Source organism: Clarias gariepinus, chromosome 7 (genome assembly GCF_024256425.1).
Source record: "Clarias gariepinus isolate MV-2021 ecotype Netherlands chromosome 7, CGAR_prim_01v2, whole genome shotgun sequence".
Classification (NCBI taxonomy): domain Eukaryota; kingdom Metazoa; phylum Chordata; class Actinopteri; order Siluriformes; family Clariidae; genus Clarias; species Clarias gariepinus.
Window position 1 is genome coordinate 4004305 of NC_071106.1, and position 288358 is coordinate 4292662.

The 288358-nt window shown below is 38.5% G+C and overlaps 1 protein-coding gene across 1 annotated transcript; it reads left to right on the forward strand.

The window, feature by feature from the left end:
- Positions 1 to 26705: 26705 nt before the first annotated feature.
- LOC128528030 (protein unc-13 homolog C-like) lies at positions 26706 to 235480 on the forward strand. The gene is made up of 33 exons (XM_053500754.1): positions 26706 to 26841; positions 29094 to 32584; positions 40614 to 40636; positions 41743 to 41780; positions 43629 to 43707; positions 49120 to 49125; positions 50408 to 50479; positions 60982 to 61201; positions 66927 to 67154; positions 71493 to 71634; positions 85786 to 85955; positions 87662 to 87777; positions 87947 to 88110; positions 108465 to 108618; positions 109625 to 109693; positions 112887 to 112976; positions 118979 to 119107; positions 122835 to 122968; positions 128807 to 128892; positions 152056 to 152182; positions 161605 to 161701; positions 163578 to 163721; positions 166284 to 166361; positions 166712 to 166789; positions 180319 to 180407; positions 181024 to 181164; positions 181710 to 181833; positions 184582 to 184641; positions 190948 to 191028; positions 205082 to 205229; positions 228258 to 228350; positions 229846 to 230005; positions 233771 to 235480. The coding sequence occupies exons 2-33, from the start codon at positions 29320 to 29322 to the stop codon at positions 234054 to 234056; spliced, it is 6891 nt and encodes a 2296-aa protein (XP_053356729.1). The 5' UTR covers positions 26706 to 26841; positions 29094 to 29319; the 3' UTR covers positions 234057 to 235480.
- The last annotated feature ends 52878 nt before the right edge of the window (positions 235481 to 288358 follow it).

The window sequence follows — 288358 nt, forward strand, 5'->3', positions numbered from 1 at the left end:
AGTAGTGTATGTGCATCTCCACATTTCACAGAGAGTAATGTGAAGTCATGGCCACTTGTTACAGGGCTTTACAGTGTTGCTGCGGATGGACGGATCTATCCTGCATGTTTTCTCTGCTTTCCCTCAGCATGGCGCTGGCTCTAACCCCATTTACCTGTGCCACCTGCATCACGGCTTCCATCTGCCATGTACTTGCCACACACTTCAGACATTAGATTGGTGTGAGTCTTAATGTGTGTCATGTTTGTCATGTAAAGACAGCATGGTCTGACAATTATAAAATGACAATAAATTTCCATCATTTAATTTAAGAAGGGCAGGTCTGTCATGCGTACATCGTCAATGATAAGTCATAGAACCATATCATATAAAATCATAATTACTTTGTGTAGAGCTGCTATAATATTTGTTATAAGCAACTGTCATTTCATCATAATTTTTTTTTAACATGTCAAAATTAATTAAGAAAAAAAGTCAGTGTGGGAGGAAACCAACTAAGCATGGGAAGAACACAAACTCCACATACACACAAACCTGAAGCAGGAATCAAACAATCGACCCAGACGGTAATGGGCGGTAATTAGGTGGAAGTTAATGTAAGAATGTAAAAGCAGATAATCTGTTCTAGCCAACCAAACATATTACCAAAATTAACAATTTCCAATACTGTAATCATATTTTTGCTTATAAAACCAATCAAAAAATACCTGTAAATTAAGTTGAATATGAAATAAATAGACGTTAAACCTCACTTAAGATTACTTTATGTTTCCTCTTGGTACTGGCGGCTTTAAAAATGAAACTATATTGTACAGTATACGACATATACAATATACAGTATATATATATATATATATATATATATATATATATATATATATATATATATATATACACACTCACCTAAAGGATTATTAGGAACACCTGTTCAATTTCTCATTAATGCAATTATCTAATCAACCAATCACATGGCAGTTGCTTCAATGCATTTAGGGGTGTGGTCCTGGTCAAGACAATCTCCTGAACTCCAAACTGAATGTCAGAATGGGAAAGAAAGGTGATTTAAGCAATTTTGAGCGTGGCATGGTTGTTGGTGCCAGACGGGCCGGTCTGAGTATTTCACAATCTGCTCAGTTACTGGGATTTTCACGCACAACCATTTCTAGGGTTTACAAAGAATGGTGTGAAAAGGGAAAAACATCCAGTATGCGGCAGTCCTGTGGGCGAAAATGCCTCGTTGATGCTAGAGGTCGGAGGAGAATGGGCCGACTGATTCAAGCTGATAGAAGAGCAACTTTGACTGAAATAACCACTCGTTACAACTGAGGTATGCAGCAAAGCACTTGTGAGCCCAAGCCCAACACACACAACCTTGAGGCGGATGGGCTACAACAGCAGAAGACCCCACCGGGCACCACTCATCTCCACTACAAATAGGCAAAAGAGGCTACGATTTGCACGAGCTCACCAAAATTGGACAGTTGAAGACTGGAAAAATGTTGCCTAGTCTGATGAGTCTCGATTTCTGCTGAGACATTCAAATGGTAGAGTCAGAATTTGTCGTAAAAATAATGAGAACATGGTTCTATCATGCCTTGTTACCACTGTGCAGGCTGCTGGTGGTGGTGTAATGGTGTGGGGGATGTTTTCTTGGCACACTTTAGGCCCCTTAGTGCCAATTGGGCATCGTTTAAATGCCACGGGCTACCTGAGCATTGTTTCTGACCATGTCCATCCCTTTATGACCACCATGTACCCATCCTCTGATGGCTACTTCCAGCAGGATAATGCACCATGTCACAAAGCTCGAATCATTTCAAATTGGTTTCTTGAACATGACAATGAGTTCACTGTACTAAAATGGCCCCCACAGTCACCAGATCTCAACCCAATTGAGCATCTTTGGGATGTGGTGGAACGGGAGCTTCGTGCCCTGGATGCGCATCCCACAAATCTCCATCAACTGCAAGATGCTATCCTATCAATATGGGCCAACATTTCTAAAGAATGCTTTCAGCACCTTGGTGAATCAATGCCACGTAGAATTAAGGCAGTTTTGAAGGCGAAAGGGGTCAAACACCGTATTAGTATGGTGTTCCTAATAATCCTTTAGGGGAGTGTATATATATATATATTCCTCTTCACACTCTTGCATTCTCATACAAAAAAAGTAATCTTTTCCTGATTTCTCCAGGGCTTCAATATAAATGAATTAATAATGTCATGTTTAAATATTTAACGCTCCTTTTTCCATAGTGTCGTTCAGCGTGTAGGTCAGAATAAAATATTGTGGTTACAATAAAGGAAAGTCTGTCCTTCAGGTGGGTATCGTGGAGGGGTGTAGTCTCTGTGTGAGGGACTATGTTGTATGAGCTTGGCTTAAAGGTTGCGATTTAGGAATTTATATTATCGGTTTAGGATGCTCGCACAGTGTGCAATAATGAGTGTGACTTTCTGAACATGACACACATACCTACATTTGCTGCTTTAGCATCTGGTAATGGGGAAATGAGCAATAATCCTCTCGCAACAACAGCGTGACCTGCTCTGATTGGCTGGTGGTATGTGGATAGGGTAACTTCCCAGGCTGAAATGTGTAACCTCCACAATGGTATAATGGATGAAGACATTAGTGATGATGTAATTAACTGTAAGTTGCGGGTCAGGATGAGAGACGATGCAGTCAGAAGAAATTTTACAAGAAGCTGTTTCAGCGCTGTGAGACTTTCAGTAAACTAGATTATTCCTCTCTTTCTCTCTCTCTCTCTCTTTGTGTATGTGGGTGTGTTTAATACCTAAATGCATAAAATCTGTAAAATTGCAGCTACATACAGTAGCATCCAAATATCCAAATAAATCACCAAGAAACTTGCTACTTGATTGGAGCTTATAGTGCTGTTGGATTCTGTATTCTGATTGCTCAGGTGTTGATTAATTTTCTATAACTGCTTCTGCAACAGTGGTACAAGTTTATATCAAAGAGCTTGTTGTAATATATATAGCAATATAATAACTGTTTCTATAGCAACAGGTCATTTGCAGTGCTGTGAATTTTGCTGATTTCGGTAGGAGTCTCCAGTGTTAGCACTTGGTAACAGTAAGGGGTAAAGCTGTAACTTTAGATTTTACTGTAAGACATATTCGAAACAGTGGAGTTTATGCTTCTTTGAGGCTTGATTTATCAACAGATTTAAATGAAGTACAGAGACTTAATTAACTGTAGAAAGATAAACATAAAATCAATATGGAAAAGCTAAATTTTACAAGCCCTGTGTGTGTGTCTGTGTGTGTGTGTTAAATTGATATATGTGAGGGTTGCCCACTAGAGGGCACTGTGTTTGTGTTGTAGTTTTTGTTGGTAGACTCAGTTTCCCAGAAGGCACCTCGGTCAGGTAATGCGTGTGCTCACCTGAATGAGGTAGCCCATTAATCTCGTTATAAATAGTTCTGTTAAGTGGGTATTTGTTTTCTCTGATTATGTTCTGTTTTAGTTTGTTTAGTTGGTTTCTGGAGCCCTGAAGTTTGCATTAGTATGTCTTTGTCTCTGTGTCTCCTAGCAGGATTAGCCTCTGGGAGAATTAGCCTTGTGTGTTTACCCTCATGTGTGAGTAACCTCCTCTGCATGTGTAGTTCTTAGTCTGTATAAATACTAACTAGTGCAGTACTAACCTGCTTAGATCTTGGTCTGTTTAGTCTCCTCATCTGTTTAGCTACTAACCTGTTTAGCCACGAACCTTTAGAGTTCTTAGTCTGTTTCATACCTAGTCTGCTGTGTACCTAGTCTGTTCGCCACTTGAGTCCCTGGTTACTAGCCTCTTTAGCAATTAGTCTGTTTAGCTACTAGCTAGCTCAGCAGCCAATATGCATAACAGCTAGTAGGCCTAGCCAAGCCTGTCTTGTGTGTGTGTTTAGCCCCTTGCATGTATAGTCCCTTGTGTTTAGTCCTCTAGTCAGTCTGGTTTGTATTAGTTTGTGTAATCCCTTGTCGGTGTATGTCTGTGTATTGATTATTGATTCTGTTTATAGTATGCTCCAAAGTAAAGCCAACTCCCTTTGTTCTTGTTTGGTTATGTTATTAAAGACTTTTATTGTTACACCTCATCCCCCTCTGCGTCTATGCCTTGCCACACCTCTTGCCTGCAGTACGTGACAATATATCTCAATAAACCTATAATCAGCATCTTAGACAAATACAAGACACCAAAAATGGACACATGAGGACAATAAACATAACCAAAAAAAGCAAGAAACCAGACCTGTCAAAACAAAGGTCCTGGAAACACGTATGGTCCAAAGTACAACTAAACTTCAGCAATGACACATAGAACCCAGGGAGTTGCCAAGAACCAAGTAGTTTCAGGGACTTTAAGCTTAGGGTTTGGGACAGGATAAAGTGTATGGTTTGGATTAGGCTTAGAGTTTATGGGTAGCATTAAAGGTTATGGGTTAGGTCTAAGGTTATGGTTAGGGCTCTGCTTTAATGTTAGGATTAGCTGCTTGTGATAGGATCCAGGCACCCTGTGCGTGAAGTTTCTCAGTCATCAAGGTGAGATTATTTAGATGGACTTAATTCAGTAGAAATATTTCATTACTTGTTTAAGTAGCTTCTTTAGTCTAAGGTAAGTTAGAAAGTTTCTTGTATTTAAGTCCTTCGAGGTAAAGGGATTTTCCCCTATCTAAAAAGTCTTCTTATGTGAACAATGGGAAAGGTGAGAATAGGAGGGAGGGTTGTTAGAGAGCTGTTATAAAGACAATACAGAGATATTAGAGATAGTCATTAAGTGTAACAACCAGAAAGAGTAAGGGGAGTCCTTAACTGTAGCTTTCTTGGTGGACGTGTGAAGAGGTCTTGATCTTCCTTGGGATAGATGAAAAGGCAGTATGAAAAATAGGAGACAGGTTGTGTTGAAGACCTCCACGTCTGTTAAGAGAAGAATTTTCCACCTGCACATAGATGGCTTCTTTCATCTATCCTCTCTTCTCAAAATGTGTACATTTTTATCCTCAAATGTGTGTCCTTTGTCCTTCAGGAGAAGCTATTTTGCTGATTCTGGCCCTTAGGTGCTGCTACTTAGTAGCAACTTAGTGAGGCAGAAGAATCACAAACCGCAGCTTGTTCTGGTCACTTCCTGTTTACATGTGTTAACTGGTGGACAAAAAAGTCTTATGAGTAATGATATAGCTGATCCGAACACTGCCAGGCACTTAGAAGATTTACTCAAGTGCCCTGGAGTGGCTCTCTGAATGATCTAATCACCAGCAGATTACAGCATTTACTGAAAAGTCTATGGAGAAAATAATATAATAAATGTTTTTTTTTAATAAAAATTATGTATTTTTTAATAAGCATTGTTTTATAAACAAACCTGTAATAAAATGACTAATACACTAAACAATGAACAGGAAGATATTACTTTCAAAAATATAAATAAAAATAAATAAAAAGTTGCACAAGCGTTCTTTAGATATTTCATAAATTATTCAAAGAGTGGTTTAGTATGCTAGAGTTTAAAAATATTTTTAGTGTTACAGTGTACAAAGGCTCACTAGGTAGGGGCCCTCTCATTCAGCAGGTGTGTAAAGTGGCAAGGCCACTAGTTTGGGCCGGGCTGGCGGATTATAATTGTAATGAACCTTAGCCTTGCTCTACTTTATAACAGTGAGGCAGGGAACCTCGAAGTCCAGAGTCCATAATCCAAGTCCAGTGAGAAAACGTTAAACTAGAGAGTGTTATTTGAACGGGGTGATATCATGTGCCCCGGGGACTTTAAAAGCGGGTGGACAGAGCATTGCCATTTGATTGTGGCATTAAAGATACTCGCTTTCACTTTCACCAAAAACTAGCCTTTGTGATCCAGCCGCCAAAGAGGAAATAGAGTAGGCTGCTGCACTCGGTGTTAAGGCTCCCTTCCCCAGCACGACAGTGGCTGGGATCGCGTTAAAGTCATAGATCTTACATTAGGTAGAGGTTGAAAGCCAATTCTTCACTATACATTATACAGTATATGATACCTTTACAGATTCTGTCAACATGCATGTACAGTTAAGTCTTTGCCTTGGGTTTTATTTACACTGTATTTTGTATCATTATCCATTTCTATTGTGAACTAATATTAGGTGTATATTTTTTCCCCCAGCATTTTACTTTGGAACACAAGCTCTTTCTTTCTTCATATTCTTTTAATCAAAGTTAATGCTGTATAATAACTGTTATTAAGTGCATGCATCCTTAACTAAATCATCTGTATTTACACTCCTGAAGATGTCTCTTGATTGTAGACATTGGCAATAATGCACCTACAGTACTGTACTGTACCTCACCTTACTCAAGAATTATGTGATCATACACTTTAGTTGTCTTCTGTGTTCTTCCAGATCCTTTGGTGTTCCATTTTGAACACATACATATAGCTTTATTTTAAATTCATTGTCCTAATACTAATCTAAGTGGTGGCTTCTCCACCTTAATCAATGACTCCTCTGTGGAGATTGTCAAACCGCATCAAATTCCTTGGTTTCCACCTGAAGGAGAATATCACCTGGTCTGTACACCAGCTCTCTGCACAAAAAAGCCCGGCAACATTTCTTCTTCCTGAAAAGGCTGAAGAAAGCCCAGCTTTTACGACCGATTCTCACAATCTTCTATAGAGGGACTATCGAGAGCATCCTGAGCAGCTGCACCACTGTCTGGTTTGGAAATTTGTGCCGTTTTAGACCTCAAGACACTACAGCAGATTGTGAGGACAGTCGAGATTATCATCGGGGTCTCTCTTCCCTTTATCACAGACATCTACACCACATGCTGCATCTGCAAAGCCACCAGCATCGTGGCTGATCATACACACTCATCACACTCACTCTTCACCCTCCTGCCATCTGGTAAAAGGTACCGAAGCATTTGGAACCTCACATCCAGACTGTGCAACAGCTTCTGCTGCTAGATGGAAGAAATGTTTACTGTTTTTTTTTTACAATATATTGCATTGTGTCAGGTTGTCATGTTGCTGCTCTTGTTTGCTCTTGTATGTTGTCTTTTGTATAGTATTGTCTTTTGTACTTATATAGGACTTTAGAAACGTTTTTTGATAATTAATGGTGTAAATTTGGTTTGTCTTAGATAGTCAGCTAATTAGGTGTCCTAGCTAGCTAGCTAGGTTCTGTTAATTTATGTTACATGTATTAAGAACCTTGGTCCTCGCCATTTTATATTACTGTGTACTGAACTGTATATGACTAAAATGACAATAAAATATTACTTGACTTAAACTAGTCAGGTAATTTTTAAATCACTGTGCCCTAAAGAGGAAAGTTCCTGAAGTTGATTACATTAATAAACATAAATTCTCTTTGTCCTGTGACTAAGGAGCATCCCAGAGCATCATGTAGGAGCATCCTCTTTGTTGGCCCCCCAAAATTTTGGTAACCTCTTTTCAGTGCCAATGTTGAGCCAACAGCAGTGCATACATTGGGTGCATTCTGGCATCAGTGGTTGGCCCAACGTCATTTTGTTAACGTTGGGTCAACGGGCAAAATGACGTTGGTTCAGTAGATAATGGCAAGGTTGGAAATTAAATTATATTGCTTTAGCTTTGTGCAGCAGGCTCTTTTAATGATGCCATCACATACAGAGCTTATATAAGGGTTGGTTACCAAACTAGTACATTAATAACATTGAAAGAACTATATATCTAACTTAGTGGATACCGCCATTGGCCCAACGTTGGTCCAACAATTCTCCTATTCTCCCTAATAGTCCGCAACACTTCTCTCCATTAGCTCTAATGGCTAACCATTGCTGTAAGTGCGTCAAGAAGTGTTAGCACCTTCCACATGTGAACAACGTGTACAAGGAGAGACATTGCGTTTTTTGAGGATGGCTAGTTATTTTTAAGTATAATTATGTTTTCTAAATATTACCTATAGAACTATGAATATTTAGTGATCCACAATGACTAAATAGTTTGTAAAAAAACTATTTGTATTTGTATTATGCATGCTAGCGTGTGTTGAACAAAAACACTTTGTATGCTGCCAATGACTTTTAACAATATTACTTGAAGTTTCTGTTATGTTATCATAAATTATATCCAAGTAGATTCACTATGATGTCAGCTAAACAATGATGATGTGTTGTTATTCATGTTGTTATTTATGGCTAAGTAACAGATGTAGTTGTAAAAGATATACATAAAATAAATAATATTTGCTAGTGAATACCGTAGCATATGGAGGCATAGCGAGGTTAGACAATAGGGATTGTTGCCATAGTAAGTGCGAGAAATGTTAAGGGCTAATATACAGTACAGTACATATTGTTTTGCTTAAGGGCACTGCATTTTTGTATGTTTTGCGGCCATTGAATATATGTACTAAGATAGTCGGCATGTGAAACATATCGTTTGACAATTTTGCTAGGTTAATTTGCTAGTGTTGCTAGGTCAATTAGGCAGAGCCACCTGATGTAAAATAGGTACTTTGTTCATATGCATTTATTTTCATCCACCTTGCTGAGATAAAAAGTGATTGTACTTGTTTCATAATGGTTACTTGTATTTTCTTAGTTTGTAATAATTTTATCATGTTTGCAAATAAATATCTGGAGATATAAATTAGTTTTTTATTATTGGCAATATCTTCAATATTAAATATCTAATGGGGCCAATGTTGAGCCAACCACTGATGCCAACATTGGCCCAACATATGCACTGCTGTTGGCCCAATGATGGCCCTTCAGTGGTGTGGTATCTTGGAGTGGTCCCAATACACACCTCTAATCTCATCTAGATTTCTTTATTAAGAGTAAGGATAAAGTAAAGTATAGTGCACCATACTCACTGTGTATAGTGTTTTTGTACAGTGTTTTTATGTAAGTCTTTACTCTAAGAGCTTCAAACAGCCAGAACCAAATGTGTGTCAACATACTTGGCGAATAAAACCTGATTCTGATTTTTGTATCTGTATAGGATTCTTTATCTAATCATTTATGTTGTTGCTGTTGTTGTTGGTCTTTCGACTGCTCCCAGCATTAATATATTTGTAATATATTTGTTAATATTTTAAAATATAATATACTAAAGACGCTGTGTATTTCTGTTCTATAGTTAACAAACCCCCAATACATGGATGAGATCTTTGCGAATTCGCCCTACTGACTCTTGCTCAGAATTCCAGAGTTTCCAGAGCTAAAATTGGCCAGTGAAGCTCCTTATTAGCAAGTCAACACCTGAATCAATCCACCGGGAGAAATGAGGCGAGAGATTCAGGATGGGTTTAGCGCTGTGCTGCATGGCTGCTAGAGTGGAAATGGGTTTCCTAACACCGACTGCCCTCCCCTCTTTAATCTTGTACTCCTCTTCATCTTTCTGCTCAGATTGTAAGATAGCCTGAAATTTCAGGTGGAAGATAACGCATCCCATGTGCACACATTGCAATGCTTAAAATGTCTATTTGTAAGCGGGCTGAATCTCTTTGTGTCTCTGTTTCGCTTTACTTTCTTCAATCAGTGGTGGTGTTTGTCAAGACACAGATTAATGTTCATAGATAATCCACATTCCCAGACTTTGTGTAACGCAAATCTTTATCACAGTAATAGTCTATTAATGAATCCAGTATAGCTTGAAAGCACTCTCTAGACAATGAAGATACAGCGTTATCAGCATCACTAATATCTCGCATTCCGTGGAAGAACCATTAAACACTACCAACATTCAAGACTTTCACTATACTGGTCATTTACTGCATTTTATGGATGCTATCAGCTCTGCCAGGTAGAAAAGCTATAATGAAGTAGTTTATATGCCGGTCTATTATCTCATGCACAGCCCTCATACACAGATGGTAACCAATATGGTATTATGTATTTTTTATTGTTATGGCACTTCTACCGTAGTGAGGGAGAATGATTGTCTCCTGTGATTAACTACAGATTATATATACTACAGAAAGTATCGTAAGGTTGAGTGCATATTTGCATTTTTTCCCCATCCTTACTGTATATCTGGTTCATCAGTAGATTTGGTGATGTGATGCAGTAGAGATCCCTGAAGAGAGCCAATCACCGCTGTTCTTGAACACATTGGATGTAGAACCCTCTTCCAGTGAAATGGAGTGTGGTCCGTATTATGTGTGTGAGCTTTGTCAAGTCATTTAATGGTGAAAAAGAGTTGGTATAGTCATTGGAGTTCAAACATCTTTATGATATTAAAAAAAAACTATAACAAAACAAAACTACACATTTAAGCGTTAGGCAAAATGCCCTTATTTAGAGTGACTTATATCTGCTCATTATATATCTAAGCAGTTGAGGCCCTTGCTTAAGGGCCCAACAGTGGTAACTTGGTGGTCGTACAGTTTGAACCGTATCCCTTAACCACTGAGCTACCCTTGACCCCTACAGTGCTAGTATAACTAGAACCTAGTGCTTACTACTTTGTAAATCTGTATGCACGAAAGTGAAGGAGTGCCAGGCACAATCAATTCACATTTTGGAAGAATTCTCTTTCTCTAGAAAGGTATTGGGTGCAAACCTAAAAGTTTAGTCCACTTTAGGCAACAGCAGACAACGTCATAGCACACAAAGAACTGCCTTTATTATGCTACATAACTTTACTGTGTAGGTGCAATGTACAGTACACACATACGACTACTCAGTGAAAGAGCAAGAGTGAGAGAGATTGAGTAAGGTGTTTTTTCTTTTTCTTTTTTTCTTTTAATACTGCATCACTATAAAACTCTGAATACCCGGCCGCATGCATTTCAAAGGCCAGGCTCGGCATTACTGCAGCTCCTGGCAGAGCCTTTCTATTTGAAAAGGCATGAAAAATGTCATGTTTTATTTTACTCATTTCTAGGCACACACTATATCATTCACAAGTTGACTTAAAATTTAGAAATTTCTTTTTTACATATGTATTCTTTTTTTGGAAACATTTCATACTGCTGCATGCTGTTGATAAAACACAGCATGCCTGGCAAGAGGCAGTGGTAGTTCAGAGTGTTAAGGCATTGAGTTACTGATGCTTCCAGGTTGCTATTATCGGGCCCTTGAGCAGGGGCCTTAACCCCGGAGCACAGTATCATGGCTGACCCTACACCCCTACACCCCTACACTCCGACCTCAGCAACGCTGGATATGCAAAGAAATAATTTAACAGTGCAGCATGCATATGTGACAAAAAAAAGGCCTAACTGAAGAGTTTTGTACTTAAAGCTTTGCACATTTTTTCTTTGACTTGAAGTACAGGATGTAAGCATGCATTTTTAAAAACTCTAGTTTGAAGGGTTTGCTTAATATCAGCTGCTTTCATTTTGTAAATCCTGGATGGTCCAGAAATTACTGTTAGCACACAAAAAAAGAAAATTCTGTAGATCTTTTTTCAGGCATAAAGGAGCTTCAGAATTTCCTAACTAGTATTAAGTTCCTTCATGACTCTTCTACTGTAAGTGTTTATTGTATACTTCTTGATTGCTCTAGATTTTCCACAATTCTTGATCGTGGTTACTCCCATCAATTCATTTTATTTATTTATTTATTTATTTATTTGTTTATTTATTATTTATACCTATAGTTCCTACAGTAGGTCATCACATTTTCTGTAATTAGACCATGGCTATGGATTTACCCTGACAAAATTTACCCACTTTGCCTGAGGTGCTGTAAGGAGTGTGGTGTGAGGATGATTCATGAGTTATCAGAGAGCCCGAGAGAACCATATAAATAACCATCATCAATGAGAATCAAAGGCCAAGTGAACATTTATGACCTTTACCTAAGGGGCAAAATATAAAGTATATTTTAGTGTTCTAGCTGAAAGAGCTCTCTCCATATCCTGTCTCATCTCCATCATTTCCACACTCCTTCAGCATAGCTATTGCATATAAGTAGTCTCGTTAAGGGTTATTGCTTGGTGCTAATATTTAGTTGTGGTTTTTTTTCGCCAATTGTATGCAAATTTAGATTTATTAAAAAAACAAACTCAGTTACAAACAATCAAGTGCAATACCTGAATAACAACCACTTAATGAGAATGGCTTGGAAATGTCACTAGTGATGAGCTTCTGTAGGAGTGGGGTTAAATGTGTGTATTTTTACAGAATCTGTGTTTTTAATAAGTGCAGGATGTGAGAGTGAGGGGAAGATTAAGTCATAAGCCTTGGGAAATGACATTTTTGTGTTTGATCTCTGTTACCATGGTTGCATTGAATCTAACCATCGCGATGGACACAACCCTGAGAATATTGCATTAATAATCCTCTTTCATTCTAATGCTGGTGTTATCCTGCTGGTTTACTAACTATTGAGCAAAGTTACATTGAGAGACAATACTAATTTACTTTGATGAACACATCAAACCCAAGACACATTCAAAATATCGTATTACTCAAAATAATACAAAATGTTAAGCCCAGTATAATGTAGGTTCCCCTTGTGCCACACATGGGTGGCTCTGGCCCTTCGAGGCCTGACTCAGTAAGATTTCTGGGGATGTTGTGGTGTCTGGCACCAGGACATTGGCCGCAGATCCTTTGGGTTCTATGGGTATGCATCCCATTGGTGGGTTGGGATTTGGGGGGTTTCAAGGCTAGATTGGTGGCCTTGGGTTGGTTGTCTTCTCAGCCCCATGCATGGCAGGCTGTAGGGCACTGGGTGTTCTGGTGCCTATCTATCATGGTCAGGACTGACTTTTTTGGTGGCTTGTGCTGCATTGGCTTTTCTTACCAGAAGGGCTGGCCTTATGGTCCACATAAAAATGAATGAGCCCTGACTGCCCATGATTCTGTCACCAGTTTACTTTGGTATAATTGGTAATTAGTGTTATGGTGTTGTTTTGGCTAATCTGTCTGACAAAGCCAGGGGAAACAGTTTTGTTTTTAAAGAAATAGTTCGGTGCCTATTGGGTTAAATGGTCACTGAAGTCTGCAGTTATCCTGACTTAATCACCCTGACCTCCAAGGGTTCATCTGACAGCTCTAGCTTCAATCGGTGAAGTATTCAACTGGTTTTTTAGATGGTTACAGAGATACAGACTTACCAGTTGTACAAGATATGGAACAAAAACAAGTTTCCAATAGAACTTAATACCAGTCCAGTTTTTTTTTTCTGTAAAGAATCTTTAACCTCTCTCATTTAAATCCTCTCATCCCTTTACTCCAAATGCTGAGAAGATGGGAAAGTAATTGTACTATAGACAGAGATCTAAAAGTCAGAGTGGGTCTCCTGGGTGTAACATTCACCAGACCAGTGATAAAAAGAATTGGACAGGAAAATGATATTGATTTCTTTTTCTTACTTACTCACACACTGAATAAATCATTAAATCACTCACTCATGTACTAAAATCTCCTACTTCACCCTTTGACAAAACCATGTGAAGGGTTTCACTGCAAGATGGGATAAACCTATTCTAGCAGTATTGAGAAAAATGAGTTCTCACAAATGATGCCAATAATTTATTTGTGTTACAATGGTGTAAAACAACACAAATAATGTAAAATGTAGAAATGTCAGTGTATTTTTATTTATTATTGTGCAAAATGCTAAAACTCCACGTCCCACAGCTTTGTCGTGATACATAAATCACCCTGTAGATATATTTATAATAGTCTGGATATGTAATGTAGTATCACTATCTATCTATCTATCTATCTATCTATCTATCTATCTATATATATATATATATATATAGAGAGAGAGAGAGAGAGAGAGAGTTAGTTTTGGAAAAATTACAGAAAATTTTCCTTTCAAACTGTTCATATGTTCCAGTGGCAAGTTTTTTGGTTGTTTGATTCTGACAGGGTGGGGTAAATTCCTTTTATTCCAGTTATTCCTATTTCAGATGCAATTTTAGATTTTCAGTAGCTTTCCAACTCTTGTATGTCCATGCTATTCGTTTACCATCATGGTTCATTTTGAAAATTGTACAGAAGTTCATTGAAAATCAATAGCTTGAATGTAATGAATTTGCATTTAATTTTAACAGTAGTTAGGGTATTGTATGTTGTTTAATGTTGTTTAATCAACCTTTTTTTATACCTTGTGTAGCCCGTCTACTCTCAACGTATGTAGAATAGGGCCCTGAGACCATTTATTCTAATCTACTTAGATGATAATAATAACTCAGATCATTCTATTATTTCAATATAATAAGACTTGGGTCACTATAATAATATATGCATCTTATGCTAAATACCAATTCCACAAGTACAGAATAAAACAACCATGTGCACTCACAATTCAAAGTCACAACAGTATTAGCTATGCCTAAACAATAATAAACAATCACTTAGCTTGCTTAGGAATATATATATATATATTACATTTTAGTTTTTTTTAAATTATCAGTAAATTATCAAAATGACTGGAAACAAAACACATTGCAAACCTAGAAAATTACCACTCTCAAAGTAACAACTCTACAAAAGAAGCAAAAATACAACTAGAAATAAACCATCATTTGTGGTTGTTTCGATTGCACTACTGTTATAGAAAAGTAATCAACACATTTTGACCAATCAGAATCCAGCATTTGTACTCTGTGTTAGTTCTTATCTCATTTAAAGTTTTTTCCTTGTGTGACCTTCAGTAACTTCTTTAAGTTAAGCAACGCTAGCAGGGATTCAGTGTGAGTATCTGGCAACATGCTAAATGATCTCTACTGGTTTTATTTATTTATTTATTTATTTATCACGAGGACATCTTTGGGTTTCTAATATGTGTTGAATCCCCTCTCTGTTGTATTTCCCTCACTGAAGTATTTCATCAGGTTGTCTAAAGTCGCCATGAGGCAGAAGCTGCAGCAGATTTTTTTCTCAATTACTCCACTCATTTAAAGCATAAGTAACTTTGATTTGCTGTCACTATGGAATTAACGAGCGATTTTTCAAACACCCTCTCATCTTCACGCCACAACGAGGTTGCTCGATGTTTGTTCATTTGTTAATCTCAATGTGAGGCAGCCGGTTTAATCGACTGTCTCAGGGACGTGTTTTTTTTGTTTTTTTTTTACGCTTTTACACACTTTAGTCTTCTCGACAAGCAGATAATGAGTTTAATAACAATGTAAACTGTGGGGACTTTCTCTTACATTCCCAAGTGGTTGGGTCAAACCGTTCCTAAATGTTTTTGTGGTGTATTAGGGTTCCCATGAAGTGGTGTACTTGGTTAGCAACAATGTTCAGGCAGGTTGCACTAATATTTGTGGCACTATTGTACAGGACAACATACTTAATATAGAATTTGTTATTTGTTGTACTGAGCAAATGAAGGATTTGGAATTCTGAAATGAAAAGCCTGAAAAAGGCTGTGTTTTTGCTCCCTATTCATTTTTATTAGTTAGTAGCACCGCTATATTCTGATCTACTTTTTATGTGAGATATTTTCTTGCCTGTCAATTAAAGCTGTAGTTGAGTGGTTGTGAGTCAATCAACAGACTTAGACGACATATGCTTCACTCATAATGAGATGAATAAGCAGTTAAAGAAATCTATATGAATTTCATCCAGGTCTTATACTCTTACAGCACTACAGCTGCAAAAGGTTCACAATATTTCGAAATATAAAGAAAGTGAGTTTCTGAGTAACATCCTGACCTCTCGTCTGTTCCAACATTTATCACCAGCAGTTACTAATCACCGCCTGATCATCTGTCATCATCTGCACCTGTTTCTCACTGGTTAATGCCTTAAATTAGATTTTTTTTTATGCTTGAATGATTCATAGATCAATGTGTGGGCTTAACAAACAAAACAACATTTATTTGAAACTACTCAGGTACAGGGACTAGACTGAAAATGTGCCAAAATGCCAAAAATTTGGTAAAAATGAAGGCCAAAAAAAGTCCTTCAGGAAGCCTGGATAACTATTTCTCAAAACGACCTTAAAACTAGTCTGAAAAAGTTACCTTACAAAGTCTGACTCATTGAAAGCAAACTATGAAGAAATCAGGGGTGACTCAAGAGTTTCGCACAGTATATTATATGGTATTTTTTCAGTCAATAATGTTTTTAGGAAAAACATCAAGAAGAATCTCTTTCTCATACTGTAACACCATCAGTTCGACTTTAGTTCCCACATATTCTTTGTGTTAATGTAATATGATAAGGAGACAGAAACACAAAGAAAGACTAAGCAAGATTGGGCAATCTGTTATATAGTTTCAAATTAATATTCTCCCATCACAAAATCTTAATTGTAAAAAGTCTTTAAACTGATGTCTTAATCTTTAAAGTCACTAAATTTACCCTTTTTTTCTTACACACTCTCTTAGGCTCACTACTTTCCTTCCTCCTAAGCATATATAAAAGGAAAAGCAGTGGATCTAAGGTTAGAATGCTCAAATTTATAGATGGCTGATGAGATAAATGTTTAGGCTGTATTGATTTTGGTCCAAGTCTGGCATCTTTTGGCAGATGTTTCTCTGAAATCCTGCAATATTGGCTTTCAAGTCGTCAATCTGTGGAGACTTCCCTTGATCTGTGCTGTTAGTGAGCAGATTTAAAGCCTTGTTCAGGAATCAATGCAGCTTTCAGTGAAGTAAGTATGCAGAGAGATGTGTGGAGATAAAGCTAACTTCATAACCTATAGCCCTTTTAATTTTTATGGTAACTTAAAGCCTCGAAAGCATAAAACTGTAAGGTCATCTCACATCTGCAGTGTTTACTTCATTGGATTAGAACTCTGGCATGATCTCCACCTTATAGTGGTTTTCTAGGACGGTCAAATACAGCAATCAAGCTTATTCCAAAAACCTCTGGGCAAGATGGTCTCTGGTTCTTCCAATGGATATGTCTGTATTCATATGACCTGATAACCTGAGCCAAAGTACAGAGCTGGTGAGTTGCAGAATTTCCATGCCTTTGATTTAGCTAAAGCTAAATATTTGAAAGATGCTCCTGAGATGTTTTCACTGCTTACTTCTTCTGTTCATTTTTTTGTTTAATCTAATGTTAAATTAATTTCATAGATTTTGACATAAACCTGACACCAAGCCTCCAGGATCACGTCATAAACATATAGGCAATGCTTATAAAATGTTAAAGCTAAACACTTCAAATAGTGTTACCAAAAAAAGGCTTTCCTAATTTTAGCATATTAAAATTTAATTTAAAAAGTTAAAGACGGGCTTTCCAAACTTCACTCAGAGAGAAAGAAACAAACAAACAAAAAAAAAATAACCAAGCAAAAGTTTTTGTATATGGATATATGTTCCTTGTGATTCAAGTATTGCCTTTTTTTTTTGTCACTGTCAGGCAAAAACCTTGCATAATCATATTGAGACATTTGTACTGTACTAGAGATGCACAGATTGATCATGCCTATGACCAGAGCCAGTTTTCAGTTTAATTCGCCATGACAGGAGAAGAGGAAACCAGCCAATCTGTCTTGGATATAACTGATTCTGAGCAAATTGTGCACACGCTCCCGTGTGACGCAATAGAAACACGTTTGCTCCATCAGCCTGAGATTGCAGCTAGATTTTCAGCTAGGGACTCCCAGGGGGAAGCAGTGCACTCTCAGATCAATTGGAGCACCACTACTCAATCATGTGTGTCTGTCCATATAATTCCTGTCCCTTAAGAGTGCATGTGCAGCAGTTAAAGAAGCTCAAGAAGTGCCTCCAGCCTCCATACTGACTTGAAAGTCCTTTAACCAGTTTGGGGGAAAATGTAAATGTTATTTAATAGTCCAGTTTTCATAAAGACATAATTAAAATTGTTTAAAGTTAAACAAAAAAGTTAGAAAAAAGTTTTTGCATGCTGTAATTACAGTATATATATACAGTGGAACCTCGGATTACAAGCATAATATGTTCCGGAGGCGGGCTCGTATCCCAAAACATCCCTAAATCAAAGCACATTTTCCCATAAGAAATAATAGAAATTAAAATAATTCGTTCCACAGCCCAAAAAAATAAATACATAAAAATAATTAACACAAAATATAAAGTAAAAATAAAACAAATGAACCTGCACGTTACCTTAAAAAAAAGTAAAAATAAATCTTGACAGATAAGTGTTTCCATTTATGCGCACAGGCGCTGTGTGTGTTTTTCTCTCTCCTGCGCTGCTGAGTGTGTGTTATGTGTGTGCGCGAGTAAATTTGACATCATGCCGGTTGTGTGTGAGTGAAGCACCCCCTCTCTGTTACACACACACACACACAAACACATTAAAGGCGAGAGAGAGAGAGAGAGAGAGAGAGAAAAAGAGAGAGAGAGAGAGAGAGAGTAACCCAGCATGGTGTCAAATTACGCGTGCACACGCATAACACACACACTCTGCAGTGCAAGAGAAAGAAAAACACACACACACACAACACACTCAAACACTGAAAGCAAAGGCGAGAGAGAGAGAGAGAGAAAGAGCGTGTGTGTGTGTTTGTGTGTGAACTGGTGTGGTGTCAAATTACGTGCCCACACACACATAACACACACACTTTGCAGCGCAAGAGAAAGAAACACACACACACACACACGGATGTTGATTATACGAGTAAGAGACGAGCACTAAGACCCAGCAGGGGAAATGATTACCCGCAGCGCACGAGAGAGAAAAAACGTTGGCTCAGTTGTGATCACGTGACGCTCGGCATCAAATCAAGAAGCGTATGCATGATACATGATACTTAGTGCTTGTAAACCAAGACAATGCTTGTTTTAAAAAAAATTGCTCGGCTTGCAAAACACTTGTAAACCGAGTAACAAGTAATATGAGGTATATATATATATATAGTAGCGTTTTTTCACCACTAGGAAGAAACTTGGAGAGATGAGTGAGCTTCTTTGCTGCCCAATGCAAATGATTGGGAGTACTTTATTAAGTACACAGTCGTACAAAAGCATGTACCACATCTAATTTAGCAAAACCACATCTAATTTAGCCTTAGCATAAACCAGAACACATTGGATAAAACACACCCAACACACACACACAAAACATGGCCGAAGCCACTAACCCAAGCACCTTTCCCCAACAGGGTGAACACACAGCAACCCCTCCCGCAAGGCATGATGGTCGCCAGCCGAAACCCCGCCTACGCCAGAATATATATATATATATATAAACAGAAATCATTATCAGCCAAGAAAATTGCAATGTGTGTATTTCTAATTTGTACTTTTTTGTTCGTAAAACCAATGCAATTGGTCACCTTTACATCTGTCTGTTGGTTTCTAAGTAATTACCCAATTAAAAGTGTTAACAAGAGCTTTGACTAAACCTCAGTATCAAGGCAAGGTTAAATAAAGATCTGGTTGTTTAAATAAGCATTTTACAGCATTTTTTTATACTCAAGAACCGTTAAGTCTATAAAGGCTAATGTTTTATGTAATTGACGCCTCAGACAAAAGTGCAGAAAAGACACAGTAGGTTAGCATGGAGTTTATTCATTTGCCTTGTAGTTATGGCCCGTCCTGGAACATTAGTTATAACAAGACATTATGGCTGAATATTCAAGAAGTGGCTGTGCTGCCACCATAAACACTGTAACCTGTAAGTTAATGATGATGATGATGGTGGTGATGATGATGATGATGATGATAATCTGATATACTTACTTGCTTAATCACAGACACAACACGTATCCCCAAGTACACCTGCACAAATATGGCCTTCATGAAAGAGTCATGAGAAGAAAACCAAGCATTTTGGAAAAAAGTCCTGTGGACCAAAGAGGTTAAAATAACTTCTTGGCCACATTGAGCGGAGACCAAAAACCTATGTTTGGAGACCAAAGGGTACAGAACTTCATAAAAAGAACACCAGTTCAACTGGTAAGCATGGGGGTGGATTGGTCATGCTTTGGGGTTGTATTGCAGCCAAGGAAACAGGGCGCATTTCACAAGTAAAAGAAAAAAGCCAAAGTTGAAAGAGGGTAGCTTCTTATAATTCTAATTATGAGATAATAATCCTAAATATACCTAAAATCCATAATCGACCACCTCAAAAGGCACAAGCTGAAGGTTTTGCCATGCCTCTCACAGTCTTTTGACCTAAATATCATTGAGAATCTGTGGATAGACCTTAAAAGACCAGTGCGTGCAAGACGGCCCAGGAATTTCACAGAACTGGAAAACCATTATAAGGAAGAATGGGCGAAAATCCCTCAAACAAGAACTGTAAGAGTCTTGGTTGGCTCCAAAAATCATTTACAAGCAGTAATACTTGTCAAAGGGGGTGCTACTATTTACTAACTATGCAGGGTATCCAAACTTTTGCTGCGGGCCCTTTTCCTTTTCTCTTACTTTGAAAATGTGAAAGATGAAAATAAAATAAATTATTTTGTTTGAAAAGGGAATGTGTCATCTGTAACTTTATGGGTTTTTGAGATCTTTTCAGCCTCCACTTGCTTTACTGATCCCACTAACAGACATTTTACCAAACTACAACCAACATTATTCATAGTTACGCAAGCACCCAACATAAGCTATATTTACTTACATTTTACCTCATTATACAGTACATCTGAACAGGTACAGTAAGGGTTAAGAGCCTTACTCAGGCCCAACAGCAGCAATTTGGTGGTGCTGAAGTTTAAACCTGGAATTTTCCATACATATAGGAATACAGACATACATTCATTCATACATACACACACACACACACACACAGTACATACATACATACATACATATATACTGTATATACAGTGCCACAGAGTTTTCCACATTTTGTTCTTTCGAACATCCTTTTTTTCCCTCTTTACTAAAGAGGAAAAAGTATTCAGACCCATCACTTAATACTTGGTCAAAACACCTTTGGCGGCTGTGACCGCCTCAAGTCTGCTGGTAAATGATGCTTCAAGCTTGGCACACCTTTCTTTTGGAAGCTTCTTCCATTCTTTTTTGGCAGAATCACTCAAGTTCAACTTTGAATGGGCAGCCAGCTGTCATGTGCCATTTAGTGAGGAATAAAACTTACAGAATGGCAGCCATCACAGCAGCACTTCACCAATCAGGCCTCTATGGTAGAGCAGCAAGACAGCTGCCTTTCTGTAAGCCTCTCTCATCTCCACAAGGGAACTCAGCATCTCATTTATAGTGACCCTCAGATCCCCTTTGACAAAGGCCCATCATCCATGATTACTCAGCTTGGCTAGGTGGACAGATCAGTAAGGACTGTTGGTCAGTACGAATCTTTTTTCATTTGAGAATCATGGATTCTATTGTGTTCTTGGGTGGTTTCAATACTGCAGAAAATCTCCTTCCCAGATCTGTGTCTTGACACAGTCCTGCCTTGCACATCTACTGATAATTCACTCAACCTCATGGATTTGTTTTCACTCTGACTTGCACATCTAGTGCGAGACTCTTTCCTTCGTTCCTTTGTTTTACAAATATGACCCGATATATACTTTATTTTTTATCTCCACTTTTATGAGCCAATGTATTACGCTGTGAGATGTGGTGGGCTGCCTCGCTGTCCCTAACCGTAATGTTAGAGCCGTCAGAGCCTGCAGAACTGTAAGGTTACTTCACGCCAAAGGCAGAATCTGTTCATTTGAAGCATTTCACAGCATTTACCTCTAAAGCTTTTTTCTTCTTTTCGCGGAACTTTCAGCTCCACCTTTTCATTCATGGAAACTAATGTTAATTTGTTCATCTGGATTGATTTAGAGAAATTCGCTGCATTGAGAAAGGATCAATCTCTCTCCTTCCATAAATTAAAAGTGAAGAGGTTGAGGGCAATACATCCGCATGTGCGGTAACATAAACACACGCTCTTAGTTGGCGGGGCCCGTGCAATCGACGCAGTCATTCATATGCGTAGAAAACAGACGCAATATTATGGTTTCTGTCATTTTTTTAAATACATTTGCGTAATAACCGGGCCGGCCCACATTGGCCAGTGGCCCACCGGGAAAACTCATGGTGCTCCAGATGGCCAGTCCACCACTGCCATCAGCACTTGTACATGTTCTGAAAAAAGAGAAATTGTTTAAGTCAACCAAAATATTCTAAAATAATGCTCACTCACTCACTCACTCACTCCATTATTACCTACCTCTTTACATGGTAGTGGGGGAAGTGGGGTACAGGGTAGTGGGGGCATGGAGCCTATGCCAAGAGACTTAGGGCATGGTGTGGCCAATCCATCACAGGACACACACACACAGAAACCTATTCACATACTACGGGCAATTTGGGAAAACCAATTAGCCTAATCTGCATGTTTCTGGACTGTGGGAGGAAACCGGAGGAAACCCACCAAGGGAGTAACTCCACACACAGAGAGACCTTAGGAATCGAACCCGGACCCTGGAGGTGCATGAGATTTTGGTGATTTCAATGAAAATGATGCCAGAGATTTCAAATAATTACTAGAACTGTATAGAACATCATAGACATCCAGGATGATGAAATGAATCCTGATTGCTGACTCGAGGACCCTGACTTTTTTGACCAATTAAATAAATGTAAGCAATATGATAAATATTTTTAATATGCCACATAAGATTTATTAAAATTCTAGAATATTTTATAGTGAATTTTTCTCTCGTTACTGTGTTCAGTATTCGAGTCAGTGATTCGGTGCAAACACACAGCAATGTGAACCTGCAGGACTCCGAGACTCAGTGAGATCTGGGCTTTATGCCTGAATGTCTGAGCAACAGAGAGAGAGAGAGAGAGAGAGAGAGAGATTTTGAGGGTGTGTTACGTTCACATATGGAAAGAGATAAAAGTGGGAACAGTGGGAGGGGTGACGTTTTTACACCAATTTAGACAGATGGATGTGAGCGTATCTTTCATAAAACGAGACAATAAGAGAGAATTGTGGGTGTAGTTGTGTTTTATCCAATCAGAAACAGGCAGAGAGATAGAATCCCCCCATCCTGAGCCTGAGAGCAGACTCCGTTTGACTCCGTGGTAATGGAGCAGATGTCCATATGGAAGCTGAGTTTTATCCAGAAATCCCCTACATAAACACACTCGGTCAGCCATTTATGAGACGTCAGGGCTGAATTATGATGCTTTATGTTTTTTTATTTCTGCTTAATATTTATTTATTTTCCCTAAGAATCTATATATACATAGATGATACAGAAAAAAAAAATCTGCAGACAAAGTATACTTCCCTACATTTAACGCTTTGGAATACATGCTAGTCTGTTTTTATTCCACTATAAGGCACACTACTCAATTTTTCTTTCTCTATAAACTAATGAACAGAGTTTTTGTTAAGTACGTTACTCTGTTTATTAGTCTATACATTTATTTGTTTAATGAGTAATCGTCTGTGTTTATTACTTTATAAAATAAAAACACTGGTCTTTTTATTAGTTTATAAAGTATGCTAAGTCTGTTTTTACTACTTTATGAAGTATGCTAGCCTGCTTTATGTCTCTATAAAGTATGCTAGTCTTTTTATGACATTATACACTAGGCTCCATCCATCCATCTAGGAACCTTTGTAGTCCAACTCGGGACTTGAGGCCAATGGTGAATACCCTTGTATTTATTCCCATTTCATGACCGTAATAGCTCAGGTCAACATTGCCTCCCAGGAAAACTAAGCATAGCAAGTTTATTTGTTTATTGTTTTATTTACTCGGTTTTTTGTAGTGAAGACGTAGCACCATGTGTCCCGAGAATGTTAGCAAGGACAGTAGCAAGATAAAACGGGAGACGCTTTCAGTTTGGTTTTTAAAGCAGACGGTACCAAGAGGAGGCATAAATTAATGTTAAGTGAGGTTTAATGTCTGGTTATTTCATATTTAACTTTATTTACACGTTTAATTTCCAACTTTTTTAAAATGTTTTTTATGCTGATTCATGTTTGCATATTATTCTGTACAGGTATTATGTATTTCTACAGGTTTTGCATAATACACTAAGAGAATCTGTTTTTGTTCCTCTTTAAAAAGAAAAAAAATAGCATGTTTTATGCTAAATAGCTTTTTTTTAACTATTTTATGATGTTGTAAAGTATGCTAATCTGTATTTATTACTTTATCTAGTATATCAGTCTGTTTTATTAAGAGATATGCAAGTTTTTTTATTTTATTTTATAAAGTATTAAAGACAGTGTTCATTATTTGATGAAGTATAGAGTTTGTTTGTATAACTTCCTGTAAAACGCTAATCCACGTTAGTTTATTATATTATAGCATATCGGAGTCTGTTCATACCCAGACATTTGGCCGGCTTTTAATTTAAATGTTTAACTGCGGCTCAGGTTTGATTTTGGTTTGAAGTTCACTAGCCTGTGTTTGTACGTCTTGAATATACACAGGTTTAAATTAAGTTTCTCGGTTGTAACATGATGAGATTTTTAAAACTAGTACCATTGCATTTTATTGCAATGCAAAGTGTTTTAAATGAAACAAAAGCTGAAAGAAAATCCAAAAATAAAATGTGAACATCTGCTCGGTAATTGTATTTACTTTTTTTTCAGTAAATGATAAATGAACATCAATGTTTCAAGGTTTTTTCTCCAATTTTCTGTGAAATGAAACAGCAGAGATTAACTCCACCTATAGGTGGCAGCCACAAGCCATGCAGTGAACCCTTAGTGATCTCAGTGGTGCCTTTCTGCTCCTCGCCCCTACAGTACCCCCCCCCACCCCCCTCCTACACTCATTGAAAGGGAGCGCAAATGCAATTTAGCTGAAAGAAAGGACAATTAGTGGCTGTTTGGGGATTTTACGACACATCTTTGGTTTCTGAAGAGCGCTGAGCGCACAGCTGTGGCTAAATGAAGCTATCGGAGGTTTCTCAATGCAAGAGAACACTTATGTGACACTTTTATAGACCTAATGACTGACCAGGACGCATGTGTCCACTGCACTGCCTCAGGCTTACGGGTCGTGTAAAATCAAATAGTTTTACTAATTACATAGAGACAGCTATGCTCGGTGAGGTTTTGTTTTAAATATAGGAATTAAATCAGTTATCTCGGGCTAACATTAAGGCTAATCGGCAGGTTTACACATCTAAATAATCAAGAGGTGGTGATCGGTTGTTGCAGACGTTTATATATATATATTAATACAGTATAATTTCTGTAGAAACAGCTTTTATCTGTAGCTTTATGAAAGAAGACATTTATATAATATTTATGGAAGGAGTGTCTTTCTTTTACTTTCCTCGACGTTAATTTACCTTCAGCTTCCCAACTTGTTTTGATTAAAATGATTAAAAAATAGCTGCTGTAACCAAACACACATTTGTAAATGAAGAATTTCTATAAAAAAAAATGAAAATGTGTAATTCGTCTATTTGGAATACTCCAGTGTAGGACCACGAGAAGCCTGAAGGCTGTCCCAGGGACCTCAGGGCACAAGACAGGCAACACCCTGGGCACGGCATAGGATCGGGCACAGGCACACACACACACACACACACACACACACACAATTGTAGACTACAGGGCAATTTGGAAAGACCAATCAGCCTACAGGACTGGAGGAAGAATCTGGAGGAAAGCCACCAAGCATGGAACCAAGGAGAAGGTTGAAGCTCCAACCCTGGAGATGTGATGATGGCAGGATGAAGGGTTCCTGGGTTCTTCCTGCTGGAGAAAACTAAGAAAGGATCACCGAGAAAGCTGCTGTGTGTATAAATGTCTAATCTTACAGTATTTCTATCTGTATATTTCTGCGGTGAAGTAATGGACGCCGGTGTAACGTGAATGTTGTGGTGTCCGGTGGAGAGATGTACAGGAGAGGTGCACAGCCGATGGCGTGATGCAGTGAGACGAGGTGACAGAAACGAGGCTGATTTTATGGTGGTGTCGTGGGTTGTTCTGGTCTTCTGAGGACAGTTTCAGGTCCATTACAGAGAGAGAGAGAGAGAGAGAGAGAGAGAGAGATGAAGAACGTGGGAGAGAGAAATAATGAAAGATAAGGAGACAAAGAGAGAGAAGGGAAGAGAGAAAGGAGAAACGAGTAAACCTAAGGGGAGAGACAGAGAATCAATACACAGATAGAGGGATAGATTAATGGATGGATGGATGGATGGATAGATAGGCATCTTTTCTATTCATGATCTCCCCCTTTTACTCACACACACACACAGAGTTATTTTGACTTTTTCTTAAACAAGCATGCATGTTTGGCCTTTTCTTCTTCATCTCCCCCTCTCTCTTCCTCTCTCCATTTCATTCTCTCTCTCTATCTCTCACACACACACACATTCTAATCTGCCCTCCTCCCTCTTCTTCCCCACATTGCTCCATCCCCTCCTCTCTCTCTCTCTCTCTCTCTCTCTCTCTCTCAGCATCACGTGTGTTTCTCTCTGAATGAGACCGAAGCGTGAAGCTTGCCTCATTCCTCGGGGCTTCCAGCTCATCCCGGATCTTGCTCTCCTTCTTTCTCTCTCTCTCTTTCACTCTTTTTCAAACACACACACAGAACCACACACACACACACACACACACACAGAGGCAGGCAGGGGGGCTTCCTCTGTCCCAGACACGCTGTCTGCCTCTCTCGTCTGGGACAGGAGAGCGAGAGAGTGACGGGAGAGAACAGTGGACAGGGAGGAAAGAGACGGAGAGTAAAACCATGCTCCTGCATTCACCGGAATCAGCTCAAGGTTGAACGAGGGAAGAGATGGAAAACGGAGAGAGAGTGAAGAGGAGGACGAGATGCTGAGGCGAGAGAGCACAGCCTGCCTGTCTTCACCCGTTCGAAGGGGCTGCTGTTGCTGCTGCAGAGCTCTCTCTCTCCATCTCTCTCTCTCTCTCTCTCTCTCTCTCTCATCTGTCCATACTGAGGATGCTCCGCTAACCGTCATCTTCGTGGCTTAGCGTAATAACCTGCAGCGCCTCCTGCTTGCTAGCTTAAAAAAAAAAAAAAACATTAACATTGCTGGATTTATCACACTTTTCCCAGGAACACATCAGGTATGCTTTCCTTCCTTTGTCTCTTCCTTTTTTCCTCCTTCGAATAAAGCAGATCGTCTCTCCTTGTTGCTTTGGCATCATCTGGAATTTCTCACGCTGGATGTGTAGCTGCGCTGGAACGACGCTACGACGATATCCGTGCTAAAAACGAATAATTCAGCATGCATGGCAGGGGTGCATGCAATTTCTCACTGTTGCATGAGACACATCAACGTGGCTTCACGTATCTCTCACACACACGCGCGCACACACACACACACACACACACAGACTCATTCACACACTCACTGGCGACCATCCGTTTGTTGTCAAGGGGTCAGATTTGTATGCTGCGATCCTCCACTGGAGAAAGCCTTCTGACGCAAGGGAATGTCGTGTGTGTGTGTGTGTGTGTGTGTGTGTATATCCGGCACGGTGGATATACACGCCTTAGGAATCAGCACCCATTCGTTTGAGCGCTCAGGCTCGGTCGACACCCCGGGCAGCCATGATTGTTTTGGTTAATTCATGGAAGTGGATGAGGAAGTAAAAAGGTAGTAATTGGATGCTTGATTAGAGGCAAAATGGGAAGGAAGAGGAAGGAAGGAGGGATGGAGGGAGGGAGGAAGAGAGGGAGGGGGTTCTCAGGGTGAAAGCAGAATGGAAGAAAAAGAAGAAGAAGAAGTCATAATGGGTAGTAGTAGTAGGTGGGTGGGGCTCGCCTTTCTCTTTCTTTTTCTTTATCCTGTCTCTAATTTCTTGCTTTTTGGGGAAATATTTACAAAATTTAATTTGTTCTGAGCATAATTTTGATAGTTGTGATGGATAATCAATAAAAGACTCTTAAAGATTGGTTTTAATGTTAACCACATGAAAAGTGTCTTGGGATACTAGAATTAATTCCTGAGACTTCTGAGAATCCCCTGCCTTTACTCAAACATTCAGAGAGTGATTAAAATAAAAAGAAACTGAAGAAAGTCTAATGAGCTTTGTTTGTATCGGAACTGTTGCACAGCAGTCAATGGCAATAAATCACAGTGTCTGCACTGAAGGAATGAGTTCCTAACCAACCAAGAAACAGATAAACAAATTAATTAGTCTGGTCTCAGAATTAGCAACATTATAAATCTTGTTTCAATGGCTTAAACGAGGAGCTTGCATTTAAGTCAGAAATTTGTACAAATTTGTGCCCGATGCAAAGCAAAAATGTTCCCCCAAAAAGAGTTTACATGGGTTTGAATAAATGACCATGATCCATCATTCAAGCTTACAGTAGGTCTTGGAACTTTAATTTTTTTTGCTGAGATCTTAAAACGTACTTAAATAAAGTACAAAACAGAACTCTTTTTGTGTGTCTCGCTAATGTTTAATGATCAGACAGCTTGGGGGCATAAGGGGTTAGCCTTGTGGTCTTCGGGTTCGATTCCCATGCTGGGTCTTTGTATGTAGAGTTTCCATGTCCTCCCTATGCTTGGTGGGTTTCTTCCTACAGTCCAATACATGCAGAGTAGGCTAATTGGTATTTCCAAATTCCCTAGTGTGTGTGAGTAAGCGAATGTGTGTGCAAAGAAATCTGGAACCCATCCAGGATACCAGGGCATCAGCCCTCTTGTGATACTGTACACCATAAATGGTATAGAGAATAAGTAAGTATTTAACAGTCAACCTGCTTTTTAGCCGTTTGTTAACTAGTAAACCCTCAGTTGTTAAGGTTTCCATTGCAACATTGAATGCACTGAGCAAACTATAAATGTTTCTCTCTACAAGGTTTTGGAGCAACCACACTTTGACTGAGAACTATTTAAGTTACCATTCCTTAGTAACTTGACAGGGCACTGGTGGCTCAGTGTTAGGTGTTTTTCCTGCTATTTGGAAGGCCTAGGTTCGATTTCCAGCTAGTGCCCAAACCCAAGCCACTAGATGCAATGCCAGTCCCAAGTCTGGATAAAATGGAAGGGTTGTGTCAGGAAGCCAAGCTTGTATGTGCGAACCAGATGGTCCACTGTGGCGACACCTTGCCAGAAGCACTCCATTTTTCATTCAAGTCCCCATTTTTAACCCCCAAAGCTACCTAAGCTTTCCTAAAGGATATACAGTAGACTCTGGATCTTCTCTCTAACTGAGGAAAAAACCCTTACTGAAGATAATGAATGAATAAATTATGAGATAGTACAGAATGATGTTGCAGTGTTGGGCTTTTAACAAACAACTTATTATAATATATATATTTTTTTAAATGTGACATAATGGTTTTGTTTTGTTTCTCTCCACAGACACGTAAAGCTATCTGTGAAGAAGACACTTGGATTTTTCCTACTCTAAGGATATATTCTTGCTTGGGAGGACAGCTTCTAAGGGCATATTTCTCTTTTCTCTTTTTTTCTTATCCCTCAGGGTTGGCTTAAAAATCGTGGGTTTGGTCTGTTGATCTCCACTGGAATTACCCCCAGTTCGACATTGCTGTATTTGGAATGCAAACACGCTAACCTGTTGCCCTCCATGGTTTCTGCCCATGTAAAAAAGCTATCATCTTACATTTTTAAGATTTGCAAAGGAATGTTTACAAAGAAACTGGCAAATACCACAAAAAAGAAAGAGAATACAGAAAACAAAAAAGACCCTAAGATATCCCCTGAACTGCATGCTCGAAATCAGACATTTTCCACCACATTGAAAAGCACAGTTAAAAAAATATCTAAATGTTCTTCTGCACGCAACCTGTCTACTGAGGAAGACGACAGCAGGAAGGATTGCTCTTCCCTTTCTCCCACATTCAGTTACCGTGTAGCAATTGCTAACGGACTGCAAAAGAATGCTCTCCTACTGAACAATAATGAATTTCATGAAGTATTATCCATCGATAGTAGTTATACTGACTCTTTAAACGAGGCCAAGCTTGTCCATAGATTCGATGAACAAAAAGCTTACACAATGCCAGTAAGAAGGAACAGAAAGAGCATGATTAGTTTGGCACCTTCTGACGGCAGCTCAGAAGGGGAACGTGGAGAGCGAAGCAGTCTCCACACGCTCCGACTAGGTGCTCTGAAAAAGCTTCGGAAATGGAAGAAGAGTCAAGAATGTGTTTCTTCAGATTCCTCAGAGGCTAGCACCTGGAGAAAGACACTTGGCATAAGGAGCAAGTCTCTGGATCGGGCTGGAAGGCAGCAGAAATCAACCACACTGGAACCGGGATCCAGCTCCACAGGCTGCATTAGCCAGACCCAAGATGTCATGGAAATGATCTTCAAAGAGCTTCAGGGAATCAGCCAGATTGAATCAGAGCTCTCAGAGCTTCGAGGGCATGTTAATGCTTTAAAAAGCTCTATTGATGAGATCTCAAGCAGTGTGGAGGTGGTGCAGAGTGAAATTGAGCAGCTTCGCTCGGGATTTGTGCAATCCAGAAGAGAGACACGAGACATCCATGACTACATCAGACAGTTAAGCCAACAAAGCAACAAAGCTACTTTGAGATTCCTGAATGTGCCTGAGGAAAAATTTGAAAGAACCGATGAACTCATTTATCATATTTTAAAGGAGAAAATGGGTTTTGTTGAAGCACACAAGACACTTAAAATTGAACTTGCCCATCGATTGGGGCAACAAAGAGAATGTTTAAGTGCTAAACCTCGTCCAATTATAGTTATTTTTTCAAATCCTCAAGACAGGGATTTAGTTTTGAAAAAGTGTTATAAGCTCAAAGGCACTGGAATATCAATCTCAACTGATAGCCTTGCACAAGAATCTAAAGATAGAAAAGAACGGGGGATGACCTCTTCTCAGACCTATGAAAGCATGGACATGAAAGTATCAAGTGCCAAAGACAAGGCAGAAAGTGATGACTGGGACTCGATGGACAGTGATAAAGAACTAGATGAGTTGAGCAAAAACAAATATGCAATTGTGCCCAAACCACCTCAAAAAACTAAATCTGACAAAAAAAAGTCTCACGACCACAGGCAGTCTACAGATGAAACCACGTACTCTGTACATTATGCTGATGATGCTGTTTACGATGACAAGCAAAACAAATCTTACTATTCTGACATGACCCCAGGCTGGCTCTCCCAGAGTGATTACTCCACTCCTAAGCTCAGTCGCTCTGAATCTGACTGCTCCAAACTGTGCCCATCTTACTCAGAGGATTTCTCTGAAAGTCAGTACTTTAGCAGAGTTAATGGATGCTCCCTGCTCTCTTCATCAGACCAGGAGCTCTGGCAGCGTAAACAGGAAGACATGGCTTCTTCTTGGTATGCAAGTCCACCCAGTCAAACACTCAGTCAGGAAAACCCACCCTATGTGGAGCACAATGAAGTTGAGACCACTGAGACCATTGACAGTGGTGTCAGTAATGGTCTGGTGTGTATATCAGGGGACAGAAGTCATTATAGTGGGTCCCAACTTTCTCTGCAAGGTGACCTTTCACCTTGGAAAGACTGGCATCACCTTGAACAAGGAGCAGACTCAGGCTTGGATGCCTCAACTGAACAAAATTTAGTCTCAGAAATCAGTAGCCCATTTGACCCTGCTGCTAATCCTGGTTTCCCTGAAAAAATTACAAAATGCCTTGAGGTTGATTTGCAATTTGAAGGTGAAACCTTTTTCACATTAGACAGTACACCTGAGACAACACAAGAACCAGACATTGAGCCTGAGTTAGAACATGAGCCGGAACCTGAACAAGAACCTGAGCCAGAACCTGAGATAGAAGTTGTAATACAACCAATGCAAGTACAAAAACCTGTACCAGAGGCAAAACCAGAAAAGAAGCCTAAGACAAAGCCGAAAACAAAATCCAAACCAGAGTCTGCCCCGCAGACCCTGCAACGTCAAGAGAGCAAGGGGAACCAAATACAGCAAAACCAAAAGTCTTCCAGTATGTACCGCAGCCAGAGTGAGATCAGGGCTGAAAAGGTTGAAGAGGTCCCCAAATCATGGAGCAGCAGACTGAGTATAGACTTATCTGAAAAGACCTTCAGTTTTGGAGGCTTTGGCTCCACCCTACAGAGGGCAAAATCAGCTCTGGAAGTTGTTTGGAATAAAGGTTCTCAAAACTCCAGTGCCCCTGCTGAAGAGCCTAGTACTATTCCTTTTATAGGACGCTTCAGGACTATGTCTCAGTCAACTGCCAATGATTCCAGTACCACTATTGACTCTGATGTGTACAATGAGCCCTTATACTACAAAGCTGATGAAGAAGAACCAACCACAGAGCAACCTGTGGACAACGAGACACATTATGTTGAAGTGATGGAGCAGGTGCTAGCCAACCTCGAGAACAGAACAAATGCTAATGAAGCAGAGGAGGAGGAGGAGGAGGAGGAACAAGAAGATGAGTATGAAGTCTCACAAAAATATGACATTTTGCAAGAAGGGAACCCAGTTTTGGAATATGACTGCAGCCTAGATGAGCAATATGATGAAGAATACAGTGAGGACTACGATGAAAACCAGATGACGGAAGACAGGGAGGAGTACGAGTCCATGATTGAATACATAGAAGACACAGAGGAAGCAGCTGATGAACAAGAGGAGGAAGAGGAAGTGGAAGTTGAGACAGAGTTGAAAGACATTGCACAGGCACAAGCAGCAGAGGAAGACAAGCAAAATTTGACTCAGGAGGATGAAAGCAAAAATGTCACAGAGCCCCCAGCACCAGTGGAAGAGCCAGCACCCAAGAAAAGGATTCGACCAACGTTTAAAGAAGCTGCTTTGAGGGCATATAGGAAGCAAATGGCTGAGCTTGAGCAGCAGATTCTGGCTGGAGGTAGGGGCTTGCACATTCACCCTCCATACAGAGAACATGTACGCTTTATAGCATGATAAGTAATAGTGATGGCTTAAAAAGAAAAGTCAAAAGCCTTTGTTTTAGGTAGTTTGTCTGGATGTACTTTGTGATCAGAGTGTACGATTGTAAACAACAATGAAAGTAAAAAGCAGAGAAAGGGTCAGCAACTTAATCATGTCTGAGTGGCTGTGCTTTAATGCTAGAAACCTTCAATTGTTTTGAAGGCTTTGAAGGTAGTCCGGGAAAGAGCTAAACATTGATTGCAGGTGTTTGATGTGAAAGATGATATTGGGCCTTTTGAATTTGCTATTGATTTATGTGTACGTGTGTGTCTGTATGTGTGGTTGTGGAGATAGTGGTATTAGTTTTAGTCAATCAGAAATGATTTTCGTAGACAACAATGTTGTAGTAAGAAAACAACTCGACTTAATTTTATAGGTCTTGCAGTTGCTAAACTGAGCCTTGATGTGCAAACTAAGCAGAAGATTTTTTAAAAGATTTTAAACAAAAAACAGAAAAAAACAACAATCGAAACCTTTTAGGCTAGTCACTTAAATATTTATCTTGGCACTTATTTAGTGCTGGCTGGGTGATTTTTGAGATTTCTATACAGGCATAATGGATTGTTTAGCTTTTTCCACTGACAAAAGAATAAAAGAGATTAGAGTGTGTGTGTGTGTGTGTGTGTTTTTTTTTTTTGCCCTATGTCAAAATTTTTGCCTGTTCAAAATCAAACCCAATAGTAAACAAACCAAAGGACTTTAGTAAAACTGCAACAGTCCATTTTTATTTATTTAATAATTGCCGACAAATCTGCAATGGATAAGCTTACAGATGCAACCTTGCTGTTTATATCTGTGCGAGAGAACGGCAAGTGAGATCAATTTGCCACCAATGCCCACTATTTGTGATGGGTCACCTGACCTTTTAGACATTACTTTGTGTGAGTATAACAAACATGACAGTAAGCTTTGGTTCAGAGTACTTGAGTGATGTGGAGTTTATTACAGTCGATCTAGGCAACCGGGGAATTTCCGCCCTGCCTTACTCACTCTACAATCTGCAGCTCTTGACCTAGATGTGAGACGTACTAGTACATTCAGAAAGCACAGTGACTTCATGCCGCATGCTCTCATTCCATGTGAAAAAAAGTGATGGAATATTGCTTCGTTTGACAAATCAGATCCTATCTTTGCTCTTTGCTCGTATTTCCAGACTGACTCATCCAACTCATCATTCAGAACCTCATTGCTATCTGATGCATTATAGGTTATGAGAATGAGATATTTTAGAGCAGGCAGAGCATCGCAATAAACTCTTCAGTGTTTAGTTAGCTCAAAAACATTTAAATCCAACCATGAGGGATTTCGTTTTTATATTAGTTAATTTTGCATAAATAAATGTATGCTGATGAAAAGGTGTGATGCTATGGCATAGAATAGAGGAACACACACCTGCAAAATGCCTGTGGATTCTGGCTTGGATAGCCTAAACATAGCGGTTGCCTTAAATTTTTTCCAATCAGTTCCTAAATTCTGTTTGAGATTAAAGATTTAAATGTCCCATATTTTACGAGGGGCATTCAAGTCATCCGGGACTAATAACATTTCTGGTGAATGAACGAGTAACAGCAAATGACATTTACAGAAGACTTCACGCACAGTACGCTGACGAGACACTTGATGCACACTAACGCATTTTAATGGTGCAAACGTTTAAAAAAAGAAAGTGCATCTGTGAATGATGATCCCGGCTAAGGTGGGTCGGAGACTGTAGTCATTTCCTGAGCTCGTTACAGGAACTCAGCTGGAAGTTATTGCTACGTCCCCTGTATAGTTTTGTCCTCGCTCTAAGACATTTTCACATGTTTGGGCAATTAAAGGAATTCCTGGGAGGCCGGCGTTTCAGATGCGTAGCAGGCAGTCCGATCATGGATCCGGTGTACTGAGAAAACGTTCTACCTTGATGATGTTGGAGCACCAGTGAAACACTGGGATAAGTGCAGTAGTGTCTGGGACTGAAATACCTTAGCGAATGCAGTTTTTATACCACAAACATTTTTTCACTACACTTTAGCTCCAAATGGCCCATTTCAGTGTTTACTTAAATGAGCTACCCCTAAGTTACGCCATCAAGAGAACAAGAGGCCAATAAATGGAGAGATGTTTTCTGATATGAGATCACAATAGGGTGAAATTTAAAATTTTTATGTTTAAATTGAGTGTTCCCAGTATATACTTTGGACACATCCCCATTCTGACTGTGATGGAGCAGATAATAAGTGAAAAATTATTCAACTGGCATCACACAGAGCTCCAGCAGGTAGCTACTGTATAATGTCGTCCCAGGTACAATCATAAGCTTACATTTCTGTGCCTGTCATCACGCCCAAGGGGGTTTCTTCTGACTCCTCAGATTTCCATTCAATTCAAATAAATTTTATTTATATAGCGCTTTTAACAAAGCATATTGTCACAAAGCAGCTTCAAAGAATCAAAACAGAAAATTAGGGAAATGAGTGTAAAATTTGTGAAAAAAAAATGTATAAATCAAAATGATCAGATAGTCCCTGATGAACAAGCCGAGAGCGATGGTGGCAAGGAAAAACTCCCTGAGATGGAAATAATAAGAAATCTCGAGAGGACCCAGATTCAACAGGGAACCCCAATCTCATTTGGGTGATGACGGATAGCAGGGATTGATCTGCATTCACATTCCCAAAAACAGCCAGAAGGAGATTGGTCAAATAAATTGACCTTATGGGTGAATGAGTGTTTGCACAATGTACTGATGTCCCATCCAGATGTCCAAATCTCTAAACTAGAAATTTTAGGGAATCCCAGTACCATCAAGGCCTGAGCACAGTCCTAAAACCACCCAACTGTATAAAAGCACTGAATTATATTTCATACAGCTAATGTTTCTGTGACAGAACAAACATTTCCAATGTGCACTGTACTGTACAATACTATTATTTATCTAAAAAGAAAATCATCTTGCATATCTGAAAGTCTGTGTCCACTCCTCATGTTCACTTGGCGAAGGACTGTTTAGGGGTTGTCACTTTAAAACACCCTTGTGTTTCCTCATTTACTATCATTTGCTTTATAATTATTTTAACAAGACCCGGTGACTTATCTTGATGGTGCACACTGCTCAGGTTATACTCTGAACAAAGGTTTATGCTAATCCCTGGAGTTGGGGAAACACTGATTTATTCTCCAGCTACAAGAGCAATTGCATTTGAAAACTCTGCCAATGCCAGTCATCCAGCAGAGAAGTCTTTTTCCTCGTCATGTGCTGGCTAATCATAGCAGGAAATAACATACTTTTTTATGGCTAACAAAAAACGTCGGAAAGTGGAAATCAAGATGTGTAAAAAAAAAAAAAAAAGAAAGAAACTTGGGCATAGTGGTAATTCACTTCCAGATATTTTGAAAAGCCTTTTTTTTTAGCAGGGTCTCGAAGGAATTGTTCTCCTTGCCAGGGTAATCATCACTCAGCTGCTACTGTATTCAGATGCTAATCCACGCTCCCAAGGGCATGCGCTAACCAGGTTAGACTTGCTCATAATATACAGCCCTCTCCGAAAGTATTGGAACAGCAAAGCCAATTATTTTGTTTTTGATACATTTCAGTATGAAAAAGATATTTGGGCATGGCACCCTGGTTGGATACTAAGGTTTTTTCCCCCATATTTCCTTTCTCAAAATACCAAGTGTGTATAGGGTTTTAGCACAAAGCCACAGGACTAAGTTTGCTCAGGTGGTCACTTTCTACCCCTACAGCAGGGTGTTTGGCCTACACTATATGTTTCTACCTATCCACCTAGGAACCTCTGTAGTCCAACCAGTGACCGTGGAGGCCAGTGGTGACCTTTGAATGTATTTCTATTATTACAAGCCTGGTAGGACCCTTTGGTCAACATTCACACATGCCTTCACACACTATGGTCAATTTGGGGACGTCAGTTAGCCTAATCTGTATGTCCTTAGGCTGTGGGAGGAAACCGGAGTACGCGGAGGAAACCCACCAAGCACAGGAAGAAACATAAGTTTGTTAAGTTTACTGTTTTGTTTACTGCTATTATTTTCTGTTCTACTTTGTCGGTGCTCTTGGTTATTGTTAGCCGTAGTTCCTAGCCGTAGTCTTTCCAGTTTCGGTTTGTATTTCCTACAGTATTTATGATCCTAATGTTTAAACTCCCCCTTTTTTTCATGAGCATGCATTGCAATTATAATTTGCATAACTTATACTTTGACTGAACAGTGTATATTTAGTTAGCTTACTTCTAGTTTCTTCCCCAAATTTGATTTTTCAAAGTGAAGCACATGCAAAAGCCAATTATAAATAATGTGATCTATCTTGGCTGCGTTTGTAGTGTAGATAAGCAGGACGAAAAAAACAACAAATCAACAATGAGAAATTGATGAGCTAGTGACAGACAAGATGCAAAATGTTTAGAAGGAAATTTTACTCCTGATAACCTCTAGTTAACGGACCTTTATATGAAGCGAAGGAAAAGATGTTGCGGGAGTTTGGTTTATTGGTGACAGTTGAATATTATTATGCACACTAATAAAAGCATTACATATATGACTACAAAAATATTTACCTGTTGCCCTACGATGCTTTCATACAATAAGTAAGAACACTGGGCATGGTAGTGACTTTCAGACAATGGAGTCATGTTGGCATAAAATCTAGTCAACTGCAACCGTTTGACTTCCATTATACAACTGAAGCATTTATCCAATGTAATTTGCATTAATTACAACAGCAATGTTCTAAAGGCTTGAATCCTTCACTCAAGACTAAATTACCAAGGGTCAAGCACCTGACCTTTGACCTCCTGCATTGTCACGTTAGAAGCTAAATGAGATTTTGAACTGCAATGGGTCATCATGCCTCAGGGAATGGATATAAAGCATTGTCTTTAGGAATGCTGTACAATCCACTGTACAATGGTGTATAATCCACCCTAATATTAGACATAACTGAAGTTTCGAACAAAAAAAAGCAAGCCAGAAAATCTGTCTCCATGGTAACAAGGTGCATTTACTGTATTTACGTACTCACTCACTTATTGTGGTTAAGTATGGCATACGTTCTTTACCAAGTGTTTAGAATTCTTACTTAAAACGTTCTAAAAGAAAACTCTTGCTTTCTACCCACTTTTTCGTTTGTGTATGTGTGTGTGTTGTGGGGAGTTTGCTGGTTAGCCCTGTACCTCATACCTCTAGGGTTGGGGGTTCAAGTGTGTGGATCCATCCAGGCACTCTGGTTCGATCCCATTGGTTGTAGGCTGATTGTTGTTTCCAGATTTCCTGTAGTGGATGTTTAGGTGTGTTCAGGAGTGGTAAGGAAACCTCACCCCTGAGATGGGTGACCATTTGTCTGGACAGTCTGTTTTTTTTTAGCTGTCCGGACCACTGTTGCGTGTCCTTACTTTTGTGCATTTATTCAAATTTCTGACCCTCTGTCTCCTTGTTGCATGCATCATCACAATACTCCATCCTTTCTTTTCATTCACAAGCACAAGACTACATGACTGATTGCAAATTAGTGTCCATTATTAAACAAAAAGCATTTAGATGCTGAAAAGAAAGACTTCCTTTAAACCCATGTGGTCTTCAGAATACGAGTTTTCTAGCAAAAGCAGCAAAGATGAACGCCATGCTTTCTGCAAGCTCCTCCACATTGACATTGATGTGAGCACCAGAGGTAAAGGTGCATTAAAGTATCACGCAGCTACCGAATGTCACAAGGATAATGCTAGCTCCACTGTGCACTCTTCACAGACATCATTTTTTGCTCCATTAACAACTATAGTTGATGATAAAAGCACCGCTGCCAAGCTGACCAAATTATTTCATGCTGTGAAATATTATTACTCTTGTCTTACCCCCACCCCAACCACTTTTTACTTAGTTTTTCGCAATTTTATGTGTGTCCTCCCTTTTTAACCTTTGTGTCCTCTTGAGAGGTATGCCAGTGGTCATTCTGCCCCCAAGGGACTCCTATAGTAACGCTGTGAGGTAATAAATCTAAATCAATACTTTTTATGTTTCTGCTGATGAGTAGTGGAGGCATTGTGTGAACAAGTGTTTAATGTTGGTAGCAGATGACCTGATAAAATTTGAGGTTGACCCAAACAGGGTCATGGTTACAGAAAGGTCAAACATCTGACATAGTTGTTTCTTTAATAGTTTCCTTTGTTTTTTATGTATATTTAATATAAATGTTTCTGGTATTACTTTAGTAACGAGAAGAACTAAAAAGAAAAATTAGACCTTTGGGGCAATAAAGGAATTCCCATGGATGCTTTCTTCTGTCGAATATTCTCCCCAGTTTTCTTCCTGATTTAATTATTTCCAATTACCATGGTCTTGCCCATCAACAACAGCCAGCCAGGAAGGGTGTAGATGATGCAAGTGAATTGCACCTTTACAAACTGCTGCTCACAAATTGTTAGGGAACGGTGTAGCACATCGGGAGAAAAGCACTAATTGCCCCTTGTGCTTTCATGAGACAACATAAATGCCCATGATTGGCTAGTGTTGACGTGACGTGTTGACACGTCCTGTATGGCCGTAACTTGCAATCTCAGGGTGATAGACCCAACGCTCTTCTGTTGAGCCATTAGGAGCCCACAGCTTGTCTACTTCAAGTTGAGTGAAGTTTAAAAAAAATTTAAAACTTTACTTGTTTTTTTTTTATTTTGAAACTTTGATTCGTTTCATTTGAGAAGGTTACACTTAGAGGATGCACGTGCCCTGTCAAACTCTTCAACTTAGATGACCGTAGAAACTATTAAATTCTATTTTTTCAGTAGATATTTTAATTACAGTGCCTTGCAAGTTTTCAACCATCCTAAGCATAAAGCCAGAGCTACAATGGCGTGGTTTAGATCAAATCATGTTCATGTGTTAGAATGGCCCAGACCTAAATCCAACTGAGAATCTGTGGCTAGACTCTCTCCATCCAATCTGGCTGAGCTTGAGCCATTTTGCAAAGAAGAAATGGCAACAATCTTACTCTTACTCTTACACTCTAGATGTGCAAAGCTAGAAGAGATACACCTCAAAGACTTGCTGCGGCAGAAGGTGGTTCTACAAAGTATAGACTCTGAATACAGAAGCACACCACACTTTTATTTGCCACACTTTTTTTATTTGTTTATAACAAATAAACATTTATTTGTAAAAATATATATATATATATATTGGAACCGATTTATTTTCCTCTCACTTCACAATTATGTGCCACTTTGTGTGGTCACATAAAATCCCAATAAAATACACCTACGCTTGTGGTTGTAACATGACAAAATGATCAAGGGGTATAAATACTCTTGTAGGTTATAAATCTTTGCTATTAATGATGAAAAATTTGTCTCATAAACTGACTTCATTTTGCTTGCCTTCTTATCCTGAGATGTTCCAGTAATTTCAGTAATTTTAAATCTCCCTAGTTTTTTTGTCTTTGCTTGCTGTAGCCCAATAATTTGACAGGAATTAACTTTGAATAAAAATAAATTAATTAATTTAAAAATCACCAAAACTTTTGTACTGTAAGTCAGTTTATTTATTTATTCATTTGCGGTTTGTTTATCACAAAGCCACTATAGTCATACATTGAGTGTGGTATTTTTTTACATTTATAGACATTAAATAAAAAAAAAATTGCGATATTTTTTCTTTAGGTATAAATGATACAGTATATACAGTAGAGTGTTTCTATGTAATAAAGCACAGCATACAGAATGGAGGAAATTATGGAGTGTGTGTGTGTGTGTGTGTGTTTGTGTTTGTGTGTGTGAGCGCATGTGTATGACTCACTCCACTGGCTCAGTCTGTCTGGCCCTTTCCCTTTAGTCATGAATCATTACAGCGGTGTGTAATTTGTGTAATTTAAAGATCAGCGCCTCTGGAAGTCTCGCTACTCCAGTTAATTTTGTTGTTCCTGTCTTTTTTTCTCTCCTCCTGTCACACGTTCTCCGCTCCAGACAGCGCAGCTTTGGAAACACAGGTTTGTACTTCTATGCTTGTGTGTGTGTGTGTGTGTGTGTGCGTGTGTGTGCGTGTGTGTACGGTGTGTTTTATTAGAAGCTTGTCAATTAAAAATCCTCAGTTCCTCAAGGGTTCTTGGACAGTTATCACCCTCAAAGGGTCCTCGTTGGATCCCATCCCAAACAAACAAACGAATAAATAAATAAATAAACAAATCCTGTTATTGGTTTAACATAATAGAACCCTTAAGGGTTTTTCAGAGAGACAAATGAAGAACCCTTTAGGAAATTAAACAAAGTGTATTTTTTGTTGCATTTTTTTTTCAAAGCATTGTTAATGGATTAGTGTCATCTAGAAGTTTAGAAACAAAACCACACGAGTTTATGCCATGATATCATAGTGAGATAACTTTAAAAAAAGATATAATACATAAAAAAACATGATTATAACTAGACCAAAAATGAAATAAAAAAGTTAATTAAATATTTATTTTATATTGTAAAAAAAACAACAACAACTAAATAATAGAACAAAACAATAACTCACAATAAAGACAAACATCAAAACATTAGTAATTGTACATGCTGTATATTAAAACAAACTCACAACGATGGAAAAATACAAAAACAGTAAGATGATTATATGAGATAATAATGAAAATTCTGATTCTGATGTATTGGAACGACAAACTAATAACACGATAACTATTAGATAATAAGTTTGACAAAGAGAAAATAATGAATTAACTTGAAGAAATAATAAATAATGATGTGTATGAAGTGTATGTTTGCATGTTCTCCCTGTGCTCTGTTACATGCTGATCAGGGTAGTTGGCATTTCTAAACTGCATTTTTGTGTCTGTACAATATGTGTGTGTGTCCTATGATGAATTGGCACCCTGTTCTTTCTGTGGTATAGTGCTTAGAGTGCTGATCTGGGGTCAGTGTTTTCTATTATGTGGGAATTAAAGAGCTGATTTTATGATCAGTCTGTTACACTCAGATACTATTCAAGTATTAATCTCTCTCTCTCTCTCTCTCTCTCTCTCTCTCTCTCTCTCTCTCTCTCTCTCTCTCTCTCTCTCACTCTGTATGTGTGTGTGTGTGTGTGTGTGTGTGTGGATAGGGCCTAGATCCTGCTAAGCTTGGTCTAAACACAGGAGGGTGAGTAAAGAATTTACAAAACATCTGTAAAGACCTGCGCTGTGTGTATGATTCCATTATTCCGTCATCTCTACACTCTCAGAGCATCACGCTGTTGTGTCTCTAAGCTCGAGCACGGCTGTAAGTGCGGGTTGTCAACTTCAAATTCCAATTTTATTTGTCACATACGCAGTCAAACACAGCACGATATGCAGTGAAATGCTTACATTTACTTTTTGTACATCTATAGAGGCGTACTGTATATACTTACACCACTTATCTACTAATATACACAGGAGAAAGGGTTAAATTTGTAGTTTATATAGAAATAGTTTATTGTATAGCACAAGGGTTAAAGAGGTGGAACAAGAAGGTCATAGAGTTTATTTTAAGATTATTAATCTCCTGGTATAATAAAACAGCAACAACGATTTTGCGACCGATTTTCTAAATATGAAAATTCTCCTACTTTAATTTAAAATTGCATTTATTCTATAATAATAATATTGTATTTTTTTATTCTGTAATAATATTGCTATTATTAAATATGTTTTTAAATTATTTGTAAGATGTTCATGATGTTAGTTGAAAAATGCAAGTACTGTACATGTTTCTTTATTAACCAAAAAGGCCCACATGGGTGCACAAACTTTTACTTTGTGTTTGTGAACTGGCACGGTGTCAAATTACGCGTGCACACACATAACGACAGACCCAAACACACACACACACATAGCGCCTGCGCACATAAACGAAAACAATTATCTGTCGGGATTCATTTTGACGGTATAGTGCAGGTTGATTTGTTTTATTTTTACTTTATATATTATATACACCTCAAAAGATATATATATTACTTTTATATATATATATATATATATATATATATATATATATATATATATATATATATATATATATATATTTTGAATTAATTATTTTAATGTATGTATTTTTTGAGCTGTGGAACAAATAATTTAAGTTTCCATTATTTCTTATGGGAAAATTAAATTTGGTTTACGAGTCTTTTGGAATACGAGCCCACTTCCAGAACGAATTATGTTCGTAATCCAAGGTTCCACTGTATCTTTTTACTTTACGATATATTCCTTTCCTTATACGATACAGTGGAGTTGCTCCTCTGACTAATCCCCTGTTCCCTGACTCACACTCGTTTATCAGGGTCACGTCACCCTCGTTTATCAGGGTCACCGCTGTTCCATTCATTTTATTGAAGACCAGATTTCATGTCACTCTCTGGGATCGTAACATTTTACAGAAACGTTTATACTCAGATCCTGACTCATATTTTTTACAGCTTGGGCCCAGAATTGTGTTGATCGGTTCTTTGTCTTCTTTATCTCTCTATTCTTTGCTGTTTTTCCCATTCTTCGTTCTTCATTCTTATTCCAGTCATTACCATTCTATTTTCTTCTTTTCCTCTTCCTCTCTGTCCCTTTATCTTCCCCTGTTAACATTTTAATTTTAACATTTGTGTCCAGCGTTTTTCCTCTTCCCCCTTCTCGTCTTCCTGCTTTAGTCTCTCTCTCTCTCTCTCTCTCTCTCTCTCTCGCTCATGCGTTTTTTCTTTTTCTCTATCTACCGTTTGTCTCTGGCCATCTGTCCAAACATTTTATTTTTTGCTTTTGTCTCTCACACACATTTCACATGTGTCATATATTTATATATGAAATATGATTGTATAAATCTGTCTGGTGTATTTTACTGCAGTAAATATTGGCACCCTGGATGTGTAATGTTGTACATGCCACTCTGTTATTATGATATTAAAAGCACTTGAAATTGTGCGCTCGATCTCTCTCTCTCTCTCTCTCTCTCTCTCTCTCTCTCTCTCTCTCCCTCTATCAGAGCTGGCAGTATTCTTTATGGCATTGACAGTATGCCAGATTTACGCCGTAAGAGGACCATGCCCATCGTCCGCGACCTGGTGAGTTGTCTGTTCCAGTACTGAGCTCTTTGTGTGTGTGTGTGTGTGTGTGTGTGTGTGTGTGTGTGTGGTTTAAAATGCACCCAGTTGCCCCACAACACTGAACAAGTTTATATTATCTCTGTAATCTATAAGATACCTGTAAAGATCATTAACAAAAATAATAAAGTTAAAGATTTTTTTTTTATGACCTAACGATCTTTAGACATGTCGACTCAAACACTATTCTGCTGAAAGGATTTACAACTGTATAAACACGAAAGACACTACCAACACTATAAATGTTACAGACACTGTAGACACTAAGGATACTGTAGACACTACAGACATTACAGACACTGTACACATTACTATAGATGTTACAGACACTACAGTTTAGACATTTCGTCCTAACAGACCTTATAAACATCGCAGACACCCATTAGACGCTACAGACACTATAAAGGTTACAGACACTGTACACATTACTATAGAAAAACACTACAGACATATGATACAGTATGTCTGAACCAGGAACCGCAACTATTCCTTTAGTTTCTTTAGTACCACGGAGAACAAATTGCAAACTGCAACTTTCTTCCACAACAAACTAAACAACAAAATTTCATTCATTGTGTCCATGTGTGTCAGACATGGTGTTTATAAGATGATCATGTGTTAAACATGTGAATGTTTGTCACTTCTGTAAATATGTTCCTTTTATTATTTTATTAACAATCTTATATTTTTTATTATTATTTAAAATTATTTATACATTTTATTTTATATTCATAAAGTCATTCAAGTCCCTTATTTGTATTTAGGATGTATTTAGTTTTTTTTTTTTTTCATATGTGCCCTTTTTTATTTTTATCATGAAATTACTTTATTCTAAATGTTTAACGGTATAATGGTACCAGTACAAGAATTGATTCTGTATCTATTTATTTATATCTTGCATGTTGTTGTTTTTTAAAAACAATCAACACTACCTGGGTAAGTATGGGTTGCTCTTATGTTGTTTTGGGACTTGTGCGTGGTTTACATGCCATTCCCTCATTGGCCCATATTTATTATGGGGAATATTTTTCCGTGAGTTGTCAGATTTCACTCTGAGCCCAAAAAAGCTCAGTCTTCCATCTAGAAAGAGCTGAAAATGCAAAAAAAAAAAAAAAAAAGACAAACAAAGGAATCCTGAGAAATGTTGACAATCCACCCAAAAATATATCAGAGGACTTCATTGACTTTCTGACTGAACTGTGCGTGTCCTCAAGGCGTGCAGCGGGAAAACGAAATGTCTCTTGCCATGGCAGATGAAGTCAGTGCAGTACGGCAGGTTGTGCCTCAGCTATTCCATCATGCCTCTGTTCTCGTCTATGCACAACGTAGCGGTCTGATTTATTCAGGACGCAGGACAGAGAACCCGGCTGTGTCCTGATTGCACTCTTTAATGGGCGTCTCAGGGTCAACAAAGGGTGGAGCTTAAATTAACCATGGCCAGCCAATTGTAAAGTCGATCAAACAGTTTCTGGAAAAGGTTTTCATGGGAAACTAACTTCAGTTCGGAGTTTAAAACTTTTTCGACATATAACTTATAAAGGTTCCTGCACAAGGACAGACTAAAATGATCCTCGATGTACGCACAGATACCATCATGTTAGTTTTTCCTTTGGTCATTTGATTTTCTTTGCAAAACCCTACAACAGAGTAGAGCTTTTAAGATCCTGGAAGTTGTTACAATCCAGAGAACCCTTGAGAAGTTAAGGAACTTTAAGAGTTCATTGATAACTACTAGAATATGTATCTGTATTTCCAAGAGAACCCTTGAACACAATACGTCTTCTTACAGCAGTAGGGACTCTATAGAAAACTTCGAAGGGGTTCTGTGACAAACCAAAGAATCTTAAATGTCATAATGACTTGAACATATCATGGAGTTTTGCTTAAAGATAACCTGTTATTGTGTTACGTTGACAACACTGAAGTGTTTCCCCAGATAACCAAATCACAAAACTACTAAACCCTACACTCTAATAGACACTAGATTGTGAACGATCAGGTTTATTACAAAAGTGCATGGCAGGTTCAGAGCTCCTGTTGTCACAGAGTATCCAGGTAGCTGTTAAAAATTGAGAAATCTAAGCAAATTGTGAGGTCTCACAAGGACTTCATCAGTAAATTGTGTACATCTGTAAGCAGTTTGTGATGGTTCTCCATTAGTTTGGCACAGCTTGTAGAGGAGTTGTGGTTAAGCACATCATAATTGTAAATACATTGTACAATTTCATGGGTTATGCATAGTCAGTTCCAGAAAGAGGCCGGGAAAGAGGCCAGGTAGATGAAGGAGAATGAGATCTACAGTTGCCAGTAATGCAACCTACTGGTTTCCAACCTCTGTTAAAAATCTAAGAAGAAGAAGCTGAAGGACCAACAAGTCCAGCATTTCAATTTGGCACAGTGACACAAAAGTTCAGGAATATGGGAAAGTTCTCCCAGATTCCTCAAGAGTTTGAGATCATAAAACCCCCAAACCTACACCATATGAGAACCAATATAAGATACCAACCAGCTTAACAATCCAGAACAACATTGTAGGGTTTTACAGAGAAAAAGAAACTTTGAAACTAGGCTCTTTGGCAGTTCTAGAAAAAAAAAAAAAAACAGTGCTGGAAGTAAGGCATTCTTTTCTGTTGTAGGTTTTTACAGAGAACCTTTAAGTATTCTCAGTGGTACAAACCAAATGGTGCGCTCAGGGCAATAGGGATCTTTGTTCGGTTCTTCTAGTCAGCCCTACACACAATAGTATCGTTTTCAGAGAATGTTTGAGCAGGTATTGCATTACACTAAGAAACCATATTTTTCGCAACTCTTTCCTGTGGTTTCTCCAGAGACACAAACCTAAAAACCCAACGGGGAGTTCCCTCAGGACGGAATAGATTATACGATCCAGTTTGTTATTGGCTGAACGAATGTAACATTAACTCCGCCCCCTGTGTCCCAGGTATGCATGTGATTTGAGTGAATGGGGACAGGTGAGGGAACCATATGTGTACACACCAAAGAATAAAAGCTGCTCATAAGGCCATAATATGTTAATTAAGTGAAATTAACGAGCATATCCATCCGTGCGCTTCCATTTTATGGCACTGCCTGCAGCAAGCCTCAGTCACTCCGCTGCATGCTGATTATTCTACACTTACATAAACGCATAATGAGTTCATGTACAGGTTCATCCTGCTCCCACTCCTCCCTTTGCTTTATGGTGCCTTTTGCTAACTGTAAACCCCACGTCTTTACCACCATTAGATACAGTACTCGCGGCTCGATAACTGGTAAAGACAAATCTTTATACTCTCCTGCATCTCCTATTTGTACACTTATCCTCTTACCTACTTATGTCACTTTCTCTACCTCTCCCTTTGGCTTTTCCTCCCGCATAAATTCACACATGTGGGTTAGGGGTTGCACGACTACTCATTTTTACTAGTGTAGCAGTAAGTCATGGAAGTACTAATCAACTAGTTGACGGAAAAATGTTGTAAATATTTTAAGGTAAAAACGTATTAAACCACACTTCAGTTAACAGTCCCCATGTACAGCGGGAATTATTGAGTTACATTTCTAGCTTTAGTGTCTGTTTAGGCTAGACTGTTAGCAGTAAACGAAAGAAAATCAGTGCAACACAGCAGCGTTTGGGAGGCATTAATGCCATCTTTATCTCTGGCCCTCAGCAGTGTCTGAAAATGAGTCTGTATCGTTCTCTTTGAGACGACATGCGCCAGTAATCTGACTCTAAGCTGGCGAATAGTGATTTGCAACCCACGGCTCTGAAAACGCCCCTTTATTCAGTACTGGTCACAGTGTCATGGTGCAAAGATTCTATTTACATTTTATGTAGTTTTTTGTGTGTACGGTTTTACACTTTACTGAACTGTGAAGTGATAGGGCAAAAATGTTGTGGGTCTTTTTTTCTTTTGCACGTGATGTCACAATGTCTGTCCACCATGGACCTGGTTACTTACCAGACGCCAGTGCCACAACCCACATTCATAACCGGTCACAGAAGCACTTTCAGCAAAAAAACAACAGAACAAGAAAACCAGAAAAAAGACAAAAAAAAATCTGAAACTACACTTTGTGTTTTTCAGTGATCGCTTCTAGTCTGAATTGCATCTAAACTGTCTGTATTTTTCCATATATGGCTACAAAGTTAACTAGCTGAACACGAGGCTGAATCCCAAATCCCTCTCCAACCCCTGATTAAGGGCACTACTTGGTGTGTAAAAAAAGGGATTGTTCACCCTAACTAGCGCACTAGCTTTCCGCTACATTTAACGCTAATTGAAATGAAACCCCCAGAACTGTTAGTTAGCTATTAATTAGAAATCTTAAAATGTCAGTATTATTTCACGTTCACATTCCCTTTATGTTTTTAAGTTTAAGCACTGAAAGAGTAGGGTCAGGGGTAGCTCAGTGGTTAAGGCATTGGACTACGGTTCAGAAGATCCCAGGTTCAAACCCCACAACCACCAAGTTGCCACTGTTGGGCCCTTGAGCAAGGCCCTTAACCCTTAACTGCTCAGATGTGTAATGAGATAAAAATGTAGGTCTCTCTGGATAAGAGCGTCTGCCAAATGCCCAAATGTAAATGTAAAGAGCTAACGCTAGCGCTAATGCTAGCAAAGTTCACCAATTTGAGGAGGAATCACAAATTTGTCCATTGTCCAAGGTAATCAGTTTATCATACCAAATCAAATTTGTGCCAGTTAATATCCTTATTACCTTCTTCATCACACTTGTTTCTCTTGTGAAAAGAATTAGCAGCACAGAAGCTATCAGTCACTAGGTTACTTTTTATCCGTGTAACTGACATCATGGTAGTCACATGACTGCAAAAGGGCTATACAGTAGGTACAAACTGAAATGTCATTGTGATCATAGTTGGAAATCCCCCCACAGTAGTAACTAGTGAATGTAAATGCCTTAGTCAACTGGTCTATGCAACCCCTAATGTAAGTGTGTGGTCAGTGTTTTGTCGCTGACTTTTTCTTACGTGGACAGCGTGAATCGTCTCATCGCCACTCTGTAGGTGTTACAGCACACTTAGAGATGCATAAGAAAACTTTTAAAACAATGAGGATTATTCTACAGACAGAGCATGAGTGATATTTGATTTGTCATGCATGTTTGGAGGCCATGTAAGCACTGTATATAATAATAGTAGTGAAACCTGAATAAAATCACTCTGCTTCTGAGAAACTGAAGCGCATTACGAAATCCAGCATGGCAGTCAATATATCACTGCAGATGCACCAAAAACACTACAAACCTGATGGAAGAAAAAAAACCTCTATTTTATTCATCATTTCACTCACTAATTAATCTTTTCTCTCTTTTCTGCTCTGCTTTCATTACCTCTGCTGCACAACAAAGGCTTTGGTGAGTATCTGTCGTTTTTGTGTCATTTGTAATTGTGCTAATTGCATTTAATTGATAATGAAGTGCTAATTAGAGTGCAAAAGAGCAGCCTAGAGATTATGTGAAATTGGTTTAAGAGGTAATTGAGTTTAAGGAGTAAAAAATATATATTTTTTTTACCTTTTTAAAAATGAAGACAGTTTTATAGTCTGTACATTGTAGGTACTGAGGATGTTTCTTCACATTTATTGTTTTCTTTTCTATTTTTTTTTACGTTTTGTTGTTAAAGCAGTTCTTTAGGATCTGACAGAACTTTCAGAATGTGTTCAAAGTTCATTTGTTTTAGTTGTATGGTAAATTCAGGCTTAATATGAATTAATATGATTAATATGAATTGGACAATTATTATAGAAACAGAATATTTATGTCCTGAACTTAATTATATATATTTTTTATTTTCTTATGACACAATTTTTTCCAATCTTGCATGATATATTGCACAGCTTCAAGTTTTCTGATTACATTATAATATTCCTTTTTGTATTTATTATTATTATTATTATTATTATTATTATTATTATTATTATTATTTTATAATTTTTCCAACCTTGCATGATATTGCACACCTTCAAGTTTCCTGATTACTTTATAATATTTCTTTTTGTATTTATTAGTATTATTATTATTATTATTATTATTATTATTATTATTATATTTAATTATATTATTTTTTATATATAGTTGACTGAAGCAAAATGAGCACAATAAGATTTACATTGTGCATATCATAACAAAGGTTTTGAATAATACTAGTTGCAACTAATTTTATTTAGACAGATCTTTTTTTCAGGATTCAGGATTTGTATTAATTCAGAGCTCTTTTTATTCCCAGAGTAAATCACTCTGGATAAGAGCGTCTGCCAAATGCCTAAATGTGTTAAAATTTATATTTACTTATTTCGTTTTTTTTTTTCCGAGGTGTTATATTTTGACCATCTGCTTTTTCCATCGTATCACATTCTTTCATAAACAGTCGCCTCCACTCGCTGTTCACTAACATGGACAGACTAGATGGTAAAAATAAAAACAACTTTACAAAATATGTTCCTTTTTTTCATAGGGTTTGTAAATGTAATTGTGAGCAGTGCGGTTAGTTCGGCCGAGTCGCATCAATATGCTGCATTTACAGCACTCACAAGACAGACATTGATTCAATAAAGAGCCTTGGCAGGCAGTGTGCTGATTTCCAGAGTGCGTTTGATGTGAAATATGATTCGTGTGTAATGCATGCGTTTCTTTGCAGACCTTGGCTGCTCGAAAGGCAGGCATCTCGTTTGCGCTTGTGACCAGATCCACCCTGAACAACGAGGACCTGGTAAGTGGTATAGACACAATGCTTAATGGACGATTACACATACACACTCCATTAGAGATAAAGCACACACACTTACATGCATACAGCCACTCGCGTGCAGGTGAATACACACATGCAATCACTGCCTCATCATTTTTATTGAAATCAATCTGACGAATCAATAACTATCTATTAATCATAGCAATAACAGATCAAAACAGTCCAGGCACAAACACATAGTGTGGAAATGAAATGTATAGACATTATTACTATTGCTAGAAAACAGGAAATAAACAGAAGAGGAGTACGCGTCTACAAATTACAGACCAGTGGACGTGTCTAGCTGATATTACTGAGCTAAATAATAAACCTATGACAACACATGCACTCATAGGAATAATACTGACTTTCTTTCTTTTGACTTAAGGATTTTTAAATCTAAAATGAAAAACAAACACAATAAGTCCTACAAGGCCTTTTTTTTATTTATTTTTTTATTCCCAAACCCAGACATAAAGACACCCCCATCTTATTGTATATGTTATTATGTAATGCATATACAGACTTATAGACACACCCACTTTCTCATATACGTCCATCAGCACAAGCCCATTCAGAGCACTTTTCATTTTGATATACAGTACAGACTTTAAGCCACACCCACTTTACCATATATAGCCATCAGAACATGACTTTGTGAGCACAATATGCTACTTGTGCATACGGTTTAATACATCAATAACGAGCAAACCACCAAAAAAAATAATAATAGTGAACACTCCCGGGCTCAATAATAATAATAACTGACCTTTGTGCCACACCCACTCACCAGCCGCTCTTATTACCATGTATGGTCTCTCATTCCCTTATATATGTTCGGAGACATGCTGGTACTCTAAGTGTACCGATATAGTATATAAGACATGCACATTTTACAGCTCTGACATGGCGTGCAGATGTACTTATTAATTCAGGATGGTTCTTTGCGAGTAACTGATAAAGTCAGTGGAGTTAATAGGTACCCTTCTATACTGCTGAAGCTGTGAGAACTCTTTAGGCGGAGAGAATAATGTGACTTTAATATTTTTGTTATACACTGACCTAAGCTCAGCAGATGCATGTGGGTTTTGGTTCTTTTTCTCTTATTTTTTCTAATGCAGAGGCTTCGATGATTCCACTTTTAATTACAGAGTTGTACTGTAAGCTCTGTGGTTGTGCCAGGAGCGTGATAAAGGAATGAAAGAATCTAAATCAATGAAAAACAAGAGAATTACTCCTCCTTTCTGCTGACCTTCATCCCTCGCCCTCTGCATTAACCGAGCACAGCCTGATAAATCAATCCTATTACTGATGAAAGCGTCGTTTGATGGGTTTGACCTGGAAAGTTATTTCAGATCAGAAAGGTATTTTAAGCATCATTAGAACTGGACAGACATGATTTTGTTAGGATTAGACAGTTTAATTGGATTAATTGAATTGCTGATTTAGGTTTAGATCGGATATTTTTCAGGCTTTATTCTAATGAATCAGTGATTTTCATGTTGGTGAACACTTTATGGATTAAACCAGAGATTACACATGCATGACCTGTTGGGAATACCCTATTTCTGTTTATTTAGACTAGAGATTCTTTTCAGGGTTTGAAGCTTTCTGTAATCTCTGGATGTGTTTGGACAGTCCAGACCATATTGCTTCTGTTAGATCACACACTTTTTTTTTTTTTAAGTTTATTCAGATTAGACTGTTTGGACTAAACTGCCAATTTGGACTCACTTCAGGTTTGTTTGGCTTATTGAACATTTATTTCAGGTCTCGTTTGAATTAATGTGGCTTATCAGAGTTTGCTCTGATTAAACAATAATTTGAGGAATTAGTTTGTTTAGATTTCAGGATTTGTTAAAACTGATTGTTTCGACATTTGGTTTTATAGCTTTATGGTGTGTGTATATGGTGGGCTGTATACTGTATAAGTATTTAGTATACAGCATATGTGGGTTCAGTTACAGTGGACACTTATAGAGGGGTTGGGGGTTCGAATCTCAGCCCTGCTCTGTGTGTTTGTGTGAAGTTTGCTTCTTCTTCTAGTTCTTCTCCTGGTAGGCCAGTTTCCATTTTCAGCCCAAAGACATGTGGTGTAGGGCTGATTGGAGTTTCAAAACTGGCTTTAGTGGTCCCTAAACAGCTTAAGTGGTATAGAGGAATGGATGGATGGATGGATGGATGGTCATTTAAGACTTTGGTATATTGATAATATAAGGATTGAACAGATATTTTTGAAGTTGTGTAACCTGGTATAAATATAGATTTTTTTTTTTTTTATCTGATTTTTATTGCACAGTTATTAAGGTTTCCTGATTATTGTCACAGTTTTCTCAGAGTGATGAATGGCCGTTTTCACTTTCGTGTGCATCCTTTGTTCTTTGTTCACTTCCTTGATTTCTCCAGAGTTTGATGTCTGAGCATTGTGCTTCTTGTGTAAAAGATACCGGAATGGCGGCGAGATGATGGGTTTCCGGTTGTGTTTAATGCTAATGCTAATACTTATAGCCGCAGCATCCTTGGTGTCAATTTGTAAATATTCTTTTCTAATAAAACTTCATGCAGTACATCCTGCCTGACAGTTAGGTTCTCATTATCTGGAGTGTTTTAAGTAGCTGATTTGTCTGCATACATCCTTCCATTCTGGACTTTCTGGACTTTACTTGGCAGGGCCATGACGTCTCTGTGACATCATCATTCTCGCAGAAGTGATATGAGTGTCTAAAACAGGACAGAAACATAGTAAAGCATGATTAGAAGAATAGAGTCGTGCTGATTAGGAAGTAGGATGAGCAGATGTTGGAGCGTCATGAACTGTAGCGAGAATAAAAAAAGAGACGGGGAGAAAATGAATTCCTCTGGGAGATCTCAGTCTAAAAATGGCTGCTGTAGCCATATGGCAAGAGCGTGCAAACTTTTCTTACCAGGGGCCAGATGAATAAAAAGGGAAATATGGGCCACAGGTACATAGCAGGCTATCTGTGTTATTAAAAGTACAGAGTATCGGTGCATCACTCCCACTTCCTGGAGTGTTTCAGCTTTGGATCAGCACTTTTAGTTCAGTACAAAGTGCACACTTAAGTTATTCTTTGGTTTGAGGGCTTAAAGGAAACCATTTGACTGGAATACAAGATTGCATTCATTTATTTTGTCTTACTGATTTGTTAAGAAAAAGTCATTCTTGTGGTGTGCAATGAGTCGAAAGGAATTTGTGGTGCAAGAATGAAATCGAAAGACAGAAAAAAAGCTTTTTGCTTTTTTTTTGTGAAAAGCAGTTCTCTAAGTTGTCTTCTTGAAACGAGAATGAGAATTAAATTATACCCGCTTATCCACACTTCATATGTTCAGTGGTAAATCTAGTAGCTCTGCTTCATAGTCAGCAAAGCATTATGGGAAATCTTCCCCTTAATTACCCTACAGTCTGTAGCTAAACCAACTAGAAGAACACAGGGGTATCCAAGGCATGGCTGAAAGTTTTCCCTGCAAAAACATTCCTCTTCAAATATCCAACATTAACACGTAGTATTATTAAGCCACTGCTGTTCACACACTCTGCTCCACAGGGCTCTTGCTAGGTGAAGTCTGCAGAACAAAATGCACTAATTACAGAAAATGAAACACTCATACACACACACACACACACACACACACACACACACACACACACACACATGGAGTTCTTAACATTGAGTGCTTAACATTTTATAATAATGTGATTTATTTTTGACTAGATGTGCCTGCGACTTCTGTTGAATTTTAAAATGAATTACAATTTGTATGTGTTACCGTCAAATGGTGTGAAATTTTGTTTATTAAGTAGATTTCAACTGGACTCTCATTACTCATTCAAGATTCAAGATTGAAGATTTAAAGAACTTTATTAATCCTAGAGGGAAATTGTTTGCGCTTATTAAAAAATGTACAGTGGCATCTGTTAAATTTTGAGAAGAACTAATGATTTTTTGACTTCCCTGTATATATATATATATATATATATATACAGGGAAGTCAATAAGTATTTGATCACCCTGTGATTTTGCAAGTTCATGGAGGGGTCTACAATTTTTAGCATAGAGCATAGATTCTGTCACTGTGAGAGACAAATCCGGAAAAATCCGGAAATCACATTGTATGATTTTTTAACAATTTATTTGTGAATTACTGTGTCAAATAAGTATTTGATCACTTTCTTATCAGCCAGATTTCTGACTTTCAAAGACCAGTTATTTTGCTTTTAAATAGTCCATATGCTTCTTACGGTGCCACTCCTTGGTCTTCCTAACTGTGTGCTTTGGGTCATTGTCATGTTGGAAGACCCAGCCACGACCCATCTTTAATGCTCTGACTGAGAAAAGGAGGTTTTTGCCCAACATGTCACAATACATGGCCCCGTTCAGCCTCTCCTTAATACAGCGCAGTCGTCCTGTCCTCTGTGCAGATAAACACCCTCAGAGCATGATGCTTCCAGCCCCATGCTTCACTGTAGGTATTATTGGGATGATACTCATCATTCTTCTTCCTCCAAACACAGCGAAAGGAGTTAAGACCAAAAAGTTCTACTTTGGTCTCATCTGACCACAGGATTTTCTCCTATGACTCCTCTGGATCATCCAGATCATCCCTGGCAAACTTCAGACGGGCCTGGACGTGGGCTGACTTAAGCAGGGGAACCTTTTGTGCGATGTGGGATTTTAAACCATGAAGTCTTAGTATATTACTGATAGTAGCCTTGGAAACGATGGTCCCAGCTCTCTTCACGGCATTGACCAGCTCCTCCCGTGTAGTTCTGGGCTGATTCTTCACCATTCTTAGCATCATTAAAAATAAAAGGTCTTTGAGGGTCAGAAATCTGGCTGATAAGCAAGTGATTAAATACGTATTTGACACAGTAATCCACAAATAAATTGTTTAAAAAAATCATAGAACATGATTTTCCCGATTTTCCTTTTTAGATTCTGTCTCTCACAATGGAAATGCACCTATGCTGAAAATTGTAGACCCCTCCATGATTTCTAAGTAAGAGAACTTGAAAATCACAGGGTGATCAAACACTTATTGACCTCACTGTGATATATATATATATATATATATATATATATATATATATATATATATATATATATATATATATATGTACAGTCAAAGTATATTTTACTGTTTCTGACTCTCCCACATGTGTAATCAAAACAAGTAATGTTTCTCTGTTAAATCGGCTTTAATCAACCCTCCTTCAAATTTAATCCACTCTACTATAGGTTTAATTGGCACGCCTTTGACTTTAATCAACTTTCCTATGATTTTAATCAACTCTCCTATGGATTTAATTTGCTCTCCTATGGGTTTAGTTGTATCTGCTGAGAGAATTGATTCTTTAATGGGTTTAATTGACACTCCTATGGGTTTAATCGGCTCTCCAGTGGGTATAACCGCCTCTTTGGTGGGTTGAATCAGCTACTCTGTGGATTTAATCAGCTTTACCATCAGTTTAATCTGCTTTCAGTTGTCCAGGGGGTCTAACCTTTTCTTAGATTGGTTCATTTGGCACTTATGATGGTTTAATTAGCTGTCCCATAAGTTTAATTAGCTCTTCCGTGGGTTTGATCAGATATTCTGTGGGATTAATCTGTACTTCTGTGGGTTTAATCGGCTCTTTTGTGAGTTTAATTGGCTGTTCTGTGGGTTTAATTGGTTTTTCTGTGGGTTAAATCACCTTTTCTGTGGGTTAAATCGCCTCTTCTGTGGGATTAATCGCCTCTTCTGTGGGTTAAATCGCCTCTTCTGTGGGATTAATCGCCTCCTCTGTGGGATTAATCGCCTCCTCTGTGGGATTAATAGCCTCTTTTGTGGGGTAAACCGCCTCTTCTGTGGGATTAATCGCCTCCTCTGTGGGATTAATAGCCTCTTGTCTGGGTTAAATAGCCTCTTCTGTGGGTTAAACCGCCTCTTCTGTGGGATTAATCGCCACCTCTGTGGGATTAATGGCCTCCTCTGTGGGATTAATCGCCTCCTCTGTGGGATTAATAGCCTCTTGTCTGGGTTAAATGGCCTGTTCTGTGGGTTAAATCACCTCTGCTGGTTTAATTAGCTTTACCATCATTTTAATCAGCTCTCCTGTGGATTTAATCAATTGTCCAGGGGGTCTACACATTCTTAGGTGGGTTCAGTTGGCACTTATGAGGGTGTAAGGAGCTGTCCCCTGAGTTTAACCAGCTCTTTTGTGGGTTTAATCAGATAATCTGTGGGTTTAATCTGCTCTTCTGTGGGATTAATTAATCATCTCTTCTGTGGGATTAATTATTCGCCTCTTCTGTGGGATTAATTAATCGCCTCTTGTGTGGGTTGAATCTCCTTTTCCGTGGGTTTAATCGCTCTTTCTGTAGGTTTCATCTGGTCTTCTGTGGGTTTAATAGCCTTTTCTATAGGTTCAATTGCCTTTCTGTGAGTTTAAACGTGTCTTCTGTGGGACAAGTCGCATTTTCTGTAGCCGATTTCTGTCTCTTTATCGCTTTATCACTTTTTTCTCCTTTTTTCCTTTGGAATATGAAAGTATCACATCCTAGGCAGCATGTAAAAGGGGTAAAAGATCAGAGTATGATCCACCTTGTTCTGTGTTTAAATGTGGGAGTTAGATGTCCAAATCCCCCTAATCACATTATAAGTAAATAAAATCTAGTACAGTTCTGAATCCAGATGTGAATATGTGCAGCACTAGGCAGAGAATGTGGCATTACATTACACCTGTAGCACACCTTGGCACTGAAGACTGAGTGTATCCACTCCCAGTTTATTCCATTATTCCATTTTCACTCATTATATCTCTAAACTAGTTGGCATGCAGGGAGCAGGAAAAGGTATGCGTAGATCGATACAGTGATGGAGTGAAGTTCAGGATGAGCTGGGAGAGAGCCGGTGCAAGTCTGTGGTCAGAATAGTGCTGGACTCTGTTCCAGTCTGGCGAGAGCTTCTTATTGATCTGGATAGCGTTTACGAGGGAAAATGAGTCGGTGCAGCTTACTAATGAATTTTATTCTACATTAAAACAGACCAACAGGCCACTGCTTGTGCTGATACAGGACAGGAATTAAACAGCAGTACACTCACCAGTACTTTTACAACCCCAAAGGACATGAAGCAGTGAGTGCCTTCTTAGGGTCTAGTGGAGTAAGACTTCTATATAAAGTTAAACCACATGAACCACCTTTGTGTAAAGCTGAGGAAGATTTTAATCATGTGTTTGAGCTTTCAATGAGACAGATTACATCAGCACTTTTCAGCTACAAATCTACAGCATTTAAGAAAAGAAATATGCAGTTTAAAATAATAGTAACCCCTGTGTTTTTTTGTGTAAAGACATAAAAAAAATCAAACGATCGTAGCCAGTTTTAGTATAATTAAATACAACCATATACATAACATGCATAACATAATAATATATATATAACATATATAACAAAAATATGGTCTTTTCACAATGCCATTATTTATTTAACATACCTTAAGCCAAAAAGAAGAAGAAAAAAAACATGTGGGTGATAGTAAGTACCCCCTTTCTGTGTTCACAGGATTTAGGAGAGTAAGTTGCAACCAAGTGCTGCTAATCATCAGCCCTTCATTGATTGATCATCAGCAGACCTGTATAGAAATAGACGTTTTCACAGATTGCTGGTCTGGAACATTAGGTGTGTGTTAGACACAATGCCAAAAGGGAAAGACATAAGCAATAGTTGTTTTAGAGAAGCAACTGTTGCTGCACATTAAATGTTATAAAAACATTCCCCAAAACTTTAGGATTTATAATGAAAAAAAGGATTCTCAAGTGGAAAGCATTTAAAACAGTTTCCTTCCTAAGAGTGGACGTTACAGCATGATCAGACCATGCTATGCTCAGAGCAATACAATGAATAAATTAATTAATAAATCAATAACAAGAGCTACATCTTAGCCCCTACAGGCCTCACTGAACATGTTAAATGTTAAAGGAGATGAAGAAGACTGAACAAGTGCGGTGTATTTGGAAGGTTGCTAGGAGAAGCAATAATGACTGATGTTTGCAAAACTGCATTTGAACAAACCACAAGGCTTCTGGAACACTGTCCAATAGACTGATAAGACCAAAGTGAAGTCGGTTGGTTGTTGCTCAATGCCCAGCAACATGTTTGGAGAAAAACCACACAGCACTTTAGCAGAAGCACCTCATACCCACTGTCAAACAGGGCCACCCCCTGTGCTTCTGCTTCAAGTAAAACCTAAAATCCATCCATTATCTCTAATGCTGGAGTCACAAGAGAACTGAAGCCTATTTTAGGGAACTCATAACACAAGGCAGGGGTACATCGTGGATAAGGTGCCATCCCATCACAGGGCACAAGCACACACACACACACACACACTCTTAAACACACTCAAGTACCTAGAGGAATGCAAACTTTTCATGTTTGTTCATGCAAAAAAAAAAAAAAAGCTATTCTAGTGTTGTTGGATCTAAGGGAAAGCTTTTGATATTGTAGACCACCGAACACTCATTGGACATTTGAACCAATAATCTGGTATCCAAGGAGCTGCTGTTCTGTGGTTTGAGTCCTGTTTGAGTAACAGGAGTAATTCAGTTAAAAATCAATGAGTGTTTTTCAACACCTCTGCAACTCACTTGTGGAACCTCTCAGGGATCCATTCTACTGTAGGCCCAACTCTCTTTTTTTTTTTGTTACATGGCACGGTTGGGAGCAATTTTTAGAAAGTATGGTCTCTATTTTCACTGCTGTGCTGACGACTTTCAAGTATGTCTACCAATTACGTCAGATAGAGCTATTCAAACCCTGGTGGACTGCTTGGCAGAAATTAAATCCGGGCTGACTTCTAACTCTCTCCACTTAAATGAAAATAAGACAGAAATGATCCTTTTTGGCCACTACAGTCCTGGTATCAGTACAAGTAATAAACTTGATAACTTACCTCCATGTATAAAATCGGTGGTATGAAATTTAGGAGTTTTATTTGACAATAGGTTTACCTTTGAGAAGCAGAACAGTGCGGTTACTAAGAACAGCTTCGTTCAGCTCAGACTCATTGCTAAGGTTTAGACTTTCCTGTCCACCTCCCACTTCGAAGAAATGCCTTCATTAGTTCTAGGCTGGATTATGGTAATGCTTTGTACATTGCCTGGCTATAAAAGGTCATCATTTCAGAAGGGTTACATTATTGGGCTTTATCAAGCAAAGATAACAACTAAGGGGATTTCACTTTACTGGAACTGTGTTACGAACCCCTTAATTCATTATCAAAATCTTGAGGGATAATGCTGAACTGTGACCTTCACACATGAACTGGCCACCACATTGCTAAAGATGACTGAATAAAATCTGTGTTTTTATCAATTTTGCCCAAAACAGAAAGATTTCCGTAGGTAATTCCTAACTGTCCAGTACAGTATAAATTCACAGTGTTATGAATGACCTGTGGTTTACAGTATTTGGTGGTATTTTGTAGTATGCGGGATTTACAAATTTAGAAATGCATTTTTTGCACCTGCTGCCTCCGCAGTCAGTGATGTCCACTAACCCCCACCCTCCCCATCTTGGACTTCTGAGTGAGAAACCTTCCTAGTGCACTACCCTACAGTACCTCACTTACGGTACAAACTAGAATCAGGCCACCAACAAGGGTAATTGACCCAAACAGTGACATAAAAATTGCAATGTGCAAATGAGCAATCGAAAAGCGCAAACGCAAATGGTATCATTCTAAACTTTTATTTCTTTTTCTTCCTGCAGACTTTGTGTCCATGTCCTTTATATCTAAACCTGCCTCTGCTATTACTACTGCAGGCAGTTAACGTCAGTAACATCAGTATGTTCGGAAAATGCATTTCAAAACACATAACATTTACATAATCACACTAGCTTTTTTATAATAAGAATTTACGGAAAAATAAAATATCATCTATAACACAGGAGTGGACAATCTTTGGAGCTCCCCTAAATGTCTCAAATGAGGCTTACAAGAAAGTTTGTATCTTTTTAAGGGGATCTTACAGTAGCTCCCCATAGCTCCTTTGTAATTCCAACAATGGTGGTAAAAATATATGCATTTACCGTAAGTTCTTTGTTAAAGTTCACTGGTTCATGTTGTGCGTTGGGTTTAAGTTCCTGGATCTAGGTTTTTGGGTTAAAAATGTCTGGACTAAGGTTATTTTTCATTGTGGTCCCATCATATACAGTATACCGCTTTATCCGTACACACTACAGGCAGTTTAGGAATAACAATTAGCCTAATCTGCATGTGGGAGGAAACCGGAAAAGGTTATTTTTTTACTGGATTTATTTTTCTGGAATTTCAGAATTTTAGTTCTGCTTGTAGGAATTCATACAAATCTTATGCAAAATGGTTTTAGAACACTCACTGCTATGTTCTTCAAGCCTAACTGATTAAAGGAACATTTATTAGTTTTTATATTTCAGTTATTCTCTCTCTCTCTCTCTCTGTAGAAGCTGCAGGTGCTGAGAAAGACTCTGCAGGCACTGATCTATCCCATATCATCCACCACACCGCATCATTTCGAGGTGTGGACGGCGACGGCTCCCACCTACTGCCCCGAGTGCGAGGGTTTGCTGTGGGGCATTGCGCGTCAGGGCATGCGCTGCACTGAATGTGGCGTCAAGTGTCATGAGAAGTGTCAGGACCTGCTGAACGCCGACTGCCTGCAACGTAAGTGCGACTGTTAGCGCTTATTAACACATCCTTGGGTAGGGAATCTTCCTTCACCTCACAAATGCTAAACTTTCACCTAGTGCTTGATGAAGTTATTGTAGGCATGAAACGTCTGATGAAGGGATTGTATCTTCTTCTTTGTCTTTCGGCTGTGCCCTTTCAGGGGTCGCCACAGCGAATGATTTGCCTGCATCTAACCCTATCCTCTGCATCCTCTTTTCTCACACCAACTAACTTCATGTCCTCTCTCACTGCATCCATAAATCTCCTCTTTGGTCTTCCTCTAGACCTCCTGCCTGGCAGTTCCAACCTCAGCATCCTTCTACCAATATATTCACAATCTCTCCTCTGAACATGTCCAAACCACCTCAATCTGGCCTCTCTGACTTTATCTCCAAAACATCTCACGCTGATACTCTTTTATCGCATAACACACCTGACACTTTTCTCCACCCATTCCAACCTGCCTGTACCCACCTCTTCACCTCCTTTGAACACTCTCCGTTGCTCTGGACCGTTGACCCTAAGTACTTAAAATCCTGCACCTTCTTTACCTCTGCTGTAGCCTTACCGATCCTCCTGGGTCCCTCTCATTTACACACATGTATTCCGTCTTGCTGCGGCTAACCTTCATTCCTCTGCTTTCCAGAGCATACGTCCACCTCTCCAAATTTTCCTCCACCTGTTTCCTGCTCTCGCTACAGAGCACAATGTCATCTGCAAACATGATGAAGGGATTGTATAAAAAATAAATAAACAAAATGTGCATTGTGCTACCTAGCCAGCTCCAGTGAGTAGGAGTGATGTTCAGATATGGGAAGGTGTGATGGTTTACTAAGCCCAGAGTTAATCTCCAGCAAGCAGCTAGATTACATTACAGAGCGGTCTAGCTTTACTATCTCAGAGTAGAAAGAAAGAAAGAAAGACATCATCAGCTCTCGATCTTCATCTAAAAGAATCGACTCAATAGATCAATTCATCTACAAACACAAATATAACAAGCTCGCTGGATTGCACCATGGTGTCATTCCTATTCTTTTCTCTCTGTGTTCTTTTTCTCCGTTCCTAATTTGGCACTGTGTGTGTGCCGCGAGCGCACGTATCGGTGAAACGAGCGCTGTCACAAGCAGTTTACTCCAAGCCTCATCACGTCTGATTCGACACGCTGTCCTGCGGGCATTTTGCCGGGGTTTTTTTTGTCTGCTTCAGTGCTTCCAATGCAAATTCTTGGGTTATTCTGAGGTTTAAGTCTTTCGCCGTTTGTCAGGGATGTTGTCCGTTTCGTCATCTGCTCGCTTGTCAGGGAGAAAAGTAAAGAAGAACCTAAAGAGAACGTTGTTTACTTACCCGGGGTTCCTCCTGGCTATTAGTCTGACAGAAGAGCGCTGTCATTCTCCATCAGTCAGATTAACGATGAGTCTTAATGTAGGAGGAGGAGCTGCGTGTGTGTGTGTGTGTGTTTAATGCAGGGTGCATGGTGTATCTCAGAAGCCATATTAGAATCGACATTATGCCATTTACTCTAAAACAGTTGTGTCATGTGTAGTGATGCTTGTGCAAGCTTGATGGATGCTTAGCTAACAGTTTACAAATTAGCTCAGCTTTGCCATAAGTTTCACGCATCGTAGTCTTACTTTAGTCTGCATGTCATGGTAACTTCTTACTTCATTAAGTACATCTTGCTAGTACTGGGTAGGACCGCTTTTACTGTACCTACAGAACTGTCATAATTCTTCATGACATTGTCACGTCCCGCCAACTACTTAACTTGACATAGATGCAACAAGGTGATGGAAACATTCCCTAGAGATTTTGGTCCAAATTGACGAGAGCATCACACAGTCCATGACGTGGATCTCCCATTCCACCACATCCCAAAAGAGTTCTATTGGACTGAGATCTGGCGACTGTGTAAGTACATAGAACTCATTGTCACGTTCAAGTTCACCAGTTTGAGATGATTTTAGTTTTGTGACATGACCTGTTATCCTGTGGGGATAAAGGGATGGACACGATCAGCAACAACACTCAGCTAGGCCGTGGTGTTTAAACCATGCTCAACTGGTACTAAGGGGTCCAAAGTGTGCCAAGAAAATCTCTCCCACATCATTACACCACCAGCACCAGCCTGAACCAGTGATACACAGCAGGATGGATCCATGCTCTCATGGCTGTTTATGCCAAATTCTGGCTGACCATCTTAATGTTGCAGCAGAAATCGAGACTTATCAGACCAGGCGATGGTTTTTCAGTCTTCTGTTGCCTAATTTTGGTGAGCCCATATGAACTGTAGCCTAGGTTTCCTGTTCTTAGCTGACAGGAGTGGCACCTGGTGTTGTCTTCTGCTGCTGTAGCACGTCTGCTTTCAGGATCAATGAGTTGTGCGTTCAGAGATGGTCTTCAGCAAACCTCGGGAGTAACGGGATGTTATTTAATTTACTGTAGTCTTTCTATCCGCTCGAACGAATCTGACCATTCTTTTATATGCTTTTGGCTTTTGACATTCACCTAAAATAATTGACTCAGTGAATCAACTCAATTATGAGAAAGAAAGAAAGAAAGAAACGCTATTTTATACATGCACATGTTATTTGTTCTGAGATGCGCTTCAGCAGACTTCTTTTGTAACAGGATGTCACTGTTGCTTTTCTATCAGCTCAAACCAGTCTTGCCATTCTCTGACCTCTGGCATCAGCAAGGAATTTTCACCCAGAGAAACTTTTTCACACCATTTTCTGTAAACCCTAAAGATGATTGTACTGCATGTGAAAATCCTACAGTAGATCTGCAGTTCTGGAAACACTCGAACCCACCCATCTGGCACCAGCAACCACGCTACGCTACACTCAAAGTCACTTAAACCAGCGTTCCTCCCTATTCTTATGCTTAGTTTGAACTTCAGCAGATTGTCTTCACCGTGTCTACGTGCTTAAATGCATCGAGCTGCTGCCACCTGATTGGCTGATTAGATATTTGCATTAACGAGCAGTTTAACGGCTGCACCTAATGAAGTCATTTCTCAATTTTAAAAAAAGCCATTTTTTTTTAGATTCATTTTTAGGTAAGCACCTGCGCGAATGACTTTCCAGTTTCACAGGGAACCGTGTTTCATTAGCATAATGATCATGAAAGCAATGGCGTTAAATATCGAGGCTTCTCTTAACAGCCTCGGCTTTGAAAGCGCTGTGTTATGGGGTGTAATAATGCTGTTGTGAGCGTGACGTGTGTTATTGCCTATTGTTGGAGTTTCTTTCTGAAGTGACCCTTGCAAATATGGCCGCCTGCCAACACAGCAAATGGGCCTTTATTCAGCAGGATTTATAGAACAAGCCATCAAGATAAATCATCAGAGCCAAAAAGTCTGTGTGACAGAGTGTATGTGACAGTGTGTGTGTGTGTGTGTGTGTGTGTGTCAGAGCAAGAGAGAGAGACTGACACAGATAAAGGGACCATTCATGCCTGAGAGGGTGTGTCGGGAGCGAGAGAGAGACAGACAGACAGAGAGAGAGAGAGTTGTGTAAGGCAGGATTATACGATCATGTGATGTCACTTATACGGTACTCATCTGATGGATTACAATTGTTTTATAACAACTAAAGAATTGGTCTGCGTGCATGTTCTCCCCCATGTCCCCAGGTGGGTTCAATGCAGATTAGGCTATTAGGCATTCCCAAATTGCCCACGGTGTGTGAGTGAGTGTACAGTATGTGTGTGCCCTGTGATGGATTCTCACCCTGTCCAAGGTGTACCCTGTCTCGTGCCCTAAGGCTCTCGGCGACCCTGGAGGACGATGAGTGAGTGATGTCAGAGACAATCCGCCACGGCTTGATTCTTCAGACGAGGGATTAAATGCATCACAAATAGAGAGTGGGAGTGCGCAGGGAAAAATGTGGAAAAATCTAAGGAGATCTAATAATAAACAGTAAAAGCACAGTGAGAGAATGGAAATCATGAACAACAGAAAACTATAGTGAACAATATAGAGAATCATTACATATACACCAGTGGCGGCTGCTAGCTTTTGAAACAGGGGAGGCTCATATTAGGCCTTCATTATGAAATTCATTATGTTCTTTGCACTTTTCATGCCTTTTGTATGCCCTGTCAAAGTCACCCAGATCCCCAAAACCCACGTTTGACCAAACACATCCCATTCCCCGAGAAGGTTTCGTCAGGAGGCCAACAGTAGATTCTCTTTGTCACAGCACTTCCAGTCAGCCAGTTCACCTTGTCATACCAGGAGAGCTGAACACACCTGTTATTTTTTCCTGATTGTTGCACCAGATCACTCTTGAGCATTGGTCTGCCCTGCCGTTTAATTCCGAGTCTCTCCTCGTAAGGAAGACTACTAAATGGTTTTGCTAAAAGCAGGTCAACACTAGTAGCCCCGTCTGCGTCTGCCATTATGCACAGCTTGCTAGCTGGCTAGTTTCTCCTTCCACGAGCTACTTTAATTATATAAACGAACTAACTTTACGATGCTGAAACAAGGAGCAAAGTCAAGAACGCTGTAATATTTACATTTACATTTAGGCATTTGGCAGACGCTCTTATCCAGAGCGACTTACATTTTTATCTCATTATACATCTGAGCAATTGAGGGTTAAGGGCCTTGCTCAAGGGCCCAACAGTGGCAACTCGGTAGTTGTGGGGTTTGAACCTGGGATCTTCCGAACCGTAGTCCAATGCCTTAACCACTGAGCTACCCCTGGCCCATATGTTTTTAATGGATAATACGTTTTTAAAAGAATTATTTAAAGAATGATTTGTACAAACAAAAATGGTTTATATCATCAGCAAACAATACAGAGTGCAGCAGTTCTTCGTATCACTTCCCCTACAAATCCGTATGATACTGAACTCGAATCTCTGTAGCGCTGATGTATATTTAAGACATGCTGTCGATCAAAAAAGGGGTTCCTCCAATCATCATGCAGCAGCCCAGCGTCCTGACCCGCCCACTGCTCCATTCACTCCCAAACAAGCTGAGCTTCCCTGGAAGTGACGATTTTGGTGCATTTATCCAATTACCGTCCAGCTTTTCTGCAGTGAAGAAGCTCCTCTGTGCTGCCCATAGAGCTCCAGTGAAGCTGGGCTTCAGGAGGGTTTAACGCGCTGTGCTGCACGAAAATGTATGACAAGAAAATCGCCTCAAACCAATATAAATATTCTCTGACATACAGTAGTAAAGGAAGCAGACCTTCCCTTGTAGTCTTAGAGCAGCCATCACTGATGTACACGTTTAATATTCTGTACACTTCAATATTCTATATACACTCATTATTCCTTACACAGTATTTAGATTTATACATTATTTCAAATTATAATTATGTACACTTATGGAGTTACAATGAACTAGAAAAAAAAATAAAAACAAAAAAAACCTGTTTTGCATTTAAAGTTACTTTGCTTTTTTTTTTTTTAATTCCTTAATTTTTTTATTTACACAAATCTAATTCCATATACATTTAATTATTTTCGTTTAGTATCTGTTAAATTTCTGTACAAACAGGCTGATCGATTTTGCTTCAACTCCTGTTTACAATGTCAATCAACATCAACAATCCAATGAGTGGCTTAAGGTCATAGTGGGCGAAGGGCAGGTTGGTTAGAGGAAGCAAAAAAAAAATAAATCATCAGCAAATTGCTGAGGTATAAGATTAGTAAATAATGTGTCAAAACAAAACTGTTCAAGCGTGTTCCTCGATTCTGTCCGATCTAGGTGCAGTGGAGAAAAGTTCCAAACATGGCGCTGAGGATAAGACCCAGAACATCATCATGGCCATGAAGGAAAGGATGAAGATTCGAGAGAAGAACCGGCCCGAAGTTTTTGATCTCATCCAGGACATGTTCCAGCTTTCCAAAGAAGACTTCAGCACTTATTTAAAGAGTGCCAAACAAGCTGTGCTTGAGGGGATGTCCAAATGGTCAGCCAAGATCGCCATCACTGGTCAGTTTCTTTTATTGTTTATGCATTCATCATTCATATCACTTATCCTGTCTAGGATTGCAGGGATCATAGGTCAATCCTGGATGGGGCACCAAATTATTGCATGAATTATTCACTCACTCACACACTCACAGTTATCATGTACAGGGCAAGAGGAAGCGTGGAGCTGACTCGGGCATGCGGTAGGGTACACTGCAAACTCCAGGCACAAAAATCCTACAGTAGGTGGGACTTGAACCCTTCACCCTGGAGGTGTGAGGCCAAACCTCTGCACCACCATGGCACCTGTATTTATTTTTTTGTTTAGGCATCAGTTCTGTTGATAACAGATGATATAATAGCCACTCTTTACAACCATGGTGAGCAGGAAAGCACCTTACTATCTTAACTTGAGGCAGATAAGCTATAGCAGAGGATCAACACATTGTTTAAGTTCTACTCAAAAAAAGGAATCTAAGGGGACAGTGGGCACAGACTTATCCCAGCTGAAGAAGAAGTTATGTTTCTTCTACTCTCAGGATATCCACACTTTCTGAAACATCCAAACAAGCATCTGGTACCAATAAGTATGGACCACCAGACCACTTTTCTGCCCTGATGTTCTGATGTTTCACTTGAATGTTAGCTGTGTTTATATATTATATATATATGCTATAGTTCTTCAGTCATATCAGCTTACAGATCCTCATCTTTTTAAATCATTGAAAATTATATAAAATATTTTGGTCTCATTTCTTTACAATATATTCACATTCGCACAGACTCAGTTATTTTGCATTTGCGCTCTCAGCATGCTTTTGTTCTGTTGTAGGGAACTGAAAAACCTGATAGCAACGGGTTCCTTCAGCAGAGAGAGGAATCTAATTATCAGTGGACTCACAGACCAGGCTATAGCTAAAGTGTTTCGTTGTATGTGTGTCCTCGCTTTACAGATCCTTGCCAAGTTTACACTCCTGTAGAAGTTGATATGAAATAGAGCAGGACAGAACGAGAACCACAGAGAGAGATAGAAAGAGAGAGAGAGAGAGAGAGAGTAAATAATACACTTCTGATGTGATTGGTTCTTCAGCTGAATTGATTTCCTCTTAATTTAGAATGCATTCATAAACCCTCGGTTTATTAATTACTTACAGTATATGAAGAACATCCAGGCATATTTTTATTGATCTTGCCTTGATTAGACGACAACGCCTCCACCCTTTGTAGGGTTCAATATTATTGTAGATGGGATTTTTAGAGCTGCAAAACTGTACTGTATATCCTTTCAGAAATAAAGAAACATCAGCATTTCTACACAAACTCGTTTCTTACCTTTTAGACACACTCAGAGAGAGAGAGAGAGAGAGAGATGAAATTGAAGACAGCATCACTATATTATTATTTTTTCCCCAATAGTTTCTCCTAATAGTTGGCTGCTAATGCTTGGTGGCTGCCAGAAGCAAGATCAATCCTGGGGTGTTTTGAACATTGACTAGGTCTTGGTCATTGGCTTGAGAAGCTAAGGCTTTGCGGTAAAAAACGATTTTTATGGTTTTTACCCCAACTCATTCTTGCTTTCATTTGGACTCAAACTTGACTTAGCCTTGACTATATTAAGTCTTGGTTTTGAATTGGTGTTGGCTAGTCCTGGTCTTGGACTTGTCAGCTCTAGCAGTAGTGCTAGGGTTCAAGGCTGACATACATGCAACTTCATCTCAGAAATAAAGTGGTCTAAGGCTCAATTTTGAAGACATAAAGCATGATCAAACTTTGCAAAAATAAAGTATTAGACAACAGGATATAAAAAGATCATTAGTCCTTAGGATAGAAACCTAAATAAAGGCATTTGGTGCATCAAGCAAAAGCCCACATCAGCTGTCGATATGGGAACACTGCTTTTAATTTGGTCAGAAAGATATGGTGTTAATTTACGTGAATTAATATGATCAATGAAACTGAAAGTGCAGACAGAGGTAGGGTAGTGATGGATAGAGGCTTAAGGCTCTGGATTACTGAACAGAAGGTTGGGGGTTTGAGCCCAAGCACAACTTAAAATCTTATTTATGTTTTTGTGTCAAGTCTACTACAGTACTATTACATTGGTTAGCCACATACCCTCCAACATAGCCTACACCATAGCTTGACATTCACCTCCCAAAGAAATGTAACTATACATCAGGGAAATGCACACTGCAACAATGGTGAATGGCCCTTCTTGTTCTGAACATGGACTAAATCAAGGTGAGACTAATCTGCTAAAGACTAAAATAGTTCTGCTTTGCAGTAAATTAAGGAAACGTAACTGTTCTCCAACATTCTGTACTAGCTCCAGCTTTAACACGATCTGCTCAGTTTCTTTTTTTGCTTTTTGTAGTTTTTTGTAGACCAATTTAGGGCAGAAAAACAGACTCCAGGAGACACTAGTTTGTGGAATAAAGGGTTAGGGTTAGGGTTAGGTCTTTTTAATTTTCTTTGGCTCTGCACAAGCTTCTTAAAAAGTTGAGAGGTGCACTCACTCACTCACACACACGCAGCTGCCCTTAGTGGCTGGGGTGCTCGGGGTTGAGGGAGGTGGTGAAGTGCAGAATATTCAGCCTGCACACTTGGGTAAAGTGGCTTCTTCGAGCCAGGGAAGCTGTAGAGCCGGGGAATTGGCTTTTCTGCTGAGGGTTTCAGTGCATTGGATTCTTCTCTAACTGGTCAGAATCTGAAAGGGGAGAGGACACAGGGATACTCATCGTATGACACGGCTGCGAGCCTTTTATAGCAAGCAGATGACTGCAGGAGGGCTGTTTTCCCCTAAAGTGAATAGCTATAGGTTTGTGTGGAGTACTGGCTTTAAGCCCACCCTCACAGTAGTAGACCAAACAAAACTTGCCAGGAAGTGGTAAAGAGACTCATCACAGTGGCATAAAAAGGATGCAACTAATGGTTTGATGGTGCAATTGCAGAGGCACGCAGTCACACCAACGCAAAGAAGCAAAAGTCAGGCTTTACTCTGGGCCTTTACTTTTTGGGCAAAGATCTACTGTACACTCTTCATTATAATGGCTGACCCTCTGCTCTCACCCCAGCTTCTTAACAAGACAATAATTTTACCCTGCTGTAATGTATATCTGACAAATACAAACTTCTCAAAAAAAAGTTTCAGTGTGCCCTAGATAGACTACTGAGTAATAATTTTTTCTTTCTTTTTTTGTATTTCATTTTCCTTCGTTTTTATCCAACAGGCAGTGTAAAACTTCAACCAGATATGGCAGGTGGATAAAGAAGAACAAATGAGTTTCATAAACGTAGGAATGTACAAGAAGTCATGTGATCAAATCACTGCGAGTTGTAATGTAATATATATACAGTAATAAGAACATGAATTGACCAAGAACTGAGTACTGCACCCTGAGGAACTCCTACAGTAAGGATGTGATGAAATGAACATGAACCTCTCCAGGCTAAAAGGAAGGCTCTCACTTTCTCACTCGCGCCGCAAAAGTGTATTTGAATCTCAGATTTAAATAACAGCTTTTGGAATAAAAAGCATGACTCAGATTTTGGATAGTATTTGGTAACTGCTGAAATGAAAATGTTTCCTTTTGGTCGACAGCTCAGACAGATTTTTTATTTCTTTCCTGTTTCCACCATGAAGGCTGATCAGATTTGGTGACATTGTGATGATTTCTGTGGCTCTCTCAGCCCAGGAATAAATGGTTGCTAAATAATTCATCATCAGGCTCATTCATTTTTAATCGCAGAATGCTCTTAGTCCCTTTAAGGTGCCATGTGAAATACAACAGTGATGGCAAGCCATGCTGGAGGAGGATCTTCTGAAGTTTTTGTACATTATCAACACTTAATTAAAAACCTGATTGTACAGTATTTCTTGCTTCAGAGAGAGTGTGTTTTATAAAAAGATCATGAAGCATAAACAAAACCAAAAGTTTAAAGTAAATCAATAAACAGAGATAAAATGTGAATTTTCGCTGAACAAATAGTGTTACTTTAATCTTAACATTTTATGTGGATGTCCACATGACTCAGGTTTACTCGAACAAGTGACAAGTTGCTCATGTCACAAGTCTTGCAGTTTGTCTCCTGTGTGTGTGAAAGCACAGGCCGTAGGACATTTTATTCACAACACACATAACCACAAGGTCGTAGCTGTTCTTCAGACACTTGAATAAAACTCAATTCAGAAGGTGTCATTGATCCTTATTCTCTAAAACAGTAGTTTTGTATTACACAGACACACACACACACACACACACACACACAAACCAAATAAAGATGGTTTATCTCAGAGTGTAGGATTATAGTTGTGAGTAATGTCTCCAATTTTGTCTTTTGCTTTGTCTTTTCCTCCAGTCATGTGTGCTCAGGGTCTGCAGGCAAAGGATAAGACAGGCTCTAGTGACCCGTACGTCACCGTGCAAGTGGGCAAAACCAAGCGACGGACCAAGACCATCTTCGGCAACCTGAACCCTGTGTGGGATGAAAAGTTCCTCTTGTGAGTACAGTGGCTTCCTGCACTACTGCCGATCACATGACACTGCCAAACCAATCACAGTCTTATTCAGGGGAGTGTCCTCTGTATCTGTCAGTCTTACAAAAAGGGGTGTGGCATTTTTATTTGTCAGTATTATAAAAGGGGGTGTGGCCTCTGTATCTGTCATTCTTAATAAAGGGGTGTGTGGCTTTTTTATTTGTCAGTATTATAAAAGGGGGTGTGGCCTCTGTATCTGTCATTCTTAATAAAGGGGTGTGTGGCTTTTTTATTTGTCAGTATTATAAAAGGGGGAGTGTCCTCTGTATCTGTCAGTCTTACAAAAAGGGGTGTGGCTTTTTTATTTGTCAGTATTATAAAAGGGGGTGTGGCCTCTGTATCTGTCATTCTTAATAAAGGGGTGTGTGGCTTTTTTATTTGTCAGTATTATAAAAGGGGGTGTGGCTTCTGTATCTATAAGTCTTACTTAAAAAGGTGTGGCTTCTGGAATATTCAGTCTTACTAAAGGCGGTGTGGCCTTTTTATTTGTCAGGCTTAATAAATTAGTTATGGTGTCTGTATCTGTAAGTTTTACTAAAGGGGGTGTGGCCTCTGTATCTGTAAGTTTTACTAAAGGGGGTGTGGCCTCTGTATCTATCAGTTTTACGAAATGGGTGTGGCATCTGTATCTGTCAGGTTACTAAAGTGGGCATGGCCTATGTATCTGTAACACCACTTCTACTAAAGGGGGTGTGGCCTCTGTATCTGTAAGTTTTACTAAAGGGGGTGTGGCCTCTGTATCTGTAAGTTTTACTAAAGGGGGTGTCCCTTCTGTATCTGTAAGTTTTACTAAAGGGGGTGTGGCCTCTGTATCTGTAAGTTTTACTAAAGGGGGTGTGGCCTCTGTATCTGTAAGTTTTACTAAAGGGGGTGTGGCCTCTGTATCTGTAAGTTTTACTAAAGGGGGTGTGGCCTCTGTATCTGTAAGTTTTACTAAAGGGGGTGTGGCCTCTGTATCTGTATGTTGTAAAGGAAATAGATGGAAAGGTAATTGTGTTGGAGAAAAAATGTTGCTCCCTCTAAACGAAGCACACAATTTAATATAAGAGGCCCTTAGAGATCTGTGATAAACCTACACATTTATTTTTAATCTTTCTGAAACATAAAAATCTTTTTACCCCCAAAGATTCCAAGTGTGATGTAACCGACCTTCATTCTTACACTCTCAGTGGATTCTCCCTCGCGGCCAAAAGCCTTGTTTCTTTTTATATTCCCTGATGGGAAATGCAAATCCCACAGTATCACCTCTACGTCATTCCAGTGCTCTATGTGTGTGTGTGTGTGTGTGTGTGTGTGTGTGTGTGTGTGTGTGTGTGAGAGAGAGAGAGAGAGAGAGAGAGAGAGAGAGAGAGAAATATTTATTCAAATCTATTAAATCCCTCAGGCCTCAGAAAGGGCGGAGAGCAGCATCTTAGGATATGGAGCACTGGCATTGGAGAATAAATACACAGTCCAAGTGTGTGTGTATGTGTGTGTGTGAGAGAGAGAGAGAGAGAGAGAGAGAGAGAAAGAGAGAGAGAAATAGAGGAAGAGAGGAAAAGAGAACACATCAGGGAATATGAAAAGAAATGAGGCTTTTGGCCTCGAGGGAGAATCACTGAGAGTGTAAGAATGAATCTCGATCACACAGCACTTAGATTCTTAACCTGTAAAAAGCTCTTTATATTAATATACAATTTAAAAATAACTGTTTTGTTACTACTTCAAGGGTCATTTCTAAGGGTCTAATTTTGTATATATTATATATAATCTAGGAATCTCTGCAGTCCAACTAGGGAGCATGAAGGCCAATGGTAAATATTTACATTTATGGCCTATACAGTATATATATATATATATACTGTTACCGTATATATACATACATACATTTGTCTAGTCAAGACGGTTAAACCTTTTATTGTTATTAAATTACATTTCATTTATCATCATCTTGATGTGTATTTCCTTTTTTGTCAAAATTATGGATGTATTGAGGTCATCGCCATTCAAGTGTCTGATGCAAGCAGTTCTCCATTTTGCCAAATTTTTTTTGAGAAAAATATATTTTTTAAAAAATCATGTTAAACAAAAAGGACACCATCAATGTTAATAGATTCACATGATTAATCTTGGTGTTTTTTTGTTTGTTTGTTTTTTGCATGACAAAAGCACTTTTATAAATGTGTGTCTAGACTTTTATATCCACCATATGTATATTTATATGTTTATTTATATAACATTCTAAACAAGGCTTCACATACTGTACAACATCTGATTTATATTAGACTGAATCTTTTATCTGCAGAATTTATTGTGGGCTGGAAGGCAGGTGTTTGGTTTAAAAACTGAGGGTGTCATGGTACTACATGTAATAAAAAAGACTTAGCATGAATGAAGAGGAGGAAAGTACATTAGTTTCCAGTTGGTGTCTATAACTTTATAAACAATCTCGTAGTTTGAACACTTGACAGAAGTTTAGAATATTTTTAATAAATTTGTCAATGTGCTAAGACTAAAAAGAGTTTCGGATCCTTAGAGAGGCTACATTTACTCAGTTTCTTTTAACATTTTACTCCCCTCCATTGTACAGCAAATATGTCAACTTTTACTTCACTACATTCCTACTTGGTGTTGCATTTTCTAACTCCAGTGGTGTAGAAATGGAAATTTCACCACCTGCTGACTATTACAGTATGCGTAATTGAGTGACTTACCTTTCCTCTGAGACATGCCTAAAAACGTAACAGATGTTTGTAGTTAGAGGCAAAGATAGATGCAGACAGAAACAAAAACAACATGTTCACAATTGGGGAGTATGAAGAGAGAGAGAGAGAGAAAGAGAGAGAGAGAGAGAGTTACTGCTAGCTAATACAAGAACTGTACTTTTGACACTTAAGTAGACATGACAATAGAGGACTTCTACTTTTACTTGAGTACTATTTGCCTAAGGGTATCTTTACTTTTAATAAAGTACAAGATTGAATTTCTCCCATCACTGAAGGAAGCCATGAAAATGTGATCACATTTTGGGTAACTAAATTGTTTTTAATTTTCAACTTGAGTTTGAAATATCTGTGTTTACAGTGACGAGAAAAATATAAAAATGCTACTATGGGTTCTTAAACCAAGCCTTCTTCTAAATATTTGTAGTTAATTAGCCATAATTACAAGGAAGGTAACTAACTAGCATTGTTTTAAATGCATTTGAAATAAGAATTTTCCAGCGGATATAAATTCTTTAGCATTCTCCAGTTTATCTAAGCTGAAAAGCTGGATGAGGTTTTGGACCAGACTTTTGACCACTACCTCTACATCTTCATTGGATTGTATTTTGTTACCACCATCTGCCAAACAAAAACAAAAAAAAAATCTATAAACATAAAAAGAAGGAGGTTATTATTACAGCAGATTTATTATCTCTTTCGTTGTACCCAGTACATCCCACACACTTCTCTGCTTTCATTTCAGTATTTAATCCTGGAAGAAAATATGATCTCCAGCTCTGAAAAGGCGTTCTGTATTTATCTGGAATAAAACTTCATTCTGCTTCAGCTGCTGTAAAGCCTCCATCCTTAATCACAGGTGTTCCTAATTTAAAGTTTTAATGAATTCATTAATTGCTGCCAGGGCAGCAGAAGCGTGATTTGGAGTAAGTCGATAAATTATAGTCACTTTCCCGCACGCCAAGTCAACAGCGTTTAGGGTTTGATAATTTAAGGGCTCCTTGTCACGATGTTTGTGTTTGTAGTTATAATTTCAGTGCTTATTGTCAAGATTTCAGTACTTTTATTCATAATTTCAGCAAAAATTCTAAATAAAACTACATTCATGATCTAATAATACGCTCTTAGTGGTTATATCCAAGATTTCAGTGCATATATTTATGACTGCAGTGCCTATACTCAGGATTTTAGTATTTATAATCAGGTCTTGATATTTATTAAAAGGATTTCAATGATTCTGTTCAGGGTTTTAGTGCCTATATTTAGGATTTCAGTGCTTATAGTCAGGATTTCAGTGCTTATATTCAAGATGTAAGTGCTTATAGTCAGGATTTTAGTGCTTATAGTTAGGATTTCAGTGCTTATAGTCAGGATTTCAGTGCTTATATTCAAGATGTAAGTGCTTATAGTCAGGATTTTAGTGCTTATAGTTAGGATTTGAGTGTTTTGTCTACTTCTGTTTTTCTTATACTTGTTTTTTTTTCTTTTAAAATTGTTTCACATTTTCCTTTTTTCATGTTTTCATACATCTTTATCTCTCATCTTAGAACAATAGATGCAATGATAATGTGCTTTTTTAAACCTTGGGCAACAATTAAACATTCTTTTCTTTTTTTTTCCTCAAGCAACATCTGTTGGTGCTAACATATAGTTGGAAAATTAAAAAAGTGTCCCGCCACATTTGATGCACGTGTCAATAAAACCTGCATGGTTTCAGGACCACAGACAGCGACCATGGCGTCTAAGACTTTCAGCACCACAGACAGTGACAAAGACCTGTGTTTTCCCCACACAGTGAACATAGACGTAAACAGTCAGTGTCCACAATGAAAAGTGTCCACAATGCAAATCACACTCAGGTACTAATAAAAGGAAACAGTTCAGGTGATCACGAAACAGATTAAAAAAAAAAGGCTAAACTCGATAAAGATTAATCAGGGTCAAACCCACAGCAGCATGCACACGATTAAAGAAGGCTCAGTAATGCCCTGAGGGGTGAGCCAGGAGTGAGGCGTCACAATAAAACAGTGTGTGGCTTGGGGATATATAGCTTACTGCTAATTAGAAATAGCTGAGTGGAGTTATTAGTCTAGTGAGGAGAGAGGGATCGTATGACTGCTGAGCAAAGGATTCTGGGAAATGATGTTCGGAAGGTTACGGCTATTACGAATGATTTACAGAGCATAAGTTGCAGACACACCTCAATATCAACTGTTTAAAGTAGATTATTGTGTATTTTGGATGCCGCATTGTTTTACAGTGTAGAAAGAAACAAAAATCGGGTAGGACCATGGAGTTAGAAAGTGTATCCACCATGACAGTCCCACAAGAAAAGAGGGTAGGAGTTGTAATCCTAAGGACTTTCATGTTCTCTATTATCAACTTATTCCACCTGTTCAGGTCAGGTGAGAAAAAAAAGATATTACTTAAGAACTAAAAGTGCAGTTATCATGACTAAACATCTGGAATGACACAGGATGACACAGAACCTTCATGAAAATTTTTAGGGAATGGTGTTTGTGTGGAGCAGATGAACTGAAATTGAATATATTATTAAATAAAATTTAATTTGACTCAAGCACAATCTGTCTTGTGCTAGACATGCATATGCTACCATGTCATTCTCCTAGCAAAGTAAGGTTTGAGCTCATGTTTCGCTTCCTGCTTGAGTCTGGTCCCTGCTCCTTTCCCATCACTGGCCATATTTATCTATTATGTTCACCTCTTCCATGTTAGACCATTGATTAGCTTTCTTTTCCTTCTATTTGCTGAGTTTTTCTTTTCTTTATGACTTATTGTTTTGCCCCTTATCTGTTTTTACAGATAATTCCCATTTAAATCTCCTCCACTATGGGCCTCGGTTCTGATTTATGCGCTGTCTTTAACAATACACACACCAAGCAATCATGCTTGTGTCCTGCCTCTAACTGCACATTATGGCTATTGATGTTTGTAGATCAGTTTATTGGATATGAGTGCCAGTTGACCCCAATGACCATATGCTTAAGGTGTGCAGTAGAAACATTAATTTACCATCATTTAAACCTAAAAGAAATTAGTATATAAAGCCTAACAGTCCAAATTTGTAAAGCAACATATACTCACAGATCCTGCACACCAGAAGCAGGAAAAAAAAACAAAGTCAAGTATATGATGCATTTAAATGTGTACATGTTGAACAGACAAGACGAGTGTAGGAGGAAATGACCGTCTTTCCCATAAGTGTTCCATTAGTGAGGAAAAGGCAGGATGTTGTGGTCATGGTCTATGTCTAAGTTTTGCACTTGCTCCTTGTTTCTAACACACACACACACGCGCGCGCGTGCGCACACACACACACACTGCAGACGCCCCAGGCTTTTAACACAGACTGACTGTATATTTAGATTAAATAAGCTAGAGTGGTCTGTGTTAAACAACTTCTTGCTCTGTTTTAACCTTGAAGTGCAATGCTTTCCTCTTTTATTCTCTTTCCCTCTTCCACGCTGCAAAAAGTCACATTTTAGCAAGTGAAATATTCTTAAATCAAATATCAAATGATTAAGCTTATTTCTTGTCAAATGTTACTTAAATTTCTTGCTCTTTGGGCAAATATTTTTATTTCCTCCAGAAGTAAATTCATAAAATTTTACCTATCTGGCATTGATAGAACTTGTTTTGGATTACATCTTTAATAATCTAATATTTGGTTTATTTTAATTTCAAGGAAATGTAAATGCAGCTTCATGTCACTCCCGAGTGAAATTAACATTTTTAATGAAACCTAAATTAAACACAGGCCTTTAATCTTTATTTAAACTCATTTATTTCCAAATTCATTATCCAACATGGTTGCACGAGTTTTTATCACTGGTTATTTAAATGCATGGCAACCGGGTGTAATATCTATTTAATGGAGTGCAGGAGGGATAAGGATGAGTCTGGGGTTTTGTTCAGATTTTTCAGGCGCTAGGTTTTGTGTCAGCGTCTGTTACTTCGGCGCTTTATCACTAACAAACGGACGAAGTAATAAAGCAAAGACACACATGAGCAAGTTTGGCTGTAATGTAATTATTTAGCGGGTTAAATTAACGCCATGATGTCAATTTCATTAATCAGTTATAGTTTCTAACATAAGGGAAATGCAAATCAATAAGGACAAATGGCTCACTATGTCGCACTACGCAGCGCACAGACGAGCGCTCGGTCAGCTTATCCTTCAAACCATGGGCTGTTTTTGTTTGTTTGTTTTTTTAAACACAAGAGCTCATTAATTTAACACAAACACTGACATATTGCATTAATCTTGCAAATCAAAACAATATCAGCCTAATTAAAGGTATAATGAATCTTCTAGCACAGATTTTTGTTGTGGTAATAATAATTTGGCAATGTTAAAGATATTGAAACAGCCTTGATAACAGGTTGGTCTTGAAAGCTTTAGGCAAGAATTATTTTAATAAAATGACAATAGACCGATTTTGGCTTTGTGATTTTGGGATGACGTTAAATGGACGACCCCAGCACAACTAAAATACATTCTTAAAATGTTTTATTTTGTTTTTTCGTTTAGCTACTCACCCGAGTCCCTGACTTCTCATGACTTGAACCTGAGCCAGAGGGGTCCGAGCCCAGAATGCTACCTGTTAGTCCACCATGGAAGTCTAAAATGTGATAAATGCACACATATTGATTTTAAAAAAGCAAATGCTACGTATTTACTCGCTTACACAATCTCTATAGCGCTTCTCCTATACAGGGTCATGGAGGGCCTGGAGCCTATCCCAGGGAACACGAGGCATGAGATAGGGAACACTTTAGACAAAGGTGCCAGCCTACTGCAGGGCACACACGCTCACACTCTAACACATTCCCTTATACACTATTGCAAAACATGAAGGTGGAGCTTGAACCCTCGAACCTGGATGGACGAGCCCAGAGTGCTAACCACTACACCACTGTGCCACCACAAAACTCCCCCAAGTCCAAAACAGAATTACACAGCAGCAGTTAAACAAAGTTAAACTACACTGAACTACACTGTACAAGCCTTAAGCTTTGTGGACGAGACACATGAGATACATGTTCTGTGTGCGGGAAGCTGTAGTATTTGTTCCGGTCTCCTCTCAGGATTTCTGTTACAGGAACTCGCTTATAAACCTAAGAGACCGCAGATGTAATGCAGTTGGACATTGTGCAAACAGACATCAAGAGGAATCAATTCAATAAATAAATATTGAAGTTCTGCCGTTTTGTGACGTCAGGATGTTTGTGCTGTGTGTAGACATAATCACATCCTAATTATAATGATGTAACAACGACAGAAAGCATTAGGGTTCCTGGTGCTGGTTGTGGCTTTGTGCACAAGTAACTGTCAAGGCGTGATGTATTCTTATGTCTTTAATTAAATAACAGGATGCTCCGGATGGAGTGCTAGTCTGTGAATGTAATCAATATCATCAGGAATACATTAGACTATTATTAGATCTGTTTTAATGCCCAACATCTTCCCATTCATACTGTAGACTACAGTGGTCTTATTTTCAAACTTCCTGCTTTTACAGTACTGTGCCAAATTTAATTCAATTACGGATTTTGTAGATTAAATTAAAGAAATCGAAACAAATGTTTCACTGTGACAGGCTGCAAAGTGCCTAAAGAAAGAATTTAAACAGATTGTCCGTTTATGTAACAACCTCAGCAGCAACCTCATTTCCCCTCTCGGCATCAGCAGTACACTAATCACCGGCCTGTCATCATCTGCACCTGTTTCTCACAGGTTCGTGCCTTAAGTTAGATGCTTTTTATGCTTGAATGATTAATAGGTCACTATGTGGCTTAACAAACAATAAGCATTCTTCTGAAACATAAGGACTAAACTTAAAATTAGGGACAAAAACTTGCCAATAATGAGAACCAAAAATGTTCTTCAGGAAGAATACACTGCAAAAAAATGCAAGTGAAATGTTCTTAAATCTAGTCAAACCTAGCTATATTTTTTTAAAGATTACACAGTACACACAGTATGACTGCAGATCAATCCCTGCCATCTGGCATCACCCAAATGAGGATGGGTTCCCTGTTGAGTCTGGTTCCTCTCAAGGTTTCTTCCTATTACCATCTCAGAGAGTTTTTCCTCACCACTGTTGCCGTCGTCCTCGGCTTGCTCACCAGCGACAGTCTTATCATTTTGATTCATACACATTCACATTTCATAACTTTTTCAATTTTGCTTGTGTAAAGCTGCTATGCGACAATGACAATTGTTAAAAAGCCTTTAGAATTGCCTTAATTCTACGTGGCATTGATTCTACAAGGTGCTGAAAGCATTCTTTAGAAATGTTGGCCCATATTGATAGGATACCATCTTGCAGTTGCTGGAGATTTGTGAGATGCACATCCAGGGCACGAAGCTCCCGTTCCACCACATCTCAAAGATGCTCTATTGGGTTGAGATCTGGTGAGTGTGGGCGTCATTTTAGTACAGTGAACTCATTGTCATGTTCAAGTAACCAATTTGAAATGATTCGAGCTTTGTGACATGGTGCATTATCCTGCTGGAAGTAGCCATCAGAGGATGGGTACATGGTGGTCATAAAGGGATGGACATGGTCAGAAACAATGCTCAGGTAGCCCGTGGCATTTAAATGATGCCCAATTGGCACTAAGGGGCCTAATGTGTGCCAAGAAAACATCCCCCACACCATTACACCACCACCAGCAGCCTGCACAGTGGTAACAAGGCATGATGGATCCATGTTCTCATTCTGTTTACGCCAAATTCTGACTCTACCATTTGAATGTCTCAACAGAAATCGAGACTCATCAGACCAGGCAACATTTTTCCAGTCTTCAACTGTCCAATTTTGGTGAGCTCGTGCAAATTGTAGCCTGTTCTTCCTATTTGTAGTGGAGATGAGTGGTACCCGGTGGGGTCTTCTGATATTGTAGCCCATCTGCCTCAAGGTTGTGCGCGTTGTGGCTTCACAAATGCTTTGCTGTAACCTCGGTTGTAACGAGTGGTTATTTCAGTCAAAGTTGCTCTTCTATCAGCTTGAATCAGTCGGCCCATTCTCCTCTGACCTCTAGCATTAACAAGGAATTTTCGCCCACAGGACTGCAGCATACTGGATGTTTTTCCCTTTTCACACCATTCTTTGTAAACCCAAAAATGGTTGTGCGTGAAAATCCCAGTAACTGAGCAGATTGTGAAATACTCAGACCGGCCCGTCTGGCACCAACAACCATGCCACGCTCAAAATTGCTTAAATCACCTTTCTTTCCCATTCTGACATTCAGTTTGGAGTTCAGGAGATTGTCTTGACCAGGACCACACCCTTAAATGCATTGAAGCAACTGCCATGTGATTGGTTGATTAGATAATTGCACTAATGAGAAATTGAACAGGTGTTCCCAATAATCCTTTAGGTGAGTGTACAAATAAAACTGAATTGAACAACAATCCAAATATAGACCAAACCAAAAATCATTAACCTTTTTTTAGCCAAATGTTACTAAAATTACAAGCAAAAATGTTTTGTTATATTGTTGAAATTTTTTGATATTTTTTAGCAATTTATTTAACAAAAAAAGCAAAAATATCTGCAAATATGGATTTTATATTTGGTTTGTTGTAACATATAATTTTCTGAAATAAGGTTACAACAAACCAAATATAAAATCCATATTTGCAGATATTTTTGCTTTTCTTGATCTTGACCTTATTTCAGAAAATTATATAATCCTTTCTGAAATAGGGTCAAGGTCAAGACTTTTACACAATACTGTATATTACAGCATATTACTTTTGACAGCAAATTCTAAATAAGCCCCAGTCCCCCTTTGCATATTTTTTTATTCCAGATTTTTAAATGTCAGTGTTTGTGTTTAAATGATAGTGAAAGATGTTTGACATAAATAGGGTCAAAATGATTTTTTTTTTTTTATAATGGCAGATGCCCTTCTACAAGTGACTTACATTTACCTCATTACTCATATGAGCAGTAAAGGGTTAAATGCCTTGCTAAAGGGCCAGCAGTGGCAGGAGTGTTAATGCTAGGATCTTCTGATCAGTGGTCCAATGCCTTTACTACTCAGCTACCTCCATCTACTTGCTGTAAACGCGTGAACAGCGTAACTCCGACTACACGGCATGTAAATACAATGAAATGTATGTATATTTTAAATCTGAATTAAAATACAATGTAGGTTTGTAAGTACAGCTTGTTCGGTCTTTGTCTTCAGTGTGGATGCTTTTCCACTTGTGAGCTGCTGAATAGCAGTTAGTCTTTTAGCTAGAGAGGAAAAACTACTCGTTTATCACTGAGGCTTTCTTCTTTTTTGCTGTCACTCTATCAGATTTTATCTCCATCCGTCTCCTGTGTCATTCTCACTGTAATTAGTGCTGAAACAAGGAATAAGAATGTATTTATTTTTCATTCCTAGCCTTTTTTTCAAAACTTTCTTCTTTTTCTAATTACATCTGTTTTTTATATGATGTATTTGTTTCTAGGTAGGAATTCATCTGTCTCTTGTTTTGCCTGCTCGCTGTAGTGAAAAAGTCTGAGTTCATGAGTAACTTTCTGAAATATTACTTTTGTTGTTTTTCTGCCTGGGGTTTTTCCACAATCTTCATCTTTTATTATGGCAGCATGTTCCATTAAACCACCTGGCAACTAATAAAACATATAAAAGCACACCCACACACACCTTTTTTTAAAATTATCAAGTTAACATTTTATGACTTCTATACAGTATAATTCCTAATAGTGTTTTTTGTTTGTTTATTCATACATATAGTGCTTTTAATACTAAACACTGGAACAAGGCAGCAAGAAATGTTTTTTTATTCATGATGGATTCATGATGGATTTGTACCTTGCCTAGCCTGGATTCCTGTTAAAGAGGGTTTAAAGAAAATATATTGTTTTACATGTATGGAAGGAGTCTCCAGTGTGAGCACTTTGTAAAAGTTTAAAGTAAAGCTGGAAGTTTTCTGACACCTTTAGCTTATGCTTTTTTGCAGTTTCACAGTAACATGACAAGCTTTAATTATGTTATGACTGTGTTGTTGCGTTATAATCACTTCATAATCGAAAAAAAAAGGTGAGGTGGTGCAATTTTCATTTATTTTAACAATTTTTACTCAAGACACAAATGCCCTTAATTTTCATTACAAAAAAATCTATAACAAAGGGGTTTCATTTGCACACTATTAAGTATTTTTCTTTGAGAAGCTTTGAAGTTTTTGCCAAAATACACTGCATCAGAGAACAAACTCAACAGCCAACAACGGCCAAAAAAAAAGTCCAAAACGGCCAATCACATTGTGTCTTTTTTGTCAAATAATAAGTAAGTAAAGCGATACTACTGTTTGGGCAAAACATGTATGGTGACTTTTGGAAAAGATCCAAGAGAAGAAAGTTTATAGTCTGTTAGTGCCATTACAGTTTCCCCATCACTCATGGACTTCTGGTATACAGCTCTGTCCACAACTACTGAAAGAGTTAAGGTGCTGATGATGGATTGTACACTAAAGTTTCTTGTTTTAATTAGTATGGTCTTTAAGAATTTAGACAGTGTAAGCGTAACTTTGCACATTTTATGCGCAAAAACTTGAGTTTTTGCGCATAAAATGTGCAAAGTTACGCTTATACGGTCTAAATATATATATATATATATATATATATATATATATATATATATATATATATATAGCTAATACTTAACTAACACTGTTATCAATAATAAATTGCATATTTAGACTGTCACAAACACTAGTGCAGGGTGATTCATCCATTTTTTAGAAATCTGAGGGACCTGAAGCTTAATAATAGTAAATAATAATAAACAAATAATAAAAATTTCACACTGATATAACCACAGTAAATTGGACATAATATTTTTTTCATTTATGCTTTTTAAAATCCTTGTTACTCAAAGAAACTAATACAAATAAATTTGATAATTTATGCAGCTATTGAAAGAAACAAAAAAGACCAAAATGTGTTGCCTCATTTTGCAGTTAAAGTTTTCAAATACAGTATACAGTAAATGGGTAAAAATGGGATTATTTTCTTCTACCCGCACATACAGTGTTTTATTCTGTATTCAAGGCTGGTGTATGATGAAGGGTGGCTGGCTGATTGTCTCTGGCTGGATTTGTGTCCATGTGATAAAACTATAAACACTGTGGCAAAGGTTTGTCTCAGTTGTGATTAGCCTGAGTGCTCCTGGGGAAAGGTCAGTTTTGACAGAAAACATCGCTCTGAAGTCCCTCCACATCTGATAAATCATCAGGTTGTGTGTGACGGACTCTGGGCTACTCCAGACTTCATTCATCTTCATCTTGTACGTGTGAGAGTGTGTGACCAGATTAGTGATGTAATACTGAAGATGTTGAACACAACAATCGAAGAAACTCCTGGAAGAAGATTTAAACACAAATCCATTCTCAGAGCCTCACTCCTGAGAAACGCTGAGACTGACCAGGAGCACAGACAACCTTCTTGTACTGTACATTTCTGTAGATCTGATGGGGGTGTAAAAGGTAGCACTTCCAGGGTTCCAGGGTTTCAGTTTCAATCTTGAGCTCAGATATCTGTCTGAGAGGAGTTGTGCATGTTCTTCCCCTTTCCTTCTCTCTAGGGAAAAAAATATGCAAGTAAATAATAGATTGGTTAGACTACACTGACCCTAGGTGTGTGTGTGTGTGTGTGTGTGTGTGTGTGTGTGTGTATCCAGGGTACATTCCAGCCTCACACCCACAGAGGTTTTTTTTTTTTTTTTAAAGCCTCCACGCAACCAAAAAACAATACATAACATTTCTTTATTTTACTTTCTAAAGTACCAAAATTTCAAAATGTATTCTATTTATTCTATTTCTGTATTTTTAAACGTTTTATTTTTATTATTTGCATTTTTTATTTTATTTTTAAGTAAGTACACATGTAAGTGTACAAATTCAATATTAAATATTTGTTAAATTATGATTTAAGGATAAGTATTGAATAATAATAATAATAATAATAATAATAATAATAATAATAATTATTATTATTATTATTATTATTATTATATGTTCTATATTCAATTATTATTATTATTATAATTATTATAATATTTATTATTATTATTATTATTATTGCGCTGTTTTTTTTTTTTTGCGTTATTGCTAAAGGCATCTAGTTTCCTGACCTATTTAACTGCTTTTATTGTACATCTTCTGTTCATGTATCGTGTGTGTGTGTGTGTGTGTGTGTGTGTGTGTGGCCCCATGAGAGCAATTTTTTTTAGAGATGCACTGGACCATATGACCTTTTGAAGCATTTGGCAAAGTAACTAGCACCACTGCCTGTGTGTGTGTGTGTGTGTGTGGGCATCCATGCATAAGAGCACGTCCTATTTGACACGCTTCTTCCTTTTTATGTTTCAGCGAGTGCCACAATGCTACAGATCGTATAAAAGTGCGAGTTTGGGACGAAGACGACGACATCAAATCTCGTGTCAAGCAGCATTTTAAGAAGGAGTCTGACGACTTCCTGGGACAAACCATCATCGAAGTGCGCATGCTGAGTGGAGAGATGGACGTGTGGTACAACCTCGGTACGAGTCTGAGGCACACACTAATGATAAGAAAATTTAAAAATCCTTTTCTATCACAGAGTCTAAAACACTTTACAGTTTTACAGGATTTTATTTAAAGGTAACATTAAATAAAAAGTCTTATAATGGTTTTGAAAATGGGGTTCAGTTAGTGAGTCATTCACATTAGGTTTAAAAGAGTCTTTTTGAGAAGCTCGATCTCGGTCGTTAAGACAGTGTAGAAGTAGTTGAAAAGAGAATGTTTGTAAGGATTCATAACGACTTATCGTGGTTTTTGGAGAAGTTGCAAATATAAAAAAATAATATATTATATAATAATATAATCATTATATAATATAATTATATATAATAATATAAAAACAGTGGATCAGTGCCTTCGTAGTTAGATCATAGCAGTTCTTCTGAACATAACCCATCTTCATAATGGATCGTAGAGTATAAAAGGAACCAAACTCCTACTGTTTGCTACTATTTAAAAAATTATAATATTTAAATACATCTACATCTACATCTAGGCGGTTGGCAGACAGGGACCAGTTGGTGGTTGTGGAAACTAAAAATTTTATTAATTTTTAACTTAAACAATTGCTATTATTGAACTACAAAACTGCTAATAGCTAACTATAAAACATCCAACTATTTAACTTTAAAAAGCTACTATTTAACTACATAAATTGATACTATTTATCAAAAAAATGCTAATATTTAAATACAACGTTTGCTTTTATTTAACCACAAAAATTCCACTAATTTTAACTTACAAATTTTTTTAATATTCAACCATAAATTCTATTATTTTAAACTACAAAATTTGCTCTGATTGAACTACAAAATTGCCACTATTTATCTACAAACAAAGTGCTGCTATTTAACTACAAACCTGTGTTTTGAACTGATGTGTAGTGAAGTAGATCATTTTATTTCCACCAACTCTATAGTGCACTGAAACTGAGAGGTTAAAGCAATTTGAGTCTCGGCTCTAGATATTGTTAGTGGTTCATGGGTACATGGTACTAATTTGTAGCATAGCCAGATTGTAGGAGATGAAGGAACAGGATTTCATGAGTTGACTGAGCAAGAACTTAAATTCAGCACGCTCTCATGTACTGTTCAGAGAATGTGGAAAAGGCTCCTTACATGACTTGCTTTATCTTAATCTTAATAAATTGAAATATTACAGTTTGATCTTTTAAACATCTTTAAATGCCCTTATTTGTACAGTTTATTTTACAAGTTAAATTTATTTTCTTTAGTATTTATTTTTATTCATAGTTATTTCTTACGTATAAGTTTTTATTTTTTTGAAGGTCGCTGGCGTCATATAAACATTTTACCGCATATCGTACTGTATATGACTGTGTATGTGACAAATAAAATTTGAATTTGATATTTGAATTTAAATTTGGTCGTGTTGTGGAGATTACACTTAAGTTCTGAACTTAAAGGTTTTATTTCTTTGCTCATTTATATTTAAATAGATTTTTAATCGTGATTTCTTTTTTTAACCAGGTCATGCTGTCAGGTCTATAATCAGAGTAAATGAAAACAAAAAAAGACTTCCATTTCTGAACCTGATTAGAGGCACAGAACTAAGACCATCTGCTACAGATGTTCTGTTCTGATAGTTGTCTACTCTGCTGTTTCCCCTTTCTGAGTATGACTCTGGAATTGATAATTGTCTGCTCTCTCTCTTTCCGTGGTTTTAGAGAAAAGAACGGATAAGTCGATGGTGTCGGGTGCAATCAGGCTGAAGATCAGTGTGGAGATGAAGGGTGAGGAGAAAGTGGCTCCTCCACATGGGCAGTACACCTGTTTACACGAGGTGAGTCAATGTTGTGAGGATTTAAGTTTGTGTGTGTGTGTGTGTGTGTGTGTGTGGGTGAACCTGCACAGGTAATTTACACACCTGGATTCCCACCTGTTTAAGTGATCTCTTCTGTGCATAATTAAAACATGACCCAGCCTCTTTGTGTGTACGTGTGTGTGCACAGAATCTCTTCCACTACCTGACAGAGGTGAAGAACAACGGAGCCGTGAAGATTCCTGTGGTCAAAGGTGATGAGGCGTGGAAGGTTTACTTTGATGACGTGTCTCAGGAGATCGTGGACGAGTTCGCCATGCGCTTTGGAGTTGAGTCCATTTACCAGGCCATGACGTGAGTGTGTTCATCACATACTGTGTGTTTGTGTGTCTACCAGTCTAGGTAAAAACGTTACACCTGTGCAAGTGAGACTATAAGACTTTACAGATGATGGACACTTAATCTGCACACCTTGATTTGATTTGTGTGTATATAAGATTAATTGTAAATGTGGAATTTAACACACCTGGAAACGTGATAAGTTTCTGATAAGGTGAGTGTATGTATCTGTATACATGCTTTACACTTGGAAACATTGGAGTGTGTATCTGCCCAGGTAAATATCTCACCTGAAGAAGTAAACCTACACCAATGATTTAGTGGAATTCAAGAATATGCCTGGAGAACATCACCTTCCTGAAGTTGTAGAGCCTTTCTTTCCTTGTCTTAAGATCACTCATGAATCCATACAACAATCCTCATCAGACCAGTGTGGTTAATGAGTTCAGACAGCTCTCTCTCTCTGTCTCTTTCTCCACGCTCCTCATTCATCCCTAGATGTTTGCGGCATCTTCTTCCTGTCTCTTTTAATACCAACCCATCCACATATCTTCCACTACAAGTTTACAGGACGTAAAAGTTGTTAAAAGTTTCTCTAGATGTATTGATTGAAGTCTTACTACTTGAGCTCGACCTTTTTAACCCATCTGGAGTCGAACATGCTGAGATTAGGGATTGCAGTCAGAAGATACCGCAGTGCAACAAGAATGCCTTTGGTGGATTGTTGGTGGTGGTGGCTGAGGGGGGTGTTGGGGAAGGAGTTGGGAGGGGGAATACCTCTTATCCTGAGCGTGTTGTGTTTTGCGCTGACTTTTTAGTAAACAGCCCACATACCATTTTCTTTCAAACTTGATACGCCATTAAAGCCGAATCGATACCTGTCAGAGAGGGAGCTGAGGAAGACGAGAACCGGCGAGACGAATCAGCTTCCTGGAACTTGGGTTCTCTTTGTGTGGTTTTTTCTGATGGGAATTCCCAGGAGTTCCTCAGGCATTGTCAATCCTTGCTCTCATTAGTGTGTTCTTTGGGTCAGCGCTAAGAGGTTGCTATTCATTAAAGCTTAAACGGACACTTGAGACAATTGAAGAAGCACAGCGTTGGTTGCATTTCAGTTTTCCACCACGGCTTCACATCTCATAGTTCGTTAGGATAGTCTTTGGTGGCAGGAAAGTTACCCTGTCCCTTGACCCCTTACCAGTACAAGGACATGCATTTTATTTAACAACATTTCTTTTTTTTATTGTATTGGTCAGGGCTTAAAAGAGCAAATTAGATTTCCTCCCTATTGTGACCTCATATATCAGGAATCACTATATGGAGGACCAAGTGACAGTTCTATCTGGACCCACATACTTTTCTGATAAATGAGAATAATTCATATACCAGTATTCTAGCTCCTTTCCCTCAGAGTGGGCGTGGCTGTACATGGCGGAAAATTTTATTGACTGGACCTTCTTAAATTTTAATTTGATACGCCTGTCATATACCAGAGGGAATTTCCCTTAGGCCAATGCTCAGCTACACCCAGCTTCGCTCAACTCTGCCCACAGCTGCCCAGCTTGGCCCATCATTGGGTGCCATTTTGAATGCAAAGCCTTTTAACTCCTTAGAAGGGCTATGAACATTTCCAGTCCATGCGTTCTGATTAGCTAGGAAAATGCACTCCAAAGGGGCAGAGCAATTAAAGCTATAGACACTGAAACAGCGCGTTTGGAAAAGTAGTTCAATTCAATTCAATTCAATTTTATTTATATAGCGCTTTTAACAATGGTCATTGTCCCAAAGCAGCTTCACAAGAAAAAAAATGAAAGATTTATTTATTATTTTTTTTTTTTAAGAAAGAAAAGAAAAGAAAATATTTGGAAGTGTGTATGTGTGAGAAAAATGTGTCTAGATAATAATTAAATGAATGAATGATGAATGAAATGTCTCTGATGAGCAAGCCAAGGGTGACGGCGACAGTGGCAAGGAAAAACTCCCTGAGATGGCAATAGGAAGAAACCTTGAGAGGAACCAGACTCAACAGGGAACCCATCCTCATCTGGGTGATAACAGATAGACATAACATCAAGTGTGTTGTGCAGGTGAAAGTTCAATATATCAGAAGTTGTGTAGATTCAGTTCAGCAGTAGGTGCAGAGGGCAGATGGGGTCAGATCACTGGAAGCACAGGAGCAGGATGTGTAGCTCCGGCCATCATAAAGCAGAATCTAGCTGGAGCAGGTCCTTCTCAAGATGCTTTAGAAACCTCGCAGGGTTGGCCTTTGTCTACTGAAGCTGGCACAATCTCCAGATGTCTCAGGATGGGTAGAAAAATACAGAAAAGATGGAGAGAATTAGCGTAGTTGCCATTCAGGATAAGTGTAATGAAGTATGAGGTTATGGGTTGAGTTACGCGTATGCCAGATTAAAGAGATGCGTCTTGAGCCTACTTTTGAATTGGGAAACCGTGTCTGCTCCCCGAACACTGTCTGGAAGGCTATTCCAAAGCTTTGGAGCCAAATATGAAAATGCCCTGCCCCCTTTTGTAGATTTTAAAATTCTGGGAATTACCAGAAGTCCGGAGTTTTGTGATCTTAAGGGACGTGGTGGATTATAGCGTATCAAAAGACTGGTTAGGTATGAGGGAGCTAAACCATTTAAAGCCTTGTATGTAAGTAGTACTATTTTGTAATTAATTCTAAACTGAACAGGTAGCCAGTGCAGGGATGATAATATAGGTGTTATATGATCATATTTTCTGGATCTAGTGAGAACCCTGGCGGCTGCATTTTGGACTAACTGTAGCTTGTTTATTGAGGATGCAGGACAACCACCTAGTAATGCATTACAATAGTCCAGTCTGGAGGTCATGAATGCATAAACTAGCTTTTCTGCATCAGATACGGATAAGATGCTCCTAAGTTTGGCGATATTTCTAAGATGGAAAAAGGCTGTTTTTGTGATATTGGAAATATGATTTTCAAAAGACAAGTTGCTGTCTAATATCACGCCCAGGTCTTTTACTGTTGAGCTAGTAGTAACAGTACATCCTTCTAAACGCAGGCTGAATTGTGAAAGCTGTTGTGTGCTGGTTTTTGGGCCGATGAGCAATATCTCTGTCTTATCTGAATTTAGTAAAAGAAAGTTATTGGTCATCCACTCTTTTATGTCCTGGACACACTCTGTTAATCTAGACAACTTGGGTATTTCATCTGGTTTTGTTGAGATGTATAATTGGGTATCATCAGCATCTCCATTGTTATGCTGATGATACCCTGATGAAAAGTAGTGAAACATAAAGAAAATTAAGCAGCCAGAATGCAGGAGCTGAGGTGTGTTTCAGATGGAACATTAACACACACATACACATTTTGGAGGGGGCTAAGACTTCTATGTTAACTTGTTAAAAAGGCGATTATTATGTGACCTTTAAACCTCCTCACAGTCTGAATGAGTGAGTGTGAATGAGTAAGTAAGTGAGTGTTTAACTAAGCTAACTAGCAACATAATCGCAAATCATCAGTGAGCATTTGATGTTAAGTAGCCATAACTGAGTTTATCGCGAACTTAACCAATATTAGATAAAACACTTTCTGAAAATAAATGGATAAACCTTTTTTTTTTTTTTTCACTAAATGCACTCCAGTATAATAATGTTTTCTCAGTCAACTGAAGATTTCGACAGTTCGTTACAGAATGGAGAAGATAAAGAGGTGTGAAGAGTCTCTGGCCTGTAATTCAATCGAGTGTTAGATTGAACTGTTGTTGTTGTTGTTCTTGTTGTTGTTGTTGTTGTTGTTGTCTGGTCTCGGTGTATCAGATAAAGCTTTGTGCTGGAAGCAGTTCCACAGGATGAGACATTTACTGATTTGAAAGACATTTCCTGCACTCCCTGTGTGTGTGTGTATGTGTGTGTGTGTGTGTGTGCACTCATTATTGACTGACATGCCACAACATCAAACACTAATCACTTCTCTCTTTCCTCATGTGATTTTATAGCGTTTAGTATTCTAGTCTACGTAGAAAATAGACAGTCAGACAGACAGACAGTCAGACAGACAGACTGACAGTCAGACAGCTAGTCAGACAGACAGACAGCTAGTCAGACAGTCAGACAGACTGACAGTCAGACAGCTAGTCAGACAGTCAGACAGACAGACAGACAGACAGACAGACAGACAGACAGACAGAAACTGGATGTAGATGCAGAAAAGGAAAGCATTGTTATTGTTATTGTTGTGGTATATTTTCCCCCTTGTCTCACTCTTTTTGTTTCCTTCTTTCTCTCTCATCCTTCACTCTTATCATTTCTTGTGTATTGATCTCTACTTGTCTTTCATGTCTCTTTCTTTCTCTCTTTCATCTTTCTCGCTACTTCTACCTCTTGTCAGTCTCTTTCCTGTCTTGCTTTTTTCTTCTCTCCCCTTATCCCTCTCTCTGATGTCTTTCTACCTTTCCCCTAGTCATTTTTCCTTCTTCTTTCTTCTATCTCTATAAACTCTTATCTTTTTATTTTGTCTTTTCCTCTTATTTCTCTATTTCTTCTCTCTTTCTCTCACTCTCTTTCTCCTGTCTTTCTCACTTCTTCTCCTGCTTGTCCTTGCTTCTTGCTTCATTTTTTCCCTCTATCCTGTCCCCCCCCCCTCTCTCTCTCTCTCTCTCTCTCTCAGGGCGGTTTAGGTCTTTCAGCTCAGAGGTAATTAATTAGAGCTCCTGATGTGTAGCAGCTCTGCTCTATCGCTTCTCACTGAGACTCAAGTGTGTGTGTGTGTGTGTGTGTGTGTTTCTGGAAATCAGTCACAGTCTGGTGTATAACTCTCACCAAATACTGAAATAGAAAGCAACTGTGTGTGTGTGTGTGTGTGTGTGTGTGTGTGTGTGTGTGTGTGTGTGTGTGTGTGCGCTTATTTGTCAATAGCATTATTTAGAGCTATTAGAGCATTTGTGTGGAACGTTACAGGAAACAGACAGGCTCCTGTATAGGTGTGTGTCCTGTTATTGTCACCTGTTGTCCCTGATCTCAGCCCAACTTTTGATAATCCTTGAAAACTCCATAGAAATGATAACCTGGTGATTCAGTACATTCAGGTGGTCAGGTGCCTTCATTTTATTGCCCCATAACGTTGCTGAGTCTCGACCTGAGTAACTGATCAACCCCAGATCATAACACTGTCTCCAGAGGCTTGGACAGTGGACACTATGCATGATGGGTGCATCACGCTGGAATAGACTCAATCTGGACTGATCAGGTCACATGACCTTTTTCCTTCGCTCCAAAGTCCAGTCTTTATGCTCTCTAACAAATCAAAGCCTCCTATGTGATGAGTCTCACTAACAAGTGGTTTTCTTATGGACATACTCTTACTGACACTATTAAACATAACTCTGGTTTCTGAATACAGTCACACATGATCTTTCAGTCCTTCCATGTTTTAATAATGTCTTTAACCCAATTTCAGTCATTTCACTAATTTCCTAGTTGTTGTCTTTGCTTGATGCAGGACAATTATGTTCCCCCTTTGATACACAGTAAGATCTTTTCTTTGATCATTCGATACAGCTTCCAACTTGATTGTTTAAGAAATCAGCTAAGACACATTAAACACTGCAGAAATTTTCCAATTGAAGCTCCTTAAATACTCTCGTATTTAAATGCAAACAACAGACTTTTTTAATGAAGATGATTTAATTTGATGTATTATTATTATTATTATTATTATTATTATTATTATTATACTGTATATCGTGATGTCTCAGAAAAGCATCCAGCTTTCGAGGATGTAACTTTTGAGGAACTTGATATGACACTCTGGTCACCTCCATCCATCATCTCTTCTCCTCCCTTCCTCTCCCAGGGCTGCCCGCGGTCTCTAAAGTAATTGAGATTTAAACCTTTTCACCTTTCATCGCATTTTGTTGTTGACCATAAAAAGCGAATTTTTTTTTTAGAAAAGGTACAGGTTAATTTTTTTTTTTTTTTAATCAATAAGATGTAATTACTCACATTATGTTGTCTTTATTAGGAGTTTAGTTCAAATAAATTAGCTGCACAGGACAAAAAATGTGTTAAGTATAAATCCTGAGATTGTGTAAAGAACTGACACATTTTACAGCTCTTGCCCTCACGTGACCTTTGAATCTTTGAACCTCGTTTATTGATTAATTAGACATCTCGTGTGTGCGTGTGTGTGTGTGTGTGTGTGTGTGTGTGTGTGTGTGTTTATGTGTTTATGTGGTTTATGTGTTTGGGGCTAAATTCTACCTTTTTACACACACACACACACACACACACACACACACACACACACACCTGATGTTTGTGCATTAAAAAATAGCTTAATATAGCTATATAATCAATTAGACATTACACCATACCTGTATAACGATTACTTGAAATTGAGATTGTGCACCAGCTTTCATTTATTTTATTTTTTTATTTAGCAGATATTTAAATAATACATTTTATTTTAAACTTGTATATTTTTTTATTTTATAATTCCGAACATGTCCAGTTTTGGAGATTGCAGTCCTCTTACATCTCCAGGCTTTTTTTCGACTTCAGAGTCTAGGACATTTGAGTAGTGTGAACAATCTGTGCTCAGGTACGGTTCGGGTCAGGTGTAAAAGATAAACGTCAACAAACACTGTTTAGTTTGTGACATCATCAAGGCTGACAGTTTCCTATCAGTCTGTATAGGTGTACATCATGAGTCGAGCTTGACTTCACTGACTGTAACTAATACAACAGGAAGACAGACAAGAGGGTCGCTCCCGACATTATCTCCAACTCGGTATTAGACATTGTTTAATAATAATCATAATGCATTTTATTTGTTGTCGCTTTTCGAAGCACTCGAGGACACCTTTTATAAAATATTTTTGAAAAGCTACCAAACATCATGAAATAAAACAGTAACAATACAAAACAGTAACTAAAAGTATATTAAATTAAACTGAATATGTTAGAGAGGGTGGTAGGGATCGGAGCGGCTGAAGTCTCTAGACGCCATCATTTTAAAACGAGTAAATAGTTTTAAACAGTTGTATGGCAAAAGTAAATCTACGAGTATGAAAGGGTGAGTAGATATGAAAAAGACTTTATTGGCGGATTCCAAATCTGCTCCTAATATTAAGTATGAACCCACTTTTGTCACAGTACAATATTTCATTGCAATGGCGTCTGAAAGTGGGTGGGATATATTAATAAGCAAATTAACATTTTGTCGGTTAAGTAAAAAAATGCGCAAGCCAGAGCAGGGATTTGATTTCAGATGTCTGATAACTGCCAGATTGTGATGGCTAGACGACGAGGTCAGAGTGACACTAAAACTGCAGGGTGGTGGGATGTACCTGGTCTCCAGCGGGCAGGACATTCCAAATGTGCTCCAAGAATGAAGAACCACTGAACCGACGACAGGATCATGAGCAGCCAAGGGGAGTAAAGGCTGGCCCGTGTAGTCTGATCCGATAGGAGCACTAGTGCAGATCAAATTAATGAAAAGGTTGATGCTGGTTCTGATAGAATGGAGTAAGAAGATTCAAGATTCAAAGAACACACAGTGCATCACTCTAATGATGAAAAAAGGTGAGTGGACGTTCCGTACTGTACTCAATATTAGGCCGGTGGTTATAATAATGTTATGTCTGATTGGTGTATACCCACGTACAGAACAACATTACTAATATGAAAGCTGGCCAGCAGGAGAGTGGGGAGGCATGGTCGGTAATCGTATTTACGAATGAAGCAATCATGCCTGGTGTGAAAACAGCCTCAGATTCCTGCTCTTATCTGACAGGATTGGAACCTGAGGACCTAATGTCGTCCCCTGCTGCTGTAGGCCACTCCACTAGGGGTGTCAAGATGCTTTTTGTAGAGTGGTTATTTGGAGTTCCTGTCAGGATTTCACCAGTCTGGCTGTTTTCCTCAAAGCTGTCTCAGCAGCTATACTGTGAGACTGCTGTGTGCAAAAATCTCATGAAACTCATGCCCATCACTCACTCACTCACTCACTCACTCACTCACTCACTCACTCTTCATCTACAGTATACCGCTTAATCCTGTATACAATCTCAGGAGACTTAGGGCACGAGTTAGGGTACACCTTGGATAGGGTGCCCATCCATCACAGTGCATGCACTCATACACACACAGAGAGGCGGGAATCGAACACGGACCCTGGTGGTGCAAGGCCACTAAGCCACAGTGCCGCCCTCATGTGGCTTGAGATCTTAAATACTCCATACAAAAGACTACATGAGTGTGAGGTTCTAGTCCAGGATTGTCTTAAGTAATGATGGAATAAACTGAACCGCACTGACTCGACACTTTATTATTTTTTGAACACACAAATACACACAGTGTTGTTTTTCTAAACAATTGTTAATTACTTTTAAGAAAACGAGAATAAAAGTGATGAATGAATGAACGCTTTTATTTCCATGATTTACGGTGGAGATCCTCAGAGTGTGGAGAAAATGTAGAAAAAGAAAATGAATGCGGGGAAAGGTCACGGCTGTAACCAGGCAACGGGAGGCTAACACCTCGTATCTGATGTCATCTGTTTCGCCTGGAGCATTTCTCTATTGAGTGAACGAGAACGAAAAAGAGAGAGAGAGAGAGAGAGAGAGAGAGAGAATGGAGAGTAAGATATTAAAAGTTACTGAAGGAAAGACTGAGAGAGAGAAGGAGCAAGCTCTGAGGACCGTAACAAATCACGGTGCACCAAATGGGCCTTAAACGAAATTGAGGTGTTTTGAGGTTTCCAGGGTGTGAACGAGGTCACACAGCGGGACGCTAAAGCTAATTAGATCTGAGTCAGTGGCTGAAGCTGTAATGACGCTGTGTTGAGCGGATATGGGCACAGGTGCACTACGCGGTGTGTAGTATAGCGCACTCTTTTAGACTATAACAATCTTCATCCTGCCCGGACCTTCTGGAGCTGTAATGAAACTGGAAGGTGATGAAGCTTAGCGAGGGAGAGAGTTTTCACCAAAGACTTTTTCAACTGTAGAGTATTTCTTCACTTGCCTGTCGACTTTAATCCTGATGGTATCCTCTACAATGAAGTTTTTATAACTCGAGACAAGCATCTGCGTTACTGATGATGTCAGACGGCTGCAGAGTCATCACTGGGATACATCTCATGTCTCTAAAGCCTAGTCCAGCAGAGTTGATTTTCCTTCATTTCACACTCAAAGTTTTTAAACAAAAGTAAGCTTTTCGGTCGGAGATCTTCTTTAGGGCATAAAGAGACAGAATGCAACAGCAGAGGTTAAAAGCATCTCGCTTGATTCGCCTCAGTGCAATGCACCTCAATGTCAATCAGTTCAACATACATACTGTACAGTATGGCTAAATACCTGGAGGGAAATGAAGTTCTCGATATAGGGGATTAAAAATGAAAGACATGGTGTCTAAAGTGTGGATCCAAAAAAGTGATTTGCACAGATTGAGAGCACGGATGCTTCTATCCTATTGCCATCTCATGTTTTCTTGCTTAGGAGACTAATCTGTGATCACTGTACCATGTGATCGTTGTTTTCCTCGTTTATTTTTCTTTCTTCCCACAAAAAAAAACTCTTTGTCTGCATGAGAAATGCAAAACCATGCTGTCAGTGCATGACAAACTACCATGCTCTCACTGAGCACATCACGCTCAGAAATCAAACACAGAAGATACGGCGCATGGGGTACACCCCTTTTAATGCTATTTTTCATGTCCACACGTCAACTCTTGTTGTTTTCTTACATTGCAGTCTTGAGCGCGGCTCCCGAACTTCAGTACATTTACCTAATGTGAACACTCCGTATCATGCCTGGGAATGGATCAACATGTTCTCAAGCAGGGTATGACAAACTCAAGACGAGGCTCGACCACGTTTACCTGGTAAAGTAGGAAGGTGACAGGGTCGACACTGGTCAGAGGTTGATGTCCTTGTATACTTCTGCTCCAGTATTTGTGTATACTGGTGGATCACAATCCAACTAGGTGCTTACTGCCACGTGCTGTATTGGAGAGTGTAAGTATGCAAGTGTCCTTGAATGCGTTGCACATAAAATAAAATAAAAACTGCCATATGGACAAGACATAAGTAGAACGTCTCGGGTTACTTTGCTTTAACCCTGTTCCCTAAAAAAAGCGGGAACGAGATGCTATGAGATGCATCGTCGAGGCCCCTCCGCCGACCGCCCAACAGAAACCTGTCGTCTAACTTTGAGCGTTCGGAGGATTTATATTTTATTTTATTTTTACGGTGAATCGAGGTGTTAGCATTCGACCGCACGTGTTACCACTTCTAATAACTCGCTCATCACTAGAGGAGCACTCTGAAGTGGACGGTAAAGGCTCATGATCCAGCGAGAGAGCTGGAGAAAAGCAAGATTCCGTCTCACGCTTCTGGCAGATTTGCACTCGAGCAATGCGCCGCGACTCATTTTAAAGACGGCGAGCCGAGCGCGAGGGACTTTAATAGGGAGAAATCGCAATACTTACCTGCTCCCTCAAGCCTGAGGATAGCGTGTTATTCCCCCAAACACTGAAAACAGAAAGTGTGGAGATCGCCCTCGGCGAGATATCTTTTATCCGGAGGTATCTCCTGTCTAACTCTGCCATCTTTCTGGTGAGTAATAAGACACTTTCTATTTATGCTTTCTTTTTGCTTTGAAAAAGTGCTTGCACACACGCACACACACAATGCAGTACTTGAAGACAAAAAGACCTGAGGATGTTTCCGGTTCAGTCCTATATATAACCTGCAGGTGCACCTTATCAGATGACGGCACCTGACCGAGGTTATACTTTATAAGACAAATTTTTTTGGCGTGTTTGACAAACATGTGCTTTACAACTGGGCAACAACGAGACGTTCCCATTGCGTTTTCAAGCAGCATCGACTGTAGCTTTTGAGAGGGAACTGCAGATAAAATAATATTGTTAACCTTAAGATGGCAGGATGGCGTAGTGTTGAGCACTGTGGCTTTACATCGCTGGGTTCGAGTCCCGCCTCAGGTCTGCTTGCATGTTCTCCCCATGCTTGGTGGGTTTTCACTGGGTTCCTCCAACAGTTCAAAGACAGGCAGATTAGGCAAATTTTCCCGAATTGCCAATATTTATGCTTGCAGGCCCTGTAATAGAACAGGAATCCTGTCCAAGGTGCACCCCACCTCATGTCCTGAGTCCCCTGGGATAGGCTCTAGGCTTCCCTGTACAGGATAAGCATGTTGAATGCATGTTGACCCTTAATGATGGAGATGGTGTAGAAAGTTAAAATTGTTCACTAAGACGTACTACAGTATACAGACAACAAACCAAAACTCCTCCCTTTTCCGCATTGCATGGATGCCCCGTGTGTCTCTTTGAAATGTGTCTGGTGTCTAGGGATGGTTTCACTTTACCACAAAGACAGTTCAGAGGACTTGACTTGGCTGCGGTTGCTCGATAGTTCACGATTGCAATTGTTTCCAATAACTACCTGGACTCCATATTTACATCAATTAACATCAACTGTTATAGCTGAACTGCCTCCCACCTAACACACTGTATAAATGCAGATCAATTCCTGCTTTCTGTTTCACCCAGATGAGGATGGGTTCCCTGTTGAGTCTGGTTCCTCTCAAGGTTTCTTCCTATTACCATCTCAGGGAGTTTTTCCTTGCCACTGTCGCTCGCGGCTTGCTCACCAGGGAATTGCTCACCAATTTGCTCATCTTGATTCATGCAGACTCACATTCCATACAGACTTAAATAATTATTTTGATTGTGTAAAGCTGCTTTGCGACAATGACAACTCTTAAAAGCGCTATACAAATAAAATTGAATTGAATTGAATTACAAAATTTCTTCTCAGTTGGAATAAATGTTGAGGCAGGATTCATTCCAGCACTTAATTGTACACATAATGCAGATTTCTCTATTTATTAATCATTTATGAATCATGATTCAAAACTTTAATTGTTTTCTCAGAAGTAATGAACTATAAAGCCTTTCCCCAGGTGTAGTAGAGGTACAGGTACAAAATGCTCTATAGATTTCAGAAGCATGTTAATTAAGTGCTTTACCCTCCATTTTTTTAGCTCTAGACTCGATTTGATTCTACATTAGAAATAAAACCATCTGGCAAGCGGAAAACTTACGTCATTTTATGGTGGTTTTAAGAACAGAACAAGAGCTTTAAGAGCTTACAGAAATCACAAAACCTCACTCAAGCATGGAGAACATTAAGTCGTGCTAAATAGATACCTTAAGCACCACAGAATACAAACTAGCTACGAAAAATGGATAAAAGTTCAACGTATTTGTTCTTTATTAAATGAAAAAATTGCAATCAGTGTTAAATCCCTATAGAGAACAAAACAGTTCATTGTGTGCTGCTTTGGAGCAATAATCAGCTTCAAGATGTCGTCAGGGACTTTATTCCATCATTCCATTTCATTATTGATCCATTTCCTTTAAAAAATGTTTTATTTTTTTACAGAATGTATTATAGACATTAGCTATGAACTGTAAAGCATTGTGATAAATGACTATAGCTGTATCAGACTATGTACTGTAAATGTTATGAGCACATTTATGGGTCATTTTTGTATTTCTATGAATATTTATGAAGCAGTTTGGCTTCTCCCTTATTGGTTTCGGAGGGAATGAAATGAGAACAAGGCTTCACAGATGGTGTTTGTTGGTGGTAACGGTGGCTCAACATCACATTTCGTTAAGCTCTTGGCAGTGGACTTGGGCGTTTGGACTCGTGCGTATCTCCGCCTGCTGGTGTTGTTGTGATGATCCTCAAGCCTGAGTGTAACATTCTCTGTGTGTTTTGGTTGACTCAATGTGTTTCATCTGTAACTCCTCAATCTATAAGGTGGCTATTACACTCACCTAATGCCCTCTAATGAGCAACAAATCAGCGCTAATGAATCCGGAGCTGTGTTCTGCACAATTATCACTGTTAGCATTCACTCGGTAACCAGACAGGGTTATGTCAAGTCCCGAGTCAACCATCATTTCTTCACTTTTTGCTTCCAAAGCTCCAGACTTTAATGTAGTCTTGAAGAATAGTTCTCCTGGCTTCCTGAAAGATGTTTTTGTATCTCATTTTTAGTTCAGGTTGAGTACTTGAGGAGTTTCAGAGGAATGTTTTTTTTTTTTTTTTTGGTTAGTTTTGTTTTTTGTTTGTTAATCCACCCAGTGACCTATAAATCATTTAAGCATAAATTTTTTTTTAATTCAAGGCATGGACCAGTTAGAGACAGGTGCAGATGATGACAGATGATCAGGCTGGTGATTAGAGTGATTGGAACAGATAAGAGGGGAAATGAGGTCGCTGCTGAGGCTGTTATATAGACAAGCAATTTTTAAATTGTATCTTTAGGGCATTTCACATAAAAAAGTTTAAATTTTTTGATCTAATTTATATGATTATTTTCATTTCCTATGAAGAAATAAGGTACTCAAAATTTTTGCACAAAAGAAATAGAATGTTGTGATTAAGTAAATACTTAAATTCACAACAAATTATTTATTTTGCTTAACCAAGAAAAGATATATTTTTTCTTTAATTATAAAAAAAAATGGGTAATAATAAACTCAGAGTATTGTTGTGAAAGAAAACTGCTGATAATATACTATATTTATATAAAATATACTATATTTATATAAAAACTATAGTTAGTTTAAAAAAAAAAATATGAATACATTCTAGTATAAAATGTATTGCAGAGGAACCCTGGATTACGAGCATAATTTGTTCCAGAAGCATATTAATTAACACAAAATATAAAGTAGAATAAAACAAATTAACCTGTCCGAGTGGCGCAATGGTAAAGTGCTCACCCTATCATCCAGAGATCGCTGGTTTGAGAGGGATGAGAGGTACTTTGTGCTCCCACATTAATCATGGCTCTTCAGCCAATCAGGGGTGTCTGTGAGCTTAGCACGCAGAAGGAGCGGCTAGCGCTTTCCTCCGAGTGTGTTACTCCGCCCCTAACGGTGCGTGAGCAAGCATCACGTTGTTCGGAGGAAACACGTGATAGTCTTCGGCCCTCCCGGCTGAATGGTAGTAGTAGCCTTAATGTGGGAGCCCCCTAGTGACAAGGAGGAATTGGCCACGACTAGATTAGGGAGAAAATCGAGAAAAAATCCTCCCCCCAAAAAAAAACCAACAAAAAAAACAAATTAACCTGCACTTCACCTTTAAAAAAAGTATAAATAAATCCCGACAAATAAGTGTTTTCGTTTGATTGCGCAGGCGCTGTGTGTGTATGTGTGTGTATGTGTTTGCGTGTGTGTGTGTGTATGCGTGTGTGTAGAGCATAGATACATAGTGTGTGTTTGTGTGTCTGTGAAGGCGAAAGTAGAAGAAAAACCGTTGGCTCAGTTGTGATACATGATACTTGGTACTCGTAAACCAAGACTTGTTCGTTTTCCAAGTCAAAATTTATAAAAAAAAATGTTGCTTTTCTTGTGGAAAACTCGCAAATCGCGCTACTCACAATCCAAGGATTTACTGTATAACTATTGTCATTATTATTGTTGTTGTTGTTAATAATAATAATAATAATAATAATAATAATAATAATAATATACAAAACTTGGAAATAACTCCCAGTTTATTTATTTATTTATTTATTCTTTTATTCTTCTGTTCATTAAAACTGGTCCTTAAAACATTTCCTCACAGTCTCAATGATATTCTTTAGAATAAACTGGTATATACAAGTATTCAGTTTCGCGTAAAATCAATTTACTTATATTCCCTCATAGCTTGACCAAAATCCAGAATGTGAAGAATGGAGATAAGCCATGTCAAACTTAGAGTAGCGCAGGTAGGACGGACTGTACGGCTGTACATTACATCCAGAGAAGTTCTCCTTCACTCAGGTGAGAGGTCATCTCTCCCCATCTGTTTGTCACACTTCCCGGTAGTTTCTGTATCTTCCCCCACTGACTCTGGAACAGCCGGAAGCTTCATGGATGAAGAAGTAAAGCAAAGTAACTTAAAAGTTCTTCTGGTCTAAATAAAGTGACCCATTTATATTCAGGCACTAATGAAAACATTTCTTTCTCACTCCTACTACTTAAGGACTTATGTTTGAATCATAAAGGAATTGAAAGCTTTGGTGTGTTTGCTGTTTGATTTGGTTTGGTTTGTTCATGCTGGTTTGTTTATGCTGCAAAAAAAAAAACAGTGCAGCTTGACAGGATTTTATTCTGGTATAGTGGCTAGTCCTGTCGCCTTGCACCTCCAAGGTCCGGGTTCGATTCCTGGCCAGGCTCGATTCCTGTCTCTGTGTGCATAGAGTTTGCATGTTCTCCCTGTGCTTGTTGGGTTTCCTCCAGGTACTCCCGTTTCCTCCCACAGGCCAAAAATATGCAAATTAGGCTAACTGATGTTCCCTAATTACCAGTAGTGTGAGAATAAGTGTGTGAGTGTGTGTGCCCTGCAATGGATTGGCACCCTGTCCGGGGTGTACCATCTTGTGCCCTAAGCCTCCTGGGATAGACTCCAGGTCCCCCGTGACCCTGAATACAGGATAAAGTGGTATAGACGATGAGTGAGTGAGTAAGTGAGTGAGTGGTAACATGTTTGTAACTGTAATGAGGATGGAGATGCTCTCACAGTTGAAGGCTTTGACTTGGCGTTTAATTGGCTCTGTGAGGTGGGTAAGGAAGCCTCCTCTAATGTGCCACGCCTCTGGAGCTTGCACTTTCATCGTACTGTATATTGCAGTGGATGCAATACTTAAGCTTCTCAGCCATGGAGCACATGATCTGAACAAGTAACATGAAAATCTGAGTGAATTTTTACAGCAGATTGGAAGGTTTTTTTTTTTTTTTTTTGTAGAAAACCATATATGAGTAGCCCAGGTGAGAGTGAGGAGGTTGTAGAGGTGCGATTCAGGAATCCTGTCCTGACAAGAGAACTAGAGCGAGCACTGAAACAAGAAACCCCGGTGTGTAATGAGGCTGGTTGTCGACAGGGACAGTGGCGCTGGCTGTGTGGCAGCTGAGGCTTGTATCAGTGCGGTGAGCTGCTTGATGCGCTGGCACTGCTCTCCGATTAATGCGCCCTTGGGCTGCCAGCATGTGATGCCAGGTGAAGTTTGCTGCTGAAATCACGATGAGCTGAAGTGTTCCGTTACAGATTAACTGGTGGACATAAGCAGGGCCGATTATAGAGTCTGTTTGGGCCTCTCCAACCAGCATTCATCACCATAATCCTTTAAAAGCAAATGTTTGTTAGCCTTTTGACAAGAGGTGGCACATGTTTTCAGGACATGCTGCGTTCTTGCTTGTAAATGCTAACACCAATTCTTGTATAGACTTCGCATTAAACAAAGACAAGCAGACAAATACAAGAAAAGATTAAGAGATTGATTAATAGATTTGCATCTAAGTCTTTATAAAAGCACATGCTCATGTGTTTATCCAAACATGAATACTTTACTGAAAGCCCCAGAGATCCACCATGCTCCTCCAGACCCACTGACTGAGTGGTTATTAATCATCGGTTCTCAGACGTGGATAATTAGCAGGATCATTGATGTGTTCAAGCTCTGATTTACCTGGATACACTGTTTATCACTGAGACATACAGACATCATCCATCTGAAAAGTCTATTTCTGTCTAAAACATTTTTAACTCGCATGGTGTGATGATTAACACTTAATTACTTTAAGTAACATTAAAGTAATTGCAGCGTCATCGAGACCCAGTGGTTGATTAATCACTTAATTAACAAATAATACACCACAGTGCTGTTGAATTCTGGATTCTAATTTGGTCAGAACTTTGCGAGAACATCAGCGCTGACAGTGGTGCAGCTGCAAACAGATGTCCAGAGTTCAGAAACATTATGGACCCAATGATGAATCACACAAGGTTTTAATTTTTAGTTTTATTAACCGTTTAATAATATCAATCCAAAATATCCATTAATTTTGAAAATAAATGCATGTAAGCCACATCACTTTTGAAGTTGGGCTGTCGTGAAGAATATCAGCATGGCTGTGATGCGGTCGTAGGCATGAGAGTGCAACATGGATACTGAAAATATGACAGCTGTGCAGATATTCCGTACAACAATACAACCTTGTGTGTCATACCGCTTTTTATATAACATTTCCACAAACACTATTACACTAACACAAATTAGTTTCTTTATTGAACCAGTTATTTTGCTTACCGTAGCGTAACATTATCAGATGTGTATTCTTGCTGAAAGTGCTTGTGTGACTGGTTGTGAAGGTCAGTTTTGTCAGACAGCTGCTCTCTCCTCAGTACTGCTAATTGTACAGACCCACTCTCTTAGTGTCATGAACCACTGGACAACACCTGAGACGCTGAGTGATACGTATAGTTAAACGTCGCAGTGCTGTTATGCTTTATATCATCACTCATGAAATATTTCTCATGAAATCAGAACTGTCGTATAATGTATTAATTAAATAATTAAAAAATATTAATAAAATAATAATAATAATAATAAAAATTAAATAATAGAAATTAAATCTAATACTATTGTTATTTATTTTCTTGCTAAGTGGTTTTCATGAAAATCTTTGAGTTTGTAGATTTTGCAAATTATTCTGTATTTTTGTCTGCATAGGAGAATGATTAAAGTGGTGTGACTGCACATTGGAGGAGCTCAGATGGCAAAGTCATAAGACCCTATTTACCCCTTTAAGAGGATCCTTAAGGATCCCATGTACAACCCTCTCCAAGGACATCTCCATGGAGATCCTATTTTTAAAAATTGAGCATTCTTAAGACTCAAAATAACCCCTAAAGGACCGTCGAAGAACACTAATTTTTACATAAATGTGTGCTTTGGGTATTAACTGAATAAAACTATTTAGAAATTGTATATAGCATAGGAAGTCTCTAGAGCCTGTCCAGACATTTAACATTTAGTTTTTGGTACTGGTCCATTGTGTTCTTAAAGCATTTATTGAACAAATAAGGATTTTTATTCACCTTAAAGGATTCTGCTTAGTAATCTACCTCATGGGGAACCCATTAAATGTCCAGGTTCAGCAGAAGGACAGCTCAATAGTATAAAGGTCTGTTTTGAAAAGCTCTGTTTGAAAATAGATGAGTAACAATATGATAAATTATTCATTTAATCACCAGAGTTTAAAACATTTATAATGGAATGTTTGTTATTATTTATTCATGATGATATTCAGTGATCATAAACATATTTATATTACCACTTCAGCACTATTAATGTGACTGATGAATAATAATTTGCAATCATTTATTATAATCACGCATTGTCTCAGTCAACAGCTCAAATCTTTGATGAATGTAAAATAAATCAAAAGAATCACCAGGCTGTTAGATGATGAGGATGATTTTGTTTATGAGGATGTGATGCTGAATGTTTTCTCTGTGAAATTCTCATCAGTATGTAAAGAGTGGGTTGGTTTGAACTCCACATGGACGGGTTTGTGTCCGATATCAATGCGAACGTTCTCTCTCTCTCTCTCTCTCTCTCTCTCTCTGTGTGTGTGTATGTGTGAGGTCAGTCCCACTTAACACCAGTACTTAACACCAACACACTAATGACCATGGAGAACACTCTCTGATGGAGCTGGAGGATCACCAGAAGTACTCCACCTTCACTGTGTTATAGTTACTGCTTACATACACTGCATGTGACTTATTTATTATGATATGTTTTGAATGGATGGATGGATGGATGGATGGATAGATAGAAGTTTATTAATAGGCAAAAGTGTTGGTCAAGTGATATATGAATATCATGGATAGATGGATGAATAGATAGATAAATGAATAAGGCAATAGATAGATAGATGGATGGGTGGCTGACTGTATGGATGGATGGATGGGTGGATGGATGGAACATTGGATGGAGGAATGAAAATGGCCAAAGGATGTCTAGATTGATGAATGGAAGGCTGGGTGGTGGGTTATATGGATGGGCAGAAGAATAAGCTAATTAATAGGGTAAGGTGATGTCAATTTTAATATGTATTGGTGGCTTAAATGGAAGATTTAATAAACAAATGGCTAAATGTATGGGTGGGGGAGTGGGTAGATTAGATAAGTGGAAGGATGGATAGATAAACATGCCAATAGATAGAGTGATTAGAAACACAAATGGATGGATGGATGGATGGATGGATGGATGGATGGATGGTTGGATGAACAGGTCATTGGATGGATGGATGGATGAATGGATGGATGGATGGATGGATGGATGGACAAACAGATACAGATTAATAGATGAAGTTTACTGTTCTACAATTCATTCTCACTGTTTTTATTTAAGGTTTAAGACTTCTGAACACACATAGCTTCTTTTAATTTGAATTTGTGTGTGTGTGTGTGCGTGTGTGTGTGCGTGTGTGTGTGCGTGTGTGTGTGTGTGTGTGTCTGTGTCTGTGTGTGTGTGTGTGTGTGTGTGTGTGAAATGTAATTTTCCATAGAGCAGGTGCCTATTTTAGTGCATTTGTACACTACTTCCTTTTTCATGGACATGGCTCAATCTATCCATTAATTCCTTTATCTCATTATCTGTCTCCTGCACTTCCTTTAATTTCATCTCTTCTGCTTCATATTTCTCTCTCTCTGTCTGTCCTTCTCTAACCATCTTCTCTATCATTCTATTTGTCCTCTGATAGTATTACAACTCTCCCTGTTTCACTGTTTCATCTTCTCTGTCCATACTCTCCCCTCTCTCATGGTTTCACCATGGCTAAAAGTATTTTGTGACCATCCCTCACTTTTCAGCCTTTAATAGAAAAAAAGTTATTAATACCATATTTTAATAATTTATTCATATATTTATCAACATGGCATTCAATTTAATTTGATCATTTGACATTAGATATGTATGATGAGAAATGTACATCAATAAATAGATGAAAGGATGCACTGATGTATGATTAATAGAAGATGGATCAGTGGGTAGACAGATGGTCGGTTGGTTGGATGGCCGGATAGATGGATGGATGATTGGAATTAGAAAAAAAAGAATGAATGATTAAAGGGATGGATGGTGGGGGAAGAATGGAAAAACACGACAATTAGCAGATATTGGATGTTGTACTCAAAGTGCTTGGTTTTAAATCGTGTTGTTTTTTCACTTAGGAAAATAAAAATTTCTAATTCATAAACTATGAATGACTAAATTAGCATAAACTAGAAGCAAAATGCACAAATAGGCCATCATACTTCATTGTTTAAAAAACTTTTAAAATAAATGTGAGAGCCTTGCTTTTACAACCGTATCAGGAGGAACGTTTTGTAGCTGTAATGTTCCCGTGTTTTTACGTGTTTTTCTCTCTTGGAGAAAATCAGTACAGCTAGTCTTAGTCAGTTGTATGAACTTTATTTCTCCCTCTCTCTTTTATTGTTCTGCAGTCATTTCTCCTGCCTGTCGTCGAAGTACATGTGTCCTGGAGTGCCAGCTGTGATGAGTAACCTCCTGGCGAACATCAACGCCTACTTTGCTCACACCACCACCACCAGCACCAACATCTCCGCCTCAGACCGGTTCGCTGCTTCTAACTTTGGGGTGAGTGGTGGAAGGATGACAGACGTAGGACCTGTTAAACGAGTCCATCCATCCATCATTCGGTATATATAGCGCTTATTCTGTCCAGGGTTGCAGGAGTGTTTGAGGTGGCCAAGAGGTGACATACATCATGGATGGAATGTCACCATTTTGCAGGGCACACAAGCGCGTATATGCACTCACACACCCAACTGTACACTATGGGCAGTTTGGAAACACCAAATAACCTTAACACATGTCTATGGACTGTGGGAGACAACCCCTAAAATACAAAGTTTGGACCCCCACCCCTGGAAGTGGGAGGAGCCAGTGCTAAACACTGCTAAGACAACATGCCACCACGAGTACAAAAAAAAAAAATAATTAAACACACTTATAGATAAAAAAATGAATAAATAAATGAAATATAGAGAAAAATGTTTGATGTATTGCTTTGTTTAATGTTTTTAAAGAGAAAATTGGCTAGATCTGAAATTTTTATAAAAATAATTTAATCAAATAGATGAATAAATGAATAAATAATTTAATTAATGATTTACATTATAATTGAAATTCTTGTCTTTGTTGAACACAGCCTTTTTTTACTTCTTATTAGAATAAAATAAATATGTTTTACATATTTTACAAATAATACATTTGTGGATGGAAGAATTCAATTAAGAGGTCTGTGGATGGATCTGTGGATGGATGGATGGATGGATGGATGGATGGATCAGATGGATGGCACCTTTCCAACTATGAAGTGGAAATAAAAAACCAACATATGAATAAACATGAAATGATTACTAAACAGATAAATGGATGAGTGGATGGAGAAGAGAATGGATTAAAGCATGGGCAGATATGAGGATGGATGGTTGCTTAGAGAATGCATCCTGTCATTAGCTGTACTATTAGCCCAGTAAAATGTAACTGTGTAACTCCATGTGTGAGGTGTAATTGCCAAGTGCTGCAGTATTTCCTCTTCATTTGCTCACATTTAATATTGTGTTTCATTTCTCCATAGAGGGAGAAATTTGTAAAACTCTTGGATCAGTTACACAACTCTCTGAGGATTGATCTCTCCAAATACCGGGTAAGAAACACAGAAATACAAATTACACATGAACAGCAAAAGTGTGAATGAAACTCAACTCAATGGAGGTATCAATAGGATGATAGTTTTATAGGTCTATGTTCATATAGTACAAGAAAAGAATGAGTAAATAAATAAAGGGATGGATGGATAGTATGCATGGATGAATGGATGATGTCTGACTTGATTGTTGGGCAGCAGGATGGCTGGAAGAAGGCTGGATGTACAGACTGGATGGACAGGCAGAATAATACGAATATAATATAACAGATGGATCAACTAGTGCATGGATGGATAGATGGATGGAGGGAAGGGCAGGCAGGTGGCTTGTTGGAAAATTAGTAGACTGATATACTGTATACGTACAGTATGTCACTGATTGGAGGATGAGTGGGTGGATGGATAAATAGTGGTGACAAATAGAGATCTTGATGGACGGATGGATAAATTAACCACTGAACGGAAAGAAAGATAAATGGATGGTTGGGTAGATGGGTAACTGGAGGCAGGGAGAGAAGGAGGGAAGAATAGATGGATGGATTATCCATCCAGAATGATAGAGTATTACCAATTATTAGGTATATCTGTAAAATAATAAATGGATGGATGTGTAAAGGGTAGACTGATAGGTGGATGGATGACTGAATGAATAGATGGATGAATTGGCAGGTAGATGAATTACTTAAGGGCTGACAAAATAACTGAATGGATTGATTGATAGATCGACAGGCAGATAAAGAGATCAACCAAGGCATAGATGGGTAGTTGGGTGGGTGGATGGATAGATGGGTGAGAAACAGAGATCTGGATTGATAGGTGCAGAAACTGACAGCTGAACTGTAGGGGGGGGGGTGAAGGTGTGGAAGGATGAATAGATGGATGTTAAATAGGCTAATAAATGAGATTGTTGCATAGATAAATGCATGTGTGGATAGGCAGTTGGATTGATGGATGGATGAAGGGATGGATGGATAAATAAATGGATAGATGGATAGGTAGATGATAAATATGCCAATAGATGTGTTATTTGATGGATAGATAGATAGGTGGATGCATGGATTGGATAAGCAGCTGGATGGTTGGATAAATAGCTATAGGGAAAGATGAATCGATGGATGGATGACAAATATGCCAGTGGATGAGTAGCTGGATGGGTAAGTTGGTGCATAAATGGATGAGTGGATGGATGGATGGATGGATGGATGGATGGGCAAATGGGTGAATGGATGGATGGATAGATGGATGGATGGATGGATAGATGGATGGATGACTTCATTAAAGCTTTTTCATCACCGTTCTTATTAAATTTAACAGCTTTCAAAATATAAGTGTAATTTTTAGCAAGCGAGTATGGCGGAATGATGGCGGAATGAATAGACAGATCTATCACAAGGTAAGTGAATGAATAGATGGGAAGATAGAGGGCTGAATAGACAGACAGACAGATGGACAGACAGACAGACAGACACACACACACACTTTGTCATTTATTTGAGCCAGGTTATTTGTATCACTTGTACTTTTTGCTCAGTGGACAGTTTCACACTCAGATGCCTGGGTCATGGTCTGTAATTTATCAGCTATGAATTAGGTTTCCAGGTGTCCGAGTCAGTCTGACAGGAGGGTAAAACCTACACACACACACACACACACACACACACAAAGAGATGACAGCAGTGTCATAGCAATAGAAAGCCATTAGTGTCTCCCTCAGGTACACTCACACACACACACACACACAGGCACACACACACCTACATGCACACATACACACTTACGCACACTCACTCACTCACTCACAAGTCCGTGTGCGCTCGGACACACACGCACTTGGCAGTCTGCCAGCACATGTCGCTTTTACACGTTCTGTCTATTCCACTGTACCACCTCCAGACAGTATGTGGATCAGAACAACTTTTCCACATAGCGCCCACACACACACACACTCACACACACACATTAAATAGATTATGTCACACAATTATTATTCTACAAAGATCATTATTATTCAGGTTATTTGTGCAGTAACATACCGTATTGGTGGTTCATCATCGATCCACCTGTTTCCTCTTAGTCACATTGTCCGACCCTCACCAGCCCCTCGATCACACACACACCCGCATCTTATTCTGCTTTACTTCTCTTTTTTAAATTATTTATTGCTTATATCTTACATCATACATTCTGTTGGTGGGAAGTGTTGCGCTCGGCTCCATAGGAAGCAGCTGTGCTTCACCCAGACGTCAACTGTGTGTGTGTGTGTGTGTGTGTGTGTGTGTGTGACACAGTAATGAGTAAAAATTCCACTAAGCCTAATCAATCACTTGCTTTTCCTTACTCGCTTTTATTTTTGCCTTATTGACACTATAATGGGATTTCAGATGAGTAATAAACATGGAATTGGAGTCGAAAATGGATGTCAGGAGGAAGAGAGAGAGAGAGAGAGAGAGATGTATAGTATGTGGTGTATAGGTGTATAAGAGAGAACTTTATAAGAAGTAAGTTTTAACTTTCAGAAAATAAATAAATTTAAATAAATAAGAGCAAATAAAATAACCAGTAAAGATTAAAGGAGATTTTTATAATTACTTATTATTTACATGCTACATCAAAGAGATAAAAGAAATTAAGAGAATAATAAATCCGAGATTACAGAATGAGAAATTGTACGTTGTTACTATAAATAAGAAATAAGCAGGTGGACAGAAGTACTCACCTTTAAATTTATCTTTAAAGTATTTAAATGTATTATCTCTTTAATTTGTCATTATTAATATTATTATTAATAATAATAACATTTCCTGTCTAACCTGTCAATTCAATTTCTTTTAAAGGACCAAAAATATGCATTTGAGTGAATATTAAAAATGCTTTGGAAACAAAATGCAAAGGAAAAAATAAAACACCTGTTATATGTAAAAAAACAAACAAACAAACAAACAAACAAAGAAAAACCAGGAAGAAGAGCAGAATTAATAGAAAGTACTTAAAAACTGACACAGGATGGACTGATGCCGTACGAACACAGTGACCGAAGGATTAAGAGAAACATCCATTAATTAATTTTCCCTGAGAAAATTGTGATCGTGTGTGAGGGTGAAATTAAAAAGGGAATTAAATTGATGTGATAAAGTTACTCCCAGTTATTTCATTAGGATTTAGTGACATGTTTTTGTGCCGTGTGTCACTCCAGGATAATTTCCCTGCTGGAAACCCAGAGCGGCTGCAGGACCTGAAGTCCACAGTGGACCTACTGACCAGCATCACCTTCTTCAGGATGAAGGTACACACACACACACATGCACACACACACACACACACACACACACACACACACACACCCAAGAGAGCCTGTAACCTCATAAACCATTGCACACTTCATAATAAATGGAACAGATTGTTTGTTTATGTGAAACAATGTTGCATAATGAGGATTAATTCACAGCAATTACAGATTTCTTCTTCTTTTTTTAGAATTATATTCAGTTCTGCTGCTCATTTATGGTTTCTTCTTATGATTCTGTGTAAGAGCTCAACAATCTGTAAGACAAATCAGTTCAGGTTTCTGGAAAAACGACTTTTCTACGAAAACTTGTTAACAAATGGACAAAGTGTATTAAAAAAGCTTGTTTGCTTGTTGTTTGATATCAGCTGATCCTTGGGCTTTAGTCTCAGTGTCAGAAGTGAAAACTGGTATCATGTCAGTGGATAGTTGTAGGGTTTGATTAGACCAGGAGTCCTTGGGTCCAAGTCTTGGCTCAGATTTCTCCTCATCTGGACTGAGAGTGTGTAAAAGTGATGGTGGTTTAAAAATAACGTTGTTGTTGTTGTTGGCACAAAACATAAACAAAGCTAACCAGTTCGAATAAAAGCATGGTTTTGAAAATGACTTGAAGGTTTGGTCCATCCCAGTTAGTCCTGGTTTTGGACTTGACACTGAAGAAAAATTCAGTTTATACTTTCTTGTAGAGCATTTAACGGTTTCTACAGATGGACACTTGAAGAACCCTTTAAGTGTGTAACGTTTTGATGAGGACTTAACTGTGGGGTTTGGGTGAAACGTATAAAAATCTAGTGGTCAAGTTAAGCTAAAAAACATGAAAACAGGCACTAAGCTACAGTGTTGTGCAAAAGTCTTGACCCCCTTTTGTCTTCATTGACCCCTATTTTGCTTTCAAAGCTCCAGACTTTCTCGTATTTTTTATGTACTCTTGAGGAATAGTTCTTCAGGACATTTCCGTCTCTCATTTTCACCTGAGCAGTTTTAGAGGAATGTTTTTTTTTTTTGGTTGTTAGGTCACACAGTGACCTATGGATCATTCAAGCATAAAAAAATGAGCCAGTGAGAAACAGGTGCAGATGATGACAGATGATCAGGTGGTGATTAGTAACTGCTGATGCTGAACGCTCAGTGGTTGGAACAGACGAGAGGGGAAATGAGGTCGCTGCTGAGGTTGTTATATAAACAACCAAATAATAATTAAAAAAAATCTTTAAGTCCTTTGCAGCCTGTCACTTATAACACTTGTTTCTGTTTCTTATATTTAACCTACATCACTCAATTTTATTTAATATACAGTATAGAAATTATATTATATATAAAGTAATTAATTCTATAATAATATAAAAAGGCGGGGGGGGGGGGCAAAACTTTGGCACCGTATATTTTTGGACCTTTTAATTATTTTATTTAATTATTTTTTTGTATACCATAAGAGGTGTATAGTTTACATGCAGCTGAATAGCAGCTTTCAATTTCCAACTTCCAAGTGATTTCTTCATTTTCCTGTCTTCTGTTGTTTCACTCAGTCAGAGTCACTTAGCATCTTTGAAGAAGTAACTAAATTGAGAAATTTGTCCCTATTTGTAGCTGAACTATATACATACAAATGTGGAATTTGTAGTTGAAGGAATTTTTTTTTATAAAAAAAGGTTAAATAAAATAAAATACCAATTTACAGTATCTCATTATACATTTGAGCAGGTGAGGATTAAGGGGCCTTGCTCAAGGGCCCAACAGTGTTGTAATTTGGTGTTAGGGGGGTTAAACCAGAGACCTTTCAATCAGTAGCCCGACAACTAAACCACGAGTTACCCCTGCCCCCAGCTTTAATCTAAACACAAATTATTGTACATTTAAAACATAAAAGGTGGTCCACCATATAAAAAGTTCTAGGTGAAAGACCCTAATTACTGTAAATGTCGACCTCAACCACAGGGGATTTACAGCTTAGCAGGATTTTTCATATCTGATTCTGCTGACACTGTGTTCATATGAAATAAAACGAAACGTTTTGAAAATCATGAAAATTACTGCAGTACAATGACGATTAATTTCACTGTATAGGTACATAAAAGCAATTAAAAATCTGTGATTCAGCTGCTAACTCTTACTGCTGTTTTTTGACGAGATTCCTTAAATTTAGTGCAGAAGTGTTATTGTTAATTGATTGTGGCTGCTGTTTAGGGCTTTGTACTATGATCAGCTCATTACAGCCACAAGCAGGAGGCTTAATTGTCCTTATAGCATTAAATCATTTACATTATTAAAAAAAAATGATTCAAAATGATTGATGTCTTTTTGGGAGGAGAATAATAAAGTGCCTGATGAGATTATAAAAATACCAAATACATCTCAGTGATCACCTCTTAAAACTTTTTTTTTTAGTTATCTTGCTTGACATACAGCTATGTGATGCTATTAAAACTTAACGTCCATGCTGTGTTATATAAAAGTGGTGCCCAATGGCCTCAGGATATTAAAATCTATCCATCTAAAGTCCCAAAATCCGTCCTTTATTTATACTGTTTGTTCTGAGTAGGGTCACAGGGGGGCCTGGAGTTCATGCAAGGGAAGTCAGGGCACAAGGCAGGGTACACCCCCCTAGACCTGGATGCATTAGGTTTTGGGCAATTTGGCAATTTGGTAACAACAAATCAGCCAGCAAGTCTTTGGGCTCTGGAAGGAAACCGGAGAACCAGGAGTAAAGCCGCCAAAGAAGACAGGGAAAACATGCAAACTCAATGTATGCAGAAGCAAATAGGGGTTTAAACCCACAACCATGGAAGTGCCGTGACAACAGTTCTGGATTATTAAGCTCTGAATTTGTTACCTTGTCTAATACAAATCATAAATGCTCCTTAGAAGGTATTTTTCACCGAAAGCAAGGTAGGAACAAGGAGGAAGGGGAACAAGAGAGAGAGACTGAGGATGTGTGAAACGCCAGGAAGCTGCAGCAGAGTGTGCGCCTACACATCAGTTCATTCCTATGGATTCAGCGCAGTGCTCAGCACACGGCTAATTCTAGTTTTTCTGGAAATATCGAACCTGTAGATGCAGAGCCTGCAAATACAAAAAGGATACGCACAACAGACTGGTGGCACCAAACAAAAGCGTCTCAACACACTGCTACTCTGCGTGGCCACTGTGAAGATACTTCCTGAACACACTTCCAAAAGTACGTCTTGATTTATTGGCCATGAGTAAAAATCCCTCTTACACTGAGCCAGGTTCCCATTACTGTACACCCCTCCAAAAAAATGGTTGAACCGAGTAAGAACTTATTGTTTTTTGTTGTAGTGTTGTTTTTTTATGTGGAGCTGCCATGCATTTTTTTAGACATTGTAAGGTTTTGTAATATAATGTTGACGTTCCCATGCCTTCCACGCACATAAAGCAACCCCCTCATTCCAATTTTTTTATGTGGTAACACTTAATATAGCCCATGTGTGCAAATAGCTTGTGTCTGCTGGAACACTTTTGTGTAACTGGGTAATGCAAATGCATTTCCTATCATCTGCCTGTCTCCTGATCTCTCTTTGACTCTCTATGTTAATGACTGCTTCTTTTGATGTACGGGATGTACTGTACGTGACACAGGGCACCTGGCCAAGAGCTTAAATAATATGTTAATATGTTCTCTTTGCTGATAAAAAACAAAAATCTTTAGACATCATGCATGTATGTTTGTTCGTCTCTCCTGTTTTGAGCATCAACTGTTGTGTGTCGAAGTGCAGCAAACACAACGACCAATAATTATTTTTCTTTTAATTAGTGGTACTTGTGAAGCAAGGCATCATTTGTATTATCTGGCAGTTTATTATATATATATTTTATTTTTCTTCTTCCGTATAAACTTTGGCACGTAACTAGTCCCGTACTGTGTGTCTAATCGTGTGCCTTATTCAGGAATGGGGTGTTATGACTTTTCTAAAATCCCATAAACGTAACATTGAGACCAACTTTTAACGGATTCTAGCGCAGCGCGAGAATTTTGAAAAAATATAAAATTTGACACATTTGAAGAGGTTTGCAAGCTGTTTCAAAACATACTTCACAATAGGGTATAAGTTGTACCCCTGGGGTGCAAGAGGTGCCCAAATTTTCCCCATTGACATATTATGGTGAAGGCGTTCCCTGCTGTGGTAACTTCCATAGGAACTTTGAAACCGAACCTAACTGTGGATCCCATTGTCATAGAGACATGGGGGTGGGCTCATTTTATTCAGGCAACCAATCTGTCTCTCGGGATCATTGTGAAGGTGTCGAGCCACGCCCTAGCAACAACTTTAGAGCACCTTAGCAACTGATCCCGTCGGCTGTCATTATAAAAGGCCAAGAGGCCAGAGTTTTGCCATGGAAAGCACTACTGTCTAGTTCATATTAAAACTTAATAATTTGGGCAATCTTCTTGCCCAACAGACATGTTAAAAGAAAGCCTGGAGAGAACATGGTTGAAGCAAAATGCAGGAAGACTTTAGTGAGAGCATATCACCAATGGAATTGACCAGTTCACGGTGTAACTAACACAACTTAGGACCTTCACTGTAAGGCATTCTGACTGAGCTGTCATTGGAGTGTCACTGTGTTGTTTTTTCACAGTGCCCTCTTCAGGTAGGTCCATGGCATGTTGTAGAAGACCAGACTAGGTTCGGGGGACCAGGGGTACCTCAGTGGTTAAGGCATTGGACTACGGTTCAGAAGATCCTAGGTTCAAACCCCACAACCACCAAGTTGAGCCCTTGAGCAAGGCCCTTAACCCTCAACTGCTCAGATGTGTAATGAGATAAAAATGTAAGTCGCTCTGGATAAGAGCGTCTGCCAAATGCTCAAATGTAAATATTATGTTCTTCTGGTGCTGACCATGAACTGTATATGGTGCAACAGCTTATCAGCGTGTATATGTTTAGAATGTAGTATAATTACTGGATTCAACTCTTTCACAATCACTTGATTGAATCCAGTCAGCTCTGACGGTGAGATGTTATAAGGAAAAACTTGTTTTATTGCTTGGTAAAAATTTTGTTCTTAGCAACGTCTGCAAAAAAAAAGCTAGCATAACCAGGGTTGTGTTTCTACAAGGCTGAAATTATAATGCAATACTGCAACGGCAGACTCTTACAGTTTTAATTAACATCGTGTGATGTCGTGCAGTCTCACACAGTTATTATAAATTTCTTAAGTCTTCACAGAGATTAGGCTGTTAATCCTGTACATGACAGAATCTAGCTGTGTATTTTATTTATTTCACAGCGTATCTAATAGAATCTGTTCCTGCAAGATGAAGCATGCGAGAGCACAAACGTGTTCCAGAGTTCAGCCGAATCAATACGAGGTTACGGTTTGTGAAAGTCTTCAGCCGGCTTTGTTTATTAGATTCGTATTATTTCATGGAGGCTGATGAAAAACAAAGCAGCAAATGTTTGACTGAATCTTGTAAAAAAGTAAAAATCAATAATTATTATTTTGATAAAATAAGAGCTCTGCTGTTTAGTCGTGTTTCGTTGCTTGAATGTTTTACTTGATTACTAACGAGTGCGGCGATGCCTGATGCTCAGTATAGAAAAATATGATTTTCGGGTTTGTAATCTTTTGGTCGCTTTTCTTTTGAAGTTGTGAAAAAAAAAACGTCTTTAAAGTTGTGGCAAAGTAATTAATCTTTCTTTGATTAGAGTTTTTTTGATAAATCTTGTGTTTGTTCTAATTGATTTTCTTTGACGTCAGAAACATTGCACTGATTTTGTAAAACATTTCTTTGATGTTGTTATAAACATTTATTTAGTGTTTTTTTTAAAGGTTATGACTGACTTATAAATGTTTGTTTGATGATTTTTGATGCATTTCATTATTTGATATTCTTTGATCTTGTGATAAACATCTTTTTTGATAAACTTTTCAAAATATATTTTGCGATAAACAGTTCCTTGTTCTTTCTTTTTTTCTTTTGTGAGATTGTTTATTTTCTTTGATGTTGTGATAACTGTTTTGTCTCTTTGATGTTGTAGGTGCAGGAGCTGCAGAGTCCCCCGAGAGCCAGCATGGTGGTGAAGGACTGTGTGAGGGCGTGTCTCGACTCCACCTACAAATACATCTTCGACAACTGCCATGAGCTCTACAACCAGCTGCTCGACCAGGTGTGTGTGTGTGTGTGTGTGTGTGTGTGTGTGTGTGTGTTCATTATTAGTATGTACCAGTAAGTAAAGCTTTACGTCACACACGTCTTTACCGCTTTACTTTCACCCTTAAGCCATATACTGTATCAGCTGTCTGACATCAATCACCATGGCAACCGCTGTTTAATATCTAAGAAAACTAAATAAAAGCATAAATAACAAACAAATAATTAATCCAACAATGATAACATGATGGAACATGCATTTACACAGGTCCACTTTTCTGTGTCTCTCTCTCTCTCTCTCTCTCACACACACGCACACACACGCACACACACACACACACACACACACACACACACACACACCTCTATCTCTCTCTCTCTCTCTCTCTCTCTCTCTCTCACACACACACACACACACACACACACACATCTCTCTCTCTCTCTCTCTCATTTACATCCTTTGTCTCCTCATTTTGTCTAAAAGCAATCTGTCTCCTCCTTCATTTTTATAATAATCAGATTTGGATTTTGTGCTTGAGTTATGTAACTGTGTTTGTTCAGATTATAATGCTCTGAGTGTGTGTGTGTGTGTGTGTGTGTGTGTGTGAGAGAGAGAGAGAGAGAGAGAGGAGACACAGAAAAGTGACTACAGTATGTAGGTATTGTAGGCAGACAGAAGACAAGAACACACACACACACACACACACACACACTGTGGTTCTCCCTTATAGAAGCTCTCTCTCTCTCTCCCTCTCTCTCTCTCTCTCTCCTGGAGCTGATCTGCAGATCTGAATACGATGTTGTTTAATGGCCTGCTTCTTTACATAATAATGATATTTATATCACCGCTGCACCCTAATTACACCACTCAGTCCCACTGCTTTAATGAGAGAAAGACAGAGAGAGAGAGAGATGATGGGAGACACAAGGAGAGAAGGCAAGACCAACAGAAATGAGAGAAATGGAGAGAAAGAGGGTAAGACAGGAAGAAATAGCAGGAACAGACAGAACATATTATACAGAAATGTGAAACAGAGAGAAACCAAGAAGGAGAAAAAAATAGAGGCATGTCAAGAAAGAGGATGAGAGATAGAACCGGGCAGAGACATACAGAGAGACAGATTATACAGAGATGGAGAAAGACAGACAAATTATAGACAAAGAGGGGGATAGATGTTCATCAAACGGAGAGAGAGAGAGAGAGAGAGAGAGAGAAGAAACTTGGGGAATGAGTGAGGAAGAGGAATATTTGAGGCCGAGAGAGAGTTATTATTATTATTATTATTATTATTATTATGATTATTATTTTCCATTTCCACATGTTTGGGCCATTAAGGGAGTTCCCGGGAGGCTAGCGTTTCAGATGTAAATCAGAGTATATATATATATGATATAATGACATGATTTATCATTAATGCTAAATATTTCAATCATTAATTGGCGTTTCTCTGTCTGAGCCCCTAACCGTCTTCTAAATTAAAGAGACATCAGATTTACCCTGAACACACGTCCATTACTGAGTCTATCAAACCAGGAGCTGCTGAATAATTGAGGAGATTATTTCATAACCCTAATAGAGCAGCTTCCGGAAATGACTTTCTATTAATCTTGCCAACACGTGCACACACACACACACACACACACACACACACACCAAAGTGTGCGTGTCACCAAAGGGTAAAAGACTCCTACAGCTCTTGTGGTGATAGATTGTGACTCGACATAATCAGAATAATCAGTTTTTTTGTGTCTGCATTGAAGGGACGGCAGTAAATCCAAGCCATGTACAGTATACAGATCTGTGTGTGTGTGTGTGTGTGTGTGTGTGAGAGAGAGAGAGAGAGAGAGAGAGAGAGACGTACACACACACACACCCATTCTCTGAGCTAATTAAGATAAGACTTGAGAAATACAGATTCTGTGAAACTCTGTCCTTGTCTCTTACACACACCGCAGTGTGCCAGATAAACCCGTTCCTGGTGCCGCTGCATGAGATGAGCCGGAGAAATTGTGTAAGGAAATGTCATAGCGGTTTAAAACGCCGATGTTGAAACCTACGAAGGCTTGTGCAGGTTCTCAGGATGATTTGCTCTGGACATGAGGTTCATCCTTTTTTAATATTATTATAATTTCTTCTATCTAGACAGCACGGTGTTATAGTGGTTAGCAAGGTCGCCTCGCACCTTCATGATCAATATACAGTAAATAAAAGGTGATTTTGTCTGTACATTGGTCAGAACTCACACTTTCAATTATATCTTCAAGTTTCATTGGAGGTGGCGCGGTGGTGGAGTGGTTAGCTCTGTCGCCTTGCACCTACAGGGTCTGGGTTCGATTCCCGTCTCTGTGTGCATGGAGTTTGCATGTTCTCCCCGTGCTTGGTGGGTTTCCTCCGGGTACTCCGGAGATATGCAGGTTAGGTTAACTGGCGTTCCCAATATGCCCGTAGTGAGTTCCCTTACTGCATTAGCCTGACGTTGAATCTGCACCATAACTGAAGTAAAAACGTTAAGTAGAAGTAAAGTTGTGAGCAGTTTTGTGCCAGATTATGTCACAGCATCTAGCGCTTTTTTGGTCAAATTTAAAGATTTTTTCCTCGAGGTGGGCGTAGCTATATGTGTCATAGATGCTGATCAGCATATTTTTAGCTTTGGCGTTTTAACTATTTTTACAAACTATATACACCAATGACAATAATGATAATTACAATAGTGCCAGTGACCATAACTAGACACGAGGGCCCAAAAAGTGTATGTACACTTCAATAATTGTTATTTATGCCTCTTATTAAAGCATACATTAAATTACATAATTGTGGGGCGTTGTGTGTAGTATTATGTACATTATATGATGTATTATGTATATAATTATAAAGATGTCAGTTGTCGCAAAACCGTTCATTCTATCATGTGGGAGAGAGGCGCATATTTTACAAAACATTGACGTGTGTATACAGTTTTTACACTCCTCTGTATAATGCCATACATAATGTTAATTATTATAATGATAACGATAACAGCAGTAATGATGATAACAATAATGATAATGATGCTATTGATGATAATAAGGACAATTAATGCTAGGGATTATATAATAATAATAATAATAATAATAATAATAATAATAATAATAATAAGAGAAGTAGCCAGGGATATCTGAAACTCAACTTGAAACAATTTGAAGGTTCTGGACCTCAACATGAACAACACTGGGGTTCATAAGACAAGAACTGAAAGTGGAACACGTTGAGTGTGTTCTACCAAATATTAAACACGCTAATGGTTTTAGATCTCAATATAAAACAGACTGGGACCTCCAGAACTGAGGGTTCCATGAATTGTAGTTGCTCGTTGTTGCACTCGTTGCACTTGTTCAGTGCTGGAATAGATCGCTTACGTTATCCAGAAAAACGAGGTTGATGAAATTGCAAATCCAGTGATGTGGATGGAATGTAACACCTGTATTATTGATGCAACTTCCTGTTGAGGTGCTCAGTATAGAGTATTCATGTCTATGTTTGTGTGTGTGTGTGTGTGAGTGTGTGTATGTGTCATGCCCTGAGGAACCCTTAGGACCTGACTGTTGTGGAAACACAGAGCTGGAGTGTACCAAGCTTAAATGTGCTTCTCATTTGAATTATTCAGGAAGCCTGCAGGACAGACAAAAAGGATGCAAGAGAAGGAGGGAAAATGGCAAGTGTTCATTAATCTTTTTTTCAGTAGTCTTTTTCTCTTTTCTTGCAGACAAAGAAGCAGGACCTGCCCCGTGAGGAACAAGGGCCGTCCATAAAGAACCTGGAGTTCTGGCCAAAACTCATCACGCTGATGGTATCTGTGATCGATGAGGACAGGATGGCATATACACCCGTCTTTAACCAGTACGCAACCGTGACGCGTTTTATCCATTCTTCCACTATAGGAATCTAACAATAGTTATCAATTGTATTGACTAAAACACACACACACACACACACACACACACACCAAGATCCAAGCCTTTATTCGTCAGATATACATTATTGCATTATTCATCACACACACGTTGCTCAGTGAAATTCTTTATTCTTCACATATCCCAGCTTTGTTAGAAGCACAAGGTCAGACATGTTGAAAAAACAGGGTCGATGGCCTTGCTCAAGGGTCCAACAGTGGCAACTTGGTGGAGGTGGGGCTTGAACAAAGAACCTTCCAATCCGTAAGGATTAGAGCCATAATACACTGAGCTACAGTACAGCTGTCCCATTGAAGTTAATTGGTTAAACCCAAAGTGCTGACACTGGAGACTCCTTCCACCTGAGCAAGCAGTTACCATAGAGACAATACTGTATTCAAATACAGCCATTAATATACAATAAACCAGCACGGTGCCCCTGCTATAGAAAACAAAACAACACCTTACAGCCAATCAGAATCCAGGATACATATAAATGAGGTGAACTAAATTTCACAATTGATACACAACTTTTAGTTTCTTTTGAAAAAATAGTTGTATAAAGTGTTGAATGCGACACAACAGCACTGCGTAGTTTTTATGTTTGTTTGTTTGTTTGTTTCCCAGAAAGATGCTCATTGTCTTATAATGATGATGTCACAGTCTAGTAGTCTAGGAAAACGTCACATTGCAAAAAACAAAAAACAAAAAAAACAATGGAAAAGATATATGCATTTGAAATGATTGAAACTTCTCTAAAGTATGATTGAGTAGTGAAATTAAACCATGGAAATCTAAAGCATTGCATTTTAATATATAAAGCTCTAAAGCTTAGGGTGATACTTCTGGTTCCTCGCGGCTAACTGATGAGGCATAACAACCCTAAACCCTGATTATGGCTATAAAACGAGAAAAGGAAACAGATGAACAGAATGGTTGTGCTGCTCAGTCACATTCGACAGATCGTGAATGTTTTATCTCAGAGTTACTGTTCAGACTAATGCATTCATGGTATTTTTCTTTTTTCATTAACTCACTCTAATGTGAGGATGTTGTCCCTGTAAACTCAATCCGCAGGGCAAAACATTTCATTCTGTCATTTTGCCAAATTATCATGACAGGAAAACACTATGTACTGTAACTGCCAATGTTTTTTTATGTTTCACTCTCATTAGCATTCGTGTTTACACATAACCAGTACCTGGTACCACCATTAGCCTTGTAGCTTCCAACATATGAACGTAAAAAAAATAATAATAATTGCGCCAACCTTACTGGTTGAATTTCCTGCATTTGGGATGCTGTAGACGCTTTAGTAACTGCTGTAACTGTTTCGTTAGTGAATGAAAGATGCATCATGAGAGTTTGAAGGGGAGAAAAAAATGGAAAGATTATAAACAAATACTCAGACAATTGATAAATCTAAATAAGTGCATTATCAGTAAACCTTATTTACTAATAACAATTGGATTAACGAAATAATAAAATATTAATATTAGGTTTCTCGCCTGCCATGCAGAAGGCCCGGGCTCAATTCCCACCCAATGCCCAAACCCCAGTCCAGTCCGTCTCTCAGAGTTGGAGCAAAAGATGCATCTAGACTCTTTTCTGTTCTGGCAACTAGGTGGTGACATGAACTTCCTCTAGATGTCCATACAGCTCTTCATTAACAATCTGTAAAAAACGACTTAAGACAGATTTGTTTCTTTAATACCTTGGTTATCCAAAAAAAAAAAAAAAAACCTCCTAAAACTGATGGGAGTTAGTCAGTAACCTAGTTACCCAGTGTAAGGATCTGTCCAGTGATGGAAACTTCTAACTTGAGTCGCTCTGGATAAAAGCATCTGCCAAATGCCTAAACGTAACAGACTGATCCAATCCGGCTCATTCTGAATAAATATTTAAAATAAATTTTTGATTATCCATTCAATCTGGCAAATATTCACCATGTAAAAACGTAATCATACAGAACCGCTAAAGCAAAATGTCCTTTTAGTGTGTCTGGGTCTGTTGAACGGAAATTATAATCATGATAGAACATTTCCAACCAATAAGAGCCAAAAAACGAATTCTTGGCGGGATTTCTTACCTAACGGTCTCGCCATTGTTGTTCTTAATTATTGGAATAATGCAAATTATTATTTATGAATCATTTAATTATACATAAATGTGATTTTTTTCTGATGCTGAGATTTATTTTGTGCTAAGCTGCGCTGAAAAAACATGCAAATTTACGTCCCGCCTTTGCGCATTCGGTTTCTCACAAGTCGAAGACGAGACCGGGTTCTTCTAATTAACTGTAACGCGGAAGGCGGGATTTCTTAACCTCACACGGAGACTTTTAAAAGGGACTTTTGGACTTGACTCTTTCAATTTGTTCTCAGACAGGCTGAGAGAGAGAGAAAGAGAGAGAGAGATTGGAGATGCGGTTCATTTCCTGTACCCCATGAAACAGCAATGAAACTGCAGCCATGTTGCTATGGGAACACAGCCAGAGCTTGCATTACGGTTCAGCTTAGAAAGTTTAACCCCCCACTATTCCAACGGTACACACTCGCCACCCCTACCCACCTCCACACCCCTGCCCACCCCAACCGCCCCCCCATCAAAAAAACCCCATAACAATTAACTCCTACTTCTCTACAGGGAAGGTCCATCCAGACAACCATTAATGAAAATGAAGAGCTGATCTTGTGTGTTTACGGCTCGACCAGGAAACTAGAAGTAGAGAAATGTTTTAATTTGTTCTCAGAGACTGGAAGGGGTTATCTCCGGAGGACAGATTAGCGTGCACGTTATGAAGCCAGCTAATGGTGCGAGTAGTGCATGGAGAATAAGAAACAGAGTGATATTTTTTACAAGTAAGAGGTTTTGCGAGATTAGATTTGCAAGCTGGCGTGGAGCCCAAACATGCATCTAATCTAACACTGTCACACGTATATATATATGTATATATATATATATATATATATATATATATATATATGTGTGTGTGTGTGTGTGTGTGTGTGTGTGTCCTTGTGTCTGGGAATGTCAGGATTTTTGTAGATTCTGTCCGAATGTCAATATGACATCAGTTGTAGCCCGAGTGAATACAAATGCAATTACTATTTAACTTCTGTACACGACTCTAAATACAACAGTTGACCTTATTTGTCTTTTAAAGGTATGTTAGGGAAGGGCTCAGAGCTCCTTTAACGTGTGTGTGTGTGTGTGTGTGTGTGTGTGTGTGTGTGTGTGTGTGTGTTAATGCTCCAGCTGAATTACCCCTCAGCAGTGGTCTGAATTCCATTTTTAGACAGTGTTAAGTATTTTTAGCATAGTAAGGCGGAGCAATTCATCAGAGTGGGTGGGATTGACAATGGGATAAACCGAATCTGTTTAAATAACATGCAGCACGAGGATGAAAAAACTGTAGTCGATGGAGAAGTGCCTAAAGGTGTAGTTCTGCAAATGTCCACTGGGGGTTGGCCCTAAAAGTGAGTTGAGTTAAGTTTATTTACCCTTATTCATCACTACACAGTGAAATTCTTCCCAGCTTTGTGATTGTGAATGGCCAGCCATTATACAGCAACCCTGGAGCAGAGGGGGTTAGGGGACTAAAAAAAAGGCAACCCTAAAACGCCAACTTTCCGATCAGTAATGCAGAGCCTTAACACACTGAGCCACCCTAGGTACAGGGAATGCCCAACTTTATAACGGAAATGTAAAGCAGACTGGTACAAAAACCATCCTGCTGGTTATTCAGAGCTAAATTGCAAAGCCATGACAGATATACGAGCATTGCTTTTATGGAACTCATCAGTTAAAATTACATTAAACCATACACTTATACATGGTTAAGGGAAGGGATGATTTGAGCGACAGCCACACTGCAGGTGTCAAACCGCTAGCTGTGTGCTATCACTTTAGGTGAAATGTGTGAGTTGCCACAGGACAATGTTTAGGGTCTGGATGACTTCTATCAAAGTAACATCAGCATATCAATTAACATCACCCACCTTGGCTTGGCTTATTACCTTGTGGTAGGTGACTGAGTTAGGTGCTGTAGGCGTGGTCCAACCCACAGCCAGGCTGCGTTTGTTCTGCCAATTTGACCATTTTTGGGTTATCTAGAGATTAAGGTGAAGTCAGCTCCTGCCAAGATGGCGACGATTACAGTATAGCTCCCACAGATGAGCTTATATGGGTGACGTCATGGATGGTTTGTCTGTTTTTTATTTAATACAGTCTATGGTGCAGTTAATGACTGTTGAAGTGAGCGTGGCCAGGCAATGCAGTACACCAGGATGACATGGAGAGAAGTTAAAAATTATCACTGAAACTTAAATACAGACAGGTAAAGTGTCGATAAAAGTGAGAAGATAAAGTATGATTGCAGATATGTTACAGTCCTGGAGATCCGTACTAGTCAAAACACAGCGTGTGTAGCCTCCATGGGTAAAACAAAGTGGGCGGGGCTTAGTGATGCGATTTGATACATCACTGATAAAATCGATTAAAAAAAAATCGATGTAATCAATTGCATTTCAAAAAATAATAAATTTCTACCCGGAGAAAGTGATTATCACAATAACAGTGAGATTGGCATGAATGTAACCACAATCATATTTGTTTTTGGTTTTGCACCATTTTGTAGAATTTAGCTGATCTAACACATCTGATCGTATTTAATCAATGCCTTCAGGAATGTGAATATTAAAGCCTGGTGAAAATAAATGCTACAGCACGTCAGTGGCACCTGATCAAATCCGAACCAAGCTGTCTGGCTGCAGGGCGTTCAATTCCAACAGAACCTGATTCTACTCCAACAAGTAACTGATCTCGGTCTATCCAGTGGTGATGGGACCAATCAGATTGTTGGTTTGATTGGAATCCTGTGAGATTAGAGACTGCCTGGAGTTTAAATCTCTCTCTCTCTCTCTCTCTCTCTCTCTCTCTCTCTCTCTCGCCCAGGTCAATAAATAGTGTGGATTTATTTGATTAAAATCAGTGAGTGAGAAAAAGAATCATCTCATAAATGAAATGGTGACCAAATGGATCAATGAATGAATGAAACCGTGACTGAATGATTTATTGTATGAAAAAATGAGTGATTAAATAAATTAGTGAATTAATTATTCAGTAAATTAAGTAATCATATGTAAATATATCAATCAATGTGAATGAATCGCTGCCTGAATGAATCAGTAATGAATAAAAAACTTGAATGAAAGAGTCAATGACTAAATTGATAATTACATAAATATATCAGTAAGTAATTAAATCAATGACTGAATCAATCAATAAACAAATGAGTGAGTAAATGAATCCGTGCATTAATGAATGCATGAATTGTTTAATTAAAAACATTGATTAAATGAAACCATACATTAATAAATCAGGGACTGAATACATCAGTAAAAGAACACACCAGTGAGTGACTTATTCAGGGGCTGAATGAATAAATGAATGGATGAATCAGTGAACAAATGAAGCAGAAAATGAATGACTGTCTGACTGGGTGGCTCAATGAATGAATCGATAGCTGAATGAAAAGTTGACTGAATGAATCAGTAAATATATGAGTCAGTGACTGAATAAATCATTGATTGAATGAATTAAAGAATGAAAAAAATCCATGACTGAATTATTTAATGTACGAATGAATCAGAGACTAAATAAATTACTGAATTAATTATTCAGTGAATAAAGAAATCACTAAATTAACTGAAATAGTAAAGAAAGAAGTCCGTGAATGAATGAATGAATGAATAAGTAACGGCGTTGTCGATGTGATCTGCAGATTCCCGCAAGAGCTGAACATGGGCAAGATCAGCGCCGAGATCATGTGGAACCTGTTCGCTATGGACATGAAGTACGCCATGGACGGTGAGTTACTGTTTTCATCCGTGTGCGTGTGTGTGTGTGTGTGTGTGTGTGTGTACGCGTGTGTGTGGCTTGCTCATTCTGATTCAGAGCTGATATTTCTATCTGACAGGCTCGAACCCTAGAAAGGCTATTCCTATTGCTATCCAAAACGCACACACACACACACACACACACACACAAGCACACTTACGCGGACACGGGCAGGCATTACTCTTTGTCACTTTTCAGATGCGTCCTTAATCTGTGTGTTTCCATGGGAACCAGATGCTGAGTTGGTGATCGTCTCTCTCTCTCTCACATACACACACACAAACACACACACACACACACACACACGCTTCTATTAAAATGCCATTTGCTGTCCTCTAATTGTTGGTTCATTTGTTATAGATTTGCAGTTTATGAGTCTATACAGTGTACAGTATATGAACGACATACTGTATGAACTCCCTGCCTTGAGTACATCCAAGAATCACTCAAAACCTGTTTTTTTTTTTTTTTTTGCATTTTGTGTAAGATTTAGTGATTTTGTTATCAAGGCAGTAGCAAGAAGAAAACTGAGCCACTTTGGTTTTTAAAGCAGCCAGTGCTAAGAGGAATCATACATTAAGTGCAGTTAATGGAACCGTGCAGTTCAGGAATCATAGTAATTAAGTGAGGTTTAATGTCTGTACATTTTATATTTTACTTTATTTACACGTCTTTCCTAAATGTTTTAGACTGTTTTTATATGCAGAAATATGATAACTGTATAGTGTTGTAATATTGGTAATATTTTTGGGTGGCTGGAACGTATTATCTGGATTCACATTATTTCCATTCCATTACAATAATTACATTATTACATAATCACAGTGTAAACGTTCCCCTTAAGAACTCAGCAGCTTAAATTCCTATGCCGAGGTACCGCTGCATGTTCTCTGCATCTCTACATGCTTTATTTCCATTAGTTACTGTACAGTTTCTACAGTGTAATACAGGTTTATTTCTATAAGTTACAGCTTCACCTGTGAGAGATACAAAGCACTAGGACTGGAGACTCCTTCAGTAAATCAACAATAAAATGAAGATCTTATATCTTATATATAGTATAAAAAAACTTTGGCATCTAAGTAATTAAAAGCTTTAAAATATGTTTATGTTTATAAGTATGCGCACCATATGAGTCCCAGTGTTGCCATAGAAACAATCTCCAATAACAAGAACGAGTGCTTTAATATAAATCCACACCTTAATATTTAAAATCTATCTGCTTGTTTATTGGGTTGTTTAATTTTTTTTTTCTTTTACCGTGTGCGTGTGTGTCTGTTGTTGGAAACAGAAATATGAGCGTAGTAAAAATATTCAGTGAGCTGCGTATAAAGTGGAACAGGAATGAAGATAAAGTGTGGTGCTGTTTGGGGCTGAGAAACAATTCAGGTGTGGAATTTGTAGCCGCTTGTCACGAGCTGAGGACTCGCTACTGAGGCCATTTATCACCAACACCTAACCTGTGTGTGTGTGTGTGTGTGTGTGTGTGTGTGTGAGGAAGAGAGCGAGAGCATCTGCTTGCATCATTTCATAATCAGTAATCAGTGCAGCCGTTGCAGTGCAGCCGGCTGGTTCCTCCTTCCTCTGAGTTTCAGTTCCTCGAAAGAAAGAAAGAGAGAGAGAGAGAGAGAGAGAGAGGGAGATGATAGAGAACATTAAAAAGATATGTAAGAGATGAACTATTAAAACAATAAAAATAGTCAAACAAATACAAATAAAAAAACAAGAAAAGAATAAAAGTAGACAGTTTATGGAAAAATATGTACAGTGTTTTATTCTTATACATATTTATATAACAGTTATACATATGATAAAAAATATGGTATAAATCGTTCCATTTTTTATAAATTTATATTTCTGTTAATGTTGTAGAACACCAGTGTAACACGTTTCTATTATTATACACACAGCCTATCATAACCCCTACTCTTATTTCCTATTCCATAACCCCATACTCCCAGTTTATATGTCCTAATCTCTACACCATATTTTACATTCCATAATCCCTACTCTCATTTCATTATCCCCTAATCTCTACTCCATATTTTATATGACATAATTCCCACCCTCATTTCATATTTTCTAAATCCTACTCTATATTTTATAATATATAATGCCTACTCTTGTTTCATATTTCCTAATCCCTACACATCCCTACACTTTTTCCCTATGCCCTGATCACATACACCCTATGTCTTGTTTGTAAGTGTAGGGTCCTTCAGAAGTCTATGATGTTAGTATAATAAATCCAGAATACACGCATAGTTTGAGACATTGTGCTGGGGGGGGTGGGGGTAGGGGGGGGTAGGTTATGGTTATGGATATTGCATTTTACCAAAACACTTTAGTGCATTAGCATATGTCAACACCAGGGTCATGCTGCACAACAGCACAGCGAGAGGTGCTTTATGTGTGTGTGTGTGTGTGTGTGTTACAATATGCAGTATAGAGGAAAGAGATGTCTTCAAAGGAAACAGAGCGGAAATGTAGTCTCTTATACCTTTCATCTCTCTCTCTCTCTCTCTCTCTCTCTCTGAGTTGAAGTGATGAAGGTGAAGTGATCCATCTACAAGCAGAGACTCTCACTGAGCTCCATATCCTCGGTGTCTCACTCCTTCCTTCCCCGCTGTGACCCGTGTTTGAACCTCCAGCTTTATAATCTCCAGTTCGGTCATGTTCTCTGTGTCTACAGTGTGTAAAGTGTTTGTTTTTTTTATGTCAGCTGTGAGGTGTGAGAAACAATGTGAGGTGTGTATCGCAGTGCATCAATCCCTCTATGTAAATGTGTTCAGTTTTAAATACAAGGTAGACATGGCTTAACCTACAGTGGGCTTGGGTCTGATAGTTTCTCCACTTTAGCTACATCAGTCCAGCTCATAACTGCTCTCAAGTAAAGATGAATAATAATAATCTTAGTTATTTAATTTTGATTCACATAAAACGTACCCACTGAAATATTTTCTAACCAACTCAGCTGGTGATATTTCCTAAAATATATTGAAAATAGTTGTGTAATTTAAACCTTGATAGATTGATCTTGACCAGGCAGTTAGTAAGGATGATTGAATGCTCATGTCAAAGCAGGATTTTGATTGTGCAGAATAACAGTTCGTGGTTTTGAGTGTAAAAAAAAAAACTTTATTCCTCTATATAATCCCCTGCTACACTAATGCACTTATCCTAGCGTTTCACTAGTGCTTGGGAACCATACAGGTAGAAATTCTTAAATTGGAAATTAGAAAACACCGACTGCATGCTTCACGTCTGAAACACCGGCCTCCCAGGAACTCCTGGGCCAGAGATCATGGCCCAAACATGTAGAAAAGACTTGGAGCGAGGTTAGGAATGTAAGCGGAACGTGACAATAACTCCCAGCCGAGTTCCTGTAATGTGCGAATGGTGTTGGTGAGTTCTTTTGTGTGTACAGTTCCCACAAACACATGTGTTTCTTCTGCAAGTGGGCACCAAGCAAGTTTCGAGGCTCAAGGCTAAATATTCACAGGAATGACTGCATTGGGCTCCGGGCCACCTCAGCTAGGATTATCATTCACGGATCTACAGTACGGCCTTCTTTAAAGTTCGTCCTGATGTCCAGACGATCATGTGGTATGAGATTTAGATCCATGGTTGAAACGAACAGAGAGATGATGGAAGAAATGGAGACGCAAATAAAAATGATAATTTTGGCGAAGGCTAGGTTGTTATGCTTTAGGGGGTCATAAAGGGTCTTTTTCCTTTTTATGGCGCTACAACCACAAAGTATGTAAAAGCCATGCCCTTGAAGTTTCTGTGTGGCTAAACTAAATTAACTGTATTTTCATTTTCATGTGCTGCAAGCCCCACCCCTTCACTACATATCGCTGGGTGTTTGTGTGTCAAGGTCACACCAGCAGGATTTCTCCTCCTGCATAATTTACTTTGTATTGATTTACTCAAATCCAGGCATGTGATGTGACCCGGCATGGAAATCTTCCTCGTAACTCAATTCCAGTTTCTTTCATTTTTGAGGATTTTTCCTAAATGAACAGCTGCCTGCTTTGATTAGTGTCTAGTGGAGACGATGGGAAGTCACTGAAGGAGAGAGAGGGGGAGAGAAAAAGAGAGAGAAAGATAAAGTGTAGAAGAGACAGAGATAAAGACAGAAAAAAGTGAGGAAGACACAAACATACAAAGAAAAAGACAAGAGGAGGTATAGGGTAAGACAGATAAAAAGTGAAAGAGAAAGAGAGGAAGCATCACTTCGAAAGACTAATAAGAGATCAAGACAGAATGTAGGCAAATGGAGAGGGACACAAATAAATACTGGAAAAGAAACATATATAGGAAGAAAGAGAGAGTCACCAAAAGGGACAAAGAATGGGAGAGATAGATAGAGACAAAGACAAAAATAGAAGGAAAGACAGTGAGAGAGAGAGGAGACAGAGAGAGAGAGAAAGAGACAGGCACAGACATGTAGAGAGAGAAAAAGGACAGGGAGAGAAAAAACAAATGCAGACAAAGGAAAGACACAGACAGAAAGAAACGAAGATAAAAACAGTGAGAAAGTGTGAGACAGACAGAGAGACATGTAAATAAAATGCGGAGAAAGACTGAGAAAGAGACGCATAGAGAATGATAAACAGAGTAAGTGACAAAAAATAAGAGAGAGACAAAGATAGACAGACAGACACACAGATGGAGAGGCTGAAAGAGAGAGAGACACAAAGAAAGAGTGGGAAATAGATAGATAGAAAGACAGAGACAAATGAATGAAAAGACACAAAGACAAAGACTAAGAAAGGGCTGCCTGGTAAAAGAAAGAGAAGGTGGCAGGAGGAATAAGAGAGAGACAGAAAGACAGAGAGAGAGAGAGAGAGAGAGAGAGAGAGAGAAAGGGATGGAGACAAAGAGACACATGGGGAGAGACACAAAGAAAGACTGTGAAAGCGATAGAAAGGGTTGGACACAGACCAACATGGACAAACATAAAGAAATGGATAGAGAAGCAAAGAAAAAAGAAAAGACAAAAAGTGAGACAATAAGGACTGGGAGAGGCGGAAAGAGAGTGTGAGTTGTTCAGTACAGTCACTAATACTGTATTTACACAGAACAAATTTGCTAGCTAGCTAAGTTTCACTGTTTGCCTCCATAAACTCGTCTCCATCAGTTTATTTTCCATCTGAACGTCTCACTCATGTAGACAACGCAAGCTCAGAAGCCTCTGTAGTGTCACACTGTCCTTTAAACTGTGTTTATCCTACAGTGCTGAGGTGGTATATGTTCAGTTAGCTGTGATGCTAAGTCTATTTAGGCTGTTTTTTTAGCCTTCAGAAGCCTTTTCTTATTCATTAAGCAACATATCTGAGGTAAATGTGGATATTATGGATAAGTTGGTATGGTTTCCATGGTGACTGTGTGTTTACATTGCCATGATAAATGATTTATTCTTCTGATTCATTAGCTAGCGCATGATAGGCAGCCATATTTGTGGCCTCTTAAACATATTCCACTTAACTATTATATTCTCTTTGAGTGGGAGCACAGATAGGGTGTGTGTGTGTGTGTGTGGTAGTTTGATAGTGAGCTGTCGTTTATATAACACACATCATTTACCTCAGATGTGATTATTTTTGGTTATGGTGTTTAGTGTGGCTATTATTAGGTACTGTGTGTGTGTGTGTGTGTGTGTGTGTGTGTGTGTGTGAGTGATATGTGTTATAATCCGCCCTCATCAGAGCAACCGGCGGACACGCAGGGCATCTTAGCATGAACCCGCCTTCCTCCCAGTGGGTTGTGGGACATGATGAGAGCGTGTCAGCAGGGAATCGGGCGAGGACAAGGCTGTCTCTTTCGCAGCTCTGTATCCCACTGGGAAATAAACGGTTGATTATTATTGAGACACATACATGGTACCTGAAGCCCCGCCTCCCAAAATGAGAAAACCGTAGTTAGCATTTACAAGGTACATCATAGCTAACACTCCAACATTTTGCTAGCTCACAGAAAAATTGCATGAAAACATTGTAGTAATGTGTACTATGTAAGGAATTCATCACAACTTCTCGTGCTGTTAAGATAAAACAATCAACAATATTGTAGGAATGAAGTTGATTCATTTTCTTATGACAGTACATCCTGAAGTGTTGTATTTCTATAAAAATTTGCCAAAAATTCTGATATTTAAGTTATTACTTAACAATGGGTTATACAGTACTTTTTTGTCTTTTTCTGGTTCCGTTTATTGTTGTAGGACATGCATGAAGCAAGTTACTTTCTGTTATTAATTAAGTTGTCTGCATTGTGGCTTAGTGGTGCAAGCGCTTTCGCCTTACACCTCCAGGTACTGGGTTCGATTCCTGCCTTGGGGTCTGTTTGTGTGGAGTTTGCATGTTCTTTGTGGGTTTCCTCCGGGTACTCCGGTTTCCTCCCACAGTCCAAAGACATGCAGATTAGGCCAGGTGATGTTCCCAAATTACTTGTAGTGTGTGAGTGTGTGAGTGAGTGTGTGAATGTTAACCAGAGGTTCTACTACCAGTTTTAAAAATGGGAATAAATACAATAGTCACCATTGGTCTCCACAGACCCTAGTTGGACAACAGAGGTTTCTAGATGGATGAATGGATGGATTAATGATGTTAGTATTAACGATATAACGCAATAAACGCTTTAATGTATTTACAGTATATATAAATTTTTTTATTTAGTTTTTTTTTCAGTTTTATGCCGTATTTCTAGACTTATCTAACACTTATGTTCAAATTGACCTCCATGCTGGTATAATACAGTAAGTACTGTAAGTACATTAAAATGTATAAAAATATAAATAAAAACATATAATTATTTGAATTTTACTGTTTCCCCATTTATGGTTACATTTAGTGTTGTAGGGCATCCATAAAGCAAGTTACTCAAAGTTATCAATGATCTTGTCTGCACAATGGCTTAGTGGTTAGCACTGTCACCATGCACCTCAAAGGTCTGAGTTCGATTCGATTTGAGTATCTTATACCAACCATCTCAAATATCTACTGTATATACACCACCCCTTTTTAGTTTGTAATCACTAGAGAAGGCTGGTATAAGATAAGACTCCAGTTATAATTATGTGTAATAAACTGTATTTCTGTAATAAACTGTGTAATAAATTATATTCTTACACATAATTATCTTATTTTATACCAGTCATCGCTAGGGATTACAGACAATGATTTAAAAAAAGAGAAAATGACCAGTGAGGGCAGTTCTCTGAGTGAAAATGTCTTGTTGATGCTAGAGGTCAGAGGAGAATGGCCAGTCTGGTTGAGATGATAGAAAGGTTTACACTAAATCAACATCTTGTTACAACTGCGGTACTGTCGAAGAGCATCTCCAAACTCACAACATGTTAGTTTGGGGATGCTCTTCAGATGTTCTACAGCAGCAAAACACCACACCAGCTAAGAACAGGAACCTGACGGTCACCAAAATCAGACAACTAAAATGTGGAAAAACGTTTTCTGATGAGACTCTGATCTGACATTCGGCTGGTATGGAATTTGGCATGAACAACATGAAAGCATGGATCCATCCTGCCTTGCATTAGTGGTTCAAGCTGGTGCTGGTGGTGTAATGGTGTGGGAAGATTATTATTATTATTATTATTATTATTATTATTATTATTATTATTATTAATATAAGATTATTATTGCTGACTGTCTCTATCCCTTTATGGCCACAGGATATCGCGTCATGTCACAAAGCTAAAATCATCTTAATCTGGTTCCTTGAACTGAAATTGAGTTCACTGCCCAATATTCAAACGCCCTCCACAGTCACCTTATCTCAATCCAATAGAGCACCCTCGGGGTGTGGTGGAACCAGAGATTCTCATCAGGGATGTACAGGCAACAAATCTGCAGCAACTTTGTGATGTCATCATGTCAGTTTGGAGCGAAATCTCTAATGTTTCCAGCACTTTGTTCAGTCTATGTCATGAAGAAGTAAGACAGTTTTAAAGGCTAAACCCAGGTCCAACCCAGTTCTAGCAAGGTTTACTACAGTATATATTTGTGATATTTTTAATTAGGTTGGAATTTATTGTTCTTTAGTCTTCTTCAGTGCAGTGCTTAAATTTCTGCATTATACCACCACCACAACTTTTTAAATATTCATTTCTAAAACATGCTCTGAGTTTAAACGAGCATGCTACAGAAGATTATGACTGCTTAAATACGATTTGCATATGAGCACAGGACTCCTGATCGGTTCCATTGAGTTTGTACAGTGCACAGCTTTTTTTCTTACAATGCACAATGTCACAAAGCAGCTTTACAGACATCTGCGGTATTCTGGTAAAAGTATTCGCTCAATAAGTCATGGCGAGACAGACGCTCTTTCTACAACACACACACACTCTCTCTCACTCACACTCGCACACATACAGTCGAGTCTTTTTATTTTCTCTGACAGTGTTTCATCTCTCTATTCAGATTACTGCCAAACGAATGAATAGTGAATGCCAAAGCTTGGATACATGTGTGTATGAAGAGCACCTGCTCATCTCCGCACAGAAAAACTTTGATCTGTGACTAAATGTTTGTGTGTAACACTGATGGAAAGAGTTTCTGGTCACTTCAGCACTTTGTAACTGTTTCAATATCTTCAGGACAGACTTCAAACATTGAATGGAACTATAAAGGGATGTAAACATTGGTGTCTCAATACTTAACAAATACAATATTAAAATCATTGTTGTAGTATAAGACAAATAAGACACAAAAATAAGACATGCTCTTATTGGAAATATGATCAGCTTCAAGGTGGGACAATCACACTACTTTATCACACTGTGATGTAAGTTTATTATTTTTCAGTACCCCGGAACCTCGGCATACAAATTTAATCCGTTCTGTAATTAGTTCTTAAGGTGACATGTTATTTTTGAAAGGCATTTCCCATAAGAAATAATGTAAATGAGGGTAATTTGTTTCAGCCATGTCAAAGTATCACTAATATTACCAGTTTGTTAACAGTATAATAATATTTTTTTTATATAAAAACAATCAAAACATTTAGAAAAAAACATTTAAATAAAGTAAGATATGGAATAAATAGACATTAAACCTCGTCTTTAATGTCGATTTATGATTCGTCTTGGCTCCGATTTAAAAATAAAACTGAAAGCGGCTCCCTTTTCTTCTTGGTACCGTACTTGATAACATTCTTGGGACACAAGGTGCTACGATATGTCTTCACTTAATCTTGCACAAAATAACATATTAAATATAGATGTATACTCGCTTCATTTGGCTTTTCACTTTTTTTAAACGTCTCCCAGACGTATGCACAGCGTTTAGTTCGGCTCAGTTCATCTGCTCATATGCGAAAAAATGCTCCGTATGCTGAGCCAGATTTCTTACAAAAAAGGTGAAAATTTCTTCTTATGCCATGGTTCCACTGTAATGGCACCACACAGAGTCCTTTAATTCTAACTGCAATTTTGATGTCTTATACTTATTTTGCTGAGATCAGAGGTCAGCCAGAACAAGAGCAGGATTTTGGATCTCAGGTGCTGATTGTGTTGATTGCTAACAGAAATTGTCCCAGTTAAATCTCAACCCTTCATTACCACAGCAGTTGAAAATCAATCACATGATGTGATTTTTGTCTGTAAGATTATTAGTCTCCCATCGTGGCTGCTTCGGCAGAGCTGTGAAACCAAACTGAACCGAAATGAAAGCTGCGGTTTTGTTCCTGCTGTTTAAAATGCTGTAGTGTTAAAGCTCTGAGCTGAGCGCTGGAGAGAAAGCTATAATCAGGAGGGTGGTTTGATCTGCTTCCAGGATCCGACGAAATACAGTTTAACTCAGATTTGTCACATGTGGATTTTTTTTTTTCACTTTTCATCACAGAAAAACATTAATTCTTCTTTCTCAAGCCTGAGATGAATAAACTGCCAGACCAGCTTTGATAATGAGACAATATGGCTAATTATATTACAGAGCATAATGCTAATTGATAATCTTCAGAGTTTGGCTTTGTTAGGTGTCTCATTATGCATGCAAACATTTACTTTTAATAATTTATTCTTTAATCATTATTTCTTGAAATTTAACTAAACAGAACTGGTACACAAATGACTGGGGTTTATTGTTAACAGGAATGATTACAAAATAATACATACAGTACAGGGTGTCCGGAGGTTCTCCATACAAAGCAAAATATGTTCTAACGATTATACACTTTGTTTGTTCCTTTATAAAAAGGAAAGAATACACTATTTCCCGAAGTGTCAAATTATTGGGCTACAGCAAACAATGAAAGCAACCAAGCATGTTTCTGGAAATTAGTGAAGAACTCTTGAACGCCTTATTAAAACCTGGAGAATAGAACTGCATTGTCAACTTTGTGGAAGAATCGTGATTGGAGAAAAAAAAATTAAATGACTGGGGATCACTTGAGTACTCGGTATAGTTAAACAATAAAAACCATAGCTATATTTAATAATGAAAGTAAGGTCATTTCCATACACACACAATGTGATGAGAACTCACAGAATTGGGACAGCTATTTGTCCAAATAAAAACCAATTGTTAGTGAGACTCATCAGAAAAAAAAGGCTTCAGTTTGTTAAGGAGCTTAAAGATTGGACTTTGAAGCGAAGGAAAAAGGTAATGTGACCTGATGAGTCCAGACTGACCCTATTCCAGAGTGATGGGCGTGTCAGGGTGAGAAGGGAAGGACATGAAGCGATGCTCCCATCATGCATAGTGTCCACTGTACAAGCCTCTGGAGACAGTGTTATGATCTGGGGTTGATCAGTCGCTCGGGTCGAGACTCAGTAACGTTATGGGGCGATAAAATGAAGTCAGCTGACCACCTGAATGTACTGAATCACCAGGTTATCACATCTGTGGAGGTTTTCTTCCCTGATGGTACAGAAATATTACTGGACCCAAAGTGTATACGGTTAGAGGTTCTGGGAGGATGAGGAATTATTTTCACTCATGAACTGGACACTACGTCCATATGTTACTGTCTAATCAAAGCTGAAGAGAACTGGATGAAATATTTTCCTTTTTTTTTTTGGCCAGGCAGTGTAGTGTAGTTTGCTGTTAAGAATGCCTTTGAAGAAAAAAAAGAAGAAAGTATAAAAATCACTTTTATGGGTAAAATTGGAAAACTGTTACAAAGTGTGATGAAAGTACATTTATGAGAGAGGACTCTTTATATATTACAAAGAAATGAAAATCATATAATGAAGATTATTTTGCTTATTTCCACTGTTGAGACATCCTGATGTAATATGAATATAAAAAAATAAATAAATACTTAACAAATTAGATTTTACTCAGTTTCCTACTAAGTAGTAATAATTCATTCTACTGATTAGGCTGATTAGTGATTAACACTATTAAGCACTACCCTGTAATTAGCTTAAACAGAGGACACTGGGGATGTTAGACAAACACATCCTCTGGCTAGATTCTACATTTAGCCAACTTTACGCTTTACTTCATTACACCCTCGTTTAAAAGTTATATTTGTAAAATGACTCAACGCTCACAGCAGTTTCTCAGTGACAGAACTAAGAAATTAAAACAGTGTGTTTGCAGAGCATCATGGGTAATAGACTCCTTGACTAGATCTGTTATCAGGAATAGATACGGGTCCCATATATTATATAAAGGTCCCATAGTTTCTTTAACAAGTTAACACAGGTTTCCAAACTCCCTGAAGTATATATATGAGGTCACACTAGGTTCACATTAAAAATCTAATTGGTTTGTTTAAGCCCTGGCCATTACAAACACGGAAAAAATAGAAAAAAAAGACACTCCCCAATTAATTAATTTAATTATGTTTCTATTTTAAATATGCTAATAAAATTACACATTATTTATTAAATACTAATTCAGTTAACATTTCATTATTATTATTATTATTATTATTATTATTTTATCCATTTATTAACCTTTAACTATTTAAATAAATAAAATCATTATAATTTATTTGCATTAAATTATTATTTACATAAATATTGAATTGCTTCTAATGACCCTTTTTCTTAATAATGTTTAATGTATTTATCGTTGAACAATAACTGCAGTGCATTTTTTTTTTTTTATAAGAAACATTTCCATAGCTCATGCATGAACAACGTTCACATCAGTCTTTCATTTACTGATTAAATTAGAACCATTAAGCAATTTAACCATTAAACTATTCATAACTGCTGCAGTTTTAGAGGAATTATTTGCCCTTTTTAAGTCCCAGGCATCCTGTTTTATTGATTTATTCATTTTTGTACAAACTGTTATACATGTTTATTTTATGACTTCATTATTAAGTCAGTACAAAGAAAAAAACATTGCTGATTTCCAAACATTAGTATTCCAGGCCAAAAAGAGCAAAACAGTTTATAGTGATTTTAGGCCAAAAACTCCCACCAAAAATGGCATCATAGAAAAACTGTTGGCATCAAATGCAGTCCAAAGGTATCTTTATGGTTTCTAAGTGGAGCCATTTTCAGCAGTGACACGTGACGTATCTACAGTATATCTATGAGCATACAGTATCACATGCGTCTGTCCTCATCAGCAGTGAGTGATCTCCGTGTAACGAGAGCCCCAACCTGAAGTGAGACGCCACGATGGATCGGGCAACTTCAAATTCAAATTTTATTTGTTACATACACAGTCATACACAATACGATATGCAGTGAAATGCTTATATGACCGCCTGTAATCTTAAAAGTTTTTAAAACAATTAACAAGAAATAAGAAAGAGAAATAAATAGCTGAAACTATACGAAAGTGGAACAAAATATAAAAATTTTCAAAAATATATAAGAAATCTAAAACCTTTGCAAAATCTGTACAAAATACAACATAAATTTAAATGCAATTAAAAAGTGGAAATGGATGGAAATGGGCGGGTCGGCAGAGCAGTCAGGGTCCAATCTCACTCTTCAGAGAGAGAGAGAGAGAGAGAGAGAGAGAGAGAGAGTAATTTGGGCACATGCCCAGTGTTACATAACAGTTAAGAAGAGTGGACATTGTGTGCAGATTGTATGGAGGGACTTCAGCGGGACTAGTTAGGACAACATAACTACAATGCAGAACCAGAAGAAAATCAGAGACAAAAGCTCATTAAGTCAGCTCGCAAGATTATGCAAGTTCGAATTCTATGTTCAGGAAGTGTTTAATATACAGTACAATGCCGTGAAAAAGTTTCACATTTAAATGATTCAGATCATTAAACTAATTGTAGTATTACACAAAGATATCCCGAGAAAATAAAAAATGCAGTTTTTTTAAATGACTAATGTCCAAACCTACCAGGTCCTACAGTATGTGAAAAAGTGATTGCAATATAATTGACACGTGTCAGTCTTAAAGAGGTTACAAAGCTATTTCTAAAGCTTAAAAGAATCAGGAAGGGGAAAATATTTATTTCATGGCACCATCACGTCTGAATGACTATATAGAACAAAAGAAAAAAAAGATCTGGTATGTGATTTTCCCAGACAATGAAGGACAAAACCCCAGACATGGACAAGAGAGATGGAAACACAGTCATAGATAAGCATAAGCCCAGCCTCGGATGTACAACGATTCCCATGTGAACGCGGCTTAAGTCTCCTGATTCGGGATCTGGCAAAGAATCTGAACATGAAGTGCAGCGTGTCAAAAAGATCCAATTAACACCAAAAAATCCCTGTCTTTCTGTCTGCCTTCTCTTTTTTTCTTTCTCTTGATTGCATCAGAACATCAGGCATGAGCTTTTGTGTGTGTGCACGTGTGTGTGTGTGTGTGTGTCAGAGGGACTCCCAAGAGCTTGTTTCCTCCTCTTGTTTACCCTGTGTAGGTTTTCTCTGAAGATGCTGTGAAAATTTCTTTGAAGATCTGAGAGAGAGTGTGTGTGTGTGTGTGTGTGTGTGTGTAGAGGTGAGGGTTGGAGGTAGGGTTATGAGGAGGTGGTTGGGCGGGGGGGTGTGGGGGGGGGGGCAGGAGGGGTTCAACAAGGAAGCTCATCCTACAAATATGACGTTCACTAGAGATGTTTTACAAGTTGTTTGAAAAGGTCACATTTGTTTATGTCAAGTTTTGTCTTCGAGGACATTTCTGTCTGGACTCTCTGTGACACTTCAGACCAGTGACAGTCCCAAAGTTAGATCGATGTTCTCGCATCAAAGATTGCGTGTATTCAGAATCGCGTTCTGTGCGCGATGAGTTCCGCTCTGAGAGCTTGTTCATAAGTCCAATTTGTTTACTACGTCCACTAAACATTATCTAGGTTCTAGGAGACCAAGACAATGGGATATACACAGCATAAAACTTACATGTTACATGAGTTTGTCCTTGCTCTTTACAATCGTGCCGATGGATAAGTAATTTATGGTCAAAGAAAAGCAATGCCTGCCATCTTTTCCCGTCGCGCCATTATCTCAATTATTTTCACTTCTGTCTCCATCATTATTACTTGGTGCTTCTTAGCGGCACCAGCTTCATCATCGCTGATTCTACACTGTAAAAAATGTTCGGAATTTTAACAGGAAAATATCATATAAATGCTACAGAATCAAACCGTATTTTACAAAACTTGGAATAATCCTAGAATTTACAGTAAAAGAAAAATTGTTTTACAGAGTAAGACCTTAAATTTAACAGTTAAAAAATAAAAATATGGTTTATTGCAGTAAAATATATGATATACTCTATTTATAAAAAAGGAAACTTTCCGAGATTTGTTACTAATATCATGAAGCATCATTTTATTTTTTTACTAAACCTCTGTTGATAGAGTTTAAAAATCTGAAATATCTGCTTTGTAAAAAACAAACCGTAAATTTTACAGTAAAAACCTGGCAGCTGTGGTTCTACCAGCCCTGCACGTGAGCACCTTTCCTTCCCTTTTTCCCCTCCTCCCTCCTTTAACCCTTTTCTTTCCCTAAGTAAAATTACCCCTTTTCCGTAGGACCTCGTCCGTGTTTGTTGTTGCCCCCCTTGTGCCAAACTCATTACAAAATACATGAACATATTTAACACCCCGGTTCAGTGTGCACTTAAAAACCACAATGCAGAACAGAGGACATAAACAATTTTAACATGTGTGTGATAAAATTATTTTTTTGTGTAAAGTTGTAATAAAAGTCCTTCTATAAAATGATATGCTTAGATTGTCCGCCCAAAACACTTAAAAATGTCCACCCTGACATGTTTATATTTGATTTTTGAGAATTTAAATATTGTTTTGCTGTCTTTATTATAAATACATGGGACCATGCTGATGTCCAAGTCTTTAATAAATGTTGATGAGTTTTGATCATTTGATTTAGGCTTGTATTCATCAGTTAGTATAAAAGTACTTTTAATAGTTTCTTAACAGTAAAATCCGAATGCTTAGCAATGTATCTCTTTTAGCTCCCAGCTAGTGTGAGAAAATGATGCTTTCACAGAATAGCTGAATAAATTCACTGTGGTTATTCATAATAAAAAAACAACGAGAGCAATTGTGTAGCAAGCATGATAGCGTAGTGGTTAGCATGGTCGCCTTCCACCTCCAGGGTCCGGGTTCGATTCCTGGCCAGGCTCGATTCCCGTCTCTGTGTGCATGGAGTTTGTATGTTCTCCCTGTTCTTAGTGGGTTTCCTCCAGATTACAGCCCCCCCCCCACCCCCCCCCCCCCAAAAAAATAAAAAAAGGATAAAGCTGTATAGACGATGTGTGAGTTCTGAGCTGTAAAAAAGATGGAAATAAACCATTATTATTACAACATAAATCTTTAAATTAGACAGTTCTAAGCTGTAAAAAAAAAACATGGTTATGATCCGTATTTGTTACAATGTAAACCCTGGAATTTGACGGGAATAAACTGTTTTTATAACAACATAAACATGTTAATTAGACAGTTATAAACCGTAAAAAAAACAATTAAAATCTGTAAAATATACAGTATAATGAGTGCAATACCATACAACCAAAAACATTGCAGCCGTATACAGCTCCCATTTTTTTTTTACCGAAAATTTATGTTTTTTTTTTGTTTGTTTTTTTACAGTCCAATAAAGGTGCTACCGTATTTTACCGTACCACAGCTGCTGTTTTTTTAACCGTAAAATGTACTATTAATTTTTTACACTGTATGCTTACTGCTAGACATCCTGGTTTACACACTGCATACGTGAAAACGTAATGTATGCCAGACAAGTGATCTATCTTCTCAATTGAACATTGACGCAAACACATGTTTGTATCTTCGAAAGTTCGTAACTCAAATATTTGTATGCAGAGGACTTATTATCCTAACATTTTTTTATGTAATAGAGTGCAAGATAAAAACCAGAGACAGCTTACCAGCCAAAAAAGTATTTTTACACAAAGAAGAGAAGATGGTATTACACTAAACTAGACTAAATCTAATTTAATAGTCATGTAATCATTTTAAATAATCTATTAATTACACTTCTAATGAACAAATTCTTTAATTGTCTTTATGTATAAAATATTCTGTACAGACTGTGTATTGTACAGTATATTTCCAGCAAAATCACCAGTTTCTGCATGACATACATTAGTTGCGATTGCACCAAACTGTGACACACCTCAGTTTTACACAAACGCTAAAGTCCAGGTGTAGAACCAGGCACTACTGTACTGTAGGTTACATTATATAAATACAACTGCTTCCATAAGAAATGAAGTGAACCATCTCGAAGATCTAATGTACTCGGTTCAATTATTAGAATATTAGTGTTTTTATTAGTGTTTATTTGTGTTATTAGTGGTTAGTACTGTGGCCTTGCACCTCCAGGGTCCGGGTTTGATTCTCACCTGGGGATCTGAGCACATGTGTCAAAACATGGTGTGTTCCCTCCAGGTACTCTGGTTTCCTCTGACAGTCCAAAGACATGCAGATTAGACGAACTGAATGGTGTTAGACACTGTACTATTTGTTGAATGTGGTCAAACAATCTCATTCCACAGCATAGAAGCTGATGGCACAATTCAGTGTTTCGAGTTTTGCAGCCTTTCATTGAAATGCCGCATCACGCTGTTGTACCTCCATGGTAAGAAGAGGAGATAAATAGGTACCAGCTGCACAAAAGGTCTACTCTTGGGAGAAGCACTTTGGTCTTGAACAGTTTGTTTTTTAGAGTGTTAGCTGTCTGATTTTAAACTGCAGTTTGATTGTTGAGGCACTTAATATTAGTGGGGCATCACTGAGGTGTGAACTTCAAACCCGGTGCTTCGGGACCACAGTGCTACCTTTGGGAACATACAGTACAGAAGTGACGTACCTGTAAATGATTTTCTTCTCACCCTGGCAGTGCCTTTTAAACGGAGGTGTTTCCTCTGAGTGAAGTGTGAACGTATCTGTTTTCTTTCTTCACACCATCTCCACATGTTCGACACGGAGGATCTCACGCAGTGAAACTGAACTCAAAATATTTAGTTGATGAACTAAACATGATAACTGAACTGAAATGCAACATTCTGTTTAAAAAAAATGACAAATGCCAGGGTTAACTTATTAAACTTCTTTCCCTTATTTTCACAGTCAGATGATAGATAGATAGATAGATAGATAGATAGATAGATAGATAGATAGATAGATAGATAGATAGATAGATAGATAGATAGATAGATAGATAGATAGAGTCAACTGTAAATGGTTTCTTAAACCCCTATTAAACCAGAAATATTTATATTATTGTATTTAATTCTGTATACAAACCCGAGTAATATTTGCACAAATTAATCTAAATAAATATACACGAATAATGTGATATGAACTGATTTATACAGTTATAACTATCCATTGCTGTAGACATTTTGATTACAGATATCAAATATCAAATATTAACATTGTTATATTAATATTAGTATGACTATAACAATATATACCTATTAATGATATTAAAATAAATAAAGGATTTTAAACAGTATAACTTTACACTACATACAACATATATAACTTTATATATATTTATATTATTATACTATTTTACAGTATTTTTAATTCAATTAGTATCTTAATAAATAATATAACAACACCCAAAGATAATTAATATGTAAATAATAACAAATAAACAAATAATCAAATAATTTAATATACACAGAGTTAAAGTACTATAAACCACTTTGTACCATTCTGTTGTACTATTATAATGTACCCGCCATTGTTATTTTATTAAACATATATTTTATATCACATTAATATCTAAAAATGTGATGTTTTTATCCATCGTATACTGTTTCTTTTCCAAATCCTTGAAAATCTATAAAAATTCATTTTCCAAATTTTTTTTTATGAAAACAAAACTTATGATTAATTCCAATCCCACTTAAACGCTGTTTTCTGTTCTTTTATTCAAATACGTCCTTTTACTTCTTTCTTTCCTTTTTTCTTTTGTTTTTTACAGCCTCTCCATATTTTTACACATAATTTATGGAAGTGCATTATCATGGCTTCCGGTGTTCAAAATGCAAACGCTAAAAAAACTTTTAGTTCTCTTTAGGCTGTCTGTCGGTTTGAATAATTCATGCTGAGGCATTGTGGGTAATGGGAGTGGGTAGCGGGAATTTTAGGCTTCTCCTCGAGGCATTTGTTTTTCCTCCCACACCGATCCGAGTGGCCCATTGTCACATGGCAACATGGCCAGGACGAGCTTGCGATGATGATGCCATAGTTTTTTTTTTAGAATCTCCAGCAGGGAACCTGTGGAAAACCTCCGACCTGCAGGTCCTGTTGGTTTTACGGTGACCCGCTGCTCGTGTCCGTCTGACTCCAAGACAAGTATGCACATTTGAGTTGGCGTATGCGTTATTGTCCCTGCGATATCAGCTCAGAGATCCTTCTCAGCCCTGCATCAGGAGGCAGTGAGATGGAAACAGCCCAACACTTTTTCATAACTCGTTCCTCAGAGTCACGCCTCATAAGCAGCTATTATTAATATATGCCGTGACTAAGCTCCGGTCTCCCCTGTGGAACATTTGTTCATTAGGTGAAGCGCTGCGGTTCTAACAGACTGACGGAGCACCGTGGTTTTAACAGACACGGCTGATGAATGCACACGTCACTCTGAGCTAATGATGTAGAGCCTCTGATTAACTTCAGCTCCCGAAGACGTGATGGGAAATGTCGCATGTGCCGCTACACGTCAGAATCTCAGTGACGGATTTGCGCGGTAGACGCAAACACTAAAGATGTGGTGTGTCTTATTAATGCACAGTATGCTATTTGTATTATAAAGGCATCATATGACATTGTATTAAGACTGCAATGTAATTTTTTTTTTTTTTAATTCAAGTGTGTATGTTTTACTAAAATGCTTCAGTTTGTACATTTTCTTACTCACTCGTCATCTATACCACTTTATCCTGTATTCAGGGTCGCGGGGGGCCTGGAGTCTATTCAAGGAGACTTAGGGAATGATGCAGGGTGCCAATTCATTGTAGGGCACACACACACACACACACACACTTATTCACACACTAGGGCACTTTGTGTGTGTTCGATGGATTGGCACCCCATCCAGGGTGTAATTAAAGGTGCAATATGTCATTTTTTAATGCTGTAGTATTCAGACTTTTTTTAAGCTGCGGTATGTATTTGTAAAAATATGCACGCTTTAAAAAAAATATAAACACTGCAACCTTGATGAAACGGAAAAAAAAACCACTGCATTTTAACACACAATGTCTTTCTAATACAAATTAATGTGAAACTGATTAAAGCTGCAATGTGTACATTTTTGTTAATGCTGCAAGGAGCTTTTTTTTTTTTAACTAAGAATACTCCATTAGGTTTTTAAACAGCTACAGTATAATTTGCTTTTTATAGTATATTAAAGGTTCAAGTTGATATTTTGGAGATCCATGGTTTGGTGTGTCAGTTGCTCTATGGAGAATCCAACTTCAACCTTTAAAAAATAATAATAAATCCGGCAACATAGAGAACAAGCTAGCAGGTAATGTCCGTTTGCTATCCAGCTTATGAAATGCATTAGCTTGGTATAAGCTTAGCCTGAGCTTTGCAGGAGCTTGAATTAGAATCACTATTTTGTGCGACAAAGAATACGACAGATACTACATCCAGCTGCGTAGATCTCTATGTTTTATTTACTTCCTGTTCATTGGCTCTGTGAATTTGATCAGAGATGAGCAACTTGTTCTGGATTAGACATAATATTTGTGTTTAAACTGTACAAATCTCCAGCTCAGGCTGCATCAGGACCAGGTGTCGTATCTCCTTCCATCTCTGTCCCAGCAGACGTGATCTTGTTTACAGACTTATTGACTTTATTTTGCAGACAATCCGGCTTAAAGGTGTTGAAGTCTTAAAGTCTACAGGGATTTGCATGGGAAAGTGAAAGAGTCTGACGAAAAAGAAGTGCTTATAAAGCGTTTGCATTTAATAAACCGTACATTTAAACATTCAAGTCTTCGTTTCAATCGAAGTCGTCACACTATACATTTACACCACACCGCTGTGGAAGTCTGCTCTCTTATTTGTCAGAAGGTGTTGATTAATTCTCTATAAACACGTCTGTCTTAAATTAAAACTGAAATGCATACATAGATCTTGTCGTTATAAATTGTCCTGCTCTGCACATTGATTTTAAAGATTGTCACCTAAAATAAGAGGACAATGTAATCCAACTTAATAAAATTTCACAACCCTTATTCCTTGCATTCTCAGTCTCAGTTGAAAATAATTCCGGATTTTTTTCTTTACTCTTTTTTTTCTCTCCTGGAATTTTCCATATTGGAAAAAAAAACAGTCTTAGGGCCTGTCCACAATAATGGTGGACTACATGATTGTGTTCGTGTTGCTACAAAGCCTACTAGCTTTATTACAGCTATATCTATTGTTTCTATGCAACTGTTATGAGCAACAAGCGATAATGGACAACACCATCTTGGTTCGTATACAGCGCGCATGCAGGTTATACGCCTGCTTAAAGTCTTTTTCTCCATGTATAGTGTATCTCTATGGCAGAATTACATTTACATTTACATTTAGGCATTTGGCAGACACTCTTATCCAGAGCGACTTACATTTTTATCTCATTACACATCTGAGCAGTTGAGGGTTAAGGGCCTTGCTCAAGGGCCCAACAGTGGCAACTTGGTGGTTGTGGGGTTTGAACCTGGGATCTTCCGAACCGTAGTCCAATGCCTTAACCACTGAGCTACCCCTGCCCTACATTTTTATTTAAATTACAGCGCCCCTTACTGGTCTGGCATATATACTACACCGTTTTCAGTGGTTTTGTGTGTACGCAGATATTTCTTGAGACGACGCCGTGTTTACAAAAAAAAAAATAATCGGATAGGGAACGCACCGGCTTGGTGTGGACGGAGTCTTAGTTGAACCTCTGGAATGAGTTTTTGCATGGAACGAGGGTTGTGACATTTGGCTCCGATTACTTACATTGTCTTCTCATAGCAAACTATTTTTTTTTTGCATTAAATTTGCCATATGGGGAAAGAAGAGAGTTAAATTTGTATTAGATACACAATTTAATTAAATTATGACAAGAGAGAGAAAAAAAGGAGGACGGTTGTAACATAAGTGTGTTTCTTGGACATAAAAGATTATATAACACAGGAACAGGATAAAAATTCATATTTCTTTAATAAATAATACAATAATTAGCAGATTGCTGTGATATAAGATGAATAAAAAACTAAGTGAAATTGAAAATAATCATCTGTAAGGTGGTTACATGACATCAGTCCATCACTGATTATTTTACTGGAACAGCATGACACAGTGTTTTATATTAATATATTTAATATATTTTTCTCTTGTTCAAGAATCAATTATATTAATATTAATTATATATTTTTTATAATTAACTAATAATAAAAATGCTTTTTAAATTCTAAAACCACAATTAAAGTAAAAGTCCCTTGATATATTTGTAAATAAAAATATAATCACATTAAAATACAATCTTTTGAAAATATTTTAATCAGTTAAGGTTTATCTTTTACATAAAACAGGACTGTTACAGAAAGCTGCGTCTGTTCTGTATTTATTCCCGCGACTCGCTCCAATCAGTCAGTATCTCTTTGTCCTTCTCATCCGTCTTTGAGCTGATCTCTCTCCTAATTCACCCTCGTCTCTCTCATGTTCGCTCTGTCCTTTTTTCTCCCTCCCTGTCTTCATCCGACCCTACTTTCATTATCTGACCCGTCACAGCTTATCACAGGCTCCTCTGCCAGAGTCACACCGCATCAGCTCACCGGGGTTAGCGGTTAGCAAGCACAGACCGCTAGAGTGCTGGCAGGCACAAGAGCGCGATGTTAGAATGCAATGCCCCAGGTCTCTGAGCAGCCTGGAACACTGGGGTATTAGCAAGCAAAAGCAGAAACAGAGACATTGACAAAGAAATCACAGGGGTATTAGCCACAGAAACACCGACACATTAGCAGGGGTAAGCGGATAAGCAGGTTACATCAGCCAGGAGAAAAAACAGCAGGATTTAAGAAGCACAGACACAAAAATCTACAGGAATTAGCAAAGAGTTCAAGTATTAGCAGTAAAAATGCAGACAGCAGACATTAGCTAACAGAAACACAGACACTAGCTAATATAATCACAGACATAAGTTAATAGAAACACAGACATTAACTAACAAAAATACACCACTAGTAAATCTTATAAGATTTAAATAAAGAATCACATAGCAGATAGAACCACATTTTAGCATACAGAAACACAGACATTAGCAAATAGAAACGCAGACAAAAGCAGACAGAAACACAGACATTAGTGGACAGAAACACAGACATTAGCAAATAGAAATGCAGACAAAAGCAGACAGTTTAAATGTATTAGGAATAGCTATGTAGCTTACAGAAACAAGCACAGTGTCCATATATTCCATTTAATCCCATGTCACCTCTCGCACCACTCCTATTCGTGTAGAATCCAAAAATAATAAAGTGGATAATAAAGCGAACTATTAGCGTGTTACGACTGGGCCATGCAGCGCTAATCAGCTCCATTAGGTTTTATTAGCATGATTTGGGGACGTTTCTGGCTATTGAATCCTGGTATACATCAGAAGGAATTAAAAAATTAAAATGAATCGAGTTTTAATAAATAAACTATGAGCTGGTGGTAAGTTTTTTGTCTTGCTTGCTCGTCTGTACGCAGAGCACGAGAAACATCGGCTATGCAAGAGCACCGAGTACATGAATCTGCACTTCAAAGTCAAATGGTTCTACAACGAGTACGTGCGGGATCTCCCGGCCTTCAAGGGGACGCCTCCGGAATATTCTCTGTGAGTAAACTAGCTCTCTCTCTTACACACACTCACACACACATACACACACACACTATCTGTCTTCATCTGTTTGTCCTTCACTTAAAACAAAGGTTATAGAAACCCAAGATGATTCAGGTGTCATGGGATTCACTGTGTGTGTGTGTGTGTGTGTGTGTGTGGATAGCACACTCTCAGCAGAGGTTCACACTAAGCTCAGTTTTTTATTGTAGCCCTTTGTAGTTTAACAGTTTTCCCTCTTGTTTCTGCTTTTATTTCCTCCAGGTGTTAGATGTGGTATATAATCTCACTGTTGTCACAGTCACTGCTGTGGGTTCCGACCAGATCGACCAATCAGATTTGATTATTTAGTTGAGTGGAGGTGGCCATGGTGCATGCGTCTCTCATTCCTAGTCCAGAAAGTGTGGCGGCTATGTCGTAGTCTGAGTAAGATAGGTGTGGTTTCTGTACCTGTTCAAAGAAGGCGTGGCTCATTCATAGTAAAGGAGGCGTGGCTATTGCATTTTATTCCTAGTCAAGGAGATGTGGCCCCTGTACCCTCCCTGAGAAGGAGGTGTGGTTTGATTTCTGTCACAGTGAAAGGGGAGAGGCTTCGGAAATTGTTCAAAGAGGAAGATTTGGCTTTGTGTCTCATTCCTAGTTAAGGGGCGTGACTGTTTCATCTTAGCTCCAATCAAGCAGGCATGAACTCTATACCTATACCTGTCCAGAAAAGGAGGTGTGGTTAAATTTCCGTCACACCCTTACGGAAAAAAAAAATGGCAATATAGTGTAAAATATAATGCAATACATTAAATAATACATTTCCATATATCGGAAACTAGTGCTGATATTTATTAATATATTGCAATATATGAATGGACCTTGTATGGATATATATTGCAATGCAGAAAAAAAACATTTTGACATTAAGGTTCTCCTGTTAATCTCTTCTTTGTCTCCTGGACAGAAATAAGCCGTCCTTGAGATTTAAATGAGATTTAGGCGTTTTCTTCTCAAAGGTGTCTCAAATGTGGCTCATTACCTCTAAAACTTAGAGATGGTTTATATTTGTCTTGTGCGCGACTCGTATATACAGAAATGAGCCGTCTTTGAGACTTGAATGAGATGTTAGACATTTTCTCAATCTTCTCAAATGTGCATTAAATATGGTTCATTATCTCTAAATCTTAGAGATACACACATAAAGTAGACAGTGCTTACAGTAAACTTTGCATTTGGGTTTTCTGATATGTCGTGTACAATTAAACTCATCATTACTTAAAAAAAAATGTACATTTTACTACTACCAGAATAACGATGCAAAAATGTAGAACTCACAAAATGCGCATATTATTATATATTATGTCCTTTATATAAAATGTATGTTTGCTAACAGACAGGGTTTTCATCAGACGTCACTTTATTTTAGACTGCATAGTTAATGTATGCATTCTTTTTCTTCTTATTATTATTATCATCATTATTATATGGTCACATGTGAACTTATAAATCTCTTCTATTTCTTGCCTACATGATCCCTTTAAAAAAGTCCCTTTTTGCTCAGTCATGTGTGTATAGTTAGTTAAAATGAAATCAAACTGAGTTCATTATATTGCCGAGGTCGTGCTGAAAAAAAATGTCACTCTATGTGGCACAATCCTGACTCCTTTGTATTTATTAAAACATAATAATGCAAATAATGGCTAAAAAAGCTCTGGGGTTTAAGGGCTCAGGCTTTCTGACACACAGTGCCATCTACACTAAAGAGTGTTCAGTACGTTTTTAAATACTTCATTTTACTCTTCACCTACGGGTGGAGGGTTAGTAGGTTGGATCTCTGGAATGTGAAATTAATATAAAATGTAAAAAAAATCCAAATATTGTGTTAAATGTCATATATATTTGTTGTTAGTTGTGTACAGTGGATCATTTTTTTGCTGCAGGTAATGCGGCTTGGTGTATTTCACACCTGTGAGAAATTATTTGAACTTTGTTTTAGAATTGCAAAAATAAAGTACCCAAGGAAGTTTCTCTTTTAATTAACCATGTGTTCAATCAATAAATTGAACAAATTAACAATTGAACAAACTATATAAATCAAATATCAATAAAGATATGTAGATACTGTATGTAGGTATCTACATATAGTGGAACCTTGGATTACATAATTCGGAAGAGGGCTTATATTTCAAAACACTCGTAAACCAAATTGAAATTTTGCCATAAGAAATAATGAAAACTCAAATTATTCTTCCACAGCCCCAAAAATAAATACATAAAAATAAATCAATCAAAATATAAAGTAAAATTTATACAAATTAACTTGCACTTTACATTTGAATAGAATCACGACAGAGCAGTGTTTATGTGTAGAGCAGAGAGAAAGAGTAAGACAGACACAAAAAGCAGGCTGATACAGAGAGAAAATATATCTTTAACCTCTCTAATGAGACTTGCTTTTGCTTTAGACCTACGTTGTACACACACGCATACAGACATAAAATAAAAAAATTATGAGCAGGGGAGACGATTACCCACAAATCCGCAGCGCAAGAAAGAGAAAAACCATCGACTCAGTTGTGATCACATGGCGCTCGGCATCAAAACAAGAGAAGCATGCATGATACATGATACATGATACTCGTAAACCAAGACCTGTTCATTTTTCAAGTCAAAATTTATTTTAAATCTTTGCTTGTCTTGCGGAACGCTTGCAAACTGAGGTTTCACTGTACATAAATATATCCCATAATGCCCTGCATCAGCCAGCCTGTAAAAAACACACCTGGGAAAGAGAGGGAGCAGATATTATTGTGGACAAATAATTAGAAATAGTTATTATAGCTGCAGGATATTCACTCTATTTTTTCCATGATACGTTATTCCATTTGTTCTAATGGACTTTTGTGTGTGTGTGTGTGTGTGTGCGCGCGCGTGTTTGTATCCTAGCAACGAGGTGATGTATCACATCATTTGAAGCTCGTCTCTAACCGATTTCTTTCAGCGCTGCCTTATTGACAACTGATTTATTAGACAGCAAAGCGTCACGTCAGCTGCCATCTGTTTCGGACACACCTGATGACCTCCAGCTAAATGAACTGCCAATTAGAGAGACCACACACAAACACACACACTTTGTTTCCTGTAAACACACATGCTTTCCCTCGTCCCTATTTTTCTGTCCCACACACACAGAATTACCCATCATCTCTCCGAGCCCACTTTGCCATTGCATGCTGCCCTGTTTTCGACTCTTGGCACCAAAACGGCATCTAATCCATTAGAGACAGCGGTGAGAGAAACAGGGGTGGGTTGACAGGGCGGGTTGAGTCTCAGGCCAGGATGGCTCACCTGTCAATCAGAGAATACACACACACACACACACACACACACACCTTGAGTAGGATTGCTTTCTTGCTCAGAGGAGACAGAGCTGCTGCGGCTGTGCTATTTATTACCATCAATCTCACCGGCACAGTCAGAAACACCACAACGCGCGGACCTGAAGAGTTGACACGTCGTCACTAAGCGGACTGTCAGTTCAAATTCCAGACACTGTAGCACAGGATTCACATCAACGTCTGTCTAATAAATATTTAACAGTGCTCACATTTCATTAGTAACCACTGCTCATGGAATAATATGTCTCAAATCTATGACAGTTTTTTTTAGCTAGCTTGTGTTTTCTTAAGTTAATCGTTTACAACCTAATTGAAGTCCTTCACCAGGATGTGCATGATGAGTATGATTATTTTCAGAAAAATTTTGTTCATATTTTTCTGTAGGAGACAGGTGTGTACAAGCTGATGATTTTTATTTTATTCTAATTTGAATAGCAACAATTGAAAAGAAAGAATGTAACAATAATACATCCATTAAAGTTTGTGAAACTTCCATAGCCTAGCATGATGCCTTATCTGGATACAAAATATGAAGACGTACCGATGGAGTGCTTTTTAAAATTCTATACATCTGGCAACATAAAAAAACAGTCCATTACTACATCATCATATTTTCTAAAAGAAAGGTAGAGTAAGTCCTACCATTAAGGTGAAATTTCGTATTGTAAAACTCGTTGTCCCATAGGAAATAATGTAAATGCAGATAATACGTTCCAGCCACCCAAAAATATTACCAATATATACTATAATCCTATTTTTGCATATAAAAACAATTAAAACATTTACAAAAGACATGTAAATGAAGTCTAAAAAAAATATGTAAATTTGCATTGCTTGGCTTTCTATTAACATAAACAAACTTCTCTGCAACGAGAAGTACGCACAACCGCTCGTATACCAAAAATGTGAATTTCTTACTAAACTTTTGTTCTTATGGCAAAAGTTCACAAGGCGGGTCGAGGGATCACTGTACTGAACAAAGTTGGTCACATCTTGGACGACTGCATGATAAAATCCGATCATATCACAGAAGATTTAGGGGTATCATTAAATATTATTTTATAAGTCTGATTTCTTTCGACACATGAACACATGGAGACATCTAAACACATACACACACACACACACACACACACACGTGATAAATCCTCATGCCTTAAGATAAACACTTTTACTGCTGGGTCTGAAGTACGCTCTAATATTTGACACAAACTTTGCCTCTTCCTGTAAATCACATCCCCATGAGTGAAAAAAAAAATGTACAGGGGGGAAAAAAACAAATAAACCATGTCTGTAAGTGAAGTGCTTGTCGGAGTGCCAGTGCCAGCAGTTCTGCAGCGCGTCACCGTGCTGGGACGGTGTTATTCCATTTATTGCCTCAAGCTGTGCTCCTGCTTGTTTCATTTGTTTACTTTATACAGCACTTGTATTTTTTTTTTTTGTGACACGAGTAAGGCTGTGATTTGGCTGTACTGTACTGTACAAGGTGAAAACTCATAAACACACCTGAGCGGAGGGTGCGAGAGTTTTCACTTTGAGTGAGGTAGAGAGCTTAGTTAAACACTCCGGCTGGCCAAAAAAATACGTCACCATTTCAGAAAGGTCAAACTATTGGGCTGCATCAAGCGAAAAAACAACTAAGGAGATTTGAAATGAGTTAGAATCCTTCAACATGTTATCGATACCTGGAACGATAAGGCTGAACCGTCGACTCTGTGGAAGAAATGTGATTGGAGAAAAAAATCATGAAAAGATCAGTTGTGTGTCCATAAGAAACCCACTCGTTTGTGAGACTTATAAGAAAAAAGGCTTCAGTTTGCTAGGGAGCATAAAGACTGGACTGGACTGGAGCATAAAGACTGGACCTGATGAGTCCAGATTGACTCTATCACAGATCGATGGGCGTGAAGCGATGCTCCCATCATGCATAGTGTCCACTGTACAAGCCTCTGGAGACAGTATTATGATCTGGGGTTGATCAGTCGCTCAGGTCTAGACTCAACAACATTATGTGACAATAAAATGAAGTCAGCTGACCACCTGAATGTACTGAATCACCAGGTCGTCACATCTATGGAGATTTTTATTTTTTTTTTTTCCTGATGGCATGTGACATATAAGTGGATTTACAGAGTACGAGAGTCGTTCTGGGAGCAAAAATCTTAGAATGTTATACACTGAGGTGGCACAAAGGCTTAGCGGTTAGTACTCTCGCCCTGCACCTTCAGGGTCTGGGTTGGATTTCTGCTTGGTGGGTTTCCTCCAGGTACTCCGGTTTCCTCCCACAGTCCAAGGACATGCAGATTAGGCTAATAGTATTTCACAGTCGTGAAATTCACAGTGGTAAAATTACCATACAATGGTAATTACCGGTGGCCTCCACAGTCCCTAGTTAAACTACAGAGGTACAGTACCTAGATAGATAGACTGCGAGTCATCATATTAATTCAGGCACTAATTTACACAGGTTAATTCTGCGTTATGGCCAATAGAGGGCAGTAGGTGGAACGTATCAAAGCCATTAGTTAAAGAAATACCTTATTGTCTTGAACTTTCAACACAATTGAGAAAGTTTTAATCCTAAAGATTGTTTTTAAAGCAATTAATGTGGGTTTATGTTTTTTTAAGCTGGTTATTCCAGTTGGCAAACTGGACATTATTATTATTATTTTTTTTTTTTATATAAATCCACGTTCGTCTTAGGGGTAGCAGGGAAATCCTGGGGTCACAATGAGGCAGAGGGTTCCCTCTGTTTTTACTCCATTATGGAATCCTTATTTAAACTTTCTATAAATATAATTCTTTAAATAGAGTTTTCTAAGGTGCTACAAACTCGCATTGGCCATATCTCAGGAACCGGACATTATACAGTAATAAACTTGCTTTCACAATGGAGCTTATTGATCCAGGAATCTCAAAATATGTAGAACTTAAATCAACCAAAATGAGACTTAATGCCTGTTTGGCTGTGAGGGGTCACATACTGACTTATTATATACAAATCTCTGCAAGATTATTGAGCGGAAGTTCTGAATGCAGTGTGATGACTGGTGGCAGGACGTGCAGGTTTTGGTTAATATTTTATCTGCCATATCTGCTGTAGACAAACCCTCTCTAGTACAATAGCAGCAAACGATTTGAGAAGTGTAGTACTTTTTCGAGTGATAGTCTAGCCCTTGAGCTTTTTTAGATTTCGTGTAAGAATCCAGTGCCTTAGAAACCCCTGTGCCAAGTGTGAATGTTTTGGTTCACATCACGTCTCAGTCGCTGGATCTTTTCAGCCAGTCGCAGGATTTGTCCTTCTCCAAACACTTCTCATTGGCTCTGATCTCATTTACCCATGGCGGAGCCAGGATTGCTCGCTCACCGCATCGTTTTCTTGTTCTTTTTCTGCCACATATTAGAAGCTGGAAAAACTTCTTGGTAGATCACGGCCACACAAGCTGCACTACTGCCACCTACCACACAGGGAGTGTACGCTGCATATTCACTGAACAAACATGCAGGTTTGGGATGTTGCAGAAATTTTATAATTGACAATGATAGTTGTTGTAGACTATAAAATACCTGAACAAAAATTAACAAACTCAATAATACTGCCCCAGATCCAGGTTAATGCCATCTTCTGAAAATTTCTGATTTTCAGACCTTCAATATCAAAAACAAATTATTTAAGACATTTTAAGACATTTTAAGGATTTTCATGGACCCACAATAAATAAGCAAATAAATAAGTATTCCACAGCACATTAAAGCAGGGGTATTTTCGGACCTTCAGCAGTACTGGTCCACAGCATCCACTCCCATTACCGCCTGCCCCCCAAAAAATTACACATTTATTTAGCCTTTTATAACCGTCTCTTGTGTGTGTGAAAGTAGTATCTATTAGAGGGTTCAGCTCGAGTGCTGAAAGCATCACAGCCAGGTTATATTCATCAACACAGCACAACAGCAAGTGTGATATTGCTTTTCTAAACAGTTCCACTAACTCTGTGTACTATTAACAGATTATGATTTGTTTCTGTATTTAATCAGTTATTTATCTTCGCTAACGCATATCCTTCCACAGAGCTAACTAACTGCGCATGGCAGAGCTGGTGACTGATAGTCAGTCTAATTAACAGGAATGAAAGTAGTATTAAACTCTTAGCGGTACTCTGTTGCCAGAAGGTGAGGAGAATAAACCATGTAGGTGGTGGACAGTCCTGAGAAACTTAACAGATTTACTTTATATTTCCACTTATTTTGCCTTAGAATATCAGCTCCACTAACTTCCAGGTTTGGGGGTTAAATCCCAAATAACGTTAAATTGAAAGTTGTGCACTGTGCAAGATGTACCAACCATCCCTTGTTCCACCCACCAAGTAGTGCCCTTGATCAAGGGTTAGTGTCGAGCACTTTTTGGATTCTTGAACTTTTTTATTTTTATAGCTTGCATGTGTGCATGTTCAGTAAATTCAGTTTCCTTCTGTAAATGTGTTCCACCATGGCTTTCACTAATTACTCTCGAGCCATGTTGTGTTTACGCTCGCACCTCCATGAGCTGTGAATTCTCAGCATGCTTTTCTTAACCTCTTAACCATCAACAGCTCTCTCTCTCTCTCTCTCTCACACACACATACACACACATGCATTTTTTTTCTTTCTTCTTCTTCTTTCCATCCAGCTGCTATCTCGTGGCATATGCTCCACTTCTCAGATGGGTCATATTTAATGGCGCCCCTTTCCACCACTGATTTACAGCTGGATGTATGGCCGGGGCTTTTAATGAGAAACGACTTGCTGTCGTCGTATATAAACTCGCAGGTCATATCTGTGGATTTATGGAGCCATTATTTGAGCGGAGCAGCTTTTTTATGTCATGGGAACAACACAAGCTGAGCAGGGCATCATTACAAGCCGCTGTGTCACCTTTTGCGTAGGCCACTAGAGGCTGAGGCGTAGTACACATTCTCCGATTGTGTCAGCGGGTTTATTAGTGTCCGCGGTAACTACCATTTCAGCTGCGGCTTTATTATACCCTGCGACCTTGTTGCTCCTTGTTGTCGGCACTCGAGCCCATTTTTTTTTCCCTGGATCTTATGTGTTGAGTCACCTCTACATTCATCAATGTCAGTACATCTGTTATACGGTAGCATTGTTTTCCCATATGATCCTACAGTAAGGGTGATTGAGCAATATGATGAAAGTCTCACAATCACAATATTTCAGGATGTTATTTATCCAAGATGGATAACAATATGACTTGTTAAATAAGTAAGTAAGTAAAGTATCAGCATTGTTTTGCTGGGTTTATAATAACCTAGAAGTGTTTAATGGTAAATATTTCACTCTGTATTAAGTGCCTAAGAACAGATTAAATTAATAATTTAAGAGAAACTCCTGTAATAAATAATGTAATGGAAAACAGATACATGACGAGTTTAGGGTTTGGTTTTGTTTGCTACGCTATACAATCTAGCTGTGGATATTTTTTTCAGGAACACAGAAAATCTCAAGCAACAAACACAGACACACAGCTGTGTTGAAAATGATTCACTGTGCGAATAAGATCTGCTCAGCAGCCGTCCTACAGTGGTAGTTTTTCTGTGATGGACAGGACAGAAGGGGGCCAATATTTAGTGCAGTGCAGCAGATGGGCTGCGTTCAGTAATTGAAACCAGTTTGATGTCACGAAGTGCGGCCTGAGTACGTGCGGAAAATGGTTAAAGCAGAACAGATTCCAGATGGAGGTATAAACATTCATGAACGCTTAGGCTTGGCCTCAGTACCTGCACATAACTTGGGTGACCTGACATCAGGCTGGCGAGAGACCCGGATGAATTTTAAGCACATGGTTTTTCAAAGCGAGGAGGATTACCAACACACAGCCGCGGGAAATGGTTACAAAAATGTCTTTTCACTAAGCAAACAAAAAATAAATCGAGTGTGCTTCTCCATCAGTGTCCTCCCCCAGTGCCGATGCAGATCGGTGTAAAAGCTGCACATCCTGCAGGAATACCCGGCACTGAACGCTGTGTGTCTGTCTCTCGGCAGGTGGTTCGAGCCCTTCGTTATTCAGTGGCTGGATGAGAACGAAGACGTGGCCATGGATTTCCTCAACGGCGCCCTGGAGAGAGACAAGAAAGATGGGGTGAGTCCTTTCAAGGACTGCATTCGATTTTCCGATAGGATCTAAACTCACGCAGGAGCGAATAGTAGAGAGTCATATCATCAGTCCTGAAGAAGTTTTTAAGCAAGCTAGATGCACATCCTTCCACTGACTCTATGGACTTAAAATAGTGATGTAATAAGCTATGAACATGTACCGGATTGGACTGAAGTTAGTCTTACGTTACTACAAAAAAAAAAAGTCTTTTATATTTTTTAAGTCTTTTATTATTCTCAAAATAAATAAAAAAAAGTCACACACTTGAATTCGAAAGGGCTCTTGATATAAGACCTGCTTTGTGAGTATGAGTTACACAATTGAAGATGTCTTCTCATGAATTAGTGGTGCAGCAAAATAAAAAAGAAAACATTCTTTTCTGTAATTATTCATCCGGCAGGGGCAAGAGGATAAGCTGCAGAAAGCATTAATTATAACCAGAGGTGTGCAAAGTACGCAAATCCTGTACTTGAGAAAAAGTAGAACTACCGTAGATAAAATATTAAGTAGAAGTAGAATTTCTCCATTTACAATTTAACTTGATAAAAGTACAAAAGTACTTACTTTCAAATTTACACAAGTATCAAAAGTACTGAGCTTTTGTTGGCTCATAGCCTTTAAGTCAGTAAAAGAAGTCTCTTTCTCTCTGTCTCTCTTCTTCCTGACTATGTCATTTTTATGTAGCACCTGCTACAGGTATGTAAATGTGAATGTAGTGAAGTAGAAAGTACAGTACAGCTAGTTGTTATAGGATGTAGTGGAGTAAAAGTAAAAAGTATCCGCTAATTTAACTCCTCAAGTAAAGTATGTGAAACATGTACTTAAGCACAGTAACAGTTAATATCCCCATAGGTTTATACTCATAATGCCCCAGGATCCTATAACCTTATACTACCAGGAACCTGCTTTCTTAGGACCATACAATCTTCTGAGCAATGTGTTCCTAATACTGTATAATTCTAGCGCTCCTTATTCCCCCACCTTATTATACCCTCACCTAGTACTTCCAGCACTCTACTTTCCTATTACCACAATTTCGTCCAATGTTGCGAAGGCTTTCATTTCAAGGGCACTTTATGTTGCAGCCCCTGTGTTCTTGTACCTACGGTCCCCATATTTCTATGACCCTTTTTTGAGGGGGGATTTTTTTTGAGGGTCTTAGATTCCCTAAGGTGTGATATCTTCCAGACTCTTTGCTCCCTTGTAATAGTCTATATTTACATGGCCAAATCTTACAGTACTGTGCAAAGGTTTTAAGACCACACTGATTTCTTCATATATTATTTTGCTTTCAAAGAGGCAGACCTTTTTGTATTTTTAATGCAGTTTTGAGGGATACTTCTCCAGGCTTTCTGAAGAACATTCTTGGTTGTCATTTATGGCAAGTGATCAGGCTGGTGATTAGTATACTGCTTATGTGGAATGCTGAGAGGTTAGAACAGACGAGAGGGGAAGTGAGGTCGCTGCTAAGGTTGTTACATAAACAACTACTTTTTAAATTGTCTCTTTAGGCACTTTGCAGCCTGTCGCAGTAAAACATTTGTTCACATTTCTTTCATTGAATCTACATCATTTATTTGAATTTAATTTAAAATAAATAAATGAGTCGCTCAAGACTTTTGCACAGTACTGTACATCCTCATGCTTATACCCCATACTCCCCTACTGTATATAAGGCACGGTTTTGTGGGGTGTGTGTGAGAAAGTTCTTATAAATCAAATGTTATCCGTTCTAGCAATTAATTTTATGGGGTTTGGTTTAATATATTATTTTAATATTATATATCTTAAAACAAACCCGATCTCCTCCTCCATCTCCCCGTCTCTCTCTGTCTTTCTCTCTCTTACTTTCCTCCCACAGTTCCAGCAGACGTCTGAGCATGCTCTGTTCTCCTGCTCCGTGGTGGACGTGTTTACACAGCTTAATCAGAGCTTCGAGATCATCAAGAAGCTCGAGTGTCCGAACCCTCAAGCCCTCGCTCACTTCATGCGCAGATTTGCTAAAGTAAGTGTCCCAGTCTGCCAGTTAGGAAACGTTGAAGCAAGAGTGAAGAGAAAGTTCTGAGCCACTGGATGTCATTTGTGCTGAGTTGCAATGTGTTGAGCTTTCAGTCTGAAAGGCTTACACTTAATCTGAGGTATGGGGCTGGTGAGACGTGATAAACTGTTCTGCTACAAGGTTGGGGTTTAGGGCTTTCTTTTAATCCAGGTCTGTGTACTGAAATGTTGCAGAAACCCAACAATATAAATATATAAAATCAAGGACTGTCTTTGGACATAAACATTTACACTAATTACCAGTTTTTAGCTTCTTATATTGGTGACAAGTTAGTAGTATATCTAAATGTTATCGTCAAATATGTTATTTTAAAATATTTTAGTTTATTAACATGTGATGAACATTACACACTGCATCGTTAAATCTGTTTTTTTTTTGTTTTTTTTTGTCAACCCGGGACAACTGAGAAGATATTGAGTTAAGTGTCATATTAGTGTTTTACCAGGACATCTCCGTTTCACGTCCTACCTGTCAGAAGAGCGGCACTCGGAAACGTTGTCTGTCTGATTAGGGCACACACACTTGAACACACACGGATGGACGATTAGGTAATCCCATCCCATCCATCGAGCGCTGTTATCCAGAATCCTGACCTGCCTGTCTCTCCTGAATGCAAATGAATTGAAAAGGGCAAAGCCATTCTTCATTGCTGTCTCTTTCGCTCACACACACACAAACATACACACACAAACACGCACGTATCCAGTTATGTCTCAGGCACTCTAACAGGCCTGTGGGAGAAGCGATGGAGAGGAACAGCACTGTGCTCCAGAGCAATGTGCTTTAGCTCTGTAATTAAGAGATGACAGAAAGAGTGTGTGAGCAAGAGAGCAGGAAAGGAACAGAGAGAGAGAAAGCGAGAGAGAGAAAAAGAGAGAGAGAGAAAATCAGGATATTTATCGCTCACCTGCAAAAAACTCCCGAGGACTTATCAACAGTTTAAATTATTTTTTTTCTAAGTAAAGTTAATATTTATCTAATGAACAGTAAATATATATATTCTTGCATCTTATTGTAACTAATGCAACAGGTACTAATACAGTACAGCAACCTTAAGAGTACACTAGAGATGGGAAGTTTAAATCATTTTAGTGAAAAGTCTACTCTTTTCGTTTGAATCACGTTCATTAAAATGAAAAAATCTATTTTTGTGTCATTTAGTTTATTTCGTTCTTTTGTTCAAATTTTTTTTTTAACATTTTCAATAAACAGACCCCCAATATTTCGGCTAGAGTTCCAGTAATGAAAATATTACAATGCAGCTGAGGACATATTATGATAAACAGAATGAGCAGCTCACCTCTCATGTCTTCTGGTCCGAGTCGTTCATTCTTTTGAAAGAAAGTCTATGGGAGTCACGTAACAAAAGAACAAGCGATTCGGACAAAAAGACTCAAAGGTAACTACTCAATTCTGTTTCCTGTACATAACCTACGGAGGTTTTGCGATGCTTTGAACATGCGCACCCAGTAGAAAAAGAATGAATCACTCTCTGAGACTACTCGTTCACTTTAAATACTCATTAAAAAGAACAAATCGTTTATGAACAACTTATTACTATGGCACATAAACACTTGTATTTATGTTCCTCTCAATGTCCAGCTGACTTAGTCACTACATTATTCGAAGCTTCATAAAGCAGCAAGTCAGACTTACAGTATATGCAAGTCTTTGTATAAAGAAGTTGCACTGTAGTCACTAAGTAAAATGCTTTGTTATGTATAATTTGTAAGGCATCTGTTAGACGTTTGACAAATATGAACACATTCTGTACTGTATGACTGTTAGAGTCAAGAGTAGCAAGTTTGGACCATTATATTTGTTAAAACTGCCAAGCTTAAACGAAGACAAATCAATGCAATTCTGCTCCATAAGGGGACTCAATAGTGGCCAAAAGACAACATATGGCATGTATTATAGATCTCCCTGTGCACAAACCAGGCGATGCCACCTATCTGGCTGAAGAGTTGGATGGAACAATTCCGTAGCAGGACTTTTACATTCTAAAGCCAAGGTACACAAAACTGGCTAAAACCCGGGAACTCTCAGGTGAATTGTGAGCTTTTGTGACAAACTAAATTTCTGAAAATTTAAAAGAAAAAGATGCTGGGCCGCTTGACAACCTACAGTACTCTACAGGGTCTCCAATGTTGACAAAGCCACCACTTTTCTATTGAAACAGTATTTTTAAGGATCCCCTCTCACTCTGTGGAATCAACCTTACTTGCCCCTGTGCCCCCTTTGCGTCACCCCGGATAGTTAGTTCGAAGTTAGTTCCTGTTCTCTCTCTTGCATTACTATATAGTCGTTCCCTCACCAGACTCTCTTTCATTCTGTCCTGAAGATGTCAAAATGCATAAAGTTCTAACTGTATCTCCAGTTCTAAGACTGCAGACTCCCTCCATAGAAATTACACACACCTGTAACTCAATTGGTGTTTCCAATCGGATTATGACTGTTATCACTGTATTACAACATACAGTAATTGCGGTCATGTTGTCGTTGCAGACGATCAATAAGGTGCTCCTGGAGTACGCCGCCATCATCACGAAAGACTTCACCAACCATCTGAACAAAGAGAAAGTGGTGAGTCAAGACTCTGTCAACAAATTCCATTTACAGAACAAATTACATTCCAAAATACATAGTCAACCTGCTGAGATATACTGTAATTTTTTGGTATCTGACATTTGCTGCACTGCAGCTACAAGGCTAATGTTGGTAACGAGGTGGGAGATTATCTCCTCGGGTTTAGTATGTATTCTTCTTGCCCATATTTATAGCACATACAGTTCATAGTTATAAGCTTCCGTTACTAACGACATCCCAGTTGATTGACTCTACAGCAGTAAGTAGAACACGAGTGCAAAAATAAAGATGTGAGGGAGGAATTAAAATCTGCAAATCCTAAATGTGTGTATTTGTCTCTCTGACAGCCGTGCATCCTCTTGAACAACATCCAGCAGCTTCGGGTTCAGCTGGAGAAGATGTTCGAGTCGATGGGTGGGAAGCAGGTAGGTGTCTGAGGTGATGGTACTCAGAGAAACAGAAACTTGTGCGTTCTAGAACAATGACTGCCAGTCTGAGGGCAACTGACCGCGCTAACCAAGTGCATTTAATTTCCTTTATTATTTCTTGTAATAACTGTCAAGGGAGTACCATTTATTTTACTGTTATAATAAATTAATTGCTGCCGTAAAGAGAGATCACCGGACCTTGAAACGATGTGTGATAAGTCTCTGATTTCTGGTTACGATGCTAGCTGTGTTGGGTCATAATGGGTGGAGTTCAAAGATGCTTGTTTTAGCAAGATTTGTCTTGTTACTTTAATTCAAACTGTTACATTTCCAAAATTACCCAGTTATGCTAGCTAGCTACATATATAAATGGGCATTAGTTAACCTCTTCACCCATACGAAATTTTACCAAGGTGTAGGTAGTATTTGCTGAAATAGTACATGTACTGTATCACACAATAGTACAGGGTTCTACTATGATACATACTTTGATACACTGATTTATGTACTATAGTATGATACATACTATTGGGGCAGTGGTGGCTCTGAGGGCTAAGGCACTGAGTTACTGATCGGAAAATCACCCGTTCGATCCCCAGCTCCACCAGGTTGCTACTGTTGGGCCCTTGAGCAAGGCCCTTAACCCTATCTGCTCCAGGGGCGCTGTATCATGGCTGACCCTGCGCTCTGACCCCATTACGCTGGGATATGCGAAGAACGAATTTTACTATGCTGTAATGTATATGTGACAAATAAAGGCTTAACTACCATAGTACTACCACAGTACCCACTGTGGTGCCACAGTACCTACTACAGTACCTACACTTTATGGTGTCTACCATGGCTATGCTTGAGGTACCACTGTAATAGTATGGTATATTATCATATGTAGTATAGTTTACCATATTACATAACGTAGTAAAACCTCTTAGAATCCTAGCAAAAGTTAATTAGCTACTGATATTACATATTGATCATCATTCTTTTCTTCTCCTGGGATTCCTTTACCCTAAAGAGCCACTCATAGCTTGTTAGCTACAGCTATCTTAACCAAATATGGTGACTGTGATGTGAAAATTGTGTCTGAAAAAATGAGGTGAGAAGCTCACATATAAAAAGCACCAACCAAAGTATAAAGATGCTGTACATCACATTATTTATATTTCTGTTGCTCTCTGGTGTTCCTAGTGGACAAAAATCTCCAAAAAGACATCACCGGACACTAACAAACTTCTGTCTTTTCAATAACATCTCATAATAACATGCATGTGTGTTGTAGATCTTCTCTCACTCTGTGTATCTCTCTTGTTGTCGTGGTTATAAAGTCTCAGTGTCTCTCTCTCCGTCTCTGTGTTTGTGAAAATTGTGAAAATGTCTCCTTGTTTTTTCTTTTTTTTTTCGTCTTCCCCATCTCTTCTGGGTTCTTGTACCAGGAGGAAGGGGTTGTGGCCTTCTGTAAGGTGTGTGAACATCTCTCTCTTTCTACATATTCCTCATCTCCTCCACAGCTAGATCAGAAATGAGCAGTCTTTCATAGGCTAAAATCTATTTCCTAGAATTGCTTCAGAAGGAAAGGTTTCTCAGGCCAGTGTCTTAAGCTCTAGTACAGATGGAGCCACATAGCAGAAGCTAACCATGTGGCAATTACATTTGCAAAAGATTATGGGATTGATTTAGCTAAGCTTATCTCACATTCAGCAACAGGGTTGTAATGAGCTAGCTCCAACTAATTATGTCCCTAAATATTAGTAATTAATAACATATGAATAAATCATAATTAACAAAGTTAGGGAGTTAGCTAGCAATTTCTCAATTAATATTGTTAAATAACCAAAGGACTGAAACAATCTATGTAAAATGCTAATTTGAGCCAAAATTACATAAATAAATAGATCACAACATGGTTGTAATAAATAAGCTCTATCAGTTAAGCACTTAAAAACACCTTAACTAGCTTAGCAGCTACCTTACTCCTGCTTCTTATCATTCTAATGTACTGTTCAAATATTGTAGCTATGCTAGCAAAGTACTTCATTATTTTGGTTATTTTAATAACAATCTGAGGTAAGGAGGCTAGCTAACTATTTAATACTTTTAATTTATTAACAACAGCAAAATTGCCATATCACAGTACCTAACATAGTAAAACCTAACACCTAAGTGCTTGCTAAATATTTAAAGTATTTATTACGGTATCTAGCCTGGTAGCAACAAAATAACTAATTAATTTTTAGTTAATAGTTAAGAGTTAGTTAATAACTTAATAGATAGCTGTTTATTATATACAATTTAGGTTTTATTAAAATTTTTATTAAGTCTGACATTTACAGAATGAGCTGATATAAGTTTTAGACCAAAGTATCCAGCTAGATATGCTAACAAAATATTAGGTTATGTTTGAGGTCACATGGATAGCTAGAATGTAAATTTATATTCATACCCCAGGGATCACCTGATACAATATTATCACGATACCACAATACTGATTCAATTTGTTTTGTGATTCTACAATTTAATAAAGTTAAAAAATTCTATAAACTTTTTCAGATTTAATTATAATTCTGAACAATCTGTGCAGGATACTGTGCTACCTGCTAATGTGTGACTAGTTTAGAGTGCTCCACCTGAAGGATCATAAAGGAACTTTAACATATTACCACCTCAAATGCAAACAAATATTTTTAAAAAATTAATTCGAAAAAACATAAATTTTCATGATGTGACAATATATGAAGTAAAACACAAAATAATTGTATGTAACAATATGTAAATGGATTTTTCCCCATTTCTATTATGCTGTATATAAAAAAAAATGGTGCAATAACACAGGAGTGTAATAATTTGGCACTTACATACATCTAGTGAACAAATACTCTGAGTCAACATGCTAGTCTATGAATACGCAACAAATGTCAAAGGCTGTAAAAATATAACAGGATCATAACAACCCAGTTCTAACTAGCTATGGTAACAGATCAATGAGTTGCTCAGCTGTTTCTATCCCTGTTCTAATATTTAGCTAGCATGTTAAAATTCATGGATAAATTTGAAATGTCAAAGACAGTAAAATCGTTTAAAACTGTTCGACGGTCGCTTGTTAACTTTTCTACAAAATTAACGGCCATTTTTATTACTTTTGTTTAAAATCATTTAAAGAAGGTTACAGAACTAGCTAGCATGCTAATCTGTGAATACACTACCTCATTTTCTGATATTCTGTTTAATTAAGAACATTTTCATTATGTATCACACTGAATTTTGAGATGTAGCCAAGTTGCTTTTTTCAATGCTAACTGTGGAGGGCAGGTTCAACACCATTCCAGCATCCTGGTTTAAAATCTGTACGAGCATGCTGCCTGAGTTTCATCTCACTTCACCTTTGACCTCTGACCCCGAGGAGCATGTGTCCCATTACCTGCTTGAATCAGAATCAGGCATGAAAACGTACTGAAATTAGCTGAAACATCCGTCCTGACCCCCCTCCCCCCACCACCCCTGCACCTGGATAAACTGCGCTGATTTTTTTAATGCCGTTATTTGGCAGCTGAATGACCTCCTCATTCGCATAATTAGACTGTTTTTTTTTTGGTTTAAGCTAAAATATATTTCCTAGAATTGTAGGAAATCTCTTTCAGAGCACGGGGATGTTAATTACTCACATCTCACATCTTTGTCACATCAAATGAAATACATTTGAGTTTAGTTAAAGTTGAAGACATATTTTCAATGCTAGTTTTTGGCAATCAGAATGTGGATCACATAGGCTCTGTGGTATTATAATAATATAATTTCCTACACTAATACTACCAGCCTTAATTGGAAAATCAAACTTGGCAGGGTGAAATGTTTTTGTCCTGATGCTGGCTGTTGGCTCATCGCTGATGTGTTAAATTATGAATGTTTTCCTACTTTGTAAAGCAGTGACATTTTGTCCCCACTCTGTGACGTCAAAAGCCTCTAAATATAGCTTTGGCTTGCTCTTATAGTGCCAAGAGTTCCCCAAGCAACTAGCAAACGTTGGAAGCAAACATTTAATTCCTGACCTCTGAAAGCATTTGTAAAGGTGTGTTAAAAAGAACTTTTAATGGCCATGAAAAAGAAATACTGTATAGGCTGTTCGGTCCATAATTTCTGTTTATACAAGGCCTCGGGGGTTTATAAACTGTGTAAGTTTAGTAGCTAGTAGGGATGGAAATCACCAGGGACAAACCGTGACGGTATTATCACGATACCAAATGCAGATTTAGTTTATATTGAGATTCTGTTAGCATAACAATGTCATAAGTGTCCTGATATTTGTCATGATCGGGGTGTTGTGGCAGGTGTTGAACGCCGTGGGCGGAAGGAGCAGGCATAGAGGCAGAGGGGTGGTGTTAACCAAAAAAAAGAGTCTTTTAATAAAGGTTAAACAAAGTATAAATAAAGAGACAAACAAAGGAACAAACAACCTCAAACCATACTTAACTTTGTGCTAACGGGGGCTCTCTGGCAAGACACAGACAGGGGAACAAACACATGCCCTGTGGCGAGACACAGGCAGGGGGAGACACAACACACGCCCTGTGGCGAGACACAGGCAAAGGGAGACACGCAACACGCCCTGTGGCGAGACACAGGCAAAGGGAGACACGTAACACGCCCTGTGGCGAGACACAGGCAGGTGGACAAACATAACAGGACATAAACGAGGTGTGGAGCTGAAACTGGACACTAGAGACGAACGGGAGGCACATAGAGACGAACGGGAGGCACATAGAGACGAACGGGAGGCACATAGAGACAAGAGACCAAGAGAGGGACGGGACGAGGGCTAAAGACATGGCAATCAGCTAGGCATGGCTTCTAGCTAAACATGGTTAAGCATTGCTTAACCATGGCAGTTAGCTACACATACACCTAGCTAAGCATGTCTTTAGCCCCAACATGCACTAAGCTATACTTACCTAATAGCTTAAACACACTAGGGAATAGGGGCACAGAAACACAGACAAAGGATACCCAGTGGCTAGGCGAGGCAGCCCTCCAAGACTAAGCGAGGCGGCACTCACAAGCTAGTCGCTACTCCCCAGTCAGGAGGGACAGCACTCTAAAACTAGGCGCACTGGGACAATAGGGGGAGAGGAAACACAGGACAAAGGATACCCAGTGGCTAGGCTGAGGACACATCAAAGGCTAGGCTGAGGACACATCAAAGGCTAGGCACACTGAGCAACTAGGGGGGGTAGGAAACACAGGACAGCTAGAGACACAGAGGGGCTATGGCTAGAAGCATGCTAGTACTGCAACTGTACTATAAACTCAACACAGCATTTAGCTAATCATGCTCCTAGCCACACATACACCTAACTGCTTACCTGCTCTAGCTAACCACACGAACACAGGAGGACAGGACTGAATCAGCTCCACAAACACAGACACACAAAACATACACAGAGACATTGCCAATAAGAGAGCCCAAGTCAACACAACTAAAATCAAAGTACAAATTAAACAGATAACAAAACAAACCAAAATGCCCACATAACTGACAGTGGTATTACCAAAAATGCTCGACCCAGTTTCCCAGTCTAAACAGCTATTTATAGATTGATTGATGGCTACCTCGGTTCAGGTGTGCACTGCATCACCTGACCGAGGTGCCTGCTGGGAAACTGAGTCGGCCAACAAAAACTACAAAATAAAAACAGTGACCTCTAGTGGAGGACCCTTACAGTACCCCCCCCCCCTTAAACCGCTCCTCCGGAGCGCTATTGGTGGTCCCAAGGCACTTCCCTGGTGTCCCTTCACCCGACCCCGACGGGCTAGCTCCCGTAGTCAACTGTGTGGCGGAGGCAGCACCGGATTGCTGTTGTAGGCCGGGCGGAGGGGGCAGCACTGTCTTGCTCTGAGAAGTAGAGCCCCTGAAGACAGTGCTGTGTTGTCCCCCAATCCGGGCGGCCGATGCAGTACTGGCTTTTCCTCCGCCGTGCAGTGGTGGGTGCCCGACATCGAAGCCGGGTGCTGGACGCTGTGCTGGGGTGTCGCTCCGAAGGCGGCGAGCCTTGAATAAGGGCTACTGGACGAAGGTGGGGACCTCCACATGAGGCCTGCTGGTGTTGCTGGGACCTCCTCGAGGCGCTCGGCGGCTGCTGCTGCTGGGACCTCCTCGAGGCGCTCGGCGGCTGCTGCTGCTGGTGGCCTCCACGTGAGGCGCTCGGCGGCTGCTGCTGCTGGTGGCCTCCACGTGAGGCGCGAAGCGTGCTGCAGCGGTGGCCTCCACGTGAGGCGCGAAGCGTGCTGCAGCGGTGGCCTCCACGTGAGGCGCAAAGCGTGCTGCAGCGGTGGCCTCCACATGAGGCGCGAAGCGTGCTACAGCGGTGGCCTCCACGTGAGGCGCGAAGCGTGCTGCAGCGGTGGCCTCCACGTGAGGCTCGAAGCGTGCTGCAGCGGTGGCCTCCCCGTGAGGCTCGAAGCGTGCTGCAGCGGTGGCCTCCACGTGAGGCTGCCGCTTTAAAGTCCCAGCCCCCTCTGCTATGCCTTGGTGGGTCGAGCATTCTGTCATGACCGGGGTGTTGTGGCAGGTGTTAAACGCCGTGGGCGGAAGGAGCAGGCATAGAGGCAGAGGGGTGGTGTTAACCAAAAGAGAGTCTTTTAATAAAGGTTAAACAAAGTATAAATAAAGATACAAACAAAGGAACAAACAAACTCAAACAATGCTTAACTTTGTGCTAACAGGGGCTCTCTGGCAAGACACAGACAGGGGAACAAACACACGCCCTGTGGCGAGACACAGGCAGGGGGAGACACGTAACACGCCCTGTGGCGATACACAGGCAAAGGGAGACACGCAACACGCCCTTGGCGAGACACAGGCAGGGGGACAAACACATAACAGGACACAAACGAGGCGTGGAGCTGAAACTGGACACTAGAGACGGACGGGAGACACTAGAGACGAACGGGAGACACATAGAGACGAACGGGAGACACATAGAGACGAACGGGAGACACATAGAGACGAACGGGAGACACATAGAGACAAGAGAGGGACGGGACGAGGGCTAAAGACATGGCAATCAGCTAGGCATGGCTTTTAGCTAAACATGGTTAAGCTAAGCTTAACCATGGCAGTCAGCTACACATACACCTAGCTAAGCATGTCTTTAGCCCCAACATGCACTAAGCTATACTTACCTAATAGCTTAAACACACTAGGGAATAGGGGCACAGAAACACAGACAAAGGATACCCAGTGGCTAGGCGAGGCAGCCCTCCAAGACTAAGCGAGGCGGCACTCACAAGCTAGTCGTTACTCCCCAGCCAGGAGGGACAGCACTCTAAAACTAGGCGCACTGGGACAATAGGGGGAGAGGAAACACAGGACAAAGGATACCCAGTGGCTAGGCTAGGGGACCATCAAAGGCTAGGCTAGGGGACCATCAAAGGCTAGGCTAGGGGACCATCAAAGGCTAGGCTAGGGGACCATCAAAGGCTAGGCTAGGGGACCATCAAAGGCTAGGCTGAGGACGCATCAAAGGCTAGGCTCCGGACACATCAAAGGCTAGGTTCAGGACACATCAAAGGCTAGGCTGAGGACACATCAAAGGCTAGGCTGAGGACACATCAAAGGCTAGGCTGAGGAACCCCCATCAAAGGCCAGGCTAGGCTGAGGAACCCCCATCAAAGGCTAGGCACACTGAGCAACTAGGGGGGGTAGGAAACACAGGACAGCTAGAGACACAGAGGGGCTATGGCTAGAAGCATGCTAGTACTGTAACTGTACTATAAACTCAACATAGCATTTAGCTAATCATGCTCCTAGCCACACATACACCTAACTGCTTACCTGCTCTAGCTAACCACACGAACACAGGAGGACAGGACTGAATCAGCTCCACAAACACAGACACACAAAACATACACAGAGACATTGCCAATAAGAGAGCCCAAGTCAACACAACTAAAATCAAAGTACAAATTAAACAGATAACAAAACAAACCAAAATGCCCACATAACTGACAGTGGTATTACCAAAAATGCTCGACCCAGTTTCCCAGTCTAAACAGCTATTTATAGATTGATTGATGGCTACCTCGGTTCAGGTGTGCACTGCATCACCTGACCGAGGTGCCTGCTGGGAAACTGAGTCGGCCAACAAAAACTACAAAATAAAAACAGTGACCTCTAGTGGAGGACCCTTACAATATTTAGGATATTTATTTTAAAAAAAAATGCTCCTAGCCAACAGGATGCCAATGTGTAAATAGTTTAGAGTGCACCACCTGTAGGATTATAGCAGAACTGCTTCATATTACAACCTCAAATGCAAACATACTGTATATAGATTTAATTTTTTTTTTATTGATTTTGGAGTCAGTGTGGCAGTACTTAAATTGCCAAATAATTGCAATATGTTACTTTTAATCATTTTCCCATATCCCTAGTAGCTAGCTAACTTTCTATTGTTTCATTCACATGTTGAAAATGTACCTAGACTAACTTTATCCGCGTGACACGGGGACACGATGAGGTTCCTTGATCTTTATTCAGATCATGGACTTCTCCGCTTTTTCTTATTTGTGGTCTGCTTTTAAATGCCCCGATTGTACATCTTGTCTGTGTGTAATCAGCTCATATGTCTGGCTGTCTGGTTCCCCTAAAAGGGAGCTATTAAAGTTTGAAATATCAATCGTCTGAAGTTTAGCACGAAGCAAATGCAGAGGAATGGAGAGATCGTTCTTTTTTATAACGAGAGCCGAACGATGTATTTCAGCCACTCCAGTCCTCGAGAGCGTGACATGGTTCAGAGTTCTCACTCGTAACTCTGAAGCTAAACTTTAAACCTGGGCTTTTATCAAGCAAAAGTGGTTCCGCTCGCTCACTCTGGCTCACCGTGAGAGGAGGACTGCTAAACAGAACTGAAAAATTTAAGGAACATGCAGAATCCAATAATGTCTATCTATCTTTATACAGTATATACACTCACCTAAAGGATTATTAGGAACACCCGTTCAATTTCTCATTAATGCAATTATCTCATCAACCAATCTCATGGCAGTTGCTTCAATGCATTTGAGGGTGTGGTTCTGGTCAAGACAATCTCCTGAACTCCAAACTGATTGTCAGAATGGGAAAGAAAGGTGATTTAGGCAATTTTGAGCGTGGCATGGTTGTTGGTGCCAGACGGGCCAGTCTGAGTGTTTCACAATCTGCTCAGTTACTGGGGTTTTTACGCACAACCATTTCTAGGGTTTACAAAGAATGGTGTGAAAAGAGAAAAACATCCAGTATGCGTCAGTCCTGTGAGCAAAAATGCCTTGTTCATGCTAGAGGTCAGAGGAGAATGGGCCGACTGATTTGAGCTGATAGAAGAGCAAATTTGACTGAAATAACCACCCGTTACAACCGAGGTATGCAGCAAAGCATTTGTGAAGCCACAACACGCACAACCTTGAGGCGGATGGGCTACAACAGCAGAAGACCCCACCGGGTACCATTCATCTCCACTACAAATAGGAAAAAGAGGCTACAATTTGCACGAGCTCACCAAAATTGGACAGTTGAAGACTGGAAAAATGTTGCCTGGTCTGATGAGTCTCGATTTCTGCTGAGACATTCAAATGGTAGAGTCAGAATTTTTCATAAACAGAATGCGAACATGGATCCATCATGCCTTGTTACCACTGTGCAGGCTGGTGGTGGTGGTGTAATGGTGTGGGGGATGTTTTCTTGGCACACTTTAGGCCCCTAAGTGCCAATTGGGCATCGTTTAAATGCCACAGGCTACCTGAGCATTGTTTCTGACCATGTTCATCCCTTTATGACCACCATGTACCCATCCTCTGATGGCTACTTCCAGCAGGATAATGCACCATGTCACAAAGCTCGAATCATTTCAAATTGGTTACTTGAACATGACAATGAGTTCACTGTACTAAAATGGCCCCCACAGTCACCAGATCTCAACCCAATAGAGCATCTTTGGGATGTGGTGGAACGGGAGCTTCGTGCCCTGGATGTGCATCCCACAAATCTCCATCAACTGCAAGATGCTATCCTATCAATATGGGGCAACATTTCTAAAGAATGCTTTCAGCACCTTATTGAATCAATGCCTTTTTAAGAATTAAGGCAGTTTTGAAGGCGAAAGGGGTCAAACACCGTATTAGTATGGTGTTCCTAATAATCCTTTAGGTGAGTGTGTATATATATATATATATATATATATATATATATATATATATATATATAAAACAGAAAATTAAACATCGAAGGAAATATGCAAGGAAACATGCAGTTGAAAGACACAGTGTGTGCTCAGCTGGAAATGAATCTGATGTAGCGATGTAGAACTATAAATAAATAACTGGTGTTTTTCATGACAGGACATACATTCACGAGAAGGTCTAAAATGGCAATATAACAGAGCGTTATCATGCTGAATAAAATAAAAACAAGCTGTAAGGCAAGCAAACTGAGATGTTTAATTTACTGAAAATAATTAAAATGTTTAAATTACAGCTTTTCGTCCGGAGCAACAATGCGATCTTAAATGAGAATTTAAGCAAAACCTGAGCAGAATTTACAAAAGCAGAAGTTACAAAAACTACAGAAAAAGTTTATTTTATCTATACAACAATTGTTCATTACAAACTCAGATAAACACTTAAATCTCTCTCACACTCACTCATTCAGTCTCTACAGCACTTATCCTGCGTCCAGGGTCTCAGGAGGCCTGGAGCCATTACCAGGTGGCCTTCGGGCACATATAGGGGGACACCCTATATGCGGTGCCACTCCATCGATTGCAGTGCACACACACACACTCAATTACAACTATGGGCAATTTGGGAACGCCAAATAGCCTAATCTGCATGCCTTTGTACCATGGGAGGAAACCGGAGTACCTAGGGAAACCCACCAAGCACAGGTAGAACATGCAAACCCCATGCACACAGACCCAAGTTGGGACTCGAGGACACAGTGCTAACCACTATGGCACCGTGCTTAGCCTCAAGACTCGTCAGTCTATCAGTAAAACTAATTTAACTGCATTTTACTGGTTTCGAATCTGACCTCCATATGTCTGTGTGTATGTCTGAGTTTGCATATCTACCTGAACTTATGTTTGGGTAATCTGTTTTTCTCCCCCAGTTTAAAGACATGAGCTTTTGGATTGCATCTAATCTGTCTTAATGATGTTTGAATGAATAAACAGATGAATTTAGGCACAATGCTGAAAATAGGGACAGTGGTGTCTCAAGTGGTTAAGGCTCAAGGTTACTGATCAGAAGGTTGGGAGTTTAACCACCAGCACTGCCAAGTTGGCACTTTTGAGACCTTGAGCAAGGCCCACAATCCTATCTGCTCCAGGGGGTGCTGTATCCTGGCCCTACACTCTGACCCCAGCTTTATTCCTGGGATAGTCAAAACAGTCATTTCACTGTGACTAATAATTGAATCCCCTAGTGGTCTGTGATGGCATTGCAGCTGGACATTTCACAAGTAGGATATTTTCTTATATGAGGTCACATTAGGGTGAATATCTAATTAGCTTGTTAAAACCCCGGCCAGTACAAACATAAAAAAGGGACGAATAGCAGCAGGAATGATCTATTCTTTTTAGTGTTTTTTGTTTGTACACATAAACTAAAAACCCAAAAAGTGTGTTCATTGTGAGAACGTTTATAAGATGAGGATGATCCAAGCACAACTATTGAATCTTGATAATTAAATTGATGGAATTTGACATGTGGAATATATATTGTGATGATTAAACACCACGTAGCATTGTAAGCTCTATAATATCCATATGGTGTCACGGTGGCTTAGTGGTTGGCACTGTCGCCTCACACCTCCAGGGTTTGATTCTTGACTTGTGGTCCGTGCGCATGGAGTTTGCATGTTCTCCCCATGCTTGGTGGGTTTCTTCCAGGTACTCCGGTTTCCTCCCACAGTCCAAAGACATGGAGATTAGGCTAACTGGCATTTCCAAATGATGTAAATGCGTGTGTAAATGTTGCCCGGCGGTCCTACCACAGTCGTAAACATGGGAATAAATACTATGGTCACCATTGTCCTCCATGGTTCCTAGTTGGACTACAGAGGTTCCTAGATGGATGGATGGAAGATCCACATGCATTTAAACACATAAGTAATGTATAAGCCCTTCTTGCATGGCATTACCCTGCAGCTCTGGCATGACCTTACAGTAAACTGCACTTTGTTCCTACAGTATGCTGATCGTTTGAAGCAGGGCTTTATGTTCACGCTGCCTCTTCACTCAGCATGACTGTATTTAGGAAATTCAGAGTCTCTTTATGATCGCATCCTCACTCTGGTTAGTTTTTACTCAGATGCGTGGAGTCATGCAGGTAATAAAGAGCACTCGCGCGTCCTACGTGGCCGATTCTGTGCATGTTTATGGAAGATGTAAGGTTTTAGAAACACTCAGGGGTTAACGGGTTGGACTAAACAGAGTGCTGTAATCTACTCTGAGCTTGTGTTTTATTTCTGATGGGGGACTCTGCAATATTTATGAAGGGAAAGTTTGGTTAAAGGGGTCTTAGAGGTCCTGGTGTTGTTCTACAACTTATACAAAAAACTGTACATACAGTAGATTATTGTTGTTAAGAGTTTTTTTGCACCGCTGTTAACCACAGCATGATGTTTATGAGAGCTGAGAGGATGTGTAGCAGGCGATGTTCTCAGCGCTAGCAGGAGCAGAAGACGCAGGAGAGACTGTGAGAATTACAGCAGAGTGCAGAAATCTGATACTAAAGTTTCTCATCTACACACACACACACACACACACACACACACACGTGTGATGGACAGCAAAGAAAATCTCATGGATTCACTTCACTGAGCTCATGCTCAAGATTGACTGTCCATCTCTCTTCCTCTCTCCCTCTTCCCATCCTCTCTCTTGCTCTATCTTTCTCTCACACTCTCTCCTTTCCTCCTCTCTCTCTCTGTCTCTCTCTCCTTTTCTCCTCTCTCTCTCTCTTTCTCTCTCCTTTTCTCCTCTCTCTCTCTCTCCTTTTCTCCACTCTCTCTCTCTCTCTCTCTCTCTCCTTTTCTCCTCTCTCTCTGTCTCTCTCTCCTTTTCTCCACTCTCTCTGTTTCTCTCTTTTTCCTTTTCTCCACTCTCTCTCTCTCTCTCTGTCTCTCTCTCTCCCTTTCTCCTCTCTCTCTCTCTCCTTTCTCCTCTCTCTTTCTCTCTCTCTCCTTTTCTCCTCTCTCTTTCTCTCTCTCTCCTTTTCTCCTCTCTCTCTCTGTCTCTCTCTCTCCTTTTCTCCTCTCTCTCTGTATCTCTCTTTCTCTCTCTCTCTCTATTTCTCTCTATCTTTCTGTCTCTCTCTCTTTCTTTCTGTCTCTCTCTCTCTTTCCCTCACTCTTTCTCTCTTTCTCCTTCTCTGTCTCTCTCTCTGTCTCTCTCTTTCTCTTTCTTTCTGTCTCTCTCTCTTTCTCTCCTTCTTTCTCTCTCTCTCTCTCTGTCTCTCTCTCCTTTTCTCCTCTCTCTCTCTCTCTCTCTTTGCTGTAGCTGGACGCCGAGGCGAGTGATCTGCTGAAGGAGCTCCAGAATAAACTCAACACGGTTCTGGATGAGCTAAGCGCAGTCTTCGGCTCCAGGTACCGCCCACTGATGGTGTGAGATTACATCCCTAACACAGGGGCCAGGGTTCCACTGCTCCAAAAAATGTCTGTTTTTGTCACTTTTTTAGTGCCAATAAAAGATTTGTTAAACAAGATTAGATTATACACACAGGGTAAGTTCTCTCTCTCTCTCTCTCTCTCACACACACACACACACACACACACTATTAAAACTATTTCAGTTTTAAAAAACTGCTTTGCTCAGTCATTACTGCTTAATTAATTGGCTCTTACTTTTTTTTTTACTTCAACTGCAACATTAATATTTTCTATCCTGATTAAAATATATAGTTACTTTATTATATATATATTGTTTTAAAATTACTTTAATTGTATTGTTTATTCTTTTAAACGTATAGATAAAATATATAGATATCTACACAGACAGACAGACAGACAGATACTGTACATATATATAATTTAATAACGAGATCGATCGTTTAATCTCCTTTAAACACTTGAACTATGCAAAAGCCTAAATAAGCAAGCTGATACAGTGTTCTCAGTGCAGTAGTATTAGCGTGTGTAATTAGCGTGTGTAATTAGCGTGTGTAATTAGCGTGTGTAAGACACCATGGTGTTGTTCCTGCAGCTTTAAGCCGGTGATTGAGGACTGTGTGAAACAGATGAACCAGGAGCTGGTCCAGATGAAGGGCAACGCCGCGAACAAGAGCAACGCCGCCATGGACGCGGAGACTGTCCTCCGTCCCCTCATGGACCTGCTGGATAAAAAGTGAGAGCTTCTGAAAATCACAGTTATTCACTTGCATTGCATCTAATGTACAGGAGATGTAGAGTAAGTTGCCTTCTGAGCTTCACACTCAGATCCTGTGGGTGGGACACACACCTGAGATAGAAGGTTTCATAGGAAAGAAAGACTCACGCTGTTCAACAGCATCTAAACCGTGCCCTTTAAACGCCGCAGTGTGTGCGTGCATGCTGATTTTCCCTCGGCAGAGCATTACGGAGAATTTCCCTAATCACATGCAAATGCCAGGTCTGTCTGTGTGTGTGTGTGTGTGTGTGTGTGTGTGTGTGTGTGTGTCTTTCAGCCCCTTCCACCTGCCCCATAATTCATAAATACTGATATTCAGAGAGCAGTCAGTGCGGCACACACACACACACACACACACACACCAGCATTAGTACTCTATAAGGTTGTGTTATTGAACTGTAGTGTGATGGAGTGTTTCCCTGGAGAGGTGAGGAAGGCTGTAATGACGTTCCCGTGTTATTCCGTCCTTCCTCTGCTCTCACACTCATTCTCCGCTGTTCCAGTCTCATCCTCTTCGCTAAGATCTGTGAGAAGACGGTGCTGAAGCGTGTGCTGAAGGAGCTGTGGAAAATCGTCCTGAACACCATCGAGAGGCAGATCGTCCTCCCGCCACTGTCTGACCAAACAGTAAGCAGCGCAAACAGCTGGAGCTACATAATTGTAGTAATAGTAGAAGCTGGTGTTCACGAGTGCTCATGTCATGACGTCGAATTCTTCATGGTTTTAACTCACACGACTATGCTGCCACGAATCTGTCATAATCTCCTACATATTGAATAGACTTTAGTTACAAAATGTTATTATGTTACAAAACATACTCACAAATCACTTATCTACGACACCACATAATCATCCCTGAATTGTCGAGACCTGTCAAGAACTGATGGGATTTCTCTCAAGTACCCTACATTTCATTAGGACTGGCTACATTAAGTCTTTTTGGTCATAAATTACAAAAAAAGAAAAAACCCGTAACCCTTTATCAGAGCTTCTCTTTCCTGTCCTGTTTGCTCATACCTTCGTAGCCATCTGGATTCCTCTTATGAACACAAATCCAGATGGCGCCAAATGTCATCATATCTGTCGCAGTCCAAAGCCGAGCTTCTATTACGTTCACACTTTATATTTACTAGACGTGCACTACATTGTTGGTATCCGGAGGCGGCAGAGTTGAAGACGCTGTGATTTGCTCTGGGAGTGACGAGAATGGACAGGATTAGGAATGAGTTTATTACAGGCACAGTTCAGGTAGGACGGTTTGGGGACAAAGTTAGAGAGGCCAGATTAAGATGATGTGGACGTGTGCAGAGGAGGGATGAGGGGTGTATCAGGAGGAGAATGTTAGAGACGAAGATGCAGGATCCAGGAGGAGAAGAGGAAGGCCCAAGAGGAGGTTTATGGATGTGGTGAAGGAGGACATGGAGGAGGTTGGAGTGACAATGGAAGATCTGGAAGGCAGAGTTAGATGGAGACAAATGGTCTGCTGTGGTGACCCTAAATGGGAGCAGCCGAAAGAAGAAGAAGCAGTACATTGTTGGAAATAAAGATTTGGACATCAAATCGAATTTGTGACAGTTCGGGAAGGTTCATAATTAAACATCAGCCATACTAATGAATCTGGCATGTTTTTTGACTCTACGATCCATTACAAAGAGACCTGAAGCACCTGTGGAGTCATGCAGAACTGCTACAATTTTAGTCCGCTATTTCAAATTTTCAATCTGATATTTTGCTGTGAGTCATACCAAGCCGTGACAAACGTCCTAATGATCCCCCTTGGAGTTCTCATGGGAATTCCTCAAAATTGTACTGGTTGGGAATGGAGAATGTAAAGAACTAGACTCATGTACTTAACATTACCAGACTGAAATGACTCAAGTCTTTTTTTTTTTTTCCCTAATTGACACAGAAATTTTTTCGGGCTGTCAGAGTGCACAAATCTGATGTTTTCCAGATTGGACCCGAGTCAATTACATATGTACATTTACGGCATTTGGAAGGCGTCCTTATCCAGAGCGACTTACGGTACATATTTGTCTCATTATACATCTGAGCAGTTGAGGGTTAAAGGACTCGGTCAAGACAAAACAATGGCACAAACAGAAGCTACTTGGTGGTGGCACCTTATTGATCTCCATATTTGGATCAGAATTCATGGTACTTTTTGCCTTTGCGCTTGCATAGGGCACTCACTAATGTCATTAGTCAGCACTGGCAGCAGGGGGATTTCATTTGACAACAGGACGGCGGTAAAAAGTAGTCAGTGGAGGTAAAGTGAAATCTGTGACTTAGTAGCTATTTGGGGCTATGAGACTGTCGAAGCAAAACTAAATGGGAACTAAATAATAAGAGCAGTGTTTGAGATCAATTCAAAAGGAAATGACAAAACCTGGCTCCTAAAGGGGGTGAAAAAAGTATGCGGAGTCTCAGGGGACAGACTTGTCCACATCACTCTCTCTCTCTCTTACTCATTCAGTACATTACTTATCCTGGAGCATATCACATGGTAGTAGGTGGGGTACAATGCCAATCAGCATAGGGAGGAAACCAGAGTACCCAAAGGAAACCTGCTAAGCATGGGGAGAACATGCAAACACCACACACACAGATCTGAGCCGGGAATTGAACCCCTGACGCTGGCGGTTTCGAGGCCACAGTGCTAACCCCTACATCACCATGCCTCCTGTGTTCACGTTAGAGTCAGTTATGAATTATGAATGTGGACCGTCATGACATGCACATCTGATCTGACCGCAAAATTCCGAAATGAAGAACATGGCTTGTAATGTGAACATGGCCTTACTTACTAACCTAATCTGGGGTACTAGTAGTAGAATTGATAATCCCTGTTTTCAGGACTAGAACAAACAGTAGTGTTAACAGTAATTGTACTTGGATTAGGAGTAATAGTAGTATATCAGGAGAGGTATTAGGAGTAGTATGATATTAATACACTTCAATTTTTTATATATAGAAATAAAAATAATAGTAAGACCTGGTAATATAAAAATAAACCTTAGACTATGATACAGTACACCATGGTATATAAGTGACAATCACTAACAGACTTCACTGCTTGGACATCCTGGGTATTTTATAGACATGATTTATTTGACTGCGTACAGTAGGACAGCTGGGAGACCAGCATTCCTGTCCAACTTGCTGTCCATCTCGCTAATGAGACGTCCCATCATCCTCTTGTTTTATTTATGATGTTAAACTTTAAGACAGCATAGTGCTGAATGTACTCGGTGTTGTGGGTCTCTATAACCCCAACCCACACTAATGAACCTCACTGCAGCATGATATCAGTACAAGTGACATGTTCATTGCCTTTTGCACTTTTGTGTGTGTGTGTGTGTGTGTGATCCACAGCAAGGAGCTCAGATGATCTTCAGTGCAGCCAAGGACCTGGGCCAGCTCTCCAAGCTGAAGGTAGGATGTGTACAGGGTCTGTAAGGAGCTACTGGATGTCATGGTTACTGTTGAGTTTATATTTACACAGTGTGTATTATTATTAATCAGAGTGCAGTTATGCAATCACTTGCTTTTAAGTAATAATAATAATAATAATAATAATAATAATTTCCATTCGTACACGTTAAGAAAAAGAAATTCCGTAGAAGCAGAAGGAAAGGCAACAAACCAGCGAACTACCTTCAGACTTTGAGGCGCATTACAACTGACTAATAAGCAAATGGTTATATTATATTACAATAATGTAAAAATCAAGTATGTACTTTGCCCTGTGTACTACAGATCCCTGTTTAGTTTTTTCGCTTGACTTAAAGAAAGGTGCCTAAATGTAAACCTTTGCTCCTGAGAGTGTCATATACTATCTACATGTCCAAGGTGCTGTCCGCTCTCATTATATGACCACTAAGGCAAATCATTGCAGCTCCCAATTATTTTTTCAGGTATTTGTTGTTGTTTCTGTGTTTGTGCTTTATAGCTGTCAACCATAGCCTTATATTACTGCCCATACTGTACTCTAGGAGTGCACACCCTTGTACTGTAATACACTTGGAGCGTGCACAATGATTTAGTGAAGGAGTAACGTGAGCATGCATGATGCTGTACTGTAACAAAGTGAGATTGAACCATGCTGCAATAAAGTGAGCGTGCATGAAGCTGTACTGCAACAAAGTAAGTGTGCACAGTGTTGACTGCAACAAAGTAAGCATGTATGGTTCTCTGTTGTAATAAAGTAAGCATGCACAGTGCTTTACTCTAATAAACTGAGCATGCATAGTGTTGCACTGCAATAAAATGAGCATGCACAGTCCTGTACTGTAACAGAGTGAGTGTGCACTGCGCTGTACTGCAATAAAGAGAGCATGCACTGTGCTGTACTACTATAAAGTGAGCATGCACAGTGCTGCACTCTAATAAAGCGAGTGTGCATGGTGCTGGACTTAAAAAAAATGTGCATGCATGAAGCTGTATGGTAACAAAGTGAGTGTGCATGGTGCTGACTGCAATAAAGTGAGCGTGCATGGTGTTCTATTATAATAAAGTGTTTGTGCAAAGTGCTATACTCTGATAAAGTGAGCGTGCACAATGCTGTACTGAAATAAAGCGAGTGTGCATGTTGCTGTACTTTAAAAAAATGTGCATGCATGAAGCTGTATGGTAACAAAGTGAGTGTGCATGGTGCTGACTGCAATAAAGTGAGCGTGCATGGTGTTCTCTTATAATAAAGTGTTTGTGCAAAGTGCTATACTCTGATAAAGTGAGCGTGCACAATGCTGTACTGAAATAAAGTGAGCGTGCACAGTGCTGCACTCTAATTAGGCGAGTGTGCAAGGTGCTGTACTTCGGAAAAAATTATCGTGCATGAAGACAAAGCAAGTGTGCACAAGGATGACTGCAATAAAGTGAGCATGCATGGTGCTGTGCTGCAATAAAATGAGAGTGCATGGTGCTGTGCTTTAATATGTGACCGTGCATGCTGTTCTACTGTAATAAAGCAACCGTGCATAATGCTGTACTGTAATAAATTATGCAAGCATGGTGCTGTACTGCAATAAAGTAAAGCTACATAAACAGCAACAGTATTTTTTCACCAGCTTGACTTCCTCCCAGTTTAATACTGAAGCAATTGTTTATAATGGTTACTGACTAAAAGGAATGCAGCTGTTTTGTTGTGATACTGCCACAGAATCATTTAGTGCATTAGCTAAATTACTACTAAAGGTACCTTTTTTTCAAACACTCACTTTTGCAATTATCCTGCATGTTTAGCCTTTAATAAATAACCAAACAATGCATTCGCATTTATTGCAAAAGTTCCCTCGAGAAGCCGAGACACACGAAGACAGAGAGTGAAACGTGTGAAACAGGTGGTGCTTTTGAGAATGCTGCAGGGAGTTTATGACTCTATACTTCATTACGTCTGATCGGCATTCAGACCTATTTTCCTCCTTTATCTCCTTCTCATTTTCTCACTCCTACCCTGGGTTTTCTTGATATTCATTTTATTCTCTTTTCTCTCGCTCTCTCTCCCTGTCCTGTATTTCCAACGCACTCTCGCTCTGCTCCACCTTTCTATCGCCTTGTTATCGCCTGCTGCTTTGCCGAGTTGCTCAGTAATTGCCTTGTTTCGCTCCAGTTCATCGTGTTATAGGCCCAGCCTGGTGGGATTCTACCTGCTCACCTCCTCCTGGTGGTTGGGTAGATTTTGACGAGATATGTTTACGTGGGTGATAGTTTTGCCTACTGGCTGTGTGGAATATTTCCTGAGCATTTTACTATCGCAGGCCTCTCCAAGCAGCGCCTGTAAAAAGGATTTCTTCACGCCAAATCAGTAAAAAAAGAACCTCATATTTTGTATAAATGATATACATATTATTAACACATCTTTTCAAAAATTTTATTTACATCGAAACCAAGCAACACAATAAGTGGTTATCATCAATAATTCTTGATGCGATGTTCATGCCAACTTCAGGAAAAGCGAAGTTTCTCTAGATTGTCTTTGAAAAAAGAATAGTATGTTTTGCCTACGCAGTAGGATCATTACCCGCCCTCGGGCCTGATTGTGTGCCACATGGTTCCTATGGTGACAAGCGCCATTGCCTCTTTATTTGTGCTTTCTTCTTGAGGCATCCTGGATGCTCCTGATCCCCCTGGTATTCATCTTAGCAAATTGTCAAAAGTCACATCAGTCATGAAACTGCTCGCGTCAAACATTTGCCACAAAAACGCCTACTGATGTTCTTTAACAATTAGCAAACAGTATTTTTTGTGAACATAAAGAAATTAATAGAATTTTTTTCATAAGATTAAAAAAAAATAAATAAGACAATGCAATACAGTACAATGCCGCCTAAAAATCTTACAAAGTTAAAGAGATTAAATCTTGACAATACCATCCATAGCCATTGCTTGATCAGGGAGAGGGGCTTTCTGTCACTCTCCTGTCAATCACAATGACACTAGCCAATCAGGTGAGCTTGTGTGTGTTGCAGATGACGCATGGTTACCATCACCTCTCTCAGAAAGTCCCAGAGACCAATTTACAGAGTTAATGGAAATAAAAAGTGAAAGCAGTCAACAAATTAACGGGAAAATTGAAATTCTGCTATTAGTAAAAGCTGTGTCTTAACAAGGAGCATTCTCTAAGCCTACTGTAGCACATTGTCCTGATTTAACTACAATCTCAACTAACTAATGTTATTTCCTTAGGAACGGAATTAAGGTGTTAGTCATTTATAATTAAACTCTGTCAGGTCTGATCAAGTCTGATCTCAGACAGAGAGTTAGTTTAGTCAGAGCACTGAGACAGCGACATTTCACCAGAGAAAGGCTTTTCAATCTAACTGCTTTATGACCACATGTTCACTCCAGGCTTTAATACAAGGCAGATTGCTGGATAGCATGTCTGCCGTGATTGCTGTGGAGTGGTATTAGCATGGAGCTAGCTCCGCTAGCACCGCGCCTCGGCTCTGATGATTAAATGAAGCTGAAGTTTCATCACTCGACCCACTTCAGAAATTAGATTTAGCTCTGAAGGTCTGAAATTAAAACTCTGAAATTAAGGCTGAAACTTTCTTTTACTTTCTTTTTCTGAGTCCAATGAGACTTTGAGAGTCACAGAGTAAACAAGTTCGCTCTGGAATTGTGTTTTTCTTCAGGAAAAGGGGTGTGGCCTGTGTCTGAGGGCAAGGAAAGAAGGTGTGGCCTCTATGTGTCAGTGCAAATGACCGGCATGGTCTTTGGTACTGCCTAACTCTGTACAGGAGGCATTAATCAAGGAAGTGTGGGCAATTTGCTCATTTTTATTTAAGGTGTGGCCTAAGTGTCTCAATTGAGGTCAAGCAGGCATGGCCTATGGATCTCAGGTTAAGTCAAGGAGGTGTGGCCTATCTGTTTCATTTTGTAAAGGTACAAGTACCTTTATTAAGTAGAGAGGGCGTGGCCTATGTGTTTTAGTTTAAGTCAAGGAGATGTGGCCTATGTGTCTTATTTTTAGTATAGGAGGTGTGGCCTGTTTGTCTTAGTTTCTGTAAAGGTGTGGCCTATGTGTCTCAGTTTATTAAAGGAGGTGTGGCCTATGTGTCTCAGTTTATTAAAGGAGGTGTGGCCTATGTGTCTCAGTTTATTAAAGGAGGTGTGGCCTATGTGTCTCAGTTTATTAAAGGAGGTGTGGCTTATGTGTCTCAGTTTATTAAAGGAGGTGTGACCTATGTGTCTTGGTTTTAATAAAGGAGGTGTGGCCTGTTTGTCTTAGTTTCTGTAAAGGTGTGACCTATGTGTCTCAATTTATTAAAGGAGGTGTGGCCTATGTGTCTCAGTTTATTAAAGGAGGTGTGGCTTATGTGTCTCAGTTTATTAAAGGAGGTGTGGCCTATGTGTCTCAGTTTTAGTAAAGGAGGTGTGGCCTATGTGTCTTGGTTTTAGTAAAGGAGGTGTGGCCTATGTGTCTTGGTTTTTGTAAAGGAGGTGTGGCCTATGTGTCTTGGTTTATATAAAGGAGGTGTGGCCTATGTGTCTCAGTTTTTGTAAAGGAGGTGTGGCCTATGTGTCTCAATTTATGTAAAGAAGGTGTGGCCTATGTGTCCCAGTCTCTGTAAAGGAGGTATGGCCTATGTGTCTTAGTTTTAGTAAAGGAGGTGTGGCCTATGTGTCCATGGCCTATGTACCTATCAGTCACAGTGAAGAAAGCATGGCCGAATCCTCGATTTTCTTTTCTTTCAGGATTGTCACTGTATTAGTCTGTTCTGTTTACTATCACACAATCGCAGTAACAACATTTCTTTCCCATTTTACTTCCACATATTATGCAAGCACGTGGTTTCTGTCAAGAGACATTTTATGAAAGGAGTGTCATTGTTTAGTAGCTGTATCTGTGTTGATATACTTTTTTACTCAACACAGTTGTAAAAAGTGGTTATTTAAGTTACTAAAGCTTTCCTGGCCATTCAAACCAGTCTGTCAACTTTTTTAACAAATAAGACTCAAAACTTATAAGATTTTCACAACATCTTTATGATTATTATAAACTAGGTCAAAAACCTCAGTTTACCCTTAAGGGTCGACAGCATTGTCAATGATGCCAATCAATTTTTCCTCTTTGCAAGTGTTTTTGTCAATTCATTTTTTATAGTAGCAATCCATGAAAAATATGTACATAAACAGTAGATGGTGACCTTTACAAAAAAGTTCCAAGTCACTGACAATAGGCCCACTAACTGTATACACTTGTTAATACACATTAAACCTAATGATTAAAACCTAACACAGAGAGTGCACATTTACAGTATTTGAGAATTCTAAATTAGTGCAAGTGTAAGTTAGATGGTACAGTGTTAGCACGGAGTGGCGCCGACCGTCATGCAGCAGGCCGCCATACTGTTCACTTGGATTCAGTGCCAAAACCCTGCGGACACAAGCCCCAGGATTTTTCTACATGAATGCTAATGCTACAGTTGGAAGTGGGTCAGCCCTTTGTAATTCGCTCTGCTCTCTTCAGTTGAGCTTAGAAAGACCAACACACATAACACGATTAGAAATGTTAGTTTTCATCGGTCTCAAAAGCGTTGAAGGTGGACTGAGCTGCTTACCCATTGGATGTGTTTTTAATGAATTATTTCTCTAGTGCTGAGATTATAAAAGAGCTGAGTCTGAATTCTGACAATTCACCAACCAGTCATACTGTAGCTCACCCGTGTGGAGCAGTCATCCATAAACACCAGAGATGAACTTATAAAATGAGATCCACCACAAAAGACATGAAGACTAATTAGAAGTTAATTACTTAGTCTCTGTCCAGTCTGAAGTGTTTTACTTAATCTCTGACAAATGAGAAGTCTTTTACCCACTCTTAGTCCAATCAAAAGTGTTTAATTCAGTCTCAGTCCAATCAGAAGTGTTTAATTCAGTCTCAGTCCAATCAGAAGGGTTTTATTCAGCCTATGTCCAATCAGAAGTCTGTTCCTCAGTTTCTGACCAATCAGAAGTGCTTTAATCAGTCTCTGTCCAATCAGAGATATTGTTGCTCAGTCTCTGTCCAATCAAAAGGGTTTTGTTAAGTATCTGTCCAATCAGAAGTGTTGTATTTATTTTCTGACCAATCGAAAGTCTTGTTGTTTTTCACCACTAACATGTAAACTCAGACAAGCACAATAGTAGGATGGAAACTTACTGGATGAATCAATAACCAGTATTTGGCTGATTTGATGTACTAAAAAATAGTAAAATCTCTCTCTCTCTCTCTCTCTCTCTCTCTCCTCCCCCCAGGAGCATGTGATCCGTGAGGAGGCCCGCAGCCTGACTTCTCGCCAGTGTGCAGCCATGGACCTCGTGCTTCCCACCATCAAGGTACCTTTTTCCTCTCTTTCCTTCTTTCTTTCTTTCTTCTCACCTGTCTCTCTTCTTTTAATCTGCCTCCCTCATTATCACTCAATTGATGTGTTCTGATCGGCTAGTAGTTCCCTGTAAAGTGGACTGCGCTGGGGATTCGGCCATGTTGAGTAAGGTTCCATATAGTAGGTAGTGAAACTGCTCAGGTTAGAGGAACACATGAACAATGATTCTTCAGTTCACTTGACACAAGCGTTCTGGTTCCCGAGCCTGAGGCTGCTTGAGAAGGTGGTCTTGAGCACAGTATGGCGTCCTTGGATTTAATTAGATATGAAGGAAAAGTCGTAGCTGATAAAGTTGGAACCCACACCAGAGTGTCACTCGTGATATCTTTTCCCGAAATATAAATAATATTAGGCATAGGGCAAAAATTGACTTCCTCCTTCGCTTCTTCTCTCTGTGTCTAATGGTGGCTAGGTGCATACTGCCACCTGCTGCATCGGAGAGTGTAAATGCACAAGTGTACCTGAGTACAGAGGACAACAATAATGTGAAGGCTAGCCTTCAGGAAAGTCGGGGGGCTATCATTCCTGGCCATGGTACAAATCAATCATACCTAGTGTGAAAGCGCCCCTAACTGACATTCCCTACACAGGGAGCAGGGAGCACTATTTAAAGTACACTGTGGAACGGAACACAGCAGGTCTCTCTTCAAGGACACATTTCTTTTCACTCTCTTTTCACTTTGTCATTTCTCTTTTTCTAGGGTTTTCTCTCTCTCTCTCTCTCTCTCTCTCACACACACACACACACACACGGTCTCAATTCCTCTTCTCCTCCCTCCATTTATCCATTATCACCTGCAAATGCCTTCTAAGCACAAACACTCTTATTCTCTGAAAACATGTTTAAACAGTTAAACATATAAAGTTTTGGTGTCTGAAAAAGAAACGGTTCAAGTTTGAGCCTTGGATCAGAGGTTTTCTCTTTTATATCTGATTCAAGGTTCCTTAGGGAAGCAAAAAACACCGCTCAACTGTTTTATACATTTTTCTATGAGTAGAAACACCTCCTATTTCTCCTTTTCTTCCTTTTTTACCCCACTATTTTCATTTTGTGTGTTTGGGGTGGGGGAGAGAAAGAGAGAGAGAGAGAGAGAGAGCTATTTTGGGAGGCAGACAGAGGTCTGACCTTGGTATGCATGGTGAGAACGCTCACTGTGAAGGTGTGAGGTGGTAACACAACCTTTCTGTCTCCTGTGGGTGCTGACATTGACGCTGACACACACACACACACGCGTGCGCGTAAACCACGGTCCGTCTGCATAAAAAAAAAAAGATTTCGACTCTGTCTCCTAGGCAACCGTCTCCTCCTCCTCCATCCCGACTTTCTGACCAATCACAGACAGAGCCTGGATGTTCCTCATTAGCATTCAGAGTAGAGGAACCAATTAAAGGAGTTTAAAAGCCAGAAATAAAGAGCCTGGTGATTTATGGAAATTAACATGTGTGTGGAGTCAGAAACTCTTTTCATCTTTTAAACCCGGTTACGCCACAGCGCTGTCGAGTAGCACAGCTGCAAATCACAGGGTTATAGTAACAATTTATTTATTTATTTATTTATTGAAAGGAACTTTAAAAGATAAATGGCGGCACAGTGATGTAGTGGTTAGCACCGGCGCCTCACACCTCCAGGGTCCGGGGTGATTCCCATCTCGGGGTTAGTCCCAGACCTGTATATGATGAGCATTATAGAAGAATGGAGAGGGAGTGGCCATTTATAGCTGCTGTAATGTGAGTTCGAAGTTTCTTAGGCATTCCACAGTTTAAGATGTATGTAAAATTAAAATTGACTCCGTCCACTGTTTTACATTTTTGTAGATTATTTATGGTGATGTGGGTAAGCCTGAATGTTTTACTCTAGCGTGCACATGTTTTGTGAGTTTTATCGAGTTTTTTCACTCAAACCTGTAATAAATCCGCGCCTGACTATGTTAATGTTACACTATAAGAGTAAGAGCTGAGCAAACACCCGACGCTCACACCTGTAGTGTGTAACTACACAGACCTGCTGTAATGTAGATGAAATTCCAGAAATAAAACATCCAGACAAACACACAGGATCTGTGGTGTGTAATAAGTGTTCATAGTGGAATGAGACGTGACGAGTGCTCTGAACTCTCTCAGCCGCAGAATTAAACTGAACGTGTACAACAACGGTCTTGTGATACACACACACACACACTCACACGCACACACACACTCGCCGCACCTAAACAAAGGGCTGATTGCATTCCTGCAGTCGGCCCAAGTGGCTAAAAGTGCACTTCGTATAGAAGGAAAAGTCTGAGTGATTTCTTTCGGGAAGAAAGGGTGGTGTGTGTGTGTGTGTGTGTGTGGTGTGTGTGTGTGTGTAGGGGGTCAATACTCATGAACCTTTTTGTAACCATGTGCATTTGCAGAAGTTCCCCCTGATCTCTAGCTAGATTAGATTTCTGCCTCATGTCTACATGTTTCTCATTTGGATCACTCAGACACGGTGCTTTATTCCTGTGAAATCATCTAAAAGTCTAAATAAACCTTTGGGTTTTTTTTTTATGCTTTCCCTCCTTGTCGTGTATAACACACAGAAACTCATCATAGCCGCACAGCCTGGGCTCTTTTTTTCACCAAAACTCTGAATCTAATGATAAACTCTGACTGAATTCTGAGTCGCTGTACATTTTTGTCCTAGAACTTTAGCCAAAAAGAAAAAAAAAAAAACATACACACATTTACTGTTGTATCTCGTGTATACATTGTGAAGCGGCTGTATTGCTGTAAATTACTACCCTTATAATAATAATACTATCTACAGCCTTTTCTTTTGTTTTTTTCGTTTGTTTGTTTGTTTGTTTGTTCATTTAAATAGTGACAAATTAATATTTTAAAATATACAGCAACCAAGAATTTTATCAGAATGTGGAGTTCTAGATTTAGAGTTTGAGTTGAAAAAAGCTATAAGGGGCACGTGAGGCTCGATGGTTAAGATGTTGAACTGGAGGAACATGGAGGGCCGCCGGGTCGAGTCCCAACACTGCCGGGACAGCACTGTAGAAACCTTGAGCAAGGTCCTTCCCAAGTGTTTACATACATAGATAGACAGACAGACAGATGGACAGATACAATTCTGAAAAAATAGACAGGTCTATGGGTAGACAGACAGATAGACAGTCAAATACATAGAGAGACAGACAGATACAATGCCAGCAAACGCACAAACCCAAATGCTGCCATGCGTGGCGGTAAAACCAGTATACCGCATGAGTAACATCTGTAGATAGCCAGACAAATGGATGGATGGATAAAACATAGATAGATATATAGATAGTAAAACAAATAGATGATGAATAAATAAATTTAACTAGACATGTCGTTATTTTTATTTTGACATATATTTATATTTATCTTTTATTTGTGTTTAATTAGAATTCCAGTAACTCAGATGAAACAAGTGTGTTAGGTGCCAGGTGTGGGCCACACGACAGGAAAAGGTGAAGGTGTGTAAAGTGTAGTCTGTGGCAGACGTGTTAAACACAAGCTCCTTGTTTCACTGAGGTGCTTGTTTCTGCAATCCAGAGAAAAAACAGGTACAAATGGAATATCAAAGCGTTAGGACCGAATGAAATCACGTACAGTTACACAAGTACCTACCGTTCAAGAGAGAGAGAGAGAGACACATTAGATTATACGGTGACAAACACACACGTCTGTCTATCAGTCCGTCACACCCCGCTGCTCTTCCCTTCTCTGTACAGCCTCAGGATTAAATGAGAGACAAGGAAAAAAATATATATATACACACTGTATAACGTCTATACCGCTGTTTTCTGGGGAGCCTGGAGCCTTATACAGGAAACTTAGAGAGCTGAATACTTTACATTTGGGCATTTGGCAGACGCTCTTATCCAGAGCGACTTACATTTTTATCTCATTACACATCTGAGCAGTTGAGGGTTAAGGGCCTTGCTCGAGGGCCCAACAGTGGCAACTTGGTGGTTGTGGGGTTTGAACCTGGGATCTTCCGAACCGTAGTCCAATGCCTTAACCACTGAGCTACCCCTGGCCCCCGCCAGTCCATCACAGGGCACAAACACTTACTCTACAAGCATATTGCAAACACCAGTTAACCTAACCAGCATGTCTTTGGACTGTGGGAGGAAACCAGAGTACCTGGAAGAAACACACTAAACATAACCCTGTCCAATACACAGAAGCGGATTTTAGATTAAAAAGCAGTCAATGATGTGAGGAATAAAACTCTCAGTGCCATGCCGTAATAGGTTATTAATTAAGAATGGGGTAGTGTGATGAAGCAGAGTGACTGAAATTCCCTGAAGTGTTTTATTTCTCTTACACCACAGCAGTTTCTCAGCGATTGCGTTTGTCGTTTATTAAACAATGACAGGCCACTTTCTATCATTTTATAGTTAAGTTTGATGTTAGTTCACTAATATTTTAGCAGATATAAACATCCGTTCCCTCTCCAGACTCTCGTTTCTTTCTTTTGCAACATGTTGCATTTCTGAGAAACCATGAGTTACCATAGTAACAATAACATACTGTATTAATATAAACCTGTGCTACTGTCAGAGCTGCTGTTATAAAAAAAAATAACCTAATCAACACCTTCTGACCAATCAGAGTGCAGGATTCAACAGCGTTATTCATTGCAGGCTGTTCTTGACATCCTGATTGTCTGGAGAATTGAAGCAATTGCTGGAATCGGTCCTGTTACTCACACACACAGCGGGTGTGTGACACACACTCACCTTTCACTAAACAAAAGGCTGATTGCAATTCAGGTACAAACTACAACCAACACATCAGCAGTGAGTCTTGTTTCAGATCAGGTGTCTGGATCCATTCAATACAAGGAGGTCTGATTACACCAGGATTCCTCTTCCTCTTCGTCATCTCCTTCAAATAAACAGATGATTGGGTTTTATTACATTTTGTTTGAATAGTCTTGTAACAAAAATTAACCCCTAGTTAAACCTTGCTTATAATAAGCACTAACCAGGAAAATGCGTTAATACTACTTGATTATTGTACTTTTATTAGTTATAATGCTGTAAAAATCATGCAATCTACATGTCCATTGAAATCCAAACCAAAATTCTTTTTTTCATTTCTATTTTTTCCTGGGATTGCAGTATTAGACACACCTGATTGCATTTTGTGGCCCAGAAGCCAGATTTTCGCTAGCAGCGTTTGGCTCCTCTGTATTGTTGGGTCAGCTGTTTCACATCGTTCACTTGACAAGACTCTACGGAGAATGGGTGAGGTGAGTTGGCTGGCCAGTCCAGAACAGTAATATCATGGTCAGCAAACCAGTTAGTGATAGTTTTGACAATGTGGGTTGGTGCTAAGTCCTGCTGGTGTCTGCAGATGGCAGCAAGAGATGCTCTAAAATCTCCTGGTAGATGCTGCGTTCACTCCGGAATTGATAAAACACAATGGACCAACACCAGCAGATGACATGGCACCCCAAATCATCACCCACTGTGGAAACTTCACACTGGAGTTGAATTCTTTGCCTCTCCGCTCTTTCACCTGACTCTAGCACCTTCATTTCCAAATGATCAATAATCAAGATTTTTTTTTCTTCTTAGCTCAGGTCAGACACTTCTGATGCTGTGTCTGATTCCGGAGTGGCTTGATCCTAAGAATTCAACAGGAGTAGGCCATTTCCTGAAGATGTCTGTGCGTGGTGGCTCTTGATGCACTGACTCCAGCCTCACTCCACTCTTTGTAAAGCTTTCGAAAGATCTTTAATTGGCTTTGCTTGACAATCTTCTGAACAGTGAAATCATCCATGTTGCTTCTGCACCTTTTCCTACCACACTTCATGAATAGTCTGTGGTTTACACTCTGTGGTCTATGATCATCTTCTGGACAACTGTCATGTCAGCAGTCTTCCCCATGTGTATACTGAACTATAATGTTAAATATTCTGATATTTTAAGAAAAAGATTTGAAATATTTCATTTTCACTTAAATATTTTTTGTGTAATGACTCTAGAATAGAATGTTTCACTTATTTAATTAAATTAATTCCAAATTTTCAAAATGACCACAGAGCTTCTAAAGGGAAATGAAAGATAAAAATATGCCTAAGACCTTCTATCTTAAAAAAAATGCAGAGGAAAAAAATGTCCTTTTATAGTACTCATATACTATACTTCTGGGTCTTTTAAACTGTACTTATACACAAGATCTAAGTCCCACATTTTTCTTCTAGGTTTCTTACCAATATGAAATTGTTTTTTACAAATTCTAGAAAGTTCAGACTTAACATAATCTAATCACCAAGCTAACATGCTAGCTAAAGTTATCTTTAATCATGTGCACTCACTTTAACCCATGCATGCACATTGAGACGAGTATGTTTGCTCTTTATAATTAATTATTTGTAATTATTTTTGCCATTTTTTTTCCTACATTGTATTGCAGGAATATCATATCATATTCAATCATATTGTACCAGAACACAGTCTACTAACATAATCATCCAGGTTTCCGATGCACACATTACGGCTTGGTTGTTATCATGAAGAGCTTGTCATGAAAACCGACATGCCCAATCAATTCTCTGGAAACAGAAGTTTTTTTTTTTTTTTGGTGTTCATTTCTTTCCACATGATGGATTCAGTGGTCTCAGTCCTCAGTAATTATTCATGGCATCCTGCAGTAGATAATAAATCCACTCGCTCATCTGGTTTTTCTCCCCGGAACCTTGCAGATAGACATTTATGTGGAGGAATGATTGATTTCCCAAAAGCCCTTGGGTTTATGGATTAGACTTGAGAACTCTAACCCTGTCCCGTGTCTGTAACTTCAACAAGAGTTTAGAGAACTGGATTTTGGATTTAAAAGCAGATAATGATTCTGATGAGGTCCTGCTTGTTATTTAAATTATACAAAAGTTAGTCCCGACCGAGTAATCTGATTTGACAGGAGGCGTTGCAAAAGTTAGGTCTGCAAGCAGCTGCTTCCCAAAACCCACATTTAAAACCAGTCACAGAAGCTCTTTCAGCAAGGACACCTCTGATAACATTGTCATTTTAAACAACACACTGTCTCCTTAAGATGTGTTAATGAATTGTAACACATTTCATTTTAAAATTACTTTCGCTCCAGTTAATGACACTATCCGCCAGTCACAGAAGTTTATATGTTAACGGAGCAAGATTAGCGGTTAAATTAAAAAAAAGAAATCATAATTTGTTGATAATAAATGGTGTTTGTGGACTCAAGTTAAGTCAAGTAGGCTTTTATTGTCACTTCAACCATATACAGTTTAGTACACAGTGAAACGAAACAACGTTCCTCCAGGACCAAGGTGCTACATACAATATAAATCAACAGGAAATAACTAGCTTACTAAGAAATTGGCTGGCTAGCTGAGACAAAAACACATTGACATGACAACATAAATTTTACAAAAGAAATTAACAAAAAAACTAACTAGCTAACTTAGAGATCTAATTAGCTGGCTAGCTTGGAGAAGACAGATTAACATTTTAAGTTAACAAAGAACTATCTATGTTTTTATGCAAAAGAGACAAATGTGCAAAGAAGAGTGTCTTATGAGCATCCCAGCTAGCCAGCTAATTAGCAACTGATGTATAAAAGCGATATCACACTGGAGTTTGTGCTGTTGTACTGGATATCAGCACGGCTGTCATATCTTCAGTACTCGGGCTGCACCCTCATGGCTATGACCGCATCACAGCCATGCTGATATTCAGTACAACAGCACAACCTCAAATCTGATATTGCTTAATTATCTTAGAAGGAAATTAAGTCAAAAGGTTTTAAAGGGTAAAATTGGCAGTTTCTTGGAGTTATAGTAATACCTTCAAATACACCTTATGTTAAAAGACTGGTTTTAAAAATGTTTAAAGGTGGAAATCTGTGACAGGAGAGAATAAAACTTGTCATTTCAGTGTAAGTCTTCTAAAGTGTTTAATTTGTATATGTAAAATTATCAGTATTGACCATTTTCTCATAGAAATTAATAGGAAAATAAATTGGCAGGACGTCCAGATCAAAACTATTTTACAGATATACAGTAGAACTTAGCTATAACATAGCGCTTTTTTCCCTTTCCTGATATGTTGAAAACCAGAGGTCCAAATTCCTTTTCTATCTGAATCTTTGGCTTATTCTAAACCAGTTTGCACTTTAGAACATTTAGATCTGCACACTTTTAGGAACTTTGTGTAGGATTTTCACCCTATAAAGTTTTTGCGGTCGTGTGGTCCACAATCAAAACATTCACCGTGTTGTCTGGCGATCATGCTCAAAACAGATAACAGGTTTTTTTTTTATTTCTGAACACATGACAAGAGGCCAGATAGCAGTGCAGTGCGTGTTGAGAAACTTCAATAAGTGGATATTACTGATTTTTATCTTTCTTTTTTTTTATCAAGCTCCAGCTGTTCTTTTTTTATATTGTTCTTTCGAGGACAGTGTGTTTGTTGATTTAAGGTATTGTTATGCTGAAATCTATCTTATAAGGTATGATTTAATTTGAAACTATCATTTAGTAAAACTGAAACACTGATCTATTTTTCTTCCTAGCTTTCTATTCAGCTGTCACTCTGCTATCTGCGCTGCCTGCCAAGTGACCGAGGTCACTTACCGCTGTACGTAGCTGTTTAGTGCTCTGGAGAAAACTACTGTGATTAAAATATAATAACATCTATATTAGTGTGACAGGTATTCCCTTATAAGGAGAGTGGAGACAGACAGTATACGTTATTAATCGTTTATTTTAGCACTTTGTGAATTTACAAGTTGCTTTTAAACAACACTCATTTAACACAGACAGGGTAACTCACACACATTCACACACTGGGGTGTCGTGAGTGAACTTCTATCTCTGGTGCTTCCCTGTTTTCTGCACAAAAAACACCAATAAATAACCTTGATAAGGCACCGGCGGAAAGCATTAGGTGTTACCTGCAGGTGATGCTCGATCACGGCCCCACTGCAACAATTACACTGGAAGAAAATTTCTGCCTAATTTAAGCTTTGTGGAAACAGTGACTTAGCATTAAGATATATCATATGCTAACTGAATATTACCAGAAGCTTAATGACACTAATGAAAACATAATGGCATCCCAAGCCCAATGTGAGCGCCACAATTACTTTAAACTATGGTAAACATAAAACAAGTCACATATATTGGATTTTATTTTGTTAAATTTGCCAAACCTTTATTTCATTGTGATGTTTCCTGTGATAAAATGATCAATACAGTACAAGTGCCAGTGGCACCAACAGGAGCTCTTCTTTGGCCAGGATTAGCCTGATAACCACAAATCTTCTTCCATGTTTTTAACCTTAAACGCAAAAAACTGTCTGGTATGATACAATGGCAAAAAGACAGCCGAACAAAATGCAAACTGCAAAAAGTTTTACATCGGGTCTGACATCATGCACAAGAGCGCTATAGTCCAGCTATCATACGTTTTTATTGTGACAATGCCAAATCGTCTGTGCTGTCTGGGTGGGAGGAGCTTACTCCATCTCGCCTGTTAGTCATTAGTGTGAGGCAGATAGCCCTCTTCTTTCTGATAGAGTGTTATGTCACTTTGTGGTCCAGCATGAATATGCGGAACGTCTGTAACATAACTCTAATAAATAACTCCTTGTTCCACCACCTACAGTGTAACACTGTTGAAAAACGATACCTTTGATGTGTCATGTGTGTCATTCAATACTTAAAAACTGTAAAAACTGTTGGCAAATGTTTGCAGTCCAAATGGAGAAAAATACTTGGCGCTACCATCAGCGTAAAATAATCACATTGCAATGATGTTAATTATTTTCCTTTAACAGCATGATTAGTAATGCATCCTTAATTGCCATAGACGCTGTTAAGAATGCAGTTCTGCTAATTCAGTAGCGAATTAGTGAAGTGTTTTGCTCATGTCTTGGTTTGACCAGTCAGCACTCCTGGACATAACTTCCCCCAAAACATACAATTTAATTGCTACATTATCAGACAGCTGGATCAGGCATGCAATTATCTCATTCTGGATAAATAACGAGGTTTTATTTTCGTGTTGTAATTGGCAGCAGAGTGAAGGGTCTGGAAGGTGGAGCGGGCATGAGGCTCTATCTCAATCAGACAACCTGTGAAGAGAGAAAGAAAGCGAGATAGTGTATTTTTCTATTGTATATTTTTCGAATGGAGACACAGGGAGTGACAGCCCATCCTTTAGGCTGACAATCAATGTTGATACTTAAACTGAAAGTTTCTTAGTTTTATGTAAGTTACATATAAAGTGATGAAGCAACAAATCTTAATGGTCTTTCCCTGCAATAAATCCTTGGGTATGGAATATTCACTATGTAACACAATTCTTTACTTTAACTTTTACTACACTTCTTTCATGTGTTTAATCGATATGAATGAAAAAAACTACAATCAATTTAATACAGAACATAAAAAGTTTTTACTATTGCTAAAATTACTACCATTACTACTACTACTTATTTTACCATCATAACTTCTGCTGCTAATATTGCTAATATTACTATTGTCTCTACTGCTACAACTAATACTTAAATTAATATAATAGTACTGAAAATATAGCTATTATTTATACTGCTGTTTTTATTACTAACTTCCCAATTACAACTACTATTACATTTGCTGTTTCTACCATTTGTGCTTCTACTATCACTATCACTTCTAGTACTAATACTTAACCATTAGTGTTACTCCTGTTCAGGGCTGAAAGCAGTTTAATGTCACCAAAGGTTGAAGACAATAAACCATGGAGGTGATGGAAAGTCCTGTAAATCTTAGCTAACAGACTGTTAAATGGTTGAATCCCAAATAGAATAAAATGGAAAGCTAGTGTGCAAAGTAGGGTTTGCAATCCCTTGTTCCACACACCATGTAGTGCTCTTCTTCAGGGGGGATTTGGGAGTCAGGCTTGTGTTAGAAGTTAGTTAGCTTTGTAGGTATTTTCAGTGCGCAGGCAAAAGCTCGCATTAACTTGTGGTGATGAAATATTGAAACACAACAGGGACATCTTTGAAAAGCAATTATTAAGAAGACAAAGTGTATATTTCTGGTTGCAAAGAAATAAACCCAGGAAAGTGTGCTGCGGGACCAGCAACCAGGCCAGTGTGTGCTTCTCCTGCTTAGGTTTAGGTGTCAGTACTGTTCATTTGATGCACATCTCTCGCTAGTCTGTCTGTCTTCCTAACATAGCTTAGCAGCACAATTTTTGGTCCTTCTTATCTTGCTTGCTGGACACTGTCTGTGTTCTGTAATAGTGTAATAGTGACAAATGGGATAGGAAACTTTTTTTTTATAAACTTTATAAACTAGTGCATGAATCTATTTATATACGCACATTCTTAGAATAAACTCGTGTCATTACGTACATGACAGAGATAGTGCTACCTTAACTGCCATTTTCCCAAATACTGTACGTATCCTCACTTTTATCAGGTGCCAAATGGATGCCCTTATTTATAGATTTATATTTTCAAATATATTGTAAGAATTATCGTTCATTAAATAACTTTTATTTATGTGTAGTTCATGTCGTGACTTTAGCAATAAAGCCACAGCGCTGTCAAAGGAAGGACCACATCAAGAAAAAGGAGGTGATTTCTAAAATATAGTGCAAAAATGAGGTTAGTGTTAATTAGTTAAAAATGATCATTTAATAATGAGATAGACAAGGTTTAATGTGACAGTCTCTTATTGCCATTTACTGGAAGGTCCCTGAGTGATGCAAATGTCACACATTCATACAGATGCCCGTTCATCGCCCATTTAATTGCTCACAGCTTTTTCATTCACCCCATGCGTGTGTTTGGGCATGTGAAACCTTGCAAGATAATAATAACACTGACACTCAATGTGTGGTGAAACTTGTTTTTTATTTCCAATTATTTAAAAAAACTTGAGCTCTTTTCAATATTAGGGCATGACAGAACGACTGTCGAAATATTATTTGAAAAACATACATCGGTATAACCTGGTAAATTGACAGGAAATGACATTAAAGGAGTGATCTCAGCACTACATGTAGTTTTCAATGAAAAAGGGTACGCTAGGAGATTGTCCAGGGTTCTCTTGGTGTCTCATTTCACACAAACCCTTTACAGAGCTGTAAGCTTGTGTATTACTTGTGCACAAAAATACTCTCCGAGCTGTTTGCTGCTGATGTGTGACAGCAGCTCCCTGAGGCACCACATCCTCAGACAGACATGTCAAGAGTCTGTTCATGTCAAAATGAATAGAAATATCAAACTTCTCTGGATTCTGTTTTTAACATATTAAAATTCCTTCATGTACTGAAAGCAGAGAAAGCCAAGGTGAAAAAAATGGTCAAGTAGATTCACGTAGCATTAACATATGCTATATTATATCATCCACTAGCGATAATCTGCTTTTCCAACATTTTGTGTGTGTGTAGATAAGGGTGCTAGCTTTGTAAAGGATTTCTTTAAGACTTAAGCTTAGAAGGTTTGCATTACATGACAGACGGAGGAACTAGTTAGGAACGCTGCCTCAACAAGCCAGGAGTGGGGTATCTTTAAATGATTGGGTAGGGCCATGTATATAAAAAGGGAAACAACTGTCTGTAGGAGGGCATAATGTATTTCTTTTTCTTTCAGGAAAAATAATTATTCATGACTTTCGATTCTAGATATCTAAACCAAGTTTTATTTCTTAAAACAGTTACCAGCTAAAGGTAAACATATTGTCTATAGCTATGCAGCATGTGCTAGCTAAGCACTACCATGGAAACCAACATAATAATTGTAACTCGAGATCATATAGCAGTTCGTATTTTACCAGTCTACTCCAATTAGCCATAAGACTAACACCTCAGGAAGGTGAATTAAATAAAAAATAAAATAAAATCAGTTAGATGCCAGTACACTGGTGACAGCATCATGACTATCCAAGGCTTAGGTCTATGTAGAACAAAGCCCAGTCCATGTACAGTAGCAGAGAAAAGTTAATGCTGGCTATAATAGAAAGTAACCCAGTACATCAAAGCTTTACTTGTTGACTTGGCATCCAAACTCCCCCAATCTCAATCTGACCAAGCATCCATAAAATGCACTGGAGAAACAAGTACAGCGTATGGAGGCACGCCCATGCAACTTACAGCACCCCAAGAGGTCTCAAGTGGTCAGAGCTTTGGTGGCACAAGGAGAACCTACAAAAAACTGCATATAACGTTTTAAGGTTTTAATGATACAGCTGATTGGTAGTTTACAAATAGTGCAGCAGTAGTGAGCTCTCCCTATCATCCGGAGATCGCAAAGTTCAAATCCCAGATGATGCTGTAGCCTTCCGTAGCTGGGAACCCTAGAGAGACATCTAAGAGGAATGAGTGGCACTCTAGCACTCTTACATCGATCGCATCAAGTGTGTTACGCCGCTCCTGACAGTGCATGAGCAAGCACTTCAAAAAGATGCAATTCGCTGGTGTCATGTGTCTTGGAGGAACCCCTCCCTGGTTGGTAGTAGGAGCCTTGATGGGGGCTATTGGTTAAAATTAAATAATGGGAGTAAATCTAACTTTATTTAAAAATATATATATGGCTGATATAGCAAGGAGACAAGATCTTAGAATGAGTGCAGAATTTTTTTGTATTAAAGTCCACAAAATTCCTAGTTGCTTTTTAGGATGAATAAAAGGTCCTTTTTTATTTTATATTGACTTAAATCATCAATTCATCTTTCTCTAGATCTGTCTGCTAATAGTCTGATAATCTGTTAAAGGGGAGAAACATATTTATACTAACAGGATAAAGCCAAAAACCTGTGGATTTAATTGCTATTCAGAAATTCTATATTCAATCTAAGCGGTGTCTATTGTGATACACCTGATGAATCTGATAATAGTATAAAATAAAGCATACCAGTATTCAAAATCAAAAAGACCACAAAGCTTCAATAGAGTTAAAAATGCATTGAGGTTATTAATCATTAATTTCTCTGGTTTTACCTGCCTTTCTTTTTCTTCTTTCAGCAATATTTCCATGCTGGAGGGAACGGCTTGAAAAAAACCTTCCTGGAGAAAAGTCCTGACTTGAAGTCTCTGAAATATGCGCTTAGCCTTTACACCCAACCCACAGATGCCTTGATCAAAAAATTTATATGCACCCAGATGTCTCAAGGTAAGAAATAATTTTTTGGAAAATAATAAATCTTAGGGATTATGTCAGGGAATATGTGTGTGTGCATGGGGCAAGTCTTTTTTGTCATGAATGTAAGCATAGGAAGGGTTAACTGGTTTTATTCTCATAATAATGTTTATATCGATCATCACTGAAATGGAGATGAGATCTATTGGGCGTAGTCATGCAATAAATGGTGCAATTGAATTGCTGTAAAATCTAAAGAGATGGACGGCTTTAATGGGACAGAATATTGCTAAATCGTGAACACAACACATTCTTGCTGTGGTTTCAATTTTAATCCTAGTGCAGATGGATGGTGATGTTCAATATCATATTTCCCGTCTTGAGGCTGTGGTTTGAAGGAACACCTGTCTACAAGAGGATGCAAAGTGTGTAGCTGTTGTATGTAAAAAAAAAAAAAAAAAAAAAAAACCTTGATAAAAACATGCTTATTGCAAATGAGTGCTTTCATGTTATAAAAGTTATGTATGGAAGAAGAAAGACGGAAGAATATGACTTTGCATTAACTATGATGCAGCATGTGTGGGTGTTTCAGTCTCACCATGGACCTTTGTGTTTAGCTTGTACCTTTTTTGTCCTGTAATCAGGTTCACTCCTTTCACAAGTGATTTTATTTCAGACAAATTAGCAAACTGTGTATAATTCCTTACACATAAAGAGAAGAAATCTGTTAAACCAAAGTGTGTGTAATGGTTGAGGGATGAGTGCTTAGCAGTGATTGGGGATGGTTTCATTAAGCTGGTTGTGTTGATTTAATTATGGCTGTCCCATCATTTTGGATGTTTTTGAGCCTGATTTATGCTTGTCATCAAAGATGTCCTGATTACGGGCTGGTCTTGAACAATAATCCCCCCTCCCTCCCTGAATTATCCTGTTGTGTTCAATCTGTTGTAATCTCTTCAGATCTAGTCACAGTCCTGTCATGGCCACACACGATCATAAAAATTTATGTTCTATAATGATTCAACACCCTGCAGTCAGAGGGACAAATTTAGCCACGTTTGATATTGCAAGTCATTTCCATTTATATGAAATATTTTTAAGGCAATTTTAATTTTTTCCTTCTTTATTCTTAAAAGAAAAATTAACACATGCACAAGTCACCCATAACCAATTTTTGATTTCTAATAGTTAATCTTGCAATAGCAAAGCTTTGATTTCTGAAGCATGACCAAGGACAAAGCGATTCTGTCAAACACGCCCTTATCTCTAATGTTACTATGTCCAGTGAATACTCAAGCTCAAAAATAACCCTTCTTAAGTGTTTTTTTTTTTTCTGAAAATGTACAAGATCTAGTTGCATAAAAATCAACTCTATATAACAAAGATTATATAAAAACATTCTAAGGACTCCAAGAAGAAGAGATAGTTTGTTGTTCTTTAAAATACCTTCACAACATTTGTTAGCACTGCAGAATATTAGAAATCTAGAAATTATTTATAGACTAATGATCATAGATGTGTATCAGCCATCTGCTTCTGTCAATTTTTGTGCAGTTTGGCTAAAGACTTTAGGTAAATTATAGTATTAATGACTATAATCAATCATGACACATTAGCAAAGCTGAGCAAAGCACACAAATCCTTTACTAGAGTAAAAGTATAGCTACCTAAGGTAAAATATTACTCAGGTAAAATTAGATGTCCTGAATTTACAATCCTGCTTGATTAGGAGTACAAAATTACATACGTCAAATGTACTCAAGTATTAAAAGTACAGGGGTTGCATTAGCTCACAGTGGCCTTTAAGTCATAGTACTCTCTTCCTCTTCCTCACACACACTTTCCATACTATGTTGGTTGTCCGCAACTACCTCAACTTTAAATTTCAAATGCCTGCAGTGTGATTAAGCATAGGCATAAGCACATCATGCAATTATGCATAATATTCAGCAGGTGATGATAATACCACCTCATAAATGACACAGCACTGTCATAATGTAATGCCATGCAAAAACGTAGTAGGGTAGAAAGTACAGATATTTTCTACAGGATGTAGTGGAGTAAAAGTAAAGCGTATCATCTAATGAAACTACTTAATTTAATTACAGATATGTAAAAACGACAATTAATTTTCTTTACATTAAATTGTTGACATTTAATTAATTATAGTAAATAAGTACATAGACTTACCTTTCACTTCTGCATATTAGTCATTCCTGTGCTTTATTATTTCATGATGTGTAAGAACAATGCAGGGCCTCCGAGTGGCGCAGTGGTAAACTGCTTGCCCTACATCCGGAGATCGTTGGTTCGGTTCCCGGGTGAGGCTGTAACTTCTCACAGCCAGAGGTCTAAAGCTCAGGCGTTGCCAGTTCCCAAGTGCCAGATGAGAAACGGGAAGGTTTGGGCGTTGGGCTAGCAACCCGCCCCAGAAAAAAAACAACTGCTACGGATACAGCGAAAGTCCTCTACAATGGAGAACTCTTGTTGCCCTATGCACCAATCGGTACTGGTGGCCATAAGGATTAAGAAGCAGAATGCAGTTTTTTTTAGATATATTCAAGGCTTAATATTATATAGAAGAAGTAGTTTTACTCTTGCTCTATCCAATTACAGGACTCTTAAGAAACTGAGATGTTTTTGGTTTAGACATGCTCCAAATGATTTCCTTTGTAGTTGTGACAGTGTAGAAACTGTCTGGTTTTCAGCTCTGTCACTTTTCACCATTGTAATTGGGATGTCTACATGCTGTACCTTACACTGATCTGTGCTCTTTGAACAGCACACAACTAGTGGACCTATTATATCACCCTGTGTGTGGCAAAACAGTAATAGCTGTTAGAGCAAGGAATTGTGGACCAGAAATTCGAGACAAATCATGCCAGACCTCTTGCACTTTCTATATGATTTTATTTATAACAATATTCTAATCAAACCTTGATTTGAGAAAACATTCAGTGGCTCAGGTCGAAAAAAGCCCCTCACACCCCTTTCTATCCCCTGATTAAGGAATTCAACTGCAAATCTTGTTATGTTTGACTGATAGGAACTGAAGTGGTTTTGATTAACTCTAAATTAAAGCTGCTATCCCTGTAGGCTTCTGTCAAAAGATTTTTGGCTAAGAGCAGGGCAGAACATGATAAAGTCTAAAAGAAATACAGGATTGTCAAGACTCAAATTTAATGAAAGGGCATAACACCTTGAAAATAGGGAACACTTATCACAAAACTCAAATACTGTATATACTGTAGACATGAGGTGATATGTGGCTATACTGAGAACTATATTCTGTCACCTCCTGACTCTAAAAGACCACCATTAGCAGTTTGGGTATGAAGGAAATTGAACTCACAACCCCCTGATTAGTAGCCCAAAACCTTATCCACTAAACCAACAGATCCTTTGCAAGTGGAGTGAATGTTGTTTTCCCCTGAATTTGTCCCTAATTTAGTCTTGGGCATTTAACACTTACCAGCTAGCTCTTACTTCCCTGTCATGGCTAATATTTGTTTTCTCCAAGACACCTGAAGACAGACAAAGACATATTTTTAAACTGCTTCTCATGTTGCATCAAGGGTTGGTCATAGATGCCTATTACTTGTGAGTGTCAATGTGATTGACAGGGAAAGACAGTATATACCCCACCCATTTACAAAGCTTGGCCAGTTTTTTTCTCTTTAACATCCAATCTTTGAGAGTCAACTTTTCGAAGATCCCTATTCATCACTACTGAAGTTCTTTTACATTTTTAACTTTACTCAAGTATGACCAAGGTATGCTTGTGTAAAGATCATAGTCTAAGTCTACTTTAAAGATGCTTTTTGACCCATTTCCAGCGATTGTTTCTGAGCAGTTGATAAGTACTCAGTTTTCTAAACTTGCATCACCATCTTCATATAGCTCCATGCTTGAGTTGTCATTTTGGACAAAAGGGTCTTTAAAAAATAATTGGCCACTAATTTCATATAAATTTTTTTTTTGTTTTTATTTGTTTTATTTTTTTGTTTGTTTGTTTGTTTGTTTGTTTGTTTGTTTGTTTTTGCAAAAGTCTGAGCCATGGCTTGCTCCAAGAGTTTCCTCAAACTTTTACAGATCATGATCTACATTGCTCACCACCCAAATATTCAAACATTTTCAATCTATTTCTCCTCATCTAGTACAGGGCTCTAGGAAAATTGAGTGCAGTAAGTAGTTTTTTTTTTTTTTTAATCCAAAGATTTAGCATAGAACTTACACCTCTTTTGAAATCTTTAAATAAGACGTTGATCTAGGTCAACCAAGGAATTGATCAGAAATAGAAAAATCTTTTTATTTAAGGTATTTCACTTCTATTTAGACATGATTGTCTAAATAATATTGTTATCCCAATTTAAATGTGTCATCTGAAACATAAAGCATTGTTTTTTGTCTCTGCTGACTCCAGTTTTGTAAATTTATTCCTCCTCATTTATCTTTATTTATCTCTGCATTTTTTCTAGTAATAGAAGTGTTAATTTAAATCCTACCTCACCAACAAACAGCATTTACAGTATCTTGAATGCCAAATACAAATTACATTCTGACAACATTCTTAAGGTGTCCCACAGGATGCTGTGCTGGGCCCTCTTCTGTTTATTATTTACACACTCATTCTTGCCTCTTTAATTCCCCAACATAGCCTACAAATTTATTTCCATGCTGATGAGTCTCAGAGCTGATTCAATGCTCAGATAAATGCTTTTGAAACACACTCATTATCCAAGAAAAGAGTACCAGAAAACAAATCTGAAAAGGGTTGCACAAAGGGCAGGATATCTAACTGAATTTAAACTGTTCTCAATTCGTCAAAAAATTTCGAGTTTGGGATGGTGATGTAAGACCATCCAGTTATTTTGGTGGATACTAGATAACTAAAAAATGTTACATAGGCCAGGTATTTAATTAGTTAGTAAGTAATTCAGGGCATTTTTCCAGGTTTAGCATTTATTTCTATAACAAGAGAACATCAATCATACACAAATAAGTAAGGAAAAGGTTATGGTTAGCAGTTGTTTTAAAGGGAAGCTATTATGGAAAAATCACCTTTAAGTCATGTTTAGTGGGAATTGCTTGATAATGTCCAGCAAATGGATGTTTTGTGTCTCTGCTTTCTAATTCACTAGGAAAGTGCAAGTGTTAAAGGCAATGAAACAGGATGCTTGGAAATGAGTGAAGCAAAAAGGAAATTAAGCAGCCAGAATGCTGGATCTGAATTGTATTTCAGCAGAACCATTAACAGAAACATTTTGAGGAGCTTTAACAATTATGTTAACTTGTTTAAAAAAAATAGCATACAGTATGTAACCCTTCAACTAAACTAGGGAGATGATACCATCTTTCATCCATCCTTAAATAAAATATACATCAGCCATAACATTATGACAACTCACCTAATATTAAGTAGGTCACCTTTTGCCACCAAAACAATAATGCACTGTGTGTTCCTGACACCTTTCCATTTTTTCTGCTTCCAACACATAGATTTTGAGTGAAAAAGAAATGTTCACTTGCTGCATAATATATACCACCCATTTGCTAGCACCATTGGAATGCAATATTGTAACTGTAGCTACTGTGACAAGGGCCGAATTGTGATGGGTAATGTCAAGCATAAGTGCAACTCCATAACTGCAGATCTTATTCCCGGTCTACAGAGGTCAGAACCTACTAAAAGTGCTCCATGGCTGGCCTATGTAGTCTGATCCAATAGAAGAAGTACTGTAGCTTAAATTTCTGAAAAGGTTACTATAAAAAAGAGTCAAAACACACAGTGCATTACTGTTTTGGTGGCAAAAGGAAAACCTACTCAGTATTTGGCGGGTGGTCATAATATTATGGCTGATAAATTTATACCACATAAGAAAAATAAGGAAATTATTCTCGTGTGGTAAGTCGATGAATTAGAGGATCTTCTTTGATTTCAATATTTAAATCAACAAAATCTTATTTTCCTCCTGTGTCTGCAGATATGTGTCTTTTTCTTTTGTATTTTTTATTAACACTAAAAGCGCCGAGCAGTGGTCATTTGACCGCAATGGGGTAAAAAAAAAAATACTTGACACTCAATCAAATTCCAGGACTCTCCTTTCATGACTTTTCCTAGATCTGTGAGCTTAATCACCCTGTATGCTTACATTTTCAAAATCGCACCAGTAAAAGCCAGTATAAAGCCATTTTGCTCTTATTTACGTGAAATCGCTGACAGCTGCGCGCCGGTCATGCCGTTTCCTGCCTTGTCCAACCTGCGATTCTTATTTTTCTCAGCAGATGGCGCAAGGGATCGCGCATACTATCTATGCGTCATTCAGTGCGTATATGTAACTATCTCAGGTTATATATATATATATGCTTCCGTAAAATATCGACAATTCCCCATTCATTCTGGCGTTGATAATCAGCGATATTTTATAAGGAGATTTAGGGGATTTTGCTTTACTTAATTTTATAACGTTTTGAGAAAATTCATTAGTTTGTTCATTCTGTTTAAATCTTTCGTGAAATTTTCTCTCAAACAATGTAATGACCCCACCTGAGGATATAAAGCTTTATTGTGTTTGAATAAATCAGATCTACCACAGCAGATAATAAACTATGCTATGTCATAACTGAAGCAAACACCACGATTATGCCTCGTTTCATTCAGTGTTGCTAGGCAACGGACCACGTGCCTAATCGACGGGAACGAAGCTGGTGAAGAGTGTTGTCAGCTGTTTGTCAATCAACTATGATACTCGGTTCGTTTCACTGTCACTACAGGTTACATAAAAATATTAGCGACAGTTTGGTGATTTCATTTATATATTTGTCTATTATGGCATGCTATTGATAAGTTAACTCATGTCGAAACGTTATTAAAAGAATTTAGTGCCATGTTTAATTTGCATAGAAAGTGTCGTCTTTCTTAATGCTGTCATGCAAAAGGAGTCAAAAATCGATTTTTGAGCAATCGATGTCAGCTAATTTAGTATCTTCACTGTAGACAGCGCCTTGTAACGTCGGACGTAAAAGGCAGCGACTTAAGAAGACTCCTAAGGGACAGTTCGAGAAATACACTTGTCACTTTACGTAAGATATATCTTAAGAGTTTTCTTAGCTCACAAATAGTGTGCGTTATCAAGAAACCGGGCCTTGGTCTGTATCCACACTCAGTGGTCATGGAGTGGAAAGACTTTGAAGCAGTTTTTTTATTAATCTAAGCTTGAACTTATCAACATTGTTTTGTTCAGATTTCGCTTCAGTGTGTTTCTTAATCTTTCCCCACATTTTTGTGTCAATCAAACACATATTATATATACACTCAACAAAAATATAAACGCAACACCTTTGTTTCTGCTCCGATTTTTCATGAGATGGACTTAAAGATCTAAAATTCATTCCAGATACACAATATTACCATTTCTCTCAAACATTGTTCACAAATCAGTTTAAATGTGTGATAGTGAGCACTTCTGCTTTGCTGAGATAATCCATCCCACCTCACAGGTGTGCCACATCAAGATGCTGATCTGACATCATGAGTAGTGCACAGGTGTACCTTATACTGCCCACAATAAAAGGCCACCCTGGAATGTGCAGTTTTTTGCTTTATTGGGGGTCTGGGGACTCAGAACTGGTCAGTATCTGGTGTGTTTAGCACACAAAAAACTAAAAAGTCCTTTCTGGTAAATCAACTGCATATGTAGTTTATTTACAGTAATTCATAAAAAAAAATTATATACATTGTACAGTACAAAGTAAACACGAGAAAGATTACAAAAACGAAAAGACAAACAGTGTCTACTTTATAAACACCTTAGTATACTATGCGTCGAGATGCTGAAATCCCTTGCATGTTGCCCCTCAATTTTGTGCTTCCATTTCAAGTGGAGAGATATTTCACCGACAGCTTAGAACAAAAGAACTGTAGGTGTGATCACAACCCCCTCTGAACGACCGTGCCATCAATCACTGACCACCTCAGAAGTTCCCTCCAATGTATGCTGATTGTTTTGCAAGTATTTTTGCAAAACTATGGCACTCTCTTGCGAGGTGGTTGGAATGTGTTATTCATATATTTATTCTCTACAAGGGCACTAACTACACAGACCAAACTGTTACCTTCTTGTACTTTTTATAAAAATTCTAAATATAAACAAACAAAATACAGCTTTTTTTTACTCAGAGGTTATTTTTTACAACTGCTTCAGGGGAGGTGTGTGTGTGTACTGTATGTGTGTGTGTGTGTGTGTGCATGCTATTATATATATATATATATATATATATATATATATATATATATATATATATATATATAATAGCATGCATCTTTATACATTTGGAATCTGCATCTACATTTTCTGTTGCATGGATAGAATTAGTTTCAGCTGAAACTCATGATCAATGTTGTTGGGGTACTTATGTAGTGATAATTAGTTTCTGCCAAATCACTAAAACTGTGAGAGGTGGTTGGAAGTTGTTATGTATTTATTTATTCTCTACAAGGGCTCTAACTACACAGACCAAAGTGTTACCTTCTTGTAATGTTATAAAAATTCCAAATATAAACAAACTAAATACACCTTTTTTTCCTCAGAGGTAAACAGAAAAGTGAAGTTGTTCAGCTGTTTAGTGTCACTATGTCATAAACAGTGAAACAACGTGGACTCATCGCTGTGCTTGTTGTAACTGAAAAAACGCTGCAACTGCTTCAAAGTCTTTCCTCTCCATGACCGATAATTTCACGGAAGCGAGTTCAGAACTAAATCGCTGCTCCTGCTCCATCCGAGATGTTCAGAAGCTTCAAATAAAATGAACGAAGTAATGAATTTTCTCCATATGATATAAAATTAAGTAGAGCTTTCCTTTTCATTATAGTACGAAGCCCCCAGATGGACAAAGGAGGAGAAAAAACGGCAGAAAAAAGTAATGCCAAAAACTTTGGGTTGCAAAACATGACTTGTTTTTTTTTCTTCTGCCATTTATTTTCTCTTCCTTTGTCCCATAGAGACTCTAGTACTCTAGAAAAACTACTGTAGTAGGTTTTCCTGAGTTGAATATGAAAAAAAAAATACAGCTGATTATCAACGCGGGAATGAATGGCACATTGTCCAAGTGTGATCTTGGAGCTAAACTATTTGCTCTTGGTGAAAGCGCCATCTAGCGATCATTGTGTGTCAGCAACAGCTTCCCATTTAAAACAATAGGTGGTCAAATGACCGCTGAACCGTGTTATAAGTAGGTGACATTGCCACGGCGCTTTTAGTGTTAACACACTCTGTTTCTCTAAAGCCTAATCTAAACTGTTCTCTTTTAAATTCTTTTAAGCTTCCCTAAAATTGATCGTATAGCTTATACGGCTTACTCTAAAGTCCCTGAACTCACTCTCACCCATTACAAGACATTCGTTTTAGCAGGTGCGCGAAGGTATATTGCTCCCAGAAGACATTTAGTCAATCCAACCTCATGCAAAATTCATAGGAATTCTAATGACTGAGTGATTTAGTTGTACTCCATAGAAATAAAGTTGTAATTAAAGCAACAGATGTTAACCCCACCCTTTAGGCCTACTCTGATTAATCACAACTATACACAGCAGGTGGGTTTTGAGGACTCTTGTAAGTTTTCAGCGTGCATTTATGCTAATTCTGCTGAAGAGATGCATCAGCACCAATATTTTCAAGTTATCGGGAGGAAAAAAATATAAAAATCCATTTTTTAAATATCTTATGTATATTTAGGATAAATGACTATATGACAGACAGAACCTTATGCTAATGTAGTAATCAGGGTTTCTCCTTCTTAACTGTGTTTTTTTCTCCTTGGAACATTTTGACGTATCATATGAAAAACTTTAAAATTAGCTGATGTTCTGAATTAAAGATGAGCAAGCACAACACAAACGGGTAAAGTAAATCACTTTTGATGGCATGGTGGCTTAGTGGTTCACCTTGCACCTTCAGGGTTCAGATTCCATTCCCACCTTGGGTCTGTGTGCATGGAGTTTGCAATTTCTCCCCATGCTTGATGGATTTCCTCCGGGTATTCCGGTTTCCTTCCACAGTCTAAAGACATGCACATGAGGCTAACTGGCTAACTGTTTCCAAATTGCCTGTAGTGTGTAAATAATTGTGTGAATATGGACCCGAAGTCCTACCCCAGACGAAAAAAATGGGTATAAGTGCAATGGATAGTTGTATGACAAAGATGGATGAATGATTCACTTTTGCCACACAGTGAAGCTTTTTTAACTTGAGATACTACAAACTGTAAATATGTACAAACTGTAACCTTTTGTATATATTTATAGATAAAACTGACATCTTTTGAGTAGCATGTCCATTTCCAACAATCTCAATCAGTTATATTAAATTTAAACAGACATTTTCTTGCAATGGTCTGCTATAGGCTTTAGGTTTATTCAAAGGGCAGCTCTGGAAGCCAGATATTTGTTGTTGTTGCTGTTGTTGCTGTTTCAAGCTTGAAGACTGCACACACAGGGTCACATGATGCTATTTGTCCCACACTGTTTTTATTGATATTGCATAACATAGTACTAATTTCTGGGGATGTCCACATGTAATGCTCCAAACAAACACAGAATACACGTGGCCACCATCTTGCATATGCATTTGTAATGCCATGTACTGTATGTCTTCCCAGGCCATGGGCATGGATTCACCCAATTCTAAAAAGCACCATACTACTCCAGCTTTTGCATGTTTGTTAAGAAAGAGTTAAAATGTAGTGAAAGAGTAGTATAGAAATGGATATGTCCTTTGCTGCCTTGTAATCAGTAACCCAGCATGTACTGTATGTACTGTAACAGACAGTCAAGCTCTAATGCACAAGGCAGGATTCAGTTTGTATTCATTAATGGTAATGATTACAGTGCTGCTAATTCTTTAAAACACTTATACATTTAGCTCTGCTAATCTGTCTCAATCTCAGCTGGTCCTTCAGTTAATTTTTGTTCCACGGAGGCTTAGCTGATAACTGCTTACTGATGCTTAAATATCCTGATGGTGGATCGTGACACGTCACATGTCTGAAAACATCAGACCCTTATCCTGCAATAATGGCCGCTCCCTTTTATACAGAACTTGTCTGGTCACTTTGTCCACTTGTGGCTTGAAGGCATGGCGACAACCACAGATTCTACCCCTGTTCCTTTTTTACAGGATGCTGAGGCACAATGTACGTAGGTGCAGTATTCCTGCATTGAACAGGCTGTGTGGACTTAAACTAGCTCTTGAGGGGAGAAAACACCAGGGTTTACACAGATTAATCAAGGAATAAACACAAAACACAAGAGGTGAACACAATAGGGTGACAACCAATAACAGAAACAAAACAAAGGTGCATGTAGAACAAACAACAATCTCAGTCCGCGTAACGGTAGAGGGGTTTTAGAACAGTATTTGTAGTGTAATTTAGATTGCTTCAAGTGCTGCCTTACTGTCTACCACATGCTTCCAGATTGGCTTTAATCTCTGCTGGCAGGCACAGATTTCTTTCTGCTTCTCAAAATGTCCCTCAGGGGTTTGTCCTGGGCTTGCGGATGTTTATTACCTACACCTTCCCGCTCAGTTCCTTTATTTTCCAACAGGGCCTAGATGCTGATGAGCTTCAGATCTACTCCAGTGCTCAAACAAAAGCTTCTTACAAACCTTTTGCTTCTAATAAAGTGGCTACAGAACATCAATGAACAGATGGCTGTTTATTTCCTAAAATGAAATTTAATAAGATGGAGCTCATGCTGGTGAGATCTAAAGCTGTCGATCGTAAAATCTGATATTTATTTAATCACAAATAATGTAATAATTATTTCTATAAATATATTCTGTGAACTATATTTACACTCACCTAAAGGATTATTAGGAACACCATACTAATACGGTGTTTGACCCCCTTTTGCCTTTAGAACTGCCTTAATTCTACGTGGCATTGATTCAACAAGGTGCTGAAACCTTTTTTTTAGAAATGTTGGCCCATATTGATAGGATAGCATCTTGCAGTTGATGGAGATTTGTGGGATGCACATCCAGGGCACGAAGCTCCCGTTCCACCACATCCCAAAGATGCTCTATTGGGTTGAGATCTGGTGACTATGGGGGCCATTTTAGTACATTGAACTCATTGTCATGTTAAAGAAACCAATTTGAAATGATTCGAGCTTTGTGACATGGTGCATTATCCTGCTGGAAGTAGCCATCAGAGGATGAGTACATGGTGGTCATAAAGGGATGGACATGGTCAGAAACAATGCTCAGGTAGCCGTGGCATTTAAACAATGCCCAATTGGCACTAAGGCGCCTAAAATGTGCCAAGAAAACATCCCCCACACCATTACACCACCACCACCAGCCTGCACAGTGGTAACAAGGCATGATGGATCCATGTTCTCTTATTCTGTTTATGCCAAATTCTGACTCTACCATTTGAATGTCTCAACAGAAATCGAGACTTATCAGACCAGGCAACATTTTTCCAGTCAACAGCTTCACAAATGCTTTGCTGCATACCTCGGTTGTAACGAGTGGTTATTTCAGTCAAAGTTGCTCTTCTATCAGGTTGAATCAGTCGGCCCATTCTCCTCTGACCTCTAGCATCAACAAAGCATTTTCGCCCACAGGACTGCGCATACTGGATGTTTTTCACTTTTCACACCATTCTTTGTAAACCCTAGAAATGGTTGTGCGTGAAAATCCCAGTAACTGAGCAGATTGTGAAATACTCAGACGGGCCCGTCTGGCACCAACAACCATGCCACGCTCAAAAGTGCATAAATCACCTTTCTTTTCCATTCTGACATTCAGTTTGGAGTTTAGGAGATTGTCTTGACCAGGACCACACCCCTAAATGCATTGAAGCAACTGCCATGTGATTGGTTGATTAGATAATTGCATTAATGAGAAATTGAACAGGTGTTCCTAATAATCCTTTAGGTGAGTGTATATCTTACTTCTCTTAAATTCCGTCCAGTACTATGGACTGTTTATGTTATTTTTTTAGGCACCTTGTAAATCGCATCAAATCTAAATACACTGAATGTAACAAGCTAGCTTTGTTCTATAATAATAATAATAATAATAATAATAATGATGATTATAATATTATTAACAACAACAACAATAATAATAGTATAATTATTATTATTATTATAGTATCAATAATAAAACAGTGGATGTACTGTATATTGTTAACTCTGGTTTATTTGGTAAAATTATGTTTTTGTTTTGGCGGCATGGTGGTGTAGTGGTTAGCACTGTCTCCTTGTACTGTACCTCTGGGCTTGATTCGCGTCTCTGTGTGCATGGAGTTTGCATGTTCTTCCCGTGTTTGGTGGGTTTTCTTCCACATTCCAAAGATATGCATGTTAGGCTAATTGGCGTTTCCTAATTGCCCGTGGTAGGTGTGTGTGTGCCCTGTGATTGGCACCCTGTCCAGGGTGTACCCCAGCTCGTGCCCTAAGCCTCCTGGGATAGGCTCTAGGTCCCGGCGACTCTGAATGCAGGAAAGAGTGGTATAAAAGATGAGTGAGTGAGTGAATGTTTTTGTAGTTAATATGGTAGTGTTTAACAGCTTAGCCTAATAAATAATAACACTATACTGAAAAATGTGATTTTATGTACTAAATATAGTTAGTTACAATGCTTAAAAGGCAAAGTTTTGTAGGCAATTATGAATTATGATGCATTTATTTATTTGTCCTTAAACGTTAAATATCTGCTTTTAGATTGAATTAAAAGTGAGAATTTTTTTTATTATCAACAAAGTACATTATATAAGTACAAGATACAGTACCTATAATTAGTAGAAGTCTTTTAAAGAGAAAGTTGTGTAAATACTTATTATCATCAGGAATCAGGGATTTCATGCAGAAGTTATGTAAAAAATTAGCCCAAGATAAGTCATTATAAGATAAGTACAGTTTAACCTGTACAACTCAACTGAAAAACAAACTAAAATCTTTATTTATTTTTCTTTCTTATATTTGATTTTATTCCATTTTTATTCTTACCTCCCCCCTGGGATGTGTAGACAAATCCTTATACACACTATAGGTATCATTTAATGACAATAAATAATGGTCCAGAGAATGGCCATGGTCTAGCAGCTCCAGGTTTGACAGACATGAAACCTGTACACTGTATATATAAAATCTGAGCAAAAAATGTTGAGTTGTGGCTAGCACAGACAGTACGGAGCAGTAGCTCTGCTGGGAAGCATTTTTAAAGGAACATATTTCACTGAATTCATATCGGCATAAGCACTCCACAAAGTGAGCACAGAGTTCCCCGAGAGTGCTCAGAGCGAACCTCTGTGTCATTGAAGAAAACAACTGCATTTGCACTCAGTCCACAGATCAGTTCCATTACAGTACTCGTCTATTACTCAGATCATTACTTATATCTGTTTAGAACACAACAACACACTCTAATTTGTGGATTTGTATTCGATTAAGCCACAAATAGAAATAGTTAACCTGTGTAACTGCTTTGTTTTTGTATGTTTAATTGCTAATTCCGGGCTCAGGCACAGGAAAATGTCTTTCTTTTACGGGAAAATTCCTCCACGGTGGATTGAGCAACCAGAATTTTTATTCCATCAGCTCAGACCAGGAATGAACTCAGACACTTGTGTTAACTCGACCTTTATCGATTTATAATGTCTGTCTTACAACCTCATTTCCGTTCGTCTAAGCCACACAGTCTCTGCCCTCAGCCCGGTTCAGTGGGCACCCATCTGCCTGGGCTCATTTGGTTCATATTTACGTACTGTTTTCCCAGCTGTACTTAGAGCAGGACAAAACGATGTCTTTAAATATCTAATAAACTGCTGTTCTGGAATTTCAAACAGAAACCTTGGCTAAAAAATGTCCAAAGTCTTCTTAATATGTCATGACAGCAGGTATTGATTTCTTCTAGAGGAAGAAATGTCGAGCTCGTGTCTCCCATTATACAGAGTTAAACTCCAATGGCACTATAAACGATTCTCCAATAACATCTGACCGTTTGTGAAGACAGGTCACAAAGTAAAGCGAGGCAACTCAAACATGAAAACAAGGATGTTTGCACAATGAGACAACGGCTATTACAATAATATCCTCCAATAAAAAAATTTTGTTTTATCACATTGGATTTGTACGTCATGACGGTTCACATTCATACTTACGAATGACTTTTATCAGACTCTAAGGTGGATGTGTCTGTCCTTTAAAACGGCACTCATGTACACATCAATGCACCTCTTCTAACGTTATCTGGGTAGAAGAAATGTCATATTTTAAACAATAAATGCAATTTTAGCGAATTAAAAATGCATATTTTATAAGTGCATTGCACATATAAATTAATGATTAGTCATAAATCAGACAGCAGAATAGATTCTAAAATAAAGATAATGAAAAGGGTAAAGTTACAGCTTTACCACTACTGTAACTGCTACAAAGTGCTGAAACTGGAGACTCTTTGCAAGACTCCTCCTTATGACTTTTTTAAAATCTGTGTGTAAAGAGAATCTGTACAAGTCTCTGCGAATGAGCTGTTACTATAGAAATGCTGATGGCTGATGTTTTAGATGTAGTATGGCATCTATACTGTACAATCTCATGCATATTCAAAACTTCTCAGGGGGTCGTATGAAAATGTCAGGATTGAACTTTTTTTCTCTTAAGGGGTTTTGTTATGGTTTTACACTCAGTGTAAATCCATTAACACACACACACACACACACACACACACACACAAACACACTCCCTCTCTCTCTCTCTCTCTCTCTCTCTCACACACACACACACACTCCTGCACACACTCTGCCGACATTAATTTCATGAATTGCATGTTTGGCTCTAGAGGATTAACCTCTACTGTAGCTAATATTTATATTCATCTTTTTTTCTGCTGTGTGTGTCAAGCTGTGGGCTCTGTCTGACCTAAACTGGGTAAGTGCTAAAGTTTAAAATGATTAAACTGGCCTAATGCACTGATCTCACTGAGCATAGTGTAAGGTATGTCAGGCGAATATGTCACAGCTACAGTCGGCACGCATTAACCCAAAAAACACCTTATTATAAACAGCAAAGTTTATTAAACACAAGCCTATAGACATTTAATAATATAACCATATACAGTAAAACCTCAGATTGCTGTTTGCAAGGATTCTGCAAGACAAGCAAATATTTTTAATAAATTTTGACTTGGAAAAAGAACAAGTCTTGGTTTATGAGTACCGAGTATTATGTATCACGCATGCGCTTCTTGTTTTGATGCCGAGCGTCACGTGATCACAACTGAGACAACGATTGTACTTGTGCTTCGGATTTGACTTGTGCTTGTTTCAAGCAATGTGTCATTGTAGTGGTCCAGGTTAGAGTTAAGCCTTGGTGAAAATTAGTGCACAAAAATAACATTTACGTTTAAATATAGGCATTTGGCAGATGCTCTTATCCAAAGCAACTTACAAAAAGTGCTTTGAAGTTTCCGTCATTGGATAGATACTTACATCTGCCAACTGTGTTTGCCATCAGTCAAACACAGTTGGCAAGTGGATTTTTTTTTTTTTACCATAGCATATTACCTTTCAGTACCCTGGGTAAGATGCCACTTGCATCCACAAAACCACAGGCATAATGACCGATATAACCACACTACATCATGTTAGCAACATTGGTAAGGAATTTCTTCAAACAAAAACATTGCACAAATCTTCACACCTGCTCTCGCAGCCCTCCGCTACTCTGCACACTTCGACAATAACATTTTCTTTGTGCAATGTACACTTTTGTCTGTCTTTTCTACAAATTATTAGCAATCACTTTTCTATCCAAGTCCAATTGGCAGGAGTGAAGAAATCGGCTGCTGGCACCATCTAGAGAATAACTTGAGATTTAACCACATATGGCAGTGGCATCTTTCCCCAACTTGCCTTTTGCAAAGAAAGAGTAAAACAATAAACACTATATTTCACTTTTCAAAAGGTGATATGAATAGGAATAAAAAAGTTTTATTTAGCGTGCCTGTCAGGTTTGGAATCTCTCAGACAGATATTTTCGGTTTTTGTTTCATCCTTTACCCTAAGTGTGGGATTTGACTGTTGGTAAACAGACGGCTATGTGAAAACATTTCAGATTGCATGATTGTTATTTTTACAAACTGCTTGAGAGTTTGACTTTTTACACTTTTCATAGTTCAAAAAATGACTAATGCTTAATGACAATAACAGTGTGCATCATCCAAGTCCACAACCAGTACCAGTCAACATTTCGTAGACAAGTTTGAATTTATTTTCTACATTCTAGAACAATACTGGATTTTATTTTACAACTATGAACAGCCACAACACATATGACATTACATAATTAAGTAAAAACAACAACAACAGTCTAGTTGCTAGTTTAAGACATAAAGGTCAGCTGTTCCGGAACAGTTCCTACAAGAACAGTATTGACAAGTGCATTTATGAAACCCATCAAGCTCCATGATGAAACTATCTCTTATGAAGACCTTCCCAGGAAGTCAGCAAGACCAAAACGTTACTGTACCTCTGCTGCATGTGAGAAGTTCATTTAGAGTCACCAGCCTCAGAAATCACCAATTAACAACCAGCACCTCAGATTAGAGCCGTTATGAAGCTTTACAGAGCAGAAGTAGCAGATAAACATCTCAATATCAACTGTTCAAATGAGATTCCTGCATATTTTGGATGACTTTTACAGTGTAGAAAGAAATAAAATCAGTTAAGACCATGGAGTTAGAAGAAGTGTCCAAGCTGGTAGTGTATATTCCATTGTGTATATTCTTACATTTATATTTTTAGTGCAATTACCTGTTTTTGTTGTAATGTTAGATTCTATTTACTGTATTGCTGCTGGTTTCTGAGAGTTACCAAACAGATTTCGTGGTATTACTACAATGACAAATAATCTTTATCTTTGATTTAAATAACTAATTTTGAACTTATGTATTAATGAACAACAATTGGGAAAAACAATTAGGGTCATGGTAATGGAAATGCAAAAGATGCAACTACAAATATGTGATATCTCTGTCTGTGACTCCAGTTACTCTTTATTTGTAAAATAACATTAATTAAACATTAAATTCAGCTTTGTAATCAAGTTACTTTTATTATTATTTTTTTTTAAATCACATGTAAATGCATTGGACTGCTGATCGGAAGGTCGCAGGTTCGGACATGAGCACGACTAAGCTGCCACTTCTGGACCCTTGAGCAAGGCCCTGAACTCTCAAATGCTCACATATATGAGTAATGCTTCATCTGTCTCTTGATATCTATACAACTTCCTCTTTTTGTTTTCCCGGATTTCACGTTCATGCAGATGGACACGACATGCATGTACTCAGAAAATGAAACAGGAGTTTTTCTGTGAATAAAATAGAGAACATTCAGACATCATATTTTACTACATTACCAAGAATGCCACACACACACACACAGAGCCTGCACGCACAAACGAAAACACTTATCTGTCGGGATTTATTTTTACTTTTTTTTAAAGGTAAAGTGCAGTTAATTTGTTTTATTTTTACCTAATATTTTGTATTAATTATTTTTATGTATTTATTTTTGGGGTCTGTGGAACTAATAATTCCTGAACAAATTGTGCTTGTAATCCAAGGTTCCACTGTACTTTGGTCCTATAGTCTCAGCGATCACGTATAAACACAACATAGAAACCTTCACTTCTCACAGGGAGGAATAAATAACAGCACCAAACAATAAATAATCACCAGAATCACGAATATTTCCAGAATGTCCCTTAAGGTTGCTGGTTACATCATCAGTCTGGATTTATTTCCTTTTGGCACGCAGTTCGGTCTTTTCCTCCATATGTGATTGTCATTTTGATAAATTAGTCTGCGCTGTTCTCCTGTGATCGTCTGTAATAAGTACAGCTTGTTTGGAGGATTATGAATATAAACAAGGCCATCTATTACAGCAAAGAAAACCAGCGCATGCATGCAGGACTGGTTCCTTCCAGCATCGAAAGCCTTTTTCCCTGAACCCAAATACACCAGGTGCACAAGGACGTTCTTACTGTTAGTCCTTTTAAAGAGTCAGACCCAGCAGATGGAGTTAAAGTCACATTCGTCACCAGGAGCTTCTTTATCGCCGCTGACAGCTTAGTGTAGTACAGTAGATGAACATCAGGCTTCAGTCTCCAGGTTGTTTATCAAATCATCTTTAACGGGATTCAGGTCAGACTCTAACCATGAAAAAGCAGGTGAAATCCCGTCCTCCGCTATCAGATTTTATTCCAACCACGTACAGTAGGAGATACAACCCCAGCTCCATTTATTTATTCGACTGGTCTTCATATATTTTTTTTCTTCCTGGAAAGCAACCACAAAGCTGCTTTTTTATTTCCTGACCGATCAGTTTGCAAGTTGGGGAATGAGCAAGAAATGTCTAAATAAATGAGTGTTTAATAAAGAATTTCATCGCCAAAATTATGACTATGGAAGGAAACTCATATGTAATAATAACGTATAGTTACGCTAGTTAGTTACATACTAGGATAGTTAGGATGGACAATGGAAATTTTAATCTGGTTAGTTACATAATAGCTCATTTGAGGTTATTAGGTTATATACTAGCTATTTATATTAGTTTGTTTCATAATGTTATACTTGCTGTTTTAGGCAACTTAGTTACATACAAGCTTATTTTATACTAATTAGCTATATAGTTTTTTACATATTAGCCATTGATATAAGTTATTTTTAGCCTATATATTTACACACTGGCTATTTTAAACAGTGTGTTATATAATAGTGCTTTATAGTACAGTACATTATTACATAACCTTTTTACAGTTAGTAAGTTACAGTTAGTAGGTATAGTAGCTATTTTTGTTCTAGTTTTGTCATTCACATACTAGCTATTTAAACTGTTTAGGATAGTTAGCTACTAGCGTTTCATTCCATGCTTACATTCCAGTTCATTTTAGGCTAATTACTTACAGGCTACAGGAGTTATTTAAGGTTAGTTACAACAAGCTACAGTATCTTGCATGTAACTAACTATTTACTAGCATTTTTGGGGTAGTCAATTTTTATGCTACTTCCTATTTTTAAACTACTTACTTATTTTAGGCTGGTATTTTACATGCCAACTACAGTATATTTAGGTTAGTATAGAGTTTAAATACTGGAGTTATAGAAAATGTTCTGCAGTTCTATTTTTTTTTTTTTTCATAAAAAGGAGTAAAATAATGTATACAGATAGGTATGTTTTTTAGAGGTTTTCTATAACTTGTGGGTGGTTATATGATATTTTATTAGTGGTGCTTGCTACTACTATTGTTAACCCTCAGGCTTATTATTCTTTTTTTTTTTTTGTTTATTAATATTATTCTTCTGTACCAAAGTTCGGCGCGTAACTTGTCCCGTACGGTTTGTTGTAGACCCATGAATGAGGTGTCAAATCGTGCGGCTTATTCAGGAATGGGTGCAATGACTTTTCTAAGGGGTGGGTGATAAATTGTCCCCATAGGGCGCAATTAACCCCAAAAAGTCCCATAGACTTAACATTAAGACCAACTTTAACAGGTTGTAGCGCAGAGCAAGAATTTTGTAATAAGATAAAATTCACCACATTTGAATAGGTTTGCAAGCTGTGTCAGGACATTCCCCGTAAGAGGGATAAGTTTTACCTCTTGTGCCCAAATTCGCCCCATTGACTTACTGTATAATGGGGCTTTTGTCACGGAACTGGTCCTTTAATGTTTGTCACTGACACATGAAAGAGGTGTCAAATCATTTGGCTTATTTAGGAATAGTCTGATTTACATGACTTTTCTAAGGGGTGGCCGTGAAAACTCGAGCAACCAATCAGTCTTTCGCATTTATTTTTTTCTCTAGTTCACTTTATTGTAGCCAGATGCTTGTTTTCAGTTGTGTCTGGATGTTGTGCTTTATATTCTCCTCATGCAATGCCCGGGCTGGTCCTTAGGGTGTGTTTCATGTGATAAATGAGCGTTGCGGTATTTGGACCTTGGCCTGAGTTGCATCTGATCTATAATAGGGTCATATTGTTCAGATCCATATTATTTTCTGTCTTTGCTTATTTCAAGGATTCAGGCTGCAGTATGTGTGTGTGTTTGTGTGTGTGTGTGTGTGTGTGTGTGTGTGTGTGTGTGTGTGTGTGTTTGTGTATGTGTGTGTGTGTTTGTGTTTTTTGTGTGTGTGTGTGTGTGCGTGTGTGTGCGTGTGTAGAGCTCTTTCCTGAGGGAAATCCAGCAACCCTGCTAAGAATTCAGTGAACAGGAAGCTAAGTGGTGCAATTCTTTTTTTTTTTTTTCGTAACTCACCTAAGAGATTTTTCAGATTGAGACAAAATTTATGGTTAACTGATTTATTTGGCTGTGTGGTACACGCGCAGTCCCTGAGCATGGCATGTCAGGAGAGATTTATCGGGGGGTTTATCAGTGTTGTGCAATACTCTTGTGAGGTTTAGGTGTTTTTTTTTTGTTTTGTAGGAATAATTTATAAGAGTTTTTGCACTGATCTGATGTTTTGTGTCTGAACTCATGATAATGTATTTATCAGCATTTTTTGTGTAGTGTTGAATCAGTTTATTATATGTTGAGTGTAAAGCCAAACATTTCTGACTCCCTACATAGTGCACTCTTTAGGGAAAAAGAAGTTATAGGAAAAATGTTTAATTTTTATTTCCTTGGGGCAATAATAACCTCATAACAGAGCCCAATATAGACCTCTTCCAAATGGTTGAGATGTTGCTCCATGGTAAATTTGTAAATAAATTTAAAACTTTATTTTTGGTGGTATTTACTTTTTTCATACTATTTAAAGACACAGTGACAACTAGTGGATTGTTTTAGCTTAGCAGACCTTCAACCAATAGTAAAGATGGTTAAATAAGATAAAATTACTTAAAACGTTTAGAAACAGATCATGGCGCTTGGTTTGTTAGTAAAGCTAGTTTCTCAGCTGTTTAGCTGCTATTTCAGGAATGTTTATCTTGGTTGGGAGTCTAAAAAGAAGTGACATGTGTTAGCTAGCATGCTACCTTTAAATAGACTACAGTAAGTTGTATGTAATAGAGGAGCTTATGTGGATAACTCTGGATAATGACCTCTCTAAGTGCTATAAATGAATCTCTTTATGTACAGTTCTGCCAAACCATCATTCTAAATGAGTCGGCTGTTTATTAGTCATTAAATTTTATCTTATGCTTTTGGCATTATATAATATAATAAAATATATAAATACATATACCGATCAGCCATACTGTAACATCATAACCCCACCGCCATGTCAAATGAACAACATTGATAATCAATTATATACCAGTAAACCACTGACAGAATCATGGGCACTGAGGGCTCACCCAAAAGACCAAGGGCCAACATGTCTGGTCCAATCAAACAGAAAAGGCAATGCAGCACAAACTGCTGAAAAAAGGCCATGCTGGCAATGATAGAATGTAACCAGATTACCTGGTGCACCACAACCATCATGAACGGGGCCCAGCAGGCAAAGAGACACCAACTATAGTAGGCCTCTGAACTCCCCAGATCTCAATCCCAAACAAGATCCATAGAGGCCCCACCCCACAATCCATAGCACTCCAAGGAACCGCTGGCATTATCCTTGTGACAAACACCAGAACACACCCAAGGGGCCAGAGCTGCTACAGGGTACAAGGGGAACCCAAAAACTAGGTGGCTTATTGGTATGATATTACATTTACATTACAGCATTTGGCCTTAATTTGCCCTTATCCCGAGTGACTTACATTTTATTCTCACTATACATCTGAGCAGTTAAGGGTTAGGAGCCTTACTCAAGGGCCCAACAAGGACAACTTGATGGTCATGGGATTTGAACCTGCAAACCGTAGTCCAATGCCTTAACTACTGAACTGTGTAATCATGAACATGCTCATGATTCATACCAGGTTGGAAGTAAGGGTGTGCAAAATTTTGCACTCAGAAACAGAATGCCTTCTCTGAATTGTTGTGTTTTTTGTTTTTGGGTGTGTGTGTATGTGTGTGTGTGTGTGTGCGCGCGATCCCAGGTCAGTCATCATCCAGCTCAGTGGGAGAAATAGTACTGCATGTTGATCTCATCTCTCACCCCGGCACCGGAGAACATAAAGTCAATGTAAAGGGTAAGCTGAACACACACACACACACACACTGCAATTCTAAGCACTTTATTTATTCCTTCATCTCCAAAGGACGTCTCTTCAACTCTGCTCATTTCAGAGATAACGTATATTTTATGACAGACGGTCCTCAGTGCTCTGGTTATTTTATGACTGTAATAATGATGCAGCTGTACTTTAACAACACACACACTTTTTTAATGCGTGTTGTTACACTTCCTCCAAACGCACCAATGTAAAACTATTTAGCGGATTCAGGATCAGAATAAACAAGCTTGTGGTTCAGAAACTTGATTAGAGGTAAACAGCTTCAGAGAAATGACAGTAACATAACCTGAGAGTTCATTAAGCTTGAATTAGTGTGAGTTAAAGTCCATGTCATGTGATGGTAAAATCACTGCACTGCTATTGTCACTAATATGAAATTCTTTTAATGTTTGTTGAGAATTTTCTTTTTCTTTTTGGCTATTTAGAGACTTATAGACAAATTACACCAATATTAATAAGGAGACATTTGTGTGCATTCAGGGATCTAGCTAACTACTGTACCTGGTGGCCCTAAAGATAGCTAAATTATTATGGCCCAGCTCTTCTCAACAATTATTGCCTATTTATATTCTATATTACAAATAAAAAAATAAATAACACCGCTTTAATACACACATTTATTAAACACATTGGTCCACATCCAGGTAATATCTGGGCCATTTTCCAGACCTCTGATCCAGATTTTGCTCCTGAGTGGCACAGAGGTGAAGTGTTCATTCACCACTATTATCCAGAGGCTGTAAGCTCAATTCCTGAGTGATGCCAAGGCCATCTATAGCCAGGAGTCAAGAGAGCAGAGAGGGTCTGAGGTTAGGGGATGGCATATAAGCAGTCTCACATCAATCATAGCGATGCAAGTCAATCAAGGTCCTTAAACAAGATGTAGAATGGTAGATAGCATTTGATCCAGCACACTTTTATTGTTATGCTCATGATTTAATGAAGCCACAAGATACTACATTGAAGAATAGTGTGTGAGAGATGCAGGCTCGATAACTCGATGCCCAAGTTATTTCTTAAATGCCCAAGTTATTTCTTAAATTCAATGCTTCAATCCTTTAACGTATAACACGTTTTGGCCGATACACTGACCGAGTGCTCTTTGAGAAGCTTTGAGTGCTTGTATTACAAGTCATTTATCTACTTAAGGCATTCCGTAGAGTAGAGAGTTTGAGCATATTTACAGACAAAACATCCATATAACACACTGGACTTAATCCCGCTACTTACTCGAGCCCATGTGTGTAATATTTATAAATAAGTCTGTAGTGACGTCCGGCTGAAAATAATTATACTGTATGTACAACTTCATTATTACTGTAATTTCCTCGCAGTGAGTAAGTGTTGAGTTTAATTCTGTACAGTGTTCCTATAATATCAGATACTAATCTTAAACACACAAAAACATCCCAAATTTTTATTTTTTCTGTCTCATTTTTTTTTCATAAAGTGGTTGGTGTAAACAACATGAACTGGCAGACGACCACCATGTTCCGACCGTTTGTCGAGATCAACGCCGTCGGGCCGAGCCTCGCCGACAAGAAACGCAAATACAGCACCAAGACCAAGAACAACAACTGGTCGCCGAAATACAACGAAACATTCCAGTAGTGAGTGCTTCATTCCTTCATTTAATCATTTATTACATCATTTCTCATTAAATCTTTATGAGATTTTATTTTTGGTATTTAGAATAGCTTTAGTTTATATCAACTTACTGTAGATAGATAGATAGATAGATGGATGGATGGATGGATGGATGGATGGATGGATGGATGGAGACCAGGAACATCTTACAGAACTGCAACTTTGGGAATCTCATCCAGTTGTTTAGTCATCACAGTTTGACCCAGTTACGACATTTCATTACAGTAGCACCTGGAAGTGGGTGGGATACAATAAGCAGCAAATAAACAAATAAAGGCAGTTTTCATGAAGTTGATGTGTTGGAAGTAGGGATGGGTCGTTTATGAGTGATTCGTTCTTTTTGACCGAGTCTTTAAATGACTCGGAGAGTGATTTGTTCATTTTCTACAGGGTGCGCATGCGCAAAGTGTCACAAAACTACTGTAGGTTATGTACAGGAAACAGAAATGAGTAGTTACCTTTGAGTCTTTTTGGTCCGAATCGTTCATTCTTTTGTCACATGACTCCCATAGACACTATGCAGCGCAATAGATTTAAAAGAACGAACGACTCGGACCAGAAGATATAAGAGGTGAGCTGCTCATTCTGTTTATCATAATATGTCCTAAGCTACATTGTAATATTTTCATTACTAGAACTACAGTATAACCAAAGTTTGTGTATGTAGACGGGGGTCTGTTTATGGAAAATGTAACACTATTTTATTTCTGAACAAAAGATCGAAATGAACTAAATTACTCAAAAAAATATTTGTTTATTTTGATTAATGAGAGTTACTAAAATTATTCAAACTTCCCATCACTAGTTGGAAGCAGTAAAAATGGCCAAGCATAAGGATTTAAGTGACTTTTACAAGAGTCCAGATTGTGATGGCTAGATGACTGCAAAAAAAAATACTCAGCGGGATCTCTGTACATGCTAACACCAGTGGAGAAATAATCTTACATTTACTCATTTCTACTGACTAATTCACTTAAACCTTTAATTAGGCCAATGAAACATTTTTTAAACTTTGTTGAGTGTTACAGTGCTCTTGGCTTTTCCTCAGCTGATTCCAAACTATCAAAACATCGGGTGGAAATCACACTCGGCTAGTGAGGTTTTCGTGGTCTTTCTTCAGACAGATGGATGGAGCTGTTTTTGGTGCTGGGTTTGATAAACTGGCTCCTTACTCAACCTGACTTCAAGTTTAGAAAGTGAATAATAAAGCCCTATCACACTGAGACACGTTCCTATTTCATCATTGAAAAAGTTTGTGAATGCAGTAAGAACTTGGCAGTAGCGAAGTAATGTTGACTCGCTTGATGTGATGCTGCCATGTTTGTTTTGGACGTGTTCAAAAACGTCTGGTAAGGAAGGCAATAGAAGCAAAATGCAGGAAGAATTTGTTAAGGCTGTAGTAATTGTGACATTGATCGGTTACGACATAATTCTTCCCTTTTAGGGATTTCATTGCCATGTCATAAGCTTTGGCGCAGACGGGAATGCCTGCTTGGTGTTCTGACCGAAATGTCACTAGTCAATAGGGTTTTTGCAGCGCCCTCTTCAGGCTTGTGCTATGACCAATGGAAGGGTCATGCATAGGTCATGAGGTCTATGTGCTACTCCCCCCAAGTGTAGTTCCTGACACCTTCGTGCTACCATTACCCGCGAATGGAGTGTGTGGCAAATCACTGCCGCTTCTGACACTGATCCAATGTTTTGTCATCCCCTACTTCTGCCTATCATACAGTATGTGATGTACAGTAGCTATAGACGCATCACAGTCTGATCTGGGGTTTCATTCACTTGTCTTATGCACAGTCGCTGTGGATGCACTCCGGTATTTTAGTAGCTATGACCTTGGCCTGATGACCTTGGGCATGAGGTTTACCTGCAAGTGGAGTGTGTGGTCAACCCGCTGCCGCTCCTCACACTGCTTCAATGCAATGCCTGTGACATGCTCACAATATGACAGTGGATGATGATGCTTCCTATCCTACATTTTGTTTTGCACCTTTATTACTCACTACTAATCAAGCAATCTTCTTTTTCTTCTCCTGCCTACAGTGACATTTGGTATATACACACACTATATTACCAAACATGCCAGAACTTAACAAATGCACCTTTTTCCATTCTGACCCCACTGCCATTGCCTTCTTCAATGTTGTTAGGACAGAATAAACTTCATGGTTTTTATCAGAGTGTGGCAGGGGCATTAATAATAAGTCATTTCGGTGAAATATTATTTTTCCTTAAAATAAAAATGTCAAAGTTTACTGCTTTTATTCAGGAATGTAGCACCATTTACACCCAACACACTGAAAAGCACAGACTCTACAGCCTGCAGTTAAATATTTTACAAATCTGCAGCATTTGAGAAAAAATGTACACAGGAGAAATAAACCTAAGAGTCAGAAATCATTCTGAAAGAACATTTAATGAAAGCTGTAAGTAAGACCTAAGACCCGACTCTCATTGTTGGCTTTTATACAGTACAGCAGCAGCTCAGCCGAGATTCCTCGAACCGGCGTCCGCTCCTGAGTCACTTATCCTGCACTCAGTTTACACTTAACAGCCTATTAAAGAAAAAAGACTAATTATGAGGAGGTTTTATTGAAATCTTCTGCACCTTGAGGCTGAATAGAGACGTGCTCCAAAGTGCCCGAGTCTTTTTAGTGCCAGAGCAAAATCACTCACTCTTTTGGGGAAAAGGTTATTAATGTTTCTCCTATAAAATGTCAAAACATCAGGAATTAAAAGCCGTTTACACGATAAGCGTTAAGTTTAATGTGAGGTTGATGCTGAAAGTGGTCTTATGGCTCTAGGTGTCGAGTCGGCGAAGGTCCTTCTGACACTTAACTGAACTTTAAACACGAGCAAAACAAGTAGACATAAAGCAGATAGATGCATGTTCAGTTAGACCAGCATTTACTGACCCTCATGAACATTTCCAGGTTGTATTTCGGCTTTTTTTTCTCTACAATTAGAAAATCTTTTGTATTATTGAAAAAACCCAGCTTTTTTTTCTAATCTAATTAGAAAAGGTCAATATGTAAATATTATAGTTTTTATGAATATTAGGCATGCTCCGTTTTATTTATATCATAATAAACAAATTTTAAGGTTTAATGTTTGGTACAATATAATGTTATTGTTGCTGTTGTTGTTGTTTTTTAATATTGTACTGTATGTGAGATTCTAACAATTAATTTTCAGTGAGAAAAAAGTAAATATGCTAAATCTGATGTATCTCCAACCTACAATGTCCTGTAAATTGCACATCCAGACAAGATTGAATATTTAAGTTGCAATAACCTTAAATTTTTTTAGCAAATTTTAACTTTTAGAACTGATTTTCTCCAGCTTTTTTACTTATTTAAAAAAAAAAATCATAATTTGCATGCTGCAACATAATTGGATCAGCTAGTTTATGATGTAACATCTTAAACTATATATATATATATAATGTAACAAACTTTAACTAGATTATAAGGTGCTGTGACAAAAAATTATTGTAATTTTTAATTTTTAACTTCAAATATTTTTGGGGGAAAATAGTGCAATTATTATAATAATTATAACTTGCATGGTGATTTGCATGTGTAGTTTAATCCTTAAATAGCATGTATGTATATTCTTGTAAATCCTCATGAAACTGCGACTGAGGCCATGCCAGGTACACAGTGTTATTAGGAATGAAAATTATTATGCATGTTTTAGAAATGCTTTTCTTTCCACCACAGTATTCTGAGCAGCGATCACGGGCCGGAGGCGTACGAGCTGCACGTGTCACTGAAGGACTACTGCTTTGCTCGTGAGGACCGCATCATCGGCGTCACCGTGCTGCAGCTCCGAGACCTGACCGACAAAGTTAGCTTGAACGCGGCGTATCCTCTCGTCCGCTGCATCAACATGGACGATACGGGCCTCACCATCACGAGGATCCTCTCGCAACGGACCAACGACGAGGTGGCCAAAGAATTCGTACGGCTGAAATCAGAAACCCGCTCGGCCGAAGAAGCGTCATGAAGAATGTAGTGTGGAAAAAAAATTACTCTGTAAAAAGCAAAAAATTATAATAATAATAATAATACAGAAATTAAAAAATAAATAAATAAAGGAGGGGGATAAGCAAATGAGGCAGGATGTCGCGACAGCGCAAGAGAGTTGTGTTGTTCGTTTCTGTGCATGTGTGTAAAACATCTGTTGGAATGTTCATTTGAAAAAAAAACTAAAAGCGTATGTACTACAAGTGTTTACCTGCTGTATGCTCACTATCAAATAATATATTCTACGTTAACGAGACATTGAATACGTCTTTTTGTATGACGACTAGTCTTTTTTGAACAGATATTTGTTCAGATAAAGTGCCAAACCCTATGAGGAAAAAAAAAAAACAATTATCAAAAAAAAAATCATAACGGTTATTGGTAATGTTAGTGATGTTTTGAATTTGCTTGATTATTTTGTGTGTGTGTGTATGTATGGGGATCATAATCTCTTTAATTGTGTAGCATTTTGTCATTTTTTTTCCATTTGTCTTTCACGTTCACGCTTCTTTTTTTAATCCCTCGACCCGTCCGACTCTTTTTTAAACAGCATTTTTTTAAAAAAACGGCGAGGACTGCTATCTAATTCTTCGTAGGCGTTTGTAATTTTATAGCCACTGACAAGAGCGAGGGCCGCCTTCAGTGCTGAGCAGAAACAGGCCGCATGGGCTTTTGCTCCGTGTTTCATTATTATTTGTTTATTTCCAGGCGTTTGGACTGTTTTATTTAAGTTACGTTTGGCTTCCAGCCTTTCAGAATGATCACTGTGAACATGCGCTTTGAAAGGCAATCCCGAGCTTTTACATCAACCGCTCTGATATCGCTACACACACTCTCTCTCTCGCTCTCACCCACACATTTAATTTCTTAAAATAACTGCCAAAGTTATATAAAAAAAATATATTTGTACGAAAGCAATCCATTACCTGTATAAAGATAATTATATGCTACATGCATCATGCTATGTTATTATTTATTTATTTATTTATTTAGCAATGCTATGTCTGATTGTTGATGAGTCGATTCTGAAATGCAGATTTTGGGATTATTTCCGTAAAGATTTTCATGTTCTCTGACGTGAACGTTGTATTGAATGTGGGTTTACATGCGCGTTGTCTCAATCTGTCACTCTGGTTTATTTTTCTTTACAGAGGAAATAATTTAATATTTGGTAATTATGCAACATTCCTATGTATTGCACTGATGGCGAACTGTATGTCATGTAAATATATTTAGTGAGAAGTTGTAACGCTTGTCCATTTGGTTCGTTTTTTTTTTTTTGTTGTTGTTTTGTTTAGTTTTGTTTGTTTTTCATCCAGCAAATGCATGTAATGTAACCTTTATAAATCAGGATGTTTATTTGAAGCTACATGAGAGATGACGGCCATTAAAGTGCTATAAGATCGAAAACCTTATGAACAAGGCGAAGGTGGAGTTTAATATTTGATTTTTGTTTAAATATAACAACAACACAACAACTCGTTTTTATTTATTAAAAAAGATGCCCTTGTGTGCAGCAAGTGTAGGGTGAAGCTAGAGCATCAAATTTCTCGACATCGTCAGGACAGTCGAGTTTGCGCTACATTGTGGTTTCTTGGTAAAACGACAAGCTGCCATTTAGATGTTTTCTTTTTTTTATTTTAAGCAATGTGATCGTAAAAATCTCTTTGTTTAAACAATAACAAAGCCAATGTATAAAGTAAAATTTTTAAACAATATTTACTTAAAAAAATTTATGTAACCTTTTCTTTAATTGTTGTCAACACTAAGAAAGAGGCTGTTTGACAATTAAAACATTAAATTAATGTTTGCGTAAATTCAAAAAGGTTAGGCTTAAAATTATAGATGGAGTCACACCTTTTTGTAAACTTTTGCAAGTCAAAAAGTTTTATATATATATATATATATATATATATATATATATATATATATATATATATATATATATATATATACACTGTATATAGCCACGGTATACATTTTTGTAAAGTGATTTGAAAGAAAAATCATGTTAAAATCATTAGCTGATGTCATACTGATACTTTGCTTTGGGCTTCCTAGCAAATTTACATCTTCTATAATAGTGTCAGAGAGATATGCTGCTAAGCAAACTGAGTTTTAATTATTTCTAAATATTATCATTTAATGGTCAATTTGTAAAACCTCCCACAATGCTTGCAGTGCATAATATGAAATCACAAACATAACTACAAAACAGGTTTTCCATTCTAATTTAAAAGAGTTTGCGAAATTATTGGTATTTACATAAAAGTTGTCTTGCAGTTGAATTTCTACTGCCTGGCCCAAAAAAAATGTCAGCATTTCAGAAAGTTAAAATATCGACCTGCATCAAGCAAAGAAAACACTGAAATGACTGGAATTGGGTTAAAAACTGTCCAACATATTATTAAAACCTGCAACGATAGTGCAGAAGAGACATTTTCTCTGAAGAAATGTGGTCAGAAAAAAAAGATTTGGAATAACAGTGATGGGAGATCACTTAAACACTTGGTGAAGCGGCATCTTGGAAAAAAAACTGTAAAAACCATAATAGTGAAAGTAAGTGTTTCCATACGCACACACAGTGTGATCGGAACTCACAGGATTGGGACTAAACGACTGTGTGTCCATAAGAAAATCACTTGTTAGAGAGGCTTCAGTTTGAAGAAAGAATAAAGATCGGACTTTGGAGAGATGGGAAAAGGTCATGTGACCTGATGAGTCCAGGCTATTCCAGAGCAATGGATGTAGCCTAGTGTAGCAGTGCTTATTCTGAATTGTGGCTATCACGTCCTTGAATTTTCTTTGCAACCTTTTAACTTAATCGATCCAATACATCTAATTTATTAACGCATAACCCACTGGGATCAATACTAATCCCTTGAATGCAACATTTTGAGAACATGCAATAAATAATACAAGCTCTACAGCCTGCATGCGGAGAAAGCGTCTGCCAGAACCACACGCTCAGCCGGAGTGGCACTCCTGCCAGGTGAATGCTATTCATAGCACAGGAACGAGTGAGGACTGAGCAGATCGATACAAAATGAGTCTTCAGAGACCACAGAGGCCATCACTTTCACCGACAATGACCTCAGCGTGAGTTGATCTGTTCACCTGCTGCACTACGACACGTATGACTGAGGATAAGAGTTCACCTTATAGGAGACAATCACAAAATAAGAGTTTTAGATATCCCAAATATACAAAGTGTTTGTGCTCAGTGACATGGGAATTACTTCTTGGGCATGAAAACCATTAGCATGCTTCGCAACCATGCAACAAAAAATAAATAAATAAATAAATTTAGGGTTAAAGATTGAAAGAATTTACACAGGCATGTACAGCAAACATTTCCCATATTCTAAGACTATTAAGAGATGGATTAGGAAATTAATTAATAGCCAATAATAGTTGAGGAAACGATATGTTTATAGCTGCTATAGGGTCAGTGAAAACAGAAACTAGCTACTTACAGTACATAATTAGCAATAAAGTGTAACTATAAGATTACTGATAAATAAATATATTATAAATGTTGCCATTTTTCGGTGGTAAAAAAAAAGGAAGAAATCTCTCACTGCCATTCTGTTATATAATTCAATTCAATTTAATTTGTATAGCGCTTTTAACAATTTTCATTGTCGCAAAGCAGCTTTACACAATTTAAAGAATTATTTAAATTTGTATGGAAAGTAAATTTGTATTAATCAAAATGGTCAGATAGTCCTTGGTGAACAAGCCAAGGGCGACAGTGGCAAGAATAGTGGCAAAAACTCCCTGAGATGGTAATAGGAAGAAACCTTGAAAGGAACCAGACTCAACAGGGAACCCGAGGCAGGTAGTTCAGCATAACAGTTGATGTTAATTGATGTAAATATGGAGTCCAGGTAGTAATTGGAGGCTCAGGTACTGTAGACTTGTAGGAAATTCTAGTCCTTAACTATCGAGTGACTGCAGCCAAGTCAAGTTCTCAAAGAAACAGCTGTCAACATTAGTCGCGGGGAAGAACCTTCCCCAAAAGTGAAAACCGAAAGTGAAACCGTCCCCAGTCACCAGACGCACCACTAAGAGACACACGGGCCATCCATATAATGAGATCTCCAACCAGAAGCGGGGCACCAGGATGAGTCAGACAGGTCCAGAGGGCAGAGGTAGTCTGTATCACTGGCAGTTCAGGAACGACATCTGTAGCTCGACAGAGAGAGGTAAAGAGAGAGAGGGGGAGAGCAGAAGAGGAACGATAATGATAATGTATAAGGAAAATGTATATTTAGTGTAGAGTGCAAGCAGGGACTCTGGCAGGACTAACTATAACAGCATAACTAAAAGGAAGAGCTAGAAAGAAAACACAGATATGAGGGCTCCCTGAGATGTAAAGCAACCACTCACCCCACCATCAACAAACCTGAGTGATCAATAAGAATGGGGAGACAGCATTTAAACATACCAGTTCACCGTAATACTCTACGTCCATGAGTCCCCCAGATCTGCTCCTTTACCTACTTTATCTATTTACAAAAATGTTAATTAAATAAATAGGTTTTTAGCCTGGACTTAAACACTGAGACTGTGTCTGAGTCCTGAACACTATTTGGAAGACTATTCCATACAGTAATTTTGGGGCTTTGTAAGAAAAAGCTGTAGTTTTCGTAATACGCGGTACTGACAAGCAGCCTGCATCCTTTGATCGAAGTAGGCGTGGCGGATCGTAAGACACTAGCAGTTCGCTCAGGTACTGCGGCGCGAGACCATTTAATGCTTTATATGTCAAGAGTAGTATTTTAAAATCAATGCGAAATTTCACAGGGAGCCAATGGAGTGAAGATAAGATAGGGGTGATGTGCTCATATCTTCTGGTTCTAGTGAGGACTCTCGCTGCTGCATTCTGGACTAGCTGAAGCTTATTTATGCATCTTGCTGAACAGCCGACAGTAGGGCGTTACAACAGTCCAACCTAGAGGTAATAAAAGCATGAACTAGTTTTTCTGCATCGTTTAGCGACAATACATTTCTTATCCTGGCAATATTTCTGAGGTAAAATAATGCTATCCTGGTAATATTATCTACATGAGCTTCAAATAAAAGGCTGGAATCAATAATCACACCAAAGTCTTTCACTGTTGCATTTGATGGAACAGAGAGGCCATCTAAAGTTACAGCATGATTAAAAATTTTGCTTTTACATAGCTGTATGCAGTTCTACTGTATGTCTAGAACTTCTGTCCTTTTAGGATTAAGCAGAAGGAAGTTGATTAGCATCCGGTCTCTTATATCCTTTATGTATTGCTCAACTTTAGCAAGCTGTTTTTTCTCATCTGGTTTATATAACACCACACACCACCTGTACATTTAAAATATTTGTAAAAAAAAATATATATATATATTTGGGGGGGAAGGGGGGGGGCGAATGTGCAATGGATTTTGACGCGAGCAAGGTCGTAAGCAAAATTTGTATAATATAACTATACAGTTAAAAAAGCTACCCTAGAAGCATACTGTATGTGGACAAAGTACACAAAAATGACACTTGAGTAAAAGAAGAGAATATTACTTAAGTATAAGTAGAAGTCCTTCATTTACTTGTGTACTTGAGTAAAAGTACAGTACAAAAGTAGTCACCTTCAAGTATCAAAAGTACAAGGTTTGTATTAGCCTTTTTCTATCTTCGGCAACATCATGTTGAAAGGTAATGAAGTAAAAGTACAGATACTGTAGTTGCTGTACTTTCAAGTGGAGTAAAAGTAAAACTACTCAAGTAAGGTAGAGATATGTAAAATATGTACTTAAGTACAGTAACTAAATAAAAGTATGGTTAACTCCCACCACATGCCTAGAAGTACAGTATACCAAAGTAAAACAGGAAAAATTAAATGTTTTCAGCAAAATACCTACCGTTACATGCAAGTTAAGCTCTGAAGCTGCTTTGCAATTGCCTTTTTAATATAATTAACACTTTAAAATACAACACCCCAACTTCTTAAGCTGTAAGCTGTAATTAGAACTGGCAACATGTTTGAGGTGAACTAAGACCAAAATCAAACTGTTTTGCTGATAAACACTATTATGCCAACAAAAGCAGTCTGTGTAAAAGGAAAAGCACCTGATACCCCACTGTGAAAACCACGTGCCCATGAATTCTAATAAGCACCAGGGTATTTTGTGGTTCTTATTAAAACGAGCTTGCCTGTGCCAGGAGCTTTTACCATTATCACGGTCCAAGCATGCTTCCAAACCAACACACAAAATCCAGACTCTAAAAATAGAGCGTGTCTCGGATGTTCCGAATGAGCCAGAAATAACTTTATAAAACTAACAACAAGCACAAGTACACCAGGCAGTGTTAAGTGTGGTCTTCGACCTCATGGGGTAATTGAGATAACATTAGACAAGTGCCATAAGGGTGGTTTGCTATTGCTTTGGCGAGATCTGCGACATAAATAAATGACCCAGTATTCGATACGAATCACATTTACCCACACCACGAACAAACAGAGAGAGAGAGAGAGAGAGAGGGAGAGCAGATGCCTTGGGATGAAGTTGCCATGGATACCATTAGAAAGGTTCAACGGGGATGAAAATGATCCCACCCTGAGCACTATCTATAAGCATGCACATATATCAGACAGAACAACCACTCTGTACAGGGTTGTTCTGAACGTGCTTGAAGAGTCAAACATGTTTGATCGCTTAAAATGACAGTAAACAAGAAGGTGAATAGCAAGAGCTCTGTCATAGCCAAGGAAAACATAAGTTACTGCACCATTGCAAATGGACTCAAATAATTCTGAATGTTTAGATGTATGAATAAAAAAAGATGGACACTGATATAAAAAAACAAGCACACATGTCTGATTGTTTTCTACAACAGCCTTTAGCAAAGAGTTTTATTTTTCTTATACAACAGTAAATTGGCAACACTTTAACACAATTTATTACTTATTAAATAATAGCTCTCAACTTTTTTCCTTCTTCTTAAAATGCATTTATACGGTATAAAGAAATTATTATTCATGAACCACAGCAATGTGACAATAGTACAATTCAGAGGAGAGATTGTATACATAGCGGTAGAAGGATGCTGAGGTTTAAAAAGTACTTTCACAGTTACAGTATGTTCACTTTTGTGGAACATCTCTGCTTGTTCTGACTTACAACAATCAGCCACAACACCACCACCAGGTGATTTTAATAACATTGATTATCAATTATATACCAATAAACTGGTGACAGGGTTATGGGCATCCAAGGCTCACTCATGCCCACGGGGACCAAAGGCCAGACCACCTGGTCCAATCCCACAGAAAAACCAAGTCAGTGCTGGTCATGATAAAAAGACACCAGAACACCCAGTGTAGCACTGCCTGCCATGCACTGGGTCTAGCAAGGATACTGACCCTGCCTTCAATTAAAGGTCTGCATTCCTGCGGGACCTGACAAGATGTTTTGCTACGCAGGAATAAATTTACAAATTAAAATTTGGACGGGAGCGGGCGGTCTAATAATATACCGTTCTCGACATCCTTTCTGAACAGCTTATTTGCACTTTATTCAACCTTATCGAGCACCTGTATGACTTGCGCTCAGGACTGCGCTGTACGCATTTTATTGGCATGGTCTGTGCACGCAGGAGTTGCATAACAGTCATCAGAGCGGGCTCTACCGAGGATGGCAGAGCAAAGTGTAGATGCGCTGTCATTGAAGGACGTTAATCTTGGACTAGAAAATGGTCAGTTTACCGTTGAGAAACCCACATCGGGCAAGTCTGTATTTTTTTTTTCAGCTACACCTTTCCTAAGCTGCCGTGTTGACAAAAAATGTCACATTTATATTTTGAATAAAAATAGTAAAAATGCTACAATTTTGTACATTGTTTCTATTGTTCGTTTTTTTTTTGTATTCCCTCTCTTTCGGTTTAAATGTGAGATTCTGAAAACAGATAAAAATTTAGAGGGAACGGTCGAGTCGGGAAGAAAATTATTCTAAGCGGGCAGCAGGTGAACAAAAAGTGAATATATAACGGGAGCAGGTGGGTGTGGAATAAAACCTTGCGGGAGCGGGCGGGAGCACTAAAAAACAGTCCCGCGCAGACCTCTACCTTCAATCTCCCCAGATCCTGATCCAATCAAGCACCCATGGACCCCAAAGGTCTTGTGGAGCCACACCTGAGTGACCAAAGCCACAAGGTACAAGGGGAACCCACACAATACTGGAAATAATTTTATGGCTGATTCCTGTAAGTTACAGCAGTCTCTTACCTCACCAGCCTCTTCTTTCTCTCTGTTAAATTAATGTATTGTTAATAAAAAATTGGCAAAAAAAAAAAAAAATCATCTGTCCTACATTTACGAGACATTCTTATCCAAAGTGACACATGTTTTATCTCATTACACATCTGAGCAGTTGAGGGTTAAGGGCCTTGCTCAAGGGCCCAACAGTGGCAACATGGTTGTTGTGGGGTTTGAACCTGGGATCTTCCAATGGCTTAACCACTGAGCTACCCCTGGCCCCTGTTTTATCAGCCCCTGTCCTGATTTATTTACGATAATGATTACAATTACAATACCAAAGACTACAATGGTACATTGGCATACAAATGACTTGCCTTGCAAATTTTCACCTGAAGAGCTACATTTTGACCCATTTTTGGCATACAAGAAACACAGCCAGTCACATGTCCTTCTGGTTGCATGTACATCCAGTTGCATGTACTTTGAGGAGCTGTAAAAAAAAACTTGTTTGCGTCAGTGGAAAGCCAAGCGAAGTGAGCTTTTGTGGGTTTTTATTTAGCATTTTGTGCAAAATTTAGTGAAGACATAGTACCATGTACCAGGTAGCAAGAAGAAAAGGGAGCCACTTTCAGTTTGGTGCTAAGAGGAATCATAAATTAAGGTTAAGTGAGGTTTAATGTCTATTCATTTCATATTTTACTTCATTTACCTTTCATATCTTACTTCATTTACATTTATTTACATTTCACCATAAGAAGTCGCCTAATAAACGGATCAAATTCGTATGCCGAGCTATTGCTATATTACTAACCCTGGTACTGGAGACTCCTTCCATAAATTATTCATAAACATTAAACCATCCCCATATTAGTAACACATTAGAACAAGTGCATACATACAAGTGCATGTATAGTAAACTTAAAAAAAAATTACAATGAACACATTCGGACCAATCACAATCCAGAATCCTACAACTCTGTTAATCTGAGCCAATCTTCAAGCCGTTTACAACATAAATCAGCTTAGTTGAACCATACAAACTACTGAAGGACAGCTATATTTCAGGCAGTAAAGCTCTTTGTGATGTCACTGTGGTCATCATGCCTGTCCTCGTGGTCTGTCCTGTCCTAAGTGGACCTGTTCATTCATGTCCCACCTGATAAAGTGATAGGGAAATGCACCATACATACACAATAAGCCCTTGACAACTGATGATTAAATAAATTGTTCACCCTGACACAAGATCATAAAACGAAACATTAATGTCAGAAATGCCCGAGGCAAGCTTCGGATTGTCCTAGTAAACGGAGGGCGAGGATGATGTAAACTGAGTGCAAGAGGCAACTGCATTGAGGGACAGCTTTCCAAAAGATTTGTAATGCATGAGTAAAGGAGAAACAAAGGACGTGCCTGCAGATCACAGATTGGTGGGCGTGTCCCTGAGGACATTAACGAATACAAGGTAACGCCTTTTAAGCATTTGAGCAGACAGTTGGATCTAAATTGTTTTTATAATTGTACTCAAGCTGGCTTTTTTGTCCCCCTAGTGGTGTGAGACCGTCAGTGCACCCTTACGACTTTGAGTGTTCTGGACTTGTTGTTAAGGACACTTATTTTGACTTCAGTTCCCAGCATTGCATGGTTCGTAAATGACAGTTAATAGGTCAATTATGTTACTTCCTTATTATTTCCACCTATCTCTTGTTTGGCGCTAATTAGCAGCATTATTTGATCAGCTGGGTTTCCTAAGGTTACTTGTCCGGTGTTATTAACCATCCCAATCTGCCTGTATAGAGATGAACAGAATGATAAATCCCACTTGATCTTACATTAGAGGTGCAAAGGATAAGCAAAAAATTAAGATGTAATTATCATAGGTAATGCCCTATTAACACTATATAAGTACAGGTGCATGTTGTGCAGTTTGCAAATCAAGCACAAGAATTGGAGCCACCAAAGAAAGAAAACACTGGTGTTAAAGGTAAAGCAAAAACACAGCATGGCAAAAGTTCCATGATGCCATGAATGCAGTGCTGATCATATGAAACTATTGTTTTGTATGTTTCTTAATTTTAAAACCATGTTTCTGTGCATTGGATAAGCAATTTGTGAATGCTGTGAAAACAGAAGTGTTTTTTATTTTATTTTTTGTTATCTTGGTAAGAATGTTCCTGACCAAAGACAAGAGTAAAAATAATAAAACATTGGAGAATCCTAGTAAAGAATAGGTATGAACACAATAAAATAAAAAAAGAACCATAGATACAATCAAAAATAAGACATGGTGTGTTCATGCATTACTTCTTCTATGAGTCCTCTTGTTCTCTATTCATTTCATGTTTAAGCTGATTACTTACAATAAATCCAGAGCTCAAAGGCATGGTTCCAAGGTTGTTTTAAATTGTATTTTCACGTATTTTAACAAAGATTCCTCATCATCATCCATGACACACTCTAATCAAGGACTTTCATCTATAGCCTTCGAGGCATGTCCTCCCACTGCTGTTTTCCATATTTAACCTTAAAGGCACACCCACTTTTCTATTTATGGTACAAGACATCAGGAAAGACAGCAGAATATGTGCACATTAATGATCTCACAAAATATTTTTATCATTATAATTTTTAGCATTTAAAGAACCATTCAATAAAGAGTTTTCATGATTCTACTGATTAAAATTTAGTGTAACGATAAGATTTGATTTATCTCTAAAGGTGAGGTGTGTAATTATTACTGGGATTCCTGTCATGTCAGGATTATTATAAAGTGCATGTAAACGCATATGCAGTTTTTTATGCCATATTTAGTTTATATTTTAGATATTTAAGAAACAGTAAATTTAGAAATTTTCTTAGAAACCCAAAGGAGGAACAATTCATGTGGTTTTAGAAGTTTCCAACACAGGTCCAGTCATGTCATGTACGTGTGATGACATGCTAATGATCACGCTTGCAACCTGCTTGTATTATATTTAGGTATTAAAGTTTTGGTATGACATGCAGACACCTTGAAGATTGTCCATCCTCTGCCAATTTGTTTAGCTCAAAAATTCAGAAAATTAAATAATGTAATGCTGCATTCCGTTAGGACCACCAGATACTAATAGCATGCAGCAATGCTAACAAGATTAGTTGATTAGTTAACAAGATAAGTATTTTCTTCAATTTACTGTCGGGAAGAAAATTAATGTTTAATAAAAACAGGCAGGAAGAGACAGATGTCCTAGTATTGAATGTTCTCATAAGGACAGCATGTCTATAGCATGTAGCATGTCCTCACATAATTAACCTCACGCACATAATTCAGAGATTATCATAAATCTGCTGCAGGAGCTACAGCCTAAAATTCTAAGGAGCAAGATCAAAGAGATAAGCAAAAAAAAAAAAAGTGAAGTGTGTGAGATAATGTCAAAGTCGCTGCACTTTCATCAAGATGTGAAGGTTATAACTCAAGGCTTTTGACTTTGACTTACTGCTTTCTGTGATGGTATTTGTCCATAACCTGATTTAATGAAAGCTGTGAGGTAATTTAATTTATTACTGTATTTAAGTACAAATGTTTCAAATATCTGTACTTTACTTGAGTAGTTTTATTAGAGGGTCTTTTAATTTTAACTGCATCGTACAGAACATACAGTGGTGTGAAAAACTATTTGCCCCCTTCCTGATTTCTTATTCTTTTGCATGTTTGTCACACAAAATGTTTCTGATCATCAAACACATTTAACTATTAGTCAAAGATAAACAAGTAAACACAAAATGCAGTTTTTAAATGATGGTTTTTATTATTTAGGGAGAAAAAAAATCCAAACCTATCTGGCCCTGTGTGAAAAAGTAATTGCCCCCTGAACCAAATAACTGGTTGGGCCACTCTTAGCAGCAATAACTGCAATCAAGCGTTTGCGATAACTTGCAACAAGTCTTTTACAGCGCTCTGGAGGAATTTTGGCCCACTCATCTTTACAGAATTGTTGTAATTCAGCTTTATTTGAGGGTTTTCTAGCATGAACCGCCTTTTTAAAGTCATGCCACAACATCTCAATAGGATTCAGGTCAGGACTTTGACTAGGCCACTCCAAAGTCTTCATTTTGTTTTTCTTCAGCCATTCAGAGGTGGATTTGCTGGTGTGTTTTGGGTCATTGTCCTGCTGCAGCACCCAAGATCGCTTCAGCTTGAGTTGACGAACAGATGGCCGGATATTATCCTTCAGGATTTTTTGGTAGACAGTAGAATTCATGGTTCCATCTATCACAGCAAGCCTTCCAGGTCCTGAAGCAGCAAAACAACCCCAGACCATCACACTACCACCACCATATTTTACTGTTGGTATGATGTTTTTTTTCTGAAATGCTGTGTTACTTTTACGCCAGATGTAACGGGACACGCACCTTCCAAAAAGTTCAACTTTTGTCTCTGCGCTCTTGGGGTAATTTTTGTCGGCCGGCCACTCCTGGGAAGGTTCACCACTGTTCCATGTTTTTGCCATTTGTGGATAATGGCTCTCACTGTGGTTCGCTGGAGTCCCAAAGCTTTAGAAATGGCTTTATAACCTTTACCAGACTGATAGATCTCAATTACTTTTGTTCTCATTTGTTCCTGAATTTCTTTGGATCTTGGCATGATGTCTAGCTTTTAAGGTGCTTTTGGTCTATTTCTCTGTGTCAGGTAGCTCCTATTTAAGTGATTTCTTGATTGAAACAGGTGTGGCAGTAATCAGGCCTGGGAGTGACTACAGAAATTGAACTCAGGTGTGATAAACCACAGTTAAGTTATTTTTTAACAAGGGGGCAATCACTTTTTCACACAGGGCCATGTAGATTTGGAGTTTTTTTTTTCTCCCTTAATTACATAAACCTTCATTTAAAAACTGCATTTTGTGTTCAATTACGTTATCTTTGACTAATAGTTAACTTTTTTTGATGAGCAGAAACATTTAAGTGTGACAAACATGCAAAAGAATAAGAAATCAGGAAGGGGGCAAATAGTTTTTCACACCACTGTACCTGTACGTTTATTTATTTATTTATTTATTTATTTATTTATTTTTATTTTTAGTTTAAACTCATAACTAAGGCTAATAGCCACATTTGTGTGTCCGTGGGCATAGTACACAGGTTGTTTTAAATTTGCCATTATGCATACAAACAAAGATGTGCTTGTTTTGGTTTCTACCAATGCTGTTGGTATAAAAGTCTCCAATACTACAGCTACAGCAATCAATTATTCATTCAATCATTTATTTATTTTACCCCTTACCATGTGTAGGGTTGCAGCAGGCCTGGATGCCTCTCCAAGGGAGCACAGGGTCACACAGCGGAGGACAAACTGGAAGGGTGTCAACACACACATACATACAGACATACACACAAACACCCAATCAAACACTATGGGCAATTTGGGAACTCCAGTCAGCCTGAGGACTTTAAAAGAAAACTACAGTACCCCCACTAAGCACAAGGAACTCCACATACAAGAACACACTAACACACGCACTGGGTGAAAGCGAGATTTGAACCTCCAACTCTTGAGGTGTTATCCTCCATGCCCCCACTAATCAACATTCATATTTAACAAAATAAAAGACTAAAGATTTTAGTCCAGAAAATAAGGAAATAAAGTGCTTATAAATCACATATATATATATAAATCACTGAGTGAAGAGGGTGTAGAAGTGTGGAGTGGTTAAGTAGGTGCAGAGATTGTAGGTCCGAGACCTTCAGCACCGGCAGGGGTTGGTCAAGGTAAATTGATGAGCCAGGCTTGCTGAGGCTGCAGGTGAGAAAGCTAAGGAGATGGTCGAGTTTCAGTGAGGGTCCCTTCTTGGTGGTTTCCCCCATGTTGGGAAACCCCACAGCGCTTGCCATCTGTAGGAAAAAAGAAACAAAGAAAGAGGGAATACTCCTCACCGGACTGACAATTAGCAGTCTTTATATAGGGCGTTGATGACAGCAGGATGGCTGATAATAATCTGCTGCCAGCCTCAGTGAGTAAAGGCATCCTTTTTTTGTGCACAGCGGAGCTGGCCGTGGTGCTGAATGTGCGCAGTTTTCTCTTTCTTTTGGTTGAGTGAGGAGCTGGCAAATAGTAAGAGGTGCTGGCTGCTGGCCCATCATGACAATTTAAAGTCTCATCTGTATGCATTAGTATAGTAACGTAAAGGAGAAAGTATTTTTTTTTCTGTAGACTAAAAATAATAATGGTGGGTTTCCTCCAGGTACTCCAGTTTCCTCCTATAGTCCAAAGACATGCAGGTGTGTGTGGATTTGCACACTGTCCAGGGTACACCCCACCTCATGCCCTCAGTCCCATGAGATAGGCTCCAGGCATCCTGTGAGAGTGAGTGAGTGAGTGAGTGAGGTGTGAAAATAATGGATATTTAGTTTAATATGAATTTTACAACTAGCTACAGTAAGAATATTTTGCGAATTTTGAGAATTATTTTGCATTTGTCTGTAATTTTCCCATTTCAGGTTTAAAACTAAAAACACATGGTAATATCTGGCATTTCTTAGTAAAAAAAAAAAAGTACAGATTCACATAGTGCCATTACATTCTACTGCTAAAAAAGAAGAAGAAGAAGAAGAAGAAGAAGAACCTCTTGAGAACTATTGGTAACTGGTATAATAAAGACAGGAAGTGATAGTGGACAGTTTAAATGCTTGTTCTGATGCAGTAGATCAATGCCAGCACTTTCACAGTCCAGTGCTGTGTGTGCGCGTGTGCATGTGTGTGTGTTTGTGTGTGTGTGTGTGTGTGTGTGTGACTTCACAAGTGTGATGATGAAACATAAGACAGTGAGTTATAAGTTCCTTAGTAACATGGGAGCTGTTGCATAAACACAGATAAATGTTCTCTCTCTCTCTCTCTCTCTCTCTCTCTCTCTCTCTCTCTCTCTCCCACACATACACTCACAGACACACACACACACTTACAGATGTATTTTTTCAGGAGAAATGGTTAAGGAGGTGACACGAGAAAGACATTATTATTGATGTGACATCCTCCGAGACTATTGTTCATCAGCAGAGAAAAGCATAGAGTACTCACTAATGCACACGCACACACACACACACACACACTCTCTCTCTTTCACACACACACACACACACGCACAAAAAAACCCCACAAATTCCACTATACATTTTTTCTACCCCAGCATAACACTTAACGAGTAAGTCAGCTGACCTAGATAAATTCAAATATTTGTGCGTGTTTGATTATAACAAACAATGCTATATATAAATAAATTAATGTAAAAAATAAATTAAATAAATAAATAAACAAACAAACACTTTGCCAAAAATAAATTGGATTATAAACAGTAGGAAAAAAACTCACTCACTCACTCATCTTCTATACCGCTTTATCCTGTATTCAGGGTCGGGGGAGGAAAAAAAACTTGGATGAGGAATTTTATCTTTGCTTCGTTTGGCATGAAATGCAGAGGATGCGGAACTGCCGGCTCCAGAATTTTTGGCACCCTTTCTGAAAAAAAAAAGCAGTATGCAGTGGGTGATATTTTCAGCTGAAGCATATGGGAGGAAGTTATTTTTATTTAAACAAAATAAGATGACTTAAGATGACTTAAACAGGACTATTTTCCAATATGTGGCTGACTTTCTTCACTTCAGACCACAATGCTGCTAAAGGGAGAAATTAGTGCACAAGGATCATCAATGCAAAAATGATGAGTGTGGCATCCTGAAGCCATTTCTGGACACATTCTGGCTCTGTATCATCATAAAAGATGCAGCCGTGCATAACTTCTGGCTGTTTTCCATTCTGGCTGAAGCGCCTTTTCCACATTTGCTAAATTATCCTAACGATTCTTGGTTGCGTGACTATGTAGCATCACATACCATAATAATCAACCACTTAGCTCTGCATTACGTTTGAAGTGGAACAATGTACTTACAGTCAAAGGTGTGAGGAAGATTCATTACTGTAATATATGTTTAAGTACCTGTACTTGCGTAGTTTTATTAAAGGATACTTTTTACTTTTACTCTACTACACAGTACAGCAAATAGCTAGTATGGTACTTTTGCTAGCTGGTCAACTTCTAGAAGTAATGGTGCCACTAAAAAGACCCTTTGTAATTGGTACAGAGTTCATGCATTGCATTTAAATCTACTACAGTGCCCTGGTCTTCTTTATTCTCATCTTCCATTGTGAAATTATAAATTTCATATTTCACATATTTCATATTTAATTGGAATGGCTATTACCGCCGCGCTCACCACCCCAGCAAAACAACAGCGGCCAAAATAAATCAGTTGCATTTTAAAGTCATTTGTGAAATGACCGCCAGGTGGCGCAAAGTGACATTTAAACTCACCACAGTTTTAAAATATAATTAAGTCATAAAAAAATGTTGCAACAAAGAAATACAATAGTGATGGTAATTTCCACATGAGTACTTTATACAACAAACATAAAAAATCTGAACCAGAGCTATTGATATGTACTGTACAATAATGAGTAAAAAAAAGACACTGGTTAAATGTTGTTTAGACGGACGATCAAGTTTACTAGCTAACAATTTTATTTGTACAAAGAATAAAGTGTTATATAGCGTATCTCTGTATCTGTTTATTGTTATTTAAGTTCTGAGTTATTTCGAGTACTTTAAACACATTGTTGGGTTGCACATGTTGGACCATATGAGATGTAGTGGGTTATTTACAAATGCACACCTGATTGGTTTTTTTTGACCCAACAACTGGTTTATTCATTATTCTCTCATTTCTCCAAATGGCAGCCTGCAAAATGTTAGAAATATTACTGTTATTGTGTCACTATAGTTTCAAGAGTTGTTTAGGCAAAAATGCATGTGTGTACAGCTCAAAACCTCCTTTGGTTATTAAAGATAGTGTCTATTTAGAAAAAATACCCCAACAATTTTGGAGATTTGAGCTTCAGGAAATCTCCCGGCACTCTGCACATAACACCGGGCCAACACAGCCTCATGTTGGAAAGAATTAATCAACGTTTTTTAAACATGGCCTATTGTTTTTTACTTATAATATTTGTTAATTTAATTTAAATGAGGTTTGGGCTCGGAATTGTGATTTGGCATCGTGATCCTGCTCTTTAATTCCCTACGTAGTGTAATCAGTGCTCAACCACACGCATAAAGTTTTCCAGAGTGCACCGGCAGAAGTAGACTAATGATTATAAAGGCTTCAGGAAAAACAGCAAACAGACTGAAAAAATTCATTGATAAATTAGTGATAATTATAAAAAATACATGCTTTCAGCTAGTGATGAAGGTACATGTAATTAATTAATTATTACATTGTCATCTCGTCGTCTCCACAACAGTCGATGCGCCAAAAATCCACTTCATATGAATTATACAGAACAGCGCACCCTGTTTGCTTTTAAACATTTCATTTGTCATTCGATCCTAAGAGGATTTAATTTAATTTGAATTATACATTTGTACTGTAATTTTAGCACTGTGATTATTAATTCGTTTAACAACAATGTCACATGATTTTATCCGCTACTACGTGCACGAGCTCTAAAGGAGATGCGGCTCATTAATCCTGCAGAGAATGAACTAAGGCATGAGGCGTCAGTCTATAGGTATAAAGTGCCACTCAGCAAATTCACAAACCCAAATAACGCTGCCATGCAGCACAGCGGTAAATGCAACATTCCGATTAAGTACCCGCTGTACTCATTTTTTCCTCATTTTTTTTTATTCTCATACATTTACAAGTATTCTTTGTGACTTGTATGTAACTGTATTCTGTTATTTATTCAATTATGAACATTTATCACTTTTCATGATTGCATAAACCCTCTATAAACATTTGATCACAAAAAAAAAGCAGAGGTTAGATGTTTGAACGTTGGACAGAAGCGAGTGCTGGATTATGCTAATTTGTTATTATCATGCTCATTACTGTATGTGTATTGGGCATGCTTTGGCATAATTTTTTTATTCTACTGTACAATCCATTATCAAAAAGCATGAAACAGCTGTGAATAACTTACAGACTGCCACAATGATTTTTTTTCTTTATTTAGGAACAATTCTTTTTTGTATGATTGTTTTTTTTATTTCGATATTTAATAATTAATTGAAATTGAAATTGTATGATATTTTTCTTCAGCGAATGCTGTTTCTCACCGAACATCCGAGTGAGCTCCCTACAATTTCTTATTTACTTTTCTTATTTCTCAAACTTATAGCAGTTCCGGATTAAATTTAGGAAAGCAGGAAAGACCCTTTTGTTGCTAGAGAGGAACCAATAAAAGAGAAAGTTGTCGTCTTCTGGCAATCACCAGACAGGAGAACTATAGTCAGTAGATGGAGGATGCATACAGTATGAGTGATATTTCACTTGAGTTCTGCATTCAGATTGGTCATCAGCTGTTGATTAATTCTCTACAAGAGCAACACTGACGTATCCTAATGCCCTTGCTCTAATATACTCTTTATCGTCTCTATGGTAACAGCTTATTCACATGGACTCGTACAGCAGAAGTTCCATATAAACCAGGCCATGTGAATGTTCTGTCTCACATTCATCTCTCTCGCTCTCTTTCTATCTCTCCCTGTTTCTTTTCTGTCCCTCTGTCTCCCACTCATTCATCTTTCTGTCTCCCTCTCATTCATGTCTCCCTACTTGTACATGTTTGTTATCCTTTAGGTCAGTCTATGTGAAACAGAGAATAAGAACGCTGGATAAAAGATGGAAGATATTGAATGAAAGCTGGAGATGGAGGAAGGGAGTTGAAAGAAAGATGGTGCTGGGGGAGAGTTTGATGAAGGTCGGTGTCTGCTTACTTTAGCTTTTTTTATTGCAGCACGCTTCCCTACTGCAGTGCAATATACACACTATGGAACGTATTCTAGTCTGATTTGCAGGCATTCTTATTAAGGCATTTAAAGTGCTACATACAGTACTGTGCAAAAGTCTTGACACTCTTCATTTTTTTCATATTTTGCTTTCAAAGAACCAGACTTTCTTTCATTGTTTAATGTAGTCTTGAGGAATAGTTCTCCAGGCTTCCTGAAGGACTTTTTCAGTGGAATGATTTTTGGTTTTTTAACCACACAGTGACGTATGATTAATTCAAGCATAAAAATTAAACAGCTGCAGACGATGGCAGATGATCAGGCCGGTGATTAATATACTGTTGATTCTGAATGCTGAGTGGTTGAAATAGACAAGATAGGAAATGAGGTTGCTTCTGAGATTCTTACATAAACAACCAATTTTTTTATTTTATTTTTAGTCATTTTGCAGCCTGACACAGTAAAATATTTGTGCACATTTTTTACATTTAATATACATAATTTAATTTAAGTTAGTATGAAGAAATGGGAATGTGTTAAGACTTTTGCACATAACTGTACATCAAAAAATTAAAAGCAAATAAACTTTCAGATAAAAATAGGTGCTTATTATTTTTTAATAAACAATATAAATATACTTATATTTATAAATAGTACTGTAATTTATAATACTGTATTTTAACGACAATCTAGAGAAGTTAATCTACTTTTAAAGCTTAAACTTTTATTCCAGTGCATAATTTAACCTTCAGGATGACTGCTCTACCTTTTAAGCATACATAAAAAAAAAAAATGTTTGTACCTCAGGGAGCAAAACTTTCCTTGCACAACACCTTTGCTTCCGGCTGTGTATGAGCTCATATGCGTCAGGTCTCCAGATGGTGTTTGAGAGACGAGAGATTTTCATTATGAATCAACTTAAGGAAAATGAAGTGGCAATCTAGTTAGATTTTATTATTTTATTATGTATAAATCACAAAATATGATTTCAAATATGAACCTCAGTGTGGTTAATGCGTAATGGTGTTTCAGGAATTTCAATAGTTATGATAAATAAACTTCCATAATCATTCATAATCAGTTAACCTACAATTAAAAACATCAATGCGTGGATAAGATTTATAAATCCCCTCCTGAACATCTGACAGTTTCTTCAGCGCACTGAGAAAAGTGTAATAAAGAGTTCAGACTTTTTTTCATCCTTCACTTCAATGCCAAACTGAAGTCTCCAGTACATTGAAAATAATTAGTGGTTGTATTAAATATTCCAAACATAAGCAGGGAGATGATATCCTGAGAGGATCACACACTCACAGGTTCTCTTAATCTTATCCAAACAAATTAAAATCTTTATGACAATACAGTATAACTACTACGCAACTATGACTCAACACACGTACAGGTTTTTTTGGTTCTTTCTTTTAACCCTGATATAGAAAGAGCTTCCAGCTTTTACCCAGCAACACTTTTTTCTCGCCTGTACAAAGTTGACCTCTGCAGCTGATAAAAGTGCTGTAATGTACTCTCTTAATTCAGCTCACTGCGGCTGGCTGGATCTCTTAGCGGAGAAGCTCAAAGCTCCTCCCTGTGGAGATCCGATGAGAGCCTGTGATCCATTCTGAAGTTTCATTTTAAAGGTTAAACACTTACAGGAGCTATTAGTAGCGCTCCAAAGTGAAGAGATGAAAAGCGTTTACTTCAGAGCGTTACTCTGGATAAGAGATCAGTTTTCTAATGGCTTTTGACCCGACCTTAAATGATCTATATCAAAAAAACAAGCATACTTAACTCTGATCTTTATTTGGCACTGAAACACAACCGACATCAGTAAAAAAAAAAGGGAAGTCAAACTACCTGATCTTTAATGCATTGATACATTGTATTTTTTAAGACTTTAATAAAGAATATGCTTTTCTGATCGTTGCACTCAAGCACCGTCTTTTATCCATCCATCCATTCATCTACCCTTTTTTTTAAAGATATAACGCTTTACGGTTGTCTGCAATGACCTATGACTTCACACCAGAGGGTCATTGCTGTAGAGGAAACAACACTGCCACACAAACCTAGGAAACACAGATCCTCACATACCTTTAAAGTGTGGGAGATTAAACACGTTTATATCAAAAACACAAAATTAGGCAGTATGGCAAAAAAGTTATTCAGTTCACCTTGTTTGTGTTAATGTGGTTGAGTTGCTCGATAGTTCAGGACTGGAATTTCCTACAAGTCTACTTGAGTCTCCAATAACTACCCAGACTCCATATTAACATCAATTAACATCAACTGTTATAGCTGAACTGGCTGCCACCTAACACACTGTATAAATGCAGATCATTTACTGCTCTCTGTTTCACCCAGATGAGGATGGGTTCCCTGTTGAGTCTGGTTCCTCTCAAGGTTTCTTCCTATTACCATCTCAGGAAGTTTTTTTCTTGCCACTGTTGCCCTCGGCTTGCTCACCAGGGACTATCTGACCATTTTGATTCAAACACATTCACATTCAAACTTAAATAATTCTTTGATTGTGTAAAGCTGCTTTGCGACAATGACAATTGTTAAAAGAGCTATACAAATAAAATTTTATTAAATTTAATTCATGTGGGGCCTTTTCACTGTAACAAACACTTAATAAATCAGTAAATAATTTGTGTCAGTTATTGGTTCTAGTAAAGGCTTGTTTACAGGGACTTGCTGCAGATTCTTTACATAACAGATAAAAAGTGATTTCAGTGATTTGTAGCATTCATTTACTCATCCTCTATACTACTTATCCTGTATACAAGGTCATGGTGGCCTGGAGCCTACCTCAGGAGACTTAGGGCATGTGGCAAGGTATATCCTTTGCAGGAAACACACACACACATAAACAAACACAACGGAAAATTTGGGAATGCTCATTAGCCTAATCTATGTGTCTTTGGACTGTGGGAGGAAACTGGAGTACCCAAAGGAAACCCATCAAGCACGAGGAGAATATGCAAACTCCATGCACACAGACCCTGAGGCGAACCCGTACCCTTTATGCATGAGGCCACTACAAAAAAGTGCTGCATGATTTGTTACTTTTTGAAACATTTTTTAGACATAACCTGTATAGTGGCGGCACAGTCGCTTAGTGGCCTTGCACCTCCAGGGTTAGTGTTTGAGTCCTGCCTTGGGGTCTGTGTGCATGGAGTTTTCCCCCGTGACCCTGAATACAGGATAAAGCGGTGTAGACGATGAGTAAGAGTGAGATACTGTTCAGGGCTTTTTTCTTCTACAAACATTCACCTAAAGACATGAAAAATAACATTATATTAACCTTATAATCTAAACATTAGTCCAAACACTTGGGACATTTTATTTCATAGAAAATAAATAACTTTGGAATAGTAGTAGTAACTCCACTCCATCTCATTACCTACAGTATTTTCTATAACAGCACAACAGACATTTTGTTTGTTTTTTTGTTTGTTTATTTGTTTTAGCATCAGCAAGATGATTTTTAACACATACTCTGTGTGATGTTTATTTTAATTTGTTTTCATTTCCATTTATTGAGCCTTTTCAAGTTTCTGTTCCCGAACAAAATATTTAGTCTTTTTTTTAATCCTCCACATGAATCTGTCACACATCACTACATTACTCCCACCCTGCAGAACTCCAGCATGAATGAGTATCACTTCTTTGTTAAGCCTGCGAGCTCATTCAAGAAAATAAATAATGTTTCTCATGGTCTGGACGACTACCTGTAGAACCTTTGGATCACATAGAACGTATAATGATCCTCATTCATGTGTGTGTGTGTGTGTGTGTGTGTACAACTTCATTGTGCTAATGAAGACTATTGGGGGACACTGACCATTAGGGGAGAAAGTGTGTGAGTCAGATGTTTCTGCTATGGATCATCACTCCACCGTTATGCCATGTGGATGTGTGTAAGTGTGTGTTGGGAGGGCTTTAGAACAGCTCACTAACCCCAGATAGTTTCCTGCAGAGTGAAAAATAGGATCAGAAGAAACTGTTAGAGAGAGGAGAACAAACAGAATATTTTTAATTATTCAAAGTAATCTTTATTATCCCCCACCATTATTAAAACACAGCTAGTTTCTAACTCATCTTACTTTTAAAACAACAGGGAGAACAAAAAGTCATAAACTCTCACATTCTTACTTAGTGCCCTATACCCTATGACCTATGTTAGAGAATAATAGTCACTATGTAGGACATTAACACAGCAAGCAGCTTTAGTGTTTTACAGTCTATCACATAACACCATCATCAGTCCACTGTGGACATCAAATCAAGTCACACACCCGAGTCACTATACACGCCACATAAACAGCATACTGTGTCTATTTGAAATGCATTCAGAGTTACACACACTATTTACTGTAAAGACAGCCAGAACACTGAAAGCACATCGCTCCTGATTCAGCTGTCAGTCAGGTGCTGAATGGACAGCGCCACTTGAGCACCCTCAATGTTATGGACCATCAGAATCACTCAATGCTGGGAGCTGATTATTTCAGCACATCTCACCCTCTTCATGAGGACAGGAGAGAATAAAATCTTGTGAGTGAGTGTGTCTCTATCTCAGAACCTAAATGCTGTGCTTGTCTCGTACACCCACTCTCCAAAAGAACAACTTTCACTGTTCTATGCTGGGCCCGGGTGTTTGAAATCGACAATGAAAGAAAAAAATCCATTACAAGCATCTTTCCCTGTGTCCTCTTACCTCATCCCTCTTCAGTCCCAGACTATACTGTTGCACATTCTTGTCACTGTTTCTTTTTATACCCGATAACTATGAACTTAATCAAGGCCTTCCGACAGAAAAAAGTTTGGCAAGCAAATTCTATCTAACAGTCCTTATATAAGGATTGCAAATGACATACAGTGTAGATGGTGCAGTGACATATGCACCATATTCTTTCGTTCAAGTCTCAGGAGAATATGGAATGATCTCATTTGTCTTTACGCACCTACTTTTTATTTTAATATTTATAGAATAATGCATCTGGCACATTCACATCCACATGGAAGACCATGGAAAACATGGAGGAAGAGGGAAATGCTGTTAGTAATGTCAACGCAACATGCCCCTGAAATAGCCACTTCCTCTGCTTATCCCTCTTCCTATGATAGGGTGCCCTTTAACCTCATAAGAAAGGATCTTATGGAGCACTTTTATGTATATGTCACTCTGGATAAAGTCATCTGCCAAATGCCATAAATGTAAATGTAAATGCATTTGGTTGGGATACTTTCAATGTCAGGCCATGAAAATAAATTTGATGTGAAATTTTAAAATGATTGTAGCCTGTGAGACTCGCTATTCTGATGTAATTCTCCTTAAGATGACCACATCAAAGAACATCACTGCGGCAATGTCAGGCTTTCCGAAGCTTCACCTCTAAGTTAATATCTGACCTGCAGAACTGGAAGGTAACTCAAGTACAGTAACTATGTAAATGTACTAAGTATAGACCATTTCTCACATATGTGTACTTAACTTGATTATTTTTTTAGTGGACACTTGTACAAATATGGTGTTGTGTTACATAAGGACAATAGCGTGTAGCATTTAGAGATATCTATCTATCTATCTATCTATCTATCTATCTATCTATCTATCTATAAAAATAACTGAGCTGTTACTCAAAAAACTGGTGGAGAGCCAAAATGCATGAAAGCTGTAATTAGAAAAACTGTAGTTATTCCACCAAATATTGATTTCTTAATGCTATTTAACCAAAGCATTACCTCAATTTGTTTACTAATTTTTTGCATTTTATTTTATTTGAGTTATTAAAGCTCTGCAAATACTGAATGATTACCCTTATGAGTAAATTTTTAAGTATGTACTTTTGTACTTTTAATTAAGTAGAAATATAATCAGAGGACTTCTGTTTCTACTACAATATTTTATCTATCTTTGTTTGCTTTGCCCACCTCTGCTGACATGTGCCAACTTTTTCAAGTGAAACTGCTCCAGACAGGCATGTAGGGTTGTGTTTTGTTCATTAACATATGCATTTACAGTTTATCACATTTGAACTACTGATTAATAAAAGGGACCAAAGGGACTGTCGGTCAGGTTACAATTTTAATGGAGATGGAATAAAGGGCAGCATGGAAAACGAGAGACCCACTAAATTATATCTGGGTTCTTCATTCTGTGGAGGGAAGGCTTTTCCACTTTGATAAAAATCAACATATACAGCACTAGTCAAAAGTCTGACACACCTTCTGGTTCAATATTTTTTTTCACTGATTTATTTTATACATTCTAGGGCTTTCAAAACTAAGAAATAACATATATCATCATGTTAATAAGGAACAACATTAACAGTCAGTTGTTGTTTTAAGACATGAAGGTCAGCTGTTCTGGAAAGTTCAGTATTGTGTCTAGTGCATTTGCAAAACCCATCATAAAGCACCAAGATGAAACAGACTCTCATAAAGACCTTCCCAGGGAAGAAAGATCAAAACTGACCTGTGCTGCAGAGGAGAAGTTCATTTTACCAGCCTTAGAAATCACCAATTAACTAACAGCACCTCAGATTAGAGCCGGAATGAAGGATCTTCAAAGTATAAGTAGCAGATACATCTCAATAACTGTTCAACTGTTGGAAGTAGTATGGTCGCGACTCAGGAAGCATAATAGGAGACAAGATGGCGCTTCACATCGCTCAGTCTTTAAGTCTGCCCATGCCGTTTTCCAACGCTTTGCCGGGTTTTTCGTGAGTACTCACTACTTTAGGTTTTCTTCCTGATTAAGTGTGTGTTGCCCATGACGGATAATTATGTATTTTGGATAAACGCCTTCAGCATTGTTTTACAGTGTAAAAAGAAATAAAAATCAGGAAAGACTATAGAATTAAAAGGGGTGTCCAAACTTTTGACTGGTACTGTTTTTGGGATCCCCAAATGCCTCAAACTCCTAAAATTATTTTCTCAAGGTGAAAAAGTTCCTTAAAAGAGTAGTTAAATATTTCAATCTCACAAATGCCCTGTTGCCAAGCCGACCCTAAGAGTTTACTCTAACCTCTTGGCAACACTATGGAAATATAAAAGTTTAAAAGTTGACTTAAACTCAGTTAGAAATGTAAAAACAATAAAATAAAGCATAGTACACACAACCTTTCTGAATAACAACAATTTAGATTAAAAAAATGTAGCAGTAGGAGAATCTTCAAACATCTTCAGATTCCCGATTCTGTTGCTTGTTTCTCAGGAAATTTTATTAATTTTTTGCTAATTTTTATACTGAAGGGACAACAGATTCTTGACATAAACCTAATAATGCATGAAAGCATTATGAGCGAACAAAGAACATAGGAATGCACAAAGGCGACCATGAGTGAACTAAGAACACAAGGATGTGATGGTCTCACATTTTTATTGATTTTTTACCATTATTATATTATCTGGTTTCAGTTTCAGTTCACAGTAAAGACAGACTTCCTTGACATTCTGATATAGAATGCTCAAGTTAAAAATTTGTTAACACTGTCACCTTGCACCTTCAGGTCTTAGCTTTGATTCCTGCATTTTCACTGTGCTTTTGGGGGTTTTCTGTGTTCCTCCCACATTTCAAAGACATGCAAACTAGGCTAATTAGTGTTCCCAAATTGCCTGTAGTGTGAAAGTGTGTGTGTGAACGTTGACCAGAGACCCTACCATGGTTGGACAAAATGAGAATAAATACAGTGGTCACCATTGGCCTCCTAGTTGGGCTATAGAAGTTCCTAGATGAATAAATGGATGGATAAATGAAATGCTTGTGGTTTAGTAAAGCCCACTGAAACTTATTGTAGACCCTATTCCAGACTGATAGGTTTAAAAGATATTTGGTAACCTAAAGATGGCATAATTCACTCTTTCCCAATTGACAACAAAGAAGCACTGTTTTTACAATGCCACTTTATAAGCAAGACCATACAACTCGGATTTATAAAGATCTCAAGAGTCCTATTGTTGTACTATATTTGTTCCATTTAACCACAACATATTGATCCCTCTGGTGTTAGCATTACTAAGTCTTGTTCTGTTTAAATCATTTTATTCAGTAATTAAAAATTCCTTTACAGTGAAACTAATAAAACAAAAAATCTGGATAATTATGAGAATAAGTCTGGACACATGCTGGGTGTTTAATAATGTTCTGCTTTTTTTAGTATAAAAGGCATTCATTATTATTTCTCTAGTTGATCAGGGTGAACTCTTACAGTACATCCAGTTTTTTTTTTTTAACCTTAAACTAAGGACCTTTTCAAAAGTCATATTTTCACCTGGTGAAAATAGTGTGGAAACTGTCCAAAGTCAGATTCCTGGAAAAAAAAATTATCAGTTATGTTCTTCAACTTCTTCCTGTGTATGATAAAACCTGTGATAGATTGCCACGCTGTCCAGGGTGTATACAGCCTTGTGCCCCAAGTCTCCTGGAATAGGCTCCATTCCTGTATACAGGATAGACAAAGAGACTGTGTATAATGATGGTACAGTATGTGTTCATCAGCTCATGTTATTGATCAGCCTGATCAGTACATCAGTTTGGTCAGAAATAAGACTCATATAAACCCAAAGTAAATTTCATGTAATAAGCAGATTATGTTGTCCATTAGCATAACTACTGTATCATATTTGCAAAGTTGTATAAATTTAATATTGACCTATGCCATCTTTCCCTCCACCGATCAACCACAACACTAAAGATTATGCCCAGCGTTGTATGGGTTCCCGTTGTGTCACCGGGGCAGCTCCGGTCCCTCGGGTGTGTCTCTGGGAGGGTGTACTGTGGTGTCTGGCACATTTGCAGTGGATTCTTTGGCTGCTGTGGGTTGTGGGGTATACATGGATCACTTCTGGTTTGTCTGGTGGCTCCCATGGGTGCTCTGGTGGTTTTGGAAGTCCGGTCTGTGATCTTGGGCTCTTTGCCTGATGGACTCCATGCTTGCAATGCCTGAGCATTGGTGCACTGGATGTTCTGGTGCCTTTCTATCAAAGGCCAGCATTAACTTTTCTGTTGTTTTTTGCTGAATCTGTGAGGATGAACTAACCTTGGAGACCAGACGACTTAGCTTTAGCAATTAGCCCAATGTAGCATGGATGGTGAACCCAAACGCGGAAGAGAGCGAGTAGGCAGGATAACCACGCGATTTAGTTTAAGGACTCTCACAGAAGGAGAGCAAGGGAAAAACACAAATTTAACCTGCGTCCTATAAACACACACTCAATTTCAGAAAGCAAAAACCCAAGAAAGTGAGTATTCACGAATCGGTAGATTCGGCCAGAACCGGCATGGGCGAACTCAATGACTGAGCGTTGAATCGTGGTTTGTTTATTCCTCTTCTACTTCCTGGTTCGTGACCGCTTTACTTCCGGGTCCTAGTGCCACTCGCCAATTAAGTGTGCATGACAGAATTGGCTTTTCTGTGCATCTGGAGACTGGATGGACTAGCCTTTGGTCCCTGCAAGTATGAGTCCTGGGCACCCATGATGCTCTCAACAGTTTGCTAGTACTGTATATAATTGATAATCAATTTTAATATGTTAATGTTATGGCTGATCATGATATATACTGACTGTATCAGCACTGCCAATGGGAGAATTACTTTTGACATTTTTCACAGTTAAACATTTCAACCATGTTTGTTTGAAACAGCTTAATGTCTACCAAACAATAATACAAACATGTCATGTTCTGTGTTCCAAGACCACTGATCAAGACTCATGTCCAAAATGAATCTAAGGTGTGTAAGTTTTGCCTGTCTCCAGAAACCCAGCAGAGTTAAGCCAATTTTATTGCATTCAACTTTTTTTTTTCTTTTAAAAAGGGAATATAAAACAAGACAGCAGCATGGCTCTCTGGATAGATACGTGAACAGAAAGCCACTTCTTCATCTCTTTCCCTCAATCTTTCTTTCCACCTGCCTGCATTCATTATCCTCCTCCGTGACCATCTGCCTGAGAAGGTGGAGTGTGAAGAAGTAGTCCTGGCACACCGACAACAGCATACAAAAACCAGATAGAGAGAGAGAGAAAGAGAGAGAGAGATGGAGAAAGAGATGCAGACAAAGAAAAGTAGATTATCAAGATGCAATCAAATCAAGATCTATTCTGTTCAAAATGTTTTTTAAAAAGTGTCACGATGATGCATATATTTTTCTGATGAGGTTTAGTGAATTATTTACCTGGCATGCTGTTGGGTCGAGGCTTATATTTGTTGTGCTTTGGGTAAACAGATTAGTCAACCTTCAAAACTTGTAACTTGAGAAATTACAATTAAATATTACACTGAGGAAAAAACAAATCAAACAACATAACAGATATTACAAAATACGCAATGCGAGAAGGGTCAGAAATATAAATTTGCTAATATTTAGTATGCAAGAAAAGTTTCTTGTATTCAGAGTCGGGTTTCACGTCCTCAAAGCTTCCTATACAGAAAATTTAAACCCAAGCACGGTATTAAGGTCACTTCAAAGCAGGTCATGGTACACTGTCTCTGTGGCTGTGTTCCATACCACAGTGGACTTTAAAGTATGCTCCCTATGACCTGCTCCCTGTGCAGAGAATGTTGGTTAGGTGAACTTTCCTTGATAAAACTCCAACCAGTGGGACACCCTGTGACTTCAGCAGTGCAGACGTGACTTCTTCTGTGTGTTACCATGGTAACGTAAGCACTTTGATGTTGTTATATTTCTGATGTTGCTATTGTGGAAAATCCACACTAGTAAATATTTCTTAAACCAAAAACTGATACCATTACAAAATGTATACTAATGAAATGTGCATAATTCATAAAGAAGTTATTTAATTAATTTACAGTTGATTAATTTAACAAAAAATAATTGTTGTACACTTATTGATTAAATAGTTTAATTTAATTTAATTTAAAATAATATTTACAAATTTGTATGGCGTCATATTAATATTATGTTGTCCTCAATAATAATAATAATAATAATAATAATCTAATAAATTAAAAAAAATCACCTTTAAGCTCCATATATATATATATATATATATATATATATATATATATATATATATATATATATATATATATATATATCACATACACAGTGGCTCTGTGGTTAACACCATGGCCTTGCATTTTTAGGGTGGGTTTCCTCTAGGTACTCCAGTTTCCTCCCACAGTCCAAAGACATGCAGAATTAATTATAATTCCCGAAATCCTCGAAGTGTGTGAGAGTGTGTCCTGTGATGGATTGGCACCCCATCAGGGTATACCCAAAATCATTCCATTGACTCTGTACAGGATAAAGTGAGTGGAGGAGTGAGTGAGTGAGTGAGTGAGTGAGTGAGTGATCTCTGTACCAAAAGCAAGTACTTTATTCCCCATTCACTTGGAAGACTGTCACTGGATCCTCTGCCTTGTTTTCCTAAAATGAGAAGATAACACACAAGATAACAGAAGGTTAATTATAGAATTACAGAAATAATAGCAAAATATTCTATTAAAATAAAAACCATTTCTCTTTGTCCCGGCCCTTCAATTTTTATGTCTTTCTCTTTCTCTTTTTTGAGGACAGGTAACATTAAGCCCTCAGCTGTAGGTGTAACAGTTATTAGCAATGCTACCACTAGTGATGCTCTTCAACACTGTTACTGATGATGTCAGTCCCACCAACATCATGAAAAGGATTTGTCAGAGTTGCTATAAAATGTTCACTCCAGAAAAAAATTCACTCCCAGAAACACTCAGATTTTGGAAACTACTTGGGAAATATTTGACCAGGCATCAGGACTTTGTGCGTTCCTCTTTAATCTGATCTGAGACCAGTTCCTGTGAGCTAACGCCAGCCTGCTGCTCTTAGACGCATGTGAAAGTGTGTGTGTGTTCCGTGCATATGCATGAGCGCTGTGTTTGTTCTGTCACATTTAGATGAAGTCAGCCGTGAAGCTTCTGGTGACAGAGCGGCGCTGCCAAGCTCAGTCTGGTACCATCACAACACCACCCTCTCTCCCTCTCTCTCTCCTCTTTACTGTCTGTGTCCTTCTCTTATATTTTTTTGCTTTTCCAAAGCCCTGTTTCATTATCAACTTTCATTCATTTTTTTTTTTTTTTCATCGCTTCTATATTATCATATATTTCTAGTAAGGGTAGTCTCCTACTTACGAATGAGTTCGGTTCCGAGAACACGTTTATAAGTCTGATTTGTTCTTAAGTCTGACAAAGTGAGTCTTACACAGATATACAATATAAAGCATACCAATTCACTTGACTAAGTCTTTGTCCCCTTTCCCCACACTGCCATCGTGTGGCCATAAAGTGAAATGTAATATGTGTTGTCTCTGTGCCTTTAAATCGCGAGGGTAATCCCAGAAGCCTTTTTTTCTCAGAACTGTTTTCCACTGTATTGGACTGTGAACTCTGTTTGGTTGAGGATTTTCCGAAATTAGGATTATTCACCATCAGGACAGCTTTACAGGACAGACATTTTCTATCATTCTGCTCCCAGACAAATTCATTGAAACCTATGAGGCCGACTAATTTCTTCCGCACCAATACACACACAAACACACGCACGCACACGCACACAATATATTGGGCTTCAGAACTTTTATACATTCACTTACACAGTGGGAATATTGTATATAATCATAAATATTGGTCTCTGGTGCACTGCACTGTTTATGTTTAGTACAATACATGTGACCTACTTTTATAATTGAACTGGAAGTAGAACCGCAGCCCGTTCATATCTGCCGGAAGTCAAATGTTTGTAAGTCCTGTAGAATCTCTCTCTCTCTCTCTCTCATTTTCCTCACTCTCTGCCTTTCTCATTATCTCTCTATTTCTCTCTCTTTTTCTCTTTTAAATAGTCCTTCTAAGTCACGTATTCTCATTTTTTTTCTCTCTGTCCCTCTCATTCTCTCTATCTGATTTCTCTCTCTCTCATTTTGTCTCCCTTTCCTTCTGTCTGTCTCCTATCGCAATCATTCTGCCTCAAAAATGTTTTATCCCTCAGTCTCACGTTTTTTCTCTTTGTCTCACTGGCCTCCTTCATTCACTTCCCCTCTCGCTCTGATTCGTCGGTTTCTCATTCTCACTTTTCTCTATTTCTATCTTTTTTTTTCTCTGTCTCTCTCATTCACTTTCATTTTCTCTTTCCCTCTCTTTTTTTCTCTCTGGCTTTTTTCTTTCTTTTATTAGAATCTCTCCAGTTTCAAGACTTTCTCTCTCTCTCTTTCTCTCTCTCTCTCTCTCTCTCTCTGAAGGTAGCTGTTACAAAAAATAAACACTGGCGTAAGCCTCTGTGTCAAATTAAAATTTTATTTGTCACATACACAGCCATACTGTATGTACAATATGATATGCAGTGAAATGCTTGTACAAATTCCCATGACCTAAAAATTTAATAAAGAAAATAAAATATGAAAGAAGAGAAGATTATACAAATGTAGAAAGTATAAAAAAACATTAGCTCTAAAATTTACATTTCATAATTTATTTGCCTGATAGACAGCGAGAGCAATCGAAAACTCGAACGGGGAAACTCCAAATTCCATTACAGACATCCTGGACACTCTCGCTGTGAAGTACAGGTGTGAAGCGCAATAATCTAATACCTAATTATTCTTTTCTGCCTCCTCACATCATGATCTTACATCCAACCAGATGTACAAAATCCCTCCATCACTGAGCACCACAGACCCGATCACATCACGTCACATCACGCTACATCACATCACTTGATTGTTGAAGCCCAGAGCAGGTTACAGCTGCTATAGTGTAAGTGAGAACAGGACTGAATGAAACATTTTGAGCTGCAATGTCACATTAAGACATCATCACATCTCAGTGTCTTCTGTTTCTCACTTCATCCACACTGTTGGATTCAGGAACTAATTTGCACTGCATATTTGACCGTCTGGTTTATCGGTTTCGTTTAGCAGCTATTGATCGTGTTTATTGATCGTCTCATTTATAACACTGCATTGATAACTCCTATGATCTAAATCAGCACACATATTACCCCGCTATCCTGTACACATCACATCCACGCCATGTTGGCCAGAGGTGAGAATTATGTCTCAGAGATTCATGTCGCAGCGACTCGATAACTCGCTCACGGCAAAAACCTGCGACATATAATCAGAGATTAAATATTAAGAGTATAGATTAGAGCTGAAGTGTTAATTATTTATTGGGAACACAAATACCAAGGACGTTTGATTGGAGGACATTCGATTTTTACGTCAGACTGGATCGATGAACAGCGGCATTACAGTGAGGGATCTGTTTACCGTTAACCAGCAAGGGCTTGATTAGGTTCACGAAAATCTTGTGTTGTTATATGAAATAATAATAATGATAATGATGATTGATAAGGTGAAGCAAACTTCCTGTTGACAGACCTAGTGTAAAGTTGATTAGTTTTTAATAGCGACACATCTCAATGAGTTATAGGGAAGGGGTAGCTCAGTGGGTAAGGTGTAGGATTACTAATTGGAAGGTCCCAGGTTCCCAGGTGCTACAGTAGCTTTAAACCTCAGCACCACCAAGTGGCCACTGTTGGGACCTTGACAAAGATGATACCCCCTCACTTGCTTAGACGTATAATAAGAGGAAAGATTAAATTATTTGTCACATATACCTTACAGCACTGTGAAATATTTTTTTTTGCATATCCAAGTTAGGAAGCTGGTGTCAGAGCTCAGGGTCAGCACCCCCTGGAGCAGAGAGAGTGAAGGGCCCTGCTCATACTGTAGGTTCAACATTGGTAATCTGGCAGTGCTGGGACTTCATCCCCAACCTTCCCATCATTCACTCACAGCCTTCACCATTTGAGCCATCAGGTCCCTGCCTCTTAAGAGCATAACAATATCGATCTCGATAAGGGCGTCTGCCAAATGCCTTGAAAGTAATTGAATGTTTTATTTGTTCCAGAGCAATTAACTAAAACTCATGTCAAAATTTCCAACATGCCATGCTTTTTATTTATGTACAGTTCAGGTTAATGCTGTTGAAAACCCACAAAAAACAATTCCTTCCTTTTCTCACTTATGTTATAGTGGCTATACGCAGTCTTTCCTCCACAGTATTACATTTTTCACTTTCTTATCCTTAATAAGATGGCTGCATAGTGGCGTTGTGCTGGAGGGGTTAACAGTGTCGCCTCACACCTCCAGGTTTAAGGGTTTGAGTCCCGCCTTGGGTCTTTGTGCAGGGTGGGTACTCCGCCTCCGGGTACTCTGGTTTCCTCCCACAGTCCAAAGACGTGCAATTACCAAAAAACTACAGGTGAAGGTTACAGCTTCATTTCTGACTCTTACAAAGCTCTGACACTGAAGACTCCTTTCATGTATGTTCCATAATCAGATAATCATCATATTTTGAATTTTAAAAATTTCACCAGATCAAAGATTCCACACATTTCCCTAGGAACAAACTGTTGCTATAGAAACGATAACGAGCAAGTAAAGAGCCAGAGCTGCTGTTATCGAAAACTGATCAGCACTTTCTGATTAATTAGACTTTTTTTTAGTTCCATTAAAGATCAGAAAAGCATTTACATAAGCATTACAACTTCAATTTCTTTTTAACAACAGAGTGTCTGCATGTCTCAGATCTCATGCATCCTCTTTAGCCTGTTAGCGTATGTTCTGCTTACATCCTCCTCACAGGAACCAAGCTTAAAGTCCAGCTGAACTTGTGTAAACCAGTCTGGCGGATTTTGAAGCGTGTGTGAGGAACAAATGGGAAGTAAGCCGAGAAAATGGCGGGAATCTGCAGGCTTCATCGCACAGATCAGGCTGGATCCGGATGATAAGGCCAGCGCTGAGATGGGAAATCAATCAGGAGTGTTTACTCTACATGTTTAGCTAGTGGACACACACACACACACACACACACACACACACACACACAGTGTATACGTATGTACAAAGACACAATTTCAAACAAATAACTGCAGTAATCTTATCACACACACACACACACACACACACACACACACACAATAACCTGAATTCATTTACATACCACCATTAGCACACATTGCATAAACACAATTTTTCTGAGAAACCTCAAACAGATCCTGTTTTCTAAAGAATCTAATTATCTCTCTCTCTCTCTAAAGAATTCTTTTACTCACATACACCTACAGCATTTCATACACAACACACGCACACACACACACACACACACACTCTCCTTTTTGTACACCCAAACAGACTAAATCTCACCCTCCCACACAAAATCATACACAGAGAATGGCTTCTTCACACACACACACACACACACACACACACCTTCTTAGCTCTCCCACTTCATCTCCCTCTTTTAACACATGTTTACTTCCAACTTCACATGCTTAGAGAATACCCAGGGTTGATACGGCTATTCTACAAGTTAAACTGGTTTACAACACTCAACACACACTCACATACACACACAATTAAATCCTAGCGTCTGGTTGAGGATCAGAACAGCGGCGTCACTTCCTGCTGCGTGACCTTCACCCCTCCTCCTCCTGCTGCTGATGAGATAAACGCAGCTTAGACGCCATGACAACCAGATGGCGGATGGCTTTCCGTCAGTGGTGTTAATGACGTTAAACTTATACGTTAACTCACAATATGACAATATAACTATCACACCAGAGCTGTGCTCTTCATGGTGAGAAATGTGCCATACACTACGACAGGAATTCAGTTATGCAATTATGGCTAAAATTAGATTTCAGAAGAGCTAAAGTTAAAGTTCCTATCTTTATCCCAACTGCCACAGTTTTTATAGAATCCCACGAGAGAAGACTAGGAGGCAAAATGTGTTGCTCACAGTGTGTTAACAATGAGTCCATGTCCCGTCCCTTTAATACAGGAATCACAGGAAGCAAAGAAACCACTGATGGTCACAAATGTTTTATTACTGATATAAATGAGAAGCAAATGCAGAACTAAATGCAGAATTAAAAAATGCAGTAAGAAAACAAACAATAAACAATTAGTTTATTTATTTTTGTTGCTTTATATCAATCAATCAATCAATTAATTAATTAATGTAAGGGTCCTCCACTAGAGGTCACTGTTTTTATTTTGTAGTTTTTGTTGGCCGACTCAGTTTCCCAGCAGGCACCTCGGTCAGGTGAGGCAGTGCACACCTGAACCGAGGTAGCCATCAATCAATCTATAAATAGCTGTTTAGACTGGGAAACTGGGTCGAGCATTTTTGGTACCACCACTGTCATTTATGTGGGCATTTTGGTTTGTTCTGTTTTGTTATCTGTTTAGTTTGTACTTTGATTTTAGTTGTGTTGACTTGGGCTCTCTTATTGGCAATGTTTCTGTGTATCTTGTGTGTGTCTGTACTAGTGGAGCTGATTCAGTCCTGTCCTCTTGTGTTTAGCTAGAGTCAGGTAAGTAGTTAGGTGTGTGTTTGGCTAGGAGCGTGTTTAGCTAAAATCTATGTGGTGTTACAGTAACTAGCATGCTTCTAGCCATAGCCCCTCTGTCTCTAGCTGTCCTGTGTTTCCTCTCCCCCTAGTGTCCCAGTGCGCCTAGCTTAAGAGTGCTGTCCCTCCTGGCTTTGGAGTAACGACTAGCTTGAGTGCACATACACCTAGCTAAGCATGTCTTTAGCCCCAACATGCACTAAGCTACACTTACCTAATAGCTTAAACACACTAGGGAATAGGGGCACAGAAACACAGACAAAGGATACCCAGTGGCTAGGCGAGGCGGCCCTCCAAGACTTGGCGAGGCGGCCCTCCAAGACTTGGCGAGGCGGCCCTCCAAGACTTGGCGAGGCGGCCCTCCAAGACTTGGCGAGGCGGCCCTCCAAGACTTGGCGAGGCGGCCCTCCAAGTCTTGGAGGGCCGCCTCGCCAAGTCTTGGAGGGCCGCCTCGCCAAGTCTTGGAGGGCCGCCTCGCCAAGTCTTGGAGGGCCGCCTCGCCAAGTCTTGGAGGGCCGCCTCGCCAAGTCTTGGAGGGCCGCCTCGCCAAGTCTTGGAGGGCTGCCTCGCCTAGCCACTGGGTATTCTTTGTCTGTGTTTCTGTGCCCCTATTCCCTAGTGTGTTTAAGCTATTAGGTAAGTGTAGCTTAGTGCATGTTGGGGCTAAAGACATGCTTAGCTAGGTGTATGTGTAGCTAACTGCCATGGTTAAGCAATGCTTAGCCATGTTTAGCTAAAAGCCATGCCTAGCTGATTGCCATGTCTTTAGCCCTCGTCCCGTCCCTCTCTTGGGCTCTCGTTTCTAGTCTCTACGTGTTTCCCTTCTCTCTAGTGTCTCCCTTTTCTTTCTAATTTCTCTAGTGTCCAGTTTCAGCTCCACGCCTCGTTTGTGTCCTGTTAGGTGTTTGTCCACCTGCCTGTGTCTCGCCACAGGGCGTGTTACCTGTCTCCCTTTGCCTGTGTCTCGCCACAGGGCGTGTTTTGTGTCTCCCCCTGCCTGTGTCTCGCCACAGGGCGGGTGTTTGTTCCCCTGTCTGTGTCTTGCCAGAGAGCCACTGTTAGCACAAAGTTAAGTATTGTTTGAGTTTAGTTTGTTCCTTTGTTTGTATCTTTATTTATACTTTGTGTTTAACCATAATTAAAAGACTCTTTTTGATTACACCACCCCTCTGCCTCTATGCCTGCTCCCACGGCGTTCAACACCTGCCAAAACACCCCAATCGTGACAATTAAGTAACAATTTTTTTTTGGAAATGCAGAAAGTCAATCAATAAAAAATACAAACCTTCCAGATTACTTAAAGAATGTTAAGCAAAAATAATAATAATAATCACTTTAATTTAATTCAACTTTATTTGTATGGTGCTTTTAACAATTGACATTGTTGCAAAGCAGCTTTACACAATCAAAAGAATGATTTAAGTTTGTATGAGATGTAAATGTGTATGAACCACAATGATAAGACTGCCCCTGGTGAGCAACCTGTGGAGGACGGCAACAGTGGCAAGGAAAAACTCCCTGAGATAGCAGTAGGAAGAAACCTTGAGAGGAACCAGACTCAATAGGGAACCCATCCTCATTTGGGTGAAAACGGATAGCAGGGATTGATCTGCATCATACTGTGTGAAACTGGAAGTTCAGTATAATGGGAGATGTGTTTAAGTTAAAATTGAGTCCAGTTCATTATTGGAGACTGTAGGAAACTCCAGTCTTGAACTATCAAGCGACTGAAGCCACAAGTCCTCATACAATAGCTGTCTGCATAAGCCGAGGACAGGACCGTCTTAGTTGAAAAGTGGAACCTACCACATAGGGCATCCATGCTACGAGATCGCCAACCAGAAGCAGGACACCAGGACGAGTCTGACAGGTCCAGGGGGCAGAGAGGGTTTGGCTCACTGGCAGCTCAGGAGCAACATGTATAGCTCGACAGAGAGACATGTAGAGGAAAAGAGAGAGAGCAGAAGAGAAGGTAAGGTTGCAGTTAGGTATGGACACCCTCAAACAATGTATAATGTGAATGTATATGTAGTGCATTAATAATAATAATCGTTGCAAGCAACAATAGGCGGGCCCAAGCACCCTGTGCCATCTCCTCCCGGGTGCACCACACAGATTTTTAAGCATGTTAACATGCATTTGAAGGTGACATACAAGACATGATTTTAAAATGGATTGAATTTTATGTCAAGACCTTCAAAAACCCACGGATGCTAGAATAAAGCATCACACTATGATGTCACTCAATGTGATGTCACTCTATATAAATGTCACACAAAAAGTTACTAACCACTTTTCGACATAAGTTTAAGGTATAGTCATGGCTGACCAATTTGAGTTATCAAAAATCCCTTCTTAGTGTCTTGAGACTACATAGGCCCGATTTGGTGGCGATCATATAAATCCTTTATGAAGAGCGTATCAAATTCCATTTTGGTGCATAATAATAATAATAATAGAGAAAAAAATTAGAAAAAGAAAATAAAAAGCTATTTTAAAACCTCCACATGGTATTAAATTTAAGCTAAATTAAATCAACAGAATCCCCGTTCCTGACATTATAAATCTAAATGATTGACTTTTTTTAAAGGTCTAATACCAAACAGCTGGTAAAGGAGTCGTAACAGCAGGTGACAGTTGGGAGAGACTCTGGAGCACGTTTCGACTGTGTCATATTAGCAGTCCGTTTATTTTGCTAGTTCTCTGTATCATGGTGAGGGAATATTAAGACACTATTAAGTCATTGGTGTGTTCTATCTGCGGGGCTTCCATTACCGAAATGAATAATAACGATTATGAAATGATGATGGCTTTTAAAAGGTCAGCCTCAAGGAGAGGTGGGGACTTATCTCAGAATGTGATATTCTCAAAGCACAGAGCAATCAGCATCTGTGTGTCAGGGTGTGTGTGTACAGTATGTGTGTGTGTATGAAGGTGCAATTGATTTAGCAGTTATAAAAGACTGATTATGTAAGAAGACACCATATAAACCTATATTGTACTAAGCAAAGCTGTTGAGCGAACATTTGGCTTCTGTGCTCGGTGCAGTAAACTAGATGGATGGTCTGCTTGTTCATTTTTATGCACCATTTCTGCGCTTTTATCGACAAAGTGTGTTGAACAGCCTCCTGGATCATTAATTGGTACCTATAAACATGTTCAAAGATCTATTGCATTAAAAAAAGGAAAAAAGATGTCTTGCTGCATCGAAGCACAGGGTGGCGTGACCCGAGTCGACCTGGGGATTCCATTGTCCTGATTAAGAAAAATAACCTCGAAAGTACATGCCTTTTTTTTGCTGCTTAAAAACTCATCTGTTATAATACAGTACTGTAGCAGTGCTATTAGTCTAAGCATTCTTCAACCATTAGCATCAACATTAACTTGAATCACTTCTGTTCTTATTCATTAATAATCATTATTAGCTTACATTCATGAAACATTAAACAAATCACTGACATCTGGTGGCTTCTTCTATAAAACACGAGCTCAAAAGAGTGTCGTAGCCATTGTTACGAAAATTCATATGAATTGAAACAAGCATAAGATGATTTTATGCTAATAAAACAATAAGATTTTCAAAAGTTGAGAATTGTGTTAATAAAATTGGAGGTGTAAGGTATGAGGATCTGTTTCTAAAAAGGATAGTGGAATAATGAGATAGAAATGTTGCTAATGAGATAAGAGTCACTGTGGATAAGGATGTCAAACCATGTAAATGGTTAATTTGTTCTGGAGACAAAACTATGAGCTCAGTTTAACTGGTCAAGTGTAGCTCAGTGGTTAGAACATTATATTACAGTTTGGACGGTCCCTGATTCAAATTCCCATGACCACCAAGTTGTCCCTGTTGATTTTCTAAGTTTGCCCACTTACAAAGAAATCAAGGGTCTATAATTTTTATCATAGGTTTATGGTAAAGGATTAAGACAGAATTTCTGCCTCTCACAGACTGGTTATGTGCTCTTGTGGTACACATATTAATTTAAGAAGGTGCTCCTTACAACAATGTGGTATGTGTACAGTATAAAAGCCACCTGTCTACAAAATCTCTATCTTCCATTCAAACCCCACCACCATCGGCAAAACCAAAAAGCTGTTTAAGCAAGTCAGGAGCAAGATTTTAGACCTGCACAAGGCTGAAATGGGCTACAAGACCATCAGCTAGAAGCTTGGTGAGAAGGAGACAACTGCTGGAGTGATTATTTACAAATGGAAGAAATACAAAGTAACCATTAATGGCCCTATATGCAAGATTTCACCTCATGGAGTAAGAATAATCATGAGAAAAATGAGGGACCAGCCCAGGACTACACGGGAGGAGCTTGTGAATGATCTCAAGGCAGTTGGGAGCACAGTCACCAAACAAACCATTGGTAACACAATATGCCTGCATGGATTGAAATCCTATAGCGCAGCAAGAGTTCCCCTCCTCAAGAAGACACATGTACAGACCCATCTAAGGTTTGCCAATGAACAGAGACAGTTTGGGATAAACTGCTGTGGACAGATGAGACCAAAATTTTGCTCTTTGTCATCAACTCGACTTTCTGTTGTCGGAGGAAGAAAAATGCTGACTATGACACTAAGAACACCACAGTCCCTACAGTCAAGCACAGAAATGGAAACATTATGCTTTGGGGCTGTTTCTCTGCTAAAAGTACAGATTGACTTTGCTGAACTGAGGGGCCAATGGATGAGGCCATGTGTTGTAAAATTTTGGATGAGAACCTCCTGAAGATGGGTTGTGGATGGGTCTTCCAGCATGAAAATGACTCCAAACATACTGCCAAGGCAACTAAGAAGTGGCTCAAGAATAAGCACATTAATGTCATGGAGTGGTCTAGCCAGTCTTCAGACCTTAATCCAATAGAAAATTCACGGAGAGTGCTGTAACTTTGATTTGCTAAGCAACAGGCAAGAAACCTTAAACATTTAGAAAAAATCTGTAAAGAATAGTGGATCAAATGCATCCTACGATGTGTGCAAATCTGGTAAACAACTACAAGAAACGTCTTCTCACTGTGCTTTCCAGCTAGGGTTTCTCTACCAAGTACTAAGTCATGTTTTGCTTGGGAATCAAATACTTATTTCCCTTATTGAAATGTAACTTAATTCATAACATTTGTATCATGTGCTTTTTGGGGATTTTTGGTTGATATTCTGTCTCAATCCTTTACCATAAACCTATAATAATAATTATAGACCCTTCATTTCTTTATAAGTGGGCAAACTTAGAAAATCTTATTTTCCCCACTGTAATTGTTTAGGTCTTTAATTATTAGGTCTTTATTCTTTATTAAGTAGGTTTAATTAGTTATTGGTAGGTTGCAAGTGGTTGTTGCGTGCCTTTTTGGGGTTTTTTGTGGAACGTTTATTAGTTGTTGTACAGTTTTTGTTGGTTGGGAGATGTAGGTTGGTAGGGCTGGTAGGTTTTTTTTTTTTATAATTAGCTGTGCTATTTAATCAGTGTGTTGTTTTAATTTATTATTGGGCAGTTCTAACTGGTTATTGGGCAACCTTGGCTGGCACGTTGGGTTGGTCTTTGGATGATTCTGATTAAATAGTTATTGGGTGGTTTTATTTAGTTATTTAGTCACTTTAATTGGCTATCAGCTGGCTTTAGTTATTGCGTGTTTTTGATTAGTTATTGGTTGGCTTTGATTGGTTATTAGGTGGGTTTGCCTTGGACCTCCAGGGCCTGAGTTTGATTCCCACATTGGGTCTGGGTTTCCTCCAGGTTCTCCAGGTTTGCTCCACAGTCCAAGAACATGCAGATAAGATTAATTGGCATTTCCAATTTACCATTATAGGAATACCATTCCAAATAGGAATAAATACAGTGGTCACCATTGGTCTAAATGGTCCCTAGATGGACTACAGAGGTTCCTAGATGGATGGATTTTTAATTGGTTATTAGCTGGCATTGGTGTTTGAGTAGTTATTGGGTGGCTGTGATTGGCTTTTAAGAGTTTTGGATTGTTTATTGAGTATCTGTTATTGTAATTTGTTAATTGCTGATTGATTGGTTATTGGGTTATTTCTTTGGTTTGGGGATGGTTTTGATTGATTATTAGTTGGTAGACAAGGCTACTAATGGATTCAGTAGCAATTGGTGGAAAGAAATTGTTTCAATCTTTTGTTCATGTCCATGCTTTTTTGTTCTGTCTATGCTGCTTCATAGTTGATGGCCATCTTACTTTATACACATAGCGGTTCATATTTTACACTAAGAGGTGCACTGGCCACATTTTAGCTCTATCTCTTGGCAATGTGAAAATTTAAAGTTGAGTAGTAAATCTCTTACAAGATGATATTGTTTATTTGATTTAAATGTTTAACAAAGGAACACTGTTGCACCTCAACACCTGGCAGAACACACACATATATACTGAAGTCCTTGGTGGTTTGGTTCTAGTACAGTATGGCTGTGCATAATATATGTTGTGGCAGCTGGCCACCACATAAAAGCCAAATATCACACCCCCACAACACAATGAAACAGCTAGCAATTTCCCCTGAGGGTGTGTGTCAGAGAGAGTAGAGAACATGGGGAAAGTGCTTATACCCATGTGGGAGTAAACAAGAAAGCAAGAAGGTAAAGAAAACAAAGTGTGCAAGAGAGATGGAGGGGAGGAGAGAGTAAGGATCAAGGAAAAGAGAAAGCTTTAAAAAGACAGAGTTTCATTAAAGAGAATAAGTGAAAGAGAGAAGAAATATAGAGAAGAGTATCCATCTAAGTGTTGCAGTAAGTAAGAATTACAGTAATATAAGTAAAATAGATTAAAAGATTGCAATGATTGATCCCTTTCTTTTACATACTCTGTTTTATTTTAATTTATTCCTTTAAAGGTGCACTATGTGTTGATTAGACATGTCAAAGTACTGTGCAAAAGTCTTGACCCCTCACCTTATTTCTTCATATTGAATTAAATTAACTAAAGATGGTCTAAAGATAATTGCACAGTACTGTTTTTTTTTACGTAAAAAAATGCTTAAAATGCTGCAATTCACAGTATTGACATATAAATATACAGCATATTCAGTGTATATAGCTAGCCTCTCATTTTCTGCCTTGAGATTACATTTTTCTATCTCTGATAATTAAAGTTTCTCAGCAGAAACAGTGTTACCCAACACAGTGCTGCTACAAAAAAAAAAAAAAAAAAAAAAATGCAGACAAGGCATTTTGCAAGTACATACAATACCCTGAACTAATGGGCAAAATCCACAAACTGGGTTTGTCTTAAACAGACAGAAACCACACTTTCCTATGATCATTTTCCCACATTCATGGAGTTTAACTACACATCCTTACAAATTCAAAAATCATAGTTGTACAGCAAGATCATGGTTTCTCAGGATGTGTCTGTGTGTCTCGTAGAGATTATTTTAACGTAGCAATTTTGCACCAAACTTTGATAAAAGTGGAAACTAGTCATTAGGTAGCAGTTATGGGAAAAAGGTGGAACTTCAGTTCTGTGAAAAAACTAGAAGACAGGCCTCAAAATCTCTGTAACCGCAAAAGTTTAAATCCTAAACCCATAAACCACAAGAATGGTCTTGGTTCACTGATCAGTCACCGAGGTCTAAAAGCATATTTACGTTAAGGACAATATAATAATATTCCCATGCCTGTGTTTATGGCTTGCATTTGCAGCTGGAAGTGAGCAGGTAATGGAGTGGAAACTGGTGACTGTGAAAGTTAGCTGGTTATTGCATGTTAGGATTCCAAATGCATTGCACAATCGCAGGTCAGTAATGAAATCTTTGGAGGAAAAAAAAAATTTAAGCATGATTTGAGTTCCAGGCTATGATCATGAAGATTGTTAGGATTAAATTTCAGGTAAAGGATTGCTTAATGTGTCTGCCACACCACAATTCACTTTCTGGGTGGCATGGACTTGCTTACCGAGGAGAGAAATGCACAAACGCATGCATATAGCGGGTTCTCTAGTTCATTCACATACTAACGTAAGTATCCGCCTTTGACATTAAATGAGTTTGTAGAAATAGTTAAAAGGTTAAAGCTCAAAATAATCTGATCAGCTTTATTTACTGTATATGAATATGATATTATTATTTCAGGTTAAAGCCTACATACTGTACATGTCTGTCAGTCTTTCTGTACATTAAAGCTCTCTGTCTAACTTATTAATACAAAAAAGTCACATGTTGTATGGTTGTAATGTTGTTCACGCTACTATAAGTTGTAATTCTTTCATCGTTAGCCAAATACACCCCCAGTTTAAAGTAGATTATTACATCCACTACATGACTGTTCATAACATTACTTTTACTCAACATTTTGATTTTAGTGCATAACAGTCTCAGTTCAGGTATTTTACAGGCCCTCACCTCGGACTCCTAAGGATATGTTTGCTCCAACGACCCGTGTTTTATCTCAGTGACGCTTCACACGCTTGCTTTTTATTAACGTCACGGTTTCAGAACATATAAGACAAACTGATTTTAAATTTCCCGCAAGAAGGATAAACATACAATGATCTGTCCATACATCATTGAAGGTTTGGTTTTCATAGTCTACTTGTCTTTTTTGGAGTAAGTCATGCAGTGTCTTGTATTTGTTATTGTTTCATGAGAATTTGGGCGTCTTATAGGTCCATTAAGGTCATTTCTGTGTGTTCCATACACTTTGTGTAAACTATTGCCTTGATTGGCTTAGTTGAGTGACATGTACTGTATACCCACGCCCACCTCAAGAAAAAAAAAAAGCACTGGCTGCTGTGATGTAATATGGCAGATATTATATAAATATAAATATTAACGATATTCTATTTGAAATATTCTACTCAATATTTTAATTTTTAACAACTGGCAAAGTTTCATTAAATTTTGTCTAGCTGGTGTGACAAATTTGGCTGGACAGCCATTCAGACAGTCATGCAGAAATTTTATGAGATTGGTTTCTGGTCCTCGAATGTATGAAACGTTAAGATATCATTGAAAGAGCGAGTTCTGACCAATGTACAGACAAAACCTTTATTTTATTTAAATAGAATACAAGGATTTCATCCATTTAATCCACCTTAATTCTTAATCTTAATTCTTAATCACTTAACCTGATTCCTCTTGGCACCGGCTGCCCTAAAAACCAAACCTAAATCGGCTCAAATTTTCTTCTTGCTGCCGTCCTTGATAACATTCTTGGGACCGGCTATGTCTTTACCAATGTGTCACATCCATCTGCTGCTACATCAAAAGAGTATGAGTCAGTTGCATGTTCTGTGGAAACCTGGGAAAACAAAATCGATGGGAATGAACCTGTATGTATTTTCATATAGGAAATGAGGATGAAGAAGGAGAACAAAGAAAGAGAAGCCTGGGGAAGTTCACATTCAGATGAAAAGGTGATGAAGATATGCTGGAGTTGTATACATTTAAAGTATGAAGGAAAGTTCTAAGCACTTACATTGTCTACATTACGACAAATCGTGTGAGGCCATGAAAAAAAAGAACTCCCTTGGATTTCTGAAGAAGATGGATTTATCTTGTTGAACCATAGGATTTGATAATGATTGTGGATTTGCAATGCTACCAGCAAAGCATGGTCATTCAAGTGAAATAACAATATACAACACACACACACACACACACACACACACACTTCGCAGTACGCAGTCCAAAGAGGCTCTCCTAAGTTCTGCTTCAGCTCACTTGCTCATGCTTTTGAGCTTCTGAGGCAAAACGTGGCTCAGTGTGTGCATGTGTGTGTGTGTGTGTGTGTGTACAGTAGATTTATGAGTTCTTGCCTGTACATAAATGATGAAAGAAGGGGAAAAATCACATTCGAATCTCATGACCTTTAAATAGTGCAACTCCCTACATGTCTCAAGAAGAGTGGATTTATCGATTCGAGTTTGCCAAACCTCACACAACCTGTTCCCCAGCCTCCAAACATGACATGAGTAATGATGCTGTCTGGATGTTGAGGGTATCATCTCTGCTCTTCATCCATTATTCCTCATCCTCCCAAGACCCTCAGTGGAGAAGTGCTGATGGTTGCTCTTTCTCAGTTATTTTCTCAGAATGTGAAACTTGGGGGGAAAATAGTGAACGAGTTAAACTGCAGCAGAATATCAGTGGAAGTGAGTCGAGCAAATCTCGCAACCTGGTTTCAGCCGTAACTCAGGAGTTCTGTGTATCATCAGCTCTTCATTAATGGTGTAATTGCTGTTTGTGTCAGGCTGAAAGGCAGGGGCTAAGGAGGTAAAATATAAGCGGCATCACAGGGGACGAGTTACAACGATTCACAATGATCCATTTCAGGCCCATTTTGTAATCAATGTTGTAGGAAAAATGCTATTAAACTTTCTTTAAAATGTATAAAATAAATAGACATTAAACCTCAACCTTAATTTATGATTCCTCTTGGCACCGGCCGCTTTACTTGTTAACATTCACAGGACCCATGGTGCTATGTCTTCACTAAATCTTGCACAAAATAAAACCACAAAAAAATGTAAGCTCGCTTCACTCCGCTTTCCACTGATGCAAATAAGTTTTGAACAGCTCGTGGAAGTATGTGTGACTGGCTCAGACACTCGCATGCCGAAAAATGCTTTGTATGCCGAGATCTCCTCAGATCTCGAAGGCCAAGAGGGACAATGCCAACACATGACAGGTGTGCTGGACGTGCTCAGCATTGTTTGAATTTTGGTGCTGATGGACAAAAATGTATGTACAAAAATCTAATTTGTCATATTTATTTGACGGAAATTAGTTCTGTAAAAAATTGATACGTACAATGTTTCTTTTGTATACATGTTATGTCCTCAATATTTTATAGATTTAATTTTTTTTTTTAATGAGGTTGTAAAACTGTTAAAGCCTAGTAAAATCTATATTAGGATAATGTTACAAAAAGGATTATAAGATAAAAGAAGATAAAATGCATCACTATATACACTGTGTACATGTTAGGAAGAGATTTTATACAATATTATGCATACTGTTTGTAAGTCCTTTACACAGTCCAAGAAATGAAAATAAATACAGCAACCATTCATTTCTTGTCTAAGAGAAGAAGGTCTACAGTACCCCGGCCTTGCAGGGACTCATTATAAAGCCTAATGGCTGCAGGTTTGACCTCCCATAAGCCTCTTTAGAGCAGCAGCAGTCTGCTCCTGAATGTGCTTTTTTGTTTTGTTAGAATAGCACAGAATGGGTAAGAGTCATAGTGCAATATGGCGTGTAGTACTGTATTTTTAAGTGTCATGAAGGAGTCCAGTCTTTCCTAAGTTTTTAAGCCTATTGGCATCTCCCATACTCCATGCATTACATGTTAACTCAATGAAAGCTATTCACATGATTATCTAGTATTCTGGATGAATAGGAATACAAGGTCAGAAGCCTTATAGTAGGTCTCAGCTTTATTAGACACTGAAAAGCTATCGACACACTTCTGGGGGCAATTCTGGTTCGATATTTGGCCATTCGTCTTTGCAACACTTGTATTGTTCAATTAAATTGTAGAATTGGTTTCTGCACCTGGTGGTCCTGGTTCGGGTCCCACCTTATGTCTGTGTGCATGGAGTTTGCATGTTGTTCCCGTGCTTGGTGGGTTTCCTCCAGGTACGCCTCACACGTTCCAAAGACATGCTAATTGCCATTCCCAAAGTGTGTAAATAAGAGTGTGATTACATGTGATGTATTATCACCCTGCCCAGGGTGTACCCTGCCATATGCCCTAAGTCTCCTGGAATATGCTCCAGGCCCCCCAACTCTGGACATGGTATAAACAGTAAGTGAGTATTTTCTACACCATGCTTTGGGAGTGTATGTAAACTTTACAGATATATTCAGAGAGAATTATGTACATAAGCAAACTAGAAACATAATGCTAGACAGTAGAACCTCTGCCGAAAACTGATATGACAAAAAAAACAATAAATAGGTTTTCTATGGAGATGAGATTAATTAACATTAACATACGAATAAAAATACAAAAGATTCTAGACAACCACTTGCACCAAACAACAACAAAGGGTTAGGCATAATTAAAAACAGGCTATGAGACTTCGATGAGCTTACGGAGACGCTGACAGCTTCAATAAGTCGTATTCTTGACTTTTTTCTCCTTGTTCAAATTCCGCGTAGCTCACAGCCTGCCAGCAAACCGTACCTCAGGTCTGTTTGACATTTTAAACAGCTCAAGGTTAGACAGGGGCTCTTTGAGTTCGAAGACGGAGCAGCTAAAACCAAATTTGAATCAAACCCTCCATTCAGAGCGGGCATGCTCCAATACTAAAACACAAAACCTGGAGGTGAAAGAGACTGGTTTACATTAAAAGATTAGATTAGAAAGGAAGGAGAATTGAGAGAGAGAGAGAGAGAGAGAGAGAGAGAGAGAGAGAGAATTAAAGATTGAGGGTTGCATCTCTACTTCATGTTTTTGAGGATGTATCTGGCCCCCTAAAAAACACATACACACATACACATTATATATATATATATATACATATATATATATATATATATATATATATATATATATATATACACAGTCATGGCCAAAATTGTTGGCACCACTGAATTTTTTCCAGAAAATCAAGTATTTCTCACAGAAAAGTATTGCATTAACACAAGTTTTGCTATACACATGTTTATTCTCTTTGTGTGTATTGGAAGAAAAACAAAAAAAGGAAGGGGAAAAAAAGCTAATTTGACATTTTGACATAATGTCACACAAAACTACAAAAATGGGCTGGACAAAATTACTGAAATCAGTCGCTTTCTATAACCCTTAATAAGCTTCTTACACCTCTCACCCGGAATTATGGACCACTCTTCCTTTGCAAACTGCTCCAGGTCTCTCATATTGAAGGGAGCCTTTTCCCCAGCAATTTTAAGATCTCTCCACAGGTGTTCTATGGGATTTAGATCTGGACTCATTTCTGGCCTCTTCAGAACTCTTCAGCGCTTTGTTGCCATTCATTTCTGGGTGCTTTTTAGAATATTTTTAAGGTCATTGTCCTGCTGGAAGACCCAAGATCTCGGACGCAAACCCATCTTTCTGATACTGGGCCCTACAGTGTGACCCAAAATCCTTTGGTAATCCTTAGATTTCATGATGCCGTGCACACAGTCAAGGCACCCAGTGCTAAAGGCAGCAAAACAACCCCAAAACATCTTTGAACCTCCACCATATTTGACTGTAGTTTGTTCTTTTCTTTGAAGGCTTTATACTGTTTTCAGGGAACACTAGAATGATGTACTTTACCAAAAAGCTCTATCTTGGCCTGTCCACAAGAAATTTTTCCAGAAGGATTTTGGCTTACTTAGCTTGAATTTCTTTGGAACTTGTTTGGGGCTGGTTATTAACCATCCAGACTATCCTGAATTGCAACCTTTCATCAATTCTTCTCTTCCATCCACGTCCAGAGAGATTAGCTACAGTGCCATGAGTTCTAAACTCCTTGATAATGTTGTGCACTGTGGACAAGGGCAAATCTAGATCTCTGGAGATGAACTTGTAACCCTAAAATTGTTGGTATTTTTCCACAATTTTGGTTCTCAACTCCTCACACCATTCTCTTCTACTGTTTCTGTTTCCATGCTTAGTGGAAACAGAAACAGGACACAGACACACAATGCAAAGACTAAGTTTTTTTATCTGCTTTCAGGTGTGATTTTTATATTGCCCACATCTGTTACTTTTATTGCTTTTTTACTACCTTTTTTTTTCCAATACACACAAAGGGAATAAACATGTGGACTCACCACACTCACCTAAGGGATTATTAGAAACACCTGTTCAATTTCTCATTAATGCAATTAGCTAATTAACCAATCACATGGCAGTTGCTTTAATGCATTTACGGTTGTGGTCCTGGTCAAAACAATCTCCTGAACTCCAAACTAAATGTCAGAATGGGAAAGAAAGGTGATTTAAGCAATTTTGAGCGTGGCATGGTTGTTGGTGCCAGACGGGCCCGTCTGAGTATTTCACAATCTGCTCAGTTACTGGGATTTTCATGCACAACCATTTCTAGGGTTTACAAAGAATGGTGTGAAAAGGGAAAAACATCCAGTATGCGGCAGTCCTGTGGGCGAAAATGCCTTGTTGATGCTAGAGGTCGGAGGAGAATGGGCCGACTGATTTAAGCTGATAGAAGAGCAACTTTGACTGAAATAACCACTTGTTACAACCAAGGAATGCAGCAAAGCATTTGTGAAGCCACAACACGCACAACCTTGAGGCGGATGGGCTACAACAGCAGAAGACCCCACCGGGTACCACTCATCTCCACTACAAATAGGAAAAAGAGGCTACAATTTGCATGAGCTCACCAAAATTGGACAGTTGAACACTGGAAAAATGTTGCCTGGTCTGATGAGTCTCAATTTCTGCTGAGACATTCAAATGGTAGAATCAGAATTTGGCGTAAACAGAATAAGAACATGGATCCATCATGCCTTGTTACCACTGTGCAGGCTGGTAGTGGTGGTGTAATGGTGTGGGGGATGTTTTCTTGGCACACTTTAGGCCCCTTAGTGCCAATTGGGCATCGTTTAAATGCCACGGGCTACCTGAGCATTGTTTCTGACCATGTCCATCCTTTTTGACCACCATGTACCCATCCTCTGATGGCTACTTCCAGCAGGATAATGCACCATGTCACAAAGCTCGAATCATTTTAAATTAGTTTCTTGAACATGACAATGAGTTTACTGTACTAAAATGGCCCCCACAGTCACCAGATCTTAACCCAATAGAGCATCTTTGGGATGTGGTACAACAGGAGTTTCATGCCCTGGATGTGCATCCCATAAATCTCCATCAACTGCAAGATGCTATCCTATCAATATGGGCCAATATTTCTAAAGAATGCTTTCAGCACCTTGTTGAATCAATGCCATGTAGAATTAAGGCAGTTCTGAAGGCGAAAGGTGGTCAAACACTGTATTAGTATGGTGTTCCTAATAATTCTTTAGGTGAGTATAGATAGATAGATAGATAGATAGATAGATAGATAGATAGATAGATAGATAGATAGATAGATAGATAAGTATTTGATCACCCAGTGATTTTGCAAGTTCTCCTACTTAGAAAACATGGAGTGGTCTACAATTTTCAGCACAGGTTCATTTGAACTGTGAGAGACAGAATCTAAAAAGAAGAAAAATCCAGAAATCACACTTTATGATTTAACAATTTATTTGTGAATTATTTTGTCAAATAAGTATTTGATCACTTGCTTATCAGCCAGATTTCTGACCCCCAAAGACCTGTTATTTTGCTTTTAAATAGTCTGGCTACACTCTGCTTATGATTCTAAATTATTAGCACCTGTTTGAGGTTGTTGGCTGTCATAAAGACACCTGTGCACCCCACAATCAGCCAAAGTTTAAGTAGATAAGCACGGGGGTGGAATAATCATACTTTGGGGTTGTATTGCAGCCAATGGCACAGGAAACATTTCACGGGTAGAGGGAAGAATTAATTTAATTAATTTAACAAATTGTAGAAGCAAACATAACACCATCAGTAAAAAAGCTGAAGTTAAAAAGAGGATGTCTTCTTTAAATGGGTAATAATCGTAAACACACCTCAAAATCTACAATGGACTACCTCAAGAGGCGCAAGCTGAAAGTTGTGTCATGGTCTCCTGACCCAAACATTATTGGAAATCTGTGGATAGATCTCAAAAAAGCAAAACATGCAAGACGGTCCGGAAATCTTACAGAACTGGAAGACCAGACGAAAATCCCTCAAACAAGAACCTTAGCTGGATGAAAAAGCATTTATCAGCGGTGATGCTTGCCAAACGGGTTGCTACTAGGTACTAACCATGCAGGGTGCCTTAACTTTCGCTGCTGGCCCTTTTCCTTTTCTGTAAATATAAAAGATGGAAATAAAAATACATGATTAGTAATATTTATCTAGGCTGCTTTAGCATTAGTTATTTGAACAACCTTATGAAATGTCATAACATCTATTTCTGTTCAGCATAAAATTTTGCCAGAGATCTGGCAATAATAATGGGAGAGTCAAACCACTCCGATTTTTATTGGGGTTAAGGTCTGGAACTCTATGGTGTCCAGTGCATGTGTAAAAATGATTTCTCATGCTGCTAGAACTACACTTTTTCACACTGGAGTCCAGTAATATGTCCAGTGTCATCAGGGAATAAAAACTCCATAGGTGTAATACCCTGGTCATTCATTAAGTTCGTCAGCTGACTTCACTTTATTGCCACATAGCATTGCTGAGTCTAGACATGAGCAACTGAAGTAACCCCAGATCATAAGATTTACTAACAAATGTTTTTTTCTGTGGATACACAGCTGTTTAGTCCTCATCACATTGTGTTTGTATAAAATCTTTTACTATTTATCATAGCTTTGATTTCTATTTTTGGTTTTATACCATGTAATTTGTGATCTCTAATTACGCTCATCAGATAAGCATTATTCTTATTATTTCTTAACCTCAACTATCTCTTTAGTTGTTGTCTTTGCTTAATGCCGGACAATAATGTAATGCTTCTGATGAACAGTATTATCATCTACATAGATAATAAGATAAGAAAAATTAAAAGCTTCTATATGGTTAAAAGAATTGCTGTAGCTTAAAACAAACTCTCTAAAGTATGTGCTCATTTAATTCAAATGGGGTAAATGTCATGCATTTAACCGCTCCACCTAAATCTAGAATCATGAATCGCTACCGCAAACAAACAAGAAAAAAACATCATGAAGACACACTTAAACAAGAGAAATGTTATATGTTTGACAGGGTGAGATTATGAGGTGAGTGTGTCAGCTAAGCTGTGTGTGTTCCTTTTATTTACCAAAGAGGATGAAGAAGTTGTTCTTCCTTGTATGTCTCTCTCCCGCTCTCCCTCTGGGGCTTAGAGGCCCCTCTGATATCATGGTACGGCTTAGAAGAGTGTTTGACTTCATGTCTGGTCTGATTCTATTCATTCACAACGCTAGCACATGTTCTCTCTCTCTCTTTTTAAAGTTTTTAAACTTTCCATCACTCCCATCTTACTTTTTATCTATATATCTTGAGAAGCTGATGCAGAGATGAGAGAAGAAAATGAATTCAGAGAGAACAGGCAACCAGTGTGCATGCTGATTGCATTAACTGCAACTTTGTGCTTTACTTCCTTTAAAATTATTAGGAATAAAGCAAAGAAAGAATTTAAGATGACTAATAAGAATGAAATCAGCCTGCTTTTTGTCTCTGATGTTGTTGTTGTTGTTGTGTGTGTGTGTGTGTGTGTGTGTGTGTGTGTGTGTGTGTGTAGGTTAAAAACAATTGATTCTGAAAAGCTTTTCATTAATTTATGTCTTTCAGCACTTGCTTCTGGGATAAAGGTGAAATGAATATATAGATTTTTTTTGAAGATTTTTGTCCCATATGAAGAAACAAAAAAGCTTTTCCCCGCCAAAGTGCTGTACGAGTTGGATGCAGTAATAAATCAGCTGTAATAAAAGTTTAAACAGTTTTAAAATCTCTGTCATTTTAAAACCATGACTCGATAAAAAAACAAGCAAAAAAGGATAAGAAAAATCTGAAGTTAATATTCAGCGTTTTGTATTCGTATTTCGAAATTTGTACATTCCGTCCATGTTGTGTTTATTCTGTGTTACTATATACATAAATAAAGCATAAATAAAAGAAGAAGATAGAAAGAAGGAAGGAATGAATGAACAAAATAAATAAAGGACGAAAGAAAGCATGAATAAAGGAAATAAAGAACGAACAAACAAAAACAAATGAAAAAGAAAGTATGAACAAGAAAAAAAGAATGAATGAACAAACAAATGAAAGAATGAACCAAGAAAAAA

What these genes read in the sequence shown, in the direction of transcription:
- LOC128528030 (XM_053500754.1), top strand. Translation starts at nt 29,320, where the DNA reads ATGGTTTCTGCCCATGTAAAAAAGCTATCATCTTACATTTTTAAGATT. An exon ending in ATCTGAACAAAGAGAAAGTG is followed by an intron (nt 166,362 to 166,711) that starts GTGAGTCAAGAC and finishes TCTCTCTGACAG; the next exon opens with CCGTGCATCCTCTTGAACAA. An exon ending in AGTCGATGGGTGGGAAGCAG is followed by an intron (nt 166,790 to 180,318) that starts GTAGGTGTCTGA and finishes TCTTTGCTGTAG; the next exon opens with CTGGACGCCGAGGCGAGTGA.